The sequence below is a fragment of the Dasypus novemcinctus genome, chromosome X (genome assembly GCF_030445035.2).
Source record: "Dasypus novemcinctus isolate mDasNov1 chromosome X, mDasNov1.1.hap2, whole genome shotgun sequence".
Taxonomy (NCBI): domain Eukaryota; kingdom Metazoa; phylum Chordata; class Mammalia; order Cingulata; family Dasypodidae; genus Dasypus; species Dasypus novemcinctus.
The window spans coordinates 62,396,127-62,613,454 of NC_080704.1; the positions used below are offsets into that span (position 1 = coordinate 62,396,127).

The 217,328-nt window shown below is 38.9% G+C and overlaps 1 protein-coding gene and 1 non-coding gene across 6 annotated transcripts; one reads left to right on the top strand and one right to left on the bottom strand.

Moving 5' to 3' along the window:
- Positions 1-10,818: 10,818 nt before the first annotated feature.
- Positions 10,819-199,798, bottom strand: PHF8 (PHD finger protein 8). 5 transcript variants are annotated; one of them, XM_071213375.1, is made up of 22 exons: positions 199,727-199,798; positions 197,978-198,167; positions 146,463-146,548; positions 145,984-146,092; positions 143,518-143,678; positions 142,765-142,906; positions 141,138-141,324; positions 139,107-139,269; positions 111,933-112,020; positions 111,468-111,574; positions 109,131-109,222; positions 106,912-107,001; positions 103,288-103,391; positions 94,797-94,975; positions 94,417-94,502; positions 93,718-93,851; positions 92,781-93,091; positions 53,056-53,151; positions 18,468-18,577; positions 14,373-14,700; positions 13,351-13,435; positions 10,819-12,219 (listed from the first exon to the last, which is right to left on the bottom strand). In XM_071213375.1, the coding sequence occupies exons 1-22, from the start codon at positions 199,773-199,775 to the stop codon at positions 12,141-12,143; spliced, it is 2,976 nt and encodes a 991-aa protein (XP_071069476.1). In that variant the 5' UTR covers positions 199,776-199,798; the 3' UTR covers positions 10,819-12,140. The 5 variants fall into 5 exon arrangements, with proteins under 5 accessions (XP_071069476.1, XP_071069477.1, XP_058147448.1 ...); XM_071213376.1 differs by having other exon boundaries at positions 199,143-199,788; XM_058291465.2 differs by lacking the exon at positions 10,819-12,219 and adding an exon at positions 104,137-104,439 and having other exon boundaries at positions 12,995-13,435.
- Positions 177,797-177,903, top strand: LOC131277326 (U6 spliceosomal RNA). Its single transcript, XR_009184522.1, has one exon. It is a non-coding gene; the product is annotated as a U6 spliceosomal RNA (small nuclear RNA).
- Positions 199,799-217,328: the final 17,530 nt, after the last annotated feature.

Sequence of the window (217,328 nt, forward strand, 5' to 3'; positions counted from 1 at the left end):
ATACTTACCACCATCTCGTCTTAAATTCCACCCCTGCAGACATCGGCTCACATCCTTCCTCCACCCTCCGATTTCCTGTAAGCCTATCGTTCAGCCTCTTGCTATCTAGGGCAGCTTGGTTATTTCATATCATTGAGGTCATGTAGTATTTGTCCTTCAATGTCTGGGTTGCTTCACTCAACATAAGGTTCTCAAGATTCATCCATGTTATAACATGTGTTTGTAGTGTGTTTGTTCTTACAGCAGAGTAGTATTCCATTGTGTGTATATACCACATTTTATTGATCCACTCATCTGTTGATGGGCATTTGGGTTGATTCCAACTTTTGGCAATAGTGAACAATGCTGCTATGAACATTGGTGTACATATATTGGTTTGTGTCCTTGTTTTCAGTTCTGCTGGGTATATACCCAGCAGTGGTATTGCTGGGTCATATGGCAAATCTATGGCTAGTTTTTTGAGAAACCGCCATACTGTTCTCCAGAATGGTTGGATCCTTCTGCATTCCCACCAGCAGTGGATGAGTGTTCCCCTTCCTTCACATCCTCTCCAGCACTTGTATTCTTCTGTTTTTTTTCATAGCTGCCAATCTTATGGGTGTAAGATGGTATCTCATTGTAGTTTTGATTTGCATTTCCCTGATAGCTAGAGATTTGGAACATTTTTTCATGTGCTTTTTTACCATTTGTATTTTTTCTTCGGAGAAGTGTCTGTTTCAGTCTTTTTCCCATTTTTTAAATGGGTTGTTTATCTTTTTATTTTCAAGATATAGGAGTTCTTTATATATGCAAGTTATAAGTTTCTTATCAGATATATGATTGCCAAATATTTTCTCCCACTGTGTGGGCTCCCTTTTTACTTTCTTGACAAACTCCTTTGAGGTGCAGAAGGCTTTAATTTTGAGGAAGTCCCATTTATCTATTAGTTCTTTTGCTGCTCGTGCTTTTGGTGAGATATTCATAAATCCATTTCCTATTACAAGGTCCTGTAGATGTTTCCCTACACTGCTTTCTAAGGTTTTTATGGTCTTGGCTCTTATATTTAGGTCTTTGATCCATCTTGAGTTGATCTTTGTATAAGATGTGAGATGGTAATCCTTTTTCATTCTTCTACATATGGCTATCCAGTTCTCCAGAAACCATTTGTTGAATAGGCCACTCTCTCCCAGTTGAGAGAGTTTTGTGGCTTTATCGAATATTATGTGGCTGTATATGTGAGGTTCTATATCAGAGCTTTCAATTTGATTCCATTGGTCTATGTGTCTCTCCTTATGCCAATACCATGCTGTTTTCACCACCGTAGCTTTGTAGTATGTTTTGAAGTCAGGTAGTGTGATTCCTCCAATTTCGTTTTTCTTTTTCAGTATGTCTTTGGCTATTCGGGGTCTCTTTCCTTTCCAAATAAGTTTCATAGTTAGTTTTTCTAGTTCCTTAAAGAAGGCTGCATTGATTTTTATTGGGATTGCATTGAATGTGTAGATCAGTTTTGGTAGGATAGACATCTTAATAATGTTCAGTCTTCCTATCCATGAACAAGGAATAGTCTTCCATTTATTCAGGTCTTCTTTGATTTCCTTGAACAATCTTGTATAGTTCTCGGTGTATAAGTTCTTTACCTCTTTAGTTAAATTTATTCCTAAGTATTTGATTTTTTAATTTACTATTGTGAATGGTATTTGTTTCTTGATTTCCTCCTGATCTTGCTCATTATTGGTGTACAGAAATGCTACTGATTTTTGCGCATTGATCTTATAACCTGCGACTTTACTAAACTCATTTATGAGTTCTAGAATCTTCGTTGTAGATCTCTCAGGGTTTTCTATGTATAGGATCATGTCATCTGCAAATAATGAAATTTTGACTTCTTCCTTTCCAATTTGAGTGCCTTTTATTTCTGGTTCTTGCTTCAGTGCTCGAGCAAGTACTTCTAAGACAATGTTAAATAGGAGCGGAGACAGTGGGCATCCTTGTCTTGTTCCTGAGTTTAGAGGGAAGGAGTCTAGGATTTCTCCATTGTAAACAATATTGGCTTTAGGTTTTTCTTATATACTCTTTATCATGTTCAAAAAATTTCCTTGTATTCCAATCTTTTGGAGTGTTTTTATCAAGAAAGGGTGCTGTATTTTGTCAAATGCTTTTTCTGCATCAATAGATATAATCATGTGATTTTTTTCCTTCAATCTGTTTATATGGTGTATTATGTTGATTGATTTTCTTATGTTGAACCATCCTTGCATACCTGGGATGAATCCCACTTGTTCGTGGTGTATAATACGTTTAATGTGTTGTTGAATAAGATTAGCAAGTATTTTGTTAAGTATTTTTGCGTCTAGGTTCATTAGAGAAATTGGTCTGTAATTTTCCTTTCTTGTGATGTCTTTGTTTGGCTTTGGTACTAGGGTAATGTTGGCATCATAGAAGGAGTTGGGTAATGTTCTTTCTGTTTCGATTTTTTGGAAGAGTTTCAGCAGGATTGGTGTCAGTTCTTTCCAGAATGTTTTGTAGAATTCACCTTTGAAGCCATCTGGCCCTGGGCTCTTCTTAGTTGGGAGATTTTTAATAACTGATTCTATCTCTCTGCTTGTGATTGGTTTGTTAAGATCATCAATTTCTTCTTTTGTCAATATGGGCTGCTTATGTGTTTCTAGGAATTTGTCCATTTCCTCTAGATTGTCATTTTTTTGGAATATAGTTTTTCAAAATATCCTCTTATGATAGTCTTTATTTCTGTGGGGTCAGTGGTGATATTGCCTTTCTCATTTCTTATTTTGAGTATTTGCATCTTCTCTCTTTTTTTCTTTGTTAGTGTCGCTAAAGGTTTGTCAATTTTGTTAATCTTCTCAAAAAACCAGCTCTTGGTCTTGTTTATCTGTTCAAGTGCTTTCTTATTTTCTAATTCATTTAGTTCTGCTCTTATCTTTGTTATTTCCTTCCTTCTTCTTCCTGTTGGGTTACTTTGTTGTTGTTTTTCTAATTCCTTCAAATGTGCAGTTAGTTCTTCAATTTTTGCTCTTTCTTCTTTTTTGATATATGAATTTATGGCTATAAACTTCCCTCTCAGTACTGCTTTTGCTGAATCCCATACATTTTGGTATGTTGTGTTATCATTATCATTTGTTTCAAGGTAGTCATTGATTTCTTTTGAGATTTCCTCTTTGACCCACTGTTTTTCTAAGAGTCTGCTGTTTAATTTCCAAATCGTGGTGTGAAATCTGGGCTTCTGTCCCTTGCAAATCTCCAGCTTGACTCCACTGTGGTCAGAGATAATGTTTTGTATGATTTCAATCTTTCTGAATTCGTTCAGCCTTTCTTTGTGGCCTAGCATATGATCTATCTTGGAGAATGATCCATGTGCGCTTGAGAAAAATGTATATCCTGCTGTGTTTGGGTGTAGCGATCTATATATGTCTATTAGATCCAGCTCCTCTAATATACTATTCAGATGTCTTGTTTCTTTGGTGATTCTCTTTTGAGATGTTCTGTCCAGAGTTGATAGTGGTGTATTAAAATCCCCCACTATAATTGTAGATGTTTCTATTCTTTCACTTAGTTTTTCCAGCATTTGCCTGACGTATTTAGAGGCACCCTTGTTAGGGGCATAAATATTTATGATTGTTCAATCTTCTTGACAGATTTTCCCTTTCACTAAAATGTAGTATCCTTCTTTGTCTCTCACAATTGTTTCACATTTAAAGTCTATTTTGTCTGATATTAATATAGCTACTCCTGCCTTTTTTTGGTTATTGTTTGCTTGTACGATTGTTTTCCAGCCATTCACTTTCAATCTCCATGTGTCTCTGGGTCTAAGATGTGTCTCTTGTAGACAGCATACAGATGGGTCATATTTCCTTATCCAATGTCCCAGACTGAATCTTTTGATAGGTGAGTTTAATCCGTTGACATTCAGTGTTATTACTATCAAGGAATTATTTGTGTTAGCCATATTTTTATTGGATTTGTGTTTGTCATATTTTGTTTGTATATATTTTTTTTGTTTTTTTTGTTGCTGTTGTTGGTCTTATACTCTCCTCCAACTCTGCCTTTCCTGTTTTTTCCTTTCTTCCTGCAGAACTCCCTTTAGAATTTCTTGAAGGGGAGGTTTCTTGTTGGTATACTCCTTCAGTTTCTGTTTGTCTGCGAATATTTTGAACTCTCCATCATGTTTGAATGCTAGTTTAGCTGGATAGAGTATTCTTGGTTGGAAATTTTTTTCCTTTAGTACCTTGACTATATCATACCACTGCCTTCTTGCCTCCATGGTTTCAGAAGAGAAATCAGCACTTAATCTAATTGAGCTTCCCTTGTATGTGATGGTTTTCTTTTCTCTTGCTGCTTTTAGGATTTTCTCTTTGTCTTGAGCCTTGGATAATTTGATAAGTATATGTCTTGGGGTTGGCCTGTTGGGGTTTATGACTAGTGGAGTGCGCTGTGCTTCTTGGATATGTACATCTGTCTCTTTCAGTAGATTTGGGAAGTTTTCAGCCATTATTTCCTGCAACACTCCTTCTGACCCCTTTCCCTTCTCTTCACCTTCTGGAATGCCTATAATACGTATGTTTGAGCGTTTTGCATTGTCATTCAGGTCCCTAAATCCTAATTGGATTTTTTCTATCTTCTTATTGACCCCTTCTACTATCTGTTTGATTTCTGATGTACTGTCTTCCACATCACTAATTCTCTGCTCTGTCTCTTCTAGTCTGCTGATATTTGCTGCAAGTGTATTTTTGATTTCTTGAACTGCGGTGTTCATTCCCATCATATCTGTTATGTTTTTGCGTATGTCTGCAATTTCCCCTCCAAGTGATGTCTTCATGTTGTTAACCTCTTTCATTACTTCGTCAAATTTGTCGGTGATAAATGTTCTGAGATCTTTCATTGCTTGTGCCAAGTTTTGCTCCCCTTCGTGATTATTGGTTTGTTGATTGGATTCAGCCATGTTTTCCTGATTACTGGTTTGGTTTGTAGATTTTTGTTGCTTTCTGGTCATCTCTTTATCTTGACGGATTTAATCAGTTCCTTAGCTTCTTTGTCTGCTCTTGGAGGTTAATTAGCTGTTATTTTTGCATAGGTGTTATATCTTCTCTTTGTCACTTTTTTCTTCTTATTCTAGTTTCTTGTTGTTGGTTAAGTTCACTTTCCACCCAATCGATGTCCCGGCACTTCTGCCCTGCAAAAATCCTGAAAAAGCCTCACCTTGGAGAACCTGCCGCCGTGCCCAGCCGTCTCTTCCCGGGACAGACCACAAAGGCAAGTTCACTCAGCGACCATCTTGTCTCCTCCTCTGTTTCTTTTTGTTGCATCATCTTATTGTGTCAGCTCTCCATGTGTGCAGTGCCATTCTTGGGCAGGCTGCACTTTCTTTCTCGCTGGGTGGCTCTCCTTTTGGGATGAACTCCTTGTGCTTGGGGCTCCCCTACGCGGGGGACACCCCTGCGTGGCACGGTACTCCTTGCGTGCATCAGCACTGTGCATGGGCCAGCTCCACACAGGTCAAGAAGGCCCAGGGCTTGAACTGCGGACCTCCCATGTGGTAGGCAGATGCCCTTTCATTGGGCCAAGTCCACTTGCCTTTCCCTCATTTTTGAATGACAGTTTTACTGGATACAGTGTTCCTGACTGGCAGTTCTTTTCTTTCAGTACTTTAACTATATCATAACACTGCCTTCTCTTCCCCATGTTTTCAGATGAGAAATCAGCACTTCATCTTTTTTCTCCTGCTTTCAGAATTCTTTGTCTTGAGCTTTTAACAATCTGATAAGTATGTGTCTCGGATTAGGTCTGCTAGGATTCATTGTGCTTGGAGTACACTGCACTTGCTGGATATGTATATCCATGTCCCTCATAAGAGTTGGGATAATTTTCAGCAGTTATTTCCTCATTCTTACTGCCCCTCATCCCTTCTCTTCTCCCTCTGGGATGCCCATAATGTATATGTTTGTGTGTTTCACCTTGTCATTCAGTTTCCTGAATTCCTGCTGATTTTTTTTCCCATTTGTTTTTATCTATCTGTTCAACTATACGTGCAATTTTGCATGTCCTATAGTCGACCTTGCTAATTCTTTCCTCTGCCTGTTCAAATCTGATGTAATGTGTTGCTAGCATATTTTTAATTTCTTGCATTGTTCCTTTCATTACTGTAAGATCTGTTGTCTTTTTATGTATGCTTACGATTTCTTTTGTAAGTTCCCCAAGTGTCTCCTTGATATCCTTTATCTCTCCCTTAATTTCATTGAGTAGATTAAGGATATTTGGACTTCCTTGATTAGTTGTTCCACATTGTGCATCTCCTCCTGTATTTTAATTCATTCATTACACTGTGCTATGACTTACTATTTCTTAGTATGGTTTGTAATTTTTGCTGATATCTAGGCATCTGTTTATCTTGAGGGGAGAGGGGAGAGGGGAGAAGGGAGAGGGAGAGGGAGAAACAGGCCTCCCTCTCAGGCCACCAGGGACTCAGTAGTCTACTCTTCTCCAGCTGTCAATCACCCCACAGCCAGCCTCTCCCACCAGTACCTGGATGAAGAAAAAAAAAAAAAAAGGAAATAGGAAAAAGAGGATGAAAAACCTCTGGATAATTTCCCTCAGCTATCCCTGCAGTTCTCCCCACTCCCACCTACCCTAAGCAGACTGGGCTCAAGCCCACCTGTGGGTTTACTCCTCAGCTGCTCCCCTTCCCCCAGAGCTGGCTGGGTGTTTTTTCTCTATGGGCCAGCTAGTATGCTCCTTTTTCTGGAGCCAGCTGGGTAGCTCCCTTTTCCCCTGGTACCCAGCTGGAAACCTCCTCCAGCCGCCCTCTCCTATCACCTGCCCCCAAGACCACCCAGTCTTCCCTTATGCCTAACAAACCTGCCTACCTTCCCACAGTTTCTAGAGGAAGAGTGCATAACCTGCCGTTCACTACTTGGCTATCTTGGATATCCGAATTGATTTTTGACTACAGTGTCAAGTCCACTCATTGGGGTCAGAATAGTCTCTTCAACAAATGGTGTTGGGAAAATGGGATAGCCATATGCATTAGTATGAAACAATATGTAAAAATTAATTCAAATTTTCTCAAATACCTAAATGTAAGAACTAAAACTATAAAACTCCTAGAAGAAAACATATGGGAACTGTGGTTGTTTGAAGCTTATGTATCCAGAAAAACATGTTCTTAAGTCTAATACACTCCTTTGGGTATAAACCCATTTTAAGTTCCATTTTAAGTTGGACCTTTTGTTAAGGCTACTTCAGTTAAGGTGTGACCCACCTCATTCAGGATGGGTCTTCCTTCTCTTACTGGAGTCCTTTATAATAGAGAAAGGAGGGGGACGGGGGAGAGAGAGAGGGAGAGGGAGAGAACCACAGAAGCAAGAAGCTGAAAACAACTTCAGAAGAAGAGCAGGAAGAGACCAGCAGACACCACCAGTGCCTTGCCATGTGGCAGAGGAGCCAAGGATTTCTGGCAGCCAGTGTTTGGGAAGAAAGCATCACCTGGATGATTACTTGAGTTGGACATTTTTATGGCCTCAAAAATGTAAGCTAATAAATTGCCATTGTTAAAGCCAATTCATTTCATGTTATCTGCTTTGAGCAGCCTAGGAAACTAAAACAGGAACATCTTCAGGACCTTGTTAGGCAATGGTTTCTTAGATTTTACACCAAAAGCATGAGGACCAAAAGAAAAACATAAATGGGACTTCATCAAATTAAAAACTTTAATGCATTAAAGGATTTTATCATGAAAGTAAAAAGACAACCTACAGAATGGGTCAAAATATTTGGAAACCACATATCTGAGAAGGGTTTATTATTCAAAATATATTTTAAAAAATCCTACCTCTCAAACCAAAAAGACAAATAGCCCAATTATATGAGTATGGCAGTAGTTGAAAGGGAAAGTCTATGGCCATGTATATTACTAGAAGGAAAGCTAAAAAATGTAACATGGGACTGTATAACATAGTGAAACCTCCTGTGATATGTGAATATGGGTGATATTCCATATAAAACTGTTTTTACAAAATATAAGTACAGATAAACTAAAGAGAAGGAAACAGAATAGCAGCTATGTACAGCAGGGGAAGCATAAAGAAATTGAGAGGTGATGAGATTTTTGTTTTTTATTATTGGAATAATGAAAATGCTCTAAAAACGATTGGTGTGATCAATGCACAACTATGATTATACCAAATACCATTGATTGTACACTTTGGATGGACTTATGCTTTATTAATATGTATCAATAAAATTGATTTGTTAAAAAAATCATGGGCAAAAGACTTGAATAGACATGTCTTCAAAGAAGACACAAATGGCTAATAAGTACATGAAAAGATGCTCATAACTCATTAAGGAAATGCAAATCAAAACCACAATGAGATATGAATTCATACCCACTAGAATGCCTACTATTAAAAAAACAAAGTGAAAAATGTTGGAGAGGATATGGAGAAATAGTAACACCTGTTCTTTTTTGGTGGGAAATATGAAATGGTACAGCAGCCGTGGAAAATATTTTGGTGGTTCTTCAGAAAGTTAGTATAGAATTACCAATATACCTAGCAATCCCTCTGGTAGGTATATATCCAGAACTGAAAGCATGAATTCAAACATATTTGAACACCAATGCTCATAGCTGCATTATTCATTATTAGGCATAAGATGGAAACAGCACAAGTTTCTGTCAACATAAAAATGTTGATAACACAGTAAACCCTAAATTTAGACCATGAACTTTTAATTTTAAAAATTTTTATTTGTTTTTAAAAGATAAACAGATCACACAAAATGTTACATTAAAAAATATAAGAGGTTCCATATACCCCACTCCCCACTCCCCCAACTCCTTCCACATCAGCAACCTCTTTCATCATTGTGGCACATTGCATTTGATGAATACATTTTGGAGCACTGCTACTCCACATGGATTATAGTTTACATTTTAGTTTACATGCTCCCCCAGTCCATTCAGTGGGTTATGGCAGGATATATAAAGTCCTGAGAGTCTGTTTCTTTATTTACCCTCTTTCCAGAAGTTCTATCAAATACTGAGAGTGGTGTAGAGACATCTATTTTTCCCTTCAGTTTTGCCAGTGTGCCTCATGTACCTTGGGACACTTGGGTTAGGTACATAAATATTTAGTATAGTTCTTCCTTCTTGGTGACTTGCCCCTTTTATTAATACATAACTACCTTTCTAAAAATTTTTTAAAAATTTAATTCTTTTTTAAAGATACATGTCACAAAAAATGTTACACTAAAAAATATGAGGTTCCCATATACCCCACATTCCACCCTGCCCCACTCCTCCCACATCAACAACCTCTTTCATCATTGTGGCACATTCATTGCATTTGATTAATACATTTTGGAGCACTGCTGCACCACATGGATTATAGTTTATGTTGTAGTTTACATTCTCCCCCAGTACACTCAGTGGATTATGGCAGGATATATAATGTCCAGCATCTGTCCCTGCAATACCATTTAGGACAACTCCAAGTCCCAAAAATGCCACATATCACATCTCTTCTTCCCTCTCCCTGCCCTCAGCAACTACCATGGCCACTGTCTCCACATCAATGCTACAATTTCTTCCATTGCTAGAGTCACAATAGTTCTATAGTAAAATACTAGTAAGTCCACTTTAATCCATATTTTATTCCTCCATCCTGTGGACCCTGGGATGGTGATGTCCACTCCACCTCAAGAGGGGCCTTAGGTCCCACATGGTTGATGGATGCGTTTCTCCTGCTTGCAGTTGTAGGTACTCTTGGTTCCCTGGTGTGGTGGTTGACCATCTTCACCTCCCTGTTAGCTGACCTGGGTAAGTCCAACAAACTGGAGAGTAGGAGTTGCAACTCTGCTGAGGCTCAAAGACCATAAACTTTAATTAATAGTACAATTATAAAAAATTGCTATAAATTGTAACAAATGTTCCACACAAACCCACTTCTCTAATAATGAAAAAAAAATGATAAAGAACATGTGATACATACATATTTAGCCATGAAAAGGAATGATGTTCTGATACATGCAACGTGGATGAACTTTGGAGTTATCATGTTGAATGAAATAAGCCAGACCCAAAAGGACAAATATATGCTCTCACTGATACCAAATAATTAGAATAAGCAAATTCTTAAAAGACAGAAACTAGAACACAGATTACCAATGTTGGGGTAGACGTGAGGGAATGGGTAGTTAATGCTTAATTGGTACAGCGTTCCTGTTTGGGTGATGGAAAAGCTTGATAATAGATGGTGGTGATGGTAGACAACATTGTGAATGTAATTAACAGCATTGAATTGTAGATCTGAAAGCGGTTAAAGTGGGAAATTTTAGGTTGTATATATATGTTAACTGAACAAAAATTTAAAAAATAAACAACTGTACAACACAGTGAACTCTAATGTAAACTATGGACTGTAGTTTATAGTATATTTATCATATTGTTTCATTAATTGTAACTAAGGTACCACACTACTGCAAAATGAGCAAAGCGCTAGTACAGAAAACTGTGAGTATAAGAGGGTTATGTGGGGAAACGGACTTTGGCCCAGTGGTTAGGGCCTGTTTGAATTTTTATCCTTTCTTTTTTGTCCACTGTACTTCTGATTATCTGTTTCAGGTGTGTGAACTGAGTCCCTCTTGAGGGAGGGGATACTTCCCCCTCCCATGCCAGGCATAAGGTTGGATACCAGGGAATTGCCTGCTGACAATTTGCTGAGTTAATGGGAGGGAGAGACAGAGAGTGTGCAAATACAAGAAGGTACTTCTGGACCCCACCCCTCACCACCATTACAAAAAAAACCACACCAATGCCAAGCAAAGTAATTGCCAAGATAAATCACTTTTATTTCTATAGGAAAGGGTGGATCTAAAAAAAATATAAATTACATTAGTAACACAACATAAGAAAAAAAATACAGGAGGAAAAAAACAACAGAGAAGTCTGAATGATGCTTACTCTAACCTGTTTATTAAAAGGCCCTGCATCAGAAATTCACAATCCTACCCACTTCTAAAAATATATTTAGACATGTACAGAAGCGGTGGGCTTGTTTTTAAATTGTTTGCTTTTTTTGTAAAAATATATTAAAGGTGAATAGAAATCCTCTCTCCCTGCCCCTATCCAACTCCCAGCTTTGTGCTGGGGATTAGAGATCAGAGGTAACTCTTCCACCACCTTCTAAACCTTGGTTACTACCACTCCCAAACTCTCCCTAACTCACTTCAAACACTTAGAACCTGAAACATAAAAAAAGCACACTAGCCTCTTTGGAAAGCATAACTCTGAGGGTAAACTTGTTTTTCATTTGAAACAGCACAAAACAAAGAGGAGGCTACAAGAACCCAACTAAATGAAAGGAAACTCAGTCAAGGGGAGGTTGGGTTTCAGCCCCAGAGAAACTTCTAACAAAGAAACAAGGGAAAGAGGCCTGGAACCAGGGGGATTTGCTAGCAATTAGCTGCCTTTGAAAGATCAAAAAGGGGGTATTAATGGCAGAAGGGCTGGGGACCTGGTCTTGGTTACAGCAGTCAGGACCTAGTCAGGCAGATGCCTTCACAGGTACACAGGCTTCCCTTTCCCTCTCCCCACTAACCTCTGCTGCCTTGAAACCTCCAAAGTAAGCCAAACTGGGTAAGAAAAGAGGGGAGGGGAGTAGGGACCTCATGAGCTAGGTAGGAGGTAGCCAGGCTTTTTGCCTTTGGTGTGACTAGATGGAGGACTGCTTGGCCCCTGGGGTCCCCAAAGTAGAAAAAGCAATGGGGGCTGAGGAACCCCTGATTCCAAGGAAGGAGAGATGGAGCTGTGGAGAAAATAAGGAAGACAAGACACAAAGACAAGGGAAGTCTCACATATTCCCTGTGGCCTGCATGGTAGCTGTTAAATTCCCCAGAAGCACTGGGCAAGCTGGGGTGAAGTTGGAGTAGGGAGCTGGAGGGCAAGGATACACTCTACTTGGGCAGTGCCAAAATGGAGGGAGGGGGAATTTTCCATCCCATCCAGATCACTAGTGAGGCAAGACAGGTGGGAGGTGGGGGGATTAGAGGGTGGGAATTGGGGTGGGGAAAGGGTGGGCACTGTCTGGACAATGGTGAATATACACAAAGGGAAGAGGGGTCAGGGAAGGATCAGATGATCTGCTCCTTCACAGATGGGCATCTCTTCTCCTATGGTTGGGCTCACGAGTGGCCTGTCTGCACTCTGCTTGATTGATGACCTGACGTCTGGAAGTACAAAGACCCAGGAGTGAAGATGTGAGTCCTGAGTTCAGACCAAGACCTCAGGTGGGAAGTTCCCAAGGAAGTACTCAGAGGTGGGCTCTCCTGCCACACCCTTTCCAGCAGGTCCAAGCTGTGCTCTGTGATGTAGGTGAAGGGAGCAGGCCATAGGGCCAGGATTATCTGCTCTGGTGGAAGATGCTTTCAAGTTTCTGGGAGATGGTTTTTTTTTACCTATTGGGGCCCAGTCATAGCCATGTGGATAATGTCCTGTAGGACCGCACAGTCCAGGCAAATCCCTGGAGCTCATCCTGGGACAAAGGGCTTCACCTGTAGCCACCCACAAGCAGCTTCCTCCAATGAACTGCAAAGTCATGGTCAAAGGTTCGGGTGAATGTCCTCTCTTTTCCTTGACAGGAAACTTCCCTTCTTCCAAGGATGAGTGAAGTTTAGCCCATGGCCTTTGCAGGCCAGCCATGGAAATGACCCACAATGGGGCAGTAAGGAGATCTGGGCCTTCTCTTTATTTCCATGACATATTTGGCAAGAGGGGACATGTCCTTCCCTCCAGGAAAGAGCCTGGAGGTGGGACATGCCCACTGGATTGGGTGGGTGATAGAAGGGTAAGGAAGAGTAAGAAGAGGTGGGTAGGTTTCTGGGGATAGGGCTGCAGCTGTAGAAAGTGTTGAGTGCTGGCTTCCCACTTCATAACCAGGGAAACACCAAGGGGCCCAGGCTCTCTTGCCAAATGAAGTTATCTTCATTCCTCTCCTCATCTTGCCCTCCAGCTCTAAGGGAGGACAAGAGTAAAGGGACAATAAGGCAGGTAAAAGGGAAATGGATTGGAGCAGTAAGAAAAAGGGTTCTCGTCAACTGGAAACAACTTCCATTTACCTGCTGCCCAGTGGGATGGAGAAAGAAGGTAGGATGCACTAGTGAAAGTGGGGAAAAGGAGTTGGGGTGAGTCAGTGGAAGGGTCCACAGGGGAGTCCATGCCTTTGGTCAGTCCCAAGAAAGCAGGACAATGCACCTCAGCACCTTATCTGGGGCGGAAAGGATCCAGGAGTGCCCCAAGAGTCGACAACAGAGAAGGCAATGGGAGTGAGGTGCTGGGGAGGAGGGTAAAAGGGGGCTCACAGAAGGAGTTTGCCATTTCTGTGGATTTTCAGGATGCGGCCGAGTCTCTGCTTTGCTGTGGCCAGGCCCTTTTTGGGACGCTTTCCTGTGGGGGAAGGGAAAGGTAAGTTAAGGTCCCCACAGCTTGGGCAAGGGATTCAGCAACAATTCCAGAACCAACTGTTCTCAGGCCATTTCCCCTCCTCTGTTCCTTTGCCCTCAGATACTCTCCATAGTAAGGCCTGGCTCCAGGACCATCTTGGGCAAGAAGCCCTCCTTTACTTCTGTTCAACCCCATATGCCTTTGATATTTCTCCTATAACCTCCTGCAGCAGCTATGGACTACCCTGGTTCAGTATGCCTGGTTCCTTTTCCTCACTGATTTCTCCTGTCCCAGTCATTTTCCCTTTTCAGTTCTGCAGGACGGTAACTATGTTTCTCCAACCACTAATCCTACCCAACAGGATTGGATAAGTGCCTGATTAGGGACTACAGCTCAGTGTGCCTGAAATTGCTATCTCCCAGGGACTTGTTTCATTAGAAACCCCCATTCTCATTACTTCAATGTCATATCAACCTCACCACCCTTGAACTTCTCTCTAGGGAGTGGGCTTTGAGGGTCAAAGTGAGGAAAAGGGGGGGGGAGTTGAGTCTGCTCTCTATTGCCTTGCCCCATATCAAATCACCTCCCATCTCCTATTTACTTCCAAATATGATCAATTTGTCCCTTCCCTCTCCTTTACCTCTACCAGAGCCCCAGCCTCTCCCTTTGTCCTTCCTGAACTTGTGTATGGGCCTCTTGCATAGATTTCTCATCTCAGTCTACCCTCCACTCTGGCCACTGGAAGGATCTTTCTAAATCCAAATGTAATCTTGTCTCTTCTTGGCTAAAACTAGTAAGTGTCACTCCATGGCCTATAGGATCAAGTCCAAGTTCCTTAGGTTGACTTTCAGTATCCCTCCCTGATGTTCTTGTCTACCAGGATACTTAGGGTTTAGAGTAGGTGACCCTTTTCAGTTTTACAACCATATGGCAGTTGTACCTTGTCCTGCCTGATTGCTCTGGGAGCCAACTGAAGGGCGCCGCTGGGTCAAGAAGACTCCGGGGGCCATGGGTGTGGTGCTGCGGTTTGCCTGGGCCATGCCAAAAGCATTGGGACGAGCAGTGTACTCATGGTCAGCAAGGCTTCCTGAGAGAGCCTCTTGTTTAGGCTCAGGAGGAGGCAGGGGGTTGAGAAGCTGGGGTGTAGCAGCCTGAGTTAGGGCTGGTGCTGCCACGCTGAGATTGGAATCTTGAGGATGATGCTGTTCTACCTCCTTCAGCAAAGGCTTCTTTTTAACATATTTCTTTTTTTGGGCCTTCTGCAGCTCCTGAAAAACAAGCCAGGTGGGAGGGGAGAATTTAGGAGTGGATAAAAGAGAAGAGAACTCCCCAGGAAGGGAACTGGACAATGGTTGATATGGTTCTGCAAACCCACCCCCACTCCACCGCACCCCACCAGTGTAGCCTGGATGTACACATAGCACATAGGCCTTGCAATACCTGAGGTCATTCTCTTCCCTTGGTACCAATCATCCTTAAGTCATCACTGTCACTAATCAGTAAAGTGGCAAGAGAACTATAAATGAGTTAGTAGACTTGGGGTTTTGGTCTAGCATTGCCACTAATGAGGGGGATCATGGATACTTCTAGTAATAATAGCTAAACTTATGTCAGTGGCTAAGGCACTTTATATACTTTATAGCATTTAATCCTCATAACAGCCCTGAGAAGGAAAAGTCCTCATTTTACGTATGAGCAGACTGAGTTGCAGGGATATAAAGTAACTTGAAAAAAAAAAAAAAAAAAAAAAAAAAATAAAGTAACTTGAACCCAAAGCCTCACAGCTGAAAAGTAGATGAGTCCAGTATTCAACCCAAGTCTATCTGGACACACAGCCTACAAATTTCTCAAAATGAAATATCTGAGAGCAGAAAGAATATTAGGTTTCGAATAAGATAAACCTGGGTTCAAGTCCAGGCTTATGACTTCTTAAGTTGGATAACTTCTGTCAAGTTAGTAACCTTTATGAATCTCAGTTGCCTCACCTGTAAAATGTGAAAAATCTTTGCTTTTCAGGGTTGTTGGAAAGAAAATAGTGATATAAAAACACATAGCACATAGTAGGTATTCAATAAATAGTAAATTATTATTCTATCTTCATTTCTTACAATGGCTTCTCTTCCTCTTGCTGGTCTTTTTCTTTTAATAGAGGACTTGGCAATCCTCCAGGTCACTGGGTCTTAAAAGCTCAATTTTGAATGGGAGGGACGAATGAGTTGTGTCACATCTCCCAAACTGTTGGATTTCATCCATCCACTGTTCTATGGGTCCACTATCCACTGCATAGTGGGTACCTGTATAGTGGGCATCTGGAAACCTGAGAACCTGGAAAGGTGGTGCTGAGAGCATGTGAACGACTTCACCTTCTGAAATACTACACAGCCACACAGACCAACTCAGTGATTACATTTCTTTGCCTTCTCTTGGCAACACGGGCCTACTCCTGCCATTCGGAAGATCTGACAGGCTGTGGCTATCATAGGAATTTCTGGGGGACAAGAATAATAATATTAACAAATCATGCCAGGCACTGTTCTATATTTACTCATATTACTCTTAAGAACCTGAGAAGTAAGAATTATAATCCCATTTTAAGTTTGAAGAAACTGTGGCACAGGGAAATTAGGTCATTTTCCCAAGGTTACAGGACCAGTAAGTGGCCAAGCTGGGATTCGGACCCAAGCTATCTGGCTTCAAAATCTCCTTCAGCCTCACTGCTGTTCTACCCATGTCAGAAATTGCATTTCTACACCATCTCTCATTTCTTTCATCCTACCTAATCAAGAAATTATCTCTTCATACCCGGATCACTTAGTGTAAGTTCTTCTTTTTTTAACCTTTGCTGCCAATCTCTTTCTCATATAATTCTTCCAGAATACTCCCCACAGAAGACTAGATGCCAATTCCCTTGCTTAAAAAACCACTAGTAGATTCCCACCCAAGTTCAAACTCCCTAGTCTGGTTTTCATTGTCTTCCACTGTCTGGCAACTTATGCCTAGCTAACCCATAATGATAATGATGAAATTTAGCATGTATAAAGTACTTACTCTGTATCAAGTGCATTTCTAAGAACTTTTACATATATTTCATTTAATTCTCATATAGAGTCTATGAAGAAACTGAGGCACAGAGTAGTTGGGTAACTTGCCTAAGTGGAGAGCTAGGATGTGAACCCAGGTAGGTTGGTTCCAGAATCCATGTTTTTAGCCACTACTTATATTACCCCATTCCCCAACATGAAGTAAGGTGTAGAAAGTTCCGCTCATTCATTCATTCATTTGCTCATTCCAACACTGACTGAAGACATGTGCTTAGCCTAGTGGGGATACTAAGTTGAATTAGATATATTCCCATATTTGAGGCACTTATAGCTTAATAAAGGACACAAAAGTATACTTGTGACTGTAAATACCATGACTTATAGTAAGAAAATGCTTTTGAAGTATAAAAAGCCACTGAAATAAACTGGCGGTAAGTGGTGTGAAGGAGTATTAGGTGAGGCATCTGAGAGAACATGATGCACAAAGGGAAGTAGGAACGGGTTGTGCAAAGGCACAGAAGTATGAGACAATTGATACACTTATTGAACTGTGAGTACTGTAGTGCAGAACGGTTGGTATAAAGTATGCATGTGTGGGGCTGGCAGGGCGTGAGGGAGAAGAAATGACTAGAGACCACATCCAGACAGTTTTGTGTCCTATACCAAGGAGTTCCCTTCTCCTGGAATGCTTTGCTGACGCCTATCAAAAGCTCAGCCTACAAAACCCCTTCCCAATTTCAAAACCTCTTTTTTGAGGTGATCCTTGAGTAACCCAAACAGAAGTGAGCTCCTTTGAAGGCACTAACAGTAGTTTTCACATCTTTAATTAATTCATCTGTTTATTTAAAGCAGTAGAACTCCTTTTTTTCCAAATTACATCTTGCATTACACTGGCATATACATAACAGAGAGACTTTCTGGTCAAAGAAGGGCCACCTGGCCTTCTTGGTCTCTGCTGGTTCCTAACAATAGCCTCTGAGACAACTCTAAGCAACTCTATAGCTATATAGAACATCATAAAATAAACATCATTCTATTAAATTTTATTTAAATAGGATGTAATTACTGAGTTATATAAACATTTAACTATTCCATTTTATTTAAAGAGCAAGTAACATGAAATCTGAAGTTAGAGGATATGAGTTTGAATCTTGTCTCCTCCATCTACTGGCTGTATTATCCTGGACTAGTCACTTAAAGAGAGCCTCATTTTCTTCACCTGTAAAATGATGAAAATACCACCTATTGAACAAAGCTATTGGGCATGTTACATTAGACATTGTACATGGAAGTACCTAGCATACAGCAGATGGTCAATAAATGCTCTAAGCTGCAGGATGTGGTATAAGTTGCTGAGGGGATACTGATAAGGGGAGAACCAGAAGATTTACTTTCAATTGCTACCAGGGTTGCTGAGTACATTACATAGGTTAAAGAACTTTGTAAACTGTAATGCTAGGAGATGAACTTGATTCTAGTGAAGATGGCCTTTTAGGGTAAGAAATACTGCATGAGATTTCTTGGCAAGCAAGAGGGTAAAGTTCAAGGTAATAGTATTTGGTCCAGGGCAAGAAAAAACTCTCAACAACAGATCACATTCCAATTCCAGTGGGTGGCTGAGACCCTGAATGTACTCAGGTGAGTCACTTCCTTGGGGCTTCATCTGATGGCAAATGCTCTCACTCAAGGACCTGGTCCTTCCCATCTGAGAGATTTATACACAACCAGGAAGGCAAATGGCCTTTTCCTGGTCACATATTTTCTTTCATCCTAAATCATGTCAACTGTATAACCTGTGGAAGTAGTTTATCATTGAGTTGGGGTGTGAAGCACAAAGGAGGGGGCTGGGAAGTACTGCCATGGGTAAAGATCAAAGGTCATTTATACCTCAAGACAACAGTGGGATCTTATCAGCCTGAAGGTCTAAGTTTTGAGGCTCTAGGTCAAAGTGGGAAGAGTATAGCAGGGTCACTGCCTGCAGTGTCAGCACATACCTGCTGGGCCAGCTTTGCAGCTGCTGCGGCCAAGCCTGTCTCAATAGAGGCTACCCGGGTCCCCTCACGCACAGGACGGTCCTGCTTTGGTAGTGTTGGGGTTACACGGGCTGCATGGGGAAATAGAATAAGAATGTGTCACTCTTCAGGGTTTAGCCAAAAAATTCATTCATTCATTCGAATGCCAACCATGTTCCTCACCTCCCAGCTTCCCAAAGATAGTCTGATAGGACAAATTTTGCTTTCTGTCAGGTAAGAAGCTAATCCACAAATGCCCAAAGTACACAAAGCACACACTTTTTAAAGGATAAAAGTTAACATCCTGAATCAGTATTTAAGGTTGTCCATGTTCTGCTCCTAGCCTACCTAACACCCATATCCACAGTCTCTTCAAAGAAAATGGCTTCTTACTACACCTACCGAATATGTTTAACTGACCCTCTCCCTATGCCTTCATTCACACCATCCATGCTGCCTAGAGAGCCCTCTCCCCTTTTGGCCACCTATTCAAAGCCTGCCCATCCTTCAAAGGTAAGCGGAAATCAACCTCCTATGCAAACCTCTAGGACCTCTCAGGTTCACACTGGTCTCTATCTAACCTGAACTTATAACATACAAGTCATATGATACATATGGCAAGCAATTTGTCTTACTCCCTAATGTTAATGTGTTTTATACTGTCTATAAACCAGACTATGAGCTCCTGCAATAGAGTGCCTTTACTTTGAATAAACAAATAATTACAGTTTGCACAAAGTGACTCAAAAGTAAACAGAAGATCTCAACAGACCAATAATAAAGAGATTGAATCAGTAATCAAAAACCTTCCAACAAAGAAAAGGCGAAGATGGCTTGACAGGGGAATTTTACCAAACATTCCAAGAAGAATTAACACCAATCTTGCTAAAAAAATTGAAGAGGAGGGAACACTTCCTAACTCATCCTATGAGGCCAGCAAGACCCTAATACCAAAGCCAGATGAAGATTTAAGAAGACAAGAAAATTAAAGAAAAATTTCCCTTAAGAATATAAATGAAAAAAAAAAAAAGCTAAAAAAAATACTAGTGGGGAGACTTCCAGGAAAGATGCTGGAGTAAGGAGGTCCAGGACTAAGTCCTTCCAGCAAAACAACTATTAAACAAGCAGGAACTATCTGAAACAACTATTTTGAAACTCCAGAGGACAGAAGGACACTGTGCAGAATCCATGGAAGAGTGGGAAGAAGAGGCTAGCAAATTACAGTAAAGAATAGTAAATTGGTATCTGCATGGTGGCTACTGGCACCCACCCTCACTCCAGCACCAGGCCACCATGGGGTCGATCCATGGCTAGGACATGAAAATATGGTTTCCCAGACCAGGGATAGGTATGGCAGATCACTGATTCTGGGTTTTGATTAGGAATACAGATCACTGAGGACCTGGCTCTGATGGAAGCTATTGTTTCAACCTCGCTCCTGACAAACTCAGAGGCAGCCATTGTTTCAACTCTCCCTGGACAAGACTGGAGGTGGTGGAGATTTAAAGATGAACATTAGGCCACTGTCTCCACATCAATGATACAGTTACTTCCAATGTTAGTCACAATAGTTCTATAGTAGAATATCAGTTAGTCCTTTCTAATCCATATTTTATGCGTCCGTCCTGTGGACCCTGGGATGGTGATGTCCACTCCACCTCTAGATGGAGAGGGGGCTTAGTGGCCATGGTAGTTGCTGAGGGCAAGGAGAGGGAAGAAGAGATGTGATGTGGGGGCATTTTCTGGATTAGGAGTTGTCCTAAATGATATTGCAGGGTCAGATGCTGGACATTATATACATTATATATCCTGCCATAACCCACTGAATGTACTGGGGGAGAGTGTAAACTACAATGTAAACTATAATCCATGCGGAGCAGCAATGCTCCAAAATGTATTCACCAAATGCAGTGAAAGTGCCACAATGATGAAAGAGGTGGTTGATGTGGGAGGAGTAGGGGTGTGGGGTGTGGGGTATATGGGAACCTCTTATATTGTTTCATATAACATTTTTTGTGATCTATGTATCTTTTTAAAAAAGACAATTAAAAATATTAAAAAAAATAAAGATGAACATCAGGGCTGTCAGAGATAGTGAACTAAAGGACTAAATTTGCTGGGCAGGCCTGGAAAGCTCAGCTTTGGGATCTGCTGGAGAAGTTCTTGGCACCGCACCTCATCCCTTCCACAGGGTTCTTTAAAGCCAGTCTGTGCCCCCTTTGTGGGTCCCAGGGCCTGACAGAACTGGGAAAGAATGATGTGGGAAAGTCATCTCTGGGGTACCCTCCCTCCAGAATTTTCCCTCCAGATAAAAGCTGCTTGAGATAACAATAAGAATATAGAAAACTATAGAGGTGGACAGTTTGGAACAAGGCCAACTGACTTCAAACATCCAAAAGACAGAGGTCTGTCTCCTGGAAACAGGGACAACCAAATTCCCGTAAACAGGGGAACTCCAAAACAAGTAAAAAGCAAACGCTTAGGACAAGACACAGGTCCAGAGAGACATGGAAAACCCTGTATAAGGCATTCACCTTGAGCAGACCTTCCTGATAGGAGGGCTGAACCTCAAGAACACTGTCTTATCACTAGTTGGTTATAAAAGTCAAGAAACAGACATTTCAGGGAATAAATCCCAGAGTTCACATTTTAAAATATTAAAATGTACAGTGTACAACAAAAGAGTTACAAAACAAATAAAGAGGAAATGATGGCCTATCCATGTGGACATACCAACCAAAGCCTTTAAAAAAATGTTAAAAATGCTCAAGGATATGAAGGGAAATACAGAGAAAGTACTAAAGGATATCAGGAAAACAATGAATGAGCAATACAAGAGTGTGCTGTGATGATGGAAGAGGTTGATGATGTGGAAGGGGTGGGATGGGTGGGGTGGGGGGTATATGGGGACCTCATATTTTTTTAATGTAACATTTAAAAGAAAATAAAGAAGAAAAAAAAAAAGAACGAAACAGAACATTTTGAAGACCAAAATGTTAAGAGGGTTGCAAAAGCAGACTGTAGCAGGCAGAAAAATCAGTGAACTTGAGAAAAGACACTTGAAATGAGTGAGGCTGAGAAGCAGAAAGAATAAAGAAATATTAAAGATGAAAATAGCCTAATATAGCTATGGAATGCCATCATATGCATCATGGGAGCCCCTGAAGGAGAAGAAAGAAAGAAAGGAGCAGAAGGAATAGTCAAAAAAACAGTGATAGAGAAATTCACAAACTCAGCAAAAGACATGAATATGTACATCCAAGAAGCTCAGAGAACATCAAACAGGATAAACATGAAGAAAGACAAACCCTGTTAAATAAGGATTATACTATTAAATGCGAGGGACAAGGAGAAAGTTCTGAAAGCTGAAATAGAAAACAATGTGTTACATACATGGGAGTCCCAATTAGATTGCTGATTCTCATCAGACACCATAGTGGCAAGAAGTCAGTGGTATGAAATACTTAAAGTGCTGAAGAAAAATAACTGCCAGCCAAGAATTTTATATCGGGTGGTTTCTAATTCAAAAATGAGAGATTAAGACATTTTCAAATAAACAAAAGCTAAGGGAGTTCATCACCACTAGATCTGCCCTACAAGTAATTAAAGGGCGTTCTTCAGATTGAAAGGAAAGTACATTAGATACTACTTAAATGCATCATAAAGAAATAAAGACCTGTGGTAAAGGTAACCAATAGGGTAGTTATAAATGCCAGTATAATTGTATTGTAATATATGGTATGCAACTCTAGTTCTTACTTCCCAAAGGTACTAAAATGCAAGTGCATTAAAAGTAATGATAAATCTATGTTTTTGGACATACAATGTACAAGAAAATAAGTGGTAATAAGTATAAAAAATTGCATGGGGACAGAGGCATATAGGAAGTATATGTGCAGGCTATTGAAGTTAAGTTGGCATGAAACAAAATATGATTGTTATATATTTAGGATAATAAATTTTAACCCCATGGTAATTACAATGTAAATAGATGAAAAATATATCCAGATAGAAAAGAGAAGTTACTCAATATACTACAACACAAAAAAGCAAATAAATGTAAAAGTAAGCATTAATGGGAGTGAGGGACAAAAAATGTATAAAACTTAAACATGCTAAATAGCAAAATAGCAGAAGAGAGTCCTGTATCATCAATAGTGACTTAAAATGCAAATGGATTAAACTCTTCAGTCAAAAGGCATGGACTGGCAGAATGGATAAAAAAGCATGACCCAAACTATATGCTGTCTGCAAGAGGACCGCATTAAATTCAAAGATAAAAATAGGTTGAGGATGAAAGGAAGGAAAGAAATATACCATGAAAGTAGTAACCAAAAGAGAGTTGGGTGGCTATAATAATATTGGATAAAATAGACGATAAGTAAAAAATGTTACAAGGGAAAAATATAGGCATTATATTCTGATAAAGGGGACAATTCAACAGGAAGATGTAATAATTATAAATACATATGCATCGGACAGCAGGGCCTCAAAATATATGAAGCAAATACTGACAGATTTGAAGGGAGAAATTGATGTTTCTGCATTAATAGTAGGAGAGTTTAAGTGGTGTATATAGGAACCTCATATTTTTTAATGTAACATTTTATGTGATCTATGTATCTTTAAAAAATAAAAAAATTATATGGTGAAAAAAACCCCACAATTTTTAATAATGGATAGAACATCTAGTCAGAAGATCAATAAGGAAGTACAGGACTGGAATGATACACTAAACCAACTAGATCCAATAGACATATATAGAACACTATACCCAAACTACACAGACTACACATTCCTCTTAAGTGCACATGGATCATTTTGCAGGACAGACATATGTTGGGTCACAAAACAAACCTCAATAAATTAAAAAATACTGAATTCATACAATGTACATTCTCCAACCACAAGGAATGAAGCTAGAAATTAATAACAGAGGGAGCAATGGAAAATTCACAAATATGTGGAAATTAAACAACATACTCTTAAACAACCAATGGTTTAAAAAAGAAATCAGAAGCAAAATTAGGAAATATCTTTAAAAAATTAACATTAACATTAAAATTTTATTCATTGAAAAGATACTGTTAATACAATGAAAATATAAACCACACGTTTGGATAAAATATTTGCAAAATACATATCTGAAAAAAGGCCTTATATCTAAATATGCAAAAATAATCATAAAAATCTACAAGAAGAAATCAGGTTAATTGAAAGGTGTTGATGGGGGAAGCGAATGTGGCTCAAGCAATTGGGCTCCCATCTACCATATGGGAGGTCCAGGGTTTGATTCCCTGGGCCTTCTGGTGAAGGTAAGCTGGCCCACACGGCAAGCTGGTCCATGCAGAGTGCCAGCCTGAGCAGAGTGCTGGTCTGCACAGGAGTGCTGGTCTGCGTGGCAAGCTGGCCCGAGCCAAGAGCTTGTGCAGCAAGATGACACAACAAAAAGAGACACAGAGAAGCGACACTAAGAGACACAGCAGACCAAGGAGGCTGGGTGGTGCAAGAGATTGAGTACCTCTCTCCCACTCCAGAAGGTCCCAGGATTGGTTCCCAGTGCCACCTAAAAAGAAGACAAGCAGACACAGAAGAATGCACAGCGAATGTGTCTCTGGACACAGAGAGCAGACAACAATGGGTGGGGGGAGAAATAAATAAATAAATAAATCTTTAAAAAAACAAAAGGTAGTGATGGTAGCACAACATTGCACTGATGGTTAATATAATTGAATTGCACACTTAAAATGGTTAAAGTGGACTTTTTTTTTTTGTTTTTACATTACTACAATAAAAATTTTAATAGGACCAACTCAAAAGAGAATATACAAGTGGATAATAGATATAACAAAGATGCTCAACATCACTTATCATCGGGGAAAAACAAATTAAACCAGAATGAGGGACTACTACATACTATTCAAATGGCTAAAATCCAAAAAAGAAATAACACTGCTAATGAGGATGCAGAACAACAGGAACTCTCATTTGATGCTGGTAGAAATACAAGATGGTATGGCCACTTTGGTAGACAGTTTGACATTTCTTTCAAAGCTAACTATGGTATCACAATATGTATTAGTCAGTCAAAGGGGTACTAATGCAAAATACCAGAAATGGGTTGGTTTTTATAAAGGGTATTTATTTGGGGTAGGAGCTTACAGACACCAGGCCATAAAGCATAAGTTACTTCCCTCACCAAAGTCTATTTTTACGTGTTGGAGCAAGATGGTTGCTGACGTCTGTGAGGGTTCAGGCTTCCTGGGTTCCTCTGGGCTCAGCTCCTGTTTTCTCCACAAGGTTAGCTGTAGACTCTCAGGCAAATGGCTCTGTCTCTTTCCCCGGGACTCTAGCTTAAGACTTCAGCATAAAACTCCAACATCAAAACTCCAACATTAAGAACCCTTAACTCTGTCCTTTGCCATGCCTTTTATCTGTGAGTCCCCACCCACCAAAGGGTAGGGACTCAATGCTCTACTGGCACAAGAGGTTTACATAATTACTTAACCAAGTAAACCTATGAATCCAATATAATCTAATATGCCCAGAGGAAAAGATCAGTTTACAAACATAATCCAATATTTCTTTTTGGAATTCATCAATAATATCAAACTGTTACACCATACAATCCACACTCCTCGATATTTACGCAACTGGTTTGAAAACTTGTTCCCTCAAAAACAGCACCCAAATATTTACAGAAACTTTACTTATATATAATGGTGAAAAACTTAAGGGAGTCACGGTATCATTCAATAGGGAAAAAGATAACCAAACTGTGGTATATCGATGCATTGGGATACTGTTCAGTGATGAAAAGGAATGAACTAGTAAGGCATGTTAATGTATGAATGAATCTTAAATGTATATTGCCAAGTGAAAGAAGCCAATCTGAAAAGGTTAAATACTGAATGGTTCCAACAATATGGCATTCTGGAAAGGCAAATTTTAGAGATTATAAAGGCATATTTCATTTTATTGCAATCATTTTATTGAACTTTGTGTTTTTAAAAACTTGAAGCTATGTAGCAACCCTGCTTCAAACAAGTCTATTGGTGCCATTTTCCCAACAGCAAATGCTTGCTTAATGTCTCTGAGTCATATTTTGGTAACTCTTGCAATATTTCAGACTTTTTCATTATTATTTTATCTGTTATAGTGATCTATGATCTTTGATGTTACAGTTGTAATTCTGGGGCTCCATGAACTGTGCCCATATAAGATATTGAACTTAATTGATAAATATTGCGTGTGTTCTGACTACTCCACAAACTGGCCTTTTCCATCTCTCTCCCTCTCCTCAGGCCTCCCCATTCCCTGAAACACAATAATATTGAAATTAAGTCAATTAATAATCCTACATTGGCCTTTACGTGTTCAAGTGAAGGGAAGAGTCACACGTCTTACTTTAAATCAAAAACTAGAAAGACTGGGAGTGGATGTGGCTCAAGCAGTTGAGTGCCGGCTTCCCACATGGGAGGTCCTGGGTTTGGTCCCTGGTGCCTCCTCTTTAAGATGAGTATAAGGGGAGTGAATGTGGCTCAAGCAGTTGAATGTCTGCTTCCCACATGGGAGGTCCTGGGTTTGGTCCCTGGTGCCTCTTCTTTAAGATGAGTACAAGGGGAGTGGATGTGGCTCAAGCTGTTGAACACCTGCTTCCCACATGGGAGGTCCAGATTCGGTTCATAGTGCCTCATTTGCTTAGTATCAATTTGGCGACCCCGCAGGGACTCAGGACAAATGAATACCTGAAGAGGTCCACCTGTCTGATTCTCACTGGCTTCCTAGGCCCTAAAAAGCAGGAAATATCTTGAGGCAAGTGAAAATGAAAATACAACATTCTAAAATTTATGGGATTCAGTGAAGGCAGTGCTGAGCAGGAAATTTATAGCTCTAAAGACTTACATTAAAAAAGGAGAAAAATGTGAAATCAAAGAGCTAACCTCAAATGGGGAGGAACTAGAAAAAGCAAAAGCAAACTAAAGCACATGAAAAGATGCGAAATATCACTAGCTATTAGGGAAATGCAAATCAAAACTACAATGAGATATCATCTTATACCCACTAGACTGGTAGCTATTAAAAACCAGAGGACTACAAGTGTTAGAGAGGATGTGGAGGAAAGGGAACATTTATCCACCACTGGTAGGAAAGTAGAATGATGCAGCCAAGGTGTGGGACAGTTTGGCAATTCCTCAGGAAGCTAAAGATAGAACTACCATATTATCCAGCAATCCCGTTGCTGGGTATATACTAAGAAGAACTGAAAGCAGGGACACAGACAGATATACGCACACCAATGTTCATAGCAGCATTATTCACTATTGCCAAAAGTTGCAAGCAACCGAAATGTCCAACAGAAGAATGGATAAGCAAACTGTGGTATATCCATACAATGGAATATTATTAAGCTATAAGGAGGAATACAGTATCAACACATGGGCTAACATGGATGAATCCTGAAGACCCTATGTTGAGTGAAGCAAGCTAGGCATTGAAGGACAAAAATTACATGGCCTCACTGATATGAATTAAGCAAACTGAGCAACTCACAGAGCTTCAGTCTGGAAGATAGGTTTACAGGAGACAGAAACGAATAGAGGGTGGTGAGCCAATGCCCATATGGGCAAAATGTATGATGAGGTGGAAGGGTGTAGTTGTACAGTAGATGAGCATGACAGTGGTACAATGATGTGATTGGGCTTGGCGGTGCTGGTCTGTGAGTGAGAATAGGGTGGAGGGGGGTGGTTGGGATGGACTATCCATGGAACAGGGGGTGGGTAGGGGGAAGGAGCAGGTGAACTCTGGGGATTTGCAGGTCTGTGGTTAAAACTACAAGGTTGGGAATGTTATTTGGGCAAATAGGGCAGGGGAGAGTTACTGGTGTAGGGTGTTGGATGTGGGGGATCATGTGGGACAGGGCACACCTAGGGCAGGCTTCTATGGAATATATGTGTTCATCTTGTCATTATATCAGTGGGTGGAGACACACACAATAAACAAGAAAATATCAAACTCCCATCCTGGGAAGACCTGATATGTTCTCAATTAGAAGGATAAGAATCCCTCAAGAACATAGTACCTGATAAAAGAAAACAGACAAATATGTCAAACCCTCAATATTATCACAAATTACTCTGAACCTTATTCTTCAAAAATTGCAACTTAGTGGTTTGTAGGCTCTGAGGGGAGGTGGAGGGAAGAATAGAATAGATGGAATGTAGGGCATTTTTAGTGCATTAGAATTGTTCAGCATGATCTTGCAATACTGAATATAGGTTACTTCAAGTTTTGTCTAAACCTATAAAAGTGTATGATCCAAAATGTAAACCATAATGTAAACCATTGACCATGGTTAGTAGCAATACCTCAATATTTGTACATCAATTGTAACAAATGTACCATCCTCATTTAAAATATTATAAATAGGGGAGAGGAGGAGGGAGGGCATTGGATATATGTGAATCCCCTATATTCTCTATGTGACTTTTCTGTATCCTAAAGTTTCTTTGAAAAGAATATGAAAAACCACTGGGGGAATATATGGAAAAAGATATCACTGAATATACAAGACAACAGATCTTACAGTGATGAAAGACAAAATGTCTCAAAATTTTTTTAAATTTTTTTATTTCAAATTTTAAAGATTTTTTTGTATTTTATTGGTTATTTTTAAAATTATTATTTCATTTTCTTATTAATTTTATTTGGTTATTTTGTTGGCTTCATTTTTGGAGAGGTTTTGGATCATAGAAGGGTCACAAGAGTGGCAGGGGAAGATCACTGGTACAGGATGTCAATGATGGGGGGATGCATGGGTGGGGGTTCACCTGGAGCATGCTTCTAAGGCATATGAACATGTTTAAGTGTTCATGGGGCAATGTCACAGTGAGTGGAAGTCCACACAATAACTGAAAGAATATTGAATTCCCATCCTGGAGAGTTCTGCTACATTCTCTAATAGGACAGCAAGAATACCCTGAGTGTAAGGGCAGTGCCTAGTAAAGGAAGATAGACCATTATGCCAGGCCCTTGATATTGATAATTGTACTTTTGAACCTTTTATTGTGAAATTGAAATGTAGCCTAGTATTATATATTGCCTAAGAGCTACCTCCTGAAAATCTCCTTGTGGCTCAAATGTGGCCTTTCTCTAAGTCAAACTCAGCATATAAATGCCCTATCTGGGGGGGAGCGGACTTGACCCAATGGATAGGGCAACTGCCTACCACATGGGAGGTCCGCAGTTCAAATCCCAGGCCTCCCTGACCTATGTGGAGCTGGCCCATGTGCAGTGCTGATGCACGCAAGGAGTGCCCTGCCATGCAGGGGTATCCCCCACATAGGCGAGACCCACGCGCAAGGAGTGCGCCCCGTAAGGAGAGCCGCCCAGCGTGAAAGAAAGTGCAGCCTGCCCAGGAATGGCGCAACACAAGCAGAGAGCTGACACAGCAAGATGACGCAACGGAAAGACACATAGGTTCCTGGTGCCGCTGATAAGGATAGAAGTGGTCACAGAAGAACACACAGTGAATGGACATAGAGAGCAGGCAACTGGAGAGGGGGAAGGGAAGAGAAATATATAAATCTAAAAAAATAAAAAATAAATGCCCTTATCTACCCCATCCTCACCCCCAGTGTGGGATATGACTTCCAGGGATAAGCCTCCCTGGCATGAAGGGATTACCACCAAGTGCCAGTTAGCAATGTGTCTGGGAAAAGAACTTGACCAAAAGGGGGAAATGGTAAAGACAAATGAGTTTTTATGGCTAAGAGACTTTAAAGTGAGTCAGGAGGTCATTCCAGAGGTTACACTTATGCAAGTTTCAGCAGGATCTCCTTGACTGCCACAGCAAACAGTGCCTCAAAAGTGGGGCTCCTGAGGGCTCTAGAGATATCCAGAAACTATAAGCAGGGCAGATAGCTCAGGAATTCAGCACCCAGTCAGGGGGCCTTACTTTGGAATTTATGCTCCCCAGTGTTACAGAATTAGACTCATTTATAGATTCTCTACACCTGGCTCTTCTGCCACTTTCACTTGAACCTGCAATTACCACTATACTTTATAAACATATGTCCCAGAGACTTAAACCTTTGATCCATTCATGTCCCTGTTGAGCCGTGGATTTCAGCAGAGTTGCAACTCTTACTCTCCAGTTCATTGGACTCACCCAGGACAACTAACAAGGAGATGATGATGGACAACACCCAGCCCATGGAACAGAGAGAGAGCTTAGATCACATGGGACAGATGCATGGAAATCTGTCCTGTGGGATCTAAGCGCCCTCTCAATTAGAAGCATAGTAGGCATCACCATCCCCAAACCCTCAAACTGGGGAATGAACAATGGACTAAAGTAGACATTATTATTCTAATGTAGACTTATTATTATTCTAACAATGGAACAACTCTTACCATTGATTTAAAGGCAGTGGCCACCAGAGGTTCTGAGGGATGGGAGAGGGAAGAATAGGTGTAATATGGGGGCAATTTTGGGACATTAGTATTGTCCTGAATGACTTCGCAGTGACGGACAAAGGCCACTGCATATTTTGTCATAACCTATAAAATTGTGCAGGACAGAGTGTAAACTATAATGTAAACTGTAATCCATAGTTAGTAGCAATGCTTCAATATATGTCCATCAATTGTAACAAATGTCCCACATTAATGGAGGATGTTGTTGATGTGGGAAAGTATGGGAGGGGAAGGGAGTGGAGCATATGGGAATCCCTTATATTGTTTATGTAACATTTATGTAATCTGAAGCTTCTTTAAAATAAAAAAAAATTAAAAATTTAAAAAGCAAACTAAACCCAAAGTGAGAAAGAAGGAAATAACCAAGATTAGAGCAGATATAAGTGACACAGAAAACAAACAAATAAAAACCAAAGAGAATCAAAAAATGAAAAGTTGGTTCTTTGAAGAGATCAATAAAATTGACAAATTTTTAGCTAGACTGACAAAGGAAAAAAAGACTTAGGATACAAATAACTAAAATCAGAAATGAAACATGGGGGATGTATGGGTGGTAGGGAGTTCTCTAGGGCATGCATATAGGGTATACAGATATGTTCGGTTGTTTGTTCAGTATTGACATAGTGGGTAGAATTTCACATGACAATAGAGGGAGTGCTGAGTTCCCATTCTGGGGAACTCTGTCACACTCCCCAATGGAGCAGCAACAATCCCCCAAGTGCAAGGGCAAAGACCAGTGAAGAAGGATGGTTCAATGATGGGCCCTTGATACTGATGACTATGCTTATGAGCCTGTGTGCTAGAAATTTTACCTAGGCCTAGAGCTGCAGGGTGCCTGAGACTTACCTCCTGATAGCCTCCATGTTGCTCTAATGCGGGCACTCTCTAAGCCAAACTCAGCCTGTAAATGTATTACCTTCCCTACAGTGTGGGACATGACTCCCAGGGATGAGCTTCCCTGGGGCTGAGGGATTACTACCAAGCACCAGCTGGTGATGCAACTAGAAAAAGATGTTGAATAAAAGTGGGAAATGGTGAAGACAAATGAGTTTGTATGGCTAAGAGACTTCAAAATGTGTCAGGAGGTCATCAGGGGGGTTGTGCTTGTGCACGTCTCAGCAAGATCTCAGAGACAGCCAGGGTGGATGCAACCCCAGGTGGTGGTGTTCCTGAGGGCTGTGGAGACACCCAGGTCTTATGGTCAAGAAAAATGGCTCTGAGTTTGGTGCCTTGCCAGTGGGCCCTACTTTGGAGTTTGTGCTCCTGAGTGTGATGGAGTAGGACTCAGATGTGATCTCTCTATACATGCCTCTTCTGTCACTTTTACTGAACCTGTGGTTGGTGCTGGGGTTGGTGTATGCTCAGGAGACTTGAATCTCTGGACTGTCTATGTGCCAGCTGGGCCCTGAGCCTCAGCAGAGTTGCAACACCTCCTCTCTGGTTCGTTGGACTTACCCAGGTCAGCTAACAGGGAGGTGAGGATGGTCAACCACCACATCAAGGAACTGAGAGAGTATACAACTGTAAGTAGGGGAATCCCATCTATCAGCCATGTGGGATCTGAGCCCCCTCTCGATTTGGAGGTGGAGTGCACATTGCCATCCCAGGGTCTTCAGGATGGAGGAATAAAATATGGATTAGAGTGAACTTGCTGTGTTCTACTGTGGAATTGTTGTGACTCTAGCAATGAAAAAAACTGTATCGTTGATGTGGAGACAGTGGCCATGGGAGTTGCTGAGGGCAGGGAGAGGGAAGAAAAGGTGTGATATGGGGGCATTTTCGGGACTTGGAGTTGTCCTGAATGATGTTGCCAGAACAGATGCAGGCCACTGTATATCCTGCTGTGGCCCACTGGGTGGACTTGGAGAGAGTGTAAACTACAATGTGGACTGTATCCATGCTGTGTGGCAGTGCTCCAGGGTATGTTCATCAAATGCAATGAATGTGCCACACTGAAGAAAGAGGTGGTTGTTGTGGGAGGAGTAGGCAATGTGGAGAGTGTGGGTATGTGAGAACCTCTTATATTTTTTAATGTAACATTTTGTGTGATCTATGTATCCTTGAAAAAAAAAGATAATAAAAAAATGAAATGGTGGACATTACTACTGACCCTGCTGAAAGAAAAAGGACTACAAGAGGACACTATGAAGTAATGTACTCCATTAAATTTAACAACCAATTTGAAACAGTCAAATTCATAGGTACACACTACCTACACTGACTCAAGAAGAAAGAGAAAATCTCAACAAATCAATCACTATTAAAGAGATTGAATCAGTCATCAACAACCTCCCAACAAAAAAAAGTCCATGACCAGATGGCTTCACAGGGGAATTCTACCAATCATTTCCAGAAGTTGTAACTCTAATTCTGCTCAAACTCTCCCAAAAAATGGAAGGGGAGCATACACTCTCTAAATCATTCTATGAGGCCAATATCACCCTCATGCTAAAGCCAGATAAACATACTACAACAAAAGACAACTACAGACCAATATCTCTTATGAATATAGATGCAAAAATCTTCAACGAAATACATGCAAACTGAATCCAACAACATAATGAAAGAATTATACACCATGATCAAATGGGATTGATCCCTGTAATGCAAGGATTGCTCAATATAAGAAAATCAATTAATGCAATGAACTACAGTAACAGATTGAAGGAAAAAAAACACATGATCGTGTCAGTTGGTGCAGAAAAGGCATTTGACATAATACAGCACCCTTTCTAGATAAAAATAACAGGAACAGAAGAAAATTTCCTCAACATGATAAAAGCCATATATGAAAAGCCCACAGCTAACATCCTACTTAATGGTGAAAGTGCTTAGAAGTGCTTTCCTTCTAAGATTAGGAACAAGACAAAGATGCCCATTGTCACACTGCTATTCAACATTGTACTGGAAGTTCGTGCCAGAGCAATTAGGCAAGGAAAATAAATGCCCAACAAAACTCATTGAGCTAATAATTGAATTCAGCATAGTGGCAGAGTACAGGATCAACAACCAAAAATGAGTAGTACTTCTCAGAAGACATCAAGAAAGAATTCCATTCACAACAGCAACTAAAGAACCCAATATCTAGGAATAAATCTAACCAATGATATAAAGAACTTCACATAGAAAACTAAAAAACATTGCTAAAAGAAATTAAAGAAGACCTAAAAATGGAAGGTCATTCTATGTACATGGACTGGAAACCTATATATCATTAAGATGTCAACACTACCTAAAGCAATTTATAGATTCAATACTATCCCAATCAAAATTCCAACAACCATGTTTGCAGAAATAGAAAAGCTGATTGGCAAATTTATATGGAAGGGTAAGGGGCCCTGAAAAGCTAAAGCCATATTGAAAAAGAAGAATGAAGTTGAAGGACTCACAATTCCCAATCATCAAAACAGAATGTAACTGGCACAAGGATAGACATATAGACCAATGGAATCACATTAAGAACTCAGAAATCAACCCACACATTTGTGGCCAACTGATTTTTGACAAGGTAGCAAAGACCATTCAATTGAGAAAGAAGAGTCTATTCAACAAATGGTGCTTGGAAAACGGAATAGCCATTTGAAAAAAAAAAAAAAAAAAGGAGGAGCCCTACCTCAAACTATATACAAAAATCAACTCAAAATGGATCAAAAACCTTAATATAAGAGCTAGAACTATCAAACTCTTAGAACAAGAAAAGCAGGGAATCATCTTTAGGACTTGTATTATACAATAGATTTTTAGACTTTACACCCAAAGCACAAGCAAAACAAGAAAAAATAAATGAGACCTTACAGAAATTAAAAACTTTTGGACTTCCAAGACTTTATCATGAAAGTAAAATGACAACCTACACAATGGGAGAAAATAAATATCCAATATAGGTTTAATATCCAAAATATATAAAGAGACCTTCAACTTAACAACAAAAAAAAAACCAAACAATCCAATTAAAAACGGGTAAAAAAATTTGAATAGGTATCTTTCCAAAGAATATATACAAATGGCCAGAAAGCACCTGAAAAGATGCTCAACATCATTAGTCATCAGGGAAATGCAAATCAAAACCACAATGAGATACCATTTCACACCTGATAGAATGGCTGCTATTAAGAGAATGGAAAATAACAAGTGTGGGAGGAGTTTCAGAGAAATAGGAAATGAAACACTCATTCATTACTGGTGGCAATGTAAAATGGTGCAACCACTCTAGAAGACAGTCTGGAGTTTCTCAGAAAGCTAAGTATAGAACTACCATATGACCCTGCAATCCCATTACTAGGCGTATCCCCAAAGGAATTGAAAGCAGGAACTCAAACAGATATTTCAATACCAGTGTTCATGGTCGTGTTATTCACAGTTTCTAAGAGATGGAAACAATCCAAGTGTCATGAGCCAATAACTGGAAAAACAAATATGGTACATACATACAATGGAATATTATTCAGCTATAAAAAGGAATGAAGTCCTGTGAAGTCCTCATACATGCAACAATATTGATGAACCTTGAAGACATCATGTTGAATGAAATAAGCCAGAAACAAAAGGATAAATATTGTCTGATTTCACTGATTTGAAATAATTAGAATAAACAAACTCCTAGAATCAGAATCTAGAATATGGGTTTTATCAGAGGACAGGGTGGGATAGGGAATGGTAAGTTAAGTCTTTGAATGTACAGGGTTCCTATTTGGAATGATGGAAATGTTTTGGTAATAGACGATGGTGATGACAGCACAACATTTTGAATACAATTAACAGCAATGAAATATATATATATGATTAAAAAGGGAAATACTCAATTGTATATATGCTAACAGAATTAAAAGTTTTTAAAAATCCATTAAACTACCCTATACAGTGAACCCTAAGATAAACCACAGACTTTAATTAATAGTACAATTATAAAAATGTGCTATCATCAATTATAACAAATGTTCCACACCAATATAAGGTGTTGGTAGTGGGGCGGCACATGGGAATCTACAACTACAAGCAAGAGTCTCATCCATCAGCCCCAAGGGATCGCAGCCCCCTCTCAATTAGAGGTGGAGTGGTCATCACCATCCCAGAATCCTCAAGATTGGGGAATGAACTATAGACTAAAGTAGACTTACTGGTATTCTAGTACAGACTTATTATGAATCTAGCAATGAAGGAAATTATATCACTGATGTGAAGGAAGTGGCCACTGGAGGTTCTAAGGGCAGGGAGAGTGAAAAACAGGTGTAATACAGTGGCATTTTCAGGACTTGGGAACTGTCCTGAATGACATTGCAACGACAGCTGCAGGCCATTATGTATCTTGCCATAACCTACAGAATCATGTGGGTGAGAGTGTAAACTACAATGCAAACTTTAATCCATGCTTGGTGGCAATGCTCCAAAATGTGTTCATCAATTGCAATGAATGTACCTCATTAATGAAGAATGTTGTTGATATGGGAAAGTGTGGGCAGTGGTGGAAGCGGGGTATATGGGAATCTCCTATATGTTTTATGTGACATTTGTGTAATCTAAGTATCTTTTAAAATATATATACATATATATATTTTAAAAAATACTATCCAATTTGATTTACAAATTAAATGCAATTCCATTAAAAATTCTAAATGCCTTCTTTCCACAAATGGAACAGTCAATCATCAAATTCACAAGGAATGCCAAAGGGCCCTAAATAGCCACAACCATGCTGCAAAAGAAGAACAAAGTTGGAGGACTCACACTGATAGATTTCAAAATTTATTACAAAGTTACAGTAATCAAAACAGTGAGGAACTGTCACAGGACAGACAAGAGCAATGGGATCAAACTGAGAGTCCAGCAATAAACAGCTACATCCACAATAAACTGATTTTTGACATGTCAAGTCTACTCAATGGGGAAAGAACAGTATCTTCAACAAATAGTGCTGGTAAAATAGGATATCCACATGCAAAAAATGAAAGTGGACCTGTATGTCACAGCATATACAAATATTAATTCAAAATGGATCAGTGACCTAAATATGAGATAAAATTATAAAACTCTTGGAGGAAAATATAGGGAACTATCTTGAAGATAGTTAAGTTCTTAGACTTTACACCAAAAGAAAAAATAGATAAACTGGACTTCATCAAAATTTAAAACTTTTGTACACCAAAGGACATTATTAAGAAAAGGCCACCTACAGAATGGGAGAATATTTGGAAACGACATATTTGATAAGAGATTAATATGCAGAATATATAAATAAATCCTATAACTGAACAACAAAAAGACAAACAACCCAATTAAAAAATGGGTAAGAGACTCAAATATTTCTCCAGAGAAGATATACAAATGGCTAATAAGCACAGGTAAAGATGCTCAACATCATTAATCAATAAGGAAATGAAAATCAAAACCACAATGAGATACCATTTCACATCTACTAGAATGGCTGCTATTAAAAAAACGGAAAATAACAAGTGCTGGAGAGGATGTGGATAAATAGGAACACTCATCCATTGTTGGTGGGAATGTAAAATGGTGTAGCCATTGTGGAAAACAGCTTGAGAGTTCCTCAGAAGATTAGGCATACAATTACTAAATGAATTGGCACTCTCATTCCTAGATACTAAGCCCAAAGTATTGAAAGTAGGGATTTTACACTTGCAAATCAATATTCATAGCAGCATTATTCACAATAGCCAAAAGGCAGAAGCAACTGAAGTGCCATTATCAGATGACTGGATAAACAAAATACATTATATATATACAATGTATGTATTTATTCAGCCATAAAAAGGAATGAAGTTCTAATACATACCACAATATGTACAAACCTTAAAGACAACATGTTGAATGAAATTAGCCCGACACAAAAGGATAAATATTGTATAATTTCACTGTGCTGGTTTGAGTCTTTCATGGCCCCAGAAAATTAAGTTCTTAAGCTAACCCATTCCTGTGCATGTAAACCTATTTATGTGGAATGTTTTGGTTAGATTCACTTAAGGGACCTTTTGATTAGATCACTTCAGTTAAGGGCCTTTGATAAGATTGCTGGAAACAGGGTCATTTCACCCTGCCATGTGAAAAAGGACTCCAGGATTGCCTGCAACTGTAGAATAACAGAGAGAAGCCATAGACAGAGCAGCCTGAAGCAGAACTAGTCACAGGCCATTGGAGAGAGGAAAGATAAGCCATGTTCCTGATCACCCACAGCTGAGCTTGGGAAGAAAGTAAACTTGGAAAGAAAGACAGAGACCAGCCACTATCTTGCCCTGCCACATGGCAGAAGTCTAGGATCACCAGCACCCAACCTTTGGTGAGAAAGCATCTCTGATTGATTTGGACATTTTCAAAGCCTCAATATTTTAAGCTTCGACCCTAAAAAAATCCCATTTTAAAAGTCAACCCATTTCTGGTATTTTGCATTGGCAGTCTTTAGAAAACGAAAACATTCACTTACATGAAATAAATAGAATATGCAAATTCACAGAGAAAGAAAAAAATAGCACAGTTTACTGGGGGTGGGGTTGGGGGTGGGGACAGGAATAGGAATTAATGCATAATGGGTCCAGAATTTCTGTTTGGAGTGATGGAAACGTTTTGGTAATGGATGTTGCTGATGGTAGTGCAACAAATTTGAATGGAAATAATACCACTGAAGTGTATGCTTGGAAATGGTTAAAATGGGAATTTTCATATTGTATATATGTTACCACAATAAACATTTTAAAAAATATCCCAGCAAGTTACTTTATGTTTCTATATTGACAAACTGCTTCTAAAGTTTATATAGAAAGGCAAATAATCGAGAATAGTAAATATAATATTAAAGAAGGACAATGTCAGAGGACTGACACTGACTTCAGGACTTCCTATAAAATTATAGCAATGAAAACAATATGGTATTGGCAAAACAACAGAGAAATCGATTCATGGAACATGATGAAGAGCCAAGAAAAGACCCACACTCATAGGCAACTGATCTCTGACAAAGGAGCAAAGGCAATTCAATGGAGGATAGCCTTTTTAACAAATGATGCTAGAACATCTGGACATCCACCTATAAAAATAAATAAATCTAGACACTGATGTAACACATTTCACAAAAATTAACTCAAAATGGATGACATATCTCAATGTAATTGCAAAACTATAAAACTTCTAGAAGATAACATAAGACAAAATCTAGGTGACCTTGATTTGGTCAGGAGTTTTTAGATAAAACAACAAAAGCATGCTCCATGAAAGAAAAAATTGGTACATTGGACTTCATTAAAATTAAAATATTCTGTTCTGGCAAAGACACCATTAAGAGAAGGAAAACACAATCTACAGACTGGGAGAAAATATTTTCAAAACATAGTTGATAAGGGACTTTTATCCAAAACATACAAAGAACACAACAATAAGAAAACAACCCAATTAAGAAGTGGGAAAAAGATCTGAAGAGACATCCCACCAAAGAATATATACAGATGACAAGCATATGAACACATACATGATCAAGAAAATGTAACTAGACAATTGCAAATTAAAAGAACAAGGAGATATCCCTAGATACCTATTAGAATGCCAAAAATCCAAAACACTGACAACATTAACGGTGAAAAGAATGTGGAGTAACAAGAACTCTCCTTCATTGTAGATGGAATGAAAATATGGTACAGCCAATTTGGAAAACAGTGTGGCAGTTTCTTCAAAGCTAAATATAGGTTTGCCATATTATCCAGCAATCACATCCTAGGTATTTACTCAAATGAATTGAAAACTTACTTCCATATAAAAACCTGCACACAAATGATTATAGAATGCTTTATTCATAATTGTCCCAAATTTGAAGCAACCAAGATGCTCTTAAATAGGTTACTGGTAAGCAAACTGCAGTACATCATTGTAGTACTATAATGTACTATTTTTCAGCAAAAAGAAGGAAAGAGTTATCAAGTCACAAAAAGACATGGAGGAATGTCAAATGCATTATTGCTAAGTGAAAGAAGCCAGTCTGAGGATGCCATTTCCCTACAGAATCTTAGAATAACTAGCAAAAACTGACAGAGCCATCTTCCTCAAAACTCCACAAAACAGTTAAAGGGATGCAGAAACTGGATGGGTGTTGAATTAAAATGCAGCTTTAAAAGCCTGTGGTGCAGTGGCTGTTTCCTCTACAACCTGCTCCCTGGTATGGGTCCCTGGCCCTGTTATGGAGGGAGCAGAGTAATGCCAATGCGTATACTGGAGTTCTTGTGTATCACTGACAATCATTTCAAAGGCAGCATGAAAAACTGAGCTATGAAACTCATCTCTGGCACACACTGTGATGGTTAAGTTCATGTCAACTTGGCTAGGTTATGGTGTTTAGTTCTTTAGTCAAGCAAGCCCTGACTTGATTGTTACTTTCAGGATATTTTATGGATTTAAATCATAAGTAAGTTGACAACATCTATAGCTGATCACATCCACAATCGACTGAGGAGATTACGATTACATTCTATAATGAGAGAAGTCTCAGCCAATCAACTGAAGGTCTTAAAAGCAGAAGTGATGATTTTGGCAGTCAGAAGGGAGAATTTCCATTTCTACTTCAGCCAGCCAGTTTCTGATGGGGGAATTCATTGAGAATCTTCATCAGAATTCCCAGCTTGCAGCCTGCTCTACAGAATTTGGACTTGACCATCCCCACAGATGCATGAGCAAATTTCTATAAAAAATCCCATTATATATATATATATATATATATATATTTCCATCCTGTTGGTTTTGTTTCCTTAGAGAACCCTGACTAATACAGACTTGGTACTGGGAGAATCTTAAGTATAGGATTACTGCCAAAAATCAAGATGGTACTGATACTCCCTGGTGCAAGCTGGCAACAGAGGTACGCAAAGTATCTCCACTAGATATGGCTACTCAAATGCCTATAAGAGGCAAGACTCTGGGTAAGGGTATATTTGACACCTTAAAGAGTTTTGTGAAGTTAAAAAGTATAATGATGTTGGCGGTTTATTTCTAAATAAGTTGGATACAGTTGGTAAGAAAGGGATGAGCTCAAGGTTTCGAATTCCCAATTTAAGTGCAGCATGAAGGACATGAAAGTTTCTATGTGTGCCTGGAAGGAAAATCTTATTTCATGTAGCTGCAGACATGAGATTTCTGAAAATCAGGTCCAGAATCTCACTGTATAAGAGGCTGAATTACAATGTAAATTGAGTTCCCAACTTTATGGGTTGTCTGGTAAATAAGGCCTTGATTGTAGAGGAATGGGATCCTGAAAATTGTAATGGGGACATATGGGTAGATAATGACAAGAGTGAGGACAATGAAACCCAAGATTCTGCTGAGTCTTTTTTTTCTTCTTCTTCTTCATTTTAAATGTTACATTAAAAAAATATGAGGTCCCCATATACCCCCCATCCCCCCTACCCTACTCCTCCCACATCAACAGCCTCTTCCATCATCATGGCACTTTCATTGTACCTGGTGAATACATTTTGGAGCACTGCTGCACCAGGTTTATCTGTCTGCTGAGATAAACCTGTCTGACAGATAAACCTGTAAAGTCTGCCCTGAGGAATCATCTTCAATATGTCTTGAGGAATCAGCAATCCTACCTCTACTTTAAGAGATTAACCCTGCTGCACCTATAAACCTTAAACTACCTCCCCTGAGGAAACAGTCCTCATGCCTCCGCCTGAAGAAATTAATTTTTTCACCAGATGAAACTATAATGGAATGCTCTCAGGACTTGGCTTACAAGATGCTTCTAATTCTTCTCATTACCTACTCACAGCACTCCTCCTTTCTTCCAGATCTATACCTAGACTGAAAGTCCCAAAAGGCCCCAAAATGTGAAGTACAAGGTATGACCCATGAGGAGGTACATGACATTCCAAAAGAATGGCACACCTTTTTTCTAATCTTTATAGACAGAAATTAGGGGAGTACATGTAGGGATGAATATTAACAGCATGTGATAATGGTGGAAGGAACATGAAGTTGGATAAAGCTGACTATATTGATATGGGCCCAATCAGCAGAGATTCTGGATTTAGTGTTGTCAAGGGGTTAGAAATGGCAGTTTGTTCTGGGGGTGGGCTGAAGCATGGAACAAAAGGTGGCCTACATTGCTGAAGTCAAAATGCCAGAGCTACTCTGGTATAATGTAGATGAGGCTTAAAGTGATTGGAATGTTAGAGTGGATTTACCATGAATGAACTGCTCACCCACCTAGGGAATGTCCAAAAGAACACACTTTTCACTGGAACTGTGAGGATTAAATTTGTAATGCAAAATCCACCTTCCCTGAAAAGCTCTGTCGTTGCTTTTCTCTGTAGGTCACATGTTATTGTGGGAACTGTCACTGAACTTGGATCCTTAAAATAGGGATGATCAGATGCCATGCTGGCAGAAGCCAAATGGCCCGGTATCTGTAAGCTCTTACCCCAAATAAATACCCTTTATAAAAACCAACCAATTTCTGGTATTATGTAGCATTACCCCTTTGGCTGACTAATACAGCAGGGTAACTGTGCCTTGGGGAGAAGGAAATGATCAGACATTTCTGATATGGGCACTGATATTAGACACTGGCTCAGACGTGACATTAATTCTAGGAGACCCAAATTGTCACTGTTGTCCACGAATCACAGTAGGGACTTCTGGAGGTCAGTTGATCAATGGAGTTTTAGCTCAGGTCCTTCTTGGTGGGTCCCAGGACCTATTCTGTGCTTATTTCCCTAGATCAAGAACACATAATTGGAACAGACATACACAGCAACTGGTAGAATCTACACAATGGTTCACTGATTTGTGAAGTGAGGGCTACTGTGATAGAAAAGGCCAAATGGAAGTGACTAGAACTGCCCCTATCTAGCAAAACAGTACATCAAAACCAATACTGGGGACAACCAGCAAGATGACGGCAGAGTAAGGAGCTCCTAGAGTCAGCTCCTGCTACAAGGCAGTAAGTAAACACCCAAAGATATCTGAAGCACCTGTTTGGGGGGCTCCAGGAGGTCAGAAGAGCATTCTGCAACATCTTTGAAGGAATGGAAGGAAGAGAATGCCCGTCTACAGAGAAGATTCTTAAGTAGAGCACTCCACGCCACAGAGGCCAGTGGCCATCCTCCACTGGAGGCACAAGCTGCCTCAGGAGCTGTTCCACAGCTGGAATTGGAAGCTCCACTTCCCAAAAATGGGAGAGGAAGAGACAGTTGGGTACCAACTTCAGCTACTGATGAGTAAATTCAGCGGGATAAAGTATAATTCTAAAAACAGGTAAAGTTTGAACCTATCCAAATCAGAAAGAGGCAGGTAGCCGCCATCTTAACTCCACTCCTGGCACATGGGAAAGCGGGGCAGACTGAAAATCACAGTGCTGGTAGGGACTGGCTTCTTTCCATCCAGGTTAGATTGCAGCTCTAGCATAAGCCCCAGCACCACCACCAACAGGGAGGAAGCTGGGGGGACCTGCGCCAGGCTTTCTGGGAAATTACAGGCCACACCGTGGAGGCTGGTGATCATCCTACTTTGGCAGTGCAAGCCAGGAACTATTCTGTGGCTGGAATTGGAAGCTCCATTGCCCAGAAAGAGGAGAAGAGATGGTTGGCCACTGATTTCACCTACTGATTAAAAAATTTGGCTGGCTAAAGTATAACCCTAAGAACAGCTGAAGTTTAAATCTGTCCAAGCTGGAAAGAGGTCAGTAGCTGCCATTTTGACTCCACCCCCAGCATGAAGGGAAGTTGGGCTGACTGAAAATCACAGTGATGGTAGGGATTGCTTTCTTTCATCCAGATCGGCATGAAGCCCTAGACTAGGCTTCAGCCCCACTTCTGACAAGGAGGAAGCTGGCGGGCCCTGCACCAGCCTCTTATTGTACCTGCAGGTACATTTGGCTGGCACAGATTGAATAATCAGAAGTGTACTGGGACAACTGTGGTAATCTTGGACCAGTACTGCATAGATTCCTGCCCACAACTGCAGCTCCTTCCTTGCCCCAGGCAAGGAAGAGAGGGGCATAAAGCTTCATCAGTCTCTCCAGACAACTACAGTCTAAATCTGCATGACTTGGATTATTCCACACAGCTGTGACTCTGTCCCTACTCCTGGCAAAGGAGAAAGTTGGGAGAAGCTTCATTGGTCCCTGGGGCAATGAGGGCAGCTTGGGCCTCCATAGCTTATAGCACCAACTACATCCTTGGCTCCTACTGCACAATCAGCAAGGGAGAAAGGGCAGGTAGCTCTAAACTAAAGAGAAAAACTGCACCCAGAATAAATATTCGAGTAAGTCAGATGCCAAGATACCAACAAAAAATTACAATCCACACCAAGAAAAAGGAAGCTGTGGTCCAGTTAAGGAACAAGATAAGCTTCCAGATGACATAAAGGAGTTGCTACAACTAATCATAGATGTTCAAAGAAATCTCCTTAATAAATTCGATGAGATGGCTAAAGAGATTAAGGACATTAAAAAGACTTTGGGGGAAGCAGATGTGGCTCAAGTGATAAGGCTTCCAACTACCATATGGGAGGACCTGGGTTTGATCCCCAGAGACTCCTGGTAAATAAAAGAAAAAGAGAAAAGTGTGCCTGCCTGGTGAGCTGACTGCCTGCGTAAGTGCCCGCATGGTGAGTCAAGTAGCCAACTGCCTGCATGAGTGCCAGCGTGGCAAGCTGAGTGCCTGTGCGGTGAGCCAATGCCCACACAAGTAAGTAACGCAGCAAGATGATGATGCAACAAAAGAGAGATGAAGGGGGCAGTCAAAGTGAAGTGCAGCAGAAACCAGGAACTGAGGTGGCACAGGTGACAGGGAACCGCTCTCCACATCAGAGGTCCCCAGGATCAAATCCTGGTGGAGCCTAAAGGACAAGGAAAAAAAACAAGAGAAGACAAAAAGAGCAATAGATAAAGAAGATCACACAGTGAATGAACACAGACAGCAAAAACAAAACAAAACAAAACAAAACAAAAACCAGCAGGAAAGGGAAGGGAGAGCAGAAGGGGAAAAAATACATTAGATGAGTACAAAGAAGAATTTGAAAGCATACATAGAAAAATAGCAGATCTTATGGGAATGAAAGGCACAATAAATGAAATTAAAAATACATTGGAATCATATAATAGCAGATTTGAGGAGGAAGAAGAAAGGATTGGTGAGCTTGAAGAAATGGCCTCTGAAAGTAAACATACAAAAGAACAGATGAAGAATAAAAAAAAATTGAACAAGGTCTCGGAACTAAACACTGCAAGAGATGTGCTAATATACATGTCATGGGTGTCCCAGGAGGACAAAAGAAAGGAAAAGGGGCAGAAGGAACATACGAAGAAATAATAGTAGAAAATTTCTCAACCCTACTGAAGTACATAGATATCCAAGAAGTACAATGTACTCCCTTCTGAAAAAATCAGAATAGAGCAGCTCTGAGACACATACTGAACAGAATGTCAAATGCCAAAAACAAAGAGAGAATTCTGAGAGCAGCAAGAGAAAAGCAATGCATAACATATAAGGTATACCCAATAATATAAAGTGCTGATTTCTCACCAGAAACCATGGAGGCAAGAAAAACTTTCAGCAAGAATCTTATATCCATCAAGATTGTCTTTCAAAAATGAGGGTGAGTTTAGAATAGTCACAGATAAATTTCTAACTAAGAGAATTTCTAACTAAGAGACTGGATTTTCTGGAAATACTAAAGGGTATGCTAGAGCCTGAAAAGAAATGACAGGAGAGAGAAGCCTACAAGAGAGTCTAGAAATGATTATATCAATAAAAGTAACTGAAAGTGTCAAAAGAGCAGTGAAAATAAAATGTGACACATAAAACCCAAATATTCAGGAATAAGCTTAACCAATGATATAAAGCACTTGTATTCAGAAAACTACAGCTCAATGTTAAAAGAAATAAAAAAAGGTCCAAATAATTGGAGGAACATTCTATGCTCACAGATTGGAAGACTTAAATATCATTAAGATGTCAATTCTACTTAAATTGATATACAGATTCAATGCAATCCTGATAAAAAAAATTCCACCTCATTATTTAAATAAATTGAAAACACAATTAGCAAATTTATTCGGAAGTATAAGGGGTCCTGAATAACCAGAAACATCTTAAAAAGGAAAAGCAAAGTTGGAGGACTCTCATCTCCAGACTTTAAATCATATTACCTAGCTACAGTGGTAAAAACAACATGTTACTGGCATAAAGACAGACACATAGACCAATGGAACCAAACTGATGGTTCAGAAACAGACCCTCACATGCATGGTCAAGTGATTTTTGACTAGCCTATCAAACCCACCCAGCTTGGGCAGAATAGTCCATTCAATAAATGGTGCTGAAAGAACTGGATAGTCATAGCTGAAAAGAAGGAAAGAAGACCCCTATCTCACAACTTATCCAAAAGTTAACTCAAAGTGGATCAAAAACTTAAATATAAAAGCAAGAACCATAAAGCTTCTAGAAGAAAATGTAAATATCTTCAAGACCTGGTGGTAGGTTGTGGATTCTTAAAGAAGAGGAGAACTGAGATGGACTACTGATGCTACCTGTACGTAGAAGTTTTAATTAGTTTTACTGTATAAGTGTGGAAATGTATAGAGTGGATGGTAACGCACAGTGAGTAACACCTAGTTTATAAATGGGATTGTGGCTGAAAATGGTGGTCTAGGGATGTAAATGCCAATTGATAGAATGCTAGAGAATAATCTAGGAACTGAATAGCACAGTAAACACAGAGGTGGATGAGAACTGTGGTTGATGGTACAGATGCAAGGATGTCCTTTGTTAGCTAGAACAAATGCACATCCCTATTGCAGGGTAGAGGGAACGTGGCGAAGCATGGGCAAAACACAAAACTGGAGTGACCTATGGACTGTGGTTAGCAGTAATAATGTAATATTCTTGCATCTGTGCCAAAGATGTACTATGTTGATAATGGGGCAGTATGGAAAATGTGTGCCATATGTACACTATAGATGTGGTAACAATTGGATGATATTGTCTTATAATCTGTAATGAATGTTCCACCACAGTGTGGTGTGTTGACAGAGGGGTGTTATTTGGGAATTCTGCACATGTGCATGATTGTTTTGTAAGTTTACAACTTCTGTCATAAATATATATTTAAAAAATAATAATAGGTTGGGTTGGGGGAAAATACACCAAATGTAAAATAAGGACTATAATTAGTAGTAAGATTTTGACAATATTCTTTCATAATTTGTAACATATGTCTCATGACAATTCAAGGTGGTGGTGGAGGGTTAATGTATGGGACCTCTGTATGATGTTATGCTTGTTTGCTTTGTAAGTTCACAACTTTTACTATATATTTATTGTTTATGTATGTTTATATATAAATGGTATAAAGATAATAATAATAGAGTAGGTTGGGGGAAAATACTATGGTTAGTAGTAATATTTTGACAATGCTCTTTAATCGTTAGTTGAAAATGTTTAACAACAATGCAAGGTATTGGTGGTAGGGTGAGTTATGAGAGCCCTGTATGTTATATATGTTTGTTTTGTAAGTTCACAACTATTACTAGACATTTATTTTTTTATGTATATTTATGTATGAGTTATATACTTCAATAAATTTTAAAAGAGTAAAAAAAATTCATTGCACTAGTGGAAATGACAAGTCTTTAATTAATGTTATTTTAATAAATACTTTTAGTTTCATAAGGAAAAAAAGACCACAAAAACCAACACTGGGGAGCTGATGTAGCTCAGTGGATGAGCACCTGCTTCCCATGTATGAGGTCCTGAGTTCAATCCCTGGTACATCCTAAAACAACACCAATACTGCATTCCTGGAGGGACTGCAGATTAGTGCCATTGTCAAGGACTTGAGGGATGCAGGGGTGGTGATCCTCAACATATCCCCATTCATCTCTATTTGGCCTGTGTAGAAAACAGATGGGTCTTGGAGAATGACAGTGGATTACTGTAAACTTAACTAGGTGATGTGATGGTTTAAAGCTAAATAGACCCCAGAAAAGTATGATCTTAAAGCTAACCCATTCCTGCAGTATAAACCTATTGTAAATAGGGCCTTTTGATAAGGTTACTTCAGTTAAAACATGGTATAAGATGGGTCTTAATCCTCCTACTGGAGTACTTTATAAAAGAATGTAGTTCAGAGGGGTTAGGGAGGGAGAGAGGGAGTGAGATAGGGAGAGAGACATGGAAGCAAGAAGCTGGAAGAGAAGGAAGGAACGGATGAGCAGATGCCACCATGTGCTTTGTCATTTAACAGATGAGTCCAGGATCACTGGCAGTTGGTCCTCAGAGAGAAAGCACTGCCTGATGATGCCTTGATTTGGGCATTTTTCTCAGCCACAGAAATCTAAACTTGTAAGTTAACAAATCCCCATGGTAAAAGTAAACCCATTTCTGGAATATTGCCTTAGGCAGCTTTAGCAAACTAAAACGCCTACCAAATTGATTATTAAAATCATCCTCTGCTGAAGTTATCCTCTGGTAAGCATTCACATGGGACACAGTTATCTTCATGTTTTTGTCCTACTCAGAAAGGTCTATCCACATACCTCTCCTCAGACCTCTTGTCACCAATTTTCCAATCATGTTCCTTTCAATTCCATGATCATCCAGCCCAGGAATCAGAATACAAACGTATCTCTGGCCATTTTTCTTTCCAAGCAAAATGAACAAGCAGGTGTACTGCTTGAAGTTCTGCCACTGGGAGGATTTCCCTTCATCACTGTCCTTCAGGGATGTCCCAGAAAGGGGCTGTAGAGCTACAACTGTGTACTTTCAGGTGGTACCGCTCTCTCTCTCTATATATATATATTTAATTTATTTTTATTTTTTTTAATTCATTTTTTAAAAAAATATTACATTAAAAAAATATGAGGTCCCATTCAACCCCACCGCCCCTACCCCCCACTCCCCCCACAGCAACTCTCCCATCATCATGACACATCCATTGCACCTGGGTACCTCTATATAAAGAAGAACTGTCTGTAAACCAAGCCCAAGTTTTCTCTTCCTCAGTCAACTGATCCTAAGGAATGGCCCCAGAGGCCGGATATGTGGGTTGAGAAAGAGAAAGTAATGTGGCAAGTTTGGGAACCATGGGCATTATAACACATTTGTGACTTCAGGATCTGCTCAAGCCCCATCTCATGTATACCACTTCCATTTTATGACTGAGTACTGCCATGCACACCCAACTTTCTATAATAGGCATCTCAGGACTCATGGTAAATTGGTGTCCCTTGGTTAAGTGCTTAGACTCTACTAAGGCCCAGCAGCAGGCCAAATGTTGTTTCTTAAAAGGAGAGTAGTTATCTGCAGAGAATGGCAGGGCTTTCCCCAAAAACACTAAGAGTCTATGCTGTGTTTCTCCTTTAGGGGCCTGCTAAAGGCCCCAGAGAGCACCTTTATTTGCTATTGACACTTTCAGCACCATTGGGTCTATGGGATCATATGGCCCATGTGGCAAAGCACCTTATACAACTGCCTGGACCTGTCACAGAGCCTCCTCTTGTTGCACACCCCACTCAAAACGAGCAGCTTTTTGGATTTCTAGGCAATTAGGCCAGAGTAGCACACCCAAATGAATGTATGTTGTCTCCAAAATCCAAAGAGGCCAACTATGCATTGTGCCTCTCTTTTGGTTATAGGAGGGGCCAGATGCAAGTTTAGCCTTTACCTTAGAAGGGATATCGTGACATGTCCCACGCTACTGAACACAGACATTTTACTGAGGTGGAAGGATCCTGTATTTTTCTTGGATTTATCCCCTATCCTCTGACATGCAAATGTCTGACCAATTAGTCTAGAGCAGAGGTTCTTAACCAGGGGTTCACAGACTGCAAGGGGTCCGTGAGCTTGAACTGAAAAAAAATCAACTTATTATCTTTATTTTCTCTGACCTCTAGCTGAAATCTAGCATTTCCTTTACTTATGAATATATGTAATAAATAAATTACAGTAGTATTTATTTCACCTGACTGGCAAAAGGGTCCATGGAACAAAAAAGGTTAAGAAACCTTTGTCTAGAGTAAATGCTAATTCTTTCTCACTATGTCTAACCACATGATATCCTCAAGATAATGGACCAGCAGTGTGATGTCTTGTGGAAGGAGAGATGATCACATTTCCTGTGGACTAGATTACAAAAAAAGGGCTGGAGAGTTGATATACTCCTGAGGAAGGACAGTGAAGATGTATTGCTGGCCTTGCCAGCTGCAAGGAAACTGTTTCTGATGGTCTTCACTAACAGGAATTGGGGAAAAAAATATTTTTTCCACATCAAAAGGTGCTTACCAGGTATCAGGGGATGTGTTGATTTGCTCAAGCAACAATACCACATCTGGAACAGCAGCTGCAAATTGGAGTCACCACCTGTTTTAGTTTCCTAAAGCTGATGAAGGATATGATCTTTTTTGGGGAACATGAGAGCCTCAGACTACCATAACAGGATCACTTAGTCTGTGGATACCAGGTGGCCCCTTTCCCCTTGTCAATGGGCTCATGAATAAAGTGGGCCACGATGGTATGGATGGAGGCTATGCATGGGCTCCGCAACATAGGCTTTCATTTATTAAAGCCAACCTGGCTACAGTCTCTGCTGAGAACCCAATTTGCCAACAGCAGATACCAACACTCAGTTCCTGATATGGCACAATTCCCTAAAGTGATCAGCTTGCTAGCTGGTGGCAGGTTGATAACATCGGACCACTTCCTTCATAGAAGGGGCAGCATTGTATCCTGACTGGAATACATACATACTCTGGATATGGGCTTGCCTTATCTGCATTCAATGCTTCTGCAAAAACTCCCATCTTTGGACTTACAGAGTGCCTTACCCACCATCAGGTTATTTCACACAGCCTTGCTTCCAATCAAGGAACCCACTTCAAAGCAAATGAAGTTCAGGAATGGACACATGCTCATGGAATTCACTGGTCTTGCCATTTTCCCCACCATTTTGAAGCAGCTGGATTAATAGATGATGGATTGGCCTTCTGAAGACCATTACGGTGTGAACTGGGTGATAGTACCTTGCAGGGCTTTGCAATATTCTCTAGGAGGCTGAATATGCTCTAAATCAGCATCTACTCTATGGTGCTGTTTCTCCTAGAGCCAGGATTAATGGGTCCAGGAATTATGGGGTATAAATGGGACTGACACACTAGGAAAACTTTTTGCTTCCTTCCCTGCAACCTTAAGCTGTGCTGGTTTTAGTTCTAAAAGGAAGAGTACTTCTACCTGAGACACAATGATTCCATGGAACTGGAAATTAAGATTGCCTCCTGGCCACTTTGAGCTTCTCATGTCTCTGAATCAATAAGCAAAGAAGGGAATTACTGAACTGGGTGGGGTGATTGATCATGATTATCAAGGGGGAATAGGATTACAACTACACAATGGCAGTAAAGAAGCATTTGCCTGGGATATAGGAGATCCCTAGGGCATCTCTTAGAAAGACCATGCCCTGTGATCAAAGTCAATGGAAAACTGCAACAACCCAAGCCGGACAGGACTACTAATGGCCTAGAAACTTCAGGAATGAAGGTTTGGTTCAACCCACCAGGAAAAGAACCATAGTCAGTTGAGGTGCTTGTGGAGGGTAAAGAGAATATGGAATGGGTAGTGGATGGAAGAAGGTGGTGAATACAAACTATGACTATGTGACAGTTATAGAAATGAGGACTATAATGGTTATGAATATATTTCCTTTTTTTGTTATGAGTATGTTTGTATACGTACATAAAGCAAATATCTTTGTTTTCTTCCCAATCTTATCCTCTTATCATATGACATTAGTTGTATTAGTTTCATGTCATAGTATTTAAATTATAGGATATCAAGTCTAAGAGTGGATATTACTAAGGACTTGTACCCTCTTCTGGTGAAAGTTACTGAATTTCTAGATATATGTAGGACAGTTGAGTATCGTTCGGCAAAAACATGAATGTTATTGTTTTATTTATATAGAGACAAAAAAAAGACAAATATTGTATGATCTCACTGATATGAAATAAGAAAACCCATAGAATCAGAATCTAGAATATAGGTTACCAGGGGATAGGGTGGGGGTAGGGAATAGGGAGTTAAGACTTAAATTATAGTTTCCATTTGGGGTAATGGAGTAGTTTTGGTAATAGATGGAGGTGATAGTTAGCACAACATTGTAAAAAAATTAAGAACATTGAGGTATATATTTGAATGTGCTTAAAAGGGGAAATTTTAGGTTATATATATGGTAATAGAGTAAAAATATTTTAAAAGTTCATGGAATGGTACAACACAGTGAACCCTAAGGTAAACCATAGTACAGTTATAAAAATGTGCTTTCATCAATTATAAAACTGTATGACATGAATGTAAGGTGTTAATAGGGTAGTATATGCAAACTCTGTATTTCATGTATTATTTTTCTGTAAATCTGCAACTTCTCAAATTAAAAAAAGAAAATTGAGGTAGAGAGAGCTCCTTGTCCACTTACTACCATTCTCCCTTTCCTGCTTACTCAAAAATTCTGATTTTGTGGGGACAGCAATATATCTAGCAGAAAAAACTACATTTCCTAGCTAACTTGGCAGATAGGCTTGGCCATGTGGTACAATTTCAGCCAGAGATGTAAAAAGAAGTTAAGTGGGGTTAGTGCACCGCAAACCTGTTCTTTCTTTCTTTTGCTCCTTCCCTTCTCTTCCTTGATTGTAACCCAGACCCAGTGCTGGATGTAAAGCAGACATCTTGTGACCCTGAGGGGATAAGCACTCACTAAGGGTAATGGAGAGTTTCCTTGTTACTCATAGGTAAACACCATTCCTAATTGATAGATATGTTCAAAGCCTGCAAGGATTTTATAAACAAGCACTCTCACATGTGACTGGTGAGAGAGTAAATTGGTACAACCTTTCTGAAAAAGCAATTTGGTAAGATGTATCAAGAGTTTTAATAAGGGAAAGATTCATATATTGCTTATGGGAGTGTAAACAATTTCTAAGAGATTGTTTAGTGAGAAAAGCGAAGTGCATAAATGGCATAAGGTATGCTTCCAATTGAGTAAAAACAGAAGGGAAAAGAAAATATATGCATGCATTTGTTTGTATAGGCATAAACTATCTCTGAAAGGATAAACAAGAAACTGGTAACAGTGGTTGCCCCCAGACAGGGAATTGGAAGTCTGTGGAATAGGGGTAGAAGAGAAACTTTTTGCTATATTATTCTCATATCTCATATAACTTGGTCCTGCCAGGATTTTATGGGGATTCAATCTAAGTAAATAATCAGAGATATAAATGTTTATATACAAAGATGTTCATTCCAAATGTATTGTTAATAGTGAAATATTGGCAATAGCCTAAATGCCCCACATTAAAGAAGAAAGTAAATTAGGTAAACCCATGGAATATTCATTAAAATATTATTTATAACCAATGGCATAGCACAATACTGATGTTATAATATTAACTTAAAAGCCAAGATATATATATTGGTTTTCAACTTTTACAATCAACCTCTAGTCAATGTGGAGTATTAATTGCAAAACAGAATGTAAATGTTAACAACCTTGACAATCCAAGAGAAAATGTGTGGCTCATTAAAAGGCTGGAGGAGAAAAGGAAGAGTAGGGATACAAATGTCTGTATCTTACAGAGTAGGAAGTCAAGAGAGATAGATAGAAGTTGATAGAGGGAAACACAGAAGTTTAGTCGATAAATCAAGAAATAGTGTTGCAACCCTATTATCTAGAGTTTTGAGGTAATTCACAGAAAGTTGAGCCTACCTCTCAGGCATGGGACTGAAGGTGGGGAAAGCAAGGATGGAAGACCCCTGCTTTTTATTCTGAACTTCTTCGTATTATTTGATTTGGCACTAGGTGCATGTAACTAATTTGTATAAAAGGCCCAAAAGTAAAAAAAGCTGTATATAAGATTGTATGTACATGTGGTTTCAAACATAAAAAGAAAAAAAATACATAGAAGAAGATGAGAATCCTGTCCTATATGACTGCAAAATGGTAACAGTGGTTGCTTCTTAGCACTGGTCCTCTACTCCCCTCTCATGCCCTAGCCTGTTTTTCCCTCTGACCATTCCCACAGAACTTAAGGAACAGAATATTGGATCACCTTTAGGGCTCCATGGAGCATCATCTGAATTCTTCTTTTTCTTAGGTCGAGATTTCAAAGCAGGGTCGTCATCATCAGATTCCAGGGATGGATAGACTGCATGGAGTGGGGAAACCAGGGTTACTGAGATCTCAGACAAAAAGGTCAAGATAGAATGATAACAATACTCAGCCCCTCCCATTCATCTACAGGTATACCCTGTACTTAATCCATATTCAACTGCAGGATTTGCTGAATACCACACATATATTTCACATCTTTGTACCTTTGTATCTCTGCTGCAAATGCTCTTCTCCCAGCTACTTGACTCCAATTCATTAACCCAACACCCATTTAATGAATAACTTCATGATATACTTTAATCACCTTTCAAAATTCAACTCTAGATTCACTTCTTACAAGAAGACTTCCCTCACTCTCTTATCATGATTCAGATGCCTCTTTCCTTTTTTTTTTAATGTTATGTTAAAAAAATATGAGGTCCCCATATACCCCCCACCAGCCTCAGATGCCTCTTTCTAAACTCTCTATAACATCCTGTGCACATTTCAACTGGAACTATTTGCCATATAGAATTTAAGACTAGTAAATCTGTCACCCCCAATTTACTGTGAGGGCAGAGATGTGTATTATTTGATTTCGTACTAATGGAGCTTAAAACAATGCACAGTAGGATTTCAGTAAATCCTTGTGGAATGAAAGGATAAAGAAATGGTATACATATTATTCACCCAAAAAGAAACAAAGAGACCACTTGGACTGAACTGAGAACAAGATTATCAGAACTGAATGTTCTCAATGACAAAACACAAATATATAAGTATTTCATCTTATAAAAACACACAGACACACAGTTTTATCATGAACTCCTCAAAGCAACATAAGATTTAACAAGAAGATAGTTAATTGAAATTATGTAGCCTGAGGTACAGAAATTAAAGAGTAAAGAAAATGAACAGAGCTTAAGTACCTATGGGACACCATCAAGCGTACTGATATACACATTATGGGAGTCGGAACAGAAGGAAGGAAAAAGAACAGAGAAAGGGGCAGAAAGAAAATTTGAAGAAATGATGGCTGAACACTGACAAAGTTCATGAAAGACATGAAACTACATATACAAGAAGCTCAATGAACTCCAAGAAGGATAAAATCAAAGAGGTCTATACACTTGAGACACAAACTCTTTTATATATATATTTTTTATTAAATTCTTTTTTTAAAGATACATAAATCACAAAAAATGTTACATTAAAAAATATAAGAGGTTCCTACTTGAAGACAAAGATAAAGAGAGAATCTGGAAACCAGTAAGAAAGAAGTGGCTTTGTTATATACAATGAAGCCAAAATAAGATTAACAGCCAAGTTTTTAGAAGAAACCATGAATCTCAGAAGATAGTGGGAAGATATATTTAAAGTGCTTAAGGAAAAAACTGTCAACCAAGAATTACATATTTGAAAAGTTATCCTTCAAAAATTAAAAGGACTTCTGGGAAGATGGTGGACTAGAAAGACACTGGACTCTCTTCTCTCCAAGAAAAATAGCTGGAGGACCGGAAGGAACAGCCTGGAAAAAAAATCATGTAGGGTTTAGGGTACCAGGGGAACACTGGACACTACCCAGAAGAGAGAAGTATAAAGGAAAAGAATTGAGATTGCAAAACTGTGAGTTAAATGTGGCAGTTGAAACTACCAGCACCCTCCTCTACACTAAAGGTACTTCTGAATAGTCAGAACTTTGGGCTGTTGGCTACAAACAAAGGAGTCCCTAGGGATCCACCTCCCCAGGAAAGGGGAGAGAGAGGGACACAGACTAAGGTTGACTTAGCTTTTGACCCACAGATTTGGTCTGCTGTGTCCTAGGAGCCCTGCCAGGCTGGGTAGGGCTATACCATTCTTTGCCTTGGGGGCCAGCTCTGGGCTAAAGAGTTCTGACCCTCTGAATCTCCCTTTCTACCAACCAGGATTGATTATGGAGGATGCAGAGGGGAGTGAAATTACTGCCATCCCAGGAAAAGGGAGGGGGCTGCCAGGGAAGGTTGGAGAACTGTCCCTGAGAAAGTTTGAATTACAAGGCTTTCAGCCTCCAGGCAGGAACCTTTATCTCATTGATCTGGTTTGGTGTTGCAGCAAACACACTCCAAAGATGCACTGAACTGAGAGGGCTGTCAAAGTGCATCATCTGCTGGCAGACCAAGGAAGTGCATGTGGGAAAATTAAAATTAAGAGAGGCTTTTTCAGGACTTTATAGCCTCCCTCCCCAGGTTCTAAGAAGTGGGTCTGCAAACCAGTACTGGGTTCACAGCCCAGTTATGAGCAGCTAGCAGGGACAATTCTAAAGACCCAGGTAGAACCAAGAATCAAAGAAGAGCATCAATACGCACCCTTCCCTCACTAAATCCCTATGAAAGAGAAATTGAGTATCTGCGTAAATTCAGCATCCTAACAGATGGCTAGACATTAGCAAAAAATTAAGGCCCATACTGAGAAAACAGAAGATATGGTCCAAGAAAAGGAATATATCAAAACCCCAGAACAGACATAGGATGTGATACAACTAATAAATGAGATGCACATAAATTTCCAATCAAATTTGTGAGTTGAAAGACAATAAAGAGATAAACAACATCAAGAAGAAAATGAGCAAGCACAATGAAGAACTTCAAAACATGAATGGAAAAATAACAGAGCAGAGGTAGCTATACTAATATCAGACAAAACAGACATTAAATGCAAAAAAGTTATAAGAGATACAAGAGGCCATTATATATTAATAAAGGGAAAATCCACCAGGAAGACACAGCAGTCGTAAATATCTATGCACCTAACAAGGGTGCCCCAAAACATATGAGGCAAACTAGCAAAACTGAAGGGGGAAACAGACATCTCTATAACAATCACTGGAGACTACAACACACCACTCACATCATTAGATAGAGCAACTGGACAGAAGATCACCAAGAAAACAAAGAACTTGAACAGTACGACACATGAATTAGACCTAACAGACTTATAGACAAATCGTTGCACCCAAACTCAGCAGTTTACACATACTTCTCAAGTGCCCAAGGATCTTTCTTCAGTATAGACCCCATGTAAGGTCACAATGCAGGTCTCAATAAATATAAAAACACTGAAATTATACGGTCTCAGATCATAACGTATTAAAACTGGAAATCAATAATGGACAAAAGAGAGGCAAATGTGAGGAGGCTGAACAACATACCCTAAATAACCAGTGGATCGAAGAAGAAAAAGCAAGTGAAACCAGTATATATATTGAGATAAATGAAATGAAAACACAACTGTTATTTTTTTAATAAAAACATACATTTCTCATTTAAATGTATACTTATACATTTTTTTTATTATACAATATGTTACACAATATATTTGGTTGATAGTAACACACTCATACAGTACTTGTTCTTTAGTATCTGGCTTGCTTTGCTCAACATAATGCCCTCCAAGTTCATCCACACTGTCATGTTTTAAGACTTCATTTCTTCTTACAGCTGCATAATATTCCATTGTGTAAAAAGACCACAGTTTGTTTATCAATTCATCTGTTGATTGATACCTGGGTTGTTTACAACTTTGGGCAATCATGAATAATGTTGTTATGAACATGGTATGCATATGTCTGTTCGTGTCACTGATCTCAGTTCTTCTGGGTATATACCCAGGAGTGGTATTGCAGGGTCCCATGGCAACTCTATATTCAACTTCTTTAGGAACTGCCAAACAGTCCTCCACTACGGCCGTACCATTCTCCATTCTCACCAACACTAAAGAAGTGTTCCTATCTCTCCACATCCTCTCTAACACTTGTTGAGTTGTAACAATCTCTTTATATATCCTGGATATTAAACCCTTATCTGACATTTGATTTCCAAATATTTTCCTCTCATTGAGTGTGCTGCCTTTTCACTCTTCTGACAAAGTCCTGGGAGGTGCAAAAGTGTTTAATTTTGAGGAGGTCCTTTTATCTATTTTTCTCTTTTCTTGCCCGTGCTTTGGGAGTAAGGTCCAAGAAACTACCACCTACTACAACGTCTTGAAGATGTTTCCCTACATATTCTTCTAATAGTTTTATGGTGCTGACTTTCATATTTAGGTCTTTGATCCATTTTGAGTTTATTCTTGTATAGGGAGTGAGATAGGGGTCCTCTTTCAATTTTTTGGTTATAGATATCCAATTGTCCCAGCACCATTTGTTGAAAAGACTGTTTTGTCCCATTAACATTGACTTGGTAGAGTTGTCAAAAACCAGTTGACTGTATAGGTGAGGGTTTATTTCTGGGTTCTCAATTCTATTCCACTGATCAATGAGTCTATATACCAGTACCATGATGTTTTGACCACTGTAGCTTGGTAATAAGTTTCAAGGTCAGGCAGTGAAATCCTTCCTATGTCACTCTTCTTTTTTAGAATGTTTTTGGCTGTTCAGGTACACTTTCCATTCCAAATGAATTTGGTAATTGTCTTTTTTAATTCTGTAAAGTAAGCTGTTGGGGTTTTGATTGGTATTACATTGAATCTATAAATCAGTTTGGGTAAGACTGACATCTTCACGATATTTATTCTTCCAATCCATGAACATGGAATGTCTTTCAATTTGTGTAGGTCTTTTAAATTTCTTTTAGCATTGTTTTGTAGTTTTCTGCATATAGGTTCTGTACTTCTTTGGTTAAAATTAATTCCTAGATATTTGAGTCTTTCTGTTGCTATTGAAAATATAATTTCCCCTCTGATTTCCTCATCAGATTGTTCAGTACCAGTGTACAAAAACATTACTGATATTTGCATGTTGATCTTGTATCCTGCCACTTTGCTGAACTCATTTATTAGCTCAAGTAGCTTTGTCGTGGATACTTTAGGATTTTCTAAGCACAGGATCATGTCATCTGGAAACATTGAGAGTTTTACTTCCTCTTTTCTTGTTTGGATGCCTTTTTTTCTCATCTAATTGTCCTAGCTAGAACTTCTAGTACAATATTGAATAATAGTGACAGTGGGCATCCTTGTCTTGTTCCCAATTTTAGAGGAAAAGATTTCAACCTTTCCCCATTAAGTAATTATGATGGTTGTGGGTTTTTCATATATACCTTTTATCATATTGAGGAATTTCCCTTCTATTCCTATCTTTTGAAGTGTTTTTACCAAAAAAGGATGCCAATTTTATTGAATGCCTTTACTGTGTCAATTGAGATGATCATGTGTTTTTTTTCCTTCAATTTGTTAATGTGATGTATTATGTTGATTGATTTTCTTATATTGAACCAGCTTTGCATACCAGGAATAAATCCCACTTGATCATGATGTGTAAGTCTTTTGATATGCTGTTGGATTCAATTTGCAAGTATTTTGTTAAGAATTTTTGCATATATGTTCATTAGAGAGATTGGTCTATAATTTTCTTTTCTTGTGGTATCTTTATCTGGCTTTGTTATTAGAGTAATGTTGAATTCATAAAATGTGTTGGGTAATTTTCCCTTCTTTTCAATTTTCTGGAAGAGTTGCAACAGGATTGGTGTTAATTCTTTTCAAAATGATTGGTGGAATTCACCTGTGAAGTCATCTGGTCCTGGACTTTTCTTTGCTGGGAGATTTTTGATGATGGACTCAATATCCTTAAATGTGATTGGTGGGGTGGGGGACTCACAGAGGGACAGGGACTCACAGAGAAAACAACATGGCAGAAGAGTTAGTTGAAGTCTTGAGCTAGAGTGCTGGGAAGCAAGCACATAGAGGAACAGAGAGAAGGCTCAATTGGACACAGCAGAGGTCCTGTGAAAAGAAAAACAAGCCATTTGCCTAATAGTGTGCAGCTGAGCCTCAAGAGAGCGGCAAACCTGGGGAAGAGAGGAACCCAGGAAGCCTGAACCCTTATAGACATCGGCAACCATCTTGCTCCAACAGGTGGCAATAAACTTTGGTGAGGGAAGTAACTTATGCTTCATGGCCTGGTAACTGTAAGCTTCTACCCCAAATAAACACCCTTTATAAAATCCAACCAATTTCTGGTATTTTGCATCAGCACCCCTTTGGCTGACTAATACAAGGAGGGAAAATTACCCAATACATTTTATGAAGCCAACATCACCCTAATACCAAAGACAGGTAAAGACACCACAAGAAAAGAAAATTACAGGTGAATCTCTCTAATGAACATATATGCAAAAATTCTCAACAAAATACTTGCAAATTGAATCCAACAGCATGTCAAAAACATATACACCACAACCAAGTGGGATTTATTCCTGGTATGCAAAGTAAGTTCAACATAAATCAATCAACATAATATACCACATTAACAAAATGAAGGAAAAAAAACTACACGACTATTTCATGGATGCACAAAAGGCATTTGACAAAAACCAGCATCCTTTCTTCCTAAAAACACTATGAAAGATAGGAAAAGAAGAAAATTCCTAAATATGATAAAAGACATATATGAAAAATCTACAGCCAACATTGTACTTCATGGGGAAAGGGTCAAAGCTTTCCCTGTGAGATCAGGAACAAGACAAAGATGCCCACTGTCACCACTGTTATTCATCATTGTACTAGAAGTTCTAGCTAGAGCAATTAGGCAAGAAAAAAAATTAAAGGCATGCAAATAGGAAAAGAGGAAGTAAAACTATTTGTGGATGACATGATGCTATAATTAGAAAATCTGAAATGTCTATGGCAAAGCTACTTAAGATAAACAAGTTCAGCAAAGTGGCAGTAGACAAGATCAACATGCAAAAATCAGTAATGTTTCTGTACAGCATTACTGAGTAATCTAAGGAGGAAATCAGTGAAAAAATTCCATTTACAATAGTAACCAAAAAAAAACCCCTAGGAATCAATTAAACAAAAGAAATACAAGATCTGTATGCAGAAAACTACAAAACAATGTAAAAGAAATCAGTGAAAACCTAAACAAATGGAAAGACATTCCGTGTTCATGGATTGGAACACTAAATATTGTGACAATGTCAATCCTACCTAAACTGATTTATAGATTCAATACAATACCAACCAAAATTCCAACTTTACAGATATAGAAAAGGCAATTTGGAAACTCATTTTGAAAAGTAAGTACACCCAAATAGCCAAAAGCATTCTAAAAAAGAACAGCAACATGGGAGATATTTCACTGCCTGACCTTGAAACATATCACAAAGCTACAGTGGACAAAACAGCAAGGTAGTGGCATAAAGAAAGACCATCACAGAGATAGCTAAAGTAGATACAACCCCAGGTATTGGTTCTTCTGAGGGCTACAGAGACCCACAGGTTCTATGGTCATGGCAGATGGACTTCAGTGCCATGTCAGTTGGTCCTACTTTGGAGTTTGTGTTCCTGAGTGTGATGGAGTTGGACTCAGATGTGATCTTTGTTCACAAGCCTCTCCTGTCACTTTTACTGGACCTGTGGTTGGCACTGGGGTTTACTGTATACTCAGGGGACCTGAATCTCTGGACTGTCCATGTGATTGCCAGGCCCTGAGCCTCAACAGACTTGCAACTCCTACCATCTGGTTTATTGGACTTACCCCAGCCAGCTAACAGGGAGGTGAAGAAAGTCAACCACCACACCAGGGAGCCAAGAGTGCCTACAACTGCAAACAGGAGAATTGCATCCATCATCCAAGTGGAATCTAAGCACCTTCTCAATATAGAGGTGGAGTGGACATAACCATCCCAGGGTCCACAGAATGGAGGAATACAGTATGGATTAGAGAAAGTGGCCATGGTAGCTGCTGAGGGTGGGAAGTGGGAAGAGATGTGATGTGGGGCATTTTTAGGACTTGGAGTTGTCCTGGGTGATACTGTAGGGACAGTTACTGGACATTGTATGTCCTCCCATGGCCCACTGGGTGGACTGGGGGAGAGCGTAAAGTGTAACGTGGACCATTGACCATGTGGTGCAGCAGTGCTCGGACCATGTATTCACCAAGTACAATGAATGTCACATGATGCTGGAAAAGGAAGGAAGGAAGGGAGGGAGGGAGGGAAGAAGGAAGGAAGGGAGGGAAGGAAGGAGGGAGGGAGGGAGGAAGGGAAGGAAGGAAGGAAGGAAGGAAGGAAGGAAGGAAGGACCATCAATCAATGGAATAGAATTGAGAGTCCAGAAATAAACCTCACCTCTAGGGCCAACTGGTTTTTGACAAAACTACCAGGTCCATGTTAATGGGACAAAACAGTTTCTTCAACAAATGGTGCTGGGAGAATTGGATATCCATAACCAAAAAATCAAAGAGAACTCCCATTTCACTTTCTATACAAGAATCAACTCAAAATGGATCAAAGACCTAAATATAAAAGCCATATATAAACTACTAGAATAAAATGTAGGGAAACATCTTAAAGACCTTGTGGTAGGTGGTGGTTTCTTGGACCTTATGCCCAAAGCATGCATAGCAAAAGAAAAAATAGATAAATTGGGACCTTCTCAAAATTAAACTCTTTTGCACCTCACAGGACTTTGTCCAAAAGGTGAAATGGCAGCTGACTCAATGGGAGAATATATTTGGATTTCACATGTCTGATAAGGGTTTAATATTCATGATCTATAAAGAGATGTTACAACTAAACAATAAAAACACAAACAACCCAATTAAAAATTGGGCAAAAGACTTGAACAGACATTTGTCGAAAGAAGAAATAGAAAAGGCAAAAAAAACAAAACAAAACAAAAACACATGAGAAAATGTTCAACATCACTAATGATAAGGGAAATGCAAATCAAAACTACAAGAGATATCATTTCACACCTATCAGAATGACCACTATTAAACAGACAGAATTATAAGTGTCAGAGAGGATGTGGAGAGATAGGAACACTTATTCACTGTTGGTGGGAATATAGAATGGTATAGCCACTGTGGAGGACTGTTTGACAGTTCCTAAAGATGTTGACTAGAGATTTGCCAGATGACCCTGCAATACCACTACTGGGTACATACTCAGAAGAACTGAGAGAAGTGACATGAACAGACATCCGTACACCAACGTTCACAGTGGTGTTATTCACAATTGCCAAAAGTTGGAAACAACCCAGGTGTCTATCAACTGATGAATGGATTCACATGATGGAATATGAGGCAGCTGTAAGAAGAATTGTAGCATGAAGCATATGACAACATGGATGAACCTGGAGGACATTATATTGAATGAAACAAGCCATACACAAAAGGACAAATACTGTATGATTGCACTAGTATGAACTAAATATATTGTGTAACATATTGTATGACTCCATTACATAAAATGTAAATATAAACCAACTTATAAAGATGAAATTAGATTATGATTTATGTAGAGCTGGGGAAGACATGCTAAGGGGTGTGGATTTTTTCTGTTTGAAGTAATGAAATGGTACTAAATTTTTTGGTGGTGATGAATGTACAACATTGTGATTATACACTTTGGATAAATCGTATGGTATGTGAATATACACCAATACAACTGCTTAATAAATAAATAATTGTTCAAGAATAGACAGAATTAGTAGCTATGTACAACTGAGGAAATGTAGAAACCAAGAAGTGAAGAATTTTCTCGTGTTTTTTATTATTATTATTGAAATAATGAAAATGCTTTAATAATGATTGAAATGATGACTGCAGAACTATGTGATTATACCAAATATCACTGACTGTACACTTGGAATGAATTGTATGCTTTATTAATATATACCAATAAGACTGATTTGTTTAAAAAAAGAAAGAAAAACTAAGGCATACCCAGATTAATAAAAGCTGAGAGAATTTGTCATTGTAGTCCTGCCCTACAAGAAGTGGTAAGGGGAGAACATCAGTCTGAAATAAAAGGACACTAAAGAGTAACTCAAAGCCATGTGAAGTAATAAGGAATACCAACCAGTAATGGAAACTATGTAGATAAATATAAAAGCAAGTATTACCATATTACTGGATTTAACTCCTCTTTAAATCTTATATGATTGCAAGGACAAGAACTATAAAATCTGTCAATGAGCACACAATGTGTAAAGATGTGATTTATGACAATAACAAAGGGGAGGACAGTTCTGCATAGGAATAGAAATACTGCATACTGTTGAAGCTAAATTGGTATTAATTCAAATGACACTGCTATAAATACAAAGTGTTCATTGTAACCCCAGTAACCATTAAGAAAATAACGAGAAAAGGTACTGAAAAGAAATGAGGAGAGAATCAAAACAGTATACTAGAAAAAATCAAACACAAAAGAAAACAGCAATGGAAGAATGGAGAAAGAAAAGAAAGATGCAAAACATAAAAAAGCAAATAGCTAAATGGCAGATCTATACCCACCCTTATCAGTAAATAAATTTAAATGGATTAAACTCATCAATTAAAAGACAGAGATCAGCAGAATTGATTTAAAAAACATGATCCAACTACATATTATCTACAATACAGTCACATTAGGTTCAAAGACAAAATTAAGTTGAAAGTGAAAAGATAAAGATATTCCATGCAAAGATAGTCCATGAAAATAGTAACCAAGAGAGCTGGAGTCGCTATAATAATATCAGACAAAATAGACTTGAAGTTAATTGTTACAAAAGACAAAGAAAGACATTATATATTGATAAAAGGGTTAATCTATTAAGAAGATATAACAAATTAAAAACATAAACAGTTATACATAGAATGATATAGTCACTGTGGAAGACAGCTTGACAGTTTCTCAGGAAGCTAAGTATAGAATTGTCATATGATCTGGCAACCCAACTACCAGGTAGAACTGAAAACAGGGACATGAACAGATATGTGCACATTGATGTTCATAGTGGCATTATTCACAATTGCCAAAAGAGGAAAGCAACCTAGGTGGTCCATCTACAGATGAATGGATAAACAAAATGCAGTATATACATACAATGGAATATTATTCAGCTGTAAGAAGTAATGGGATTTTGACACATGGGGCAACAAGGATGAAACTGGAGGACCTTATGTTGAGTGAAATAAACCAGACAAAAAAGGAAAAAAAAGAGAAAAAACTTAAAATATTGAAATCATATAAAGTGTCTTCTCTAATCACCCTGACATGAAACTAACAAATAAAGTAAAATTGGAAAATTCACAAATATATGGGAATTAAACCAGTGGAGTCAAAGAAGAAATCAAAAGGGACTATATAAGAGGACAGGGGGTTCCAGAAAGAAGCCATCAGAGCAGGTCAGCAGGGCTCACCTCCCTTACAAAAATTGCAGATGAAGGGAAGAAGTTTCCCCAAACAGCTAGTCTGCAGACCAGGGGAGAGCCACACACATCATCCAGGAGGGAGTGGAACAGAGAGACAAAGAGACTGAAAGAAAAACTGTGACTTACCCCTGCAGCAGGGAGCAGTGCCCATCCCCCACACTCAAGGCAAAGAGTTGAAGGAAAAAATGGTGAAAGAGATAAAGGATATTGAGAAGACACTGGGTGGAATGTGAAAGCTTATAAAGAAAACTAAAAGATCTTAGGGGAATGAATGACACAATGGATGAGAATAAAAATACACTAGAGGCATAGAACAGTGGAATTAAAATGGTGGAGGAAGAGATAAGCTAGAAGACAATATCTGAATTTGAAAAGACAGAATAGACAAAGGAAAGAATGGTAAAAATTGTACAGTCTCAGGGACTTGAATGGCAGGGCAAAACACACATACACACAAATTTTGTGTGTCCCAGGCAGAGAAGAGAATGGAAAAGGGGTAGCAAGAATATTTGAGGAAATAATGGCTGAAAATTTACCAATCCTTATGAAAGACATAACTATTAATATCCAAGGAGGACAACATATTACCAAACAGAATAAATCCAAATAGACCAACTCTGAGATACATACTATTCAGAATGCCAAAGATAAAAAGAGAATTCTGAAAGCAGCAAGACAAAGGCAATTTATCACATAGAAGGGAAGCTCAATAGACTAAGGGCTGTTTTGTTCATAAGAAATCATAGAGGCAAGAAGGCAGTGGTATGATATATTTAAAATACTGGAAGATGGGAAGCGGACTTGGCCCAGTGGTTAGGGCATCTGTCTACCACATGGGAGGTCCACGGTTCAAACCCTGGGCTTCCTTGAGCCATGTGGAGCTGGCCCACGCGCAGTGCTGATGCATGCAGGGAGTGCCGTACCACGCAGGGCTGTCCCCGCATGGGGGAGCCCCATGCTCAAGGAGTGTGCCCCATAAGGAGAGCCGCCCAGTGCGAAAGAAAAGTTCAGCCTGCCCAGGAATGGCGCCACACATGGAGAGCTGATGCAGCAGTATGACGCAACAAAAAGAAACACAGTTTCCCATGCCGCTGACAACAACAGAAGCGGACAAAGAAGAACGCATAGCAAACAGATATAGAGAACAGACAACTGGGGCAGGGTGGGGGAAGGGGAGAGAAATAAATAAATAAATCTTTAAAAAAAAATCTTTAAAGAAAAAAACTGCCAGACAACAATTCTTTATTCAGCAAGGCAGGGAGAGGGAAAAAGAGGTATAATATGGGGGCAATTTTGGGACTTAGAGCTGTCCTGAATGGTATTGCAGGGACAGATGCAGGACATTATATATCCTGCCATAATCCACTGAATGAACTGGGGGAGGGTATAAACTACAATGTAAACTATAATCCATGCTGTGTAGCAGTGCTCCAAAATGTATTCATCAATTGCAATGAATGTACCATGCTAATGAAAGAAGTTGTTGATGTGAGAAAAGTGGGGGTGTGGGGAGTGGGCATATAGGAATCCCCTACTATATTTTTTAATGTAACATTTTGTGTGATCTATGTATCCTTTAAAAATAAATAATATATATATATATTTAAATAAGGGAGAATTTAAACTATTCAAAGATAAACAGAAGTTGAGAAACTTTGTCACCAAGAGACCAAACTTACAAGACATTCTACAGGTAGTGCTGTAGCCTGAAAGGAAAAGATACTAGAGGTCTGAAGAAGAGTGGAGAAATGAAGATATTAGTAAGGACAACTAAAAGGGTTAAAAGGCACACAATATCAAGATATGACTTAGGAAAGCCAAAGGATTAAATGGGCAAAATAAGTAATGCCTTTATGAGTAATAAAAATGAATGTTAATGGATTGAATTCCCCCATAAAAAGACAGACTGGCAGAATGGATAAAAAAATATGACTATCTATATGCTGCCAACAAGAGACTCAGCTTACATGCCAGGATAAACTAGGCTGAAAGTGAAAGGTTGGAAAAAGATATTCCATGCAAACAGCAACCAAAAAAGAGCTGGAGTAGCTACACTAATATTGATTTTAAAGGCAAAATTGTTATAAGCAACAAAGGACATGGTATATTAATAAAAGGGGCAATTCACCATGAAGACATAACAGTAAAATATTAATGTACCTAATCAAGATGCTGCAAAATACATGAGGAAAACACTATAAAAACTGAAGGGAGAAATAGATGTCTACACAATAACAGTTGGAGACTTCAATACATCACTGTCATCAATGGATAGAATATCTGGATAGAAGATCATTAAGGAAACAGAGAGGTTGAATAATATGGTAAATGGACTAGACCTAACAGACATACACAATATGAACAATGCATTCCAAAAAAGCATGACATACATTCTTCTCAAGTGCTCTGATACTTTCTCCAGGATGATTGTACTTGGAGTCACATAAACAGACTCAATACATTTTAAAAGACTGAAATTATACAAATCACATTCTCTAATCAGAATGGAATTAAGCTGGAAATCAATAACAGAAGCGAAAAGTGAAAAATCACAAATATATGGATTTAAAGCAGCACACTCTTAACAGTGGGTCAAAGAAGGTATTGTAAAATAAATTAGTAAATAACTTGAGACAGATCAAAATAAGAACACTAGGTACCAATACCAATGGGATGCAGAAAAGGCAGTGCAGAGAGGGAAATTTATAGCTCTCAATGCTTACATTAAAGAAAAAGGGCTAAAATCAAAGACAAAACTATATACCTGGAGGAAATAGAAAAAGAACAGCAAACTAACTCAGAAGCAAGCAAAAGGAAAGAAATAAAGATTAGAGGAGAAATAAATGGAAGAGAGAACAACAACAACAAAAAACCAATGGAGAAGAAACAACAAAATCAAAAGCTGGTTCTTCAAGATCAACAAAATCAACAAACCCTTAGCTAAACTAACAAAGGAAAAAAGTGAGAAGATGCAAATAAAATCATAAATGAGGTGGGGAATGTAATCACGGATCCTACAGAAATAAGAAAGATCATAAGACGATACCATGAATAGCTGTATGGCAACAAATGAAGACAACTTAGATGAAATGGACAACTTCCTTCAATTAAAGAAGAATTAATACCAATACTGGTCAAACCTTCCAAAAAATTGAAGAGGAAAGAATACTACCTAACTCATTCTATGAAACCAACATCATCCTAATACCAAAGCCAGTTAAAGGTATTACCAGAAAAGAAAATTACAGACCAATCTCTCTAATGAATATAGTTGTAAAAATACTCAACAAAATACTTGCAAATTGAATCCAACAGCACATTCAAAGGATAATACACCTTAATCAAGTGGGTTTTATTGCAGGTATGCAAGGGTGGTTCAACATGAGAAAATCAATTAATATAATATACCATTCACAAATGAAGGAGAAAATCACATGATCATCTCTATTGATGGAGAAAAGGAATTTAATAAAATTCATAATCCTTTCTTGATAAAACACTTTGAAAAACAGGAATAAAAGGAAACATCCTCAATATGATACATGACATATATGAAAAACCCTCTGCCAACTCGTACTAGATGAAAGGGTGAATTGAAGGCTTGCCCTCTAAGATCAGCAACAAGACAAAGATGTCCATTGTCAACTGTTATTCAAATCGTTTACTAGAAGTTCTGCTTAGAGAAATTAGGTAAGAAAAAGGATTCCAAATTAGAAAGGAATGAGTAAAACTTTCACAATTTGCAATTAACATGATCCTATATTTAGAAAACACCAAAAAATCAACAATTAAACTACAAAAGCTAATAAAGAAATTCACCAAAGTGGCAACATATATGATCAACACGCAAAGATCAGCACTGTTTCTATACACTAGTAATGAACAATCTGAGGAGGAAATCAAAACACAAATTCCATTTACAATAAGAACTAAAAGAAGCAAATATCTAGGAATAAATTTAACCAGGTATGTAAAGGATCTGTACTCAGATTACTAAAAAACATTGCTAAAAGAAATTAAGGAAGACGAAACAAATGGAAGGGCATTCCATTTTCATGGACTGGGAGACTAAATATCATTAAGAAGTCAATTCTACCAAAATTTATTTACAGATTCAAGGCAATTCCAATCAAAACTCTAAAAGCCTACTTTGCAGAAATGGAAAAGTCAATTACCAAATTTATTTGAAAGGAAAAGGGACTGTGAATAACCAAAATTAACTTTAAAAAGAAGAATGAAGTTGGTGGACTCACAATCCTGACTATAAAGCATATTACAAAGCCACAGTGGTCAAAATGGAATAGTACTGGCATAAAAATAGACATACAGTGGTGATGAATACACGACATTATTTTTATACTGAAAACCATTGATCATGACTGTTTGGATCTCTTCGCCTGTGCTTGGTTTGTTGAGGTCTTCTATTTCTTCTAGTGTCAGTGTAGGTGGTATGTGTTTCTAGGAATTTGTCCATCTTGTCTACACTGTCTACTTTTTTGGCATACAGTTGTTCATAATATCCTCTTATGATCTCTATTATTTCTTGTGGCAGGTTGTGGTTACTTGGATCTTACACTCAAAGCAGGAGCAACAAAAGAAAAAAATACATAAATGGTGCCTCCTCAAAATTAAACACTTCTGCACCTCAAAGGACTTTGTCAACAGGGTGAAAAGGTAGCTGACTCAATGGGAGGAAATATTTGGTAATCACATATCCAAGAAGGATTTAATATCCATGATATAAAAAGAAATCATACAACAATAAAAAGACAAACTACCTGATTAAAAATGGACAAAAGATTTGAAAAGACATTTGTCCAAGAAGAAATACATGAAAAAATGTTCAACATCAATAGCGATTAGGGAAATGCAAATCAAAAGTACAATGAGATATCATTTCACACCCATTAGACTGGCCACTATTAAAAAGTTGGAAAACTGTATATGTTGGAGATGATATGGAGAGATAGGAACACTTACTCAGTGTTGGTGGGAATGTAGAATGGTACAGCCACTGTGGAGGACTATTTGGCAGTTCCTAAGGAAGTTGAATATAGACTTGACAGGTGATCCAACACTACCATTTCTAGGTATATACCAAGAAGAATTGAAAGCAGAGACATGAAGACATCTGTACACTCATGTTCAGAGAAGCATTATTCATGATTGCCAAAAGCTGGAAACAACCCAGGTGTCCATTAACTGATGGATGATAAACTAATTATGGTGTACACACGATGATGAATATTATGCAGCAGTAAGAAGAAATAAAGTCATGAAGCGTATGACAACATGGATGAACCTGGAGGACATTGAGTGAAGCAAGCTAGACACAAAAGGACAAATACTGTATGACTGAGCTATTATGAACTAAATATATAATGTAAATTCATGGAATTAATTATTAACATGTAGGTCACCAGAAAAAAGAATGAGGGTAGAGAATGGAAAGCTGATGGTTAACCTGTACAGAACTGGTTAAAAGATTGCTTGTAAATACTTGGAAATGAATGGAAATGGTGAGAGCAAATCATGCTGTTTGTGACTAGCAGAGCTATTATATGGGTATGACTGGTTGAAAGGAAGTCTAAGGACATATATATTACTAGAAGGAAAGCTAAAAAATATAACATGGGACTGTATTACACAGTGAAACCTCATGTAAAATATGAATATGGGTGATATATAAGACTGTTTTTACAAAATATAAATACAAATGAACTAGAGAGAAGGAAACAGAACAGCAGCTACGTACAGCAGGGGAAGCATAGAGAGACTGAGAGGTGATGACTTTTGTTTGGTTTTTATTATTATTATTATTACTTGAATAATGGCAATGCTCTAAAAATGACTAAAGTGATGAATGTACAACTACATGATTATTCTGAATACCATCAATTGTACACATTGGGTAGATTTATAATTTATTAATATGTATCAGTAAAATTGATTTGATAAAAAGTCATTGATTATATACTTTGGATAGATTGTATGTGAATATATCTCAATGAAACTGCTTTAAAATGAATAAAAATATGCAAGAATAGCCAGAAATAGCTGCTATATAAATAGCAGGTACATAGCAAGATTGAAAGGTGATGAATTTTTGCCTGTTTTTTAAAAATTATTATTGAAATAATTAAAATGCTGCAATAATGATTGAAGTGATGAATGCACAACTTTGTGATTATGCCAAACACCACTGACTGTACACTTTGGATGGATTGTATGCTTTATTAATACATATCAACTTTGTGATTATGCCAAACACCACTGACTGTACACTTTGGATGGATTGTATGCTTTATTAATACATATCAATAAAATTGATTTTTTTTTTAAAGACAGGTCAGTGGAATCAAATTCAGAGTTCAGAAATAGACTTTCACCTCTACAGTCAATTTTGTTTTTGACAAGGATACCAAGCTTACTCAACTGGGGCAAAACAGTCTCTTCAACAAATGGTGAACAAATTGGAAGAACTGGACAGCCACATCTGAAAGAATGAAAGACGACCCCTATCACACAACTTATACAAAAAATTAACTCAAAATGGATCGAAGAGCTAAATATAAAAGCCAGGACCATAAAAATCCTAGAAGAAAATGCAGGAAAGCATCTTCAAGATCTTGTGGTAGCTGGTGGTTTCTTACATCTTGAACCCAAAGCATAAACAATTGAAAGAAAAAATAGAATAAGACCTTCTCAAAATTAAATGCTTTTGTTGTACATCACAGAACTTTGTGAAGATGGTAAGGCCACTTATTCCACAGGAGAAAGTATCTGGAAACTACATACCTGATAAGGGTTTAATACACATGATATATAAAGAGATATATAAAGAGATCCTACAATTCAACAACAAAAAAATCAAATGACTCAATTAAGACAGAAGACATGAATAGATGTTTTTCCCAATAGGAAATACAAATGGCAAAAAATGTACATGAAAAGATGTTCAACATCACTAGCTATTAGGGAAATGCAAATCAAAACTACAATGAGATTATTTCATACCTGTTAGAATGATCAGTATTAAAAAAAAAAAAACTACCAGTGTTGAAGAGAATGTAGAGAAATAGGAACAATTATTCCCATTGATTGGTGTGGCAGTTTGAGATTATTTATGAATCCCAAAAACACAGATCATGTATGTACACTAATCGATTCCTCTGGGTGTGATGTTCTTTGAATGTAGTAGAGATTCAACTGACATGTCTTGATTAAATTACTTGCTAAGATTAGGGTTTTATTCGACCATGTTAGTAGGTCGTGATTCAGATTGAGTCCCTGCCCCCTTGGTGGGCTGATATAAACAGACACTCACTCAAGAAGACACACGGAAGAGGAGAGAACTTGGTCATTTTGGTCCTATCGTGTGACAGAAAGGAGAAGGCTCAAATAGCTAAAGCCCCAGGGGAAAGATGAGCCATTTTCCTGATAGTGTGCAGCTGAAGAGAACACAGCAACTGAGCAGCTGAGAAGGCCCAGAAAGAAACTGAACTCTATGCCAGAGACTGATATAAGAAGCTGTGAGAGACGAAACAGAGATTGCCCACTGTCTTGCTTCAACATGTGGCGGCTGACTTTGGTGAGAAAGTACCTCTTAGGGTATCTTGAGTTGGACTCTTTAGGACCTTGTAATTGTAGGTTTTTATACCAAATAAATACCCTTTATAAAAGCCAACAGATTTGTGATAGTTTGCATCAGCATCCCTTTGGCTGACTAATACAGCTGGAGTATAGAATGGTCCAGCTGCTCTGAAAGACTGTTTGGCAGTTCATCAGGAAGTTAAACATAAAGATGCCATACAATCTGGCAATTCCACCCCAATGTATTCAGAAGAACTGAATGTAGCGACACGAACATACATTTGCACACTGATGTTCACAGTATCATTATTCCCAATTGTCAAAAGATGGACACAACCCAGGTGTTCATCAACAGATGATTGGATAAGCAAAATGTAGTATACATATATGTTGGAATATTATTCAGCTGTAAGAAGAAATGAAGTCATGATGCACATGACAAAATAAATGAACCCTGAGGATATTATATTGAGTGAAACAAGCCAGACACAAAAGGAAAAATACTGTATGATTTCACTAACATGAAATAAATATAATGAGCAAAATCATAGAGTTAATAGCCAAAAGATTGGTCACTAGAAGATAGAATGAGGGGGAAAAGGACTTGGCCCAGTGGTTAGGGCGTCCGTCTACCACATGGGAGGCCCGCGGTTCAAACCCTGGGCCTCCTTGACCCGTGTGGAGCTGGCCCATGCGCAGTGCTGATGCGTGCAAGGAGTGCCGCACCACGCAGGGGTGTCCCCCGCGTAGGGGAGCCCCACGCACAAGGAGTGCACCCATAAGGAGAGCCGCCCAGTGCGAAAGAAAGTGCAGCCTGCCCAGGAATGGCACCGCCCACACTTCCCGAGCCGCTGATGACAACAGAAGCAGACAAAGAAACAAGACGCAGCAAATAGACACAGAGAACAGACAACGGGGGGGAGGGGGGGATTAAATAAATAAATAAATCTTTAAAAAAAAAAAAAGAAGATAGAATGAGGATAGAGAACGGGGAGCAGTGGCTTAATTTGAGCCACTTACTTTGAGAACTGGTAATAAGGTTGATTGGAAATGTTTGGAATTGGATAGCGGTGATGATAGCATATTAGATTGAATATAATTAGCAGTGCCAATATGGGGTATAATTATGGTTGAAAGGGAAAGTTTAGTATTGTGTATATCACTAGAAGAAAAGCAAAAAGATGAAACATGGGATTGTGTAGCATAGTGAACCCTGTTGCAGATGATGAGTGTGTTTGTTCTTCAATGAATCAAAACAGGTATATGTTAATATTATAAGATGTTAATAATAGGGTGGTATCTGAAGTAAAATGCACCTAAATGAAACTATGGACTGTAGTGAATAGTAATATACTGATATTTTTATCACTTATAAGGAAAAAGAGAATTATAATAAGTGATGGAAACCAGACACTAAGCACTGCATATCGTTTGACTACATTTATATAAATTACAAATATAAACAAATTTATATAGAATGGTGGAATTAAATTAGCATATAAGTATGACAGGAGATGGATAGAGCGATTGAAAAGTAATTGCTAAGGGATGAGGGATTTTCATTTTGGAGTAATAAAAAAGCTCTAATATTGATTGTAGTGGTGAATGCACAACTTTGTGATTATACCAAAACTCACTGAATACACTTTCATAATAAAAACATGAAGGGAACTTCTTCAACCTGATAAAGGGCATTTATGAAAAATCCACAGCTAACACCAGAATCAATTGAGACAGAGTTAAAGCTTTCCCCTATCAAGCATAAGACAAGGATGCCCACTTTCATCACTGCTATTCAATACTGTAGTAGAAATTCTAGCCTGAGAAATTATGCAAGGAAAAGAAATAAAAGCAGCCAAACTAGAAAAAGAGAAGTAAATTCTTTCGATTCACAGATCATATAATCCTATATATACATAAAATCTTAAAGATTGAAAAAAACCTATTAGTGTCAATAAACATTCATAAAACATGCAGGGTGCAAGATCATTATGGAAAAATCAATTGTATTCTATACATTAGCAATGAACAATCCAAAGAGGAAATTGAGAAAACCATTTAATTTACAGTAGCATCAAAAAATAATGAGGCAAAAGACTTGTACACTGAAAACTACAAAACATTGCTGAAATAAATAAAAGATCTAAATAAATGGAAAAATATCCTGTGTTTATGGATTAGAAGACTTAATATTGTTAAGGTGGCAATATTCCTAAATAGCAGCCTACAGATTCAATGCAATCCCTATCAAAATCACAATGGCCTTTTTAAAAAAGGTTTATTTTTTAAATGTTACATTAAAAAAATATGAAGTCCCCATATACCCCCCACCTCCCTCACCCCACTCCTCCTATACCAACAACCTCTTTTATCATTATGGGACATTCACTGCATTTGGTGAATACATTTTGGAGCACTGCTGCACCACATGGATAATGGTTTACATTGGCCTTTTTAAAATACACGGAAAAGTTGCTCTTAAACTTATTATGGAGTAGCAAGGGGTCCTGAATAGCCAAAATAATCTTGAAAAACAATAACAAATATGGATGGCTCACATTTCCTGATTTCAAAATTTAATACAAAGCTACAGTAATAAAAAATACTGTGGTACTGGTGTAAGAATAGACATATAGATCAACGGAATAGGAGAGAGAGCCTAGAAATAAAATATACATCTGTGGTCTAAAGATTTTTAACAAGGGTGCTAATACCATACAATAGTGAAAGAATAAACTCTTTAACAAATGGTGCTATACAAAGAGATATGATAAAATATTCAATCATAAATTTATATTACTCAAATGATCTAAAAGGCAGGAGATGTGAAAAATAGGAATAAAAAGCACAAGTAACGAGCAGAAAACAATAAAATGGTAGATCTTAATCTAAATATATCAACAACTACATTAAATGAATATGACCTGAACATATCAGTTAAAAGACAGAGATTACCAATATGGATTAAAAATAACAAGACCAACCAAATGCGGTCTACAAGAAACCAACTTTAAATGCAATTATACAGGTAGGTCAAAAGTAACAGGATAGAGGACTTCAGGGAGGATGGCAGATTAGAAAGACACAGGACACTAGGACACCAGAGGAAGGATGAACACCACCCAGAAGAGAGAGGGTACAGGAAAAAAATCTTGATGAAAAGAGCATGAGTAAAAGCTGCAGATGCAGGTACCATTCCCCTACCCTAAAAGTAGGCAATTTTTAATTCTCCAATCTATGGCCAGCAGCTGCAGACAGAGGGAAACTGGTGGGATCCATCTCCCCAGGAAACGGGAGGGAAAGAAGCAGCCTAAGGCTCATTCAACTTTTGGTAAACAAATTTGGTCTGCTGTGTCGCAGGAGTCCTACTAGCCTGGAGGGTCGGTGACATTGTTTGCCCTGGGTAGCTGGCACAGTACTAAAGAGATCTGACCCTCTTAATCACCCTCCCTACTGAACGGGACTTCTGGTTGAGGATGCAGAGATAAGTGGAATTTTTTCAGACTTGGGAAAAGGAAGGTGGCTAGCAGCAAAGGTTGGAGAACAGCCTATGAGAAAGTTTGAATTGCAAGGCTCTGAATAGCTTCCAGGGAGGATCCTTTGTCACATTGTTAAGGTCCAGGTTGCAATGAACATACTCCAAACAGGCTGTGAAATGAGAGGGCTGTTGAAGAGTGCCATCTTCTGGTGGACCAAACAAGTACAAGGGAGAAAATAAAAAACAAATTGGAGAGACTTTTTCTGCCTTTACAACCTCCCTCCCCACAGTCCTTGGAAACAGGTCTGTAACCCATCACTTGGTTGATGGCCCAGATTTGAGGAACTATTCAGGACAATCCTAAAGATCTAGAACACGTTAAACTGAGAATCAAAGAACAGAAGTAACAGGCTCCCACCACTAAATCCCTGTGAAGGAGAGAGAAATTCAGAGTCTGAGCAAACTCACCATCTCAATCAGATATCTAGACATCAGCAAAAAATTATGAGCCATTCTAAGAAAATAGAATGGCCCAAGCAAAGGAATGTATCAAAGTGCCAGATGAGACACAGGGTTTGAGAAAACTAACCAATGAGATTCATAAGAATTTCAAAATCAAATTAATGAGTTGAAAAACAATATTGCTAAAGAGATAAAGAACATCAAGAAGACACTGGGCAAGCACAAAGAAGAATTTGAAAACCTGAAAAGAAAAATAACAGAGCTCATGGGAATGAAAGATATGATAGGTGAGATCTAAAACACATTAGAGGCATACAACAGCAGAATTGAACAGAAGAAAGAACAGCTAAAATTGAAGAGAGAAGAATGGAAAAATAGAGCACGGGCTCAGGGAATTGAATAACATGAAGTGCCAACTACATACATGTCATGGGAGTTAGAGAAGAAGAGAAGGAAAAAGAGGCAGAAAGAGTATTTGAAGAAATAGTGGCTGAAAATTTAACAACTTTCCTGATAGAAATGTACTTACACGTCCAAGTAGTGCAGCATACCCCAATCAGAATAAATCAGAATAGACCTACTCTGAGACACATACTACTCAGAATATCAAACGTCAATGATAGAAAATTCTGAGAGCAACAAGGGAGAAGCAAACCATTACATACAAGGGACACCAGTAAGACTTAGTGTGGGTTTCTTAGCATACAACTACAGAGGCAAGAACACAGTGATATGATATAACTAGGATATTGAAAGAGAAAAATTGCCAGCTGAGAATTATTAATCAGCAAAATTGCCCTTCAAATATGCAGATGAGTTTAAAATATTCATAAATAAACAGAAACTAAAAGAGTTTGTAAAAAAGAATCCACTTCTGCAGGAAGTATTAAAGGGAGCCATACAGCCCAAAAGAAAAAGACAGGAGAGAGAGACTTGAAGAAGAGGTGGAAGGAAAGAAGAGCAGAAAGGATAACCAAAAGAGTAAAAAGACAAATGGAAATAAGATATGACATATGAAAACCAAAAAACAAAATGGTAGAAGTAAATAATGCATTTACTGTAATATCGTTAAATGTGAGTGGATTCAACTCCCCAATCAAAAGATATAGGCTGGTGAAATAGAAAAAAAACCCAACCAAACAAACAAGAGTCATCCATATGTTGCCTACAAGATATTCACCATAGACCCAGGGATACAAACTGGCTGAAAGTAAAAGGTTGGGAAAAAGATACTGCACAAAAACAGTAACCAAAAAGAGCAAGGGTAGCTATACTAGTATCAAAAAAAAAACAGACTATAAAAGCAAAAAAGTTATCATAGATACAGAATGCCATTATATATTAATAAAACACACAATCCACCAGGAAGAAATAGTCATAAATATATATGCACCTAACCAGGGTACCCCAAAACACATGTAGCAAACTCTGGCAAAACTGAAAGGAGAAAAAGACATCTCTATAATAATCATTGGCAAATACAACATACACTCACATCATTAGATAGAACAACTAGACAGAAGATCAACAAGGAAACAGAGAAGTTGACTAATATGATAATCAACAGACACATAAAATTCAACAGGTTGTAAGTGCCCATGGATCTTTCTCCAGGATAGACCACATGTTAGGTCACAATCCAGGTCTCAATAAATATAAGAAGATTGAAATTATATAAAGCATCTTCTCAGATCATAATGGAATGAAGCTGGAAATCAATAATAGATGGGAAAGGGAAAAACTCACAAATGTGCGGAGGCTCAACAACATACTCCTAAACATGCAATGGGTCAAAGAAAAGATTTTAAGTGAAATTATTAAATATATTAAAACGAATGAAAATGAGAACACAACTTATCAAATCTTATGGGATGTAGCAAAGTGAGTGCTGAGAGGGAAATTTATAGCCCTAAAGTCCTATATTAAAAAAGAAGCTAAAATCAAAGACCTATCTGAACAACTAGAGAAACTTGAAAAAGAATAGCAAACCATTCTCAAAGCAAGCAGAGGAAAAGAAATAATAAAGATTAGAGCAGAGATAAATGAAATTGAGAACGAAAAATTACAATAGAGAAAATCAACAAAACTAAAAGCTGGTTCTTTAGTAAAATCAATAAAACTGACAAATCCCTAGCTAGACTAGCAAAGAAAAAAAGAGAGAAGATGCAAATAAATATCATCAGAAACGAAAGGGGGAAGTTTAGATTGACCCCACAGAAATAAAAAGGATCAGAAAAGGATATTGTGAGGAACTGTATGCCAACAAACTAGACAACCTAGGTGAAATGGACAAATTCCTAGAAACACACAAAAACCTACACTCATGCAACAAGAAATACTTAAGCCAATCACATTTAAAGAAATTGAATCTGTCATTAAAAATCTCCCAAAAAAGAAAATTCCAGGAGCAGATGACTTCACAGGTGAATTCTACCAAGCATTTTGAGAAGAATTAACACCAATCCTATTTAAACTCTAACAAAAAATTGAAGAGGAGGGACAATTATCCAACACATTTTATGAAGCCAACATCACCATAATACCAAAGCCAGATAAACACACAATAGAAAATTGCAGACCAATCTCTCTAATGAACATAGATGTAAAAATTCTCAACCAAATACTTGTAAATCGAATCCAGAAGCATATAAAAACAATTATATACCATGACCAATTTTTCCTGGTGTGTAAGGGTGGTTCAACATAAGAAAATCAATTAATGAAATGCACCACATTAGCATACTGAAGGAAAAAAACCACATGATCATCTAGATCAATACAGAAAAGGCATTCAACAAAATCCAGCCTTTCTTGATAAAAGCACTTCTAAAGATAGGAATAGCAAGAAATTTCCTCAATATGATAAAGAGCATATATGAAAAACCCACAGCCAACATCATACTCAATGGGGAGAGGTTGAAAGCTGTCCCTCTAAGATCTGTAACAAGACAAGAATGAATGCCCACTGTCACTACTTTCATTCAATATTATGCTTGAAGTTCTAGCTAAAGCAATAAGACAAGGAAAAAAAGGTATCCAAATAGCAAAAGAAGAAGTGAAACTCTCACTATTCACAGATGAAATGACCCTATATTTAGAAAATTCCAAAATGTTTATGATAAAGATACTTGAGCTAATAGTTGTGTTTGGCAATGCAGCAGGATACAAGATGAACATGCAAAAATCAGTAATGTCTCTGTCCACTAGTATTGAACAATATGAGGAGGCAATCGGGGAAAATTCCATTTACAATAGCATCAAAAAGACTCAAATACCTAGGAATCAATTTAAGCAAAGAAGTACAGGACCTATATGCAGAAAAGTACAAAACAATGCTAAAAGAAATTTTAAAAGACCTAAACAAATGGAAAGATATTCAGTGTTCATGGATTGGAAGAATAAATATCATGAAGATATCAATCTTACCCAAAATAACGAATAACTTAAAGATTCAATATAATAACAAAATTCCAATACTTTACAGAAATAGAAAAGGCAATTACCAAATTTATTTGGAATGTAAAGTGCACCCAAATAGGATGAGCGATATGGAGGGACTTTCACTACCTGACCTTAAAACACATTACAAAGCTAGTGGTCAAAACAGCATGAGAGGCGGCAAACTTGGCCCAGTGGTTAGGGCGTCCATCTACCACATGGGAGGTCTGCAGTTCAAACCCCGGGCCTCCCTGACCCATGTGCAGCTGGCCCATGCGCAGTGCTGATGCACACAAGGAGCGCCCTGCCATGCAGGGGTGTCCCCCGCGTAGGGAAGCCCCACGTGCAAGGAGCGCGCCCTGTAAGGAGAGCCGTCCAGTGCGAAAAAGAAGTGCAGCCTGCCCAGGAATGGCGTCCCACACACGGAGAGAGCTGACACAACAAGATGACACAACAAAAAGAAACACAGATCCCTGTGCCGTGGCCGACAACAGAAGCGGACAAAGAAGACGCAGCAAATAGACACAGAGAACAGACAACGAGGGGTGGGGGTGGGGGTGGGGGTAAATAAATAAATAAATCTTTAAAAAAAAACCAAGATATTGAGAATTTTAAAAAAAAGGATGAAAAGGCAGCTGAATAATGGGAGAAAATATATGAAAATCACACTTCTGACAAGGGTCTAATATCCATGATATAAAGAGAGCTTATAACTCAACAACAAAAAGAGAAATGACCTGATTAAAAACTGAGCAAGAGACTTGAATAGACACTTGTCCAAAGAAGAAATACAAATGGAAAAAAAAAAACTCATGAAAAAATGCTCAGCATCACTAGCCATTAGGGAAATGCAAATCAAAGCTACGAGATATCATTTCACACCTATTAAGAAGACAGGAAACTACAAGTGTTAGAGAGAATGTGGAGAGATAGGAACACTATTCACTGTAGGTGGGAATACAGAATAGTACAGCCCTGTAGAAGACTGTTAGGCAGTTCCTACGGAAGTTGAATTTAGACTTTCCATTTGACCCAGAGCAATACTGCCACTAGGTATTTATGCACAAGATCTGAGAGCAGGAACATGAACAGATATCTGCGCACCAATGTTCGTAATGGCATTATTCACAACAGCCAAAAGGTGGAAACAACCCAGGTGTCCAACAACTGATGAATGGATAAACTAATTGTGTTGTATATACACGATGGAATATTATGCAGTGGTAAGAAGAAATGAAGTCGTGAAGCATATGACAACATGGATGAACATGGAGGACATTATGTTGAGGGAAGCAAGCCGGTCACAAAAGGACAAATACTGTATGATTGTGCTATTATGAACTAAATATACTGTGTAAACTCATGGAGTTAATAATATGGTTCAGCAGAAAAATATAATGAGGGTAGACAATGGAAAGCTAAAGGTTAATTTGTGCAGAATTGGTAAAAAAAGGTTGTTTGTTAACCTTTGGAAATGAACAGAAAAGGTGAAAGCACAACATAGTGTTTGTAATTAGCAGTGCTATTATATGGGTATGACAGTGGTTAAAAGTCTAGTGAAAAGTCTAATGCCATGTATATTATTTGTAGGAAAGCTAAAAAAGGAAACATGAACTGTATATAATAGTAAAACTTCATGAGAAATATGAATATGGATGGAGGAATAAAATATGGATTAGAGTGGACTTACTGGTATTCTACTATAGAATTATTGTGACTCTACCAATGGAAGAAATCATATCATTGATGGGGAGACAGTGGCCATGGGAGTTGTTGAAAGAAGGGAAAGGGAAAAGGAGGTGTGATATGGAGGGACAGATGCAGGTCATTATATATCCTGCCATAATCCACTGAATGGACTGGGGGAGAGTGTAAACTACAATGTAAACTATAATCCATGCTGTATAGCAGTGCTCCAAAATGTATTCATCAATTGCAATGAATGTACCACACTAAATGAAAGAAGTTGTTGATGTAGGAAAAGTGGGGTTGTGGGGAGAGGGGCATATGAGAAACTCCAAGATTTTTTAATGTAATATTTTGAGTTATCTATATATATTTTAAAGATAAATAAAAATATATTTAAAAAAGAAATATGAATATGGGTAATACTGCATATATGTAACATTGTTTTTCTTTAAAACCAAACAAATGTATGTTAATGTTAGAAGAATATATCAGGGAAAAAAAAAGGCATTATGCTAAGTGAAAGCAACAAGACAGAAAGTAACTATATATTGTATGATTCCATTTATATAAAATGTAAATAAATATAAATCAATTTTTAAGGATAGAATTAAATTAATGGTTATGCAGGGCTGAGGAAAGACAGAAGGATAGAGAGGTGACTGCTAAAGGGTATGGAGTTTTTCTTTTTGGAGTAATGAAATAGTTTAAAATTTTTTTGTGGTATTGAATACACAACACTGTGATTATACTAAAAGTCATTGATTGTATACTTTAGATAGATTATATGGTACGTGAATGTATTTCAATCAAGCTGCTTTAAAAATAAAAATGAAAAATGAAAAAAAAAAGAAGAATGAATGAACATCAAAGATATCACATTGAGGGAAGTGGACTTGGCCCAGTGGTTAGGGCATCTGTCTACCACATGGGAGGTCCGCGGTTCAAACCTTGGGCCTCCTTGACCCGTGTGGAGCTGGCCCACGTGCAGTGCTGATGTGCACAAGGAGCGCCCTGCCACGCAGGGGTGTCCCCCACATAGGGGAGCCCCACGTGCAAGGAGTGCGCCCTGCAAGGAGAGCCACCCAGTGTGAAAGAAAGTGCAGCCTGCCCAGGAATGGTGCCGCACACACGGAGAGCTGACACAACAAAGAAGACGCAACAAAAAGAAACACAGATTCCCGTGCTGCTGACAACAACGGAAGCGTACAAAGAAGAAGATGCAGCAAATAGACACAGAGAACAGACAACCGGGGCGGGGGGAGGAAGGGGAGAGAAATAAATAAATAAATCTTTAAAAAAAAAAGATACCACACTGAGTGAAATAAACCAGACACAAAAAGAAATTGTTATATGATTCCATTTATATGAAGTACCTAAATATATAAACACATAAATATACAAAGTAGATTACAGGTTATCAACAGCTGTGTGGGGGGGTGAGGAGTTATTGTTTAATGGGTACAGAGTTTCTATTTGGGGTGCTGAAACAATTCTGCTAATGGGTGGTGGTGATGGTGGCACAACATTGTGAATGTAATTGATACCACTGAACTATATACTTAAAAGTAGTTAAAATGGGAAATTTTATGTTGTATATATAGAATAAAATTAAAATTAAATAAAAACTAATAAAATTTTAAATTAAAAGGATGGAAAAGACATGCCATGATAACACTAATTTTAAAATTAATTCATTAATTTTAAAAGTAACTTTAAGACAAGCATAATTACCAAGGATAAAAGGGATATAACATAATTATAAGAGAGTCAATTCCCTAAAAAGACATAACAATCTCACATATGGATGTACTTAACAACAGAGCTTCCATATATATGAAGTAAATACTAACAGATCTGAGAAAAGAGACAATCTTCAATTATAGTTAGAGACTTCCATACACCTCTCTCAGTAATGAACATAACAAGTAGACAAAAAAATCAGCAAGTATATATAAGACTTGAACAGCACTAACATGAAAACTAATATGCCCTAATTAACATTTCTAGCACACTCAACACAGTGGCAGCAGAACACACATTCTTCTCAAGTTCACAATGAAAATTCATCAAGATAAACTAAGTCCAGGGTAATAAAATTTTAATAAATTTAAAAGAATTATAATCAGAGAATTGAATTATAGAAAAAGCAAAAAGTATAATAGTCAATCTTTTATAACCCTGACCATACCTGACTTTAAGCAAAAATCAATAACAGATGGATAACTGGAAATTTTCAATACTCTGAAATTAAACATACTTCTAAATGATTCATTAGTCAAAGAGAAGGCCTCCAAAATGGATCAACAATCTAAATAAAAAATTTAAACCATGAAACTCTTAGAAGAAAACAAAGCGGAAAATTTTTATTATCTTGTGCTTGGCAATGGGTTGTTAAATATGACACCAAACTCACAAGCAACAAAAGAAAATATAAACTGGATGGCATCAAAATTAAAAACTTTTGTGCATAAAAGGATATTAACAAAAAGTGATAAGACAACCTACAGAATGGGAGAAAATAGTAGCAAATCATATATCTGGTAAGACCTCAATATCTACAACATATAAAAATTTCTATGACTCAATAACAAAAAGACAAAATCAACCCAATTAAAAATGGGCAATGGACCTGAACAGAAATTTCTCCAAAGAAGGTATAAAATTGGCCAATAAGCACATGAAAAGATGCTCAATACGATTAGCTATCAGGGAAATGCAATTCAAAAGTATTAGATAGTACTTCATGCCCACTAAGATGGCTATTATTTAAAAAATGGAAAATAATAACAAGTGTTGGTGAAGATATGAAGAAATTAGAACATCTGGTACATTGCTGATGGGACTGTAAAATGGTGCAGCCACTGTAAAAAACAGCTGGGGTTTTCTCAAAAAGTTAAACATAGAATTACCATATGACCCAGCAATTCCACTTCTAGTTAAATACCCCCAAAGAACTCAAAGCAGGAACTCAGAACAGATACTTGTATACCAATGTTCACAGCAGCATTATTCACAGTAGCCAAAAAGTGGAAACAACCCAAGTGCCCACTGACAGATTAATGGATAAACAAAATACGGTATACAAACAGACTAGAATATTATTCAGCCATAAAAAAGAATGAAGTATTGATACATACCACAATAAGGATGAACCTTGAAAACTTATGTTAAGTGATATAAGTCAGAAGCAAAAGGACAAATATTGTATAATTCCAGTTATATGAAATTTCTAGAATAAGGAAATTCATAGAGATGAGAGGTTACCAGAGGCTGCAGGGACTAGGAATAGAGACTTATTGCTTAATGGATACAGAGTTTCTATTTTGGGTGATGAAAAAGTTTTGGTAATGAATGGTGGTAACAGTAGAAGAACACTGTAAATGTAATTAACAACACTGAATTGTACACTTAGAAATGGCTAAAATGGCAAGGAAGGGAAGGAAGGAAGAACGAGAAAAAGAGAAAGGAAGGAGGAAAGAATGAAAGAAGGGAAGAAGGAAGGCTGGCTCCAAGGAAATTAGAAAATACTTCAAACTGAATGAAAATGAAAATATGAATATAATATCTGAGAGATGCATCTGAAGTAGTAGTGCTTAGGGGGAAATTTAAAGTGCTAAATGTTTACGTGAGAAAAGAAGAAAGGTTTCTATCAAAATCTGAAGCTTCAACCCTAAGAAACAAGAAAAAGGGAGCAAAATAGACCCAAAGCAAGAAGGATAGAAACAGTATACTTAAGAGTAGAGATCAATGAAATTGACAAAGAGATAAATAGATAAAATGAAAAAAAAAGTTGGTTCTTTAAAAAGACCTACAAAATTGATAAAGCTCCAGCAAGAATGACAAAGATGGGGGGTGGGTGTAGCTCTGTTAGTTGAGTGCCTGCCTCCCATGTATGAGGTCCTGGGTTCAATTCCCCATGCCTCCAAAAAAAGTAAAAAATAAAATAAATAAAATAATAAAGTAAAATAAAGTCAGCTGGGCTAAAATGTCTTTCTGTCAAAATAAAAATAGTATAATATTGAGAAAAAATGACAAAGATAAAACAAAAAACAAAAATTACTAATATTAAGAATAAAAAGAATGTTAACACAACATTGTAAATGTACTTAATTCCACTGAATTGTATGCTTGGGATCAGTTGAGATAGGAAATTTTATACTATATATATATAAAAACAAAAATTTTTAAAAGAGAGACTAAAAAGACAAAGACAAAAAAAAGAGACCGTGACAATTAAATGTAATAAATGATCCTGGAATGTATCTAATAATGGAGGAGAAAAGACCCAAAAGTACATTGTTGGAACCAAAAAATTGGAATATAAACTGTATGCTTTATATCAATGTTAAATTTGCTGAATTTGATAAAACGTACTTAATGTGGTTATATAACTGAGGATCCTTGTTCTTAGAAAACATGCATGGAAGTGTTAAGTGGTAAAGGGGCATGATGTGTGCAACCTCAAATGTTTAGAAGACAGATATAGATGAGACAAAGGAAAGAAGGAAGGGAGGGAGGGAGGAAGGGAAAGAGGGAGGGAACAAATGTGGCAAAATGTTAAAAATTGGTAAATCTGGGTATCTGGTAAGGGTGTATGATGGAGTTCTCTATATTATTTTTGTATTATTTGTGCAAATTCCTCGTAAGTTTGAAATTATTTCAAAATAAAATGTCTATTTTTAAAAAAGAATGAAAATGGGGATATCAATAAAGACCCACAGACATTAAAATGACAATAGGGGGATACTATAAACAGTTCTATTTATACAAATTCTACAACTTAGATGAAATGGACAGGACATTCCACTCCAGATTTCACCGGAAACGCTATATAACAGAGAAAAAAAAAGAAATGGACAATTCCTCAAAAGACATATACTACCAAAACTCATTCAAAATGAAAACTGACAACCTAAATAATTCTGTATCTGTTAAAGAAAACAAATCTATAGTAAACCTGAAACATAAATCTGCAGGCCCAGATGGTTTCACTGGCAAATTCTACTAAAGAAGAAATGATACCAATTGTACGCAAGCTCTTCCAGAGAAGGGAATATTTCCCAACTCACTCATTGAGGCCAGCATTACCCTGATTCAAAAATTAGGGAATGACTGTCCAAAAACAGAAAACTAGAGACCAATATCCGTCATTAACATAGACACAAAAAATCCTCAGTGAATTACTAGCAAATCAAATCCAGCAATACATAAAAAGAATGGAGTTTATCCCAGGAATGCAAGGATGTTTTAATATTAAAAAATCGATTTAATCAACCATATTAACAAACTAAAGAAGAAAATCCACATGATCATATCCATTGACAGTACAAAAACAATGGACAGAATTCAATCCACATTCAGGATAAAAATACTCAGCAAAATACCAATTGAAGCAACTTCCTTAAGCTGATAACCAACAGCTAACATCATAATTAATGATGAAAGACTGAATGCTTTATCCTTAGATCAGGAATAAGGTAAGGATGTCTACCCCCACTGTTCCTATTCAACATTGTGCCTAATCCTGATCAAGGCAAAAAGGCAGGAGAAAAAAAAGATACACGGACTGGAGAGAAAGGAATACAATTATTTCTACTTGCAGGTGACAGGGTGATCTACCAGAAAATTCCAAGAAATTTACAAAAAAAACTCCTAGAAGTGAATTTAGCAAAGTTGCAGGATAAAAGGTCAACACAAAAATATCTACCATATTTATATATACTAGTAAAAAACAATTGGAAACTAGAAGTTAAAAAAAAAAAAAGGTACCAAATACAATAGCTCAAAAAAATGCAGAACTTAGGGATACAAGTAAGACAACATGTTCAGGATCTGTATATGGATGAAAGAAATAAAAAACAGCCCTAAATATGGAGATACATACATGTACAGGGATTGTAAGACTCAATATACTTAAGATGCCAATTTACCCCAAACTGATCTGTAGATTTAATACAATTCCAAACAATAATCCCTGCAGAGATTTTTGTGAATTCAGATTGATTCTAAAATTAATACGAAAAGGCAAAGTCTATTTTAAGTATGACTATAAAACTACAGTAATCAAGAAAGTGTGGTATAGACAAATAGATCAAGGGAATAGAATAAAAAGCCCCCAAACAGACGCATACAAAAATGACCATTTCATTTTTGACAAAGGTGAAAATACAATTCAATGAAAAAAGGATATTCTTTTTAACAGCGTTGGAACAAATGGGCATCCATATGCAAAAAATAAGTTATTATCCTCAACCTTAACTTACTTTATGTAAACATTTATTCAAAATGGATCATAGATTTAAAGGTAAAATCTAAAACTTAAAAAACTTACAAACTTTTAGATGAAAATATAGGAAATTATTATTATTACCAGGGATATACAAAGAGTTATTAAATGAGACATCACAAATACATAAAATATAAAATTAACTTTATACTAAATAGAAGCACTAGCTTTATGAAAGACAGTGTTAAGAGAATGAAAGACAAACTAAGATTGGGTGAAAATACTTGTAAATCACATATCTGACAAGGAACTCATACAGAATATATAAAGAACTTTCAAAGCTCAACAGGCAAGGAAAAAAAACCAAAATTTAAAAATGCGCAAAAGTTGTTCAAAGTGTCTGTTTCAAGACACTTCAAAAAAGAGAATATGCTAATGGCAAATAAGCACACAAAAAGGTGTTCAACATATTTATCCATTAGGGGAATAGAAATTAAAATCATGATAAAATATTATCCTGCATCTATTATGACAGCTAAAATAAGCATACTGACAATATCAAGTGCTGATGAGTGTATAGAACAATTGTAACTCTCACACATTGCTGGTGGGAATGAAAAATGGCAGACCATGCTAGAAAAGTGTGGCAGCTTCTTATACAGTTAAAACAGTCACTTTCCATAATGTCCAGCAATCCCGTTCCTAGATATCTACCCTAAAGAATGAAACCTCATATTTATACAAAAACCTGCACACAAATGTTCACAGCAGCTTTATCCATAATTATTAAAACCTGGAAACAGCTCAAATGTCCCTCAACAAGTGAACAAACAAAGAAACTGGTACATCCATGCAATGGAATACTACTCAGCAATAAAAAGGAATGAACTATTGATACACAACAACATGGATTAATTTTAAAGGCATTATACTTAGTAAAAGATGCCAGTCTCAAAATATTGCACACTATATAATTCCATTTATAATACATTCTGACAAGGGCAAAACCACAGTGATGGAAAACAGATCAATGATTGCCAGGGGTTAGGGGCACAGGATGGGTATAACTACCAAGGAGTATACAAGGGAGTTATTTGGACTGATGGATCTGTTCAGTATCTTGATTGTGGTCATGGTTACACAAATCTAAACATAAGTATACTTAAAAAGTCAATTTTACTTCGTGTTAAAAAAATGTAAAAACCTTTATCAAAAGGGAAGACAGATTGAAAAAAAACAGAGCTTTTAACTCGAGATGTTGGGCAAAAACATTAGAAATAAAGGAAATAGTAAAAAGAAAAAATTAAAGATGATTATAACCAAAGACTGTCTTAACGAGACTTAAAATTCAATAAATGAGACAAACTATTGCTACATACCATGACTAAGTACAGTTAATACCAAGAAGGAAATGTCAATGAATATTAGTAATTAGAAAAATATTAACAAATTAACAGAGAAAAACTAAGTATTTATGTCAAAAGATGCCTCCAAACCATTTGATAAAACCTAATACCGCTTCTAGTTTTAAAACAAGCAAACAAGGACCTTGTAAACTAAAGATAGACTCTAATGAACTTTACAAAAGTTGTCTACCAAAGACCTACAGGAAGCATCATATTGAGTAGAGAAACACTAGCATGCTTTAATAAAGCATTCCCTTTGAAGTCTGAAACAACACAAGAATGCCCCAATCACTACTACTACTCAACACTGTAATAAAACCAGGAAAAGCTAAAAGTATGAATACTGGAAAGGCAATGTAAATCACTACCTCAAGAACCCAAGTCAATTTGTCAAGGGGTAGCCCAAGGATATAAATGTCAACTGAAAGAAAGCTAGAGAATAATCTAGGGACTAAATAACATAGTGAACCCAGAGGTAGATGAGGATTGTGGTTAATAGTACAAATACAAGAACTAAAAGAAATATACACCACTATTACAAGGTGGTAAGAATATGATAAAGCATGGGGAAAATACTATTAAGGTAACTTATAAACTACAGTTAACAGCAATATTATAACATTCTTGCATCAATGTCAAAGAAGGTACTGTATCAATGCTAAGCATCAATAATAGGGATTATGGGATTTTTTTATTTTGGACACGGGAAAATGTTTTAAAATTTACTGAGGTGATGACTGCACAATTCTCTGATGAAAGTGAGAGCCATTGAGTGGACACTTTGGATAGACTGTTCAAGGCATGGGACTGTATAACACAGTGAAGCATGTGGTGGAAGATGGACTGTGGTTAATAGTATAAATATGAGAGTGTTCTCTCATGAACTATAACAAATGTATAGTACTAATACATGGTTAGTACATTAATAGGGGATGTATGGAAAAATATATATCAAGTACACACTGTGGACCATTGTTAGTGGTAATAGTCTGATGATGTTCTTTCATAATCTGTAACAAATGTTCCACAACAATGTAAGGTGTTGGTGGAGGGGTGTTGTATGGGAATTCTGCACATAATGCGTGATTGCTTTGCAAATTCACAACTTCTCTAATAAAAAAAAAATATTTAAGAAATAGATTCTACTTTCAATAGGAACCAACTTATGAAATTTAAAAACCTAGGAATAAATTGAAGAAGAAATATAAAAGAATACACAGGAAGATCTGAATAAATAGAGAGACAGACTATGTTTGGAAATATAAGGATGGCCTATTATGTGACTGCTTATACCCAACAGTTAAATAGGGAAATGATGTCATTGCCACCTAAAAGTTGCACTGGTCAAAAAAATTTTTCCTGGTATGATGTTTTTAATCCATTAGTGGCAAACTTTCTCACAATTACAGAGAAAAGCCTTAGCAATAAATGAAGACCTAAAAGTTTTAAATCCTGCAGTAGCACCTTCCATCAGAGGAAGAACAAGCAGTTATTCTGCTTTCAACAGAATTAAGCTCTGGTGTGGAGTCGGCCAGTTGAGAGCAAATTTAAGTTGGAAAAATATTTCCTCCTATTTTTTTTTTAAAAAGAGACTAGGCCCTGGATCAGATTTTAATTTGATGAAGCTGGTATCTATTATTTTAAAATGCCCTCAAGGACCTATATCTGGAAAGAGGAAACCTGAGCCTCAAGGTTTAAGGCTACAAAGTATTTTGACTATGACAACTGGGAACAAATGTCAATAGGCTCTAACTGGGCAAGGCAAGGATTATTACTAGGGCTGTCACTATTTACGTCATTTTTTTGTCTTCAAAGCCACAGAGATTTTGAGCGGTGTGCCCCTCACCCTCTTTTTCCTGTAAGTCCTGCTGTTTTTAGTGGGTAAGTTTGGAGAATGAGAGGTTTTCAGGAATGCAGACCCTCCTGTTGTAGAAGGCCTCTGACGAAAAATCTCCATAAATTAATTTACAAATGCTAAACAATCCTCATCAAAAAATTCTTAGTGGAATTTTCAAGGAATTTGACCAAGCTGACTCTAAAATTTACCTGAAAAAGAGAAAAAGGTCAAAAATAGCCTAGAAATTATGGAAAAAGAACAAGCAGAGAACTTTCTCTTTGTTAAATTGCCTTTCCAGTGTTGCTGGATAAAGCAGGGAGAAGTAGAAGCAAGTAGAGGCTGAGTGAGCTGTTTGTTCTGAGAGCTAGTTAGCCCAGGTGCAGATGTCTTGGTTATAGGTGGATGTGATTAACTGCTAAAGGTGATATGGTTACCAGGGGAGCTTGACAGGATCTTTCACGGCTTAGCCATGATGGGCTTGCTGAGCATCTCTGCTCTACTGAAGTCCAAAGTGGGTTCCACAGAAAGGATCTGCCCTACCAGAAGCAAGGCCTTTAACAACTAACCTACAAAGTACTGCCACAGGAACAGACAAATTGTTATGGAATAGAATAATAATAATACTATCTAACACTTATACAGCACTTACTACATGCTGGGCACTGTTCTAAGTGCTTTATGTATATTAATTCATTTAATCCTCACAACGATCTTATGAGGTAGGCTTTATTATAACATAGAGGCACAGAGAGGTTAACTAGCTTCCCAAGGTCACACTGGGAGTAGAGAAAAATCTACATATATATGGAATTTGGTTTATGACAAAGATGGGAACTTCAAATCACAGGGATAATGATGAACTAGCCAATAAATGGTGTTGAAGTAAATAACTATCCATATCTAAAGAAGAGTCTTACCCCCCCCCCCAATTCACAAAATTTAATTTCAGATAAAGAGTTAGGATTTTAAATCCTATACAATTTTAGGTGAAAGTATAAGAGGATAAAGCCTTCTTAAACAAGACACAAAATACAGGAACTATAAAAAAATTGATAGATCACTATATTAAAAATTAAAATCTTCTATATGTTAAAAGACACCATAAAAATTAAAATACAAGCAACAAATGAAAAAAATATTTTTAGAAAACATTTCAACAAATGTACAATATATAAAGGACCCTATAAATCAATAAGACAAACATCCTAATAGAAAAAAATGGATGAAGGACTGAATAGGTAATTCACAGAAAAGAAATAAAGAATAACCAATTAACATATAAAACAAAATTGAGATACCATTTTTTGCCCATAAGATTGGCAAAAATTAAAAAGGCTGATAATATCCACAGATGGTAAGGCTGTGGGGCAACACATATTCTCATACACTGATCATATACTAGCCCATTTGGAGGAGACTTTACACTAGTAACATTTATCTTGTACATACTCTTCAACCCAGCAAATTTATCAATCCTAGAAGATATTACCTGGCATACAGGCACAAAGAGTTAATTAAGAATTTTCACTGCAGTATTGCTAGTAACAGTAAAAAATTAGAAACAACCTAAATGTCAATTAGCAGGGAATGGTTAAATATATGATGATGTATCTATGCTATAAAATACTATGCAGCATGTGGATAACTTGTATAACCATATACACTAAACAAAACTACCTCTAGCTATATATGTCTACATACGGGTGCAACCACAAGAAAATGAAAGGTATACATCAAATTGACACTAAGGTTACCTTGGGCTTGGAGACAGAAGGGTGTTAGTCAAAGGGAATTTTTGCTTTCTTTATATTGTTCTATTTTTAGTCAGTGAGCATTTATCCATACCTATACAATTTTTAAAAATAATATTAAAACAAAACCCATATTAATGTCATGTGCACTGTTTAAAAAGGTGCTTTATTCATTGTAGGTACTCAATAAATCTTAACTTATTAAAAAAGAGACATCTCAAATGCAAAAAACCTGTTGAAAGGTCATTACATATCTTTACAAGGGATGAACTGTCCAACACAGAACAAATGATAACAGGTGAGGAAGGTAAACTAGGCAAGAGAGAGGAAAGAATTACCAGCAGTGAAGGATGGACAATGCTAAAAATGGATGATAGCTAATTATAACTACTGTTTCTTGAGGGTCTCACATGAGCAAGGCACTGTGCCAGGTGCTCTGCAAGCATCATCTCTAATTCTTACATCAACCTGTGACCTATACCCATTTTACAGGTTAAGAAAATACAGTTCAGAGAAACTAAAAATCAGGCTTAATGCTAGGTCTTTGCCCACTACAGTCCAGCCTCTCTTGGGGTGAGATTGAGACTGGGGGGTCCTCCTAGCCTAGACCCAAGGAACCAGTTGCCCTTACTATACTCTGCATCCTTGAAGCATGCTCCCAAGCTGTCCTGCTCATCCAGACTGGCGTTCTCCTCCTCCTCGCTCTCCGTTCTCCAGTATGCTGGCCGCTTGATGGGCCGCTTCCCTGGGGTGCGCTGGGAAGCAGGACTGTTAGACACTGTGCCCAGCCCACTGCTAGAGCTCCCGCTGCTTCGGTCATGCCCTCCGGTCCACCAGGCCTGCAGGCTGGAGGTAGCTGGTGAGGACGATGAGGATTGCAGGTTTGCCATACACAGCATGCCCTGGATGGCCTCCTGAGTGCTGGGAGAGGCAGGGGCCTCACTGCAAGGGACAGAGGAGATATGCTGAAGGAGTTTCTCTAGTTGTCAGAGGAAACCAGTTATCAGAATAGTCAGGGAGGAGGGACAACAGCTGCAGAGATCAGGGTGGAAGGAAGAAGGGGAGAACCACCTAAGGTGAAAAACCAGAAATCAAGCTAAAGGACCAAGACAATATCAAAGATTGTTTTCATGAAAAAGACAATCCTTCTTGACAAATAACAGGCAAGATGGCAGAAAGAGGGATACAAGCTGAAGCCCTTGGCTCTGACCATGTAGTACTTCCCTCTCTATTCACCCATTCTTCATTCTTTCCTTTTTCTAGCAAGGCCCCCAAAAGGTCCAGTTCTTATCCAAGACACTTTTAGCCCCCCTTCCAACATCCAAAGTGCTCAAAAGTTCTCGAAGTCCTCAGGTTACAAAATGTCTGAACATCGTATCTCTGTCAGATCTTAAGTTCTCAGGATAGGCCTCATGTTTACCTATTTCTTGGAGCCCAAATGCCTGGATAATTCTTTCTTCCTTTAAATGCCTCAACAATTATCTGCTGACTGACTGTTCTAGCCCTTGAAGGGTGGGGGAAAACACTGTCCATTGGCCTGGAAGGAGGAGATCAAAGCCAGTACTCACGTGAGGGCAGCATAGTCAGGTCCCCCCACCTGCCTGCTGGCCTTGAGCAGATCAAGAATTCCACCAGCTCCACTCCCATTCCCAAGCTTGCCTTCGACCCCTTCCACCATGTCCTCATCTGTCGTATAGTCCTCCTGTTAGGGAGAGAGGATATCACCTCTGCTGCCCAGGATTAGTCCAATAAGGCTCCAATACAGGGTTAACAGTTTCACTCCTGATTCTACTACCTTTTGATCACAAAGTACAGGCCACATACAAGGCAGAATATTCATTCTTTTATCTTTTCATTTTAATCTCCATAGCACCTTTGTTAGGCAGGTATTATAACTTCTACTTTACATATAAGAAAACTGAGGGTCAGTGAGGTTAAATAGTTTGTTTAAAGTCACGCAGCTCCAAATCTGATACTCTATCCACTGCATCACACTGCCTTTAATTCTACTCTACATTAAAGGATTTTAAAAATATTTCAACTAAATTGTCATCTTCTAATTGCCTCAAGTCTCTCCACAGACAGCAGGCAAGCAGCATTTAGTGCATGATCTTTCACTTTAATTTAAAATTTTAGGAATTGAATGCATAGAATGTTGCACCCCCTTCCCTCAACCCCCTCACTCACCCTTGCCAACTAGAAGACAATCTACCTTCTGTCTCTGTGACCAGAATAAGGAGGAGGCTCGATACAGAGCAGGATCCTACCTCAATGTCAAACTCAACTTCTCCTGGTTCACGAACTCGATTGGGGTCAGAGCAAGGCTTTGCACGGGGCAACTTCCGGGGAAATTCTAGAAAACAAATGAATGTACTTGTTATGAGGCTAAGATTAGCATCTGAGTCATGTGCCCAGGGGAAAGAAAGTAAGAATGTATTTTTCCTGAAAGTAATGACCAAAGACAACTGGTTTAGAGAGATTAGGGATTAGTTTATGAATAAATCTCTAGAGTAAAGGAAACAACAGAGGTCTACAGAATATGGTAATTTGGGTGTCAACAAGCTCAGACCTAAGGTCTTGGGGCTATCAAGAGGGTCAAAAACAAATGTAAAATGGGTGGGGCAGGAAAGAGAAAACAGAAACACACTTGGTCTTATTATCAGGGTCGCCTTCTCCTTTCCCAATCTCTCATCAATCTGCAGTTCTTCATCTGAATCCAAGTCAAATTCATCCTCCATCACCTGTTCTGCCATCAGCCTAGCCTTGTCTACCTTCTTCGCAACCTTGGCTCGCCGAGACTTGGATAGGCTCTTTATCCTCTTGGTACTAAAGAGAAGGGAATGGGAACATAAAAACAGTCACACTCAATATTATAAAAATGACAATTATCCCCAAATTGATATACAGATTCAATGCAATCTCTATCAAGCTTTTTGGTAGAAATTAGCAAGCTGATCCTAAAATGCATACAGACATGCAAAGGAACTAGCATAGTCAACTGGGAAAAAAAAAGAACAAAGTTGAAGAACTTACACTACTCAATTTCAAAACTTGCTATAAAGCTACAGTAAACAAGACAGTGTGATACCGGTGAAGAATACACATAGAGATCAATGGAACAGAATTGTGAGTTCAGAAAGAAATCCTTAAATTTATGGTCAATTTATTTCTGACAAAAGTGCCAATGCAATTCCATGGGGAAAGGATGATCTTTTCAACAAATGGTGCAGTTCTAGGACAACTGGATATATCTACATGCAAAGAAATGAAAATGAACCCTGATCTCACACCATCTACAAAAAATAACACGAAATGGATCAGAAATCTAATTATAAGTAATAAAACTATAAAAATTCTAGAAAAAAGCATAGGAGACAATCTTTGTGACCTAGGATTAGGTAAAATTCAAAAGTTTTGTGCTTCAAAAGATACCATTAAGAAAATAAAAACACAAGTCACAGGCTGAGAGAAAATATTTGCAAATCATATATCTGGTAAAGGATTTGTACTCAGATGATTTAAAGACCTCTTAAAACTCAATAATAAGACAAACATCCCAATTAAAATGAGAAGATTTCAATAGACATTTCTCCAAAGATAATATGCAACTGGCCAGTGATCACATGAAAAGATGTTCAACATCATCAGTCATTAGGGGAATGCAAATCAAAGCCACAATAAGATATCACTTTACAACCACTAGAATGGCTAAAAAAAAAAAAAGATAATGAAAAGTGTTGGCTAGAAACTCATATATTGCTATTGGGAATGTAAAATGACCCAGACACCTTGGAAAAAAGTTTGTCAGTTTCTTAAAGAGTTAAACATAGTCAGACTCCAGCACCTACAATCTGATTTATTGGACTCACCTCACTCAGCTAAGATGGAGTTGAAGAAGGACAACCACCACAACATGGAGCCTAGAGTGCCTACAACTGAAAGTGAGAGGATTGCATCCAGTATCCATGAGGAATCTGAGCCTCCTCTTGACATAGAGGTGCAATGGACACAACCAATCCAATGTCCACAGAGAAAAGGTGGCATTGGAGTGGGAAAAGTGGACATGGGGGATAATGGGTATGGGGAATGGCAGGAAGAGACGAGATGTGGAGGTGTCTTAGGGACTTGGAGCTGCCCTGGATGGTGCTTCAGGGGCAATCACCAGACATTGTAAATCCTCACAGGGCCCACTGGATGGAATGGGGGAGAGTATGGGCCATGATGTGGACCATTGACCATGAGGTGCAGAGATGCCCAGAGACGTACTTACCAAATGCAATGGATGTGTCATGATGATGGGAATGAGTGTTGCTGGGGGGGGGAGTGGTGGGGTGGGGGTGGTGGGGTTGAAGGGGTCCTCATATATTTTTTTAATGTAATATTTTTACAAAATCAATTTAAAAAAAGAGTTAAACATAGTAACTACTGAATTGTATGCTTTAAGTGGGTAAATTGCACTATATGTGAATTACATCTCAATAATGCTGTTTAAAAGTTAAACATAGAATTACTATATAACCCCAAAATTTTACTTCTAGATGAGAAAAAAAAAACATGAAGACTTGTATGTGAATGTTCAAGGCAACATTAATCATAATCACTAAAAAGTGGAATTAATTCAAATGATCAACTGGTGAATGGATAAACAAAATGTGGTATATCCATGCAATGGAATACTTTCAGTCACATATAGGAGTGAAATACTGAAACTTGCTACAACATGTATGAACCTCAAAATCATTATGTTAAGTAAAAAAAGCCAGGCACAAAAAAGCACATATTGTATAATTCCATTTATTTGAAATGTCCAGGAAAGGCAAATCTACAGAGATGGAAAAGATCAGTGGTTGATAGATCCTGGGAATGAGAATGAGGACTCACTGCAAATGGACAGGAGGAATCATTTGAGAGTGATATAAATGTTCTAAAATTAGATTGTCATGATGTTTGTACAATTCTGGAAATTTACAAAAGTCTTTAATTGTACACTTAAAACAGGTTAATTTTCTCCTGCTGTCTGGTTCGTTGGACTTACCCAGGTCAGCTAACAGGGAGGTAAAGATGGTAAACCACCACCATCAGGGAACTGAGAGTGCCTACAACTCCAAGCAGGAGAATCACATCCATCAACCATGTGGGATCTAAGCTCCCTCTCAATACAGAGGTGGAGTGGACATCACCATCCCATGGTCCACAGGATGGAGGAATAAAATATGAATTAGAATGGACTTACTGGTATTCTACTATAGAACTTTTGTGACTAGTAATGGAAGAAACTGTAGCATTGATGTGGAGACCATGGTCACAGTAGTTGCTGAGGGCAGGGAGAGGGAAGAAGAGATGTGATGTGGAGGCATTTTCGGGACTTGGGGTTGTCCTAAATGATATTGCAGGGACAGATGCTGGACATTATATATCCTGCCATAACCCACTGGATGGACTGGGGAAGAGTGTAAACTACAATGTTAACTATAATCCATATGGTGCAGAAGGGCTCCAAGACATATTCACCAAATGCAATGGATGTGCCACAATGATGAAGGAGGTTGTTGATGTGGGAGGAGTGGGGTGGGGTGTGGGGTGTGGGAACTCTTATATATATATTATTTTATTTTACTTTATTATTTATTTCTCTCCCCTTCCTCACCCCCCCACCACCCCCCGCCCCAGTTGTCTGTTCTCTGTGTCTATTTGCTGCATGTTTTTCTTTGTCTGATTCTGTTGTTGTCAGTGGCATGGGAATCTGTATTTCTTTTTGTTGCATCATCTTGTTGTGTCAGTTCTCTGTGTATACGGCACCATTCCTGGGCAGGCTGCACTTTTTTTTGCACTAGGCGACTCTCCTTATGGGGCACGCTCTTTGTGCGTGGGGCTCCCCTACGGGGGGACACCCCTGCGTGGCACGGCACTCCTTGCACACATCAGCACTGCGCCCGGGCCAGCTCCACATGGGTCAAGGAGGCCCGGGATTTGAACCGCGGACCTCCCATGTGGTAGACGGTGCCCTAACCACTGGGCCAAGTCTGCTTCCCTTATATTTTTTAATGTAACATTTTTTGTGATCTATGTATCTTCAAAAAAATACAATAAATAAAAATAAATGCTAAAAAAACACAGGTTAATTTTGCAATATGTAAATTATACTTGAGCAAAGCTGTTAAAAAAGAGGGGTGTGTGAAAAAAACTCAAAAGGTATTGAAACAATCCCGTTACAGATAGTAGACAATATTAACCATTGTACACCTTAAAAACAGTTAAAAAGAAACAAGTTTTTGGTAACTCAGTATAGTTGATACATTCAACAGTCATTGGACAAATTGGCTTTCGGTGAATTGTCACTTAATTGTGCTGTTTTCTACCTCATAAGGTTACTGAGAGGATTAAAAGAGCTAAAACAGAGCTTGATAGCTGGCAAGTGCTCAATGGTAAATAATCTTAAAATTAAGTTCTCTGGGCCTTAGTTTCCATATTCCTAAAAAGGGGAAAAGAACACTTTATCTTCAGGATTCTCATGAGGACTAAATAATGTATGTAATCAGCTAAAATAGAGTCTGACACAGAGCAGATGCTCAATAAATGGTAGCTATTTATACTTTGATCTTTTAACTTCTGATCATAAAAAAATTCAAACATATACAAAAAATATAAAGCATAATGAACTCCCACATACCTAATCACCCAGCAATTATCAACACATAGCCAGTCTTGTTTCCTCTACACCTCACTCCTTGCAAAATATTGGATTATTTTGAAGAAAAGCCCAGAAATAATGTTGTATCATCTGTAAATATTACTATACTTTGACTCCCTTCATTTACTTACTAGCAGCCTCTGGCAGCTGCAAAAGGTAATAGAAGCAACACAACAAAGATTGGTAGGGGAACAGAAAAATGTTTCACTGTATCTTCAATAGCCATTATGAGCTGGGCCTTCAGCCCTCAATTTTCTCCTCTCCAGAAGACCTACCATGGGTCCTGGACAAAGGCAAATCTCAAAAGCCTCTAATCTTACTCTTTAGTAACTGGCTTCTCAAACCCAAACGATAGCTCTGCTTCTTTCAGTTTTTGCTCTACTCTCATTCCCCTTTCCCTTCTTTTCCAGTCAGATGAACCTATTATATTCTCCATTAGGATCTGAAGAAAACCTTTTCCTAAAATGAGGCTATTAAGGTATCCTTGCTGCTTGTGTTCCTACATTATTTATACTCTGACCTTGGCTCTTAACTGCTACTATTAGGTGTCCTGAGTATCCAGATGATAACCTTCACTGCCTTCCCGACTCTGACTCCCTATATATTTCAGGGTTTCTGATGACCCACTTGTTTTCTGGCCAAATCTATATCATCATTATCATCATCATCATTTTTCAACCTCATTTTTATCTTTTCCTAAAGACATTTATAAGAGCTACTATTTATTAAGCATTTACTATGTGCCATGCCCTATGATAAGCACTTTACATACATTTTCTCATTTAATCCTTCAACACCCCAAGGTAAGTTTTATCTATAAAATAGGTATAATGAGGACACTAATGCTCACATGGGTTAATTTACTTGCCAAAGTCACATAGTTAATATGTATCAGAGCTGTGATTTAAACTCAGGATTGACTGATTCCCAAGCCTGTACTTAAAAAAAAAAAAATATATATATATATATATATATATATATATAGTTTTTTTAAAGACACATAGATCACAAATATGTTACACTAAAAAATATAAGAGGTTCCCATATACCCCACCCCCCACACCCCTACTCCTTCCACATCAACAACCTCTTTCATTATTGTGGTATATTCACTGCATTTGGTGAATACATTTTGGAGCACTGCTGCACCACATGGATTATAGTTTACATTACAGTTTACATTGTAGTTCACAGTGTCCCCCAGTACAGTCAGTGGGTTATATATAATGTCCAGGATCTGTCCCTGCAATATCATTTAGGACAACTCCAAGTCTAGAAAAAGTCCCCACATCACATCTCTTCTTCCCTCTCCCTGTCCTCAGCAACTAATGTGACTACAGTCTCCACATCAATGATACAATGTCTTCTATTGCTAGAGTCACAATAGTTCTATAGTAGTATACCAGTAAGTCCATTCTAATTCATATTTTATTCCTCCATCCTGTGGACCCTGGGATGGTGATGTCCACTCCACCTCTAAATTGAGAGGGGGCTTAGATCCCATATGGTTGATGGATGTGATTCTCCTGCTTGGAAATGTAGGCACTCTAGGTTCCCTGGTGTGGTGGTTGACCATCTTCACCTCCCTGTTAGCTGACCTGGATAAGTCCAACAACCCGGAGAGTAGGAGTTGCAACTCTGCTGAGGCTCAGGGTCCAGCTAGCATATGGCCAGTCCAGAGATTCAAGTCTCCTGAATATACACCAATCTCAGCACCAACCACAGGTTCAGTGACAAAAGAGGCATGTGTAGAAAGGTCACATCTGAGTCCAACTCTATCACAATCAGGAACACAAATTCCAAAGTAGGGCCCACTGACAAGGCCCTGAACTCCAAAGCCATCTGCCATGATCTTAGAACCTGTGTGTCTCCCTAGCCCTCAGGAGCACCAGTACCTGGGGTTATATCTACTTTGGCTATCTCTTGGATCCTGCTGAGATGTGCATAAGTGCAACCCCTCTGATGACGTCCTGAATCACTTTAAAGTCTCTTAGCCATATAAACTCATTTGTCTTTACCATTTCCCCCATTTATTCAAAGGTTTTTTTCTAGTGGCATCACCAGCTGGTGATTGGTAGTAATCCCTCGGCACCAGGGAGGCACATCCCCAGGAGTCATGTCCCATGCTAGGGGGAAGGTAATGTATTTACATGTTGAGTTTGGCTTAGAGAGTGGCCACATTTGAGCAACATGGAGGCTCTCAGGAGGTAAATCTTGGGCACCCTGCAGCTCTAGGCCTAGTTGAAATTTCAGGCACACAGGCTTATAAGCATAAGTCATCAGTATTAAGGGCTCATCATTGGAACATCCTTCTTCACTGGTCTTTGTCCTTGCACTTGGGGGATTGTTGCTTTTCCATTGGGAAATGTGACAGAGCTCCCCTGGCTAGAAACTCAGCACTCCCTCAGTTGTCATTTGTAAAACTCAGCACTCCCTCAGTTGTTGTCTGTAACTCTAACTACTATGAAAATAACCAACAAATATCAGAACATTTTTATATACCCTATATACATGCCCTAGAGAAAAAGATACATAGATTACCCAAAATGCTACATTAAAAAATATAGGAGGGAAGCAGACTTGGCCCAATGAATAGGACATCCGCCTACCACATGGGAGGTCCGCGGTTCAAACCCCGGGCCTCCTTGACCCGTGTAGAGCTGGCCCATGCGCAGTGCTGTTGTGCTCAGGGAGTGCCGTACCATGCAGGGGTGTCCCCCGTGTAGGGGAGCCCCATGCACAGGGGGTGCGCCCCGTAAGGGGCACCGCCCAGCGTGAAAGAAAGTGCAGCCTGCCCGAGAATGGCACCACACACACAGAGAGCTGACACAGCAAGATAATGCAACAAAAAGAAACACAGATTCCCGGTGCTGCTGATAAGGATAGAAGCAGTTACAGAAGAATGCAGCGAATGGACACAGAGAACAGACAACTGGGGGGGGGGGGGGGAGATAAATAAATAAATAAATCTTTAAAAAGAAAAAAAAAATACAGGAGTTTCCCATATGCCCCACTCTGCACATCCCCCACTTTTCGCACATCAACAACTGCTTTCATTAGTGTGGTACATTCACTGCAATTGATGAATACATTTTGGAGTACTGCTACACAGCATGGATTATAGTTTACATTGTAGTGTACACTCTCTCCCAGTCCATTCAGTGGGTTATGGCAGGATATATAATGTCCTGCAACTGTCCCTGCAACATCATTCAGGACAAGTCCAAGTCCCGAAATTTACCCCATATCACACCTCCTTTTCCCTCTCCCTGACTTCAGCAACTCCCATGGCCACTGTCTCCAATCAATTATGTAATTTCTTCCATTGGTAGAGTCACAATAATTCTATAGTGGAATACTAGTATGTCCACTCTAATCCATATTTTATTCCTGTACTTTTTATTGTGGATCACTTTTCTTTTTTTAGAAAGTGTTCTTTTAAAAATTATTTTTTAAGAAGAGTAATAGATGCTCATTGTATAAAATTTAAACACTATTGAAAATTCCCTCTCCCCTCCCCCATCCTACTTTCCAGAGATAATCACTGTTAATAGTTTGGTGTGAGAAGTATGAAATAAATAACAAATATATTTACTTGAATGTTTATAAATATCTCTGGAAGGAAATCATTAACATTGGCTCTCCATGGGGAAGGACACTGGGAACAGGGGCAAGAGTGAGATTTTTCACTTTACACTCTTTCATACGTTTTGAATTTTAAACTTCATAAATTTATTACCTCTTCATACTACTAAAGATAAAGGAAAAGTTCATTATCTATCACTTTTTATACACACATGTGTGCACACATGCCTTTTTAAAAATAAAAATGGAACTACTTTTATATGTTATTTGGCAATCTGATTGTTTCCCTTAAGAATATCTCATACATCTTTCCATGTCAGTAGATATTAAACTGTATAAGAGCTACATGGTATTGTGTTCTATAGATGTACTATAATTTATTTATCTAAACCTTATTGATGAGCATTTGGGTATTTCCAATTACCTATTACAATGACACAAAGAAAATGAACCAGTATTTCTCTTTACACAACTGTGCAAGGATTTCTGTAAAACAAATTCCTAGAAATCAAATTGCAAGGTCAAAGGAATATAAAAAACTATTGTCCTTAATCAGTATCTTATGCTACATCTTATTTTGGACAGTGGTTCTAATCCACTACTTTACTGAAATTTCTAGAATTTATACAACATCTTTCTCAGGAATGCCAATTAGATTTCAGGTCTCTATCCATACCCACCTCCAAACCCATCGTGGTGCTCGGAACGAAAGCAATGCTATCTGATAATATCTGTGTATTTAGCTAAGTACAGCCCCTTCCCTGCCCATGTCCCAGCCCCGGGGTCCTGATTCCATGCCCTCTTTGGTGACATGTTGCCACCAACAGTCCCAGCATCTCTGTGTACTTTCTCCCCATCTCACCTGCCATTAGACATCAATAGGGCCAGTGGGCTCTCATTTCCGTCAAGTTCCAAGTCTGGTGAATCATCATCTGAGTCATTCAAACGGGTACCAGTGATGTTGAACTGCAGAAAGAGGAGCCTCAGTTGTCTCATGTCTGAGACTCCCAAATGAATCAGGATGGCCAGAACCTTCCATTTCACTGGTTAAGCCCATGTCAAATCACCTGAACCAAGGCCTTCTGCTTCTACCCCAAATGATCAGAGCAGCACAAAGTTGAGAATGTATGTCTGACTTAGGGGAAACATCAATTTTGTGAAACATGTTCCCTAAAACAAGTTGGGGAGCATCTTCAAATTCCCATGGAAGGCAGCACAGTCCTGAAGACTGAGAGAGCCCTGGGGGAGGGTTTTCTCAAAGACCTATTCAAGACACCAACCTGATACCCACTCACCATGTTCTCAAATGTCATTCCCCTCCCAGCATTTCATGATTCAGCCCAAGTGTCATGTTTTCTGAAAAGAGCTTCTGACCATCTCCCCTACCCAGACAAAACCAAACCCTCTCTGTCGCAGGATTACACACACACCCTTGATTGTAGCATCCACAATACTTCATTGCACTCATTTGCTTTTACACCTATCTTTTTCACTAGCCTGAAAGCCTCTTGGGGGTTACGTCCATAGCACCTATCACAGTGCCCAGCATAGAACAGGTATCAATAAATGCCTATTAACTGAATGGGACTTGTAGTCAAACACCAGGGGTCCTATGGGAGGTGGGGACAGGACAGGATAGCCTGTCCTTTTGATACCCTGATCTTCCAAGGGACCCAAAAGGGTTGGGCTGAACCCATGGGCCAGCACCCACCTTTGCTTTCTGGGAAGAGCCTGTCTTCTGTGCCTGATGATTGTAAGTGTCCATGAGATTATAGCTCAGTTGGCCAGCAGGCCCCAAAACTGAGCTCTCCTTGCCCTTTTGCTCTGCCTTCTTGAAGAGTTCCTTGGGCTTCAGGCCTTTCTTCTTTGAACCAGTTTTGGAAGGCAGTGACAGCCTGGACATGGATACTGAAGTGGAATGGGCTGGCCTGGTTAAGGGAATGGAGCCGGCTGGGAAGATCCTCTGCAGCCCAAAGATATTGTTCGACTTCCCAACGTTCTGTTGGAAGATGTCCTACAAGAGTGTTAGTACACGAGGGGGTTAGAGCTTACTCAAGGGTTCTCTCTATGTTAATAATAGAGGTTTATCTCTGGCACTGGCTGTGCTGCCATGGAAGTGGCTTAAAGATGCTCCACATATACACATCCCAGCTCTTGCACAATGAGACATCAAGAATTTACTGGGTGGCATTTCTTTATCCAGTCATTTAATGGGTAAGGAGAAGATCAGCAAAGGAAAGACCTAGCCCTACTGCCAAAATTGGAGAGAAAAGACTCTAAGAGTAGCTGACATGATATAGAAAAAAAAAAAGATACTTTAAAAAGAAAAAAAAAAGCCAGCATTTGGGTATGGAGAGCACTGGATTTAATGCTGCTTATGTAAGGGGTATGTATGCCTTTTAAAAATCTCCATCCATGGTAGGTTGAATTATGTGTCTCAACAAAGGACATGCTCTTCAGCTTAATCCATGTTCCTGTGGGTGTGAACCTACTCTAAATATGACCCTTTAAAGATGTATTTGTGGGGAAATCCATAGCCTCCCCCGGCTGCAATTACCTATTCACTACAGTCCATCCCTTGCTCTGTGCTACATATGGTGTGATTCCATTTATATAAAATGTAAACATAATTAAGTTTATAGAGATGGAATTAGATTAGTGGACATGTATGGCAGGGAAAGGATAGAGGATTGGGAGGTGACTGCTAAGGGGTGTGGCGTTTTCTCTCTGGAGTAATAAATGAAAATGCTCTAATATTGAGCACAGTGATGAATGCACAACTCTGTGATTATACCAAAAGCCACTGAATGCATACTTTAGATGGACTGCATGGTATGTGAGTATGTCCCAATAAAATTGCTTTAAAAATTAAAAAGAAAAAGAAAAAAAAGAAAATGTTCAAGTGTTAAACTGTACGGTTCAAACCCTTAGACTACAGGGTTTGAGAGGAGAGAGGTTCTAGTCCTAATTCTGCTACTAGCTAGCTATGTGACCTTGGGAAAGTCATCTGACCACTCTGGAGTTCTGCTTGCTCAGCTGTAAAATGAAAGGATTAGACTAGACAAGCGCTTTTCAAAGATGCTTTGTGACTCCTTTGAGCTTCTCAGGGGAGTCTTGGGGACTGGAGGCAAGTAGAAGGTAGATAAGAGGAACAAGTAGAACTCTTGGCCTTCCATCTTCATCTTAATCAGAACAGGTATGGTTCGATTTGAAATATATATATTGGACTTCTATGTAATACCTCATTTGAAAAAAGGATTCTATTGCTTTAAAACATTTGAAAGCCACTGGACCAGATGTAATCTATGTGTAAGTTCTTTTCCAACCAGCCCTAAGTTCTGTGACTACAAGATTAGTTTGAATGGGAAGAGTCAGGGAAAAGGTGGGCCTTTAATCCCTAAAGAATAAGGGATGGGAATGGAGGGAAATGAGGCAGAAGGTGGACAACATAAGCTATGGTATAGGCAGTGAGACATACTACAAATGGTGAGGCTAGAAGTCCAACTCCCCAGTAGCTCCCTTTGACCACCCTTCAGCATGAATGCATAACCTGGGCACTAAATCGCACTTTACAGCTCATCATAAAGGAAAGTTTATATTCCCTCAAGTCCAACTCTCCTCAGTTACCTCTGCCACTTTACCAGCCCATGCTGAGTTCTCTTTGCTGTAAAGGCTATTAATAATAATGGCTCACATTTAAAAAACTTTTTTTTAAATTAATAGATCACAAGGAAGGCTCACATTTATTGAGTACTTACTCTGCCAGGCACTGTGTGAGGGGCTCTAAGTACATTAGCTCTTAACCATTAAAAAAACTCTTGAAAGGTCTGTGTTATCCCCATTTTACATATGAGGAAACTGAGGCTCTAAAAGGCTTGCAAGTGACAGAGCAAGGACCAGAACCCAAGTTTCTCTGACTCTCTTACCACTACATCTCACTGCCTTATGCTATCTGCTACCTGTTAAAAACATGGCTTTATAATCATCTTCAACCTGAGACACAAGTCATTTTATAAAATGCTGAAAATGATTTAAAATATTAATAAGAACAACTACTACTATGATTACCACCATGAACTACTATCACATTTTATTGAGTACCTACTGTGCACCAGGCACTATGTTTAGTGCTCAATCTACATTAGCTTATTTAATCTTTATAACTATCTGAGTTGGTATAATTAATCCCCATTTAAGAGGTGAGGAAACTGAGGCTCAGAAATGTTAACTTTGCCCAGGGTCCTCTTCTAAACTCTGAGTTCTTTGTGAGCAGGGACTATGTGATTTAGGTATCCTAAGAGCTTAGTCCAATATGTGTCATACTGTACACACATAATAATTATTTCAATGAATGAATGAAGGAGTAAATGAATGAATAGGGCCCTTGGTGGGATCTTCCCAACCCTTCCCTCAGGGCTCTCATGCCTGATCTGCCCACAAGCCTCAAACCCTTCCCAAATATGTCTCTTCCCCTCATGCTTCTTACTTCCACCAGGCGGATCTCCCTAGCCAGATCTTTAATGAGCTGTACGGTCCTCACTGTCTCCGGGATCTCATCCTCGTGGTCTGGCAGAGCCTGTCAAATAAGAGGCATGAGGAACAGACCCAGACATGAATGGACAACTGATTTTTGACAAAGGTACCAAGGCAGTTCAATGGAGAAGGGACAGCTTTTTCAAAGAACTTCAATCCATACCTCACTCCATATATGCATACACAAAATAAACAAAATGAACCTCATATCTAAATGTAAAACCTAAAAGCATTAACCTTCTAGAAAAAGCAGAGGAGAAAATCTTGGGGACCTTGAGTTAGACAAATATTTCTTAGGTAGGAGCATGAACCATAAAAGAAAAACTTGATTGGATTTAATCAAAAATAAAAACTTCTCTTCAAAAATTTCTCTTAAGACAAGGGACAGACCAGGAGAAAATATTGGCAAAGCAAGTAACTGATCAAGAAGTGAGAGGAATTCAGTTGTAGGTTCAGGTTACACTCCTCAAAAAGCCAAGGACCTCAGGGAGATGAATGAGGACAAACCAGCCTCTCCTCTTATGAGGACAGAATTCAGTGCTAGCAGGTACTGCAACAGCAGGGGAGACACTACTAGTTGTCTTTTAATTTGTGTACAATATATTTGAGTAGCTGAGATTTACATTTTTGATGTAAACAGATTCTCAAGGTTTTTCTTGGTAATTTCTTCTACTACTTTCGCTTTACTTTTGTACCCAGAGGAATGATAAAAATTCTTCAGCATTTCCTTCTTGTTTTCCATGGTTGGATTTTTTTTCCTTTCACTTTTAATCCATCTGGAATTTAGTTTGGTGGCTGGGCCAGGTGGCAGGAGGGTGAGAATTCATGTGACCCAATTGGATAACCTTAATGGCTCCCTCCTTCCCATCCAGGGATTCTGAAAAAGTGAGGGAGCAAGTGCCTCCTGTGGAAGTCATTTGTACTTCACAAAAGACCCCCCTCCACAAGAGTGGGTTCCTCACATCTGTGTACTACTCTCCTCTATCTCCCTTTGGCCATGATGTTTAGTGCCATCCCTTGGTTCCTGGGTTCATACTGGCCCAGGGTATGAGTGCTTAGGACCTACCCATCTTCCACCCTCCCTTTTGGTGTTCCTCAGACACAATCACTCTGAAGTTCATTTCATGGGAGGAGGTCAGAGATGAAATTCAAGGTAGCCACACCTGGAGGATGTGGAGAAATACAATCATAGTCTAAGGCCCAGGTATATATGAGCCCCATAAGCAAGGGAAGGTCCAAAACATGAAGCCCTAAGATTATCTGATGGCAAGTCTGACAATAGCAAGTGGGGAGATTGTACAAGTAAAGGCTGCAGCAGCTGAAAGATCTTCTTAAGTCACTGTATGCGGGAGAAGGAGTCTATAAGGAGCAGCCGAAGCTTAGGGTTATATACTATTTTTTTTTTTTTTGCATTTCTTAAAATTGGTTGCTTTTCAAAAATTCAACATTTTGAACAGGTAATCCATTCACATGGTTCAAAAATCAAACAATAGGTATATATTAAAAAGCCTCACTTCCATCCCATACCTGCCATCAGTCCCATCATTCCACCCCTATAGGTAATCACTTTTATTAGTTTCTTATATAGTCCTCCAGATTTTGTCCTTAGGCAAATACAAGCACATACAAATATAATTCTTGTTCTTCCCTTTTCTACATATAAGGCAGTATATAATACATATGGTTCTATACTTTTATTTGATAAATTCTGGACGTTTCCAAATCAGTACATAGAGCTTTCTTAATTCTCTTTTATAGCTCTTTAGTATTCCATTGGATAGATGGATATTGGTACATTTCTAAAAAGTCATTTTGGCAATATGCATCAAGTGTCGTACATATTTTCAAGTACTTTGATTTAGTAATTGCCCTTCCAGGAATCTATCTGGAAGAAACGATCAAGAGATGGGTGACAAAAACTGATGCATACAGTTATTCACTGCAGGATTCTTGGTAACTATCCCCCATCACTCTGTGGTAAGTATGCATTACTTTTTATAATCAGAAAGAAAAGTTTAAAAACATAGTTCAGGGAATCCTAGCTCAGTCCTTCACTCTAACCTCAGAGTCCACAAGCCCCCCTAGTACCTTCTGCTTCCCCAAAGGATCTACCCAAAGCCAATCCCTGAGGAGAAGAGAACTCTGGAGAGTACAGAGGAAAGGGTATATTACTTCTTTCCTTGTCCAGGATCTGAAGGCCAAGTTCAGGGCTTTGCCACCATGGACCAGGTAAGAGGCAGGGTGTCTCCTGTTTTCTCGCAGACCTAAATGGGAAAAGAGGAAGGCAGAGCATCAACAAAGCCATGTAGGTCCCAAAAAACAGAGAGTATCTACAACTGCAAGTAAGACAGTTCCATCCATCTGCTCCATGGGATCTAAACCCCCTCTCAATCAGAAAAAGAGTGGGCATCACCATCCTAAACTCCTCAAGATTGAGAAATGAGCAAACAAAGTGGGAATGCAACTATGGACTAAAGTAGACTTATTATTATTCTAACAATAGAAGAACTTGTAACACTGATATAAAGGCAGTGGCCACCAAAGGTTGTGAGGGGAAGGAGAGGAAAAAACAGACATAACATGGGGCATTTAGGCAACACTGGAGCTGTTCTGAATGGCATTGCAATGACAGATACAGGCCATTATATATTTTGTTAATACATATAAAAATGAGCAGTCCAAAGTGTAAACTAAACTATTAACTATGGTTAGCAGCAATGCTTCAATATTTGTTCATCAACTGAAACAAATGTATCACACTAATCAAAGCTGCTGTTAATGAGGAAAAGTGAGGGAGGGGAAGGGGGAGGGGTATATGGAATCTCCCTACATTTTTGATGCATCATTTATGTAATCTAAAGCTTCTTTAAAAATGAAATTTAAAAAACAACAACCCAAAAAAACCATGCAGGGAAGCGAAGGACTTGTTACCTTTGTCAGGCAATCAGAGAAAATGCTCAGAGTTCTGAGCACAACTCCAGGCCTAGGTTCTTTTAGTAGTGTTCATTTACTAAGTACCTACTATGTGTTGGGCATTTAACATCCATTATCTTATTTAATCCTTACATACCCACCATATCAGCCAATTATTATTATCCTCATTTTATAGTTTGGGAAAAAGAGGCTTAGAGAGGCAAAGAAACATGATTAACTTAGGGCACATATCTAGTGCCAGAGTCAAGATTTAAACCATGTTTATCTAAATCTGAGGTGGGTGTTCCTTCTGGCTTTTGGGTTTCAAAATGAGAATACTCAGTAGGACCACAACTGCTACATACAGATATTGAAGGACCATTAGGTAGAAGAGGAATTAGTTGTCTTCTGGGTTACTACAGGGGGAAGCTATTACAAACAGCCAGAATTAGGCTCGATAAAGGATTTTCTAACTGACCTGAGCTGTGCAGACCAGGTAATAAGCATTTAGTTATCCAGCCTCTGATTGTACACCTAAGTGACAGTCTAAGAGGCAGAATAAGGGAAACGGACTTTGGCCCAGTGGTTAGGGCGTCCGTCTACCATATGGGAGGTCCGCGGTTCAAACCCTGGGCCTCCTCGACCCGTGTGGAGCTGGCCATGTGCAGCGCTGATGCGCGCAAGGAGTGCCGTGCCACGCAAGGGTGTCCCCCGCGTGGGGGAGCCCCACGCGCAAGGAGTGTGCCCGTGAGGAAAGTCGCCCAGCGTGAAAAGAAAGTGCAGCCTGCCCAGGAATGGCGCCACCCACACTTCCTGTGCCGCTGACGACAACAGAAGCGGACAAAGAAACAAAAGCAGACAAAGAAACAAGACGCAACAAATAGACACCAAGAACAGACAACCAGGGGAGGGGGGGAAATTAAATAAATAAATAAATCTTTAAAAAAAAAAAAAAGAGGCAGAATAAGTACTTGAGGTATTGAATATGAGATGACCTTAATGGCCTCCGAGGTTTTTTGTAATTCTGAGATTCTGATTTCTCCCAGCCAAGTTATGAGATCTCATGCCTGAGTGAGGGACCCAGCAAGCTGGCTTCTACCTGCCCTATGACCAGGAACCAACACAGTACCAGAACGGTCAGGACTGGGCCTTTTCCCCATGGGAAGCAAATCAAGGAAACTCTGAGACTATCAGATTGAGGAAATAGGAGTAATTTTACCTGATCCAATTTTCTCAGCCATGCTGGCTCTAAATTATCCTAAATTATGTGGAGTGAATTTATGCTGTCCTAAATTATGTAGAGTGAAAAAGACCAATCTCAAAACATCAAATACAGTATGATTCCATTTATATAACATTATTGAAATGACAAAATTATAGAGACAGAAAACAGTTTAGTGGTTTACAGGAATTAGGGATGGTGCAGGGGGAGGGGATGAATGAGACTATAAAGGAGTAGCACTAGGGAAAACTTTGTGCTGATGGAATAGTCCTGGGTCTTGATTTTAGTGATGATTATGCATGTGCACACACTCGCACACACAAACTCAGGGGAGTGGGGCTAAAAAAAAAAACAGTTGAGAAAGGGTTCTATACCTCGAAAGATGTCCAGGATGTGCTTTCCCACATACCAACATATGGTCTCAAAGTTGGGAAACTTGAAGAGATCTGCTGTGCTAAGCCGCTTCTCAATCTCATAGGCTCTGGAGGAATCAGACATAACAATGGTAATGATAACACGGCTCTTGTTTACTGAGCACCTACTATACATCAAGTAATGTTCTAGATGCTTTGTATCCATTATCACTAATCTCACAACAAGCTAGTAACATCCTTTTTATAGATTAGGAAATGTGAGCTCAAAGGTTATGTGACTTGCCCAAATTCACATAACTATTAAATGAGGAAGAGGTGTTAGTCCTCAGACTGATCATTAGGAACCAGTATCAATTCTTTTCTGATCATCTCCCCTCCTCTGCTGCATTCCTCACTCTAAGGTTGAGCCCAAAGACTCTAGCAGACAGGAGTGGCTAACTTGGTCACCACAGCTTCAGGACTCACTTGAGCTGCATTTCGATATTAAGGCTGTGTAAGAAGTTCCCTCCAAAGGCAAGGCAGTCCACAGGGGTCAGCACAGCATGGATCCATCCTGAAGTGCAACAAGGCAAAATCAGACCATTGGGAAGCAGGTGAAGAGGAGGGAGTGATGAGGTCAGGGAAGGAGGAGACATCCTCTGGACATCTCCACTGCCCACTCGCCTCAACCCCAATTCCTGAGAGCATGGCAGTGACTCAAAACTTTCTAAGTTCTTCCACTATCCCAATACCCATCCTTGCCTGGTCTGCCATCATTTTAACCCTGAAATGAATCAACCTATAGAGTTCACCAACTGCTAACACTTCCCTCTTCTCCATTTAAAAACTGTTGCCTCACTCATTCCTTCTCTTTTCTCTAGGAATGGTATCACCTCCTTGCTCTTCTAGCTCTGCCCAGACAAAACAAAATGATCTTCTGTGCTGGAGAGACCAGTGTTCAAATTCCTCTTCTGCAGTATCTGCTAATTTTAAAGGGTTGGTTGTAAAGCATGTGCCTAGTTGGAACTCAATTATTTCTCTTGCCTTGATCCGGTATCTCCTTGTTGGATCTTCTGAATTGTCTTCTTAAACCTCTCTCATATTCATCGCCTCCTTTCCATCCATCCTACTACTGCCTTGATTCAGACTGCTCATCTCTCACCTAGGCAATCACAACAGTCTCCAATCTGGCTTCTCTATACCATCAGTTCTCAAGGTGTGGTCCAAGGACCTCTCAGGCTCCTTGAGACTTTCTAAAAATATATAAAGTCAAAACTATATGTTCATGATAATACTAAGATGTTATTTCCTGTTTTACTCTCATTCTCTCACAGGTGTACAGTGGAGTTTTTCAGAGGTTACATGAAGTGGTATCACAATAGGTTGAATGTAGAAGCAGATTTGAGGATCTAGCTGTCTTCTATTAACATACAAATTTAAAAGATTAGCAAAAGTTAAAGCATATCATGGTGTTGGTAACTAGCAGTACTATTGTACAGGTATGATGGGTTTAAGGGAAAAGTCTAAGGTCATGTATAATACTAGAAGGAAAGCTAAAAACTATAACAAGGGACTCTATAACATAGTAAACTTCATGTAAAACACAAATACAGGTGATATTGCATATATAAGACTGTTTTTACAAAATATAAACATTAATACAAATATACCAGAGAGAAGGAAAAAGAATTAAAGCTATGTATGGCAGAGAAAGCATAGAGAGGTTGAGAGGTGATGAGTTTTATTTCTATGTTTGCTTTTTATTGTTATTATTATTGGAATAATGGAAGTGCTCTAAGAGTGACTGAAGTGATGAAGGCACAAATATGTGATCATACAAAATACCACTGATTGTACACTTTGGATGGATTTATGCTTTATTGATATGTATCAATAAAATTGATTTAAGAAAAAAATACTATTCTTTTTAATTTTTTGTTTTGAAAATGGTTTTTCATTAAAAATTGTTCTATGAATATGCAATGGGTTTCTTATTGTTATTTCTCATTGAATTATTAAAGAAATATTTGTAAATGTTCTCAGTTTTCACCTATAATATGGTAAATATTGATAAATATAAACCATATAAATAAAAGCTCTTTGGGGTCCTCAAAATTTTTTTTCATCTTTATAAACTGATTTATATTTACATTTTATATAAATGGAATCATACAATATGTTACACAATATATTTAGTTCATAGTAACGCAATCATACCATATTTGTACTTTTGTGTCTAGCTTGCTTCACTCAACACAATGCCCTCCAGGTTCATCCATGTTGTCATATGATTTACAACTTCTTTTCTTTTTACACCTGCATAATATTCCATCATGTGAATATACCACAGTTAATCCATTCAATGTCTGATGGATACCTAGGTTGTTTCCAACTTTAAGTAATTGTGAATAATGCCGCTATGAACACAGACATGCAGATGTCTATTTATGTTCCTGCTCTCAGTTCTTCTGGGTATATACACAGCAATGGTATTGCAGGGTCATGAGGCAAATCTATATTCAACATCTTTAGGAAATGCCCAACAGTCCTCCACAGTGGCTGTACAATTCTACATTCCCACCAACAGTAAATAAGTGTTCCTCTATCTCCACTTCCTCTCCAACATTTGTAGTTCTGCTTTTTTAATAGTGACCATACTGATAGATGTGAAATGATATCTCATTGTAGTTTTTTTAGCCCCTAACTTGTGGCTTTTTGTGTGCTGTCTGCTCTCTGTGTATCCACTGTGTGTTCTTCTGTCTGTATTTATTTTATTTATTTCTCCTCCCCGCCTTGCGGCTTGCTTGCTGTCTGCTCTCTGTGTCCATTTCTGGTGTGCTCTTCTGCATTGTTTTTGCTTATTTCCCTTTTTGTTGTGTCACCTTGCTGAGCTGGCTCTCCACGGTGCTTGTGGGCCAGGCGGCACTCCATGGCACCCAGGCCAGCACCTCTTTACAGCGTGCAGGCGAGTCTGCCTGCACAAGGAGGCCCCAGGATGCAAACCCAGGGTCTCCCATATGGTTGACAAGAGCCCAACCAATTGAGCCACAGCTACTTCCCTCATTGTAGTTTTGATTTGCATTTCCCTAATCATTAGTGATGGTGAACATCTTTTTCATGTGTTTTTTGGCCATTTGTATTTCTTCTTTGGACAAATGTCTATTCAAGTCATTTGCCAATTTCATACATACAAGACAACAGATCTTACAGTGATGATAAACATAATGCCAATTTTTTAAAAAAATTATTTTTTAATTATTTGTAATTCTTTTTAATTTTTTGTATTTTGTCATTTTTAAAACTATCATTATTTCACTTTCTTATTTTATTCGATTATATTGTTGCCTTCATTTTTCAAGAAGTTTCAGATCATAGAAGGGTTACACCTGTGGCAGGGGAGGATCATTGGTGCAGGGTGTCAGCGATGGGGGATGCATGGGAGGAGGTTTACCTGGAGCATATCTATAAGGCATATGAAAGAGTTCAAGTGTTCATGGGGCACTGTCACAGTGGATGGATACCCACACAATAACCAAAAGAATATCCAATTCCTATCCTGGGAAGTTCTGCCACATTCTCTGATGGGACAGCAAGAGGCTTCAAAGTGAGTTGGGAGGTAATTCCAGAGGAAATGCTTATGCATGTCTCAGCAGCATCTCATTGACTGCCACAGTAAATACTGTCTCAAATAGCAGGGCTCCAGAGAGCTCTGAAGACCTCCAGACATATAGGGAGGGCTGACAGCTCAGGAGTTTGGCACTCTGCCTGTGGGCCCTACTTTGGAATTTATGCACCCCAGTGTGACAGAGTTGGACTCAGTTGTGGTTTCCCTACACATGGCTCTTCTATCCCTAATATTTGAACCTATAATTAGTACTAAGTTGATAGGTCTATGTCCAAGAGACATAAATCTTTGGCATAGAAATATGCATCAGGCTCTGAATCTCAAAAAGAGGTGCAACACCTACTCTCCAGTTCATTGGACTCACCCAAGACAACTAACAAGGAAATGATGGACAATGATCATCCCAAGGAACACAGAAAGTCTACAACTGCAAGCAAGATAATCCCATCCATCTGTCCCATGGGATTTAAGCCCCCTCTCAGAGGCAGAGTGGGTATCACCATCCCTGAATCCACAGGACTGTGGAATGAACGATGGACTGGAGTAGACCTACTCTTATTCTACTATGGACTTCTTGTGATCCTAGCATTGGAAGAATTTTTATCATTGATGTGGAGGCAGTGACCACCAGAGGTTCTGAGGGGAGGGAAAGGGGGGACATAGGTGTAATATGGGGGCATTTTCAGAACACTGGAATTGTCCTGAATGATGTTGCAATGACAGATATAGGCAATTATATATCTTGTCATAACTTAAAAATTGTGCAGGAGGGTTTAGTGGCAATGCTCCAATATGTGTTCATCAATTGTAACAAATATACCACTAGAAAAATACATGAATTAAAAAAATTAAAAATGTGATTGATTTGTTGAGCTCTTATATTTCTTGTAGCATCAGTATAGGTTGTTTCTGCATTTCTACAAATTTGTCCTTTTCTTCAATTTGTCTAGTTTGTTGGCATACACTTTGTCATATTCTCTTATGATTCTTTTTACTTCTGCGGGGTCAGTCATAACTTCGTCTCTTTCATTTATGATGGTATTTATTTGTATTTTCTCTCTCTTTTTGTTAGTCTAGCTACGGGTTTGTCAATTTTATTATCTTCTCCAAGAACCAGCTTTTGCTTTTGTTGACTTTCTCTACTTTTTTGTTGTTGTTGTTCTCAATTTCATTTATTTCTGCTCTAATCTTTATTATTTCTTTCCTTCTACTTGTTTTGGGATTGATTTGCTATTCTTTTTCTAGTTTCTACAGTTATTCAGTTAAATCTTTGAGTTTAGCTCTTTCTTCTTTTTTAATATAGCCATTTAGGGCTATAAATTTCCCTCAAGACTGCCTTCGCTGTATCCCATAATTTTATTTTATTTTTCCCATAAGCTTAGATGTGTTGTGTTCTCATTTTCATTTGTCTCAATGTATTTATTGATTTCACTTACAATTTCTTCTTTGACCCACTTATTTTTTAGGAGTATGTTGTTCAGTGTCCACACATTTGCGAATTTACCGTTCTCCTATTATTTTCAGTTTCATTCCATTATGATCTGAAAAAGGGCTCTGTATAATTTTGATCCTTTTATATCTATTGAGAGCTGCATTGTGCCCTAACACATGGCCTATCCTGGAGAAAGATTCATGTGCACTTGAGAAGAATATATAACCTGTTGAGTTTGGATGCAATGCTCTGTATATGTCTGTTAGATCTAACTCATTTATCATATTGTTCAACTTCTCTGTTTCATTGTTGACATCCTGCTTGTTGTTCTATCTAATGACCTGAGTGGTATGTTGAAGTCTCAAACATTTATTGTAGAGATGTCTATTTCTCCCTTCAGTTATGCCAGAGTTTGTCTCACATATTTTGGGGCACCATGGTTAGGTGCATAGATATTTATGACTGTTACATCTTCCTGGTGGATTGTATATTTTATTAATATGTAATGGTCTTCTGAGTTTCTTATAACTTTTTTGCATTTATAGTCTGTTTTGTCTGATATTGGTATAGTTACTCCTGCTCTTTTTTAGTTAATATTTGCATGGAGTATCTTGTTCCAACCTTTCACTTTCTACCGTATTGTATACCTGGGTCCAAGGTGAGTCTCCTGTAAGCAGCATATGGATGGCTCATGTTTTTTTATCCATTGTCAGCCTCTATCTTTGGATTAGTGAGTTTAATCAATTCACATTCAATGATATTACTGTAAATGCATTATTTATTTCCATTTTTTAATTTTCATGTCCTATATTTTCATCTGTCTTTTTACTCTTTTGGTTATCCTTTTTGCTATTCTCTCTTCTCTACTCTCCTCACCCTCTCTCATCTTTTTCTTTCAGGCTCTAAGGCTTTCTTTAATATTTCCTGCAAAAAGTGGATTCTTTCTTATGAACTCTTAGTTTCTGTTTTTTTAGTAATTATTTTATACTCAGCTTCATATTTGAAGGACATTTTGCTGGATAAATTCTTGGCTGGAGTTTTTCTCTTTTATTATCCTAATTGTGTCATACTTACTGCTGTCTTCTTGTCTCCATGGTTTCTGATAAGAAATCTACACTTCCTGGGTCTTACTGAACATCCCTTGTATGTGATGATTTGCTTCTTGCTTGCTACTCTAAAAATTTTCTCTTCATCTTTGATACTTGGCAGTTTACATAGTATATGACTTGGAGTAGATCTATTCAGATTTATTCTGATTAGGGTATGGCGTGCTTCTTAGACATGTAAGTTCATTTCTTTTGGGAGAATTGGGAAATTTTCAACTATTATATTCCCAAATACTCTTTCTGCCCTTTTTCCCTTCTTCTCTCCTGGATCTCCCATGACACGTATGTTGTTGGGTTTTGTGTTTCAACTCCCTGAGCCCCTGCATAATTTTTTCCATTCTTTTCTCTCTCTCTTCTTTTCTCTCTTCAATTTCAGCTTTTTTGTCTTTTGTATCATGTATTCTTGCTTCTATCATTTTGAGTCTGCTGTTGTATGCCTCTAAAGTGTTTCTGATCTCATCTATTGTATCTTTTGTTCTCATCAACTGTTACTATTCAATTCAGGATTTCAAATTCTTTGTGCTAACACAATGTCATCTTGATGTCATTTATCTCTTTATCCATATTGTCTTTCAACTTATTGATTTGATTTTGGAAACATGCATGCATCTCATTAATTAGTTGTCTCAAATCCTGCATCTATCTGGGGCTTTTGATATATTCCTTTTCGTGGGTCACGTCTTACATTTTCTTAGTATGGCATGTAATTTTTTGCCGATGTCTAGGCATCTAATTAGGATGGTAGTTTATTCAGATGCTCAATTTCTTTCTCTTCCATAGGGATTTAGTGGCGGGAGGCTGCGTGTTATCGCTGCTCTTTGATTCTTGGTTCACCTGGATCATTAGGATTATCCCTGTTAGTTACTCAAAACTGGGTTCTGGGCAACATCCTAGGATTTGGGGAGGGAGGCTATAAAGGCCAGAAATTAAGTCTGTATTCCTTATTTTCAGTTTTCACACATGCACTTCCATAGTCTGCCAGCAGATGGTGCTCTTTGGCAGCCCTCTCAGTTGAATGCCTGGTCACAGTATGTGTGCTCCAAAAATACTGTATTAATGTGACAGAGGTTCCCACCTGGAGGCTAAGAACCTTGTAATTCAAACTTCCTCAGAGACAGTTCTCCAGCCTTCTCTGGTAGCCCCCTCCCTTTTCCTAGGTAGGAAATAATTCCACTCCCCTCTGAGTCCTCAAAAACCAGTCCCAGTTAGTAGAGGAGATTGGGAGGGTCAGATCTCTTCAGTCCCTTGCTGGCTCTCAGGGCAAACAATGGCACAGCCTCACCCAGTCTGGAAGGGCTGGTGAGACACAGCAGACCAAATTTGTGGGTCAAAAGCTGAGTCAGTCTTAGGCTGTGTATCTCTTTCTCCCCTTTCCTGGGGTGGTGGATCCCGAGGCCCCTTTGTCTGTAGCTAGCTCAGAAGCCTGAGAATTCTAAAGTGTCTTTAGTGTGGGGAAGGGTACTGGCAGCAGCACTGGTTTTGACTCAGTTCTGCTATAGCAATTCCCCTCCTTTGTCTCTCTCTCCTCTGGGCAGTGTCCAGCCTTCGCCTGGTATCCCAAACCCTGGAAGATCTTTTTCCTGGCCATTGCAGCCTGTCCTCAAGCTATTTTTCTGGAGGAGAAGAGAATCCCATATCTTTCTAGCCCACCATCTTCCTGGAAGTCCTACTCAATTTTTAAGAGTATAAAGGGGACCCAAGTCCAAATAGTTTGCAACCCATTGCTCTATACCAATCTTAGCCCCTCAAATCTGTCCTCCACATTCAATCCCAAGTGATATAAAATACAAATCTTCCCATATCATTATCTGCTCAAAACCTTTCAATGAAATGTCTATCTAAAGGAGACCAGATAAACTGTGGTATATTTATACAATGCAATACTAGAAAGCAAGTAAAAGGAACGGACTACAATTACATATATCAACATGGATCTCACAATTACATTGTTGAGAAGAACACATCCAATATGAATCCATTTATATAGCATTTAATGACGTAGAAAACAATACTATATATTGCTCAGTGAGGCATATGTATGTAAGAAAAGGATAAAAATGTACGAAAAGGATAAAAATGTACAAAAATGATAAACCCCAACTTCAGGACAATGTTTACCTCTGAAAGGGAAGTATGGGAATGGAATTAAGGAGGAGTAACACAGGATGTTCAAAACTATTTTAATATTTTATATTTTAGTTAAGTAGTGAACACAAGTGTTCATTATATTGTTCTCCATGTTTTGCTACATTTGAAATATTTCATGAGAAATCAAATAAACTTTCAATGGTCCCCAATTGCCTCTGGAGTAAATTCAAGTACATTGGCGGGACAAAGTTTAAGCTTTAGAATTCATAAACTGCCTACACAGCCTTGCTTTGCTTATGGCCTTATGTCATAAATATCTTTCCTGACTTACTTTTCTTGGTTAGTCCCTACTCACCCTCCAGGTGTCATCCTTACAGGAAGATTTTCATGAAATCCTGGATAGCCTAAGTGCTCTGCTCTATGCTTTCACAACTTCTGGTGAACACTTCTATTATGAGTATTAAAACATTATACTTAAATGGCCTATTTATCTTTTGTCCCCAGCCTAGCCCAATGCTGGGGCACACAGTTGACACTCAGTGTTTGCAGAATTAAGCAGACCACACCCAGTTTGTAGGCATTTTTACCATGATATAAATTAATCTCATTGGACCTCTGGCAGGCAAATTTAATTCACTAAATTTGCAATTACTAAGTCCCCAGTATAGACAAGGCATTATGTTAGACACAGCGAAGGATTCAAAGAAGGGCAAATAAATGCCCAGGAGTGGAAAACAAATAAGAGAGAAAAGCAGATTGGTGAGGTCTGGGGTGGGGAAGTAACTTGCTGTACATTTATTAAACATTCTATAAAACAAACATAATTAAATCAATATGATGTAATTAAATCAATATGATATTGATATATCATATTGACAAACAGACCCGTGCAACAAAATACAAAATCCATGTGGAAACAATGGGTGGTGGTTCAATTCAGTGGGAAAAGGATGGATTATTTAACAAATGGTACTAGAATAAATAGCTGTCAAACTGGAAAAAAAAACTTTTCTTCCATCTCACACTACATTAAAAAATGAATTCTGGATGGAGTAGAAAGTTAAAGGTAAGAAAAAAGACAATTCAAAGATCTTGCAAGAAAAACCATAGGGACAGAACAAATCAGGGGTGGCCATGCATTAGTGGAGGGGAAAGGGGTTTGATTACAAAGAGGTAGTAAAAGGGAGTTCTTTGAGGCATTGGAATTGTTCTATACTCTGATAGTGCTGGCAGTTACAAGAATATATACACGTGTTAAAATTCATAGGACCGTACACCAAGAAAGTGAACTCTACTGTATATGAATTTAAAATCATAATAATTTTAAAATCTTGCAAGATAATCTAAGAGACTACATGTATAAAATTTAAGGATGAAAGAGACATTCCAACCTAAAAACAGGAGACCAAGAAACTGAAAAACACAATCAAGACTGTATAAAAATAATAAACTTTGGTATGGCATAACATAAACAAAGCCAACAAATAATATGGGAGAAATATTTGTTACACAGATAACAAAAGGTTAATATGACTACTACACAAAGAATTCTTATAAATGGGCATTAAAAAAACAAAAAATGGGCAAAGAATATGAATACACAATTCACAGAAGAGCTAATCTAAATGGCTAACAAACAAAAATATACTCAAATTTAGTAGCAGTCAGGGAGGTGTAAAGTAAAGTGATGGTTATCATTTCATACATAGCAGGCTAACAAAAAATAAAAGGAGTTGAAACATCAATTGCTGGTGAGGATACATGGAAAACTGCACATTAATACACCGCTGCTAAAAGTACAAAGTATCACAGCAGCTTTTGTAAAGCCTACTGAATACTCCATTAAAATTTAAAATATACATACCTGATTTCTGCTTCTGAAAAGATGGCATACAGTTATTTTTCCCTATTCTTCCTGTTAAGCACGATAAAAAATTCTAGACATTATATATTTTTTAAAAATAAGGTGGAGTAAATAAGACAGAACACCTAGGCACCTGGGGACCCAAGGATCCAAAGAAGGACATACTGTTGAGTTCCCTTGGGTGATTTTTTGTTTTGGGTTTTTTTGTTTTGTTTTGTTTTACTTTATATATCTTAAACTTGATGCTAGAGAATCCAGCAACCCGGGAATGCCAACAGGGGCAGGCTAAAAATATTTTTAAAAAGGTTCTCTCACCAAAGAATCAAGAAAGGAGCAGCCTGGCCAGATACACACACACACTCACACACACACACACACTGAGACAAAAACCACTCTACCCCATTCAAACACCATAGAAAAAACTACAGCCTCACCATTCCAGCACCAAAAAAGGGTGAATGGGGAGCCTAGACTTCCACGCTCATTAAGCTGTAATGAGGTACCCCAAACTCCCTGCAGAGGTGGTATCAGAGAAAGCAGTTAGGAGCCAAGACTTTCATCCCTTCCAGGATATAACAATGACTTTCCACCATGGTGTCAGTGGAGACTGTGCAGGGAGCCCAGACTCTCACCCACCTGCTGGTAATGACACACTCCTCCCACTCCCCATTGGGACGGTGAAAGAAAAGCCCTGGTAGAGTCAGCACCTTCATCACCACTCAAAAGTAACAAGTCTCCAAGCAATTAAGCACCTCCCTCCCACATTGGAGGTCCTGGGTTCGGTTTCCATGCTCCTTCTGAGGAAACAAGTAAGACGAACAGACACAGCAAGTGCAAACAACAAATGGGTGGGGAGAAATAAATAAGTAAAATAAATCTTTAAAGACTATATCCTATGGTGTCAGTGGAAGCCACACAGGAAACAGTAATGAATCAACCCTGTCCTTCACAGACAGGGTAGTATCAAGAAAGGCTTAATGGGGAGCCTGGATTCCTACTTCAGCCCAGCAATAAGGTAGAATAACACCTCTCCCTTGGGTGTCAAGAGACACTAAGTAGAGAACCTGAACTTCCTGTTTTGGGTTGAATTGTGTCCTCAAAAAAAGACATGTTGAGGTCCTAACCCCTAGTACCTCAGAATGTGATCTTATTTGCAGAATTGCTACAGATGGAATTAGTTAAATTAACAAGAAGTCATGGTCAAATATGGGAGGCCCCTAATCCTGTATAACTGGTGTCCTAGGAAGAGGAGAAGAGAGACACAGGGAAGACCACCACGTGATGACTGAAGAAGTACGGTAGCTACAAGCCAAAGAAGGCCAAGGATTGCCAGCAAACACCAGAAACCAGAAGAAGCAAGGACGGATTCTCCCCTCCTGATTTTCAGAGAGTGGATGGCCCTGCTGATGCCCTAATTTTGGGTTTCAAGTCTCCAGAATTGTGAGACAATAAATTTCTATTGTTTTAAGCACCAAGTTTGTGGTAATTTGTTATAGAAGCCCTAGGAAACTAAAGCATAAGCATACCTGAAAATAGCAAGGCAGCACATCCATTCCTCTGCCAGACCAGTGTTAGAAAACATGTTAAACAGAATATTTAAATATAAGAATCCAGTGACTCATAACACAATATCCAAAATGTTCTAAAAGAATTTTAAAGGGTCATAAAAATGCTTCAATGAGGAATTATGAGCATGTTTGATGCAAAGAAATAGAAATTCTCACCAAAGAAACAAACTATCAACAAAGAGAAAAATGATACAAAGAAAAAAATGAGAAAAATAGCTAGAAGACAGGCTGAAACAGCCTAAAAAATATATTCTAAGGTTTAGGAGACCAGGTGAAGGAGGGACACCGCCATGAGAAGAGAGGGACAAAGGAGGGAAATCGCGACTACAGTTATGTAAGTTGAAACCAGCCTCTGCTGCTACTGGCACCATCCCCCAACTAGTTGTCCTAAATGATATTGCAGGGACAGATGCTGGGCATTATATATCCTGCCATAACCCACTGAATGGACTGGGGGAGAGTGTAAACTACAATGTAAACTATAACCTATTTGGTGCAGTAGTGCTCCAAAATGTAGTCACCAAATGCATTGAATGTGCCACATAATGAAAGAGGTTGCTGATGTGGGAGGAGTGAGGTGGGAGGGTGGGAGGTGGGGTATGTGGGAACCTCTTATATTTTTTAATTTAACACTTTTCGTGATTTATGTATCTTTTTAAAAAAAAAAAACAATTTAATTTTAAAAAAAGAAAGAAAAAGAAAAGACACTTTAGAATCTAGGCCTTTGTCTAGGCCTACAGACAAAGGGGGGCCTCAGGGATCTACCACTCCAGGAAAGGGGACAGAAAGGGACACAGCCTAAAGCTGACTCAACTTCTGACCCACGAGTTAGGTCTGCTGTGTCCCAGGAGCCCTTCCAGGCCAGGTGGGACCACACACTGGTTTGACCTGGGAGGAAGGGAAGGACAGGAGAAATCCGACGCTCGCAACCTCCCTCTCTTCTAGCTGGGACTAATTGTTGAGGACCCTCCAGGGAAGGGGAGAGACAGGGATACAGCCTAAGGCTGACTCAATTTTGACTCACAAATTTGGTCTGCTGTGTCCCAGGAGCCTTTCCAGGCCAGGTGGGGCTGCACCATTATTTGCCTAAGGAGCTGGAAAGGGGCTAAAGATACACAACCCTCCTAATCTCCTCATCTACTAACAGGGACTGATTGTTGAGGACTCAGAGGGTAACGGAAATATTTCCAACCTCAGAAAAGGAAGGGGACTGCCAGAGAAGGCTGGAAAACTGTCTCAGACAGAGTTTGAATTACAGTGTTCACAGCCTCCAGACAAGAAACCCTATCATACTGATCCTTTCTGTGTGGCAACAAACACACTCTGACCAGGCAATGAACTGAGAGCTGCCCAAAGAGTGCCATCTACTGGCAGACCAAGGAAGTGCACCCAAGAAATTTAATAGTAAGTAGAAGTATTTTCTGGCCTATATGTCCACCCTCCCCAAGGTCCTAGGAAGTGACTCTACAACCACTTACTGGGTCCAGTGCCAAGTTTTGAGCACCAGCAGGCCAATCCTAACAATCTGGGTCAAGCCAAGAAACAAAAGGGCAGTGGTAACACACAGCCTCCTGCCATTAAATCCCTACAAAAGAGAAAAAATTGAGCATCTAAATAAACTACATCCTAAACAGATGCCTAGATATCTGCAAAAAATTACAAGCCATACTAAGGAACTAGAAGACAGAACCTATGAAAAGGAATAGATCAAAGTCACAGATGAGATGCAGAATTTGAGAGAACTAATCACCAAGATGCACACAAATTTCCAAAATCAAATTAATGAGTTCAAAGACAGTATGGTTAAAGAGATAAATGATATCAAGAAGACACTGAGTGAGTGCAAACAAGAATTTGAAGTCCTGAACAGAAAAGTAACAGTGCTTATGGAAATGAAAGTCACAAGAGGAGAAATCAAAAACACATTTGAGGGAAGCGGACTTGGCCCAATGGATAGGGTGTCCGCCTACCACATGGGAGGTCTGCAGTTCAAACCCCGGGCCTCCTTGACCTATGTGGAGCTGATGCACGCAAGGAGTGTTATGCCACACGGGGTGTCCCCTGCATAGGGGAGCCCCACACACAAGGAGTGTACCCCGTAAGGAGAGGCACCCAACACAAAAGAAAGTGCAGCCTGCCCAAGAATGGCGCTGCACACATGGAGAGCTGACACAACAAGATGTTGCAACAAAAAGAAACACAGATTCCCAGTGACACTGATAAGGATAGAAGCGGTCACAGAAGAACACACAGCAAATGGACACAGAGAGTATACAACTGGGGGGGGAGGGGGAGAGACATAAATTTTAAAAAGTCTTTTAAAAAAAATACATTTGAGGCATACAACAGCAGGCTCGAAATGACAGAAGAAAGAATAAGTGATTCTGAAGAAAGAACAGTTAAAATTGAAGAGAGAAAATAAAAGAGAGAAAAAAATGAATGGAAAATATCAAGGAGGGGCTCAGAGAGTTGAATGACAACACAAAACACAACAACATATGTATCATGGGAGTTCCAAAAGGAGAAGAGAAGGGAAAGGGGCAGAAAGATCATTTGAGGAAATCATGGCTAAAAATTTCCCAACTCTCATGAAAGAAATGAACTTACATTTCCAAGAAGCATACCGTACCCCAATTGGAATAAATCTGAATAGACCTACTCCAAGACACATACTACTCACAATGTCAAATGTCAAAGATAAAGAGAAAATACTCACAGCCACAAGGGAGAAGCAAACCATCATGTACAAGGGATGTCCATAATACTTAGCACAGATTTCTCTTCAGAAATCATGGAGGCTAGAAGACAGTGGTATGATACAATTAGGAAACTGAAAGAGAAAAACTGCCACCTGAGAATTCTTTATCCAGCAAAAATTGTCCTTCAAATATGAAGATGAGTATAAAATATTCACAAACAGAAACTAAGCAAGGTTGCAAAAAAGAATCACCTTTGCAGGAAATACTAAAGGAAGCCCTAGAACCTGTAAGAAAAAGCCAGGAGAGACAGGCTTGGAGGAGAGTATAGAAGTAAATATAGCAGAAAGGATAACCAGAAGAGTAAAGAGACAGACAAAAATAAGGTATGACATATGAAAACCACAGAATAAAATGGAGGAAGTAAATAGTGCATTTACAGTACTATCAATGAATGTGAATGGACTAAACTCCCCAATCAAAAGAAACAGGCTGACACAATAGATTAAAAAACATAAGCCATCCATGTGCTGCTTACAAGAAACTCACCTTAGACCCGGGGATACAAACAGGCTGAATGTGAAAGGTTGGAAAAAGATATTTCATGCAAAGAGTAACCAGAAAAGAAGAGGGGTAGGTACACTAATATTAGACAAAACAGACTTTAATTTAAAAAAATTATAAGAGATACAGAAGGCCATTATATATTAATAAAAGGGACAATCCACCAGGAAGATATAACAGTCATAAACATCTATGCATCTAACCAGGGTGCCCCAAAATACATGAGACAAACTCTGGGGAAACTAAAGGGAGAAAAAGACATCTCTATAATAATCACTGGAGACTTGAACACCCCACTCACATCATTAGATAGAACAACTAGACAAAAAATTAACAATGAAACAGAGAAGTTGAACAATATGATAAACTAGTTATACCTAACAGACATATATAGAACATTGCATCCAAACTCGGCGGGTTATACATTTTTTTCAACTGTCCATGGATCTTTCTCCAGGATAGACCACATATTATGGCACAATGTAGCTCTCAATAAATATAAAATGATTGAAATTATACAAAGCACCTTCTCAGATAACAATGGAATGAAACTGAAAATCAGTAACAGACAGAAAAAGAGTAAATTCACAAATGTGTGGAGGCTGAACAATACACTCTTAAAAAATCAGTGGGATAAAGAAAAAATTGCTGGAGGTGGACTTGGCCCAGTGGTTAGGGTGTCCATCTACCACATGGGAGGTCCACAGTTCAAACCCCAGCCCTCCTTGACCTGTGTGGAGCTGGCCCATGTGCAGTGCTGATGCGCACAAGGAGTGCCGTGCCACGCAGGGGTGTCCCCTGCGTAGGGGAGCCCCACGCACAAGGAGTGCGCCCTGTAAGGAGAGCCGCCCAGCACGAAAGAAAGTGCAGCCTGCCCAGGAATGGCGCCGCACACATGGAGAGAGGACACAACAAAGATGACACAACAAAAAGAAACAGAGATTCCCGAGCTGCTGACAATAACAGAAGCGGACAAAGAAGACGCAGCAAATAGAGAACAGACAACTGGGGTGGGGGGTGGGGAAGGGGAGGGAAATTAATAAATAAATCTTTTAAAAAAATAAAAAGAAGAAATTTCAAGTGTAATCAGTAAATACATTGAGACAAATGAAAATGAGAACACAACGCATCAAAACATATGGGATACAATGAAGGCAGTCTTGAAAGGGAAATGTATAGCCCTAAAGGCCTATATCAAAAAAGAAGAAAGAGCTAAAATCAAAGATTTAACTGAACAACTAGAGACACTAGAAAAAGAACAGCAAACCAATCAAAAAGCAAACAGAAGGAAATAATAAAGATTAGAGAAGAAATAAATGAAATTGAGAACAAAAAATCAATAAAGAAAATCAACAACACCAAAAGTTGGTTCTTTGAGAAGATCAACAAAATTGACAAACCCATAGGCTAGACTAAGAAAAAAAGAGAGAAGATGCAAATAAATACAATCAGAAATGAAAGGGGGCAAGTTTCAATTGACCCCACAGAAAAAGAATCATAAGAGGATATTATGAGAAACTGTATGCCAACAAACTAGACAACCCAGATGAAATGGAGATATTCCTAGAAATGCACAATTAATCTACACAGACACTACAAGAAATACAAGACTTAACAAACCAATCACATTTAAGGAGATTGAATTTATCCTCAAAAATCTCCCAGCAAAGAAAAGTTCAGGACCTGATGGCTTTACAGGTGAATTCCACCAAGCATTTTGAAAGAAATAATATCAATTCTGTTGAAACTCTTCCAAAAAACTTGAAGAGGAAGGAAAATTACCCAAAATATTTCATAAAGCCAACATTACACTAATACCAAAGCCAAATAAAGATACAAGAAAAGAAAATTACAGACCAATATCTTTAATTAACATAGATGTAAAAATTCTCAACAAAATACTTGCAAATCAAATTCAACAGCATATCAAGACTTATAAATCATGACCAAGTGGGATTTATTCCTGGTATGCAAGGATGGGTCAACATAAGAAAATCAATCAACATAATACACCACATTAACAAATTGAAGAAAAAAAACAAACATGATCATCTCAAGCAATGCAGAAAAGGCATTCGACAAAATCCAGCATCCTTTTTTGATAAAAACAAGTCAAAAGATAGGAAGAGAAGGAAAATTCCTCAATATGATAAAATGCATATATGAAAAACCCATAGCCAACATCATACTCAATGTGGAAGGGTTGAAAGCTTTCCCTCTAATATCAGGAACAAGACAAGGATGCCCACTGTTACTAATGTTATTCAATATTGTACTAGAAGTTCTAGCCAGGACAATTAGACAAGAAAAAAAAATTAAAGGCATCCAAATAGGAAAAGTGCAAGTAAAATTCTCAGTTTGTGGATGACATGATCCTGAACTTAGAAAATCCTGAAGTATTCACGACAAAGCTACCTCAGCTAATAAATGAGTTCAGCAAAGTGGCAGGATACAAGATCAACACGCAAAAATCAGTAATGTTTTTGTATACTAGTACTGAACAATCTGAGGATGAAATCAGTGAAAATTCCATTTATAATAACAACAAAAAGACTCAAATACCTAGGAATCAATTTAACCAAACATGTACAGGACCTATATGCAGAAAACTGCAAAACAATGTTAAAAGAAATTTTAAAAGACCTACACAAATGGAAAGATATTCTGTGTTCATGGATTGGAAGAATAAATATGGTGAAGATGTCAATCTTACCCAAAATGATTTATAGATTCAATGCAATACCAATCAAAATCCCAACAGCTTACTTTACAAAACTAGAAAAGGCAATTACCAAATTCATTTGGAATGGAAAATGCATACAAAGAGCCCAAAGCATTCTAAAAAGATGAGCGAGTGGCAGAAATTTCACTGCCTGACCTTGAAACATATTACAAAGCTACAGTGGTCAAAACAGCATGGTACTGGCATAAAGAGAGACACATCAGTCAGTGGAATAGAATTGAGAATCCAGAAATAAACCCTCACCTATACAGGCAACTAGCTTTTGACAAACCTACCAAGTCAATGTTAAAGGGACAAAACAGTCTCTTCAACAAATGGTGCTGGGACAAGAAGATACCTATAACCAAAAGAATGAAAGTGGGTTCCTATCTCACTCTTTATACAGGAATCAACTCAAAATGGTCAAAGACCTAAATATAAAAGCCGGGACCATAAAACTACTAGAAGAAAATGTAGGGAAACATCTTCAAGACCTTATAGTAGGTGCTGGTTTCTTGCACCCTACACCCAAAGCATGTGAAACAAAAGAAAAATTAGAAAAATGTGACCTCCTCAAAATTAAACACTTTTGCACCTTACAGGACTTTGCCATAAGGGTGAAAAGGCAGCCGACTCAATGGGAAGAAAATATTTAGAAATCAAATATCCAATAAGGGTTTAATATTTTAACATCCAGGATATATAAAGAGATGTTACAACTCAACAAAAAAAAAGACAAATGACCCAATTAAAAAGTGGGCAAAAGACTTGAATAGACAGACATTTGTCCAAAGAAGAAATACAAATGGCAAAAAAAACACATGAAGAAATGCTCAATATCACTAATGATTAGGAAATACAAATCCAAACTACAATGAGATATCATTTCACACCTATCAGAATGGCCAGTATTAAAAACACAGAGATCATAGAAGAGGTGGCATTGGATTGGGAAAAGTGGACATAATGGACAAAGGGTATGGGGAAAGGCAGGAAGAGATGAGAGGTGGAGGAGTCTTCGGGACATGGAGCTGCCCTGGATGGTGCTTCAGAGGTAATCACCGGACATTGTAAATCCTCACAGGGCCTACATGATAGAATAGAGGAGAGTATGGGCCATGATGTGAACCAATGTATATGAGGTGCAGAGGTGCCCAAAGATGTACTTACCAAATCCAATGGATGTGTCATGATGATGGGAACGAGCGTTGTTGGGGGGGGGGAGAGGGGGGGTGGGGGGGTGGGGTTGAATGGGACCTCACATATATATTTTTAATGTAATATTATTACAAAGTCAATAAAAAATAAAAAAATTTAAAAAAAAAAAAAAAAAAAAAAACACAGAGACCTACCAGTGTTAAAGAGGATGTGGAGAGATAGGAACACTTACTCAGTGTTGGTGGGAATGCAGAATGGTACAGCCACTGTGGAGGATTGTTTGGCAATTCCTAAAGAAGTTAAAATAGAATTGTCACATGACCCTGCAATACCACTAGTGGGTATATACTAAGAAGAACTGAGAGGAGTGACACGAACAGACATCTGCGCACTGATGTTCATACTGACATTATTCACAATTACAAAAAGTTGGAAACAATCCAGGTGTCCATGAACAGATGAATGGATAAACATTTGGCCTATTCACACAATGGACTATTATGCAGCTGTAAGTAGAAATGAAGTTGTAAAGCATATGACAACATGGATTAACCTGGAGGACATTATGTGGAGTGAAGCAAGCCAGAAGCAAAAGGCCAAATACTGTATGATTGCATTACTATGAATCAAATATTTTGTGTAACACATTGTAAGTATTGTATGATTAAAAAAAAATTTATAGCTATCCAGTACATTTAACTGAGAAATGTATGTGTTTATTCAACTGTGTTATTTTTTTAGTTTTTAATTGTTTATATTTTCAATTATTAAATGCACAATAAATAAAAAAGTAAATTTCCAGGGTTCGCTAAGCACTTTGGGACAAAAAAAAAAAAGAAAAAATGGAAATTTTACAACTGAAAAGTACAACATCTGAAATAAAGAACTCAACAGATGGACAACAGAAATTGAAGACAGAACAATATAAGTTACCCAACCTGAAGAACAGAGACAAAATCAGCTGAGAGAAAAATGAATTCAGAGATCTGTGGGACTATAACAACATATGTAATATTTTTGCAATCAGAGACCCAGAAGAAGGGAAGTTAGAATGTGAGGCTGTAAAAGTAGTCAAAGGAATAATGGCTGAAAATTTCCTAAATGCGGAAAAAGACTAACACCTACCTATTCAAGAAAGTGAATGAACCCAAAACAGTATAAACTCAAAATAAACCCATGCCATGAAACATGAAAGTCCAACTGCAGAAAACAAAAGAAAGAAAAAATGGTGAAAGCAGTGATAACCCATTTTCTACGGGGGGGGGGGGGGGGAGACAATTTGAATGATAGTCAAAATCTCATCAGAAAGAATGGAGTCCAGAAGTAAGTGGCACAACATTTTTCAAATGCTGAAAGAACTATCAACCCAGAATTCCATATCCAGTGAAAAAATCCTTCAGGAATGAAGAGGAAATCAAGGCATTCTCAGATAAACGAAAATCAAGAGAATTTATTACCAGTGTATCTACACTAAAAAAAGACTAAAGGAAGCTCACTAAGTGAAAGGGAATGATAAAAGAAGGAATCTTCGAATATGGGAAAGAACAATAACAGAAGAATAAAAATATAGACAGCAACCCAGGCATTGAAGGACAAATACTACATGACCTCAATGATATGAAATAAGTAAACCAAGCTGCCTCAGAGAGCTAGAGACTGGATGATAGGCTTAAAGGAAATTGGGGGCTAGAGGAAGGATGTAAACTGACACCTACATGGGTGAAATCTATAAGCTAGAGGTAAGTATTTGTACAAGGAATGGATAAAATGGGGGAATAGGGTTACCTTTGGGTGGGGCTTTGCGGGCTTGAGGGGGGCTAGGGATGGGTAATATTGCCCAAGAAATAGGGGGGAGGGTGGGGTAACATACAAACATAGGAGATTGTCAGGTATTTCGTTGAGAGTGTAATGTTGAGAAAACTTTTTCAAAAATATAATAAGGAAGGTGACCTGTTTAAGATGCTTAAAGGGGATAATCTGATGCAGGACAGGCTCCTAGGGAGTATGTGAACGCTCATTTTGCCGTAGTGGGTTATATCATTGGATGGAGACCCATATAATGAGAGTGAAGGTATACCCACATCCTGGGGAGGATTGATGTTCTCAAATAGAGGGAATTGCATCTCTTGAGAGAAATGGTGGCTCCCAGTGCATTAGGGCAGTTGAGCATGTCAAGCCCTCAACACTGCTGCAAGTATCTCTGAACATGGCCCTTCAAGCAATGAAGACTGACTGTCACCGTGGGCCCTAAGGAAAGTGGGAAAGAGGTATGGAATAGATGGAACCAATGTAACTGTGTGGGCAATAGAAGTATTCCACAAGATTATGCAAGGATGGATATAAGACATGTTAAATTACACCAAAAATATATAGGGACTGATAGGCTAAAATGTAAATCATAATGTAAAACATAAGATAACTAAAAATTTAGAAAACTGTGTAGTCTAAACTATAAACCACAATGTAAACACAAATGTTACCTTGTTTGAAAGCTATTGTCTCAATATCTGTATATCAGTTTCAGTAAATATAGTATGAATATGTAAAAAGATTACTGCTCTGGAAGGGAAAAGGGTTTTATGTTGGATATGTGGGAGTACTGTATATTGTATATATGAATTACTGTGATCTAAAACTTTTGTGAAGATAAGCTTAATAATTAGGAAAAAAAGAAAAAGAAAAAGAAAAAAAAGGACAGACACTGAGGAAAAGACAGAAGTAGTTGCCTTGCCAGTTTGCATACAGGGCAACACTTATTGCAGTGATGGAAGGCAAAACATCAAAAACAAAGCTTTTGCATTTTTTAATTTTTGGAAAACCCCAATTTATTTTTACCTTAATTTTTCTAAATTAATATGTATTCTATATCTGACCTTTAAACTCATCACTATATTCCATTTTACTATTAATGGAACCTAGCAATATATTGGGCTTCACTTTTGAAGAAGTTTTGGATCACAGAGAGGATCAACAATGGCAGGGGAGGAATACTGGTGTGGGATGTTATTGACAGGGGACACATGGTTGGCAGGGTGTTCTCCATGGCATATACCCAGGGTACATAAAAATGTTTGGATATTTTCATAGTGGATACAATTAAAAACAACAACTGAGGGAGTGCTGAGTTCCTAGCCAGGGGAGCTCTGTCACAGTCCCTAAAGGAACAGCAACAATCCCCCAAGTGCAACAGCAAAGACCAAAAAAGAAGGAAGGTCCAACAATGAGCCCTTGATACTAATGACTATGCTTGTGAGCCTGTGCACCTGAAATAAGAACAAGGCCTAGAGCTGCAGGGTGCCTAAGAGTACCACCTGAGAGCCTCCATGTTGCTCAAATGTGGTCAGTCTCGAAGCCAAACTCAGCATGTAAATGTGTTTCCTTCCCCCCAGTGTGGGACATGACTCCCGGGGATGAGCCTCCGTGGCGCCAAGGGATTACTACCAAGCACCAGCTGATGATGTAACTAGAAAATGACCTTGAATAAAAGGGTCAATGCGGACCAGCAGAATATCTCTGTGTACATATACTACCAGGAGTTAAAAATGCTTTTTGACCTGAATAAAAGGGGGAAATGGAAAGGACAAATGAGTTTATATGGCTATGAGTCTCCAAAAAGAGCCAGGAGGTTATCAGAGGGGTTACCCTTATGCACACCTCAGCAGAGTCCCAGAGACAGATAAAGTAGATACAACCCCAGGTACTGGTTCTTCTGAGGGCTACAGAGACCCACAGGTTCTATGGTCATGGCAGATGGAGTTCAGTGCCATGTCAGTTGGCCCTACTTTGGAGTTTGTGTTTCTGTGTGATGGAGCTGGACTCAGATGTGATCTTTGTCCACAAGTTTCTCCTGTTACTTTTACCAGAACTGTAGTTGGTACTGGGTTTTAATGTATACCCAGGGGACCTGAATCTCTGGACTGACCATGTGATAGGCAGGCCCTGAGCCTCAACAGACTTGCAACTCCTACACTCTGGTTTCTTGGATTTACCCCACTCAGCTAACATGGAGGTGAGGAGGGTCAACCACCACAACAGGGAGCCAAGAGTGCCTACAACTGAAAGCAGGAGGATTGCATCCAGCATCCATGTGGAATCTAAGACCCCTCTTCATATATATGTGGAGTGGATACAACCATTCTAAGGTCTACAGGATGGGGGAATAGAGTATGGATAAGAGTGGACTTACTGATATTCTATTCATGAACTATTGTGATTAGTAATTGAAGAAAATGTGGCATTGGTGTGGAGAAAGTGGCCATGGTGGCTGCTTAGGGTAGGAAGTGGGAGGAAGAGATGTGCTGTGGGGGCGTTTTCGGGACTTGGAGTTGTCCTGGGTGGTGCTGCAGGGACAGTTACCGGACATTGTATGTCCTCCCGTAGCCCACTGGGTGGACTGTGGGAGAGTGTGGGCTGTGATGTGAACCACTGACCATGAGGTGCAGCGGTGCTCAGAGATGTATTCACCAAATGCAATGAAAGTCTCATGATGATGGAGGAGATTGTTGTTATGGGGGGAGAAGTAGGGTGAGGGGATGGGGATATATGGGGACCTCATATTTTTTTATATGTAAATATGTAAATATGTAAAAAAAATAAAGACAAAAAAAGGAAAAAAATATATAGGCAAATACAGCATACTGTCCTTCTCTTGAGTTTTCTAAATTATGTTTGATGGTTCAAGTAAAAATTATAAAATGGTATGGTGTGATGGGATTCTCAATGAATGTAGAGGAAATATTTAAGACAAATATTTTATAAACAAGAAGGGAAAAAGGATGTAAACAGAAGAATGGTTTCAACAATTCCCTCAAACTGGTAAAATATCAACACCAGTAGACTGTGATAAGGTATGTATGTATAATATAATGACTAGTGCAACCACTTAAAAACCTATACACAATCAAAACCTAAAATTCATATATTAAATCAAGGGGCCGAGAATAGCCAAAAAAGTTGAAAAAGAGACAAAGTTGGAGGACTGATACTTCTCCATTTCAAAACTTTCTACAAGGCTATAATAATTGAGACAGTGTGGTATTATGATTAGGATATATAGAACAATAGAATAGAATTGAAAGTCCAGAACTAAACCCATACATCATGGTCAATTGGTTTTTGACAAGGGTGCGCAAACAATCCAACGGGGGAAAGAATAATCTTTTTAGAGATATTTTTTTGGATACTTCATTTTACTTTAACCCTTTCTTATGCATAGATGTTAATTAAAATAATCCATCTGGGTGAATAATGATTTAGCATGACAACTGTTGAAAAAGATTTTGAGTTTTTCTACCTCATAAAATTATGAGTTGGCGTATTGTTATCTGCTATAATTCATTCCAATAAGATGTGAGGAATTCCCAAGTAGGAATTTTATTACCCAGAAAGAATGTATGGCCTAAACAGAAATTAAATAACGAATAATTTATTTCATTCTTAGAAATTATGTCCAATAGTTAAGAGCTATAATATAAAAATTACTTTATAATTTCTATTATATTAGAATTATTATTTACATTTACAAACGCTTGTTGCTGTACTATTTATTTCTTATAAATGATTATATTAAATCTAACTGGGCCTGGCACTGTCTTTTAAAATTTGTAATTTCGTTCAATCTATTTTTCTATTTATTTTACAATTTTACAATAAAGGTCTTTTTAACAGCTAAAAAAAAGTCATTGATTATATACTTTGGATAGATCATATGGTATGTGAATATAGCTCAATAAAACTGCTTAACAACCAAATAAATAATTGTGCAAGAATAGACAGAAATAGTAGCTATGGACTGCAGGGGAAACAGATTGAGAGAGGAGGAATTTCCTTGTTTGTCTGTTTTTTTGTTTATTATTATTATTTTTGAAATAATGAAAATGATTTAATAATGTTTGAAGTGATGAATGCACAACTATGTGATTATATCAAATACCATTGACTGTACACTTGGATAAATTGTATGCTTTATTAATATGTAATAATAAAATTGATTTGTTTAAGAAAATCGGGTGGGTTGGGGGAAAAATACACCAAATGTAAGATATAGACTATAGTTAGTAGTAATATTTTGACGATGCTCTTGCATAGTCTGTAACAAATATATCACAACAATGCAAGGTGTTGGTGGAGAGGTGATGTATGGGACCCCCATATGTTATTCATGTTTATTTTGTAAGTTCACAATTTTTATTATTCACTTATTGTTTATGTATGTTCACGCATGAATGATACATTTCAATAAAAAAGTTTTTAAAAAATAGGACTTGTAAAACTGGATAGCCACATGCAAAAGAATGAAATTGGGCCCTTCCCTCACACCATATATAAAAATAAACTTGAAATGGATGAAAGATCTAAATGTAAGAGCTAAAGTTTTAAAACTCTTAGAAGTAAACATAGGTATAAATCTTTATAACCTTAGATTAGACAGTCTCTTAGACATATCAACAAAAGCACAATCAAGCAAAGTAAAATAGATAAGTTGAACTTTATCAAATTCAATAACTTCTGTATTTCATACAGCAATATCAAGAAAGTGAAAAGACAACCCCAAGAATGGGAAAAAAATATTTCCCAAATCACATGTCTGAGAAAGGTCCAAGTGAGGATATAAGAACTTAGAACCCTCAGATATCGCTGGTGGAAATGTAAAATGGTGTAACTACTTTGGAAAACAGTTTGGCCGTTGAGAAAACATTAAACATGGAGTAACCATATGACCCAGCAATTCTACTCTTAGGTATATACTCAAGAGAAGTGAAAATATATGTCTGCACAAAAACTTACACATGAATGTTCATAGCTGCATTATTCATAATAGCCAAAACATGGAAACAACCCAAATGTCTATCAACTGACTAACAAATAAAGAAACCTTGGTATATACATAAAATGGACCATTATTCAGCCATAAAAAGGAATGAAGTAATGATATATGGTACATATGGATGAACATTGAAAAAATATACTAAGTGAAAGAAGCCAGACGCAAAGGATCACATATTATATGATTCCATCTATATGAAATATCCAGAATAGGTAAATTTATAGAAACAGAAAGCAGACTGGTGGTTGCCAGGGGATTCAGGAAGGAAGAATGCGAAGTAACTGCTAATGGATAAGGGGTTTTATTTTGGGGTGATAAAGATGTTTTGCAACTTGATAGAGGTGGTCATTGAACAACATTATAAATGCACTAAATGCCACTGATTTGTTCACTTTAAAATGGTTAATTTTATGATATTGAATTTCCCCTCAAATTAAAAAAAGCTGAAAAAAACCTCCAAATACCCATTAACCTAGCCATTCCATTCAGGGAATGTTTCCCATAAAAGTAAAAGTACAACACTTAAGACATACGTATGAGGATGATTCTTGCAGAATTGATCATATTGGTAAACACACACATACAAATTGACGACAAAGTTAATACCTACCAATCAGAATATGACTGAATAAACTGTGGAATGTTCATACATGAAATATCAGGCAGTCATTAGAAGGACTGCATTAAAATTGTACCAGCTGACTTTAGAAAGCTTTTTGTGAAATATTGCTGAGAAAAGCAAGATGCAGAAAAATCTGTATAATATGGTTCCATATTTGTAAAAGGATGACTCAAAAATTCTATTTATGTAAAACATAAATAATTAGATTTTATCTATATAAAAACTTATAAATGTATGGATATTTGCACAAAACAATTAAATGTCAAAAAGATAGAAGAATATAACACAAACCATACCCTCAATTAGCTTATCACAGTCAATACAGACATGTACACAACTAAAAGAAAAGGCAGGCTGCAAGTTCTGTCATCAAATAGCAAGTGCCACAGGAAAGGAGAGAACAAAGGAATAATGCTGTGATATCAGCAAGTTATCTTTTCTTCTCTAGTGGTAACCTGTAGAAAAAACTAGAAAACTAGATCTCTCTGGGAGAGATCTGTGCTTCAAAGGCATAGGAGGAAAAAGGATAGAGCTGGGAAAATGTAAAGAAACTAACACTGAGTTCCTGCTAGAGACTCTGGTGAGTACCTTCCCGTGCATTACTGTATTTAAACTACTGTTTTTCTCTATGCTAAGACACTGCATATTGCAAAAAGCACACCACTAATTTAATAGCATGTCCTTGGGGGAAAAAACAACAAAAGTACATTAAACATGCATACCAACTGGTACAAACCAATTACAGAAATGTGTGAAATGTGAAACCTGTGTTTTTAAAGAAAGGAAATACAATAATGGCTCTTTCATATAGGGATGAACTCCATTTTAGAAATTAGGAAATAAACGACAGGGGTTGGTCAACATGCCCAAAGCCCAAAATCGACCAGTGAGTAAAATAATCTGGCTCAGTGGTCCTCCAATGGAGACAACTGGGGAGACTTTTTCAAAATATAAACACTGAAATGCCACCTCAGACCTAAGAATTCATAATTTCTAGAATTGATGCTTAGGCATGTATTATTTAGGAAAAAATCCTCCATCCCAGATCACTCTGCTTTGTAGCCTGGACTGCCAGTCTTCCACTCACTATCCCTAGAGTCACAGAGCTCATAGTCCTATGCCTCTGTTCACCAACTTGACATAAGCCTAGTGCAAAGGAGTCCATCAGCCGCCTCCTAGACCTTCCCACCTACAGCCTCCCCAAATGATCACACTGCCTACTGGCTACCACATCAATCTTCTTGAAGTTCTGTTCTGACCTTCAACTAATATAAAAGAGATATCCCACATAATCATTAACACATTATGGGGAGAGGTTGGCTCTGGTGCCACAAGCTCCCCTTCTTCTTCTCACCCTCCTAAACCCAACCAGAAGGGGCTAGGGAAGACCTGTAGGAATGAAAAGTGTCTGTCCTTGCTTCACGGAACACTTGTAGCACTTGTCCACCTGGTCGCCAAAGAACATCTCATTCTGATTAGAGGAGCTGCTCCAGCACTCAAAGAGAGTTAGGTTGGCATTGGTTGGGCGAATCAGGTAGAAGATCTTCTCACCCTGAAACAAAAAGATGTTAAAGTTCCAAAAATACCAAGGGTTTCCAGAAAAGTCTTCCGGCGGGGCTCTAAAGTTCTATTCTCTCTCCCATGCCCCAAGACCATGGTAGTATGCTAAAATTGTTTCCCAAACCCATTCAAGAACCTTTTTATGTGGATTGGGAAAACTTCAAAAGGTCCTTTTGAACTTGGAAGTTTCTATAAATCAGTGCATAAGAGACAAAAACATTTTGGAATGGGCATTTCAAACAAAATTGTTCAAATTAGGACAAATGTATAAGGGCTCCTATTTTAGATGCAATGCCAAATGAAAAATGGCTCCTATAGATGAGAAGATCAATACTATTAGCCTTGGGAGAATTTAAGGCCACATTACTGATGAGAAGAAACTTGAATATGCCTTTAAATGCCATTTACAGATAGTGTTCCTTCTCATACCTATAATCAGAGGTAATAAAAGTTTAAGAGTTCAATAATTGCCCAAGGACTTTTTGGAAAATTATGTTAGGTGACTACTTGTTGGAAGAACATTTTATTTTCTAATTGTATTTTGCCTAGATAAGCAAATGATAATACATAGATAGATAATACAGTGAAAAAGAAAAAAAAAGCCACAATAGCTTAGTTTGACCAATACTTCATAAGACATTTCAATGTAGAAAAGAAACAACACTAGAACTATAACGTGTACAACTGAAGAGATTTGAATCAGATTAGATATTATTAGTATATCAGTGTTGATTTCCTGATTTGATTACTATGGTCCATAATAATATGCCCTTGTTTTTAGGAACTACACACTGAATTATTTAGAGTTAAAGGAACATGATATATGAAACTACTCTCAAATGTTTCAGGAAAAAAGTATATATATTATGTACATACAATTTTTGATATATACATATATATTACCATTTTAATATTTTGCTTTAAAGAGAAAGGATATAATAAAATGGTACTTTTGGTAATCTGGGTGAAGAAGACACAGGAATTCTTCCTATTATTTTTGCAACTTTTCTATACAAATGAAATTATTGAAAAACAAAAAAATTAATTCTAACATTTGCATAATAGCACCTTCACTTATGTGCTCCAATTTCTTCATGAAAAAACAATGGAAACAACTAGTTCAAGATTTGTGATCATTTTTTAAGAGTTACATCCAAGTTCTCTGTTCTTTCCTTAGCATTTCTGATAAGAAAGCTAAATACTATGAAGAATGATAAAAATCAATCAAAATTATTTAAGAAATTTGTTTTCTGGACCTCAAAATCCTTTATAGTCATTGATAGTCAATACACTAATTACAAAATTAAATTCCTTTTTAGTGTGGATCACTAAAAAGAAAGCTTTCTATACGAAGCCTGACACTTAAAAAACTTCTCATAAATGTTCTATATTGATTGTGGTGGTAGTTAAGTAACTATATACAATTGTCAAAACTCATCAAATTGTACACTTAAATGGGTGAAGTTTATGATATATAAATTATACCTCAGTAAAGCTGGGTGGTAGAAGAAGTTTCTCATAACATTTCTAGGAATTTCTGAAGTAAATGAGAACATTTCCATACATGATGATAGAAGTATAAATTGGCTCAATTAAGAAAATAATAGGGAAACCCTTAGATACCTACTAGTTTTCAAAATTTTTTTTTATTAGGAATCAAAACTGCAAAGTAGAGAGACAGGCCATCACTGGTGTATATGGTATATCCATCTAACAAACAACCCAGATAGTTATGTGGAAATGTCACCTATATACAATCTGGGATATCAGTAGAGCTCAGCAATCTGTTTTGTGCTGCCACCCAACACAAACAGAGAGGCCCAAGGTCTACCTGCTTCCAGAAGCCACATCCATTCCTACCTTAAGCACATGGTACCAGACTGAGGTGCCGCCAAAGTCAATGTGAAAGTCTGTATAACTATCCCGCACACTCATGAGGCAGTACTTCTGCACATTGGGCCTCTCAAACACACAATCCTCAGGCCATAAGTTCTCCACCCATGACAGCTTCCGAACAATCCTGGGTGTCTCCACAAGGTTAGAAAGCCTAGCAAGGAAGGGGTAGAGAGCAGAAATCAGCTGACGGAGGTATGCTAAGGTAAAGGTATAAAATCTACTGGTTCCCACAAGGTGAGGGTCAGTTAAGACAGAAAGTAAGTTCACTCCACATAATCCAAAAGGCTAAAGAGGACACTTATTCCTGTTTAAGTCTAGGTGACATCCTCATTCTACTCAGTTCCAGAAGTCCCAAGTCCTAGCTCCACAGCTAAACATATCATTTCCTCCATGAAGCACTCAAATTTCCCTCTCCTCTGCCCCCTCCCCCTCACCCCTGCAGCCCACTCACTTGGCACTTTGTTTGTAACAGCTATTGTACTGTACCCGTCTTCTTTAAGAGGAACCATTAAAGAAACCTCTCAGGGCTCAACTCCAGGTAAAGAGGTGCTTCTCCCAAACATCGAATTGCTTTTATCCTATATAAAACAACCAGTCTTGTAATATCATGCTCCCCTCTTTGCTCTGACCTTCAGGAATCTCAGTGAAAGCATTGCAGCCTATCTCTATCAACTACCCAAACGTTCACACATGTATTTTGTGTGCAGACTACCCCCCAGATGCATCCATCCTATTTTCCCACACTTATTTTCCTTTTGTTCCAATTTTCTTTTCTCTGTCCTGTATAGTCTATATCCCTGCAAGCTACCTCAAATAGTCTTTCAGAATGAAGTGAGGAATGAATAAATATAACTTCTCAAAAACCCTCGGATTGTTTAATTTCTTATGTTAAAACCAACAGTAAAGGTTCTAATGTTGTACTATGGTTATGTGAGATGTTATCATTAGGAGAAACTGACGGAAGGGTATACAGGACTTCCTTGTACATTTTTTGTAACTTTCTATGAATCTATAATTATTTCAAAATAAAAAGATAAAAAGAATCAGATAGTAACTTCCTAAGGAAAAAAAGGTAAGTTACAATTTCTTGGTATTTCCCACAGTCCTAATCACAGAGAAGACTAGATATCTATTGAGTGAATGAATCCAGATAGAATCATTTAAGTCACTCATTAAATGTAAGCTTTTTCCTTTTTTTTCTTTTTAAGTCTAAGAAACCTTATCTTTAGAAAAATTACCTGGGGGTAATTTTAGTAAATCTATTTCCAGGGACAAAGGATTTATCCTGGTAGTTAAAGAGTGTTCACACTATAAGTATCAGAAAATTGTCTACGAAAGCTGTCTTAGGTCTTGAAAGAGAAAAATTAATTAATATAGCTACTGTGTTATCTGTCCAATGCTAGAAATTGTGAAGGAAAAACATGGTTTAGTTGTTATACTGACAGTTGGTATCCTCAAAAGTATAAACGAGCTCCCCATCCCAAAGGAAGAATCCACCAGGAGAAAGGGAAAAAAATGCTAATATATACTTAGCGTATCATAAGTTCCAGAAACTATGTTAGGCTATTTTAGTAATCCCTGCCCCTCCTACCTGGTATCAGAGAATTCCAAACTAATGACATTGAGGACTTTCTCTCTCTTCCCGCTGTAATAATATTTCACAAAATCGCCAAGCTTCATCTTGCAGTCAGCCTGACGAGTCACATCAATCACATCGATCTCTTTCTCAGAACCTGGGATAAAGAGACAGGTTCTGCATCAAGTGGTCTCAGTGACTGGGGAAGAGTCTCTCATCTACTCATCAGTCACTAGAGTGGTTTCACACTCCAAGCTCCTCTCCTTAGACACTGTATGCATCTGTGAGTTTGCAAGCAGAATCTATCCATACTTTCCTTAGACCTATGTGCTAGGTCCAGGACTGCCAGGGCTATGAAACCATCTGACACACAGCCTTACCCATAGTGCCTTAGCTACCTACTTGGGTTCTGCTTCCTCACTTCTTTCCCTCTACCCCAAAAATCATGCCCAGAAGACAACTGATATGTAAGGACAAGAGTAAACGGTTTTCTTATCTTCAGAGGACAGAGACCATGATCCCTATAATTCTCCAGATTAAAAAATGGGGTATAACCTGGGTTTTCTTTTTGGAATATTAGGAGGAGGAGGAAGAGGAAACCAAGATTTTCATTCTAACTGTGCCAAAGAATGACTTTGGGCAAGGCAACCTCATTTTAGATTTCTAAGATCGCTATAAAGGAAATAGAAAAGGTAAATTGAAAGGAAGGAATACAGGTCTTGACAGGAGTAAACAATGTCACAGTTAAAAGGGCCTGCAGTGTCTTACCAACATAGTGTTCCACATCCCGTACAGTGAATGATGGTGAGGGCAGCGTCATCCCCAATCCATCCTTCTTCAAGACCAGGATGGGCACACTGAAACTATTCTCTTCCAGGAATTCCACTGTCAGCTGACTTCCAGTGGGCTTCAGAATCACTTCATCTGAGCTGTGGGCCACATGAGAGAAAATCTGAGCCCCAGCAGACCTGTCCATTGAAGGCCTCACTGGATGCTGCCATTCACACAAACAGTGGAGCCTTCTTGAGGGGACCTAAGGTAGGTTGGCAATTAATGGTATAAAACTCATGTGCCAGGGAAGAGATGACCTGTACAGAGCAAGAGGCCACACCATTGGCCCCCACCATTGGTGGAGTAATCAATAACAGATGGGACCCATCCCCTTGTTATTAGCAAGGGGGAGGAATAATTAACAGTTTAAAAGGTAACCACATGAGGCAGAGCACACTCTCTCTGTCTAAAGGAGTCCATACCAAATCTTGGGGTGTATTTCCATCTTTCTGCCCCATTTCTCAGTAAGCTCTGTTCTTTCCCCTATTTCCCAAATAAATTCTTTTTACTGGCCTAACTTAAAAAAAAAAAACAAAGTAAGAGGCCAGGTTACAGACAAGAAAGGGAGCTAAACCCAGGATATCCTGTCAATAGGGTGTTCTTCTCTGGATGAGAAAGAAAAAAAAATCAGTCAACAGTCTCACCAGGAGGAAAAGACATATCTGACAATTTAGCTGCTTTATTCTAACCCAGAGCAACAATCATCCCATATAAAAACTGGCAAATAAAGAGAAAATACTGATTTAAAAAGCAAAATCAATTTTTACAATCACTTTCTCAACATATATACATAATTAACCAGAAAACAGTTTTTAAAGAATCATAAAGGAGAAATGACAGACTATTTGCTATTTGATAAGTTGTGTTGGGACAAACATCTGAAAAAAAACAAACTCAATGTCTACCTCACTCCTTACATAATTCTAGATAGAGCAAAGTTTATATTTAAAAAAACAAAGCCTTAAGAGTATTAGGAAAAACATGGAAGGACCAGTACTTATTAAAAATAGTAAATTTACATAAAAATGATATATTTCTGCAAGGAAAAAGTTTAAAAACTAACACAAACTAGGAAAAGATATTTGCAATAATTATGACAAAGGCCTGTTTTAATTAATATATAAAAAGCTATTATAAGTCAGTAGGAGAAGAGTCAGTAACCGAACAGAAAAATTGTCTAAGATCAGAACCATGCAGTTAACAGGAAAACAAAATGGCTTATAAATGTACAAAAATATACTCATCTCCTTCATAACTAAAGAAAAGCAAATGGAAACAAGATTTAATTTTTTATCTTACCAGAAAGGCAAAGATAAAAAATAAACAGTATTTTGCCAGGATACAGAAAAACAGGCATCCTCTGTCATTATCTGTGGGAGTATGAAATGATATAGCCATTTTGGGGAAAATTTGGCAATATTTATAAACATTTTTAAAGTATCTAATCTTTGACTTAGTAATTTTACTTTTAGGCATATAAATCTACTGATATACAATACTGGAATCTACTTAAATGAGAGGACTGGTTAAATAAATTATATATATCCATACAATGGAATACTAAAAAACCATGAAGAAAAGAATGAAAAACATATGTTTGTGAGCTTACAGATAGATATCCAAGATATATAATTTAGGTAAAAAAATAAACAAGATGCGGAACAACATAGAATACTTCCTATATATATATATATGTATAAAGAAAAACATACATTTGTAAATATAAACGCTATTTCTGAAAAAACTCACAAGAGATTGGTCAACTTCAGGGAGGGGACCTGAGGAGCCTGGGGTAGAAAGGAAATTTACTTCCTTTAAATAAACAAGTAAAACAAAAAGTATTAAGTTGAAGACAGTTATAAATCCAAATAGCACTAAAATAAGCTGAAAATGGTCCAATGAATTAAAAAACAAGCAAAAGAGAGTGTTTTATTCATTTAATTTATTTTTAATAAGACCAACTTAATGAAAAAAGAAAGGGAAAAAGGTCTTTTTCTTGATTATATAAGAAATACATGACCAATTTTTTTTTTATTTTCTAAAAGAATTTCCTCTCCTCTACAATTAGAGAGTTAAACTTTCTGATCTTTAAGACTCCTTCTGGTTATAATATTCCTTCAGTGCATGAAAATATCCTCTCCAAATACTGCCTCCCAATCTGCCAAAAATTTCTGCAAGTGGACCTGAATGTACTCTGCATATTAAACAGAATTCTAACTATGGTTTCTTAGAAACTGACTGAAATAGAAGCTCTCTCCCCAGATGGAACTCACAGAGCCCTGAAGACTCCCCCAAATTGGGGAGGCACCGATCAAGACACATTCAGTGGGCAAGTTGGGAAGAGATGAATTTCAGTTTCCCAAGGCCCTGGCATTCACTGTTTCTCAGGGCAAGTGTCCTCACCTGTCAAAAGTCCTACTCCGGAGCTCTCGAATGAATGTAGGGCTCCCAGTCTTCACTGGCTTTGTCTTGTGTGTATCATGCCCTTTTGAAGATCCACGGCGTTTTTTCACTAAGCCAGGAAAAGACATGAGACCATGAATCAGAATGGCCATGATTTATGGTTCCAAGAGCAAAGGGCTTAGCAGATCTTGTTTCTCTTATAATCTAATATCCCCCTTAGACCATCTGGAGTGAACAACTGCCTCAGAGATCAAGAAGGTGAGGTTGGGTGCATCCTCTGGGGATTCCCTAGGAAGGAAGGGAGGTGCAGGCATGCATTTCTGCATTCTCAATGGAGCAGCTCCTGGCTTGTGGGCTGGCACAGGCTTCTGCTATTTCCTAAGAGAGATGAATCTGAAGAACTCAGGCAAAGGCTGAGCTTCCTTTACTTTGCCTTTCCTCTGGACCCCCTTCTCTTGGAAACTCCAAGATCTACTTACTAACAGAAGGCCCATGTAAGACCTCACAGTTGGGGCAGTGGTAGAGGTCAATATCAGCAGCCTTCTCCTCTTCAACACCAACACAACTGGAAAAGAGAAAACCGGCCAAGATTTATAGACATTTTATTTTTCATGAGATCTAAAACTGTGTTGTCCAATACAGTAGCAATTAGGCACACATGGCTTATTTATATTTAAATTAATTAAAATTAAAGTTTAAAATTCAGTTCCTCTATCACACCAGCCATATTTCATGTGCTCAGTAGCTACATATGATTAGTGGTTACCACACTGGGCAAATTAGAAAACATTTTCATCAATGTAGAAAGTTTTATTGGACCATATTGGTCTAAAAGAATTATGACAGAACTAAAAATGTATACACAGTACAACTTCATTAAGATTCAGAATGGGCGGCGGACTTGGCCCAGTGGTGAGCGCATCCGTCTACCACATGGGAGGTCTGCATTTCAAACCCCAGGCCTCCTTGACCTGTGTGGAGCTGGCCCATGCGCAGTGCTGTTGTGCACAAGGAGTGCCGTGCCACGCAGGGTGTCCCCCGCATAGGGGAGCCCCACGCGCAAGGAGTGCGCCCCATAAGGAGAGCCGCCCAGCGCAAAAGAAAGTGCAGCCTGCCCAGGAATGGTGCTACACACACGGAGAGCTGACACAACAAGATGACGCAACAAAAAGAAACACAGATTCCTGTGCCGCTGACAACAGAAGCGGACAAAGAAGATGCAGCAAATAGACACAGAGAACAGACAACTGGGGTAGTGGGGAATGGGGGAGAAATAAATAAATAAATAAAAAGATTCAGAATGGTCAAAGCTGGAAGAGACTCTACAACAGTGCTGCAAACAGAAATACAATGTGAGTCAAATACGTAATTTTGAAAATTGAAAAAGTAAAAAGAAATAGGCAAAATTAATTTTATTTTCCTTAACCCAATATATCCAAAATATTATAATTTCAACATATAATCAAAGTTTTTAAATTTATTGAGATTATTTTACTTAATGAAAAGGGCTGATAGAATATTTTATAATCAACAGTGAAGGATATAGGTAATTATTTTTCTCTTCCTTATCTGTAATTTCTAATTTTCTACAGTGAATATGTGTTACTTATCGCATATGCGAAAGTCTAAGAAAGATTTAGTTTTGAAAATTTTAGTTTGTACATATATGAGGTGGTAATCTCACAAAATCAAATCCTTCCTCACGAAGAAGTCATCACCAGCCCTCCAAATACCTTTGGCTAAGATTAAGCTCCTAAAATCCTTGGGTTAGCACACAGAGTAGGGAACATAAAATAGGGCAGAGCTCAAATTATTTCAGCCAAATTATGCTCACAAATTGACTTCTTGGGATCAGGACCCAACCACCTTCTAACACTGTTAATCCTGTGGATGTAAATCTGTTGCATATCAATAAAGTGGGTATATCACAGTGAACTTTGTAGGGCAATTTAAGGATTCAATCAGATAATGTACATAAAGTACCCAGCACAGTGAACAAAGAGCCTGTTACATAGTAAGTTATCAAGAAGTGATTGCATCTTCAGGACCTTGTGTATGGCAACAGTTTCTTAGACTTTTCACCCAAAGCACAAACAACAAAAGAAAACATAGATAAATGGGACCCCATCAAAATGAAAAGGTTTTGTGACTCAAAGGACTTTATCTCAAAGTAAAAGGACAATCTATATAATAGGAAAATATATTTGGAAACTACATATCTAATAAAAGTTTATTATCTAGAATATATAAAGAAATCCTTGCACTTAACATCAAAAAAACCAACAACCCAATTAAAAAATGGGGGGACTTCCTGGAAGATGGCATCAAACTAGGTAGCCAGGGCTCAACTCTCTCACAAAAACAATGGAGGAAGGGCAAAAAGCTATCAGAAGGAGCTGCTTTAGGGATCTGCAGACCAGGAAAGGGAGAGTGCAGCATATCATTCAAGAGGGAGAGGGACAGAGATACAAAAAGACCAAACAAAATTTTAAGTTATTTGCCCCTGTGGCTGGGAACTGCACATATACCCCACCCTCAAGCCTCAGTAAAACCCTTGGTTCACTACAGCTAACTGAGTGGGGAAAGAATATGATCCCTGGGAGAAGGTAGGGTCTGGAAGAGAGCAGAGAGTAGTTTCTCTTCAGTGAGTTTGCCCAGCTGAACCCTCTTTGAATCTCAAAAAAGACCAGTCAGTCATGAAGTAGCCCCAAGGTGAAAGGAAAGGGGATTTGATTCGGCAGGCTGCCACACCCTAGGAGAGAGAGGAACTAGGTCAATGGGGGAGAGGAGGGGCAGAGACAGGCCCCCAACTGCCCTTTGCTTTTCCTTATCTTTTTCTACTAATACTTACTTTCTTTAGCCCTGGAGAGATAGAAGCCAGGAAAGATAGCCAGCAAACTGTTCAAAGCCCAACTCGTGTGAGGGAAAGGGGTGGGGAGAGCCAGATAAGGTTTAGGAAGCCTACCTAAACTGAGAGTGGGTGTGGCTCAGTGTAGGAGGTCCTGCCTCCGATTAACTAGATCCCTGGTTCCACTCCCCGTCCCTCCTAAGTAAAGGGACCCAGAGAGTGTGATCTACTGTGTTGTCAGGCAGCCAGTTGGCACCTTACGACAGGGAACTTATAGACTGGTGTTTTTTGTTTGTTTGTTTTAGTTTTGTCAATCTGTTACTTTATATTTTTTATTTTATTTTTTTATTCTTTATTTTAATTGTTAAAGTCAAGTACCTTTCCTGTGGAGGGCAGGCTACAGGGTGATTGATTGATGAGCACCAGCAGCCTGAGATGGTTCCTAGGGGCCTAAGAGGGAAGCCTGTTTTTCCTGGGTTGTTTTTGTTCATTTGTTGTTTGTTCACTTATTTTGTTACCATATTTTCTTCTATTATTTTTTCTCCTCAGTTTATTTCTTTTCTTTCATTTTTTTCTATTCTGTTGCTTTTTGTTTATTCCGCCTTTTCTAGTTTGGTCTTTTTTTTTCCTTTTCTTTTTTTTTTCTTCTCATCTTAACTGGTCTTTTATTTTATTCTATTTTTTCCTTGTCTCATTTTTTATTCCTTTGTATTTTCTATGATATTTTTACTCTTATTTATTTTTCTGGGTTTTTATGGTTCCTTTTCTATCTTTTTTTTTTATTATTACTACTAATCTTTCCCTTTCTCTCTTTCCTTTTCTATGGTCTTAATATTTTTCAAGGGAGCACAACTACAAGGATATAGAAAAAGTGGAGCCAGATGTCAAGAAGGAAACTTAACATAAAACAAAACAAAATAAAACCCTAGAGTAGAAAGAGAAGCTAACCACCTGAATAAGTACATCAAGATAAACAGATGCCTAGATGCCAACAAAAAATTAAAAGCCATAGTAAGAAACAAGAAGACATGGCCCAGTCTAATGAACAAACTAAAAAACAGGAGGAGATGTAGAATGTGGAACAATAATCGAGGATGTCCAATCAAATATTGTGAATCAACCCAATGAAGTGAAGGAAGACTAAAAGGATTTTAAGAAGACATTGGGGGAACATACTGAAGAAACTGTAAACATAAAAAGATAATGAACCGGATGGTGATGAATAGCACAATGCAAGAAATCAAAAATACACTGCAGACTTCCAGGATGATGGCATTGAAGTAGTTAGGCAGAGCTCAACTATCTCACAAAAATAACAGAGGAAGGGCAAAAAGCTATCCAGGGGATCTGCTTTGGGGATCTGCAGACCAGGAGAGTGCTGTGCAACATCCAGGAGGGAGAGGGACAGAGTGACAAAGAGGCCAAATGAAAACTGAGTTACTCACCCCTGTGGCTGAGAATGGCACATATACCCCACTCTCCAGGCTAAAAGCCTAAGTAAAAACCTTGGTTCACTGCAGCCAATTGAGTGGGAAAGACTGTACCCTGGGAAGAAGAGGGGTTTGGTGGAGGGTGAGAGTGGTTTCACTTTAGTGAGTTTGGCCAGCTGAGCCCCCTTTGAATCTCAAAAAAGACCCCAGTTAGTACTGAAATAGCCCCAAGTGGGGGCCGGGGGCGGGGGGCAGATTTGATCAGGCAGACTGTCACACCCAGCTGCCCTGGGAGAAAGAACTAGGTCAGTGAGAAGGTAGGCAGAGACAGGAGCATAACTAGCATGGGAGAAAAGGAAGCCAGGCTCGATATCTGGTGAACCATTAGAAACCCAATTCACCTTAGGGAAAGGGAATGAGAGAATCAGATGAGCTTTCAGAACCTTACTGAACTTGTAGAGTGGGTGTAGCTCAGTGTAGGAATGCCTGCCTCACATACAGGAGGACTCTGTTTCAATTCCTAGCACCTCCTAAGAGAAGGGATGCAGACCAAGATCCACTGGGTTGTCAGGCACCCAGTTGGTACCTTATGACAGGGAACGTATAGATGGAGACTTTTTGTTTGTTTTAGGTTTCTCAATCTGTTATTTTTTTATCTTTTTTTTTCTTATTCTTTATTCGCTAACACCAGGTACCTCACTTGTGGAGGGGGGCTGCAGGGTGATTGATTAATGAACACCAGCAGCCAAGACAATTCCCAAGGGCCTAAGAGGGAAGCCTGTTTTCCTTGGGTTGTTTTTGGTTTTTTGTTTGCTGTCTTTTCTCTTTCTTTCTTTTTTTCTTTTCCTTATTTTTTTGTACTTAGTTTGTTTATTAAGACTCAGGAGGAGATGGTTTCAGCAAGATGGTGTTGGTTTACATGTGTACTCCCCAGCTCTCTCACAAAAAATGGCTGAGAAGCAGCAAAATCCTACCTGAGTGAGCTGTTTTGGGAACCCACAGAGCAGAAGACTTCATGGCTTCGATCTGGAGGGAACTGGACAAAGAGATAAGGATGAGAAAACTCGAGCCTGGTTTACAGATGGTTCTGCATGATATGCAGATACCACACAAAGTGGACAGCTGCAACACTGTAGCCCCTTTCTGGGACAACCCTGAAGGACAGTGGTAAGGGCAAATCCTCCCAGTGGGCAGAACTTCGAGCAGTACACCTGGTTGTTCATTTTGCTTGGAAGAAGAAATGGCTGGAGGTATATCTGTATACTAATTCATGGGCTGTTGCCAATGGTTTGGCTGGATGGTGAGGGACTTGGAAGGAACATGATTGGAAAATTGGTGACAAGGTCTGCAGAAGAAGTATGTGGACAGACCTGAAAATATTTGTGTCCCATTTGATTGCTCACCAGAGGGTGACTTCAGCAAAGCAAAGTTTTAATCAATTGGATAAGATGACCAACTCTGTGGCTAATGTCCATTCTCTTACCCCAGCCACTCCTATCATTACAAGTGTTTGAGTCATCCTAACAGTCAAAGAACCACAGCTGGCTGAGGTGCTTGCTGAGGGTAACAGGAACATGGAATGGGTAGTGGAAGAAGGTAGTAATAAATATGAACTTCATCTACATGACCAGTTACAAAAATGAGGACTACAATGGTAATGCATCTTCCTGCCTTGCTTTGTTATGAGTATGATTGTATACATACATAAAATGATTATCTTTGTTTTCTTCCCTAACCTTTTCCTTAACATATGACAAGCAGTATTAGTTTCATGCCATTATATTTAAGGATGTCGAGTTTAAGAGTGACTATTACCCAAGGACTTGCACCCTATTCTGTAGGGAATTAATGCATTTCCAGTTGTATGCAGGACAGTTGAATATTGTTAGGCAGAAATATATATACATATGCATGTCTATTACTTTTACTTAGAGACTAAGTATGGTTTAAGGTGATGTGTATGGTTGCCATGTTGACAAGGGGTGGACTGTGATGGTTATGCTAATGTGTCAACTCAGCCACGTAATTAAGCCCAGGTGTTTGGTCAAGCAAGCACTGGGTTAATTATAATACAAGGACATTTATGGACTTCAGTCATCAGTGACTTAACTGCATAGATGGCTGATTACATCTAAGAATAACCAGGGAGATTGCCATTGGCAATGATTGACATTTTATCCAATCAGTTGAATGCCTTAAAAGGAGAAGTGATTTCAGAATTCAGAGAGAATTTTCCAACTCATCTTTGGATAGCCATCACCTCCTGGGAACTCATTAAGGATCTTCACTGGACCTTCATTGGAGCCCCTGGTTTGTAGCTTGCCTGTGGAATGTGGACTTGTTCATCCCCATGGTCACATGAGAGAATTTCATAAAATCTCATACTATTTTCAGATATGTACTGTTGATTCTGTTTCCCCAGAGAACGCTGACTAATATAATAATTAAGAGAATGAAAGAATATAAGAATCAACTCAAAATGGATCAAAGACCTAAATTAAAAGCCAGGAACATAAAACTACTAGAAGAAAATGTAGGGAAACATCTTAAAGACCTTGTGGTAGATGGTTGTTTCTTGGATCTTATACCAAAGCACATGCAACAAAAGCAAAATTAGATAAATAGCACCTCCTCCAAATTAAACTTTTGCAGTGCATAGGACTTTGTCAAAAGGGTGAAAATACAGCCAACTCAATGGGAGAAATATTTGAAATCATGTATCCAATGAGAAATTAATTCCATGATATAGAAAGAGATGTTACAACTCAACAACAAAGACAAACAACACAATTTAAAAATGGGCAAAAGACTTAGACTTTTATCCAAAGAAGAAATACAAATGGCAAAAAAAATACATAACATGAAGATATGTTCAACATCACTAATTATTAGGGAAATGCAAAACAAAACTATAATGAGATATTTCATACCTATCAGAATGGCTAGTATTAAAAAGAGAGAGAACTACAAGTGTTGGAGAAGATGTGGAGAGGTGGGAACACTTATTCACTGTTGGTGGGAATGCAGAATGATACAGCCACTGTGGATGACTGGCAGTTCCTGAAGAAGCTGAATATAGATTTGCCATGTGACCCTACAATACCACTACTGGGTATATATCCAAAATACCTGAGAGCAGTGACACAAATAGACATCTGCACATCTGTGTTCATAGCAGTGTTATTTATGATTGCCAGATGGAAATAACGCAGGTAACCATTAAATGACGAATGGATAAACAAACTGTGGTGAAGTCACACAATGGAATATCATGTAGCAGTAAGAATAAATGAAGTTATAAAACATAAGATAACAAGAACAAACCTGGGGGAAATTATGTTGAAAGATGCAAGCCAGGCACTAAAGGATAAATATTATATGATTGTGTTACTATGAATGAAATATATTGTGTAACATAGTGTATGGTTCCATTTATATAAAATGTAAATATAAATCAATTTATAAAGATGAAATTTGATGATTGGTTATGTAGGGCTAGGGAAGACATGCTAAGGGCTGTGGAGTTTTTCTTTTTGGAGCAATAATTCTAAAACTTTTTGTGATAATAAAAGCACAACACTCTGATTACACTAAAAGACAATGACTATACACTTTAGATAGATTGTATGGTATGTGAATATAATGCAGTAAAATTGTTTCATAAATAAATAATTGTGTAAGAATAGCAAGAAATAGCAGCTATGTACAGCAGGGGGGAAATAGAGACAATGAGACATGAAGAATTTTCTTGTTTTTTTTTAAATTATTATTATTGAAAAAATTAAAATGCTCTAATAATGATTGAAGTAATGAATGCACAACTATGTGATCATACCAGATACCACTGATTGTGCTGATTGTGCACTTTGGATAAACTATATGCTTTATTAATAAGTATGAATAAAACTGATTTATTTTTTAAAAAACTAGTGAAAAGGCAGCCCACAAAATGGGAGAAAATATCTGGTAACCTTCTTTTCAATAAGGGCCTAATATCCAGCATATACAAAGAAAGCCTATATCTTGAAAATAAAAAGATTAACGACCCATTTAAAAAATGGGCAAGTGATCTGAATAGACACTTCTCCAAAGAAGAAATACAAATAGCTAAAAAGCACATGAAAAGATGCTGAACATCACTAGATATTGGGGAAGTGCAAATCAAAACTACAATGAGATATCATCTTATACCTCTTAGAAAGAGGGCTATTAAAAAAACAGGACTACAAGTGTTGATGAGGATGTGGAGTGAAGGGAACACTCATCCATTGCTGGAGGAAATGCAGAATGGTGCAGCCATTCTGGAAGACAGTTTGCTGGTTTCTCGGGAAACTAACTATTGAACTGCCATATGATCCAACAATCCCACATCTGGGTATATACTGAGAAAAATTCAAAGCAAGGACACAAATAGATATATGCACACCAGTGTTCACAGAAGCATTATTCACTATCACCAAAAGTTGGAAGCAACCCAAGCGTCCACCAACAGATGAATATATAAGCAAATTGTGGTCTACACATACAATGAAATATTACTCAGCTGTAAGAAGGAATGCAATATTAGCACATAGGATAACATGGATTAATCTTGAAGACCTTCTGTTGAGTGAGGCAAGCCAGTCACTGAAAGACAAATATTATATGACTTCACGGATATGACTTAAGCAAATTGGACAGACTCACAGAGCTACAGTCTGGAAGACAGGTTAACAGGAGACAGAAAGGGAGTAGAGGGTAGTGAGTCAATGTTCAAAATGGGTAAAATCTATGATAAGGTAGAAGGGTGTGGTTGGGCAGTGGATGGGGGTGAGAGTGGTGCAGTGATGTGACTGGGTTCCATGGTGCAGGAATGTAAGGGGGAGTAGGGTTGGGGGGTTGGGTTGGACTATCCATGGAACTTGGGAGAGGGTTAGAAGAAGGAGCAGGTGAACTCTGGGGATTTATAGGTCTGTGTTTAAAACTAAGATAGTAGAAAGATTCTTTTGGCAAATATGGCAGCGAGGGTTACTGGTATAGGGTGTTGGGTGTGAGGGGATATAAGGGATAGGGTGCTCCTGGGGTAAGCCTCTATGGAACATGAAAGTGTTTATCTTGTCATGTGTTATCTCAGTGGGTGGAGAATCACACAATAAGCAAGAAAATAAACAAGAAAATACTAAACTCTCATCCTGGGCAGTCCTGCTATGTTCTCAATTAGAGTAGAAAGGAAATCTTGAGAACATAGGCAATGGGTAATAAAAGAAAACTGACCAATATATCATGCCCTCAATATTATTGCATGTAACTATGAACATTATTCTTCAGAATTTGAAACTTGGTTGTTACCATAGGTTCCGAGGAGAGAGGGAGGAAAGAATAGAATATATTGAATACAGGACATTTTTAGGGTATTGGAATTGTTCTGCATGATCTTACAATATCAGATACAGGCAATATTAAATTCTGTCAAAGCCTATAAATGTGTACAGTGCACCAGCAAGATGGCAGTAGAGTAGGGGCTCCTAGAGTCAGCTCATGCTACAGAGCAGTTAGTAATCACCCAGAGTTATCTAAAGTACCTTGTTGGGGTTTCCAAGAGACCAAAGAGCATCCTGCAACATTCATGAAAGAATGGAAGGAGGAGACTGCCCATGTGCAGAGAAGGTTCCTGAGAAGAGCATTCCACACCTCAGAGGCTGTTGTCCACCCTCTACTAGTGGTACAAAAAGCCTCAGAAGCTATTCCGTGGCTGAAATTGGAAACTCCACTTCCAAAAAAGGTGGAGGAAGAGACAGCTGGGCACCAACTTCAGCTACTGTTTAGTAAATTCAGCTGGCTAAGGTATAATCCTAACAACAGCTAAAGTTTGAACCTGTCCAGGTCAGAAAGAGGCCAGTAGTCACTATTTTAACTCTGCCCCAAAATGTGAAGGGAAGCAGGGCAGACTGAAAACCACAGCACTGGTACAAACTGACTTCTTTCCTTCCAGACTGGATTGGAGCTTGAGCCTAAAGGCCAGCCCCACCTCCAGCAGGGAGGAAGCTGGAGGACCTATGCCAGCCTCTCTGGGAAAATAGAGGCCATGTCGCGGAGGCCAATGCTCCTACTACTTTGGCAGTATAAGCTGCCTCAGGAGCTATTCTGTGGCTGGAGTTGGAAGTTCCATTTCCCCAAAAATGGAAGGAAGAGATGGTTGGCCACCAATGTCAATTACTGATTAGTAAATTTGGCTGGTTAAAGTATAACCTAAGAACAGCTAAAGTTTGAACCTCTCCTAGTGGGAAAGAGGCTGGTAGCCATCATTTTGACTCCACCCCCCAGCATGAGGGGAAGCGTCTCTGATTGAATATCACAGTAACTGTAGGTAACTGCTTCTTTCCACATAGATCAGTCTGCAACCCTTGCCTAGGCTTTACCCCACCTCTGACAGGGAGGAAGCTGGTGGGACCTGTAACAGCCTCTCTGGGTAACTGCAGGTACACTCAACTGGCACAGACTGAATAGTCGTAAGTCTACCAGTGACAAGTGCAGTTATTTTGGACCCACATAGCATAGATTGCTGCCCACACCTGCAGCTCCATCCCCACCCCAGGCAGAGGAAGAAGGGCATGTCTTCATCAGTCTCTCTGGGCAACTACAGTCTAAGCCTGCATGACCTGGATTATTACACACAGCTGTGGCTCTGTCACTAACTCTGGCAAAGGAGAAAGGTGGGAGAGGATTCATCAGTCGGTGGGGCAATGCGGGTAGCTTGAACCTCCACAGTTTACAGAACCAAATACCTCCTCTGATCCTACTACACAACCAGCAAAGGGAGAAAGGACAAAAAAAGTCCTAAACTAAAGAGAGAAAATACGCCCAGAATTAATACATACAGTAAGCCAGATGCAAAAACACCAAAAAACCCCCCACAAAACTACAATCCATACCAAGAAACAGGAAGATATGGCCCAGTTAAAGGAACAAGGTAAGATTCTAGATGACATAAAGGAGCTGAGACAACTAATCATAGATGTTCAAACAAATCTCCTTAATAAATTCAATGAGATGGCTAAAGAGATTAAGGATATTAAGACACTAGATGAGCAAAAAGAAGAATTTGAAAGCATACATCAAAAAATAGCAGATCATACAGAAATGAAAGGCACAATAAATGAAATTAAAAATACACTGGAGTCCTGTAACAGCAGATTTCAGGAGGCAAAAGAAAGAATTGGTGAGCTTGAAGACATGGCCTCTGAAAGTGAACAAACAAAAGAACAGATGAAGAAAAGAATGGAAAATATTGAAGAAGGTCTCAGGGAACTAAACAAAAGCAAAAGATATGCAAACATATGTGTCATGAGTATCCCAGTAGTACAAGAGAAGGGAAAAGGGGCAGAAGGAATATCTGAAGAAATAATGGGTCAAAAACTGCCCAACTCTATTGACATCCATGTCCAAGAAGCAAAACATACTCCCATCAAAATAACCAACTCCAAGAGACCTACTAATCAGAATGTCAAATGCCAAAGACAAAGAAAATTCTGAGAACAGCAAGAGAAAAGCAATGCATAATATATAAGTGATACCCAATAAGATTAAGTGGTGATTTCTCATCAGAAACCATGGAGGCAAGAAGGCAGTGGTATAATATATTTAAGATACTGCAAGTGAAAATCATCTAGCCAAGAATCTTTTTTTAAATTTTATTTTATTTATTCATTTTTTTAAAAATATTACATTAAAAAAATATGAGATCCCCATTCACCCCCACCACCCCCACCACCCCCACCTCACCACTCCCCCCACAGTAACACTCTCCCCCATCATCATGACACATCCATTGCATCTGGTGAGTACATCTCTGGGCATCGCTGCACCCCATGGCTTGCGGTCCACACCATAGCCCACACTTTCCCACGTTCCATCCAGTGGGCCATGGGAGGACATACAATATCCTAGCCAATAATCTTATATCTGGCAAGGTTGTCTTTCAACAATGAGGGTGAGTTTAGAATATTCACAGATAAAAAGAAACAGAGTTTATAACAAAGAGACCGGCCTTGCAGGAAATACTAAATGGTATGCTACAGTCTGAAAAGAAAAGACAGGAGAGAGATGCTTGGAAAAAAGTCTAGAAATGAATATCATATCAGTAAAAGTAACAAAAAGTTTTTAAAAATCGGTGAAAATAAATATGACAGATAAAATGCAAAGGTCAAAATGGGTGAAACAGGCTTTAGAGTAATAACATTGAAACTTAATGGATTAAACTCCCCAATCAAAAAATACATACTCAGTGGGAACATGGCATCAGTTAGCAGATAAGTTCAGTGCTCGCAAAAAAACAGAGGAGAAAAAGTATAAAGCTGCCAGAGCGACCTGCTTTGGGAGTCAGCAGACCAGGACAGCACTTCAGAGCTCCCAGGAGGTTGAAGGATGGAGAAACAAAGAAGCTGAACCAGCAAACTGTGAGTTGCTGAACCTCCTGGCCACCAGAAAGGACTCCCGTTTCCCATACCCAAGATCTTCATTGATGGCAAAACCCACAGCGCATTTAAGCTGACTGAGAGGAGACTAGTTGTCTTTCTTCCTGCCAGCAGTTGCAAGGGAAGAGGGAGGGGGCCAGACTAAAACAAAGGAATACATAGAGAGATACACCTCAGTGGAAACACCAACAAGCACCATTTGCTGGCTGGTCTGGAAATTATGTGGACAGAAACTGCTTTTAGCAGGAAGCAGCTTTGGCTCGATTGATAGAGCATCCACCTACCACATGGGAGGTCCAGGGTTCAAACCCAGGGTCTCCTGACCTGTGTGATGAGCTAGCCCATGGGCAGTGCTGATGCACGCAAGGAGTGATGTGTCACATAGGGGTGTCCCCTGTGTAGGGGGGGCTCACGCGCAAGGAGTGCATCCCCTAAGGAAAGCCACCCTGCCCAAAAAAAGCACAGCCTGCCCAGGAGTGGTGCTGCACACACCAAGAGCTGATGCAGCAAGATAATGCAACAAAAAAGAGACATAGATTCCTGGTGCCACTGACAAGAATACAAGCGGACACAGAAGAATACACAGAAATGGACACAGAGAGCAGACAACTGGGGTGGGGGGAAGGGGAGAGAAATAGATTTAAAAAAAAAAGAAACTGCTTTTAGAGCTCTCTACTCAACCTCTGGGAAAAAGTCTGCACCCCATTTGCAAGTCCAAGGCATGATTTTTTTTAACTTAAGCTGAGCAATTTTAAAGAAAGTATAAGTTGAACCAAATATCAAACAGCTATGAAAAAATAATAATAGGCAAGAAAGAGAAAGTGGCCAGCACAGTAAATTCACCAACATATCAGATGACTAGACACCAGCAAAAATTTACAAACCATACTAGGAGACAGGGAGAGATGGCCCAGCCAAAGGAAAAAAACAAATATTCTAAAGAAATTCAGTATTTGAGAAAAATAAGTAATGAAAATCACACAACTCTCATAAATCATTTCAAAGGATTGAAAGAAAATATGACTAAAGAGATAGAGGATATTAAGAAGAAACTGTGTGGCATAAAGAACAATTTAAAAGTCTGCAAAGAAAAGTAACTGACCTGGGAATGAAAGACACAATGGATAAAATTAAAAATACATTAGAGGGAAGCAGATGTGGCTCAAGAGATTGGGATCCTGTCTACAATATGGGAGGTCCAGGGTTCGATTTCTAGGGCCTCCTGGTGGAGAAAGCTGGCCCGCACGGCAAACTGGCATAACCGGAGAGCTGGCGCAGCAAGATGACACAACAAGAAGAGACACAGAAGACAGACAATAAGAGATGCAGAAGACGAAGGAGCTGAGGTGATGCTACAGATTGAGCACCTCTTTCCCAATCTGGAAGGTCCAAGGATCAGTTTCCAGGGGTCACCAAAAGAGAAGACAAGCAGACACAGAAGAATGCACAGTGAATGGACACAGAGAACAGACATAGAGGTGGGGGACAGGGAGAAATAAATTTTAAAATATTTTTTAAAAACAAATTAGGAGGCGCATAAGAGCAGATTTAAAATGCCCAAACACCTTTCCTCTTTTTTTCTTTGTTAATCTAGTTAAGGGTTTGTATATTTTATTGATCTTTTCGAAGAAACACCTTTTGGTTTTATTTTTTCTAGTGCTCTCTTTTTTTCTATTTTATTTAGTTCAGCTCTGATCTTTGTTATTTCTTTCCTTCTACTTCTTTTTGGGTTTGTTGTTATATTTCTAATTCCTCCAGGTGTGCAGTTAGGTCTTTGACTTTAGTTCTTTCTTCTTTTCTGATGTGTGAATTTATGGCTATGAATTTCCCTCTCAGTATAGCTTTTACTGCATCCTATAAGTTTTGATATGTTGTGTTGTCATTTTCATTTGTTTCAAGGTAGTTACTGATTCCTTTTGAGATTTCCTCCTGACCCACTGTCTAAGACTGTGTTGCTTAACTTCCATACCTCTGTGCCAAATCTGGTTCTCTGGCCCTTGCAGATTTCCAGCTTCATTCCACTGTGGTCACAGAAATTACTTTGTCTGATTTCACACTTTCTGAGTTCACTGAGAATGTATATCCCACTGCATTTGGGTGTAGTGTTCTGTATACGTCTATTAGATCCAGATCCTCAAATGTATTATTCAAAGTCTTTGTTTCTTTATTGATTGTCTGTCAATATGTGGGGCACTGGCTCACCATGAGGGCACTCACATGGACACTCGGCTTGCCATGTGGGCACTCATGCAGGCACTCAGCTTGCCACGTGGGCACATGGCTCACCACACGGGCACTCACATAGGCACTTGGCTCACCACATGGGCACTCGGTTCACCACATGAGCAACCACATGGGTACTTGGCTTACCAAGCCAAGCAGGCACTCGGCTCACCATGTGGGCACTTGGCTCACTGCATGGACACTTGGCTTGCCTCACAGGCACTGGCTCACCCTGCAGGAATGCTTTCTCCTCTTCTTTTTCACCAGGAGGCCACAGGGATTGAACCCAGGTCCTCCCATATGGGAGGGAGAAGCCTTATCACTTGAGCCACATCTGCAGCCCTCTTTCCAGGTTTTTGCTGTGTTGATCTCTCTGTGGGCTTCTCTATAAGGCATCCAGTAATAGGATTGAGACTCATCCTGATTCAGTTGGTTGCATATTATCTAAAATAATATCTTCCAATGGTCTCATGTACAGCGGGTTCACACACACAGGAATAAACTAAGCTTAAGAATATGTTTTCTTGGTGTTTATGTGTGATGAATCTGGACTCAGATGGGATCTTCCTTCATAAGACTTTCATGCTAATGTGCTGGAGGTGCAGTTAACATTGGGGTTTAAGATATATTTAGGGGATTTGAATCTCTGGACTGACAATGTGATAGCCAGGTCCTGAGCCTCAACAGACTCCAGCACCTACAATATGATTTATTGGACTTACCACACTCAGCTAAGATGGAGTTGAAGAAGGACAACCACCACACCATGGAGCCTAGAGTGATTGCAACTGAGAGTGGGAGGATTGCATCCAGCATCCATGTGGAATCTGAGCCTCCTCTTGACATAGAGGTGCAATGGACACAACCAATCCAATGTCCACATAGAAGAGGTGGCATTGGATTGGGAAAAGTGGACATGGTGGCTGATGGGTGTGGGGAAAGGCAGGAAGAGATGAGAGGTGGAGGCTTTGGGACATGGAGCTGCCCTGGATGGTGCTTCAGAGGCGATCACCGGACATTGTAAATCCTCGCAGGGCCCACTGGATGGAATGGAGGAGAGTGTGGGCCATGATGTGGACCATTGACTATGAGGTGCAGAGGTGCCCAAAGATGTACTTACCAAATCCAATGGATGTGTCATGATGATGGGAACGAGTGTTGCTGGGGGGGGGGGGGGGGGAGAGGTGGGGGGGGGGTGGGGTTGAATGGGACCTCATATGTATATTTTTAATGTAATATTATTACAAAGTCAATAAAAAAAAATAAATAAATAAATAAATAAATAAAAAAAAGAATATGTTTTCTGGGGTACATAATTTAACCTTCCACATTTGGTACCAGGAATGTGTAAATTTGCTCAAAAAGTGACACTACAATTGAAAACACAGCTGTAACTGGAATCAGCACCTGGTTAAGTTTATATTAATCCACTGTCATTCTCCAAGTTCTATCTCTTTTCTGCACACTCCAAATAGGAAACTTGAGGGAGAATGTAGTGGGAATCACCACCCCCCTTTAGTATTTCTTGAGGGCAGGTTTCTTATTGGCACACTCTCTTAGATTCTCTTTATCTGTGAATATTTTGAAATCTCCATCATTTTTGAATGCCATCTTTGTATGTTTTGGAGTAGGCCTGTTGGGATTTATACTGTTTGGGGTTCACTGTACATCCTGGACATGTACATCCATCTCTCTCAATAGGTTTGGGAAACTTTCAGCCATTATTTTCTCCAACACTCCTTCTGTCCCCTTTCCCTTCTCTTCTCCCTCTGGGATGCCTATAATGTATGTTTGTGCATTTTGTGTTATCACTCAAATCCCCAAGTCCCTGTTGAATTTTTTCTATCTTTTAATCTATCTGATCTACTATCTATCTGATTTCAGATGTATTGTCATCCACATCACTAATTCATTCCTCTGCCTGTTCAAATCTGCTGTTATGTTCTTCCAGTGTATTTTTGATTTCTTGGGTTCTGCCATTCATCACCACCATATTGGTTATCTTTTTATGTATGCTTATAATTACTTCAATCTGTTCTCCCAGTGTTTTCTTAATATCATTAATCTCTTCCTTCACTTCATTAAGTTGGTCCATGATATTTGTTTGGACAGCTTTGATTAGTTGTTTGATATTCTGCTTCTCTTCCTGGTGTTCAATTTGTTCATTGTACTGGGCCATGTGTTCCTGTTTCTTGGTATGGTTTGTAATTTTTTATTGCTGTCTGGTCATCTTTTTATCTTGATGGGACAGGACCAGATAGATTCATAGATGAATTCTACCAAACATTCCAGAAAGAAGTAAAACCAATCCTGCTTAAACTCTTCCAAAAAACTGAAGTAGAAGGAACATGGCCTAACTCATTCTACAATACCAACATGCCTAATACCAAAGCCAAACAAAGACACCACAAGAAAGGAAAATTACAGGCTCATTAATGAACCTAGATGCCAAAATCCTCAAAAACATACTTGCTAATGTATTCAAAAGCACATCAAATGAATTATAAACATGACCAAGTGGGTTTCATAATGGGTATGCAAGGATGAATCAACATAAGAAAATCAATCAATGTAATACACCACAAAAACAGTTCAAAAAAAAATCACAGGGAAACGGACTTGGCCCAGTGGTTAGGGCGTCCGTCTACCATATGGGAGGCCCGTGGTTCAAACCCCAGGCCTCCTTGACCCGTGTGGAGCTGGCCTATGCGCAGTGCTGATGCACGCAAGGAGTACCCTGCCACGCAGGGGTGTCCCCCGCATAGGGGAGCCCCACGCGCAAGGAGTGCACCCTGTAAGGAGAGCTGCCCAGTGCGAAAGAAAGTGCAGCCTGCCCAGGAATGGTGCCACCCACACTTCCCATGCCGCTGACGACAACAGAAGCAGACAAAGAAACAAGACGCAGCAAATAGACACAGAGAACAGACAACCGGGGGAGGGGGGGATTAAATAAATAAATAAATAAATCTTTTTTTTTTTAAATCACATGGTCATATCTATAGATGCAGAAAAAGCATTTGATAAAATATAGTACCCTTCCCTGATAAAAACACTGCAAAAGATAGGAATAAAAGGAAACTTTCTCAACACGATAAAGCCTATCTATATATGAAAAACCCACAGCTAACATCATATACAATGGTGAAATCCTAAAAGCTTTTCCCTCTAAGATCAGAAACAAGACAAGGATGCCCACTACCACCACTCCTATTTAACAGTGTATTAGAAGTACTTGCTCAAGCTCTGAGGCAAGAAAAATATTTTAAAAAGGCATCCAAAATTGAAAGGAAGAAGTCAAAATTTCACTATTTGCAGACAACATGATCCTATATAGAGAAAGCCTTGAGAAATCTACAACAAAGCCTCTAGAATTTATAAAAGAGTTCAGAAAAGTCACAGGTTATAAGATCAATGTGCAAAAATCAGTAGCATTTCTGTACAACAATAATGAGCAATCTGAGGAGGAAATCAAGAAAAAAATAACATTTACAACAGTAACTAAAAAAATCAAATACCTAGGAATAGATTTAACTAAAGATGTAAATTACTTATACACAGTAAACTACACAACACTGTTAAAAGAAATCAAAGACTTAAATAAATGGAAAAATATTCCCTGTTCATGAATAGGAAGACAAAACATCATTAAAATGTCTATCCTACCCAAACTAATCTACAGATTTAATGTAATCCCAAAATAATCAAAACAGCATTTTTTACTGAATTGGAAAAACTATGAAATTTTGAAGGGCAAGAGGCCCTGAATAGCCAACACATACTGAAAAAGAAGAATGAAATCAGAGGAATCACACTACCTGACTTTAAAACATACTACAAAGCTGCATTGGTCAAAACTGTATGAAATTGGCACAAGAACAGACATATGGACCAATGGAATTGAACTGAGAGTTCTGATATAGATCCTCGCATATATAGTCATCTGATATTCAACAGGGCCACCAAGCCCACTCAACTAGGAGAATGGCCTCTTCAAAAAATGTGCTTGGAGAAGTGGATATCCATATCCTAAACAATGAGAGAGAAACAACATCTCACACATTATACAAAAAACAACTCATGATGGAACAAAGACCTAAATATAAGAGCCAAGACCATAAAGACCTTGGAATATAACATAGGTAAGCATCTAGGAAATGGCTTCACCTCAAAGGAGATTGTCAAGAAAGTGAAAAGACAGCCTACTCAATGGGAGAAAATACTTGGTAACTGTATCTGATAGAAGCCTAATATCAAGCATTTATAAAGAAATCCTATATCTCAAATATAAAAGACAAGCAACCCACTTAAAAAATGTGCAAGTGATCTGAACAGAGATTTCTCCAAAGAAAAAATACAAAAAAGCACATGAGAAGAAGCTCAACATCACTAGCTACTAGGGAAATGCAAATCAAAACTACAACGAGATATCATCTTACCCCCATTAGACTGGCGGCTATTAAAAAAACAGAACTTCAAGTGTTAGAGATGATGTGGAAGAATGGGAACCCTCATCCATTGCTCATGGGAATGTAGAATAGTCCAGCCATATTGGAGAACAGTCTGGTGGTTCCTCAAAAAACTAACTATAGATTTGCCATATGACCCAGAAATTCCACTGCTGGATATATATATACCCAGAAGAATTGAAAGCAAGGTCATGAACAGATATACACACCAATATTCACAATGGCATTATTCACTATTACCAAAAGTTGCAATCAACCCAAATGCCCATCAACAGATGAATGGATAAACAAAATGTGGTGTATACATACAATGGAATACTACTCAGCTGTAAGAAGGAATACAGTACTAACACACAGGAAAACATGGATGAATCTTGAGGACCTTATGTTGAGTAAAGCAAGCCAGGCATGGATGGACAAATACTACATGACCTCTCTGATGTGATTTAAGCATATTGAGCCAACTCAGAAAGCTGGAGTCTGGAAGATAAGTTTACTGGAAATAGAAAGGGAGAAGGTTGTGAGCCAACACCCACATGGGCAAAATCTATGATAAGGTAAAAGTGAGTAGTTGTGCAGTGAAGGGCTATGACAGGGGAGTAGGGATACTATTGGGTTGGGTGGTGGAAGCTTGACAGTGGACTAGGGTGGGGAGGATAAGTCAGATGGTCCATGGAACTAGGGGGAGGGTTGGGGGAGGAAGCAGGTGAACACTGGCGATTGGCAGGTACGCTGTTGTATTTGTTAGCCAAAGGGGTGCTGATGCAAAATACCAGAAATTGGTTGGTTTTTATAAAGGGTATTTATTTGGGTAGGAGCCTACATATATCAGGCCATAAAGCCTAAGTTACTTCCCTCATCGAAGTCTAATTTTCCCTTGGAGCAAGATGGCTGCTGATGGCTGTGAGGGTTCCGGCTTCCTGGATTCCTCCCTTCTAGGGTCTTGCTTCTCTCTGGGTTCAAGGTTCCTTTCTTCCTGGGGCTGGCTTCTCTTTCCTCTGTGAGCTTACTTCCCGGGGCTCCAGCTTAAGTGTTCAGCCTCAAACTCCACATCAAAATTCCAACACCAGAAACCCTTCTACTCTGTCCTTTGCCATGCCTTTTATCATCAGTGGGTGGGGACTCAACACCCTACTGACATGGCCCAATCAAATCCCTAATCATAACTTAAGCATGCCTAGGTACAGACCAGATCACAAACATAATCCAATATCTATTTCTAATTCCTAACCATATCAAACTGCTACAGTGGTTGAAACTACAACGTTGAGAAAACTCTTTCGGCAATATGACAAGGAAGGGTTACTGGTTTAGGGTGTTGGATAGGGGGGACATTCGACACAGGGCGCACCTGGGGCAGGCTTCTAGGGAGTGTGTGAGTGTTCATTTTGTCATAATGTGTTATATCAGTGGGTGGAGAACCATATAATGAGCTGGAAGGTGGTTTACTAACTACCATCCTAGGGAGGCACAATATGTTCTCAAAGAGAGGGGAGGGTGCAGAGCATGGGTGGTTCCTAATAGGGGAGGACAGACTTGTGTGTCAAGCCATCCGTGTTGTTGCAAGTATCTATTCATCTTGTCCTACAAGCAATGAAGCCTGGTGGTTGCTGTGGGCCGGAGGGAAGGGGGAAAGAAGAATAGAATAGATAGAAGAGGGAGTAGTTAAGGGGCAATGGAAATGTTCTCCACGATCTTGCAATGATAGATACAGGCCATGTTAAATTTCACCAACATTTTATAAAAGTGTATGGTCTAAAATGCAAACCACAATGTAAACTACTGACCATTGTTAGTAGCTATGTTTTCGATATTTGTACATCACTTATAACAGCTGTACCATCCACATGTAAAAAGATCAATAAGGAAGGGAGAAAAGGAGGAGGATGTTGGGTATATGGGAATCCCCTATATTCTGTATTCGACTTTACTGTGACCTAAAAATTCTTTGAAGATATAATTGAAAAAAACAAGCAAGACACTGAGGAAGAAATGGAAGAAATTGCCACTGTACATACAGGACAACAGTTATTACAGCGATGAAAGGCAAAACATCAAAAATTTTTTAAAAATATTTTTCATTTTTTTAACACCCCGATTTTTTTTAACTTCATTTTAGTTTTAGTTTTTCTAAATTATTATGTATTTTATTTCTTATGTCTAAGCCTATCATTACTATCTCATTTTCCTATTAACTGAATTTGGCAAGACACTTGGCTTCATTTTTGAAGAAGTTTTGGATCACAGAAGGGTTCAACCACAACAAGGGAGGAGCATTGGTGTGGAGTGTCAGTGATAGGAGATACATGAGAGGAAATTCACCTGGGCACACATATAAGGTATATAAATGCATTCAAATGTTCATGGGGCATTGCCACAGTGGGTAGAGATTCACACAACAGCTGAAAGAATATTGAATTCCCATCCTGGGGAGCTCTGCCACATTCTCTAATGGAACATCAACAATACTGCAAGCACAGGGACAATGACCAGTGAAGGACAGCCCATTAATGGGTCCTTGATATTGACGACTATGCTTATGAACCATTTGCTATTGAAATTGCAACTCAGCTTAGTGTTGTAGGGTGCCTAATAGTTATCTCCTGAGGGCCTCCATGTTGCTCAAATGTGGCACTAGCTGGTGATGCAACTTGAAAAATACCTTGAATGAAAGGGGGAAATGGTAAAGACAAATGACTTTATATGGCTAAGAGACTTCAAAATGAATGGGAGGTCATCAGAGAGGTAACACTTATGCACGTCTCAGCAGGATCTCATAGACAGCCAAAGTAGATACTAATCCAAACAGTGGGGCTCCTGAGAGCTACAGAGATACCCATGTCCTACGGTCATATCAGATAGTTCTGGAGTTTTGTGCCTTCCCAGTGGGCTCCTGAGGTCACAGAGATAGACACAGATATGACTTCTCTACACATGCCCCTTCTGTCCCTTTTATTCAACCTATAGTTGGCACTGGAGTTGGTAGCTGTATGTCCAAGAGGTTTGAATCTCTGGGCTGTCCATGTGCCAGCTGGGCCCTGAGCCTCAGCAGAGTCACAACACTTAACTCCAGTTCATTGGACTCACCCAGGACAACTAACAAGGAGGTGAGGATGGACAACCACCACACTAAGGAAGTGAGAGTCTACAACTGCAAGCAAGAGAGTCCCATCCATTAGCCATATGGGATCAAAACCCCCTCTCAATTAGAAGGGGAGTGGGCATTACCATCCCAGAATCCTCAGGATTAAGGAATAAAATATGGACTAGAGTGGACTTACTGGTATTCTACTATAGACTTATTGTGATTCTAGCAATGGATGAAATTATATCACTGATGTGGAAAAAGTGGCTACTGGAGTTGCTGAAGGCAGGGAGAGGGAAAAAGAGGTGTAATATGCAGGCATTTTCGAGACTTGGAATTGTCCTTAATGACAGATACAGGACATTATATACCCTGCCATAGGAGGATTGCATCCAGCATCCATGTGGAACCTAAGCCCCCTCTTGACATAGATGTGGAATGGACACAATCCAAGGTCCACAGGATGGAGGAATAGAATATGGATTAGAGTGGACTTACTGATATTCTATTCATGAACTATTGTGATTAGTAATCGAAGAAAATGTGGCATTGGTGTGGAGAAAGTGGCCATGGTGGCTGCTGGATGTGGGGAATGGGAGGAAGAGATGAGATGTGGAGGCGTTTTCGGGACTTGGAGTTGTCCTGGGTGGTGCTGCAGGGACAATTACCGGACATTGTACATCCTCCCATGGCCCACTGTATGGAACATGGGAGAGTGTGGGCTATGATGTGGACCATTGACGATGAGGAGCAACAATGCTCAGAGATGTATTCACCAAATGCAATGAATGTCTCATGTTGATGGAGGAGAATGTTGCTATGGGGGGAGTAGTGGGGTGAGGGGGGTGGGAGGTATATGGGGACCTCATATTTTTTTAATGTAATATTAAAAAAATGAATAAAGACCAAAAAAACCCAACAAAATAAACAAAATTGATAAATTAGAAAAAAATATATATATATACCCTGCCATAACCTACGAATAGAGTGGGAGAGAGTGTAAACTACAACATAAACTATAATCCATGCTGTGTGGCAATGCTCCAAAATGTGTTCATCAATTGCAATGAATGTACCACATTAAGAAATAAATTATTAATGTGGAAAAAGTGGGAAGTGTGAGGAATGGGGCATATGGGAATCCCCATATTTTTTTATATAACATTTTATATAATCTATGTATTTTTTTAAAATAAATAAAATATATATATAAAAAAAACAGTGCAAGTTCTTAGTGGTGGGGGATGTATGAGAGCCCTGTGTGTTTCTTTCATAAGTTCACAACTTTCACTATACACTTTTTATTTATGTATATTCATGTATGAATGATATACTTCAATAAAACTAAAATTTTTTTAAAAGATGAAAAAAATACTTGAAGACTAGATGATAAACTTTAAGGTAGTTGGAGGGTAGAGGGAGGTTGTGAGCTGACAGCTACTTGGGTAAAATCTATGATAAGCTGGAGGTAAGTATACAAGGAAGGGATAAAATGGGGGCATAGGGATAACTTTGGGTGGGGCTGTGTGGGTTTTAGGGGCGCTAGGGATGGGAGGATGAGTCAGATTACCCAAGAAATTGGGGAGAGGGTGAGGGGAACATTTGATCATGGGAGATTGTCACGTATGTGGTTGAAATTGTGGTGCAGAGAAAACTCTTTAGAGAATGTAATATGGAAGGTTGCCTGTTAGGGATGCTTAAGGGGGGAGGGCATCTGACACAGGACAAGCTTCTGAGGAGTATGTGAGTGCTCATTTTGTCATAGTGGATTATATCATTGGGTAGAGGCCCATACAATGAGAGTGAAGGTATACCCACATCCTGGGGAGGACTGATGTTCTCAAACAGAGGGAATTGTATCTCTTGAGAGAATCAGTGGCTCCCAGTGGGTTAGGGCAGTCAAGTATGTCAAGCCGTCAACATTTTTCCAAGTATCTCTGAATATGGTCCCTGAGGAGGTGGGGGAAAGAGGTGTTGAATACATGGAATCAGGGTGGGGCAATGGAAGTGTTCCACAAGATCATCCAATGATGGATATAGGTCATGTTAAATTACACCAAAAATGTATAAAAGTCTACAGGCTAAAATGTAAACCATAATGTAAAACATAACTAAAAATTTAGAAAATTGCATAGTCTATAGACTATGGTCAACTCAGACCAGCAGAATATCTCAGCCTACATGTAATATCAGGTGTTAAAAACTGCTTTTTCCAGGGAGCCTGAACTCTTGCAGACGTTGGCAGCCATCTTACTCCAAATAGACTTGTGAGGGGAGTAACTTAGGCTTTATGGCCTGGTCTCCTACCCCAAACAAATAAAGGCAAGCCCCAAGAGTGTAGGTATTGGAAACTGAGGCACAGTGGCCTTACAAGGAGAGACGTGCTGTCTCCATGGCTATACTTGCACCCTAAGGAATATTGTAATTAAGAGTTCCCAGCAAATGGGATGAAGCTGTTAAAGACTGAAAGAAAAGATGAGCACATACCTTTTATAGTAAATAGAACACTTAGACTTTGTACCTTGATATAAGATTTTTTTGAATGCCTTAGACTATGAGTAATGTTGATAGTTAACTGCATGTTGCTGCTTGTTGTCACATAGACTGGGGTAGATAGAGAGCCCCTTGTAAACAATTAAGTTGTCTGATGAGTCTCTACTTGCAGACCCCCTGATCCCAGCTCTCTCATTTTTCTTTTCTTTTTCTTTCTTTCTATCTCTTTCTTTCACTCTCTTTTTTCTCTTTCTTTCATTCCCGATACCCTTTGGGTCCAAATCTCCAACAGTAGGAATCCAGGAAGCTTGAACCCTCACAGACACTGGCAGCCATCTTGCTCCAAGTAGACTTTGGTGAGGGAAGTAACTTATGTTTTATGGCCTGGTATCTATAAACTCTTACCCCAAATAAAAACCCTTTATAAAAATGAAAAAAAAAAACAACAACTGCTTTTTGACTTTGAATAAAAAGGGGGAAATGGAAAGGACAAGTGAGTTTATATGGCTAAGAGTCTCCAAAAAAGAGTTGGGAGGTCATCAGGGAGTGATGCTTATGCATGCCTCAGCAGGGTACCAGAGACAGCCAAGGTAGATGGAATCCCAGGGGCTGGTTCTCCTGAGGGCTGCAGCAACCGACAGGTTCTATGGTCAAGGCAGATGGCTCTGGAGTTCAGGGCCATGTCAGTTGGTGCCCTACTTTGGAGTTTGTGTTCCTGAGTGTGATGGAGTTGGACTCAGATATAACCTTTCTACACATGCCTCTTCTCTTATTTTTACCGGACCTGTGGTTGGCGTTTGAGTTTGTGTATACTTAGGAGACCTGAATCTCTGAACTCTCCATGTGATGGCCAGGCCCTGAGACTCAGCAGACTTGCAGCTCCTGAATCTCTGAACTGTCCATGTGACAGCCAGGGCCTGGGCCTCAGCAGACTTGCAGCTCCTACCCTCTGGTTCCTTGGACTTACCCTGGTCAGCTGACAGGAAGGTGAAGAGGGTCAACCACCACACCAGGGAGCCAAGAGTGCCTACAGCTGCAAGCAGGAGAATTGTATCCATCATCCCTGTGGAATCTAAACCCCCTCTTGATGTAGAGAGGGACTGGACATAGCCATCCCAGGTCCACAAGGTGGAGGAATAGTGTATGGATTAGAGTGGACTTACTGGTGTTCTGCTGGGGAATTATTGTGATTAGTAAGGGAAGAAATTGTAGTAGTGATGTGGAGAGGGTGGCCACAGTGGCTGCTGATAGTCAGGAGAGGGAAGAAGAGATATGGTGTGGGGGCATTTTCAGGATTTGGAGTTGCCCTAGGTGGTGCTGCAGGGACAGATGCTGGATGCTGTGTGTCCTGTGGTGGCCCACTGGGTGGAATGGGGGAGAGTGTGAACTACAATGTGGACCACTGTCCATGTGCTGCAGTGGTTCTCCAGAATGTATTCACCAGGTGCAGTGGATGTACCAAAATGATGGAAGAATTTGTTGATGTAGGAGGGGTGGGGTGGGGTGGGGGGGTATATAGGTACCTCATATTTTTTTAATGCAACATTTAAAAGAAAATAAAGAAGAAAAAATAAAAATTAAAAAAATTAAAAAATACTTGAACAGAGAATTAGTGATTCTGAAGACAGAACAAAAAAGACACATACTGGCAGAATGGATAAGAAAAAATGAACCATCTATATACCATCTACAAGAGATTCACCTTAGACCCAAGGATACCAATAGACTGACAGTGAATGGTTGGAAAAAGATATTCCACACATGCAGTAAGCAAAAAAAAAAAAGCTGGAATAGCTATACTTATACGAGATGAAATACACTTTAAAAGACACTAGTAATGCACAATCTGAGGAGGAAGTCAGGAAAATAACTCCATTTATAACAGTGACTAAAATAATCAAATATTTAGAAATAAATTTAACCAAGGATGTAAAGTACTTGTATTCAGAAAATTACAATGCATTGTTAAATCAAAAAAGACCTAAATAATTTGAAGAACATTCCATGCTCAAGGATTGGAAGACTAAATATCATTAAGGTGCCAATTCTACCCAAATGGATAGATAAATTCAACTCAATCCCAATAAAAATTCCATCAGCATTTTTTAAAGAAAACACAATTATCAAATTTATTTGGAAGGGTAAGGGGTCCTGAATAGCCAGAAACACCTTAAAAAAGGAAAGCGAAATTGGAGACACTTCCAGACTTCAAATCATACTGCCTAGTTACAGTGGTAAAAATAGCATGGTAGTGGCATAAAGACAGACACATAGACAATGGAACCGAACTTATGGTCCAGAAACAGACCCTCACGTCTATGATCAAGTAATTTTTGACAGGCCTGTCATACCTTCCTAGATTGGGCAGAACAGACGATTCAAGAAATGGTGCTGGGAGAACTGGATATCCATAGCCAAAAGAAAGAAAGAGGACCCCTATTTCACACCTTCTACAAAAATTAACTCAAAATGGATCAAAGACCTAAATATAAAAGCAAGAACAATAAACCTTCTTAGAAGAAAATGTAGGAAAACATCTTCAAGACCTGATGGTAAGTGGTAGGTTCTTAAAGGAGATAAGAAGAGGTCTGAGATGGGCTACTGATGCTTAATGTACATAGAAGTTTTAATTAACCTCACTGTAAAAGCGTGGAAATGTATAGAATTGATGGTAACATATTATAGTGAATATAACTAACACACCTGGTTTATAAATGGGAATGTTGCTGGAAAAGGTAGTCTAGGGATGTAAATGTCAATTAAAAGAAAGCTAGAGAATAATCTAGGGACTGAATAACACAGTAAATCCAGAGGTGAATGAGAATTGTGGTTGATGGTACAGATGCAAGAGTGTCCTTCGTAAGCTAGAGCAGATGTATGTCACTATTACAGGGTGGTGGGAATGTGGAGAAGCATGGGCAAAATAAAACCAGAATGGCTTATGGACTGTGGTTAACAGCAATACTGTAATATTCCTGAATATATGCCAAAGATGTACTGTGTTAATAATGGGGAGTATGGAAAAGGTGTGCCAGATTTATGCTATGGACCATAGTGGTAATAGTCATCATATTATTTCACAATCTGTAACAAATATTCCCCTAGAGTATGGTGTGTTGATGGAGGGGTGCTGTATGGGAATTCTGCATATGAGCATGACTTCTTTGTAAGTTCATAACTTCTGTAATAAAAATATACTTAAAAATAATAATAGTGTGGTTTAGGGGGAAAATATACCAAACGTAAGATATGAACCATAGTTAAGATTTTGACGATATTCTTTCATAATTCGTATCAAATGTCTCACAACAATGCAAGGTGCTGGTGGTGGGTTGATGTATGGTACCCCTGTATGATGTTATAATGTTTCACAACAATGCAAGATATTGGTGGTAGGGTGAAGTGTGTTGTTATGCATGTTTGTTTTGTAAATTCACAACTTCTACTATACTCATTTTTTATGTTTATGTATGAGTGATATACTTCAATTAATTTTTTAAATGAAAAAAAATCAACAACAAAAGAAAGTATACAGTGTAAAATGTAAACCATGATGCAAACCATTGACCATGGTTAGTAGCAATGCTTCAATTTTTTACATCAATTGTAACAAATGTACCATACACAAAGTGTTCTTAATAGGGGAGAGTGGGAGAGGTGGAGGTGGTTGGGGATATAAGAATCCCCTACATTTTCTGAGACGCTACTGTAACCTAAAGCTTCATTGAAGATAAAGTAAAAAGAAAAAAAAGACACTGTGGGCACATATGGAATAAACTGTCATTGTACATAAAAGATAACAGCTCTTACAGTGATGAAAGACGCAATGAAAAAATTATTTTTTTCATATTTTCATTTTTTACTTTTGTATTTTGTTTTTTATTATTTTTATTTGTTTATTTTTTGGCTTTGTTTTTGGGTAGGTTTTGGATTGCAAAAGGGTCACACAAATGTGGCAGCAGAGGATCTCTTGTGCAGGGTGCTAATGATGGGGAAATGTGAGCGCAGTGCAACTGGGGCATGCCTCTATGGCATATGAATATGTTCAAGTGGTCATACAGCATTGTCTTGGTGGGAGGAGACCTACACAATAACTGAAAGAATACTGAATTCCCATCCTGTAAAGTCCTGTTACATTCTTTAATAGAGTGGAAATAATCCTTTGACTATATAGGCAGTGCCTAGTGAACGTGGACAGACCTTGATAATGATGGTTGTACTAATGAACCTTGTTCCTGTGAAATTGAAACTTAGCCTTGTAGTAGATATTGCCTAAGATTTACCTCCTAAAAGCTACCTTGTTGCTCAAATGTGGCCTCTCTCTAAACCAAATTCAACATATAAACATACCACCTTCCTTCTGGCATGGGATATGACTCCTGGGGATGAGCCTCCCTGGCACCAAGGGATTTTTACCAAGCACCAACTAGCGATGGATTTGGAAAAAGACCTTGACCAAAAAGGGAAAATATTAAGTACAAATGAAATTTTATGGCTAAGAGATTTCAAAGTGAGTCAGGAGGTCATTCCAGAGGTTATGCTTATACACATCTCAGCAGGATCTCATTGACTGCCACAGTAAACAGTACCTGAAACAGTGGGACTCTTGAGGGCTCCAGAGACATCCAGACACTAAAGACAGGGCAGATAATCTCAGGAATTCGGCACCCTGTCAGTGGGCCTTACTTTGGAATATATACTCCCCAGTGTAAAAGAGTTAGACTCATTTTTAATTTCCCTACACAGGATTCTTCTGCTCTTTTATTTGAACCTATAATTAGCACTATACTTTTTAAATATATGTCCCAGAGACTTAAATCTTCCAGCTGTTCATATGTCAGTTGAGCTCTGAATCTAAGCAAAGTTTCAACACCTACTTTCCAGTTCACTGGACTTACCCAGGAAAATTAACAAAAGGATGATGATGTACAACGCCCATCCCAAAAAACAAAGTATCTACAACTGCAAGCAAGACAGTTTCATCCATTTGTCCCATCGGATCTAAGCCTCCTCTCAATCAGAAACAGAGCGGGCATCACATTTTGTCAAAACCTATAAAATTGTACAGTGCAAAGCGTAAACGCTAATGTAAACTATAGACCATGGTTAGTAGCAATGCTTCAATATGTGTTCATCAATTGTAACAAATGTATCATACTAATGAAAGATGTTGTTAATGGGAAAAAGTATGTGTGAGGGATATATTGGAATCTCCTATATTTTTGATGTAAGATGTATGTAATCTAAAGCTTCTTTAAAAATAAAAAAAATTAAAATTAAAAAAGGGCAAAAGACTTGAATAACTCTCTCTCCAAAGAAGATATACAAATAGCCAGAAAGCACATGAAAAGATGCTCTACATAATTAACCATCAGGGAAATGCAAATCAAAGCCACAATGAGATACCATTTCACACTCAATAGAATGACTGCTACTCAAAAAATAGAAAATAGGTGTTGGACAGGATGCAGAGAAACAGGAATACTCATTCATTGTTGGTAGCAATGTAAAATGGTGCAGCTGCTGTGGAAGATAGTATAGTGGATCCTCAGAAAGTTACGTATAGAATTGTTATATGACCTGGCAACCCTGCTGCTCTGTAAATACCCTGTGGTACTGCAGGGACAGATGCTGGACATTGTTATGTCCTGCCATGGCCCACTGGGTGAACTGGGGGAGAGTGTAAACTACAATGTAAACCACTATCCATGTGGTGCAGCAGTGCTCCAAAATGTATTTACCAAATGCAATCAATGTGTCATGATGATGAAAGAGGTTGTTGATGTGGGAGGAGTTGGGTGAGGGGAGTGGTGGTATATGGGGACCTCACTTTTTTTTAATGTAACATTAAAAAAAAATAAAGAAGGAAAAATAAAACATACTACGAAAAAAAAAAGAGCTGGGGGAAGCAAATGTAGCTCAAGGGGTTGAGTGCCTGCTTCCCATGTATGAGGTCCTAGGTTCAATTCCCAGAACTCCCTAAAAAACAAAAAAAAACAAATGAAAAAAACAACTCTCATTGGGTAGCAGATGCAGCTTAGTAGTTGAGCACCTGTTTTCCATTTCCTAGTTTTAATCCCTTGTACCTCCAAAAAGAAAAAAGAGAGAGAACTGGGGTAGCTATAATAACATAGGAAGAAATCTACTTAAAGTCAAAAGATGCTGTAACAAACAATGAAGAACACTATATATTAATAAAAGGGGAAAAACACCATGAAGAAATAATAATCATATTTATACACCTAACTACAGTGCCCCAAAATACATGAGGCAAACACTGACAAAACTGATGGGAAAAACAGGCATCTCTACAATAATAGTTGAAGACATCAATACACCACTCTTATCAATAGATAAAACATCTAGACAGAAGATGAATATTTTTTAATGGAACATTTACAAAAAAAAAAGAGAGAATAAATAAATAAATAAATAAGGAAACAGAGAACTTATACCATGAGAAATGAACTAGACCTAACAGACATATACAGAACATTGTGCCCCCGAACAGAAGGAATATACATTATTGTCAAGTACACATGGATCATTCTCCAGGACAGACCACAGGTTGGGTCACAAAACAAGTCTCAATAAATTAAATAAGATTGAAATGACACAAAGCATCTTCTCTGACCATAATAGAATGAAGCTGGAAATCAATAACAGGCAAGGAACTGGAAAGTCCACAGATATATGGAAGTTAAATAACACACTCTTAAAATATCAGTAGGTCAAAGAAGAAACTGCAAGGCAAAGCAATAAATATCCTAAGCCGAATGAAAACAAGAACACAAGATATCAAAATTTATGGGATAGTGCTCGCTTCGGCAGCACATATACTAAAATTGGAACGATACAGAGAAGATTAGCATGGCCCCTGCGCAAGGATGACACGCAAATTCGTGAAGCGTTCCATATTTTTAAGAGATAAAAGGGGGGCAAGGGGTTGCCTTTGCTTGGGGCTTTGCGGGTTTGAGGGTGGCTGGGGAGGGACGGGTGGGTAACGTTGCCCAAAAGTGGGGGGAGGGAGGGGTAGCATACGAACCAGGAGAGGGTCAGGTGTTGGTGGAGAGTAAAATGCCGAGAAAATCATATCAAAATATAATAAAGAGGGTTACCTGTTTAGAATGCTCGGAGGGGAGGGTCTGATGCAGGACGGGCTCCTGGGGAATGTCTAAATGCTCATTCTGCCAGAGTGGGTGACACCATGGGGTAGAAACCCAAGTAGTGAGAGTGGGGGTGGACCCACATCCTGGGGAGGACTAATGCCATCCAATAGAGGGAACTGTATCCCTCGAGAGAAAGGGTGGATCCCAGGGCATTGGGGCAGTTGAGCAAGTTAGGCCCTGAACACTATTCCATCTATCTCTGGAAGTGGCTCCTCAGGAAACGGAGGTTGGCTATCACTGAGGGCACTAAGGTGGAAGGGAAAATGGACGTTAAATGTGTGGAACCAAAGTAAATGGGGGGTAAGAGAGGAGTTTCTTGAGAGTACACAAGGATGGATATAAAACATGTAATATTACACCATAACATATAGGAGATGACAGACTGATAATGTAAACCATAATGTAAAACATAGGATAACTAAAAATGTAAAGAACTGTGTATCCTAAAGTATGCACCATAATGTAAATACAGATGTCACCTTGTTAGAAAGCTAATGTCTCAGACTCTGTACATCACTTTAAGTAAAATATGATATGAATAGGGCGTAAGAGTATCACTGTGGAAGGGAAAAGGTTTTCTGGTGGATGTGTGGGAGTGCTGTATATTATATATATACATTGCTGTGGTCTAGGACTCCTGTGAAGAAAAGCTGAATAATTAGGGGGGGGGGGGGGAATAGGATGTGGAATTTTTTCAAGTCAACATTCTTTATCTAAGTTCTTTATCTAACTTTATCCAAGTTCTTTATCTATCCTTTAAACTCATCGCTATATGCCATTCCCTAGTAAGGGACCATGACATTATATTGGGCTTCAAATTTCGGGGAGTTCTGGATCACAGAGTGTTTCAACAATGGCAATGGAGGGATACTGGTATGGGATACCAATGACAGATGATATATGACTGACAGGGAGCTGTACAGAACATATGTCCAGGGTGCATGGTAATGTTTGGATATACTCATAGTGGCAACAATTAAAAACCACAGTAGGGGGGGTACTGGGTTCCCGGCCAGTGGTGCTCTGTCGTGGTCCCTAGGGGAGCAGCGACAGTCTCCCAGGTACAGTGGTGGGGACCGGGAGGGAGTGAGGGTTCAACAGTGAGCCCCTGATACTAATGACTATGCTTGTGAGCTGATAAACCCAAAATAATAACAAGGCCTAGAGCAACTTTGTGCCTGGGAATTCCCTTCTGTCAGCCTTCATGTTACTCAAATGTGGCCAGTCTCGAAGCCAAACTCAGCATGTAAATGCAATGCCTTCCCCCCAGCGTGGGACATGACACCCGGGGATGAGCCTCCCTGGCAACGAGGGACCACTATCAACTACCAACTGATGATGCAACTGGAAAATGACCTTATATGGAAGGTTCAATGCGGATCAGCAGAATATCCATGTCTACATAAAATACCATGACTTTAAAATGCTGTTTGACCTAAAGTAAGGGGGAAATGGAAAGGAGAAATGAGTTTATATGGCTACGAGTTTCTAAAAAAGAGTCTGGAGGCTGGCAGAAGGTTTGCCCTCATGCACAACTGAGCAGAGTCAGAGAGACAGATAAAGCAGATACAACCCCCAGATATTGGTTCCTTTGAGGGCTAAAGAGACCCATGGGAGTTATGGTCATGGCCGATGGGGTTAACTACCAGGGCAGATGGCCCCTCTTTGGAAATGGTGTTTATGTGTGATGAATCTGGACTCAGATGGGATCTCCCTTCATAAGACTTTCATGCTAATGTGCTGGAGGTGCAGTTAATGTTGGGGTTTAAGATATATTTAGGGGATTTGAATCTCTGGACTGACAATGTGATAGCCAGATCCTGAGCCTCAACAGACTCCAGCACCTACAATCTGATTTATTGGACTTACCACACTCAGCTAAGATGGAGGTGAAGAAGGACAACCACCACACCATGGAGCCTAGAGTGATTACAACTGAAAATGGGAGGATTGCATCCAGCATCCAGGTGGAATCTGAGCCTCCTCTTGACATAAAGGTGCAATGGACACAACCAATCCAGTGTCCACATAGAAGAGGTGGCATTGGATTGGGAAAAGTGGACATAATGGACAAAGGGTATGGGGAAAGGCAGGAAGAGATGAGAGGTGGAGGCGTCTTAGGGACATGGAGCTGCCCTGGATGGTGCTTCAGAGGTAATCACCGGACATTGTAAATCCTCACAGGGCCTACATGATGGAATAGAGGAGAGTATGGGCCATGATGTGAACCAATGTATATGAGGTGCAGAGGTGCCCAAAGATGTACTTACCAAATCCAATGGATGTGTCATGATGATGGGAACGAGTGTTGTTGGGGGGGGGGGGAGAGGGGGGGTGGGGGGGTGGGGTTGAATGGGACCTCACATATATATTTTTAATGTAATATTATTACAAATTCAATAAAAAATAAAAAAATTTAAAAAAAAAAAAAAAATTTATGGGATAGAGAAAAGGCAGTGCTAAAAGAGAAATTTATAGCCCTACTGCTTACATTAAAAAAGAAGAGCGAAAATCAAGGACATTATTGCATACCTGGAGGAACCAGAAATATAGTAGTAAAGCCCAGAGTAAGCGGAAGGAAAGAAACAATAAAGATTAGAACAGAAATAAATAAAATTGAGAATAACAAAATAGAAAACTAATAAAACCAATAATAGATTATTGAAAAGATCAATGTTGATAGAGTAACAAAGAAAAAGAGAGAAGATACCAATAAATAAAATCATAAATGAAAGGGGGGATATTACTACTGTCCCCAATGCCACAGAAATAAAAAAGATCATAAGAGGATACCATGATCAACTGTATGCCAACAAATTAGATAAACTAGTGAAAGAGAGAAATTCCTAGAAATATAGGAACAAACTACACTGACTCTACAAGAAATAGAAGACCTCAACAGATCAATTACAAGCGGTGATATTGAATCAGTCAGGAAAAGCCTACCAACAAAGAAAACCACAGGACCAGATGGCTTCACAGGTTAATTCTACCAACCATTCCAAAAATAATTAATACCAATCCAGGGAAACGGACATGGCTCATCCTATGGGCTTCCATCTACCATACAGGAGGTCCAGGGTTCAATGCCCAGGGCCTCCTGGTGAGGGTGAGTTGGCCCACATGGAGTGCTAGCCCACACGGGAATGCGGCCCTGTGCGGGAGTGCTGGCCTGTGTGGGAATGCCACCCAGCACGGGAAAGCTGCCCTGTGCAAGAGTGCTAGCTGACATGAAGAGCTGGCACAGTGAGATGATGCAACAAGAGGCACAGAGGAAAGAAAATGAGAATGGGGAGTTGCAGTGGTGCAAGAGAGTAATTGCCTCTCTCCCACTCCGGAAGGTCCTGGGATCCGTTCCTGGAGCCGCTGAATGAGAATACAAGCAGACAAAGAAGAACACACAGCAAATGGACAGAGAGAGCAAACAATGGGGGGAACAGGGAGTAGAAATAAAACAAATCTTTAAAAAAAAATACCAATCCAGATTCAACTCTTCCAAAAAATGGAAAAGGACGGAACACTACCTAACACATTCTATGAGGCCATCATCACCCTAATACCAAAGCCATATAAAGATACTACAAGAGAAGAAAATTAGAGACAATTTCTCTTATAACTATAGATGCAAGAATACTCAACAAAACACTAGCAAATCAAATTGAACAGCACATTAAAAGAATTATATACCAAGATCAAGTGGGTTTTATCCCAGGTATGCAAGGGTGCCTTCAACATAATAAAATCAATTAATGTCATACCCCACATTAATAGAACAAACGAACAAAAAAGAAATGCTCGATCATCTCAACTGATGCAAAAAGGCATTTGACAAAATTCAGCATCCTTTCTTGATTAAAAGACACTTAGAAAAACGGGAATAGAATGAAAGTTCTTCAACATGATAAAGGTCATATATGAAAAACCCACAGTTAACATCACACTCAACAGTGAAAGACTGAAAGCTTTCCCTCTAAGATCAGGAACAACTATCGCCACTGTTATTCCACACTGTAATGGAACTTCTTGCTTTAGCAGTTAGGCAAGAAAAAGAAATAAAAGGCATCCAAATTGGAAAGGAAAAATAAAAGTTTACATATTTCCAGGTAACACTAACTTACATAAAGAAAGTCCTGAAAAAATCAACAACAAACTTACTAGAGGTATTGAATGAAGCAAAGTGGCAGGGTACAAGACCAACACGCAAAAATCAGTAGTGTTTCTATGCACTAGCAATGAGCAATGTGGGAAAGTGTGGGAGGGGTAGGGAGTGGGGCATATGGGAATCCTCAATATTTTTTATGTAACATTTATGTAATCTATCTTTTAAAACATATAAAAAGTATATTTTAAAAGAAATAAATTAAAAAATTAAAAATGGGCAATCAACTCGAATAGACATTTCTCTAAAGATATACAAATGTTCAGTAAGCACATAACATATAAAAGGATGCTCAACATCATTAGACATCAGGGAAATGTGCCTCAAAACCACAATGAGATATCACTTTATACCCTTACAATGGCTGTTTTTTAACTGCTCAGTGAAATAAGCAGGCACATAAGGACAAATACTTTATGATAGCACTTATAAGAGAGGACTAGAAATAACAAATTCGCAAAGATAGAAAGTTAAGATAATGGAGATGGCTTAAGTGATTGGACACCTCTTTCCCACATCAGAGGTCCCAGATTCAGTTTCCGGTGCCTCCTAAAGAAACAAAGACAAGCAGACACAGCAAGTGCAAACAAGGGGGTGGGGAGAAATAAATAAAGCTTTAAAAAAAGTAGATTAGAAGTTACTGGAGAATAGGGGGAGGGGGAAATGGGGAGTATTTGTATAAAAATAAAAGTAAAAATTTAAAAATAAAGGGTTGCAGTAACAAGGTAAGCACAAAAAAAAAAATGGCAACTTAAAAATGGTAAGATCTCACGGCTCCCTGGCTGGCCCCATCCTTACTGGCTTGGTGTAGAGCAGGGGTCTTTGTCCCTGTACCTCTGATGGGAGCAGAGTAATGCTTGTACACATAATTAGTGCATGAATATCTGTGCCAATTGGTGTAGTGGTAGCCTAAGGGGCTGACCAGAACTCACCCTGCATCTAGAGGCAGCTCGCAGAACAATTCTTCAGAATACTGTGAAAAAACAGTCAAATCAGTCAAACCACAGCAACCTAGGGCAAGGGACTGCGGGCAGTGGGACATACAGTGTGGCACCCCGCACCATGATGAAGTACAGTTTCCTGGGTAAAAGGGGACATTTGAATCCATGTAAAGAGAATTTCCAGGGCCATGACCAGAACAAGACACATGCACAGGGAAGCAGACGTGGCTCAAGCAACTAGGCTCCTGCCTACCACATGGGAGGTGCCTGGTTCAGTTCCCAGTGCCTCTTAAAGAAGAGAGCAAGCTAACATAAAAAGAGACACAATAAGAAAACATAATGAGAGGCACAACAAAGCAGGGAATGGAGATTCCCAGTGCCTACTAAAGAAGACAAGCGTATTTGTCAGTCAAAAGGGTGCTGATGCAAAATACTAGAAATTGGTTGGTTTTTATAAAGGGTATTTATTTGAGGTAGGAGTTTACAGATACCAGGCCATACAGCATAAGTTACTTCCCTCACCAAAGTCTATTTTCACTTGTTGGAGCAAGATGGCTGCCAACGTCTGCAGGGTTTAGGCTACCTGGGCTCCTCTGGGCTCAGCTCCTCTTTGTTCTCCACAAGGTCAGCTGTAGACTATGAGGCTCTCTGGGCTTTGACTCTCTCCACAAGGTCAGCTGTAGACTATCAGGTGAATGGCTCTGTCTCTTTCCATGGGGCTCCAGGTTAAGACTTCAGCATCAAACTCCAACACCAAAACTCCAACATTAAGAGCCCTCAACTCTGTCCTTTGTCATGTCTTTTATCTGTGAGTCCCCACCCCTTGGTGCCCTAATGAGGTGTCCAATCAAAGCTCTAATCAAAACTTAATCACACCCAGGTACAGATCAGATCACAAACATAATCCAATATCTATTTTTGGAATTCATAACCATATCAAACTGCTAAACTCCACCCTCTGAATTCCAAAAAGACATCACAATATTTGAAAAAACCTTAAATCAGTAACTGTTACTGAAACATCACAATCAATTTAAAGAAATAGTTTGTCTTGGGGCAAAGTCCTGTCTGCTATAGCCTCTGAGACTTACAAAACAATTTATCTGTTTCCAATATACAAATGGACAAAGGATATTTTCATTACAATATTTAAATAAATATTGTATTTATTTAATATAAAAATATTTTAAAAAAGGAGAAATTGGGAGGGAAACATGAGTCACGGGTTCTCTACAGTTCAGTAAACCTGCAGTGCATCCTCCATTCAATTTCAGTCTGAGAGTCATTCTTAAGATGATGGTTTTCTTCTCCTTGGTACCTTATGGGAACCCACCTTTTCCACATGCTTGTCCAATGCCCATTTTCTGGGTATTGACCAAGCTCCAGACCTCACCCTCCAAGAGTGTTGGGGTGATTGCCACTACTTATTCAATCTTTGGGTTAGAGTTTTAACCCCCCTAGTACAGGGATGTGAAGACAACATTCCCCCTAACCTTTGGCATACAGGCTCAACCCTCAGAGCAATGAGGTGACCACGGCCTTCCCTAACCTTTGAAATACAGGCTCAACACTCTCAGAGCAATGAGTTGACCACCTGGCCTTCCCTAACCTTTGGTATATAGGCTCAACCCTCTCAGAGCAATGAGTTGACCACCTGGCCTTTCCTAGTCCATGGGGGATAGGTACACCCCTCTCAGACCTGTAGGATGTTGACCCTAACTGCCCTAATCTTTGGGGAATGTGCTCCATGTTCTCTGCACCCTGGGGTGGCAAAACTCTCCCAGAATATTGAACAGGAACATCCACCCTCTTCAACTGCTGGGGCAAACTCACTCTCTCTGTACACATGGGTGGGGTTCCTCTCTTGGCCCAAGGTGATGTCCTAATTCCAGATCTTAACTTCCATGGTTTTCTTCTTAAAGCTGTTTCTCCTTCAATCTCTCCTTTCCATGTACTTTTTATTTAGGCTGACAGTGGTTTTGTTTATCCAGCTCTCTCAAAACCTTTATTGGTTTAGCATGCAGGAAGCAGGGGTCCAAGTCATCAGATCATTAGACTTTCACAAGTCTTTCCTAGATATCTGCATCTTCAATCTTGATTTACCAGTTCCAAGTTTAGTTAAGTCCTCCAACGGGTCACTTTCATCTGGAAGTTTGATTTCCATAAGCTTGGAATTTCCGGAATCAGTTTGTTTTATTTGTGCCTGACAGGTCAGTCCTCAGCATATTTCTCTCATCTAGCACTTTGCTATAAGCTGCAAGCAGAAGCCACACCACATTCTCTGGGTTTACTTTGGAAATTTCTTCAGTTAAATGCCCAGGCTCGCCATTTTCAATTTCTGCCTTCCATAAAACACCAAGAGTTAATCTTGCTAAATTCTCTGTAACTTTAAAACAAGGATTGCCTTTCCTCCAGTTTCCAATAATAGCTTCATCATTAACTTCTAAGGCATCATAAAAAGTCTCTTTAGCATCCATCTCACAATTATTTCCTTCTAAGGCCTTATCAAAAATAACTTTAGGCTCCATATTGCTACCAACAGTCTTTGCAAAGCAATTTAGGCCTTTTTCATCAAGCATTTCACAATTCCTCAAAAAAATACCCCTTACCCATTTATAAAACTGTTCCAGCATTTCAGTAATTGCAAAAGCACTTCCCCACTTCTTGGTACCAAATTCTGTATTAGTCAGACAAAGGGGTGCTGATGCAAAATACTAGAAGTTGGTTGGTTTTTACAAAGGGTATTTATTTTGGGTAGGAGCCTACAGATACCAGATCATAAAGTATAAGCTAGTTACTTCCCTCACCAAAGTCTATTTTCACATGTTGGAGCAAGATGGCTGCTGACCTCTGCAAGGGTTCAGACTCCTTGGTTCCTCTGGGCTCAGCTCCTCTGTTTTCTCCACAAGGTCAGCTGTAGACTATCAGGAGAATGGCTCTGTCTCTTTCCCCAGAGCTCTAGCTTAAGAATTCAGCATCACACCCAACATCAAAACTCCAACATTAAGAACCCTCAACTCTTCCTTTGCCATGCCTTTTATCTGTGAGGTGGGTGGGGACTCAATGCCCCAATGATGTGGCCCAATTAAAGCCCTAATCCTAACTTAATCATGCCCAGATACAGATCAGATTACAAACATAATCCAATATCTATTTTTGGAATTCATAACTATATCAAACTGCTACAACAAGCAAGACAGCAACTTGATGCAACAAAATGACACAAGAGACAGAAGAAGGAAAACATAATGAGAGACACAACAAAGCAGAGAATGGAGGTGGTTCAAGCAATTAGGCACCTCCCTCCCACATTAGAGACCCCGGGTTCAGTTCCTGGTGCCACCTAAAGAAACAAGGAAGATGAACAGATACAGCAAGTGCAAACAACAAGGGGATAGGGAGAAATAAATAAATTAAATACATCTTTTAAAAAACACATGCACAGAAAAGACTAGGAAGAACCCTATGCTTTTGCCTCAAGCAAACCTACTGTTAAGACAGCTAAGCACAAGCCAATCTGCCAAACTATGAAAGATGTTTTTCTTTTTCTTAGTTCCTGGCCTTAAAGGAAAGCTCTGTCATAATACTAGCTGGATACAAGCTTAAGGAACAGATGTCTTAGTTTCTAAACTCCAGAGACATGTTTAAAATATCAAAATGTCCAGGTTGCAGCAAAAGATTATGAAACATACAAAGAAATAGGAAACAATGAGCCATGCAAAGGAACAGGATAAAGCATTAGAAACCAACAAAAAAAAGGACCAGACCTGGGACATATCAGAAAAAGACTTTTCAAATATGGTCCTAAATATGGTCAAAGAGATAAAGGAAAACATGGACAATGAATTAAAGAAAATTAGGAAAACAACAGATGAACACAAAGAGCATCCTGATAAAGAAACAGAAATCTTGAGAAGGAACCAGAATTGATGACCATAGTAACAGAAATTAAAATTTCCCTAGAGGTAGTCAACAGAAGCTTGGTGCTGGCAGAAGAAAAAAAAAATCAGTGAACTCATTTAAGACAATTGAAATCATTCAGTCTGAGGAACAAAAAGAATGAAGAATTAAGAAAAGTGAGCAGAGCCTGAGAGACAGCATCAAATTTATCAATATATATATTATGGGAATCCCAAAAGGAAAAGAAACAGAGAAATTGGCAGAGAAAATATTTATAAGAAATAATGGCTTAAACGTTCCCAAATTTAAGGAAAGACATGAATACACATATCCAAAAAGCTCAATAAAATCCAAACAGTATAAACTAAAAGAGGGCCACACCTAGACACATGATAAATTCTAAAAGCTACAAGAGAAGGAATGTGCCACATATAAGGGAGCCTCAATAAGATCAAGTGCCAATTTCTCACCAGAAGCCATGGAGGCAAGAAGGCAGGGATATATTTAAAGTGCTAAAAGTAAAAAATTGCTGACCAAGAATACTATATTCAGTAAAACTTTCTTTCAGATATGAGGGAGAGATTAAGACATTCCTAAATAAACAAAAACTGATGGAGTTCATCACCACTATACCAGCCCTACAGGAAATGCCAAAGGGGGTTCCTCAGGTTGGAAGGAAAGGACAACAGACAATAGATCAAAGCCACCAGAATATATAAAGATCTCCAATAAAGTTAAGGACATGGGTAAATACAAATGCAAGTGCTACTGTATTTTTTATTTGCAACTTTGTTTTATTTCCTATAGGATCTGAAATGTAAATGCATAAAAAGTAATTATAAATCAATGTTTTGGACTCATAATGTATTATATGTAATTTGTGACAAGATCTACATAAAGATGGGGTAAAGAGGGACAAAGGAACAAGTGTATATATGGGAAACTTCTGGTAATGGATGGTAGTGAGGGTAGTACAACATTTTGAATATGTTTAATCCCACTGAATGTTATGCTTGGAAGAGGATGAAATGGGAAAATTTATGTTGTATATGTTTCCACAGTTTAAAAAAAAAAAAGAGTGACTAAAGAGACAATGACAATTAAACGCAATCCATGGTCCTGGACTGGAACTAATAATGGAGGAGAAAAAGGCCAAAAGGGTATTATTGGGACTTGTGAAAAATATCAATGTTAAATTGCTTGACCTGGAAAACTTTACTTTAGGTGGTTGCGTAAGTGAGTATCTTTGTTCTGAAGAACTGTACATGAAAGTGTTAAGTATTCAAGGAGCATGCTTTATACAGCCTGCTCTCAAATGTTTAGAAAATAGATAACTAGCCAGATATATAGATGAGAGATAATAAACAGAATGATACAGCAAGTGTGGCAAAATGTTAAAAGTTGATGGATCTGGGTGTCCAGGTAAGGGCGTATGTTGGAGTTGTCTTCATGGGCTTTGTATTATTTTTGCAAATGTCTTATAAGTTTGAAATTATCTCAAAATAAAAAGTTGAACCAAAGGAAAATAACAAGTATTGGCAAGGATGTGGAGGAACTGGAATTCTTGTGCATTGCTGATAGGAATATAAAATGGTACAGCCACTGTGGAAAACATTTTAACAGTTCTTCAAAAATTTAAGCACAGACTTACCATATGACCTCACAATTTTCACTTATGGACAATTTCACTTTGGACACACACTCAAAAGAATTAAAAACAGGTATGCAAATACTTGTATATGAATGTTCATGGCAGCGTTATTTATAATAGTCAAAAGGTAGAAACAAGCAAAGTGCCCATTGATAGACACATGGATAAACCAAGTGTGGGCTACACATACAATGGAATACTATTTAGCCATAAAAAAAGAATAAATTTCTGATATAGTCTACAACATGGATGAACAATGAAAACATGCTAAATTAAATAAACCAGACACTGAAAAACAAATGCTGTATGATTCCACTTATACAAAATATGTATAATAAGCAAATATATAGAGGTAGAGAGTAAATTAGAGGTTACCAGGCACTGGGTGAAGGGGGAATGGGGAGTTACTGCTTAATAAGGAAGGAGTTTCTGTTTTAGATGATGAAAATGGTTTAGTAATGGAAGGTGATGATAATAGCAAAACAATGTAAAAGTAATGCCACTGATTTGAGCAAATAAAAGTGGTAAAAATGATTTTAAAAATTATGTGATATATATGTTACCACAATTTATGAGTCTATAAAAAAGCTAGTTGGCTCTTCAGGTCTCTTGGCTTCAACACACGTGGCCTCCTCTGCCTGGACTATTCCTGCTCTTCCTTTTCCCTGCTGCCATGGTATCCCACACTGTCCTTATTTCAGCACTCAGCACATTGACTTATAAATGCTAATTTACTTACTGTCTGCCCCCCACTACATTTGGCAAACAGTATCTATTCTGTTCACCAAAAGTCCTCACCTTATCCATCTTCCAGTCTTGTTTTATTTATTATTCAACCCAATTCAACAAACATTCATTGGGCTAGATAGCTCCTCAGACCAGGGAGGCAGATGGATGAAAATCAGGCTTCTGGCTGCACGGTCTCAATAATAATCTGCTGGGACCAAGATTAGTAAATGCTGTTTTGCACAGCACCATGTCTCAAGATTAAGATGAATGAAATATCCCCAATGCTTACTGCAGAGCCTGGCACACAGTAAGCATTCAGTAAGTATTTGTTAAGTAAATGAGCACATGAGTGCAACACATATTGATTGAGCACTGATACTGCCCTCATGGAGTGGACATTCTAGACGGGGAGACAGACAGATGGTAACAACACAGTTTCATATAGTGGTAAGCACTATAAGGAAAATAAAGCTGGATAAGGGAATGGCAAGTGAATGAGTGAGCCAGAAGCAGCATAAAGAGAACTGAGAAGAAAAGTGAGCTATGAATTTTATATGTGACACTTAATCACCACAATAAATCAGGGCATTCTGTATAGTATTCAGAGGTGGTATAGTATAGTGGCTAAAAGTATAGACTTGGGGAGCCAAACTAACTTGGTTTGAATCTCAACTCTGCCACTTACTGGCTGTGTGAATTTAAGCAATTCACTCAAAGTCTCTGTGCTTCAGTTTCTGCATCTGTAAAATGGAAGTAGTAATAGTATCTACTTTATAGGGTTGTTATGAGGATTAAATGAACTAAAATAGGTAAAGTACTTAGAAGCATACCTAGCACATAAGTCATCATCATCATTAGTAATATTCTAATTGAACAGCTAGGAAATTTGAGTTTCAAAGTGGTTGCTGGAGATTTCAAAACTATTAAGTAGCAAAGCAGGATAAAAATTCAGGTCTGTGTGATGCTATTATACCACTACAATATATCATTGGAATACAATGTGAGGTTGTTAGTAGAGTTAGCATCCAGTGCTATAAGAGCACAAAATTGAGCTCTCAGTTCTTGCAGAGGTGCTGAACTGAGTGGGGACTCAGAGTTGGGGAAGCTTGAGAGGTGACAAGATTGCTCAAGATTCTGTCTGGCTTCTTGTCCATTCAACATCTGTTCTCTGAAGATGTACAAGGATCCAGGTCAGACCACCACTGTGCCCTGGAAAAACAATATCTTCATTCATAAATAAAGAGGAAAATGAGCACTTTTACCTTCTTTCACTATTTAAAAAATATCAGAAAAATCCAAGTCAATCTTTGGTTTCCTGCATCCACCTTGACCAGGCAGAACATAATCTGTAAAAACAGGGATGGACATCCCTAGAAGCTGAGGCATCCACCATTCCTACCAGTGGCACACAGGACATGCAGGAATGCAAAGGATCCCGGGAAAGCCTCAGTACACCTGGGAAGTTTCTCCTTTGTCCTCCCAGCCCCTGGCACATGGTATGCCATATAATAGGCTTCACTAAATTTTGGATGAACCAACAGAATAACTTCATATGCAGACATGCACACAGACTGTAATCTCTATCTTCAAATATAATCAAGCAACCATCTTATGGCCCCTTTAGTTACTGCTCCACTACTCTGCTCTTCTTTAAAAAAAAAAAAACCCTCAAAATAGTCATCCTTGACTTCTTTCACAATCCCAGTCCAATCAATCAGCAAATCCTAAATCAACATATACTCAGAATCCAAGCACTTTTCACAACCACTGACGGGCCCAAGCTACCACTTCCTAACTAGACAAGTGTTTCTTAAATTTTAGGAAAACACCAGAAACATCTGGAGGCCTTGTTAAAACACAGATTCCTGGACCCCGCAGCCAGAGATTCTAATTCCATTGGCTTGGAGTGGAGCCCATAAATATGCATTTCTAGCAAGTTTCCACGTGAGGCTGATGCTACTGGTCCAGGAACCATACTTTAAAGCAGGGGTTCCTAACAAGAGGTCCATGAGCTTGAATTGAAATTCAGAAAAACATTATTCTTGTGGGGATGTGGTGATACAGGTGCGATATATTTATTAAATAATACACAGTATAGTGTGGACTTAGTAAGTGTTCCATAGTTTTCACCTGACTGGCAAAGGAGTCCGTGAACAAAAAAGGTTAAGAGGGAAACGGACTTGGCCCAGTGGTTAGGGCGTCCGTCTACCACATGGGAGGTCCGCGGTTCAAACCCCGGGTCTCCTTCACCCGTGTGGAGCTGGCCCATGCACAGTGCTGCTGTGCGCAAGGAGTGCCCTGCCATGCAGGAGTGCCCTGCCATGCAGGGGTGCCCTATGCGCAAGGGAGCCCCACGTGCAAGGAGTGCGCCCTGTAAGGAGAGCCAGCCCAGCGCAGGTGGGGGTGGGGGACAGAAATAAATAAATAAATCTTTAAAAAAAAAAAAGTTAAGAATAAGAACCCCTGGCCTAGGACCACCCTTTGAGAATCACTACCCTACATGATCTGCTCCCTAACATAACAACAATTACATTTTTAAAAGATTTTATAAGGATGTTCATAGCAATATTATTAACAGTGCAAAATCAAAAACAATCAGCAGGAGAATGGGATTAAACAGTGGTACATCTACAAGATAGCAGATTGTACAAATATAGAAAATTATGTTATATTGACTTTATAATATGGAAAACTGTCATCAATGTGCTAAGTAAATCAGATCCTGAAACCTTGTATATTAATGTGATCCAGTCTATGTTAAAGAAAAAGATAGTTTGTTTTGGGGTAACTACTCCAATTAAAATATGGGGACTGGCAGATTGATTAAAAAAAAAATATATATATATATATATGACCCAACTATATGCTGCATATAAAAATTCACTTCAAATATAAATTATACAAACAGGTTGAAAGTGAAAGGATGGAAAATGATATATTATGCAAACATTAATCAAAAGAAAACAGGGGGAAGTGGCTATGGCTCAAGCAATTGAGCTCCCATTTACCATACGGAGGACCCAGGTTAGATCCCCAGGACCTCCTGGTTAAAAAAAAAAAAAGGTGTCTCAGACCTGCACAGTGAGTGCATCAAAGCAACACACCAGAAAGACAATGACACAACTAGATAGGACAACTAACAAGGAAGCGAGGATGGACAACCAACATAACATGGAACCGAGAGAGTCTATAACTTCAAGCAATAAAGTCCCATCCATCAGCCATATGGGATCAAAGCCCCCTCTCAATTAGAGGGGGAGTGGGCATCACCATCCCAGAATCCTCAGAATTGGGGAATAAAATATGGACTAGAGTAGACTTACTGGTACTCTACTATAGACTTATTGTGATTCTAGCAATGGAAGAAATTATATCATTGAAGTGGGGACAGTGGCCACTGGAGGTGCTGAAGTCAGGGAGAGAGAAAAAGAGGTGTAATATAGGGGCATTTTCAGGACTTGGAATTGTCCTGAATGACATTGCAATGACAGACACAGGCCATTATATATCCTGCTATAACCTACAGAATTGAGTGGGAGAGAGTGTAAACTACAATGTAAACTATAATCTACGCTTAGTGGCAATGCTCCAAAATGTGTTCATCAATTGCAATGAATATACCACACTAATGAAAGAAGCTGTTAATGTGGGGAAAAGTGGGAGGTGTGGGGAGTGGGGTATATGGGAATCCCTTATAATTTTTTACGTAACATTTAATGTAATCTAAGTACCTTTTAAAAATAAACAAAAATATATTTTAAAAATACATTGAACTACATGAAAATTTAAATACAACATATCAATATTTGTGAGACACAGTTAATCAGTGCTGAAAGGGAAATTAAGAGCACTTAACGCTTACATTAGGAAAGAAGAAGTCTCAATAATCTAAGGTCTCACACCTCAAGAAAATAGGAAAAGAGAAGCAAAATAAACTCAAAGCAAGCAGAAGAAAGGAAATTATAATAAAGAAATCAATGAAATGGAAAACAGAAAAGACAGTAGAGATAGTCAATGAAATAAAAACCTGGTACTTTGTAAAGATCAGTAAAATTGACCCACCACTAGCAAAACTGACCAAAAAAAGAGAAGACACAAATTATCAATTCAGGAATGAAATGATTTATCACTACAGATGCTACAAATATCAAAAGAATAAGGAAATACTACAAACAACTCTACACACACAAATTTGACAACTTAGATAAATGGACCAATTTGTTGGCAAGTACAAACTACCACAATACACCTAATATAAAATAGATAATTTGAGCAATCTAATAACTATTAAATAAATTTAATTCATAATTTAAAAACTCCCAAATAGATTAAATAGTTTGGGAAAGCTTTTTACCTAGGGCCTGGCACATTAGCAAGTACTCAATAAGCAACAGCTATTCCTATTACATTCAAATCCTCACAACCACTCTCAGGGAATCTGAGGCTTCTCAGAGATGAAATCCTTTGCTGACAACCTGAGGCTTCTCAGAGATGAAATCCTTTGCTGACAAGTAATAGAATTTGAATTCAGATCTTCGGGCTCTGAAATCAGTGTCATTTCCTCTATGATTTAGAGTCCATGCTACAGTCACCTCCTTGGAGATGTGCCAACCAAAACAGTTTTTATAGGTGTAAAAACTAAAGAGTGAGGTATGTGCCAAAACACTAGATTTCAATAAATGCTTGCTAACTAGCTTTCTCCATCAGTGTACACCAATGATTCTCAAACTTCAGGGAGCAAAGAAACACATTTGTGAAAATACAGACTGCTGGCTCCCAGATCCAGCCCAAGAATTTGCATTTTTAATAAGTCCCCAGTTGATGAATCACACTTGGAGAATGAATGGTATACAGTAATGAGGTTAGCCCATCCATTCCCCAGTATCAGAAGCTGTCACACCCCACAGAAGGGGAAGGAATCGAGACAGGATAATGCTCCAAATCAGTTGTTTTTGAAGATAGCCCCCACTTACCTACAGAATCAGAAATCCTAAAAGTGAGGTCCATCAATCTTGTATTTTAAAAGGTCTTCCTAGTAATTTAGGTGCTGAAGATTGAGAACCATTGTTCTATAAATCAAAGTATTGTTGTAAAACCCAGCCCTTTACAGTAGGAGGAATAGAACTACACCCTATTTTTTGCACTTTTTAGAGCCTGGACTCTGGAGGGAGACAATCCTAAATTCAAATCCAGACTCAGAAATCATTTAATTTCCTTAAGTTCCAGATTCTCATCAGCATAATCGAATAATCACCTCCCTTGCTATAACCTTTCCAAGAAGTAACTTGGCATTATATATGATAATACTTAACTGCACTTCAAGAAACCTATCTTATGGAAATCATCACAGGGGTGCACAGATATATATCACTTCTAGGCATTTACAGGTAGAAAATCTGAGGCTTAACTATAGTGAGCAACTACAATAAAGCCCACAATATTGAGTAATTTTTTAATTGTGCTGAAGTATCCAAACTTAAATGGAGTAAGATGAGCTTGGTGGGTGTGGGGCTAGGTGCAGCAAAGCACTAAGTAAGCAAGGGCAGCCACCAGCCAAGGAACTGATTATCTGACAGCCCATAAAGAGAAGCATAAGAAGCAAAAAAAAACTTAGGTTTCTTTTATGGGAAAAAAATTAAGGCAGTTAACTTGTGTCAGGGTGTTCACAGAAACACAGGACTCACCAAAGAAACATGATTAAGGAGGGGTCCAGCTCATATATCCATTTCCATATTTGTAAACTAGAAATACTTAAAGGCCTCTATGGTGTTCCTTATAAATGTCAAGTGTCTACTGTACAAAGATGTTCACCACAGTCATTTTTTTCTTTTTTGTTTTAACCAGTACCTAAATCAAGATTCAAAATACTTCCAGAAACCACCAAGTTTCCCTCATATCACAATATTATTTATAATATAAATAAGTACAAATAACCTAATTGTCCAGCCATAGAGGAAATGACCAAGTCACTGATTACACATACATATGGTGGAATATCAGAAATCAGGTTTTTGATAAATATTTAATGACCCTGTAAAATACTCACATTACAATGTAAAGTGGGGAAAAACGACAAGTTACAAAATGATATTTAAATGCAATCCCATTTTGTAAAAAATATATGCTTATATTCAAAGTCAAAAGATAGGCATTAATGCAACAAAAAATTTAACAGAGGATTATGCTGGATAGTAGACTCAAAGATGGTTCTTATTTTCTTCTTTATTCTTTTTTGATATTTTCCACAGTTAGCATGCCTACCTATATTATCAGGAGAAAAGTTAAAAACATTATTCAAAAGAATATCTAACTTTCAGGCTTAGGAATGGATTAAATGAGATAATTTATACAAAGACCTGGTCACGGGGGCCATGGGGTCTGGGACAGAGGTCATGTGGTCTAGGACAGAGTAAGTACTCAGGAAGCATTTTTTTTCCTGTTCCCTGTTCCCAGACTGCAGTTAGGGTCTCTATATGGTGGCCAGGAGCTCATTTTCTAGGTCTGAACTTACACACCTTCCAAGCAATCCAAAAGCAAGGGCCAAAGGCAATAACTTTGTTTCATGAAGACTCATTCATTCATTCAAAAATGTACTTAGGAAAGTAGATGCAGCTCAAGTGGTTTGAGTGCCTGCTTCACATGTACAAGGTCCCTGGTTCGTTCCCCGGTACTTACTAAAAACAAACAAATAAATGAAAAAACCAACTCTCACTCAGGAGCAGATATAACTCAGTGGTTGAGTGCCTGCTTCCCATGTATGAGGTCTTGGGTTCAATCCCTGGTACCTCCTAAAAAAAAGTACTTAGCATATGTTACATGTTTGGCATTGAAGTAGATTGTGGGGATATCAAAAATGAAAAGATGACAACTCTGCCTTCAGGCAGGTCTGGCTAACTTATTTATAACTATGATATGACGAAATTACTTTAATAAGGATGCATACAAAATGTAATAGGAACCCAGAGGAAGGAGACCTTTTACAGAGAAGGTATTCTGTGAGCTGTAAAAGGGAGGATGTTAGTGGAAACAGTATTTGCAAAGACACAGAGGCATGCAGGAGTATAAAATTTTCACAGAACTATAAATAGTTCAGTCTTGCTGCGACATAAAGAATAAGGGAGGAGGAGTGGCGGGAAGTGACATAATAAGTAGATCACAAAAGGTCTTGTCTGTCATACAAAGGAGATTAGATTTTATCCTGTAGGAGAACCACTGAAAGAAGAATTTTAAGCAGAGAAAGGACTTGATCAACACTAGCAAAGATACCAGGAATCCTGAAAGACATCTTAATCCCCACTTATTTCCAAGGGAATGAAAAGACCCCGCCCCCTAGTCTGTTACTCTTAAATGAAATTACATGAGGCAGTAAATATTAGCACACAGCAAATGCTCTATATGGATCAGTTAAATATGACCTTGACTGCCTTGTGGATGCACTTCATGGGGTAGTCCCTGTTGAGAGCAGAATGTTAGTAGACCCAGTACTTTCAGTTTGGTCTGGGGTATGGTAACAGGAAGGGCTCTGGTGGAAGAGACCAATGACAATAGAAAATCCTAGAATCTAACATCAACAGGAGGAGGATATAATATACTGTTTTTGTTCTGCTACTGTGCACAAATTCCTGTCATGGGTGTCCTTCCATAGCTGAGATGTAAGTCCCAATAATGGGATAATATTTCCATTTTTTCCACACACTAACTTCTCTGGAATCCTCGGTGACAGGTGCTTATGTGCACATATGGTTAACTGGAGGGAATTCATTAATGGCTTTACTCCTACCCATATCTCTTCTACTTAAATTTAGTTGGTTGGATCTGCAGACAAATACTGTAGAAATAAAATACTGTTGCTTTTCTGCCTCTCTTTAGCGAATGCATGCAAAATGTTCTACACAATCAAAAAGGACTTATTAGATATAGTTTATAGATGAAGACAATGAGACACAGAGAGGCAAAGCAACTTGCCCAAGGTCACACTGATAGTAACTTGCAAATCCATGTGTACTGGACTCTATATCTCAAAAATGCAGTACTGTCTCTCCAAAATCCAGTGTCTGAGGTAAAACAAAATTGCCAAAACACAAAAACTGATACTTTCTTTCTGGTTGTAGAGAAAGATTTCTTTATGAATTATATATATATTAGATTCATAAATATATATGTGTGTGCGCGTGTATATATATATATATATATGTATATGAAGAAATGCTATGAAGAAATGCTTAGCAGAAAAGAGAAAAAAAGAAGCCAGAAGCCAATGTCAGCTAGGCCCTGGTCTCTAAGGAGGATGGAAGAACCTGGGTCTGGGAGATGGGCTGGACTTAATTCTTAGTGAAGGAGGAAAACATAGTTTCTGAGTGGGAACCTAAAAGAGGAGGAAGAAAAGGAGAGAACTGAGTGGGCACTTGTCCACTGCACAGTGTCCAGCCTGACCTGCCCATCCTTACCTGCCATGAAACCAGTCCTGGCACATGTCACATTCGATCATGAAGCGGGTCACATCGTAAGGCAGCCGGCAGAGGCAATACACCGGCACCGAGGCCATCTTCGGCCGGCCTTGGAGCGTCCTGCGACCGTCCAGGTTCGTGGTGTCAAAAGGGGCGGGAGGCGGCGGCACGTGTCCTTTCTGGACGACGGCTGGACACAAACAACACTTTTTACAGAGTGAATCAGGTCCCCCAGGGTACCCAGTCTCTCAGTTCACAAATGAGGAATTACTGCTGTCGGGATGCAACACAGCTGGTGCGGCTGTAGGGGGCAACCAGAGAAAAGTCCACCCGGCCTTCAGAATTTCCTTAACAAATAAAGAACAGCGCTATGCCATTGAGGCTTCCCCCGCCGCCAACCATCTTAGGACCCCAAAGTCAGTGATAACTTCTTTGCGGGTTTCAGGGAATTAGCCGACGCTTTTTGAGAAAGCTGCGTTAATCGCTCACTGACACCTCTCCTTGCTTGCTCCCTTGCTTCCCAGGGCTCCCTTTATTATGACGCAAACCACAGCCTGAAGAATGAGGCTGAGGTTCCTAAGGAAAAGACACTTCTCTCACCACAAAAATAGGGACAACTAGAGAGAGATGAGGGATCCTTAAAAATCTGTTCAGATTACTCGAAAATTACCTCAATCCTTCAGGAGCAAGCCACAAACTAGGCGCCCAACTCAAATCACATTTCTAGGGTCGTGTTCTGCGAGCTTAAACGATCTTTTTCCTTCACTCTCAAAGTCACTCTTTCCCCGACCAGTCATGAATCTTGCCACCCCCAAAACCTAAATAAATCTCTACTTCAAAACAGATCGGATCGTCCTCTACTTCATAGATGTCAGGGTTCTCGTCGCACCCCCTGAAACTAAAAAGGATCTTTCCAAAACCCCTGAAACTGACGGGAATTTCCTCACACTCCTGAAGCTAAACGAGGTTTTTATTCACCCCCTCGGAAACTGGCATGCATCTCCTCATGGTCTCCCTAAACTGACAAGGACTCCCCTGTCCTTCGAAACGAACAAGGATTTCACCACAGACCCTGAAACTGACAGGAACCTCCTTTTAGCCCCCAAAACTTAGGAGACTCTCTTCCCGCCTCCCAAAATGACAGGAACCTCCTCACACCACAAACCTGACAAGAATGTCTTCGGTTCTGAGCCCTACAAGGGCCTCCTCATTCCCCAAAAATGCAGGTACGCCTCACGCCTGAGAACTCAGTCCCTCCAACACGCCGGCGGCAGGGCTCGCTCTAGAGCGGCTCGGCGCCTAGCTAAGCAGAGGCTCTGCAGGCAGTTCCGGCCCGACCGGCGGCGCGCGCCGAATTCTGGGATCGTCACAGTAATGCTGCGAACCTCGACCCACCCGCTGGGTAGCGCGGCCCTGGTCGCTCGGCGGTGCTCTCGTCCAGCCCTCTCCGCAGCACTTCCCCTGGCCCGGCAGCAAGGGCCTACTGGAAGCCGCGACTCAAGCCTGGTCAGGCGGCCGCCCGATAACCGGGCAAGCTACGATCGTCGCTGGGCCGGCAGGAGATGGCCGCGAGCAAACCAATGGGAAATGAAATGAATCGGCGACCAGGTCTGAGAAAAACGGCCCAAAAAGTCGCCGGGAGAAGGCCGGTGGCAACAGTGGGCAATTCTGAGTAGTCAATAAAGTTTATTCAAAACAACGAGGAAGTTGAGGCGGAGAGGGGAGGAGAAGCATAGGGTAAACAGGTACCATATTGAGAGTGGCGGTGCTGCCGCGATGAGGCGAGCTCAACCGCCATCTTAGAGCCGGGCACTTGATGTAACCGCGACAGTGGCAGGGAAGGGACGAGAAGCCTGTTCCAGTGTGATGTCATAGGGGGCGGAGCGCCATTTGAGAAAGGGAGGCGGGGCTCAGCTACCTTTGGACTGAGGGCTTGTCTCCTCAAGATGCCCAATCGAAGCTGGAAACCTCAAGCGGTGAGGCGGAGAGGCCGCCATCTTAGGCGAGGCAGTCGCTTGGCTCCATTTTGAGCGGGACCAGACACTTTCTAATGTTCCTCCCTCCTCCAGGCAAACAGGGAGTTAAGCACAATCCCGCCCCACCCCCATCCCTCCTCCCCAGCCTTCTCCTCCTATGAGAGGATGTGAACTCTGACCCCAAACTGCAGAATAGGTGGAGGCAAAGGTGGGCTTCATCAAGGCTATAGGCGAAGTACTCACGGCGGCTCCCGTTTATTGAGCACCTTCAGTGGACCAGGCTTGTTTCACGATCTCTCTGGTGTTTATTCTTCACCCTATGAGGGAAGCTCTGTTATTATCCCCATTGTCAATTGAAGACACAGGTTTTGAGAAGCCAAGCTACTTGAGTTTCATAGCTGGGAAGTTAAATTTTATACCCTCTACTGCTGCATTACCTCCTCATTATCTAAGTCCTAGTTTCTCTGTTAACTTCCAAGCTCCCTCTGAACTCTCTCCTTGATCCTACTGCTTCACTTCAATTCATTTCAAATACAGGTCAAGCATTTCCATGCAACTGTTCAAAGATGGGAGAAGAGGTTCCGTGAGTGGAGCTCAACGGGCATGCTTCAGGATGGCGCTAGTTTTCTCAAACGTTGTAGAAAATTCTCTAGAATTTCTCATACTATTACACTTTCTTAAAAGGTCCCACCACTCTAAAAGAAATGTGTATGTGCATACCAATTTCGAAAAATCACCAGAAATGCAGGAGACAAGCTTGCAAGTAAACAATTGGGATACAATGTCCAGTAAGCGCACACATACCTCGTGCGAAGTGCAAAAAAAAGGTATAAAAAAGCCCCATAAGCTGCTTGCTGCTGTCACGAAAGACTTCAGGAAGACTTGGAGGATATATAAAAGTTCACTAAACTAACAAGAACATCGTACATTAAAGGATCAACATGTACAAATGCACATGGGAGAACATTTGCTAAAAGAAGTTCAAAATTATTGAAACAGACAAAATAAAGATGGGTAGGACGTCAAACAGAAAGACTGAAAAAATGCAGAAGGGTTAAGTTTTATCCTATAAGCAATAAGCCACTGAAGGTTTTTGAGCAGGAATAACTGAGTCACATATGTGACTTAGCCAGAGGAAAATCTTGTATAACCTGAAGCTGATACAGTTTGGGGGAGGGGGAACTTCTTTAAGAAAAGATGATAGGCAGACAAATACAAAATTAGATTCATGGTAAAAAGGTTGTGTTTTAATCTTTTTAATAAAACAGGTGAAAACACAATGTAATGTTTATAACTAGCAGCACTATGTATATGTATATATGTCTATGTATATGGGTATGACTGGTTTAAAGGGAAAGTCTAAGGTTATGTATATGTTTTGAAATCAGGTAGTATGATTCCTCCAATTTCATTTTTCTTTTTCAATATGTCTTTGGCTATTCGGGGCCTCTTTCCTTTCCAAATAAATTTCATGGTTAGTTTTTCTAGTTCATTAAAAAATGCTGTTGATTTCTATTGGGATTGCATTGAATCTGTAAATCATTTTTGGTAGGAATAGACATCTTAATGATATTTAGTCTTCCTATTCTTGAACAGGGAATATTCTTCCGTTTATTTAAGTCTTCTTTGATTTCCTTGAACAGTGTTGTGTAGTTAGAAGGATACTCCAATGATGAGCCCTTGATACTGATGAGTATGCTTATGAGCCTGTGTGCCTGAAATTTGAACTAGGCCTAGAGCTGCAGGGTGCCTCAGAGTTACCTCCTGATAGCCTCCATGTTGCTCAAATGTGGCCACTCACTAAGCCAAAGTCAGCATGTAAACGCATTACCTTCCCTCCAGTGTGTGACATGACTCCTGGGGATGAGCCTCCTTGCTGCTGAGGGATTACTACCAATCACTAACTGGTGATGCAACTAGAAAAAGACCTTGAATGAAAGGGGGAAATGGTAAAGACAAATGAGTATATATGGCTAAGAGTCTTCAAAAAAGAGTCAGGAGGTCATCAGAGGGGTTTCACTTATGCATGCTTCAGCAGGATTCCAGAGACAGCCAAAGTAAATACAACCCCAAGTACTGGTGCTCCTGAGGGCTATGGAGACACACATGTTCTACTATCATGGCAGTTGGCTCTGGAGTTCAGTGCCTTGTCAGTGGACCCTACCTGGGAATTTGTGTTCCTGAGTGGGATGGAGTTGGACTCAGATGTGACCTTTCTACACATGTCTCTTCTGTCACTTTTACTGAACCTTTGGTTGGTGCTGGGGTTGGTGTATACCCAGGAGACTTCAATCTCTGACTGATGGTGTGCCAGCTGGGCCCTGAGCCTCAGCAGAGTTACAGCACCTACTCTCCGGTTTGTTGGACTTACCCAGGTCAGCTAACAGGGAGGTGAGGATGGTCAATCACCACACCTGTGAACCAAGAGAGTCTACAATTGTAAGCAGGAGAATTCCATCCATCAGCCATGTGGGTTCTAAGCCTCCTCTCGATTTAGAGGTGGAGTGGACATCGCCATCCCAGGGTCCTCAGGATGAAGGAATGAAATATGGATTAGAGTGGACTTACTGGTATTCTACAATAGAACTATGGTGACTAGTAATCGAAGAAACTGTAGCATCGATGTGGAGAAAGTGGCCACTATAGTTGCTGAGGGCAGGGAGAGGGAAAAAGAGATGAGATGTGGGGGTGTTTTCGGAACTTGGAGTTGTCCTAAATGATATTGCAGGGACAGATACTGGACATTATATATCCTGCCATAACCCACTGGGTGGACTTGGGGATAGTGTAAACTACAATGTAAACTATAATCCATGTGGCATAGCAGTGCTCCAATATGTATTCACCAAATGCAAGGAATGTGCCACAATGATGAAAGAGGTTGTTGATATGGGAGGAGTGGGGGGGTGGGGGGTGGGGTATGTGGGAACCTCTTATATTTTTTAATGTAACATTTTTTGTGATCTGTGTACCTTATTAAAAAGACAATTTAATAAAAAATAAAAATAAAAAAGAAATAATATGAAAAAATTTTAATCTAATGAGCGAGACAGTGATACAATAACAAGGTTGAAAATAAAACTGCATATAATCTATAGGTATGAGCAATATTTGTGAAATCAAAAAGGGAGCCACTATTAATTCAAACATGTTTATTGAATGTGTCAGGAAAGGCTTCACAGGAGGCAGCATTTGAACCAGTTTCAGTGGTACCCACCTTCATTCCTAGAAATTTCTCCCCATTGTTATTGACAGGTGGGGAGGAGGAGCTAAGGGATACTGGGAAAGGGAAAGCTGTAAAGGGCCTGAGCTCAAGGCAGTCAGATTTGCTCATAAAGGAACTCTTGCCACTGACAAAGATGGGATGGTAGCCAGCTACAGTCCTGGAAATGTGTGGTCCAGTTGTCTCTCACAGAATGCTGTGTATGATCTGAACTGGCTACCACAACACAAAGTGGCCCTAGAAGACTTCCTCCCCTACCCCACGTCCACTTAACAATTGTAAGAAATTATTTTTAATTTCACAGGCAATAGTAAATGCATTCTCATTGTAAGCATTCAAACAGCTAAGGCTGAAGTTTCTCCTGACCACTCAGTACCTCCCTAGAGAGAACCTCAACAGGATCTTTTCCAATTCATTTCTTTACATATATGTACATGTAGCTGTTGAAAAAAAAGATGAGGGCTAAAGTGGACTATAAAATACATGAGGAAAAGAATGAAAGAAAAAAATTACATGAAGAAGAACCATCTTACTCCAAGACAGACCTGAAAGTACAAGGACAGTGAAAACAAAAAGCCAAAATAATGACAAATAATATCATTTGAGAATTTACTGTGTAAGCACTGTTCTAAGTTTGTGACATGCATTATTTCACTTAATGCTTACAGCAACCCTTTGCCTAGTAACTATCCCCATTTTATGAGTATAGAAACTTCAAATCATTTGCTGAAGTTCACATAACTAGTATCCAAGCTGGGTTCCTGGCAATGCAGATCCAGAGCCCAGGCTTTTAACCACTCCATTATACTGCTGGTGTAGATTTAATAGCAACTGGTGTCTCTAAGAGTGATGTAATGGGAGAAGGTTATCAATCAACCATTCTTTGCACAATTTGAATTACAGAAACAAAATACGGTTGCACATACTTGAAAGAAAAATGACCTAGCATAAGGTCAGCACCACACTGGGAGGATGGTACCCCAGGCACCAAACTAGGTAACTGAGAACACCAACTCACTCCTTGAGGGCCAGCTTCAAGAGAGTACTTCCTGCAGAGAGGCCCTGTCCCAGAATAGGCCTCAGATTTGGTTTACTCCTCTGCCATCACTGTCCTGAAATTCTTAATAGTTTTTTTTTTTTAATCTTTTAACTTGTGTTTTGTAAAAGCCCAATGGGACAATAAAGCATGCAAATAAGCAGAAAAGATACACTGGGTGGCAGGCCACACAGCCTGTGGTCACGACAGGTAAGCAGTTGACCAGACCACCAACTTGTTGTACACAATCACATCTGGGACAATTCAGGGCACCATGAGGAAAAAAAGAAAGAAAAATGGCCAGGTGGTAGATGCCAGCCTAAGACTTGGTCCCAGATTGTCAGTGTCACCACGACAGCAGTAGCAGAAGTGGCAGCAGTAGTGACAGTGACAGTTGCCCTGGGACAAAAGAGGGGCTCTCATTGGGGGCAGTGCCAGGACCTTGACGGGAGGCCAGCTTGCCCTTCTGAGCCAGTCCCTGCATCATCTGTGCAAACATCAACTCTAGTCTGAGCATCACAACAGGAACTTTGCCAGTAAATTATTACAAAATAAAAGCAAACACATGGACATTGCACTAAAGCATATCAGTAAGTTATTAGAATTCTTCAAAGAGTTTAGAATCTCTTGTTTTGAAAACCTGCTGCAACATTGCAAAGCCAATATTCTTAAATTTAGGTGTGGAGTTTAAATATAAAGATCATCACATTAGATGTTAGATAAAAAAGCTTTGGATGAGCCCATTATTAACAAGGAGGACAATTTAAATTTTATTTTTTCTTGTAATTGAAGATAAAGTGATAGAATACATAAATAGGCATATTGAATTATATACAAATCATGAAGACACATTCTGTGCCTTGTACCACAAGTTACAGGAAATATCAGAAAAAACATTAAAATGCCATTGGATAAATTTATAGTTAAAATTACATTCAGACATACACAAAACTGATTTGTATGAAGAGTTCAATCTTTTTAGAAAAGTTGTTCCATGAGAGTCATCAACTCTAGATGTACTAAAATTTGTATTTTGAAATAATTTATCAGATATTTATTCTAATTTTGTCACAAGCTTCAAAATACTTATCACATTAATATTATATACAATAATGAAAACAAATATTGTTTTTGATAAATTGTAAGTTTATGTTGCTACTCATATCTTTTGTATCTTTCCTCTATTATGTTTTATAAGTATAAAATATTTTTAAAGGAAAAAGTTGAATATTTTAGTACCTTTAATGGCAGCTCTGCCCCCCACCTGCTTTTTGTTTTGTTTTTACATTTTATTGTGGTAACACATATGCAACTCAAAATTTCCCCTTTCCCCCTGCTTTTTGGATGAGGGGTCCTCCATTTTCATTTCGCACTGGGCCCTGAAAAATATGTAGCAGGCTCCCATTCTTCTTTGGTGATGTTTGTGAGGTGAACCAGGATGGTAGCCACTCAGTCTCATTGCTCTAACCAAACTCCTCTCCACTGGGAGTGGATGGTGGGAGTGTGTAGAGGCAGAAAAACAACAAAGAAATATGGAGGTTAGTGTGATTATTTATCATTCTCACATGAATGGGATCATAGTGTTCATATTATTTGGCCAATTGCTTTCTTCATTTCACAATATATTTTGGAGCTCTTTCTACAAATAAATCAACCTTCTTCTTTTTCATTGCTGCAGGGAAGCAGGGAATTCCTCTTGAGTGGACCTTAATTTCTCCACTTCCCAGATGATGGATATATAAGGTGGATTTAATTTTTCACTAATACAGTGCTGTAATGTACATCCTGGTATGAGTCTACTTGTGTATAGGCACGTTTCTCTATGTGAACACCCAGAAGTGGGTTGCTGCACCATGAAGTACAGATATTTTCAGTTCTAATGCATACTGACAAATTGTCCTTCCAAAGTACTAAGACAATTTTCACTACCCCAGCAGGATATCTTCATATTTCCCAAGACCTTGGCCTTTAAATTGTTTGCCAATTCAATGGAAGAAAAATGGTTACTTATGTTTGTTTGTTTGTTGTTTTCCCGCCTCACAAGTGAGGTTGAGCATCCTTTCATATGATGTTTACTGGCCCATTTTCTGTGAACTGTTTGTAACTTTTGCCTATTTTTTCCTATAGAATTGTTTGTCTTTTCCTTATTGAGTTGTGAGAGCCATTTTTATTTCTGGATATTAACTCTTTGTACATTACATATGTTGCTAATATTAATATTTTCCATCAGTATGTTACTTGTTTATAGTTTGTGTTGTCATACAGAAGAATATTTACATAGTCATTTGATATATTTAATCTTTTCTTCTATGACTTTTCTGTTTTGTTTATTGTTTCATAAGATCTTCCTTATCTTACTCAGGATAATAACATTATTACATATTTTTCTCATTCTTTTATTATGCATTCCATTTAAGTCTTTAATCTACCCTAAACTCATTTCCTTCCCCAGAACTTTCCTTTACCTTTATCAGGATCTTCCTAGTGCTGCTGATACCTTCATGGCTCAGGTCAAATATCACTTCTTCAATGAGACCTTCCCTATCCCTAGCTAAATAGCCACCCTCCTCTCCACTAAGGTACAACTTATTTCATTACCTTGATTCACTTTCTTCATAGATCATCCTCTGAAGTAATCTGTTTATTTGTTCATGATCTGTCATTAGGTCATGAACGCCATTAAAGTTGTCTTGTTCTCAGCTTCCGGAGATGTTTAAAGTTTATTTTAGTGAATGCGGCATGATATAGGAATATAACTTAATTTTTCCAAAAGAATCATTGATATTTTTATTGCAGCCATCCTGTTTTTCTAACCTCACTGTATTAGTCAGCCAAAGGGTGCTGATGCAAAATACCAAAAAATGGGTTGGTTTTTATAAAGGGTATTTATTTGAAGTAGGAACTTACAGATACCAGGCCATAAAATATAAGTTACTTCCTTCAGTCTATTTTCACGTGTTGGAGCAGGATGGCTGCCAATGTCTGCAAGGGTTCAGGCTTTCTGGGTTCCTCCCTTCCAGGGTCTTGCTTCTCTCTGGGTTCAAGGTTACTCTCTTCCCGGGGCTTGCTTCTTCCTGGGCTCAGGGTTCCTCTCTTCCTGGGGCTTGCTTCTCTTTCCTCTGTGAGTTTACTTCCCAGGACTCCAGCTTAAGGCTTCAGTAGCAAAGTCCAACATTAAAACTCCAACATCAAAAACCCTCCCACTCTGTCTTTTTTCATGCCTTTTATCTGTGAGTCCCCGCCCACCAAGGAGCAGGGACTCAACGCCCTAATGATGTGGCCCAATCAAAGCCCTAGTCATAACTTAATCACACCCAGGTACAAACCAGATTACAAACATAATCCAATATCTATTTTTGGAATTCATAACTGTATCAAACTGCTACACCCACTAAATACTGAGTGAATTCAAAAGAGTTACAATTATTATTCCGTCTAGTGGTTCTCAACCCTGGTTGTGAATCAGAATCACACTTGGAGATTTTTTAAAATTTAGATATATAGTGTCATGTGTAACAAATCTGCAGTGCTAGATCTGGAGTGGAGGCCATCCCTAATTTTAAAAAGCTTCACAGATTTGACAAATGATACCAATGCTCACCTGGAAAAGTAAACATGGGAGAATTACTGGAACATTTCTGAAAATAAAATGTGATAGAAGACTAGCTCTATCAGATATTTAAAATAAGACAAAGCTAAAATGATTAAAACAATTTAGTACAAAAAAGGGTTAGGTCAATGAAACAAATAAGTTCCATAAGTAGACCCAAATACATAAAGTAATTTGGCTTATGACAATTGAAATCAGTGGGATAAAAGAGGGCTTATTCCATAAATAGTTCTCAGATAATTGGCTAATGATCTTTACCTCACTCCTTACACCAACATATAATTCTATTTGGATCATAAATTGACATGTAAAAAGTGAAAACGTAATAAATTTAGAAGAAAATATGATTTTATTTCTAATCTAGGAATGGAGTAGGCCCTTTTTATTTTTTAGGAGGAAATGGAGATTGAACCTGGGACATCATACATGGGAAGCAGGCACTCTGAGCTATACCTGCTCCCATGGGTAGGCCCTTTATAAGCAGAATCCCAAACACTGATGTCATAAGGAAAAGATTGATGAATTTGATTGCATAATAGCTTTGTGAAGCAAAAAATACCATAAACAAATTCTAAAGATCAACAAACTGGGAGAATATATTTGCAACATATATGACAAACGGCCAATTTTTTTAATTTACAAAGAGTTAAGTAAAATCAGTATAAAAAAGGCAAAACCCAATATAAAGGTGAGTTAAGAAATAAGCAAGTAGTATGCAAAGAGACATATACACATTATCAGAAATTTGAAAATATACTCAACCTCATCCACGATTAAAGAAATAGAAATGAAAACAAATAAAATACCATTTTCACTTTTGGATTGGGAAAAACTTTTAAGTGATTATATGCAGGTCTAGTGAGGGATAAGATAATTTTATACAGTGCTCATTGGACTGCAAATTGTTGAAACATTTTGAAACTATTAAATACAATTTGGCAATATCTATAAAACACATGCACATTTCTTGACTGAAGGTGTGGATTTTTCTACCGCCCTATCACCAGCCATTCCCCACTTATTCCTTCCTAATAATACTAGATTTTTATTTGTGCATCCATTCTTCTACTCATCACCCAAGTATTTTGGGTAAACTGATCCTTCTCCCAGTTCCCCTGGCCAGAGTCATTATTAGTTCAGGGAAGGACATGTGACTGAAGCAAGCCAATTAGGAATGAACCTTGGGAATTCTGCATGGAATGCTGGGCCAGAAGTTTTCTCTTTCTTGCTGGACTTAAAGCAAGAGACTCACAGCCTCCATTCCACTGGCAGCCATTTTATAGCCACTTGGCCTAAAGCAATGGTCTCAACCTTTAGTATGCACCACAATCTCCTTGTTTGTTAAAACACAGATTACCAGTCTTTAGCCACAGAATTTAGGATTCTCTAGTTCTGAGGTGGGGGCTGAGAATTTGTATTTCTAACAAGTTCCAAGATTATGCTGATACTGATGTTCCAGGGATCACACTTTGAAAAATTTTGAATAAAGTGTAAGCTGCAAAGCAGAGAGAATGATAGAAACCGGGTAGCTCTAGCTCACCCTACCACTGGATTTGTGTTTTGCTGCTTGCAACTAAAAGCATCCTAACTAATATACCCTGCAATCTTGTCACTGAAAATGTGCCCTATTGATATCCTTTCAAAATTTCACCAAAATACATATACTGATGAACATTGCAGCATTATTTTAATAGCAAAAACTTGTAACAATCAAAGCACATGCCAGTATGAGACTGATCCAGCTAATGGAATTATCCATCTAATAGAATATTTATGTAGCATTAAAAATTCTGAGATAGGAGTTTGGGAAGATGGCATTGGAGTAGGCAGGCAGGGCTCAACTCTCTCACAAAAACAATGAAGAAAGGGTCAAAAGTTGTCCAAGGGACCTGCTTTGAGGGTCAGCAGACTAGGACAGTGCTGGGAAACTCCCAGAAGGGTGAGAGACAGAGAGATGAAGAACCCAAACCCCTGCAACTGCCAAGAAGGGCTCCCATCCCCCACCCTAAAGACATTAAGCCTTGATAAAACCCCTGGCCCATGGCAGCCAACTGAGAGGGGAACAGAGGTCTTCCTCCCTTTCAGCTGTTACAAGGGGACAGGGAGGGTGAGTCGGAGGGCTTCACTTACTGAATTTGGCCAAGAGCCTTCTTTGAATCTCAGCTCTGGCCAGACCAGAAACATGGGGATGTAGAAGTTGAAAAACACTGCATGGTAAGGTTTGCCAACAAGCACCATCTGCTGGCCAGCCAGGAAATGACAAAGAGAAAAACTGCTTTTAGGTCTCTCATTAGCCCCATCCCTGGGAGAGAATCTGCTCCCCATTGGTGAGTCCCTGGCCCAATTTTGATAACTTAAGCTGGGCAATTTTAAAGACTGAGGCATATAACAGCAGATTTGAATTGCTCAAAGACACAATTAGTGATTTCAAGGACAGAACATCCTAACTGGAAAAGACAGAAGAACAGAGAGAGACAGGAATGGAAAAATTGGAACAGGGTCTCACAGAATTGAATGGCAATTCAAAATGCACAAGCATATGCATTATCAGTGTCCTAGAAGAAGAAGAGAATGCAAAAAGGGCATATAGCATATTTGAGGAAATAAGGACCGAAAACTTCCCAACCCTTGTGAAAGGCATAAATAGCAATATCTAAGAAGAAAAACACACCCCAAACAGAATAACACCAAATAGACCAAGACACCTACTATTCAGAATGGCAAATATTAGAGATAAAGAGAGGATTCTGAAAGCAGCAAGAGAAAAGCAAAGCATCGCATACAAGGGAACCTTGGTAAGATTAATGCTGATCTTTGTCAGAAACCATGGAGGCAAGAAGAAAGTGGTATTGTTAGGCCTCAAAGCAGGGCCTTTATGGATAACCAGAGATGGTGAGAAGAAAACTTCAACATGAGAGTTAGGTAAAACTCACATTTATTTTGTCTGCAGGGACAAGGAGCCAAGGTTGGCTGAAAGCAATTCAGACCTGACTCTCCATGCTGCAGTTTCACTCTTGCTTAAATGCCTAAGTTTCTATTTAGCATCTGCTTTGATTATGCAATAGCTTTTGTGCATATGGATGAACACACATATCTGGTTATGTAATTGCATGATTAGTATGTTCAGGAAATCCTGGTTGCATATACATTGCATGATAGAAAAAGGGGTGGATAACTCCACCCCAAGGTGGGGATATTACTGCTGTGATCAGATTAGCGATAGGTTGGCTCGAAGGGAAGGCAATGCAGAACTTTATGAAATAAAGGACAAAGAGAAAGACACAAGAGAGGAGATAAAGATGGGACCAGGGGAATCACAGCTTCTGAAACTGGGAGCCTTGACCCTAGTTTCCACCTTGTATTTATTGGAAACTACTGAGAAGCTGTTTGCTATCAGAACTGCATCATCTACAATAAGGAACAACTGCAACAACTGCAATTGAACAGGTGTAACATTTACAATAAGGCACAGGTAATTATTTTCCCACATTTTACTATGCTAATCAAGCAAGTTTAAGTGAGGACAGCCAGGGGCTTCTTCTGCACAGGTCTGGGCAATTGGTTGAACCTGGTTTTCATGCTTCATTCCAGCAGGATTTTCTTGACCATAAGAAATGGAATCTGGCACCAAGAAAGGGTTGCATCTCATTACCATCTAATTTATATATAATTCTTTCCTTTGTATCCTAGCAACAGGGAGAGAAAGCAGAACAAACAAGTTACTTTCAGGTATTTGGTCATTTCATCCTACATCTATCAATTCCCTCCTAGTTTTTGGCAATATTCTTATTGCAAGGGAAAAGGGCAAAGCACAGATCTTCTCTAACTATTTCTTGCTTAACTACGGGCATTGGTATAAATCTCTTAAGTAGTAATAGTAAAAGGGTGGTCTGAGGAGGAAGTTAGTCTGTTAGAATTTGCAATGGCTTTTGAATAAAGCATTGCATGCATGATATGAGTACAGGTGCAAAAGCTAAGAGAATTAGGATAATGATTAGAGGTCTTATGAAAGGGAGCATCCACTTGGTGAAGCCAGATGAGTTCCAGAAAGAGAAATTATTTCCCTGTGTTATGAGGTCATTGGCTTTGTTCTTTAGTTCTTCAAGGACTTTGCCTGATTCATTTACATAGTAGTAGCACTATTCTTTGAGGAACAATCATGTTCCTCCTCGTGCATCTGTTAGCAGGTCAAGTGCTCGGCAGTTTTGCAGCACCATCGCAGCTAAGGAGTATATTTGTCTTTGCACTGTTAAGACAGTATCTGCTGTTTGGGCTATATCTGCCTCAACTTCTATGGAGAGATTGATGGCTAAATATAAGGATGTGGCTGCAGTTCTAGCTAATGCTGTGATTTCTGAGAAGGTAAACAAAAGGATTAATTGAATTGTTCTTTTTGTTCTGGGGATAAATTGCGTTGTTACTGGGAAGGGTAAAGCAGTGCTATCGTTTATTGCAGATACTGCAGGGAAAACATGTCCAAGACTACACGTGGGAAGTGGATGTGGCTCAACTGATAGAGCATTCATCTACCATATGGAGGGTCCAGGGTTCCATCCCCAGGGCCTCCTGACCTGTGTGGTAAGCTGGCCCAACGGGCAGTGCTGCCATGTGTAAGGAGTGCTGTGCCATGCAGGGATGCCCCCGCATAGGGGTGTCCCACGTACAAGGTGTGCACCCCGCAAGGAGAGCTGCCCCACATGGAAAAAGCTCAGCCCACCCAGGAGTGGCACTGCACACACACACAGCTGACGCAGCAAGATGACACAATAAAAAAAGAGATGCAGTTTCCCAGTGCTGCTGGATAATGCAAGTGGAGTCAGAAGAACACACAGCGAATGGACAGAGAGAGCAGACAACAGGGGGCAGGGAGGGGAGAGAAATAAATAAATCTTTAAAAAAAAAAAAAGGACTACAGAGTTCTTTCCAGTATGGTGGAAGGGATAGATAAGCAGAGTTTCCACAAAGAAAATATATAGGCTAGCGGTGAAAGATATGTTTGTTACACCTTGTTTCCAGCCATGCTTGTTTAACTGCTAAGAGTGTGATGTAAAAAGGAAACTCCTTGTGTTAGGGGAGCACAGAGCAATGGGTTTATGTTGGGTGGCAGGATTGCTTTCCACTAGGGGTTTTAAAAAACCCACGGATTTAGCTTCATCGTAAAGCATGTTGGGTAATTTACATAGAAGGGTTCAGCTGCCTGCAACTTTGATCACTTGTGGTGTTAATGAGGATGTTATACGTAACTTGGAGTCTGCCTTTACAAAAGTTTGTTGAATTTTATTCTAAATTTCCTACAAAAGCATTGGTGTATGGTTGTTTCTTAAGAATTTGGGACCCCAAATAGAGATGCAAAGTAGGATAATAATTTGTTAAGCTAGCAGTTCTAGTGTAGATATTTGCACTTCTGTTTTTAATACTTTTTGGGGATACTGAGGTGACCAGGTTACATTGGTTTGGTTACAGCAAGCTAAACTGGGGTCCAGGCCTTATAGAATTGGCTAGGATGCAAATACTATATTTAGGATTAATATTATTTACAGTAAATATTTCTCCAGTTATTGGAGATGTTGCAGTGATTTGGCATATAGCATTAAGGTACTTCACAAGTGAGTACAGTGACCTTTGTTTAAGCAAACTTTTCTGATCACTGCTTTCAAGGTGCAGATTAACTGAAGCACTCCACAATATAGTTGGCCCAAGCATTACTTGATACTGATAGCGCAAATTTGCACAGGACCAACATTTGGTTCTATCGTGGTGGTTTTGGATGATCTGTAAAACATGTGTGAGGAATGATTGATATCTTCCCTCAGGGCTAACTGCTGGCAGGTCCTGTAAAAGAAAGAACAAGATTAGTATCTGGTGGAGTTTTTTTCTTCCTGAACAGGAACTGCAGGTACAACTGCAGTTCTTCATACTCAGGTGTAGTCTCTGGCTCAAGACCTCTTTCATCGACTGGATCTGACAAGCAGTAAGGTTTTGCTCTAGTATGATGAACCCAGGACTTGATTCCCTGTAACTTAAGAGAAGAATGAGAAGTTAATAGTACTGTGTAGAGTCCTTACCACTTTGGTTTGAGTTGATCCTCAGGGTATTTATTTCTCTAGATCTTTCAAAGAACCTTATCCCTGACTGATAAGGGGTGGAGGGACTGGTCAGTCGGGTATTTCAGGTGCATATTTGCTTATGTGTGCATGGTGGTGAGGAGCTCTCCTAATTGCAAGGCCCACTTATGGAGGGTTCCCTCTAAGGTTGTTGGGGAACAATAAGGGGCAGATCATGCTGGTTTAAGGTATATAAGCAACATTTTCATTAGTAGATAAGAAAGTAACAGGTAGGGGATTTTTATGAGGAGACTTCTAATATCATACATTTTCCCCTTCTAAATTCTTTGAGTTTTCTTCAGTGATATTAAAAACTAGTTTAGGCATAAGAAGAGTCCACATAGATACACATACAGCCCCATTGGAAATTGGAGACCTTGGACCATTAATAAAGATTTTTTACTGATATTTTTAATAAACTCTGGACTTATAACAATGTTTCGGGTGACTTCTATTTCCCATGAGTTTAAGATTCACAACCAGCGAAGCTGCATAGGCCAGTACCATGGCCAAGTGACCTCATTTTCGCAGTTTGTATGGTTTGAGGCATAGGCAACAATAGATTATTATTACTTCCCCTTTTGGGCTGTAGGGCCACTCACCATTTCATCCATATTCTTTTTAAATTTTATTTGCATTTATTGTATGCTGAAGTTATTCCTGAGCCATAAGTTTTTGTTTCTTCAGTTTCTTCTGGGATATACTTTTCTTCTGTTCAACTTCCTTTTCTGATTTAGGAACAATTTGTTCTTTTTCAGTAAGGATCATCGCAGTGTGGCAGGGGGAGCTCATGTATGGGTTAATCCGACTGTGAGCTCTGTATCTTGGGGACTTTGTTCACCTGTCATCCATATTCTTAATGCATGCATAGGTCCTGCTATTAGCATTTCAATTAGAGCAGGGGCTGCAGCCTGAGGTGCTGAATGTAAATGTTTAAGACTGGATATAGGTTCTGAGTCCACTGTTTTAAAATTCCTTATTGCCTTTTATTTGTTCCTTTAAAAGGCTATTCATCCTTTCTATAAGAATTGCACCAGTGGGGTTATAAGGCAGATGAAAAGTTTAAACAATATCCTGGTTCATAGCCCTAGACTGTGTGAGGTGGCAAGTAACTGGAGTTTTTTAATTTAATTTTATTTTTTTATTTTTTATTTTTTTCCCCTCCCCTCCCCCGGTTGTCTGTTTTCTGTGTCTTTTTGCTGCGTCTTGTTTCTTTGTCCGCTTCTGTTGTCATCAGCGGCACAGGAAGTGTGGGCGGCACCATTCCTCGGCAGGCTGCTCCCTCCTTCGTGCTGGGCGGCTCTCCTTATAGGTGCACTCCTTGCATGTGGGGCTCCCCTACGCGGGGGACACCCCTGTGTGGCACGGCACTCCTTGCGCGCATCAGCACTGCGCATGGGCCAGCTCCATACGGGTCAGGGAGGCCCGGGGTTTGAACCGCGGACCTCCCATGTGGTAGACGGACACCTTAACCACTGGGCCAAAGTCCGTTTCCTGGAGTTTTTTTAAATCACTGTTAATTTTGGCTGGCACCTTGTATACGGCACTTTTTCTAGGCAGCAAATAGTAGCTTGCTGGTTATAAGAGTCCCAGGGCACATTACATTTTATCAGAGTTTATAAAAGTATATGGTCCAAAATGTAAACCATAATGTGAACCATTGATAGTGGTTAGTAACTCTGTTTCAATATGTGTACATCAATTGTAACAAGTGTACCATCCACACATAAAATCTTATCGATGTGGGAAAGGGGAAAAGGGGGAGGATGTTGGGTATATGGGAATCCCTTGTATTCTGTATGTGACTCTGCTGTGACCTAAAACTTCTTTGAAGAAAACATGAAAATAAAAAGTAAGACACTGGGGGAATAAATGGAAGAAAATGTAACTGTACATACAGGACAACGGATATTACAGTGATGAAAAGCAAAATGTAAAAGTTTCCTTAAAAATATTTTGCATTATTGTTTAATATCCCAATTTAAAAATATATTACTTTATTTTTACTTTTTATTAATTTTTTCTGTATTTCACTTCTTATATATAAAACTATCATTATTATTTCATTTTCTTTCTAATTGTATGTGGCTATTTTATTGGCTTCATTTTTAAAGAGGTTTTAGATCACAGAAGGGTTACAACTGTGACAGGGGAGGATCATTGGTGTGGGGTGTCAGTGAGCCTGGGAGGAAGTTCACCTGAGTACACATATAAGGTATATAAATTTGTTCAAATGTTTATGGGGCATTGTCATGGTGGGTGGAAATTCATACAATAGCCAGAAGCATATCAAATTCCCATCTGGTGGAGCTCTGCCACATTCTCTAATGGAAAAACAAGAATGCCCCAAGTACAGAGACAATGACTTGTGAAGGAGGGTGGTCCATTGAAGGACCTTTGATATTGATGACTGTGCTTCTGGGCCTTTGCTCTTGAAATTAAAACTTAGCCTAGTGATGTAGGGTGCCTAAAAGTTACCTACTGGGAGCCTCCTTGTTCAAATGTGGCCTCTCTCTAAGCCAAACTCAGCATATAAATGCATTACCTTTTCCCCAGTGTGGGACATGCCTCCTGGGGATGAGTCTCCCTGGCACCAAGGGATTACTACCAAGCACTGGCTGGTGATGCAACTAGAAAAAGACCTTGAAAAAAAGGGGGAAATGGTAAAGACGAATGAGATTATATGGCTAAGAGACTTCAAAATGAGTCGGGAGCTCATCAGAGGGGTCACTCTTATGCACATCTCAGCAGGATCTCAGAGACAGCCAAAGTAGATACAACTCCAGGTACAGGTGCTCCTAAGGGCTACAGAGACACCCAGGTCCTATGGTCATGACAGATGGCTCTGGGGTTCAGTGCCTTGCCAGTAGGCCTTACTTTGGAATTTGTGCTCCTGAGTGTGATAGAGTTTGACTCAGATGCGGCCTCTCTACGCATGCCTCTTCTTGTCACTTTTACTGAACCTGTTGTTGGCGTTTGGGTTGGTGTGTGCTCAGGAGATTTGAATCCCCAGACTGTCTATGTGCCAGCTGTGCCCTGAGCCTCAAAAGACTTGCAACACCTACTCTCCGGATTTTTGGACTTACCCAGGTCAGCTAACAGGGAGGTGAGCATGGTCATCCACCACACCAGGGAATCAAGCTGCAAGCATAAGAATTCTATCCATCAGCCATGTGGGATCTAAGCCCCCTCTAGATTTAGAGGTGGAGTGGACATCACCATCCCAGAGTCCACAGGATGGAGGAATATAATATGGATTGGAGTGGACTTGCTGGTATTCTACTATAGAACAGTTGTGACTCTAGCAATGAAAGAAATTGTATCATTAATGTGGAGACAGTGGCCATGGGAGTTTCTGAGGGCAGGGAGAGGGAGGAAGAGGTGTGATATGGGGCATTTTCA

Coding starts and splice junctions, on each gene's coding strand:
- PHF8 (XM_058291465.2), bottom strand. CDS start 199,775: ATGGCGGTTGAGCTCGCCTCATCGCGGCAGCACCGCCACTCTCAATAT. Junction 93,852..94,416: donor AAGTTGAGTTTGACATTGAG/GTAGGATCCTGC, acceptor TCTCCCTAACAG/GAGGACTATACGACAGATGA. Junction 53,152..92,780: donor CTTCAAGGATGCAGAGTATA/GTAAGGGCAACT, acceptor CACTCCATGCAG/TCTATCCATCCCTGGAATCT.